The following is a 288358-nucleotide window of genomic DNA, read 5'->3' as shown; positions in this document are numbered from 1 at the left end:
ATCTGGAGATGTTACATTTAGTTCCCTTATGGATATATTTTAAAAGTATGTATTATGAATAGCTGGTGTCCCCCCAAGTGCTGATACCCATGGTACTCCACTGGTCATGACTGCCACTCAGGGAAGGAAGAAACATCATCATCTTTGTTTCATGTCTGCCAGCTACTTCTCTATACACATCAATGTACTACTCCCAAACACATGCGCTTCAATTTTGCATGCTAATCTCTCATGTGGGACCTAGACGAAAGCCTTCTGAATTCCAAATTAACTACATTCTTTTGGCTTACTCTTTTTAATTGTACAAAATTCTAATAGATTTATGAAGCATGATTTCCCTTTCACAAATCTTTGCCTGCTTTGTCTCTTCTTGTCACTGTTCTCCAAGTGTTCAGCCAGTAAATCTTTTATAATGGACTCTAGATTTATTCCCATTACCAATATCAGGCTGACATGTCTACAGTTTCCTGTTTTCTGTTCACTTTTTTTTTTAAATGGCGAGGTTACATTAGCTACCCTCCAATCCATAGCAACTATTCCACGGTCTGTACAACCTTGAAGTGTGATGACTAATGCTTTCAGTATTTCTAAGGCAACTTCTTTTATTTTAAAATTTATTCATTCATGGGATGTGAGCATGAATGCTGTTCCTAGTCCCTGTTGAAAAGAAGTTGATAAACTGCTGTAGTTTATGTATTTTACCAGACTCTCAATGCTGTTAGAGAGGGAATTTCAAGATTTTGACCCAGCAACAACGAAGGAATGACGACATATTTCAAAGTCATGATGTTGAGTAAATTGGAGGGTAACTTGTAGGTGGCAGTGTTCCTATGTATCTGCTACCCTTGACATTCGAGGTGGAAATGGGTGTGAATTTGGAAGGTGCTGTGTAAGGGGCTTGTAGATAACACACTCCGTGACTCCTATATTGTTGGTGAATGGAGTGGATGTTTGTGGGTGTGGTGCCAATCATTCGGGTTTTGTCCTGAATAGTGTCAAAATTCTTGAGTATTTTTGGAGCTGTACCCATTCAAGCAAGTGGGGAGTGTTCCATCACAGTCGTGATTAGTGACTTGTAGATGGGGAGTCGGGAGATGAGTTATTCGTCACATTATTATCTGACCTGCACTTGTGGCAAGTCCGGTTGAACTCTGGTCAAAAGTTACACCCACAGTGTTGATAGTGAGAGATCCAGTGATGAAGTATCTTCTTCTCTATCCATCTTCTATCCGCCTCCCCCACTCTCCCTATTTATTTCAGATCCCCCCCCAATTTCTGAAGAAGGGTCTAGGCCCGGACCGTCAGCCTTCCTGCTGCTCTGATACTGCTTGGCCTGCTGTGTTCATCCAGCTCTACACCTTGTTATCTCTGCATTTAAACATGGACTGCTTCAGTTTCTGAAGGGGTAGTACATGGTGTTGAATATTGTCAATCAGTGTTAAATATCCTCATTTCTGACCTTATGATGAACGGAAGGTCGTGGATGAAGCAAATGAAGAGGTTGGACCTGGACACTGGAACTTCTGCAGCTGCAGCTGAGATGATTGAACTTGAACCCACAACCATCTTCCTATGTGGCAACTTAGATTCCAACCATTGCAGAGTTTGCCCTGTGATACCTATTGATTCTAATTTTGCTAGGAAATCTTGATGCCACACTTGGATGAATGCTGCCTTGATGTAAAGGTCCATCACTCTCACCTCACCTCTGGAATTCAGCTATTTTTGTCCATGTTTGAACCAAGGCTGTAATGAGGTCAGGAGCTGCATGGCTATGGCAGACTCAAACTAGCCATCAGTGAGCAGGGTATTGCTGAGCAGGTGCAGCTTGATAACGTTGTTGAGGACTCCTTCTATCCCTTTACTGACGATCAGAAGTAGTCTAGGTAGTATTTGAGAGGGTTGAATTTGTCTTGCTTTGTGATAGATTGGTGGTAATTGGAGCAAACTCTCCACTGATTGGAGTTATACCTGACATTCAGGAAGATAATTGTGTCTTTTGGAGGTCAGTCATCTCAGCTGCTGGGCATCCAACCATTTTCATCTGCCTGACCATTTTCAGCTGTTTCGTCAATGACCTCCCCTCAATCATAAGATCATGTGGGGATGTTTGCAGATTAATATGCAATGTTCAGCACCATTCATGATTCCTCAGATGCTGAAGCAGTCCATGTTCAAATGTAACAAGATCTGGATAATATGTAGGTTTGAGTGACAGATGACAAACTACATTCATGCAACACAAATGCCGGGTGATTTCCATTTCTACTAAGAGACAATAAGAGACGATGCCCTTTACATTCAGCAACGTTACCCTCACTGAATCCCCCACTCAGCATCCTGGGAGTTACCATTATGAAGAAACTCAACTACTCTCGCTGCATAAGCACAGCAGCTACAAGAATATGTTAGAGGATTGGAACACTGGACCGAGTAACTCTCATCTTGAATTCCCAAAGCCTGTTAACCCACTATAGAAGTTGGGGGTATGATGGAGTACTTCCCACTTACTTGGACAAGTGCAATTCCAACAACACTCAAGAAGCTTGATACCATGAAGAACAAAACAGCCACTTGATTGGCACCACATCCACAAGCATCCAAATTGATTTAGTTTGTAACTCTGAGTGATTGCACTGTCTTACGTATTTGCATTGAGAGTGATATGTATACTTGGAGTTGTGTAAAACATTCTGTTACTTCATCAACCAATTATAGTGAAATGTTCCTTTTCATTTGAAGTAACATTTGCCAGTTTCATATTTGACTTTAAAAAAATCAAAATAACTGTGGGTGCTGGAAATCTGGAATTCGGACTGGAGAATGCTAAAGAAACTGCAAGTCTGGCTACGTCTATAAAGAGAGAAGCAGAGTTAACATTTCAAGTCAAATGACCCTTTGTCAGAACAGACCCTTCTGACAGCATCCGCAGTTCTTTGTTTATATTTTTGTAATATGCTGCCACATCTCTCAGGCATATCCACCATGAGGAAGTTTTGCTCCACTCTCTGACGTTCTTTGTAAAACATTCTGTTGCTTCATCAAAGTTCTAACAAAGGGTGGAGTTGAAATAATAACGCTCCTTCTCCTTCTTTAGATGCTTCCAGACCTGCTTTTCTGGTACTTTATCTTTGTGTTTCATGTTTACATTAGGCACTATAAGATCTACAAAGATGGATTCTTGTGGTAATTTCACCATTTGGGGGCATTCTGTAAATTTGGTTATTTTGGGCTTATGGTTTCCGTACAGGTGTTGTAACAATTATGGCTGATGACCATTCATGGAATTCATTGCCTTGGATCCAGAATGTTTTCCTGTATGAGAATTCCCTACATTGGCAATTTGACTCTAGGGACCACTTTAAGACTATTTTTATAGTCCTACATTCTAAAGACAAAACAGTTGTAATCAGAGGAGCAATGGCACAGATCTTAATATTATAGTCTGTTGCGAAGTTGGGCAGAGTATTTGTGGTTTGGAAGGCAGGATGTTAGAATTTGATGTTTGTAAAGTGAAAGGAGAGAAGAGTGTTTGGCCCCTTTAAAAGATGTGTTTTTCTAGGTTGGGAGATTTTAAATAATGGGCAGGTGCACAGTAGCTCTTGTATCAAAAAGCTGTGTGATCAAAAACCTAGGCAGTGGTTTGTTTTATTGTTAATGCAGCCAGTTTGAAGATCAGCTAATTACTTTAAATCAGGCACCTAAAATCTAAAAACCAATTCAATTTGATCTGATAGTTTTGACAAACCTAGGACCAATTCTACTGTAAGAAATTAATAGGTCATCAAGGGTATGAAAGAAGAGGCATTTGAAAATTGATGTGAGAGCAACTACTACCTGTTAGAGTTAACAGTCAGTACCCCGAAAGAGAAAATCACTAGCTGTCACAGAATTCTCTAAGCTCTCAGAAAACCATGATTTGACTAAAGCACAGCGCCACTGTTAGCTAATATTTCTGACACAGGAATTCGATGGAGAAATGTGCTACTGACTGAAGAATGGCAGAGAAGGCACAGAACATTCCAGAAGACGTATCCCGGCTGTAATATTGAGAGACTACAGTTTGTTTTTTCACTAATTTGATTTCTGTAAGTGGATTTGTATTTATTGAAACAGCATACACTAGAATTTTCTTTTAGTTGGGAACAGTTAGTATTGAAGGGGGAATTGTTTGGTTTGTTAGTAGTTCTGTTAATTTGTGCACTGTTAGAGTTAGGTAAGTCAATGGTTACTCTTTGATTGTAGAGTGACTGTCATCAGTTCATTTCATTTAACCTCCCCTTTATAATAGATTGGAGGCTCAGAGGCAAGTTATAGCACTTCTTACACTTCCTTTAAAAACTTATGCGGCTAGGCGAGCTTCTCTGGGTGCTTCTGTTTTAGTTATCAGAGAGGGTCGACCTCCACTGTGTTACAAGCCTGGTCTTTACAACATGAAAATGATCCAATAGCATGACAGCAAAAATGTACAATGCATGAAATAATCATAAGAGAGCCCTTTCACACTTGCTATCAGCCAAATGAACTTTCTCTGGATTGCCTCCTATGCCAGTGTGTTTCCTTAGCTAAGGAGACAGAACTCTTACAGGACTTGAAGTGCCTTTACAAGTCGTTATGTTAAATTATTTCCTAAATAAATTAGATATAAAACTTGGAAAACTAAATTTTATTTTAAAATACACAATCTACTTAGTCTATTCCTTATCTAAGATCCTTATCTCAATATTTACACTTGATCTAAAGCTTATAGAGTCATATAACATGGAAACAGACCCTTCAGTCCAACTCATCCCATGCTGACCAGGTTTCCCAAACTAAACTATCCCATTTGCCTGCATTTGGCCCATAGCTCTCTCAACCTTTCCAATTCATATACCTGTCCAAATGTTTTTTTTAAACATTGTAACTGTACCTGCATCTACCACGTCCTGTAACAGTTCGTTCAATAAATGCACCACTGTCTGTGAAATTGTTGCCCGTCAGGTTCCTTTTAAATGGTTCCCCTTTCACCTTAAACCTATACCCTCTAGTTTTGAAATCCTCTACCCTAAGGAAAAGACCTTGGCTAGTCTCCTCATTTTTGCATATTATGATTTTATAAACCTCTATTAAGTCATCCGTCAACCTCCCACACCCCAGGCAAAAAAGCCCCAGCCTATCCAGAGATAGTAGGAACTGCCGATGCTGGAGAATCTGAGATAACACGGTATGAAGCTGGATGAACACAGCAGGCCAAGCAGCGTCAGAGGAACAGGAAAGCCTATCCAGCCTCTTCTCATAACTTAAACTTGGATTCTGCTGCTCCTTTCTCTCTGCAGTGATCCCAACTCCAGTCTGACATAATTTCTGGCCACTGAGTTGCTCCCACTCCTAGCCTCAACCCTGCTCTGCCACTGCTTTCTTTTTTTAGTTCCATCAGTTACTGCTCCTTCTAATGTTATCCATCCAAGTTAATGTCCAAGTTTATCAAATTTTCTTCTTTAGATGTATAATTATTTTAACTTTATGCTTCTCCAAGGCTTGCTAATTTTTTAATGGTTTTATTAGTCAGCTTTGCTACTTTTTGTGAATTATTTATCTGCATCCAGAGATTGCTCTACTCCACTCTAAACATTTACTTTCGAAGAAATTTGTTGCCTAACCTCCTTTTAAGAAATGTACCACCTCACAATTGTTTGGTTCAAACTCATTTGAAACTCAGATAAACAATTTATTCATTTAGTTGTCTATTTTTGTGGCAGTTCTTATATATTACTACATTCACTGATTTAATATTTTCTGCAAATTTTAAACTCTTACTTATTATTCCTGAGTCAAAGTTTCTTATGCAAGTAGTGAACAGCAATGGCCCCAGCATTGACTGTGTGAACTCCACATCCTGTCTTTGAAAACTGAGAAACTACCTTTACCATCTCATTTCAGTGTTATAGTCAGTTTGCTAAACATTCTGCTACTTGCTCTCTAACTCCATGTCTTTAGGTGATATCTTAGCAAAAGCCTTTCAAAGTTAAACTGTACTTGATGGAACCTTATGCCCTCCCCTATGGTAAGTTTGATGTTGGGAGGCATTTAATCTAGCTGGATGGTGGTTGGATGGGATGAGGGGATCCTGCCATAATCGTGCCTCCAAACTGAATAAGTCTGTGGTGGAGAGGCCTGTGGACATCTTACCCTACCGTTGATTGGAGCCCTAAAGTAGCCAATCACCACCTGCTTAAGGGTTTAACTCTGCTGCCGCTCATAATAAATTAGTTGCCAGCAAAGGCTTGTCATGAGGGGAGTGTGACAAGAAAGACCTAGCCAGGCTTCTTTTAGGCTCCCTAGAGAAAGGGCGTTCCTTAATCAAAGGCATGGTGTGTGATCGAGGAACCAGGTAACAGAAGGCAGTGGACAGCTACTGAAAGTTACATCCCCTTCCTGTGCTACCAATACCCCTCTTCTTCCCTCCCCAACTTGTGATCCCCAACCACCATCGCTTACTATTCCTGGGTCTATCCTCAATTTCAGCTCTCAATTAAATGTAGCACCAGTACCTTAAAATAGTTCAATGAAGTTGCTCAAGCATGACTGTTCCTTTTGGAATCAGTGTTCATCAATTTTTGTCATCTTTTCAGTTCCTGAGTGGGAAGGGAAATTTAAATTGAAGACATATTGAGACTGGCACATTGCCACATTAACAGTTGAGAAAACCAGAAGTGTGGATTATTTGTCAGTAGTTTTCTAACCCAGCCACTGCATTTGCATCTGACTTCTGGATTTCCTGAGAAATTGGGTTAAGCAGACAATATTTAAAGAGTCACTCCAAAAAAAACAATTGATGAACTCTTGTGGTGGTAAATTTTTTTAAAAAGCAACTGTCAATATGAAGCCCAAACGTTTAGAGATTTTAATGGAAAAATTAAAGTTAAAGAACATAGCAGCAGTACTAAGTCATTGCCCTCATCCAGTTTGCTCAGCATTGTCATGGTTGATCTTGTATATCAGTGTCACACTCCCGTGCTTTCCCCAAAACCCTTGACACCTTTAGCTTCTAGAAATCTGCCTGTTTCTTCCTTAAGTAGAGTCTTTGCCTCCACTGCCTTCTGTGGCCGAGAATTCAACAAGTTTACCATAAATTTCTTCCCTATACAAAATGGCCTGCTGCACATTCTGATATTGTGGCTTCTTCTGGATCCCCCCAAACAAAAGGAAACATAATTCCTGTACCCAGTCTGTGCAGCCCTGTCAGAATTTTATGTACTCCAGTGAGATCCCCTCATGTTCCTCTAAACAATGTTGGATATCGGACCATTTCTCCACTTGTTTAACTTGTCTAAATCACATTGTAAGCTGTTTATATTCTCCTCACAATTCCATCTAATTTGATGTTGTCAGAATATTTTGAAATATTACACTTGACGCCCTCATCCAAGTTGTGATTTGTTTTGTGAATATCTGGGGTCCAGGCACTGATCCCTGGTGTGCCCCAGTCGACACATCCCTTCCAATCTGAAAGTTACCCATTTATTCTACTTCTCCTGTCTGCTAATCAATTCTCAATCTATGTACTTTGATTTTACACACTAACCTTTTGTGTGGGACTTTATCAAAAGCTTTCTGAAAGTCTCTAACAGTATCAAACTGTTTCTTGGTTATCAATTCTGGTAGTTATGCACTCAAAAACCTCCAGTATGTTTCCCTTTCAACATTGCTAAAATAGACTGGAAGTTCAAACTTATGATTTGCTTTCATTAGAAATAGCTTGCAAGAAACAGGCCATAAAAGTTGACATTATTTTATACAGTATGAGACAAGAGTGCTGTTTAGTTGAGTTATCTTGGCATGGAAATGTGGTTAAAACAGTTAACTGCTGTCCTTAATTTTCAAACCAGGAGGGTAGATTCTGATTGTTCAGGGAGTTTCCATATAGGGATGCAACAGAGTTTTCCTGCCACAATGATCTCTTCTTTGAAAAAGGTGCAATGTATGTACAGATTCCTTTTGCCTACGTAAAACAGAGTACTGAGTATTTATGTATAGCATCCAGCATGGGTGAGTGCATCAGTGTGCAAGCCTAGCTAATGACCTTAAATTGGTTTCGGCTACAACTGTTAGCACGGTCTGGATTATTTAATAATTGGTTTCCAAAGCAGAATTACTTCAAATGACATACGTTTCTGAGGCATACTAATGCAAATGATCAACGAGAAGTGTTGTTTGGAGCGATCTCTCAGTCACTGGGACACCTGCCTTCATACCAGGCATCACATAATGATGAGTGCAGGACAAAGAGCTTCAAATCTAGTCTCATTTTAACAATGTTTAAATTCATGATGTCTCTTTCATCAATCCATTGATGACGTTAACATTGAGTAATCCTGTTTGTATTTTTCAAGTGTCTTGCTATCATACCTGCCATAGTAGATTTCAACCTTTTCCCTAATCCTGACATTGGAGTGACCTGTCTGTATATCTTGGTTTTCTCCTTCCCTTCTTTCTTAAACAGGAGGTTACATTTACCACCCACCAATCTGCTGGGAATTTTATAGAATCTTGAAATATATCAACAAAACTTCCATTGTCACCACCTTTTCTTTCCTGGGATGGAGATTATCAATCCCTGGAGTTTCATCAACTTTCACACCCATTAAGTTTTTCCGCCCCATTTTTAGCTAATATTAATTTCTTTCAGTTTTTCCTTCCCAATACACACTTGCTTCCATAGCATTTCTGGGAAATTACTTATTTCCTCTGCTGTGAAGACAGAACTAAAGAAGTTGTTTAATTGCTCTGCTGTTTCAATGGTGTCCATTATCAATTCTTCCATTTCAAACTATAAAGAGCCTAAATTTGTCTGCATTTATTATTTTCTTTTGACAAACTGATAGAAGCTCTTAATATTTGCTTTTAGGTTCCTTGCAAGTTTACTCTTGTAACTTGTTTCTCCCCCCACCCTTAATCAGTCTTGTGGTTTTCCTTTGCTTATTTACTTCACTTGCTTAGAATTTAATACAATGTTTAATTTGTTTTATTAGCCATGTTTGGCTCCTTTCCCTGTTGTGTTCTTTTGCTCAAAAGATGTGAATAGTGATTGCAAGGTATATTCATTCCTTAAATATTAACCACAGGTATCTACAAGTAATGCCTTTTAATGAAGTGGTTCCACCTATTGCAGCCAACTCACTCCTTTTGTAGTTTCTTTGTAGTTGCATTTATTTCAATTGAGGATTCCATTTTTGAGTTCCATTATTTCATTTTCTGTCCCAGTGATGAATTCTCTGTTGTAGTGGTTGCCTTCTTGAAGAACCTTTTGACAAGATTATCACTTGACCCTTCTTGCAAATGCTCTGTGCATTCATATATAGTATTTTTAGACTTTTTTGATACCTTTATATTCCTTTTTGTACAATGGCCCAATTTACTGCTAGCCTTTTTCAGTGTTGTCTCCCCACAAAGGTTCTCCTTCTCTTTGCTCCTCTGGTTCAACACTTACCCAGCAGTGCTAGCAAAGGCCTCTGAGAGGATACTGTTATGGTCCTGCTGGTGTATAACCAGTGTAGCTTGTATAGACCCCATCTTCCCCAGAATCAGTCAAAATGCCTCCAGAATCTAAATCTCTCCCTCTTTCACAATCCCTCCGGGCATGCATCCAGTTGGTTTATTCTCCTATCCCTGATCTCATCGGTACGTGGCACTGGGAGGAATTCTGTGATTGCTATTTTTTTGATGTGCTGCTTTTTAATTACTTCCTAGTTTCTTTTATTCTGCCTGCAAGGCCTCATTCCTCATTTTACCATTGCTTATACAGATGTGGACTATGACTTCTATCTATTCTCCCTTTCATTTCAAAATGTCCTGCTTCTGCTAAGTGACATCCCGGCACCAGGGAAGCAACATATCACCTTGCTTTTTAGTCTTTGGCCACAGAAATATCTGCTTCTCTTACAGTTGAACGCCGTCTTGTTCATGCTGTCCCATTCTATTTTGTTTATCCAAACTCCTGTGCAGCTGAACTCCTGCTGTACCAGGGATTTGGTTCTTGCTGCATTCCCCTGAAAAGCCATCTCCCCCAGCAGCATCTAAAACAGAAAATCCATTAGGGAGGAGAATGACCCCAGGGGACTTTGGCACTTCCTGCCTGATGATTTTAATCTGCTTGGTGATCATCTATTCCCATTTTTGCCTGTACACTCTTTACCAACAGTGTAACCTCACTGCTCATGCTATTTGTAAAGATCTCAGCCTTGCAAATACTTCGTAGTGACTCCAGCCCTGAATGTGCTCCAAATCTGAAATATGGGTTTCCAATTCCTGCAGCTGGAGAGACCTCTGCACATGCGATCATATTATACATTGCAAGTGTCCTTGACTTTCAATATCACACAGGAGGGGCATTCTGCCTGCCTCAGCCACTTTACCATGACTTACCCTCAAATTACTCTCCTTACCACTTTCCTTATTCTATGCTTTGAGCACGCAACCTAAACTGAAGTGTGTGCTTTAAAGTCTTGACAGTAGGAATACTCATCTGGTCTTGCTTATTAAGGTGGTCACTTGTCCTGTGCTGTCTCCAGATCCCAGTAAATGAGCTTATGTTTTCCCTGTGATGCCACTCTTGAATGTTTTCAAAACTCACCCCTCTTGTGCAGCTTTTCACCACCTGCTTTACTTGAGACTGAAGAAGGAGAAAGAAAAAGAAACCGAGCACCTGTCTCCCCTACTCACCAAGCTCCCATTCACCAAACTTGCAGTGTGCACCAGAACACACCTGAGGCAATGTCTTAAATAATGGGAACTGCAGATGCTGGAGAATCCAAGATAACAAAGTGTGAAGCTGGATGAACACAGCAGGCCAAGCAGCATCTCAGGAGCACAAAAGCTGACGTTTCAGGCCTAGACCCTTCATCAGACAATGTCTGATTTACTTCGGTGATGTCTTCCAAGATTCAGTGCTGAGGGCTGTATGGAAGGTGGAAGGAAAAGGTAGGCTTGTCATGGTTAAATTCCATAACTCATGTTAAACAATTTCTTAATAAACTATTAACAAATTGACATTAACAATCCAGTTCTATCAAGACTGTTCCTTGAATGGAGCATACATATTTTGGAATCAGATTGCCAAATGTATTGTCAATTTCAGTACTTTTAATCCCATTATCTCCACATGAATTTTGTCCTGTAATTTAGATCAAGTAAAAACTCCTCCCCCTAGTGCAAGGTTTTCTCTACTGTGTTCCTGTCAAAGGCATCCATTGTTGTGATTTTTCTTTGCAGTGCATGTGGGCTAACATATCACTGAATATATAAAGAGTTTGGTATACATTATTATGGGAATGATGCAAATTAATGTAATATAAAAGTTGGAGGATCAGCAGGTAATACGTGAAGATCTCTGCTGGAATCCAATAGTTCTTTCTTGAAGAATTTTGCTTTAGTTTTCATTAGTTTTCTAACCATTGCCACACTGTACACACTTGTGTTGCATTGGTAAAACAGGATTTTTCTCAACCATCGTTGAATTAATTGGTCTACTGGACTCGTTCATATAGAATAGTCCTCTGATGGCATTCATTTTTAACGAATTTTTCAGCATGTATCTATATGGGGATTGGGCAATGTCTTCACAGTGTGCTCCATTCAACAGTAGCTCTTAATAAAAAGTAGTATTTTGGGAAATGACGTTGGATTGGTTAGTTTGAAAGATGAGGGCTTCGTACATACGAGAGGTGTAGAGGGTAAAGGATCCTATACGTGGGAGTAGGGATAGGTGTAGCTGCTGTAGTGTGTGGAAAGGCCTGAGAGGGGTAGGCCTAAAACAGGAAAGATTGAGAAACAGTAGAGTTTGGAACTGAGGCTGAGAGATGAAAGAAATGGCAGAGGACTATCAGTTGGTGCAGATTGTACCATAGTAATTTAAATAAGTGGGGGAAGAAGAATTAAATACTTAGTTGGTATGAAATATGGTGTCACAATGGCAGCCATGCGACAACGTAACATTGTAGCTACTATAAGCCTACATGTGTAAGAAAGTATCTAGGACCTAATCAGAGGTGGTTCAGTCAATAGAAAAATAAGGCAGAAACTTGTTTCAGAAAAAATGTGGTTGTAACAAAAAGAGTTGGCAAACGTGAGTGCTAGGTGTTATTGGTAAATAACATGAAATGCAATGAAACACCAGTGTACACAATGTATACATAGCTACATTCTTACTTAACAATGTTCTTTAAATATTTCAGTGTGATTGCGTTTGAATAGTTCATTGTGACCTAGATTTAAAGGTCAAAAGCATAAGCATCTCATGTGTGAGGTTGACTTTGTCAATTTTAAATTTGCCAACAAATAAGGTTACTGTGCATGCCAGAGTTTATTTGATGTTTTGTGTTTTGATGGTTTTAAACTGCAGTTCTCAAAAAGAAACTACACCATTGCATCCCTAGAACTTTAATTAGCAATAAGTGCAGGGAAAGGTACTGAGAACATGGCTATGTTGTATATCAGATCAAAAACCCTTGGAAAAAGTGGGGCAATACAATTTTAATCATGCTGAAAATCAAAAGAAAAACATAGACTTGTAGTGCAAGAGTTGAAACATGTCTAGTACTATACGAAGTCAGCAATTACACAGCACTACTAACTACTGTTAATTTGAAAATAAAAGTGTGATCAAACTGCAAACAGAAGAGAATATTTTTCTTTACAGAGCAGATCTTGCTAGTTAACTCTCTCAAAACACACATTTTTAGTACTGAGTTTAATTTTGTAAAGGTATGTGTATTTTCTCCTAGGCAATGGGCGCGTATCTCTATGGGGAGTTGATGGTTAATGAAGATGCCAAACAACAACAACTGGTTCACAGGTGCTTCACCAAGCTTCAAGAAGAGATGGACCCATCCTTAAGGAAAGTGGTAGCTAAAATGATACTCTAACCAAGTGAGAACCAGAGGGTAATGCCACAAAGGTATTCAAGCATACCTTGGGTGAAAGATTTGAAGGAAAGGGAAATCTAAAAGTCGTACTGTTGTACAGATTTAGGAATATACAATTTGTTGCTTTACTGTAATTCATTCTAAACTTAAAACAGTAGCATCCGTCATTTTAGTTTTTAAACCTGAATAAATTACAATATCATGATCAACACATGACCTGCTGAGCTTTTCCAGCAACTTCCGTTTTTGTTCCCGATTTACAGCATCTGCAGTTCTCTCGGTTTTACAATAGCATAATTCTATGTCTATATATGAATAATAATAGATTGAGAATGAGCAAACTGTACTTTAAAATCGTAGTGTCACTATGCTGTGCCAGTTGGTTTTATCATCTTTAACAGAACTCAAAGCCAGGTGGTTGGGTGCCAAAGAGCCCTTGCAGGGCCAAAATAATGAGTTGAGTTCTAATATTTTCTTTGCTAATGAACATTAATTGAAACCTTAATAACTAATGTTTCATATTAAGTTAATAACTGGACAGAAATATCCGGCTTAAATGTTTTTGCACAGTACACTCAAGCTTTGTTTCAATTATCCTTAGATAATGACTCAAATGCAAGTTTGCAGTTGCATCAAATTTTGTCTTCTTTTCTGAAATAATTTTGGAATTATTAGAACACAGAGCATTATAGAACAGGAACAAGCCCTTCAGCCCACCATATCTTTGCCGACCATGATGCTATTCTAAACTAATCTGCCTGCATATGATATGTATCTCCCTCTTTTCTACCTGTTGTGTGTCTGCCTAAATGCCTCTTCAATTTTGCTACCGTTTCTGCTTGTATCCCCTGGCAGTTCATTCCAGACACCTACTACCCTGTGTGCAAGAAAAAACAACCTTCCTCTCACATCTCCTTTAAACATTCCTACTGTCACCTTAAATTTATGCCCCCAGTATTTGACATTTCCACCCTGGGAAAGAGACTCTGATGATTTACCCTATCTGTCCCTCTCGTAATTTTACGAAGTTCTATCAGTTGACACCACTGCAGCGCTCGCGCGCACGCGTGCCCTCCGAGCTCCTGACATTTTCAGTTTGTCCAATCTGCACTTGTAGCTAATACACCCCAATCCAGGCACCATCCTGGTTAACCTCTTCCCCACTTTCTCCAAAACCTCTCTAATAATTCCTATAGAGCGGTGACCAGAACTGGGCACAGTACTCCAAATGCCATACATAGTTTTACATAGTTGCGACATGACTTTTATGGTCAAGCTTATTGTGTGTTGTTGAAACTGCATTCATTTAGACAAGCAGAGAGTATTTCATTACACTCCTGACCTGTGCCTTCTGGATGGTAGATAGAATTTGAGGAAACTGGATATATGCTGCATGCTGAAAGATTCCTCGCCTCTGAGCTATCCTCATAAGCTCATCCAATTCAGCTTCTGATCAACGCTAACTCCCAGAATGTTGTTGGTAAAGGAAACAGCAATGTTAATGCTATTGAATGTCAATTGTTAATAGCTAAATACCCTCTTGTCGACGATGGTCAACACCTGACACTTAGATTCTTCCAGTGTTACTTGGTACTGTCCAGGTCTTGCTGCATTTGGCTATGGAGTGCTTCAGTGTCTGAGCAGTTGTGAAGCAGCTGAAGATACGAAGGCCTCAGAAACTTGTGATGTGCTGGAGCTGAGATGATTAACCAACAACCACAACTATCTTCCTTTGTACCAGGTATGACTCCAACAAGTGGAGAATTTTCCCCCTGATTCCCATTGGCTCCAGTTTTGCCAGGGCTGTTTGATCCCTACACAGTCAAATGTTAAGGGCAGTCATTCTCATTACCTCACCTCTGGAATTCATCTCTTTTGTCAATGTTTGAACCAGGCTATAATGAGGTCAGAAGCTGAGAGACAAAGCTGGTTCATCCATGATCCCTGGACTGTACCTTGCAAACCCATAACCGCTTTCATCTGGAAGGACAAGGGCAGTAGATATATGGGAACACTACCATTTGCAAGTTGCCCTCCAAACCTCTCAGCATCCTGACTTGGAAATATATCACTGTTCCTTCATTGTCATTGGGTCACAATCTTAGAATTGTCTTCCTAAGGACAGCATGGGTCAACCCATAGCACAGGGACTGCAGCAGTGCAAGAAGGCAGCTCACCACCACCTTCTTGAAGGCAACTAGGGTCAGGCAAAAAATGCTGGCCAGCTAGCAATGCCCACATCTCCTACATGCATTTAAAGAAAACCTTTCTTCACATACTGTTTGATCTCTTTAGTCCCAAGAAATTTACTTAACTCATCCTTGAAAATGTTCTGTGTTTTGACATCAATTACTTCCTGTGGCAGAGAATTTAACAGACTCACCATTGTCTGGGTTAAGTAATTTCTCCTCATCTCAGTCCTCAGTGCACTACTTTGTATCATTAGACCGTGTCCATTGGTTCTGAACTTCTTGGTCATCGCAAACTCCTTAGTGCATTTATCCTTTCAGTTCAGTCCGCAGAATTTTATAAGTTTGTGAGATTCCCACACCTCCCCCATTCTTCTATACTCTAGCCAATAAACTGTAATGCCCCATAAAATGCCCCTTAATTTGGCAACTTACCATTGCCTAGGGAGAAACTTGGCTCACTGCTCAAGAGATGCATGTAAGGTGCAGCCAGTTGTTCTTGATATTGAGATCCAACCCCATTATTCCATCATTCCATGCTGCTGCACATTGATTAACCAATACACTGTATTTCTTCACATGGAACATTTACCAAGTCTGTGGTGAGTTGTAACCATGTGTTTATATGTGATCAGCTGTGCAGACTTTTTTGCTTCAACTGACTGAAGTGACAGATTTTTAAAATTTTTCTGATGTATATTTTCTTTTCAAACAGTCAGTGGGTTATTGTCTGACAGGCTAACTTTCGGATTTGGTTGGTCGGTTGGTTGGCTGAGCTGACTGGGTTTCATGAAGCTTCAACAGAGGCTACCTAGCAATGACAATGTCACCTGGAAGGGAAGTGAAACGTTTGCACGAAACCCAGTCAGCTCGGTGAACCAACCAATAACTCCAGCCGCAATCCAGGCTACAGCTATTTGTTAAAACGTTAAAAGCTAACCTTCAGTTAGACATTTTAACCTCATACCTTGGTTTTGTGTAAATAATTGGTTAAGTAGTTTATATAGCAAACTGTTTCATTGCTGTGGTTAGTTTGTTATAACTTATGAAACACTTCCCATTGCAGAATTAATTTCTGAATGGCTAGTGTGCATTTCCTTGATGTAGGAAGAGATTGAATGCATTTATCTTTTGCAGATGTACAGATACATTCAGAAATAGGAGCTTACGATGTATTTAAACTGGTATTTTTGCATCAAGTTAACAGAGCACTTATGTTTGCAGAAGATTTATCAAATTGTAGAATGGGGATTGATTGCTATTAAGATTATAAAGCTTGACTGGAGGTGTCTGAATGTAAAATGAACAGAAAAAATGCATAATTAAGTTTAAAATGTAGGAATAGAAATTTGAAGAGAGTATCCTCATTTAAATGTATCTAATATTTTGTTTGTTTTCATTAAAATAGCGCTATAATCTGATCTGAACCTTCCCTTTAGAAAAGGTGGTGTAATAAATGGTATCAGTAAGAAGGTAGAATGGCCTCTTGAGCCTGCTTCATCATTCCTATAGAGATCATAGCTAAATATGACAACTCAATCTTTGCTCAATATTCTTAGCTAAAAGAAAGAATGGGAGTCTCAGTGCTAAGGCTCAACCCACTCATCAGGGGAAAGAATTTTAGATTTCTACTACTATTCCATTATCCCAGTTTCTAGATTTTTTTACTTCATTATAATATTATTAGATATAACTTTAAGATTGTTCCCCTTGTTCGGGATTCTCGAAATGGGGAAGGTTCTTTCTTTGTATCTACTCTACGACATCCCTTTATCATTTTAAAAGTGACGTGAAGTAAAGTATGAGTAGCTAAAAGAAGGTGATTTTGGAAGAGGAATTTTGGCATGAAACTTTGCCTGTTTAGAAAGAAGAGCATCTGAATTTGATGTGTGATGCCATCTCACAATGTAGATCTTCCTCAGTCCTGCATTGGACATACCAGATTGCATTATGCACTCAAATTCTGCTGGTTCAGGGGGAAGTGAACATCCTGTGACTAGGCTTATTTGGTAGCAATTCAAAAATATTCCACTTTGCAGAAAGAAAAAATTGGAAGAGCTACATCCATATAGTGACTTTCATGACAAGACATTGAAATGGAAGTAAGAAATGTGGCATTAAATTGCACAAAACCTCCAGTCTACAACAATGTGATAACGACCAGATATTCTATTTTTGCAGTGCTGGTTGAGGGAGGGATAAATGGTAACTGGAACATCAGGGCTAAATTCCTTCCTGTTCAATGCAGTAGTGCCGCAGAATCTTTTATATAAAATGCAAGCAAGCCGATGCAGCCATGGCTTAACATCTCATCTGAAACACTGCAGATTTTTAGGCTGATGCCTTGAACCGGGACCTAAACCAGAACATTATGGCTCAGAAGAGAGAGCTGAAAACTTTGTAATCATTAACATGGAGGGAAGATTTAAAGGCATAGCAATGCAATGTGATGAATTAGGAGAGGAAGACTGCCATGGGCATGAATCTTGGAAACCTCTTGCTGTTTCACTGAACTGGACTGAATTTTTCACCATTTTGACTAAGTGTTAAATTTGTCTAAATTTTTGTAAGATTTCTCATTCATTGTGAGCCCAGGTGTGAGCTCTCACTATATCCTATTTAATTCACCTCAGCACCCTACCCGTAGCTGCCTTTCTCTCCTGATTTTAGCTCTATTTTATCACATTCCATTTCTGGATCAGCTTGTCACTGTGGGGATATTCCAGGATTTACCAGCATCCCTTATGCCCCCCATACCAAATGAAAAAGGCCGTTGCACAGACTGGACACCCTGTCCCCTCCAGTGGAGGCCAAGACACCAGACATGGTCTAAGATTGTTGCTTAGGTCAGTGTAGTCTCAGCCACCTGGAGGAATGTACAGCACTGTAGGAAGAAAAGCAATGACATTTTCTCCTTCGCCAATGAAAGTGCCGCAATCTTCGCCAATAACTCTCACTGCATCTCTGCTGCTGTACCCAACTTCTACCAGGGCCGTACTCCATCGCTGTTACTGCTATCTGCAAAATCTTCCCTTGCTTGCTGTAACTCAACCTACCCTTTCACTCCACTAGCCCTGCATGCCCTCATCGCTGCCTATTCATGTGCCCAGGACAGATCCCCACCTGCAGCAAAAATAACAGCTGTGCTACCCACTTTCATTTCGCATCATATGTGCCTCGGTCTCATTTCAAGAAGAAAACAGCCCACAATAGTGCAGAAAGAGTTAAGACAGATTGTGACCTGCCTCACATGCACCTTTTCATCTCTTATGAGGAGAAGATTCTGACTCTGACCAACCAAGCAACTGATTGACATTGTCCAAGCCCTTGGACTGGTGTCAGAGGCTAATTGTATCTTACTGTGCAGGGAACCCCCCGATCAAAAGCTGCTCTCTGACAACCACAACAGGCTTTCCTGGCTTTGTATCTGTACTAGACAGCAAGACAATAAAGCAGCTCTGCAAGCCTGGTATATCTGACTGAGGGGCAAAGTCCAAAAAAAAGGCGGTGAGCATTCAAGTCCTCTTAGAATGAGTGTACGTTTTAACAGCAAGCGAACAGGCTGGTGATGCCGCCTGGTTCAGGTCATGAGCAGGGTGTGTGTCCCTGAACTTACACTGTCCTTGCTGCAAAGTTACAATGACAGTTGCAGTTTTAATCCGAGGTGCTACATTGAATTACAGATGCCTCCTGTAAGTGGGTCAGAGATGAGTCTTGAGGGTTCTCAGAGGCTGTGGATATGGAGTCTGTGTGGCTAGTGTCCTTTGAGTGTCCCCTGAGATGTTAGTGTCCGGTGTGTAATATAGTGGTCCTTTGGAGCAAGCAGGTACCTCCTCTGATTCCTTGTCGGCAATGTTTGACAACTTGTTTGCTTGTGGGGATATTAGGTTAGGAAACTGTATTTTGAAGAGGTGAGATGGAGAATTGGTGAGGTCTTTAACAAAAGCATTAAGCCAGTTTAGTACACAGCTCACTGCTCCACAGTGGGAATTTTGTCTCAATGCCAGCACTTGCTTGAAAGATATTGCAAGTGACTCCCAACATGGAGATTGGTTTCCCCAGACTTAGTGCGTAATTCTGCCAAATTCTTGCCATAACCCATGATGACCTGACCTCTATAAGATACCACCTGTTTCTTTCAAAATCTTTTAGACAGTTACGATGTTGTACTTTTGACGGGAGCTATCTGAAAACCCATGCGACAAGTCACTGGAAAATTAAAAGTAGTGGCCGAGATTTGTTATAAGGTCTGAGTCAGCCCCGTTATCAGGAGTTCACCCTATGTTATGTAAGAATAAGCTTCTATAATTGTATTTTTATGGCATATGGAGGAAATTTAGCAGCTTGTTTTATTGATCAAAATCTTTCACGTTATTTCATTTAATTATGGTATAGGAAATCCTTAATCTCAGTAGTTAATTGCCAGTTTTGTAAAATATTACAAGATGGAAGAGCAACTGTAACAGTTCAAATAAAACTTACGATTCAAACCCCTCTGCATTCTACTAATTCAGCTTGAAACCACTATCTTAATGTCCCTGTAATCACATTTTGTAGTTTGGAAAATAAGTTATTCTTCCTTAATTTTGTACCCTGTAACTCCAAAAGAACCCCATTAATTTTGCTGCTGCTCGTATGATTAAGTTGCCATAACTCCAGTTGTGAAATGTCCATTGTTAAGAGTAGAGGTTCATTTGCAAAAGTGTCGATGGATCCAAATTTCAGAGGTAAAAGCAGAAAGTAAAAATGCACTATGTCACCTAGTAGTGTTGTCTCATAATTATTCATTCAGGCAGGTGAACAGGCTACGACAGGCACTCAGAACAAAAAAATTTGAGCTACTTGCATTTTTTTTTGCTTGATGAGTTCTTTCATAATTTTTTAGCCCTTCTATTCAGAAAATCAAGAAAAATTTTGATTTTCCAATTAATTTGAATGTAGCTTTTTAGGTAGATTATCAAAAGACATACACTTCTTCACTGAAATGATACTAATTGCCCAGATGCAGGGAGTAATTTATTAGAGGGGTCAGTGCCAAAAATAAGCTTTTACCTTTGACTTCACAAAGCTAGTTTTACTTCCTGGCTAATAGCTCTTGTTTTCCACGTTTTCAAACAGGCTTAACCAGAACTGAAAATCATGTCCGACTACGAGTCTTAGCACTGGAAACTCACTACCAGCAATTTCTACTGCACGTATTTCTTTCTGTTGCAAGTCTTAACAGCTATCAGTGTGAGAAGATTTTTTTCCCCCACTCTTATGAGTTCTGTTTGAAGACTGTGCTTTTGGACTGCATGCTGATGTCTCTGCAGACATTTAAAACTTAATTATTATTGCATATTGCCTTCCAGCATTATTTTTGAGTTAACTTTACATTTAAATGTTTCAAATCAAATTCAGTAATATGTTATGCAAAATTGACAGTTACAATTGATTCATCTATGACCGAGGACTAATTTAAGTAAAACAGACTACAGATGAAAACACACCTCAAATATTCTGGGTTGTTCAGTAATGTGTAAAATATAGATATCTTACTGTTTGTTTAGTCTCTTAATATAAGATCGTCAATTTTGTGCTGTGTTTCATCCTTTTAGACAATTATACAGCACACTGTGTTTTACTATGGACCTAAGTTAGCTAAATGTGTTGCTTTTTTAACCTGGTCGGTTACACTTTACCTCAAGATTTTGGATCCCCTTTATGTATTAACCAGTTTTTGTTTAAGTTATAGATCACAGTAACATGTATTTGACAGTATCTATTAAAGACATAGCTGGAGAGTTAAAAATCCATGAAGAAGCTTCATCATGTTACAGGGACTTTTATGCTCATAATTCAGATCACCTTAAGAATTAAGAAGTTGGGTAGCAAGAACGATTGATTTCAGTTTATATCATTTATTACGTGTCTGGATGGTGTCATCTTTCCATTTTCTTTCTTACTGGTACTTGAGATTCAAATGTTTCACCACAGTAATGATGGGTTGTAACATTTAATTGTAGTGAGCTGTGGATTTCTTGTAGAGGAGAGAGAGTGGATCATAAAGGTGGACAAGAATCTAAGAATCTAGTAACAGTGCCAGTGCTGATTCTATCAGTAAGAACTGCAGCAGTGCACCCTGCGGAAGTAATGTTCCTCTGATAGCAAATTGTAGATATCTGTGGTTAACTGCGTGTGTGTAAATGAGAGAAGTTTCTGTCCAATTTGTCCGTTGTGTTGTTGAGTTTTGTTATTTTCAGCCTTACATTTATTGAAAATCATGCACTTAGAGGCAGGAGATGGCATTGTGATATTATTGCTGGCCTATAGTTATCCACAGACCCAGTAATTGATTTATTTTGTTATTATCACATGTGCCAAGATACAGTGAAAAGTGTTTTTTTGCATGAATAACCAGACAAAACATTCCTTAGATAAGCACATTAGGGTAATAGATTAGAATGCGGAATATAGTGTTACAGCCACAGAGATGTGTGGAGATCGATCACCTTTCATGTTTGAAAGGTCCGCTCATAAGTCTAATAACAGCAGGGAAGAAACTGTTCTCAAATACTCTGGAAAAGCAAGTTTGAAGTCTCCATGGCATATAGCAGAATTTGAATTAAATTTTAAAATCTGACAATATTGCCGATTATCATAAAAATTCTTATGGTTGTCTCTTAAATATCCTCTGCACTTGGTCCGCTCGATTATATCAACCACTAGGAAGTCTCAAAAAAATGAACAAAACTCAATAGACTATCTGGCGTCAGCTAAGGCAGTGAAATGACAACGATGACCTCTGCAAAGGTCTCTACACAAACATCGGTGGGGACTTGTGCCAAAACTGGGAGAACTGTTACACAGACAAGTCAAGCAACAGCCTGATATAGTCATACTCACTGAATCACATATTATAATGTCTCAAACACCTTTAGGTCAAGCATTGACAAAGAAACCTGTTGATTACCATGTTCTACCTGCCCTGGCTGATGAATCAGTTCCCCTCTACGTTGAGCACCACTTGGATAAAGTACCGAGGATAGCAAGGGTGTAGAATGTATGTTGGGTGTGAGACTTCAGTATCCCTCACCAGATTGAGTCCACAGCAGGTGGTGAAGGAACCAACAAGAGGGAAAAACATACCTGATGTCACCCTCCCCAACCTGCTTGCTGCAGATGCACCTGTCCATGACACGATCAGTAATAGTGACCACTGCACAGTCCTTGTGGAGACGAAGTCCCATCTTCGCACAATACCCTCAAACATGTTGTATGGTACTATCATTGTGTTAATTGGGATAGACTTCTACAGACCTAGCAATTCATGACTGGACATACATGAACCATTGTAGGTCATCAAAAACAGCAGAACTTCACTCTAGCATGATCTGCAACTGCAACCTGGACTCTCATGACACGGCATATCTAAAATGGCCATCAATTCAGGGATAAACCCTGGACTACTTGCATGCCAAATAGCATAAGACCAAAGCAATAGACAGAGCTCAGTGATTCCACAACCAATGGATCAAAACTAAGCTCTGCAGCCCTGTCATGTATAGATATGAATGGTGGTGGACAATTAATGGACTCGCTGGAGGAGGAGACTATCCAAACATCCGCGTCCTCAATAATGGGAAAGCCCAGCACAGCAGTGCAAAAGAAAAGATTGAGGCATTTGTAACAATCTGCAGACAGAAATGCCAACTAGATGATCTATCTCAACCTCCCAGCATCCTAAATATGGTCACCATTACTTTGTTTAGACCAAGTTCAGACTGGGTGACTGTTGCCTGTCTCTGCAAGACAAGAATATATACATAGATGAAGATACAGCAGAGACACTTAGAACTGTGTAAAACTCAATTGATTTCTTAAGTACTTAAGTAAATGATAAATGCCTTTAGCTACTAGAGAAATCTCAACCATTGCCCTTTACTGCTCTGGGTCATTATTACCCAGGAGATTTGGCAGCCAGCCAGGCTAGAACTACCACACTTCCTCCTGTGGGTATTTCTTTGCCATTGTTAGTCTGAGTTACTGCTAAAATCAGGGGTTTCCTGGGTTGCTGCTTATGCAGTTCAATAAAAACCAGAAAAACTGTTGATGCTGTAAATCAGGAACAAAAACAAAGTTGCTGGAAAAGCTCAGCAGGCCTGGCAGCATCTGTGGAGGAGAAAACAGAGTTAACATTTCGGGTCTGGTAACCTTTCCTCAGAACAGTTCTTATGCAGTTCAGACCTGCCAAGTTGGCATTCTGATTCCCTTATTTGGAGTTGCATGTGAAACTTGTCCAAACCCAAGTGGTTTTACCATGTATAGCTAGCAATTGTCAAATTCCTTTGGTTTTTGCAAATCCTTCTCCCTTTTATGATCTCGGTTACAACTTAGCCCCTGCTTGGTATTCACTGCGTTGGAATATCATTCTGTTCATTCTTCCTAAATGCAGCTGAAACTTGGGTGTGGCGACCTATTTATCTTAGAGAACCTTGCTGCAATACTTCTACTTTCTATAATGTCATCTGTCTGGCTTGTAGCTAACTTGTTCCAGTCCACTGTAAAGTCTCATATTGATTCTCTTTTCTTTGGCCTTATGCAATATCTCCCCACTTTGATCCAAGATTTATCTGAGGATCACCCCTACCAGGTCTGCTACATCTGCCTGGGCACTGGCAGGCAATGGTGTGTATTAATATCTTACAGTGGTTTATTCTCAGCAAAGTATTGCCTCTTTTGAGTTATTTGATGTTATCATTTAAATTGTTATACTTGAGTCAAAGTTACTATTCATTTTACTCATTTTCCTTTTGTTGCATGGCAAGTACGTTGTTATACACTTTGCATATCTTATAAAATCAGCATACTATCAATACAAGTGACAATGAGCAAATAGCAAGGAATACTATAAACCAGCCATATCTATGTTATTCCCACCCTACAATAAACACCCATTACAAACCTTCTCCCATACAAGCTATCTTTTGGTATCTGAGACCACTCCCTGTTGTCAGTCTCTTCTATTTCTTAACTTGTTGTTTTAACAAACACAGTAGGACTATTACAACAACAAGTATAACAAATTGCATCGTAACAATGTGAGATATAACCCTGATACATGGATGAACCTGAGTGATCTTCACCCAGTCTGGTGTGTGGAATAGGTGGAAGTTCAGTGCTTGTGAATCACCATAGATCCATGTCTGTTATTTGAGTGGATGGATAAGAGTTATGGGCAGTTCCTCATCAGGTTCCAGCTTAAACAGGACTTGGTGACTAATGGTCACATCAGAGGAAGTATTGCTGATAGCCATATTCCACCAATCTAGTGCACACAATGTCCATCCCTTTTGGTATCACAAGTCTGCTGTGGTGACCCAGTAGATGTCTGCTACTAATGCATATTTGAGAAAACTTTGGGTTATTCACTTTTTCACTGGCGGGATAGATAATGAGCAGTTCTCATAAGAAACAAATCCATACTGAGTTAGATCTTCTCTAGTCATTTTCTCTGGACAGGCCCAGTGGTTTTCCCCTTGGTGACACCTGGACAGATCCACTCCCCTCTTGGGTTCATCTGGAACAATGGCATGGGCTGGGATGTTGTTTGGTGAAACCCAGGTATTTAACCACATTATGAACTTGCATTAGGGAGCATGTTAATTGTCCCCATATTTCGGTAAGTGAAACAATGCACTAATGTAAATATTGGACCTTATTATCATCGCAGGTTCTCAAAACCTGATTGGTGTGAGTGAAGCCACTGAGATGGCACAGAAGCATCTTCTCCCCAACTCATGTCTTCGGTAGCTCATCCAGCAACAAGTACAGTACTCTCTGGTCATCTAATTGCAGCATTTTTGTACTAACCAGCTAGCATATGTGGAGCAATATGCTGCCTTACTGTTGTGTGTTGTGGCCTAGGCCATTCTGTCTGTAATCTGGATGTTAATATTCTTTAGGGGTCTCAACATTTTGATAATGTTCAGAGTCACCTGTGCCGCTTACTGTCCTATATTACTAGTCTTTTCCTGATTCTGATATCCCTGCTTTATAATTATCCTCATCTTTGCCCAGTGGGATTGTAACTGATAATTCAATTTTGCTATGTCAAGGTTGTTAACAGTCTCCATCCTGACACATGGCCAGTGCCCACTAATTCTATCAGCCCCCTTCGCTTCCTGTCCTTTTCCGCTGTGAATTCACTACGATTTAAGCTGTCTCTAGAGCAAATGATCAAAGAGCCAAGTAGTCAGGTCACACCAGGCTGGCACCTGTATGTCTGACAGGTTAAACGCTGTTAGTACATGCTCATACCCTGGCACTAGTGTCACTGTTTCTCCTGTTTTTTCTTCTAAAACTAACCCCGTTTCTTCCGTGTTTCCCTGAGATTCACTACATCATGGTTGGTGTCAGTTCCTGTTATGTGGGGGTGATATTTAGTGGGTTGCCCTTGTACAATATGAAGGGCCCTGGCCTCCAGCACTACTGCCCTCAGTCTCCCTATCTGACCCCTATTCTTTCACTCTGAGTAGATGTAGGCCTAAAACTAATTTTCTTGACTGGGCCATGCACCAATCATTTGGAAAATGAGGAACTACAGTGTATCCACTCCTCAGACCATGTGAGGGACATTGCCACCGTCCTGTCCACTGCTGTCACTGCCTGCAAGACAACCTGGGGTTTTTATTGCTCATCAAGTTGAACAACGTTTATCACATCTCAATACGTAAGGGTTACTGTGACATTTATCGGGACAGTTAAGCTTTTATGCTCACACATAATCTTCGCCATTCTGTTTGCTTCATAATACAAACCTGTGGCCCTGAATGCCGTGGGTGTGTCTCTCTTTCTCTCGCTGTCTCTCTCTCTCGCGCTCTCTGTCTGTCTGTCTCTCCTCTCCACCCCCCCCAGATTTAATGTACCTCTGAGAATGCATCGGCTGAATTCCATAGGCGGAATATGACAGTTATCAGGTTTATTGCCTCAGTGAATAGAATTCCCATAATTTCCATCTCATTATCCTGACTGCCTCCAAAGCAAGTATAACTTCTGTTCCTATTTACAGTTTTATTCCAGACTCAGTCTGCACATATCATACGTCATTTCATGTACATCTGGGACTGGCTCCAGTTATCCATCCCTCCCCCTGGCCCATTTCCATTTTGAAGTGGATGTTTTATCGATTGTGTTTCCCTTTTTTCTTTATTTTCATTTCCGTTTGTGAGCTTGAGTCTATCTGACCCCTGAGGGGCTAGAAAGTAACAGCGTATCTGCTCGATCCATATTTTGTTCAGGTTGTTCTAGTCCCGCAGTTCTCTCATCTAGATTCCAAAACTGTTCCCACTCCAAATTTCCTGTCACAGGGGCATCACACTCTCCCAACGTTATGTGTAAATGGCAATAGTTATCTTGCCCCCTCCAAATGGTTTTAATGGATTAATATGATACTAGCTATTCTTGTGTTTCTCACATGCAGTATACCCTTGTTCACTGGAGTGACCATTCCTGAGGCATAAGTCACTGGTCTCAGTTGAGCATGTACCTCTTGTAATCATACTGGTTATATTGTGGAATCTGTTGTCATTCCCAGTGAGAAAGGTTCGGCTGTGCATGGAGTTTTCAGCACCAGGGCACTGACCAAATCCTACTTAAGGGTTATAACAGCCTGTATATGTTCTGGCTTCCAATCCCAGGGCACATTTTTTGTGTAGCATCATCAGTGAGGCTACCTTGGTGGCAAATTCATCAGTATACTCCCAACAATATCCAGTCAGACCCAAAAATGATCTTAATCCTTTAACATCTGTAGTATTGGCTAGCCTAATAGCCATCTCAATACGTTGCTTGTCTGTTTCTCTCATCTGGGAGTAATCCCACACTCAAGTAATTAACTTCTTGTCTCATGATCTGAGCCTTTTTAGGATTAACTTTTAACCCAAGCTCCTTGAGTAGTTGCATCAACTCATTCAGGACCTGGTAATGTATTATCAGCTCCTGTTTGCAAAGCAAATCATAAACATACTGTATCAGGCAGTCTGGTATAGAGAAATCCAACGACCAATTCTTCAACCATTGGAGTAATATTGATGGAGAGTTTTGAAATCCTTGTGGTAAAGCTGTCCCTTAAAGTTAAATGCAGATTTGTACTGGAACTCCTTGGTCAAGAGATTGCCCAAAATCCAGTACTTGTGTCCAGCACCTTAAAACCACTGTGCAGATTAGTGGCCGCCGGGTGCCATTAAGGGTGTTAACCTTATTTAGGTCTTGATAATCTATAGTCAGTTGCCAACTCCCATCCAGTTTCTTTACAAGCCAGATAGGCAAATTGTTCGTGAAGGCAACTCAACTTAACACCCTTTGTGCTACCAAGCTTTACACTACCTTTCCTATATCACCTGCAGCCTGCTTGGAGAATCCATACTGCTTTATGGATTTGAATCTGGGCCCTGTATACACACTTCCATTTACATCTGTCCACAGCCATGCTTAATGTTTGACAAAAACCTCACGGCTTTGTCCAATAATTCCTTGTACTATAGGGTCCTCACTCATGTTGATAGGACTGATCCACATTTCTCCCACCCTACACACTCTTCCCCTTATACTGTCCTACAGGAATTCTGGTGAAAAACTGCTCCTCACTTGTGCCTGGCATTTGCGATAGCATACAGTTCACTGGATCAAAGCACCGTCCTGTTCTGATCATGTAATCACTTCCCAGGCTTTGCTCTTGATTTGCTGTAAGTTTTACTAATACTACAGATGCAGAATTTCTACCTCCCCTATTAGTATACGTAAAGTGGTAGTCACTTGCACTACCTAAGAAAATCCCGTAAATCCACTTGAGTGTTTCTCTTTCTATTTTTCAGTTGGCACTGTTTGTGATGGATGTGTTCAGGGTCCCGTGTCCCAAAGGAAAGTGATAAGGTGGCCTCTAACCCTACCGTCCACTGAAGATCTCCCTGTCCCATCCCATTTTGCATCAGACATCCATGTTGCAGAGGCCTGAGACTGTCATTGTAGTTTGGGGCACAACCCACTTGTTACTTCAAATGGTTGCACATTGTTCTGTGACATAGACTGGTGTATGTCCAGTGGCAAGGGTTGAGCCTACATCTACACCAGCACCACCACCACCACCAGGGGTTTGGACAACCTCTGGCATAGTGCCCTTCTTCGCTGCAATTAAAACATTTCCATGAGCCCCAGAGGTCCTACTACTCCCTGCGACTCCCGGAGGGACTCCTTGTCCACTCCCACATCTCTTTCCTACCATTGGAAGGGTGGTAGTGGTCGCCTTGACACTGGTCCCTTTCCTTCATTTCTCCATGCCACTCCTTGATCCCAAAAAGATGCCATTCATCCTCCCTGTGCCTTGGGTCCCCTCATCTCCATCTCCCAAGCTCTAACCATTTTTCTGAACATCCGTGCCTCAGTGTGTGTGTTGTCAGAGGGGTTGAACGTATCACACGCCTTTTGTGACTCCTCTGGCACACCAGTACAGATACATTGATTGTCAAAACATGTAGCCAAATTTCATTGGTTTAACCCTGGGCCGTGGGCGCTGTGGAACACTAGCTAGAGCCTTGTGGCAAACGAAGTTGGGTGCTCCCCCTTCCTCCGTCTACACTTATTCAGGACTTCCACTGGGTCCCCTCTACTAAGTTCCATGGCCATCAGTACAACCTCCTTTAACTAATCTAATGCATCCCCCTCCTGCATTTTGGGGCTCAAGTAAGGCTGAATGTATAGTGGGATAGAGAGACATCAGTATTAGTTGTTTTCTGTTCCTCATTGTCTAACCTGTGATTGGATCACTGCATATGGGTAGTTTAGAATAGCTCTCTGAGATTGTCCCGGGGCTGACAATCCTGTATACACTTGCCTATATCTCTTAGCTGTTATACATCATCGGAGGTGTAAATGTGATGTTGGAGGCTGTTTCCCTTTTGGCGCTACTGCCTGTTGCCTCCTAATGATCGGGGGGGAGGGGGGGGTGCCTTTCTTCTGCCCCTCCCTCTAGGGCAGGGGTGGACTCCAGTGCCCTAGGTCCTCCTCTCCATAGCTTTGGCATTACATATGCGTTTGATCGAGTCTGGCATCAAGGAGCCCGTATCAAAACTGATGTCAGTGGAATTGGTGAAAACTAAATGCTAGTCAGAACTATAGCAGGTGATTGTGGCCATCGGAACTCTGTCAACTCAATCCCAGTACATCACTCTACGGGTTCATCAGAGTAGATATTATTAATAAATCAGTTTAGTTATGTTATGACACACACCTAGAACAGTTGGGACTTGAACTCAGGTCTCCTGGCTCAGAAGCAGGGTCACTACCACTATGCCAGAAGATCCCCAAGTTCCTCAGGGTATTGTTAGGCTCAACCTTCCTCAGCTGCTTTATCAATGACCTTCTGTTGATTGTTAGGTCAGAAGTGGGGATGTTTGCGATGATTGTGCAATGTTCGGCACCATCCTTTATTGAAGCAGTCCACATTGAATGCAACAAGGCCTGGACAGTGTTCATAGAAGCACAGACGTTAGCAGCAGGAGTGGGCTATTTCAACCGATCAAGCCAGCCTTACCATTCAATATGATACTGGCTGATCACTGAGGTCAATAATCATCCACCCCTACCCCCCCCCCCCAACCCCATATCCTTTGCTGTCTTCAATCACGAGCTATATCTGCTATCTCCTTGGAAACACACAATGGTCTGACCTCAGCACCCTCTGTGGTAGTGAATTTCACAGCCTCTCCATTCTTTGGGTGAAGAAATTTTTCCTTCTCTCAGTCCCAAAAGGTTTGCCCCATATACATAAGCTGCAATTTCTGGTTCCGAACTCCCTCCACAAACCTTCCTACATCAAAACTGACTCATCCTGTTGAATTTTATAGAAGTGCCAAGCAATACTCTAATGCTATGTCATATTACACATGTAGAGTTGATATACATTGATTTATACCATAACTAAATGTGTAGTGTAAATCAGTAATCAAACTGACAGTAATAATCAGCTTTTCTCCAGAAGAACGTGTCCTGGATCCAGCAATAGTCCAATAGAAACCTAGCTGTTTTTGAAGATGTTTCCAATAAATTGATTTAGAATAATGACATATTTAGTATACTTAAAATTTTCGTGCAAAATGATATTGCAAAAAACTTAATAACTGTAATGGATTTCCCATAAGGATGCTTCCAATAGGCAACCTAACTTGATATAGAATTCAAATGAGCCTGTCTCTTTAAAACTAATAAGATTCGTTGCCATAAACAAATGAGAACTGCTGTCACTTGCAGTGTAATTGATTTCTTGGTGTTGGGGCACTTCTACTTGGAACATGCATGTCATCTGATTCAGCTAGCCTTTTAGGGTTGTTTTGCGTTAATAAATTTAACATCTGCTTGCACATCAGAAAGTCTTGATGAATCACAGCTTCCTTGCGCTCAACATCAGAAAGACAAAGCCACTCGCATTGTTCCCTACCGTAATTCCACTTAACCTCATTCAACGCACGTACACAGTCCAAGTTAAAACCATTTGTAAAATGGCACTACTTTTGACTCTAAGCTGAACTTTGAACTTCAAATCATATCCATTGGTAAAACAGTTTCTTTGGCCTTTCATTGTTTTACTTGCCACCACATCTGCCTTAGCTCCAAACTGCTGGTACATTTTTACATGCCTTTTTTATCACCCGATTCAGCTACTACATGTGGCTTCCTAGTCGCTTCCCACTCTCCATGAATTGTAACCTACACTGTACCCACCTCCTACAAGGTTAGTCTTCCCCTTAGGCCCTTGCTATCATTGCATACCTACAATGTCTCCTTGTCCCTCAGTAACTAAATTGGAAATTCTAAAGCACATCTTTTAAGTTCTCCCCAGATCTTGCACTATCCTATTTTGTAATCTTTTCCTTCTAAATTTTTAAGCTGTATTTGGACATGTCTCAGGATACATGAGTATGCACAATTTGATTACATAAAATTTGCCCAAAGTTTCCTAAATTATTGCATTTACCTTTATAACGATTGGGTGCCATGTAGTTGAATGTCTTTGCATGTTTTCAACATTGTTTTTAGAAAAAACTACAGAATATGTAGAATTCAGTTCAGCAGAAAGATTAGAGATACTAGAATCATTTACTCTAGAGCAATGAAGATTACTGGGAGATTCAATAGAGCCGTTCAGAAGAATGAAGAATCTATAGGGAGAAACTATTTGCACTGACAAAAGGGCTGATAGCCAAGAAGCAGAGTTTTAAAGTAATTGGCAAAAGCACCAGATGGGAGATTTGTTGCTTTGAATCTTGCACTAAGTTTTCAAGCAATGTGCACTCCAGATGAAACAACGCACTGCATTGTAAAACTAAATCGCCTGATTTCTTCTCTGCCAATTACCTTAAATTTATTTTGCTTATCTCTAATGAGAAGCATATGAACTCTCTAGTCTCTCCACAAAACTAAAATTCTTCACTGCTAAAATAATTTTGATAAGTCTTTTACACCATCTCCATAGCCATAGCAACCTGCCCAAAGGGTGGTCGTTAGAATTGGATACAGTACTTCATTGAGGCCTGATGAATGATTTATACAGAGTTATTTCATTGCTCTTGTACACTGACTCTCTTCATAAAACCAAGGATCATATATTTATAAATGACTTGGAATGCGTAATAATTTGCTTATGATGATACCATTTGGTGGAGTGTTGTATCCAATTCTGAGGGTCACACTTTAGCCAGGTTGTTATAGCTATGGAAATGGTAACAGGATGCAAGTAGGCTAGCAAAAGGGCGGAAAAGTAATAGACAAACAAGAGACAATTGTTACTGAATGGTACAGTTCTGAAAATCTGCAGGAACAGAAGGACTTGAGCATGCATATCCACAGATCTTCAAAGATGGCAGAATATACGCAAGAGTAGTTAGCAAAGAATATTGGATCTTCGGCTTCAAAAATATAGATATTGTATACAAAAGAGGAGAAATTATGCTGAGCAGTTATAAAGCTCTGGTTTGGCCACAGCTAGAGTTTAGGTTGAATTCTGGTGAACAGATTTTAGAATACGAGGGTCGTTGGAAGATTGCAGTGGAGATTTACCAGAATGGTTCCAAGGAGGAATTAAGTTACAATGTTATGTTGTGGAAATTGAGGATGTCCTTGGAGCAAAGACGTTGAGGGGAGCTCTGATAGAAATGGCCAAGATTATGACAAATTTATACATGGATAATGATGGCATAGTGTAAGGGGAGGGGCTTAGATTAGTTCACAGGTTGGCGCAACATCGAGGGCCGAAGGGCCTGTTCTGCGCTGTATCGTTCTATGTTCTAGGCAAAGAAAAACTGTTCTCATTAACTGACTGTACAAGGATTGCAGGACATGTGTTAAAGGTTTTGAGAAAGCAATATCAGGGACATTTGAGGTAATGACCTGGAATCCATTGCCTATGATGGTGTTGGGCGCAAAAATGATCAATGATTTCATCAGGAAATTAGATAGGTGTTTCATGGAGATAAATTTGGCAGGATCCCAGGGCTAAAGCAGAGAATAGAATTAACAGGATAGCTCTGTAGAAAGTCAGTACTGTCTCAGTGGGGCTAAATAGCACCTTTGGGCCATAATCACTCACTAACTTGATTTTTAAAAAAACTCATTTCTCAATTTATGCTGCTATTTTGAAGATCTTGTGAAGTTTTCTTTTTACCTAATGTATTCCATTGCTATTCCTTCTAATTGTACCAGTTGAATTTCTGGCCTAAATTCAAATTTGAGTGTAATCTTCGTTCAAAGCAAAACAGAGAACCCAATTATTTTTCTTGCTGTTGTAAATACAGTACCTTTACCAAATTACATTTCAATCAGGAAATCTAAAAATCCAATCTATTGACACACCAGGGATTAAACATGTATGAAAACTAATAATACAGATGCTGTAAAAATGAAATGAACACATAGAATCCAAGAGAAAGGCAACATGTTAGGCTGCACCTGTGGAAAGAGAAACAAGATTATTGTTTCAAGTCTGGCATGATGTTCTTTTACACAAAAGGAGTTATACAAGACTTAACTCTTTTCTCTAACCATGATTCTGTCATGCATGCTAAGTTGCTCCAAGATCTAAGTATTTTTTTAAAGTTAATTTAGTATGGAAAAATATTGCCTGTAAGCCTATACATTCATTAAGTATAGCTGCCCTATTTTGTACAGTTTGTTGTAATTACGAGACACTGCGCAAAGAGTTTTCAATGTCGTGTAAAACTGGAATCGGTGATATTATTTTGTTTCAATGAAATTAATTGCTTCTTTTTATACTAAATCAATTACATTTCAAGAATTCAATACCAGAAGCTGCAATGTACTGTTACTTCTATTCAAAGAGTAACATTTTAAAATGAGGCCTGGATCTGTTTTACTCAAATCTGCAGAAAGGCATGTCAATTTAAGACAATGGCTCATTGTTTGAAGTGGTTGGCTGTAAGTGCCTACTGCTGAATCTGACTAGACTGTTAATGCAACTTGAAAAATGCAATAAATGGAAGTTTACAATTTGAAGTTTTCCATAATGCGTTTTAAGGGTATATGATTTCTTGTAGGCATGTAACCTTTTGAAACAGAATATGAGAGTCTTAATGCAACGCATGTTTTGTAAACTTGAAATTTTTTGAACTTCTGGTTTATGCTTTAAATCTTCATTTTTTTGAACAAATCAAACCACCTGTTTCTTTTCCACTTGAAAATGAGTGCAATTTGTATTTCTGTTCATAATAAATCATCTGTACTTTACTCATGGTAACAATTTAGGTAAATATTATTATCTGTAAGCATTTATTTTGTGGATATTTCTTTCCAGAATTAAATGATTTACCAAAGGAATTGCATATTCATTTGCTATGTGTCATTTCCTAACCTTAATTTTCCATGAAAATGCACTCGCAATGGCACTAAATAGTTCCAATTATTTCCAAGTATGTAGATGACATACAACTGTGTGAGAGGGTGAACTGTGAGGAGGATGCAGGGAGGCTTCATTGTGATTTGGTTAAGTTGACTGGGCAAATGCATGGCAGATGAAGTGTAATCTGGATAAAAGTGAGATTATCCGCTTGAATAGCAAAAACAGGAAGGCAGATTATTATCTGAATGGCTATAGATTGGGAAAGGAAGAGGTACAGTAATCAGGCACATGCAAAACAAATCCCAGCCTTCATAGCAAGAAGATTCAGTTATGGGATCAGGGCCTCTTGTTGCAACTTTACAGGGCCTTGGTGAGACCACTCTTGCAGTATTGTGTTTAGTTTTCACCTCTTTATCTAAGGAAGAATGTTCTGGCTATGAGGGAAGTGCAGCAAAGGTTTACCAGACCAATTTCTGGGACAGCAAGAGTAACGTGTGAAGAGAGACTGAGTCGTTTAGGGCTATATTCATTTGAGTTTAGAAGAATGAGTAGAGATCTCATAGAAATCTAAAATGTTACATCAGGACTAGACAAGATAAACATAAAATGGATAGTCCCAGTTACTGGCAAGCCCAGGTCAGGGGTTACAGTCTAAGAATGGGAGGTTTGAGGTAGGCCATTTAGGACTGCAATGAGGATAAATTTCTTCACCCAGAAAGGTGAGTCTTTGGAATTCTCTGACACAGCAAGTGGGTGGGTTCAAAACATTGAATATTTTCAAGGGGGAGTTAAATATAGCTCTTAGGACCAAAGGGATCAAATGATATGAGGAGAAAGTGTGAAGAGTTCTGACTCTATTGATTAACCATGATCATATTGAATGGCAGAGCAGGCTTGAAGGGCCAAGTTGCCTAGTTCTAGTCTTATTTTCAATGCTTCTGTGTTTTACATATATCTTTTGTACAATAAATTGGTTTTGGAATGTAGTTCTTGTGTAGCTGTTGATATTTCAGCACCCTTAAGAATAAGTAGTTAATTTGTGTGTTTAAAACTATGCATAAGACAACAAATGAACACATTTTTATTTGCAGGTAGCGCACAATTGTTAATTCCTTATAAATTTGAATTTACAACTTTCTCCAAAATCATACAATAACAGTTTAGAGGTTTCCAAAAACATGAACTTTTATAATGAATATTTTTCTTTGTTCCCACATCATACACTTGGGTGGGAGAGATGGATATGCTCAAGAGAGAATCTGCAAATTTCCTTCCATGTTGTGGCTGAATGGGTTCCTGGCATACTGATTTGTGACATGAGGTAAAAATCACATTGCCAGGGATTACCACATAGTCACTGCCTTTACTACATTGTGGAAAGCATGGTAAGTTATGAAACGTTAACCACAATTAAGGCCTAAAGGTAGTTGTTTTTAAACAATAGAAGAAGTTTATTTTTGCAAGAATATCTGCCTACAGATTAATCCATCAATCAAATGTGACCTTTCTGATGAGGCGCAGAGCTTAGCTGATTGGTGAACAGTGGTCATGTTTGCTTTGTTCACAGTGGCTAAGTTCTGCACCAAAGAGAGGGAATAATGACCAGCGCTGTAGAGATGATGGAATATGCCAGTGAAATCTTCAGTGAATTGTTGTGACATAGATCAGTCTTGTTACTGGTAATTTCATAGATACAAGTGTTTTAATTTCTGTGAATTTTTAAAAACAAGCAACTAACATATTTATTCTACTCATTTATACTTCTGTGTATTTCTCCCCCAGCCCCGAGAGAGAAAGAGATCCCCTATCTCTATATTGTCAGTATAATTTTCCACAAGTGAGTTTCAATAATGAGAATATAATGGTTACAGTGCAATCAACCCAATAAGTCCTCATACATGCATTGATCAGAAGTGGGAATTTTTGCCTTCATGATGAAAGCTAGATAAGTCAAACTCTTCCTGAGTGAATGTGGTAATCTAAAATCGGATCTAAGCAGATGTGTAGTATTCCAGGTCACTCTTAATGCTGAACCTGTCAGGTTGAGATGGTGTGTTGTAGTATCCAACTCCAGGCAACTGTGCAAGCTACTATTCAAATAAATAAGTTAGATCCCAGATAGTCATGTTTACAAGTGCTCTAGTGGGTCATTTGCATGGCATTTGCTAGTTACATTTCTATGTATATTTGGGGTTAAGCTTTATCTGTTGCCACGTGTCACTTCTTACCATAATGGAATCCCTTGACCGAATAATTTTCAGCTGTGAGCTTCCATCCTTGCCCATCAGAATTGGGGATATTCACTGATGGTTACGCATGTTCAGCTCAATGTGCAAGTTCTTAGATGCTGAAGCTGTTTGTGACCACATGTGACACGAACTGGAATAATATTCAGACATTGTCTGACAGGTAGTATTTGCCATTTCTAATAAGATGGAATTGTACCATCTTGATATTCAATTTTATTACTAATGCTAGAACATTTAAAGTGCAGTTCATAGATATTTTGTAATCAGACTGTTTGGAGACATTGTTACACATCTCTGAAGCAGTTTATGACAAAATAAGGCCAGTTGACTAGTATCCTCTGGGTATCCTCATCAATTGTTACAGTAATTCAAACGTAATTCCATTGTCTTGTTCTCTCCCTACAATGCTGTTTCTTTGTAAATTAAAAGATATAGTAGTTGCTTTTTCATCTTGTAATAGTGATGGATCTCTAATTTGAGCTGCATTCTGTATTCTGAGTGTTGGTTCACAACAGCTGTTCACATAAATGGTCTACAGGTAAATTGTTATATCCTTCTCATTTCACTTGAACAGAGTTTGAGATTGTATGTGTTGGATTTGTGACCAAAACACAGTTAGCAACAAACAATTTAAAACAAAGGTGTTAGGATGTTACAGTGATAATAGGAACTGCCGATGCTGGAGAATCTGAGATAACAAGGTGTAGAGCTGGACAAACACAGCAGGTCAAGCAGCATCAGAGGACCAGAAAAGCTGACGTTTCTGGTCTAGACCCTTCTTCAGAAATGGGAGAGGGGAAGGGTATTCTGAAATAAATAGGGAGCGGGGGGGAGGCAGATAGAAGATGGATAAAAGAGAAGATAGGGTGAGAGGAGGCAAACAGGTCAAAGAGGTAGGGTTGGAGCCAGTAAAGATGAGTGTAGGTGGGGAATTAGGTCGGTCCAGGGAGGATGGACAGGTCAAGGAAGCGGGATGAGGCTAGTATGTTGGAGATGGGGGTGGGGCTTGAGATGGGAGAACAGGTTATGGAGGCAGGGACGAGCTAGACTGGTTTTGGGATGCAGTGGGGGGAGGGGAGATTTTGAAGCTTGTGAAGTCCACATTGATACCATTGAACCGCAGGGTTCCCAAGCGGAATATGAGTTGCTGTTCCTGCAACCTTTGGGTGGCATCGTTGTGGCACTGCAGGAGGCCCAGGATGGACATGTTATCCTGGGAGTGGGAGGGGGAGTTGAAATGGTTCACGACTGGGAGGTGCAGTTCTTTGTTGCGAACTGAGCATAGATGTTCCTCAAAACAGTCCCCAAGCCTCCGCTTAGTTTCCCTGATGTAGAGAGGGCCACAATGGGAATAGCGGATAAAGTGTACCACATTAGCAGATGTGCAGATGAACATCTGCTTGATGTGGAAGGTCATCTTAGGGCCTGGGATGAGGGTGAAGGGGGAGATACAGGGGAAGGTGTAGCACTTTCTGCAGTTGCAGGGAAAAGTGCTGGGGGTGGAGGGGAGTGTGGAGCAGACAAGGGAGCCACAGAGAGAGTGGTCCCTCCGAAGGCAGATAAGGGTGGGGGAATGTCTTTGGTAGTGTGGTCAGATGTTAACTTTGGTTCACAGTACCAGTCTTGTCTTTGAGTTTTTCAAAAGAACCATAATCAGATCTAGAATTAATGTGAAAGAAGACTGCCAAATAGCATTTAATGTGGAAAAAGGTACATGAAGCATGCATATACCATGCAGGGGTCCAACATAAAGATTATTTCCCTCAAGTGCCCATCTTAGTTTCATGGCATACCTACAGTGTGTATGAATTATGAAGATAGAAGTGGTTGTTTTTTTTCTTTCTTGAAAGCTACAAGTCACCAACTTTACACAGCCATGAATCAAGGTGTTGAGAACACACCTTTTAAATGCACATTTTAGTCTTAAAAGTCAGCTTGATGTTACTCCAGTTGCATTCTTTTGGTTGGACAGAGGTGTTACCTGGTGCATGTATTGAGTTTTGCCTTAAAGAAGGATTGACACCACAGACCTAAGGTAACAGAATTTGCTAATAATTTCCAGCAAGTCATTATTCAGTGTAATCAGGTGTAGAGATGTGACACCATGCCCCATAACTACAGTTTCAAAGCTTAAGAGTTTGAGAGAGAAAAACAATTGTAGACCTGGGAGAGATAATCCATGAGATTGTGTTGCTGAGTTTCTGTGTAAGCAGCTGGTGCAGTGTTCGTAGTGAGGAATTATCTAGTCAAGGTGTGCTGTATTTTTGTCTTTGCTTTCAGTCTAAATCAATTTCAAATCTTGCTGTTGGACCTCATATATAGGGAACCTCTTCAATATCTGCAGTCTAGGTACAAGTCAGAAGCATAGAGGCTCAGACACAGGCTTGTTTCAGCCCATGCTTCACCACTGAAACAGCTGGAAGTGGTGTCTTAAATCTGTATAGTGCTAATGCATGTCATCATTGAAAGGAATTAATGTGACTGTGGATCTGTGGTGCACAGCCAATTTTCCCCAAAATCTTGTCTAACCTGCCTGCTGACAGTGTTGAATGCCTCAGTAGATCGATGAGGGCAAGTTAAAAAGTATGTCCTTTTCCCAACACTTTCTTTTGCCTGCTTTGAGAAAAAGATTTACAGTGAGCAAATATCAGCAGGGAAACTGCACTGTGCTTCTGGATATAGTCAGTCTGGATATTGATGAAAACTTGTGTGATCCTGAGAAGGCCTTCCTCCTTAATGCAAAAGGATGAGATACCCCTGTGGTTTTTGCAGTTGCCTCTATTGCTTTATTGAATGATTTGGTGCTTTTTATGCCATGCCTCTCCTATGGAACACAGCCTACTTTCCAACAGAGAAGGAAACAGCCATGATGCAATAACTGCAGATGTGATATTTCCTTGCCCTTGCCCTCGCCCTCATCTTAAGTCATCACTTGTGGAAAGAGCTAAAGAACTGATCAATGAGTAAATGCAATGGTATGTGTTCAACTGTTGGATTGAAATCATTTGAACGTGAGTATCAAGAAAAGTCTAGAAATTGCTTAAGGATGCACATGAATGGCAGAGGCAAGTGAAAAGGTAGGGGGTGGTATGGGAAAATTAAAGTGGATATGCATGGAAGCTAAGTGTGTGGAAGATAATGTGATAAAGGGAACAGTTAGGTAGAATGGAAGTGGCTGGGGTAGAAGAGGCACAAAGCAGAGTATAAGTGAATCTATATGCAACTTTCCTGATATAGTAAGATCATTGGGAATAGAGTCTGCACTGAATTTGTAAGACCAGTTCTGCTGACCTCTTCAGGGAACTACACCAGATCCCTTCCTGCTATCAATAGACAATAGGGGTGGGCGTAGGCCATTCGGCCCTTCGAGCCAGCACCAAGACTAGGCTTCTTCATCTGTTGTTGCAAGAGTCTCTCCTTCCATATTCTTACTCACCCCAGCTTCACATAGGTGAGGCATCATTGAACAGCAGCTTGGCCACTCACGTTGCCATCTTTTATTATAGCTGCAGCTTCTCCAAATTCCATCTTTAGATTGTCCTTGTCATGCTTATCCTCATCCTGCACAGTGCTCTGCATTGGATGCTAAACCCAGAAGTAAAATGCCAATGAGCTTGTTATGTGTGTAATGCCACTAATGTCACTGAATTTGCAGATTTACCACATGACATCAATCATCGCAATACATCTCTAAGTTAGTACCAGGACTGTATATCTCTCAATCTTTCGTACACTCCTCCTTCCTGGTAGTCTGCATGAGATCAGGAACTCATCATTTGAACCTGTGAATCCAAATGTTTAGTTTCTGATCCCACTCAGTCTACCAGAAAGGTGCAAAGCACAAATGAACTGCTTCTCATAGAGATGCCAAATTGAAATCTGATCAAACTATTTGTATGCTTTGTTTACTGCTTAACTCAAATAGACCAAGAACAACCCTGTATTCTATCTCGGTTTTCTTTTTCTTGGATTGAGCATAATGGGTGAAGGTAGAGCCAAGGGAATGAATGAATGTTTTTTTTAAAAAAATGGCTTTGGGATTTTTCCACCAAGATGGTATTTTGCAATTCTTGCAGCTGTTCTTATCTACAGTATCCTTTACTGCTTCAATTCAATCCTGACGTGGACCTGACCTCTTGTGCCTACTGAATTGATATCAGTTACTATATTACATACTGGCTCAGTTCAGCAGGAACAGGAGTTGGGCCCATAAACTACACTGTTCAGAAGCCTGCATTTATAGCAATCAAAGAGAAAGGAAGGAAAAAAAAACAGCTAGTCCAATAGTATTTCAAGCTTAGCCCTGTAGCAAAGCTATTGTTTAAGGTAGTGCCTGTTTTGTGTTTATTAGGAATATTGCAATATGGTGGTGGAGATAACGGCATTAGGCTTACATTGTCCTTTTCAAAATACTTAGTATTTTTGATTTTTTTTGTATTTCGCACCTTAATTAACTCAATTTCAAAGATAGTAACACACATTTGGGAAGACTGCCTTGACTGTATACTATATTTTATAGAATTATTGAAAAGAATATGGACAAAAATTCCTCTGCTTGATTGCCTGAGAGCTGCTGGTAATTCCCAGTTGCAGGTTTACCATTCACATGCCTTTGAGGCAGACAGAAAACTTCGATATAGCCATATACTTGCTCTTTGTGTAATCCACTGGAAAGAGGAAATGAAGACGTTTGTTAAATTTGATTAAATATTTCAGAGTAAGTTTAAATGTGTGGAGACATTTATCAAAAATTGGATTTTTTTTTCTAATTGTTACGGACAGGTTATAAATTTTAAGACCCCTCTCTATTCTGACCACCTGTCTATAACCAGTTTTTAAAAACTTCTTTATTAAGTAGTGGGGCCATATTTCCCCACTCTTCCTTTGAGGATCCTGACTTTATAAAAACTGCAATAACACCATTGTATTGTAAATCAGAAGTGGAGTCAATCTCATACATTCTTAAATGCAGGGGTAGGAAGGAATTCTTCTTAGCACAGTCATGCTTGCAAGCACACATGAGCAAGAGTGAGGAAGAACCAAAAAGGATAAAAGTATTAAATTTTCAACATCTTGAGTACAATATATTTTAATTTCAGTTGGTGTTAATACTAGGCAGGTTAGATCTGTGAGGTAGCTCAGTGGTTAGCACTGCAACCTCCCAGCGCAAGGGACCCGGGTTCGATTCCAGTCTCGGGCGATTGTCTGTGCGGAGTTTGCACATTCACCCCGTGTCTGCGTGGGTTTCCTCCAGGTGCTCCAGTTTCCTCCCACAGTCCAAAGATGTGCAGGCTAGGTGAATCGGCCATGCTAAATTACCTGTAGTGTTCAGGGATGTGTAGATTAGGTCAGTTATAGTGGGGTTGGTCTGAGTGGAATGCTTTTGAGGTTTGGTGTGGACTGGTTGGGCTGAAGGGCCTGTTTCCACACTGTAGGGATTCTATCAGTATACAGCAGACTTCCAAAAATTCTATGAGTGTACTTCTGGAGCTAACCAGACGTACTTCACAGCGTTTTGGCCTTATTCCCTTTATGGAAAAATTTTGATAGAAAGCTACTTATAAAATATCTTCCTTCAGAAAATTAAACATTCTCTCTTAGGCTGCTAACCCATTACTGTTTCTTTACATCTTTCAATTCTTATCAGCCCCATGCTGTAAGCAGTGTTCTGTATCAAAGGCTACCCCTCAATAAGTGTTAATACTGTAACCTACTCAGAATAATGTCAATGTGTCTCCATAACTCACTCAAATCTATGGAAGGATTGTAATATTAATTGGCCCTGTGTGGCCATCTCTCCGGACCTGAATAGACTGCAGGACATCAAACGGTTTATTCCACAAGCATCTCCCTATTGTCTGCTTTTTTTTACCCCTTTGAAATGTCCTTATACACTACCTATTTCTGTGGCACTGTACTGCCTACTTAATAATGTTTATTTAGGACTACTATTTAGTGCTAATGTACGGATTTATACTTTTAAAATACACATTAAGTAGGGCCACTTCCCTTTAAGAAATTTACTATCAAAATGGTGATTCCACGAAACTGCATAATGAATGTGTAAGAACTGTCAAAACCAACAGTAGCAAATGAAATCTCACAATCCAGCTGCAGGACATCAGTTTAATATCCTGTATACTTCTATTTAGAAGGCATATAATTTGACTTATTTAGATCATATGGGTCCAGTAATGCTACCAACGTTACTAACTTTAAAGACAGAAGAACTAACATCTCTTAATTATGCAAACTTAGACCAGACAGACATTCTAATCCCATCAGGAGTAATAAATTATTTCCTGCTTCCTCAGGACTGATGTAATGCAAATTTGTGTAGAGCAGATTCAACTATATGATGCCATAGTGCTAAAATGTTAATGTATATAAAAACTGTGTGTAAAAAAGGCTAATGTAAAACTGTACTTTGGATTCCATCACAGTTTTGAACTGCAGATGCTCAATAAAGAGGCTACTTTCACCAGTCATTGATCTCAGTCGTTATTGAACACGATCCAGCAGATCCCTAACTGAAACCTAGCATTTTGGATTGTTTTCTTTTTGCTGAATCACAAACGCTCAGTGCTGCAGACTCACGTTTAAAAAAGAAATGACAACAAAATAATTTAAACTATTGATATATACATATTTTGAAACACATTAAAATATCCATTAATCTACGTAGCACTCCTTTGTGGTACTACTGGAGAAAATTTTGTTTGCTTTCACATTTATAGGACTCAGTTTAACTATGGCTTCAATTCCCCAACCTCAGAATCTAAGAGACTCTTCCTGGGTCCTTGGTACAACTGAGTTTATGTTTTCAATTGACCGCTTCATAGTTTTAACCAAATACATCTGGTCTGGAAATTTTACACAAAACTCCTTTTATGGAGGTAACCTTTCTGAACAGTCTTAAGGATACCCCTCTTTCCTAGGAGCAACTGCTGTGTGATCCAGCTTCAGCCAAGACTCCTGAAAACTGCCCCAAACTGAAATGAGGACATTTTCTTCCAAGCTATAGATGTTTCCCCTAAGGCCAAAATAACAATTCCAGAGTCTTCCATCTGAAAGGCAAATGTACTTTGTTCATTTGTAAACTCTGCTAATGTAAACAAAACCCCACTGTCCTCCAGGGAGTCTCCTCTAATACTGAAATCATTATGGCTACAGAATATTTGCAATTCAATGATTAAATGGCTGAGACACACAGAAAAAAAATCCCAAGTATGTCACAATATATATATAAAACACTGCCTTACATTATAAAGCAAACTGAAGAATACCTGTTTTACCAATGTCCTTATTTGTCTCCCTGCTACAGGAAGAGCACTGTGAAACTTGAAAGGGTTCAGAAAAGAATGACAAGGATGTTGCCATGGTTGGGGATAATAAAATGTGAGGCCGGATGAACACAGCAGGCCAAGCAGCATCTCAGGAGCACAAAAGCTGACGTTTCGGGCCTAGACCCTTCATCAGAGAGGGGGATGGGGGGAGGGAACTGGAATAAATAGGGAGAGAGGGGGAGGCGGACCGAAGATGGAGAGTAAAGAAGATAGGTGGAGAAGGTGTGGGTGGGGAGGTAGGGAGGGGATAGGTCAGTCCAGGGAAGACGGACAGGTCAAGGAGGTGGGATGAGGTTAGTAGGTAGCTGGGGGTGCGGCTTGGGGTGGGAGGAAGGGATGGGTGAGAGGAAGAACCGGTTAGGGAGGCAGAGACAGGTTGGACTGGTTTTGGGATGCAGTGGGTGGGGGGGAAGAGCTGGGCTGGTTGTGTGGTGCAGTGGGGGGAGGGGATGAACTGGGCTGGTTTAGGGATGCAGTGGGGGAAGGGGAGATTTTGAAACTGGTGAAGTCCACATTGATACCATATGGCTGCAGGGTTCCCAGGCGGAATATGAGTTGCTGTTCCTGCAACCTTCGGGTGGCATCATTGTGGCAGTGCAGGAGGCCCATGATGGACATGTCATCAAGAGAATGGGAGGGGGAGTGGAAATGGTTTGCGACTGGGAGGTGCAGTTGTTTGTTGCGAACTGAGCGGAGGTGTTCTGCAAAGCGGTCCCCAAGCCTCCGCTTGGTTTCCCCAATGTAGAGAAAGCCGCACCGGGTACAGTGGATGCAGTATACCACATTGGCAGATGTGCAGGTGAACCTCTGCTTAATGTGGAATGTCATCTTGGGGCCTGGGATGGGGGTGAGGGAGGAGGTGTGGGGACAAGTGTAGCATTTCCTGCGGTTGCAGGGGAAGGTGCCGGGTGTGGTGGGGTTGGAGGGCAGTGTGGAGCGAACAAGGGAGTCACGGAGAGAGTGGTCTCTCCGGAAAGCAGACAGGGGTGGGGATGGAAAAATGTCTTGGGTGGTGGGGTCGGATTGTAAATGGCGGAAGTGTCGGAGGATAATGCGTTGTATCCGGAGGTTGGTAGGGTGGTGTGTGAGAACGAGGGAGATCCTCTTGGGGCGGTTGTGGCGGGGGCGGGGTGTGAGGGATGTGTCGCGGGAAATGCGGGAGACGCGGTCAAGGGCGTTCTCAATCACCGTGGGGGGGAAGTTGCGGTCCTTAAAGAACTTGGACATCTGGGATGTGCGGGAGTGGAATGTCTTATCGTGGGAGCAGATGCGGCGGAGGCGGAGGAATTGGGAATAGGGGATGGAGTTTTTGCAGGAGGGTGGGTGGGAGGAGGTGTATTCTAGGTAGCTGTGGGAGTCGGTGGGCTTGAAATGGACATCAGTTACAAGCTGGTTGCCTGAGATGGAGACTGAGAGGTCCAGGAAGGTGAGGGATGTGCTGGAGATGGCCCAGGTGAACTGAAGGTTGGGGTGGAAGGTGTTGGTGAAGTGGATGAACTGTTCGAGCTCCTCTGGGGAGCAAGAGGCGGCGCCGATACAGTCATCAATGTACCGGAGGAAGAGGTGGGGTTTGGGGCCTGTGTAGGTGCGGAAGATGGACTGTTCCACGTAACCTACAAAGAGGCAGGCATAGCTGGGGCCCATGCGGGTGCCCATGGCCACCCCCTTAGTCTGTAGGAAGTGGGAGGAGTCAAAAGAGAAGTTGTTGAGTGTGAGGACGAGTTCCGCTAGGCGGATGAGAGTGTCGGTGGAGGGGGCCTGGTCGGGCCTGCGGGACAGGAAGAAGCGGAGGGCCTTGAGGCCATCTCCATGCGGAATGCAGGTGTGCCATGGTTGGATGGTTTTTGAGCTATGCGAAGAGGCTGAACAGGGGCTATTTTTCCTGGAGTGTTAGAGGCTGAGGGCTGACCTTATAAAAGTTTATAAAGTCATGAGGGGCATGATTTGGGTATGAATAAAAAGTTAAACAGTTTGGGATTGTACTCATTGGACTTTTAAAAAATCATCTCAATGAAACATGCAAGATACTTAAGGGGCTTGACAGAGTAAATGCTGAGAGGATGTTGAAATAACTCCAGAGAGACCAGTATTCCATCACCAAGTCATCCTGTATTTACACTTGGAACGTTCTTGACACTGATCCAATTTCCTCAAGCCAGCTCTCAGAATGAACCAAATGTCTGACACTCTTGTTTATTTCTGTCAGTGAAGGCTCTCCAGCCAAGGTCTTCTCCCCAGGGTAGCGGAGTCCAAAACTAGAGGGCATTGGCTTAAGACGAGAGGATCAAGATTTAAAAAGGACAGACAAATTTTTCACACAGAGGAAAGTGCATGTCTGGAATGAGCTGCCAGAAGAATCGGTGGAGGACGGTACAATTACAATGTTTAAAGGGTATCTTGATGGATATATGATTAGGAAGGATTTGCAGGGATATGGGCCAAATACTAGCAAATAGGACTAGATTAATTTAGGATATCTGGTCTTCATGGATGAGTTGGACCAAATGGCCTGTTTCTATGTTGTGCATCTCTATGACTCTGTGACCAAAGCTGGAGTTAGCAATCTGGGATTCCCTTATGGATGTGGTTGATTAGCTACTCAACAGTTCAAGTATTGTAGGTAGTTTCTTTTCTTTGAAACATTACTGTGAAGATCTTCTGAGTTTTTTTTTCTAAATTGTAATTTTAGCTTCTCTGTGTTGATGAAAGGAAGTTTATTTGCAGAGCACAAATTTAGGCTGTTGGCTGCTTTTTACAAACCAGATGCTTTTCTGTTGTAGCGCAGGTTTAGGGGTTTTGATATTGTTGCAAGATGCAATATGGTGCAGCTCTGACCCCTAAACTACTTACTTAAAATTGTAAAGTTAAAATTCAAAAACAAAAACAGAAATTACTGGAAAACCTGAGCAGGACTGGCAGCATCTATCGACAGAAATTAGAGTTAATGTTGCTGGTCCAGTGACTCTTCTTCAGAAGTTAAATGTCAGTTGGGTTCAGCTCTGTGGAAGTTAGGTGATCAGGCCTCCTGAGGATATATCAAGAAAAAGGCTTTCTGCTACAAATATAAGAAAGACTGCAAGCTAATAGTTCTTGAAAGTGGGGGTGCGGGTAGACAGGATAGTGAAGAAGGCGTTTGGTATTAATACAGTGTGGAGCTGGAGTAACACAGCAGGTCAGGCAGCATCAGAGGACCAGGAGAGTCAATCTTTCTAGGCCTAAACCCTTCATCAGCCCTGATGCTGCCTGACCTGCTGTGTTCCTCCAACTCCACACTCTATCAATTCTGACTCCAGCATCTACAGTTCTTGCTATCTCCAACACATTGGTATGCTAGCTTTTATTGGTCAATGCATTGAGTATAGGAGTTGGTAGGTCATGTTGCAGCCGTACAGGCCATTGGTTAGGCCACTTTTGGAACACTGCATTAAATTCTGGTCTCCTTGTTATAGGAACGATGTTGTGAGACTTGAAAGAGTTGATTAAGAATGTCAAGGATGGTGACAGGGTTGGAGGATTTGAGCTAGAGGGAGAGGCTGAATTGTAGTTTTTAAAATCATGAGGGACGTGTAAAGTGAATAGTCACAGTCTTTGTCCGAGGGTAGGGAATTCCAAGCCTAGAGGGCCTAGGTTGAAAGTGAGAGGAGAAAGATTTAAAAGGGAACTAAGGGGTGTTTTTTTTTTCACACAGAGGTATGGAATGAGTTGCCAGAGGAAGTGGCTGAGGCTGGCTCAGCTACAACTCTTTAAAAGGTATCTGGATGGATATATGAATGGGAAAGGTTTAGGGGGATATGGGCCAAATGTTGGTAACTGGGACTAGAATAATTTAGATTGGCATGGACACGTTGGACCGCAAGGTCTGTTTCCATGCTGTACATCTCTATGAATATATAAAAACATATCGAGGAGGGACTGTGGCACACGTTGATGTAGGCCTGGGGCAAGGATAGGCCTGAGGATAAATCCTCAGGTATTACTACACCTTATCTACATCATACAGCTTTTTGAAACCCACAAAGGAATTGCCATCCTCTGATGACAGGCTGTAAAAAGGGGAGAGGGAGGCAAATTGCAACCGAATATTATTAATGAGTAAATCAAATAGTCATTTTGTTTAGCAATGTTAATTTTATTTTTATTTTTAAAATCTAGTCAGAGGATTATATCTATTATACCATTTCCTAGAATTTTCCTAGAATCCCTATAGTGTGGAAACAAGCCATACAGCTCAAAAGGTCCACACTGCTCCTCCGAAGGGCATCCCACCCAGACCCATTCCCCTAACCCTGCAGTTCCCAGGTGTAACCCACCTAACGTAAACATCCCTGGGCACTATGGGCAATTTAGCACAGCCAGTCCACCTACCCTGCACATCTTTGGGCTATGGGAGGAAACTGGAGCACCCAGTGGAAACCCACACAGACACTTTTTGGTGCATTATTGCACCTCTTTTTCCAATATTGCATTGTAAAAATGTCCCTTTGCTGACATGAAGCAACAGCACGGCCGGTCTGCCATTTGTTTTCCCACACCAAGACTTCAACATCTACCACCCACCAGGTTTTTGCAGGTATGGCTTGGTTTGTTCAATTTTGCCTACAATGTTATACAATACCCGTGATTTTATGCTCATTTATTGACATGACATATCCCTGTAATGATAAAACATTGTTTTTATCCTCTGTGAGCAATGCCACTAGTGAACAAGTAAAGCCTTGGGGAAATATTGGAGAGTTACAAAATAAATGACATTACACCAGTGAGTTTCCTACTGACATTGTTGAAATTGAAAATTCTTTCTAACAAACAAAGAAAACAAGTGCAATCAATTTCACTGAAAATATATACAACATAAATCATAGTTAGGCTAAGATTTGGAATTATTTATTTAATATTTGAAAAGTGACTTTATTGATTCTAAAGTGCAGATTTTTAAAAAAAATTAGTCCTACTAGTGGAAAGGACAACAACCTGAATATATATTTCTCATATACTTAATTTTATTCGTTGTTTAGTCAATAAAATAGTGTTAATCTTTCTCTGTTAAACTTGCAATTTGAAATAAACAATTAGTTTCTGAGTAGGCAGGGAAACAAAAGACAAATTTTCAACAATAGAAGATCTTTAGTTGATTGTTTTTAATCAGTGCTTTTTTGTTGCAATAAAGAGGATAGAATGTCACAGCTGGGAACCAACACTGGGTACTAGGGACTAGTTGGATAATAGAAAAATGAAGGGATTATGCTACAGCTAAAATGCTCAAATGACACATTATTACATCATTTATATACTAACATGTAATAAAGAGATTATAGAAATCAAGCTGCATCAGTTGGGAATAGATCCTGAATCAAAATAATTTATGATCTTTATTTGCAGCAACAGTCTTAGCTACTGTGTATATATGAAAGTGTAGAACCTTATAACAACAATCTTGTTTGGAAACTGCATTTTCGAACAGCAGGTCAGAATGCAAGGATAAACATTATGAATTTAACAATGAAAATGGACTTTCAAATTCTATTTCCAGATGCCATTTTACATCGGTCACCTGCTGCTAGTCATGGAACTTCATTAATTTTTGAATTCTTACCCCGAAGTTAATTTCCTGAAAAATTGCCTTGAGTGAACTACCCTTCTCAGATTATAAGTGCAGCCTGTGGCTCTGAACAAAATGCTAAATGAAAGTGGACACTCACTGAAGTGCTATACAAAGAAAGAAATAGATTTATTGAGTTTAAATAATTTTTCTATTCCAAATGTATTTGTTGGGCAAGAGCTGGTTATATTTTAGCCAATTAACCAGTACATTGGCAATGTATACTTGTTTGGATTGATTGACAGTTCACATCAAAAGTATCTTTTCAAACATTTACTAATAAAATGTGAGTGTCACTGACAATGCCAGTATTTATTGCTAATCCATAATACTTTTGATTTGAGGATAATGATGACAGTAAGTGCCTTGAGCCCCTGCAGCTCAGCTTACATGAGTCGGGAATTCTAGTATTTTGATCCAGAAACATTGAAGGACTGGTGATACAAGTCAGAACAGTGTATGACTTGGGGATCTTGCAGGTGATGGTTTTCCTGAGCCAGTGCCATCCTTGTCTTTTTAAGTGTGAGAGGTTGCAGTTTGAGGAGATGTTGATGAAGAATTAATGAATTACTGGAGTGATCTCTGTAGATAATTCATGATTCAGGTACTGTGCATTGGTGGAAGAATGAATGAATGTTTAAGATTGTGACGGAGTGCTGATCACATGGGCTGCTTTGTCCTTGATGGTGTCATGTTTCATGAATGCTGTTAAATTGCACTTGTACAGGCAAGTGGAGACCATTCCATCACAAACCTGCCTTATTGGTCGTAGAATGTGGAAGGACTTGGAGGAGTCAGGTTGTGAGTCACTACAGATTTTATTTCCTTCTAATAAGAAGGGAGTTCTGGGATTTTGACTCAAAAATGAAGTATGACAATATAATTGCAAGTCAGAATGTTGTGTGAATGGGAGGAGAAGCTGCAGGTTTACGGCATGATTATGAAACATACAAACCTAGCACACAGATGCAGCAAATAGTCAGTAAGACTAATGAAATGTTGGCCCTTATTTCAAGTGGATTGGAGTATAAGTAGAGAAGTTTTACTGCAACTGTAACAGTGCTAGTGAGACCACATCTGGAGTGTAGTGAGCAATTTTGTCCCTGCTGAATCACGTAGTTTTCCATGAGAGTCTGAATCTGGTGGTAGGTTCAGGCAGCCTTTATTGTGACACACGCATCAATTGCACTTTCATAGCTTCAAAGCAAAAAAGTTTCTAAGTAGCTTATTTTATACTACTTAAGTTGAAAGTGCACATGCCCCCTTGTATACTGTTGGTCAGCAGAGCTGAGTTATCCAACTCTGATTGGATCTTTGGTACAGCATTTTATATCAGCAATTTGCCTCAGCAATTTCAAAATATACACACTGTATTCAATCACATTCCTTACCAAGCATTTGCCAGTAGCTTCATGTTAGCCGCCAATTAATTGCATACTTGCCTATCACTTAAGGAGCTTTTAAATTCCCCATTAACTTCATTATAGGAAATACAAAAGACTATTGACTTTTATGAATTGTCGTAATATCAGTTCCAACAAAGTTATCTGTACAGATTGATTGATTAAATAATTTGAGACATTCACTAATTAAATGTAGTATGATGTGTTCTTATCTGTGTCTCATGCATAGCTGTGTATTCTGTCTCAGTTCTGTTACCTTGAGTTTACAGAGAGCTGTGCAGGCAGAATCCTTGGATATATGTAAGACTAAGATAATCAGATTCTTAATCAGTACAGGAATTTAGGGTTACGGGGCAAAGGCAGGAGACTGTACATGAGGAATATCAGATTGGCAATGATTCGACTGAATCGCAGAGTATATTCACAGCACTGAACGGCCTAGTCCTGTTCCTGTTTCTTATGACCCTCTGATTTGTTGCAGAAGCTGCTGGGTCAGAATTCTGCTGGAGTAGGTTGGAGCGGGACCAGAAAAGATGGGGCACTGAGACTGGGGCCAGGGGGAGATGGGAAAGTAAACTAAAACAAAGAATTATGGATGCTGTAGATCTGGAACAAACAAACAAGAAATATCTGGAGGAACGCAGCAGGTTTGGAAGCATCTGTGGAGAGGAAATAAAGTTAACATTTGAGTCTATTGACGTTTGTTCAGAATTTGGGAAAATGGGAAAGGATTTGTGAGGAGTCTGAGGTTTGGATTATTGACAGTTGTTTATTTCCACAGCAACTGTCCCATATCCTGGAAAGATGAAGAGATCAAGCTGTGGGGAAAGAACAGTAGGAAGGGCGAGTGGGGTGGAAGGACATCATGAGTAAATGAAGATGGGAGTTCATCAGGGAATGGAAGTGAGGCTGTTATTGAATGGAGGCTGAATGCTGATGGGAGTGCATGAGTGAATGTTTAGGGTGATAGGAGCTGATTACAGTATATAGTGAAAGGAGAGTCTTCATTGCATTTTCTATTGTCAGCGAATATGGAGAGATTGTAATTATGTGTAGATTTCAACCCAATCATAAGTTTTTACAAATATTTGTCTTGTCAATTCATAATATGTGATCTTTTAACAGTTTACTGTGCTACTTTATTACTAGTTTGTTTTTGTTGGCATGTGGAGTCCATATGCTTTAGAATGGATTGAGAAGATGCTTGCCTGTTTGATGTGGGTATTGCTGGCAAAGCCACTCTTTGTTGCTCATCATTTAATTGCCCTTAAGAGGTCATGTGGGTTAAGTCAGGATCAGGTTGGCAGTGCTTCACAAAGTATTTTCCATAGTCCTTTGTTTCCCTTTGATTATACGTAATCCAGCAAGGTCATGTTCTGTTTGTACTAACTTGATTCTGTAATACAGGCATTAGTGTTGAATGCTAAAATGCTAAAGGCACTATTGACTTTTTACAAATGTATTGGCCCACAGTTTTTGATGAAATGGAAGGTAAACAAAGACAAAACTAATGTTTCTATCAGTTTGAAGTCTAATAATTCCAATCATGTGGAGTTGACTAAAATCTGTGTTTCACTCTATATCATACGAAGTGCCACAATAAGTTGATTCTTTGTCTTAAAACATTTTCAGATTTTTTTTAAGACCTTATTCTCAGAACCTAATATTTCAATTTTAAAAAAAGTGATGGCATGATGATAATGTCTTGGGGTTGCATATCCAGAAGTCCAAACTAACATGCTGGGGACATTAATTCAAACCCCATCATAGCAGCTGGAATTTAAAGTCAGTTTTATAGTCTAGACTATAATCTAGTTTCAGTCGTGAGCACCATAAAAATTATTAATTGTCGTAATAACCTCTGTGCAAAGGAGAAAATATATGAATCTTTTAAGAAGAACAGGCCTCATACTCGAAAGCAAAACAGATGTTGTCTTCTATCAAGGACTGTGATAGTTGGAAAGTCGTGCTCACTGATATTGTAAAACATGGTAGCTGGAAGAATCAGCAAAATTGGATAAAGGCTGGTTTCTAAGAAGGTGATCAGCTTAGGAGGAGTCCAAGATCCACATGGTATTCCTGACTGAAATATTTGCAAATGGCTTAATTTTGTCTTTCACGTTCTCATATTGAGCTCTACCATTATTGTAGTAAACATTTGTGGAACTACCCTGGGCATTTTCCACCTTGTGGGTATCCCCAAAACAATAATGTCACATTGGACTATGGAGTGCTAACAAACATGAGCGCTCGCTCTTTCTCTCTGTCAGGGGAGTCTTGAATTTGTGATGTTCACTGCCAATGTATATTCATAATGCACCATGGACAATGAAGATAGAAATTGTTGAGCTTCTTTTCTTGATAGCTGTAAGTGGTCTGTCTTCCATAGGCATGCAGCAAGATGCTCAGTAAATAGGCTGCACAATATTCTTGGTCCTAAGTTTGACATTATTCCAGACACATTTCATGAATTAGCTGGAGGTGACAGCTGTCTTCTCTATGCATGCATCACGTTCTCCCCCGAGAACCAAGTTGTATGACACTGTACTATTAGCAGAATTTTCTAACAACTTCCAGTGAAGTCTTTAGTATGATCTGTGGACGGAGACAACTTTTCCCATGACAGTGGTTTTCTGGATGCTTGGTATCAAGTTACTGAAGTGGAGGAAATCAGGGAGGGTCCCAGAGGACTGGAAAATTGCTAACGGGACACCCTGTTTAAAAAGGGAGTAAGGCAAAAGATGAGAAATTACAGGCCGATTAGCCTAACCTTGGTTGTGGGTAAGATTTTGGCATCTATTGTGAAGGGTGAGATTTCTGAATATTTGGAAATGTATAGTAAAATTGGACAAAGTCAGCATGGTTTCATCAAAGGGAGGTCATGTCTAACAAATCTGCTAGAATTCTTTGAGGAAGTAATGAGCTAATGGATGTTATCTACCTGGACTTCAAGAAGGCCTTTGATATTGTGCCACACAGGACGCTGCTGAGTAAGATAAGGGCCCATGGTGTTAGAGGCAAGGTGCTAGCATGGGTAGAAGATTAGCTATCTGGCAGAAAGCAGAGAGTGGGGATTTCTGGTGGCAGTAGCAGCGCGAGTGGGAGCTTGGAGCAGGAGCCTGTCGGGAAGCCGGTGAGTCACTGTTTTTGAATCTTTAAAAAGCTTACCTCGTGAATAGGCGGAGGGACGCTGAGCAGGAGCCGACAAGGGACTGGTGAGTGAGGGAGGTAATATATTTGTGTGGTTGCGTTACCCAAAACACTACCCAGGTAGTGTCTCCCACCCATCCTCCTCCTCTAACCAAAAAAAAAGGTTCTGTGTGCCTGATTGGTAAGGTAACAAGTTTATTTTTTATTCTTAAGTCTTGGGAATTTAGAATAATGGGAACAGAGGTCAGGGCAGTTGAATGTTCCTCTTCCAGAATGTGGAAGGTAAGGGTCACCACTAGTGTCCCTGCTGACTACATCTGCCGGAAGTGCACCCAACTCCAGCTCCTTCAAAACCGCGTTAGGGAACTGGAGCTGGAGCTGGATGAACTTCGGATCATTCGGGAGGCAGAGGGGGTTATTGAGAGGAGTTACAGGGAGGTAGTCACTCCTCAAGTACAGGAAAAAGGCAGATGGGTTACGGTCAGGGGACGGAAAGGGAACTGACAGGCAGTGCAGAGATCCCCTGTGGCCATTCCCCTCAACAATAAGTATACCATTTTGGATACTGTTGGGGGGGGGAGACTTACCAGGGGAAAGCAGTGGGGCACAGGTCTCTGGCACAGAGTCTGTCCCTGCTGCTCAGAAGGGAAGGGGGAAGAGGAACAGACCATTAGTCATTGGGGACTCCATAGTTAGGGAGACAGATAGGAGGTTCTGTGGGGCCGAGAGAGACTCACAGTTGGTGTGTTACCTCCCAGGTGCCAGGGTGTGTGATTGTCTCTGATCATGTTTTTGGGATCCTTAAGGGAGTGGGGGAACAGCCCCAAGTCGTGGTCCACATTGGCACCAACGACATAGGTAGGAAGAGAGATGGGGATTTAAGGCAGAGATTCAGGGAGCTAGATGGAAGCTGAGAGCTAGGACGAACAGAGTTGTCTCTGGTTTGTTGCCCGTGCCATGTGCTAGTGAGGCGAGGAATAGGGAGGGCGAGGAATAGGGAGAGAGAGGAGTTGAACACGTGGCTACAGGGATGGTGCAGGAGGGAGGGTTTTGGATTCTTGGGGCTCTTTCTGGGGTAGATGGGACCTCTGCAAGCAAGATGGTCTTCACCTGAACCAGAGGGGTACCGATATCCTGGGGGGGAAATTTGCTAAGGCTATTCGGGTGGGTTTAAACTAATTCAGCAGGGGGATGGGCACCAAAATTGTAGTTCGACTATAGAAAAGGTTGAGAGTAGGGTGGTCCAAAATAAAGTTTCAGGGAAGCAAGATGGCACCGGAAAGCAAGAGGTTGGCTTGAAGTGTGTCTACTTCAATGCCAAGAGCGTCCGGAATAAGGTGGGTGAACTTGCAGCATGGGTTAGTACCTGGGACTTCGATGTTGTGGCCATTTCGGAGACATGGATAGAGCAGGGACAGGAATGGTTGTTGCAGGTTCCAGGATTTAGATGTTTCAGTAAGAACAGAGAAGATGGTAAAAGGGGTGGAGGTGTGGCATTGTTGGTCAAGGACAATATTACAGTTGCAGAAAGGATGTTTGGGGACTCATCAACTGAGGTAGTATGGGCTGAGGTTAGAAACAGGAAAGGAGAGGTCACCTTGTTGGGAGTTTTCTATAGGCCTCTGAATAGTTCCAGAGATGTAGAGGAAAGGATAGCAAAGATGATTCTCGATAGGAGTGAGAGAGACAGGGTAGTTGTCATGGGGGAATTCAACTTTCCAAATATTGACTGGGAACACTATAGTTCGAGTACTATAGATGGGTCAGTTTTTGTCCAGTGTGTGCAGGAGGGCTTCCTGACACAGTACGTAGATAGGCCAACAAGGGGCGAAGCCACATTAGATTTGGTACTGGGTAATGAGCCCAGCCAGGTGTTAGATTTGGAAGTAGGTGAGCACTTTGGTGATAGCGATCACAATTCTGTTATGTTTACTTTAGTGATGGAAAGGGATAGGTGTATACCACTGGGCAAGAGTTATAGCTGGGGGAAAGGCAATTATGATGAGATTAGGCAAGATTTAGGGAGCATAGGATGGGGAAGGAAACTGCAGGGGATGGGCACATTAGAAATGTGGAGCTTATTCAAGGAAAAGCTCCTGTCTGTCCTAGATAAGTATGTACCTGTCAGGCAGGGAGGAAGCTGTAGAGTGTGGGAGCCATGGTTTACGAAGGAGGTGGAATCTCTGGTCAAGAGGAAGAAGAAGGCTTATGTTAGGATGAGATGTGAAGGCTCAGGGCACTTGATGGCTACGAGGTAGCCAGGAAAGACCTAAAGAGAGAGCCAGGAGGAGACATGAGAAGTTGTTGGTGGATAGGATCAGGGTAAACCCTAAGGCTTTCTATAGGTATTTAAGGAATAAAAGAATGACGAAAGTAAGATTAGGCCCAATCAAGGATAGTAGTGGTAAGTTGTGTGTGGAGTCAGATGAGATGGGGAAGCGCTAAATGAATATTTTTCAACAGTATTCACTCTAGAAAACAACAATGTTTTCGAGGAGAATACTGAGATGCAGGCTACTAGACTAGGTAGGATTGAGGTTCACAAGGAAGAGGTATTAGAAATCCTTCAGAGGGTGAAGATAGATAAGTCCCCTGGGCCAGATGGGATTTATCCTCGGATCCTCTGGGAAGCCAGGGAGGAGATTGCCGAGCCTTTGGCATTGATCTTTAACTCGTCATTGTCTACAGGAATAGTGCCAGACAACTGGAGGATAGCAAATGTGGTTCCCCTGTTCAAGAAGGGGAGTAGAGACAACCCTGATAATTATAGACCAGTAAGCCTTATTTCAGTTGGTAAAGTGTTGGAAAAGGTTATAAGGGATAGGATTTATAATCATCTAGAAAAGAATAAATTGATTAGGGATAGTCAGCACGGTTTTGTGAAGGGAAGTTCGTGCCTCACAAACCTTATTGAGTTCTTTGAGAAGGTGACCAAACAGGTAGATGAGAGTAAACTGGTTGATGTGGTGTATATGGATTTCAGCAAGGCATTCGATAAGGTTCCCCACAATAGGCTCTTGTACAAAATGCAGAGGAATGGAATTGTGGGAGATATAGCAGTTTGGATCGGAAATTGGCTTGCTGAAAGAAGACAGAGGGTGGTAGTTGATGGGAAATGTTCATCCTGGAGACCAGTTACTAGTGGTGTACTGCAAGGGTCGGTGTTGGGTCCACTGCTGTTTGTCATTTTTATAAATGACCTGGATGAGGGCATAGAAGGATGGGTTAGTAAATTTGCAGACGACACTAAGGTCGGTGGAGTTGTGGATAGTGATGAAGGATGCTGTAGGTTTCAGAGAGACACAGATAAGCTGCAGAGCTGGGCTGAGAGGTGGCAAATGGAGCTAAATGCGGGCAAGTGTGAGGTGATGCACTTTGGTAGGAGTAACCAGAAGGCAAAATACAGGGCTAATGGTAAGATTCTTAGTAATGTAGATGAGCAGAGAGATTTCAGTGTCCATGTACACAGATCCTTGAAAGTTGCCACCCAGGTTGACAGGGCTGTTAAGAAGGCATACAGTGTTTTAGCTTTTATTAATAGAGGGATCGAGTTCCAGAACCAAGAGGTTATGGTGAAGCTGTACAAAACTCTGGTGTGGCCACACTTGGAGTATTGCGTACAGTTCTGGTCACTGCATTATAAGAAGGATGTGGAAGCTTTGGAAAGGGTGCAGAGGAGATTTACTAGGATGTTGCCTGGTATGGAGGGAAGGTCTTACGAGGAAAGGCTGAGGGACTTGAGGCTGTTGTCATTAGAGAGAAGAGGTTGAGAGGTGACTTAATTGAGACATATAAAATAATCAGAGGGTTAGATAGGGTGAGGCTTTTTCCAAGGATGGTGACGGCGAGCACGAGGGGGCATAGCTTTAAATTGAGGGGTGAAAGATATAGGACAGATGTCAGAGGTAGTTTCTTTACTCAGAGAGTAGTAAGGGAATGGAACGCTTTGCCTGCAACGGTAGTAGATTCGCCAACTTTAAGTACATTTAAGTCGTCATTGTATAAGGATATGGACGTACATGGAATAGTGTAGGTTAAACGGGCTTGAGATCGGTATGACAGGTCGGCACAACATCGAGGGCCGAAGGGCCTGTACTGTGCTATAATGTTCTATGTTCTAAAAGGGTCTTTCTCAGGATTGCAGCCGGTGACAAGTGGTGTTCCACAAGGGTCAGTGCTGGGACCACAACTTTTCACTTTATACATTAATGATCAAGATGAAGGAACTGTGGGCATTCTGGCTAAGTTTGCAGATTATACAAAGATAGGTGGAGGGGCAGGTAGCATTGGGGAGGCTGCAGAAAGATTTGGGTAGGTTGGAAGAGTGGGCAAAAAAAATGGCAGATGGAGTACAACATGGGAAAGTGTGAGGTCATGCACTTTGGTAGGAAGAATAAAAGCATGGACTATTTTCTAAATGTGGAGAAAATTCAGAAATCTGAAGTGCAAAGAGACTTGGGACTTCTAGTCCAGGATTCTCTTGAGGCAAACTTGCAGGTTGAATCAGTAGTCAGGAGGCAAGTGCAATGTTGACATTTATTTTTGAGAGGACTTGTATATAAAAGCAGGGATGTACCTCTGAGGCTTTATAAGGCTGTGGTCAGGCCACATTTGGAGTATTGTGTGCAGTTTTGGGCCCCATATCTCAGGAAGGATGTACTGGCCCTGGAGTGGGTTCAGAGGAGGTTCATGAGAATGGTCCCAAGAATGGAAAGCTTAACCTATGAGGAAAGTTTGAGGAGTCTGGACTATACTCACTGAAGTTTAGAAGGATGAGGGGGGACCTAAATTGCAAACTTTCAGAACATTGAATGGACTGGACAGAGCGGATGTTGGGAAGATGCTTCCATTGGTAGGAGAGTCTAAGACCCGAGGACACCGCCTTAGAGTAAATAGGAGACCTTTTAGAGCGGAGATAAGGAGAATCTTCTTCAGCCAGAAAGTGGTGAATCTATGGAATTCACTGCCACAGAAGGCTGGGGAGGCCAGGTTATCAAGTACATTTACAACTGAGATAGATAGGTTGATTATCAAGGCGATCAAGGGATACGGGGAGAAAGCAGGAGAACAGGGCTGAGGAACTTATCAGCCATGATTGAATGGTGGAGCAGACTTAATGTGCTGAATGGCCTAACTTTTTCTCCTTTGTGTTATGGTCTTACGTACACATCAATATCCTGAACAGATCATGGGGAATGAGTGGATTTGCTGAACTTATTTTCAGGAAGGCATTTGACAAAGTACCACAGAAAGAGATACTACACAAAATAAGAGCTCATGAAAAGGAGATAACATAATACTGAGAATAGAGGGTTTGCAATAGGAAACAGAGAATAGACAGCAGGGGACAATTTTTGGGATGGCAAGATTTCAGATTAGTGCTCAGGTCACAGCTATTTACAATTTATATTTACACATGAAGATACAAATTTTTGCTCCATTTGCTGTTGACACAAAATGCTGAGAAAGTAAACCATGAAAAGGACATAAAGAAACTACAAAAGGATATAGACAAATGAGTGAACAAAAATTTGTAGCTGAGGTGCAACACAGGAAAATGTGAACTTCTCCATTTAGGCAGGAATAGAAAAGCAGCATTATACTTAACTTTATTATTGATTCATGGGATGTAGGCATCCCCAACTGGCCATAATTTATTGTACATCCCTAATTGCCCTAGAGACGATGGTAATGAGCCAGGACACACACTGCTGTAAGGAAGGGAGTTCGAGCATTTTGACCAAGCGATGATGAAACAGTAATATGGTTCCAAGCCAGGATATTGTGTAACCTCGGAGGAACTTGCAGTTGGTAGCATTCCCGTGCATTTGCTGCCCTTGTTCTTCTAGATGACAGTCCTTGAGGATTTGAAAAATTCTGTGAGAGGATACTTAGTGAATTGCTACAGTGCATTTTAACGATTAAACTGATAGTAGGTGTTGAAGGTGGTGGATGTGACTTAAGTGGGCTGTTTGTCATGGATGGTGTCAAGCTTCTTTAATGTTGTTGGAACTGCAGTCAAGTGGGAAAGCATTGCATCACAGTGCTGACTTGGACCTTATAGAGGTGAGTAGGCATAGGAGAGTGATGAGCTTAGTTACTTGCCACTGAACTTGTAGCCTGACTTAGATTTGTAACCATGGTATTGGTGTCCTGGTCACAGTAACACCTAGGATGATAGTCGGGAAATTCAGCAATAGTAGATGTGATGGTCATTGATTGGAACTTATATGCACACACGTTGCTTGCTATTTATTGATCCAAGATTGGACGTTGCCCAGCTCTTATTTTTCGCGGTCAAGGACTGTTTCAGTATCTAAGTCAAAAATAGTACTGAATATTATGCATTCATCAGCAAACATCCCCAGTTCTGACCTTGTGTTGAAAGGAATATTTTGATGACGCAGCAGATGATGCCCAAAACCCTGAAGAGACCAAGTCCTGGCAAATCTGTCATTCTTTCATTTTTATTAGTTTCTGGAATGTCTGCTTTATTATTCAAAAAGTTTGTAATTTCATTTTTATTGTATGCAGTATTCTTGACTAACCATTTTCTTATAAATACTCGTTAAAAAATAGATTGTGATATCCTTGCACATTTCTAGCTACATTCCATTTTGCAGCATTCATTGGCTCTTCCTTTGTATCTTTTCCAGTCTGCTGGGCCATTTGTTGTCACAGGTACCTAAGTACAGTGAAAAGTTTTGTTTTGCATGCAGGACAGGTGGATCATATTCAATTAAGGTCATACCAATCACAGGGTGTTTAGATAGAATGAGGCATACAAGGTCACACAGGAAGTGCACAAAAGCAAGATCAACATTAGATTTGAAATTAGAGGGGTCTATTCAGCAGTCTAATAACAGCAGAGAAGAAGTTATTGTTGAATCTGTTGGGACATGTGTTTAAGCCTCTGTATCTTCTGTCTGATGGAAGAGGGCATAACTGGGGTGGGAGAGGTCTTTGATGTTGGCTGCCTTTTCACTCAGGAAATGCTGTCTGCTGTGGACCTGTTGCATCGGCAGGAAAATTGTAAGGCATCAAAGCAGGCTGGGTGGTTAGAGATGATGTGAGCTATGACTAAGCTCTTGGAGCATTTCATAATTATGGATGTCAGAACCACTGGGTGGTAGTCATTGAAGGACTTTGCATGTGCTTTCTTTGGTACTAGGATGGTGGTCTTGAAATAGATGAGGACTTCAGATTGTAGCTGATCCACACAGTATCTGAGTGCAAAACAGGAACTCCATCTGGGCCAGTCATTTTCCTTGGGTTCACCTTCAACAAGCTGATCTGATATCTGCAGTGGTGACTGAGGAAATAGGTGTCGGGGCTGTTGGGGCAGGGTGACATCATTCCACTGAGATAATGCTCGAATTGATCATAAAACCCAAAAAGCAGATCAGGGACCAATGTGTTTTTGTTCTGCTTCATTTTGTATCCCATACACTATTCGGAGAATCTGTACAATCCCTGCTTTTTGTTGACATTAGCTCTACTTTCTCCTTTAGGCTAAATTACTTTTTACACAACTCTCAGTTTTACACAGTTTAAGGGCATCAGTTTCTATCTTATTCTTTTAAAATTAGCTGTACCAAAATCTTAAGTGCATTCTTTCCTTTTCATAGACAACTGAAGACTTTTTGTTGCTTCCAATAAGATGGGCTAAAGTGAAACTGCTGCATCATTCACTTTTTTTTAAACAGTTTTCTCAAGATCCAGTGTTTGTAACTCACTACATACATGGATAATTACAGTTTTCAGTGCAGAGGTATAGTTGTATTCTTTAACATCTAGAGTTATAAACAACATATAACAATAGTGACGCCATTCAGAAATTCAGACTCATTTCTAATCCATTCAAAACCCAATTAAAAATGCATATAAACGCTTAACTGAGTATTGCTTTTCACCCAGTTTTACTTCGGCTTTAGTGTATGTGCCCATGTTGCCTTTAAGCTTACAAGGTAAATGTCAAGTAGCATAAAATGGCAGTAAAAATATCTGCAGTTTATTCAAGTCAGACTGTGTCATACACTAGGAATGTGAAAGCAGATGTCTCCTTTTAAAGAAGCAGAGTTTCAAGAGCTTTCTTTTACATTACTGGTAAAAACAAAAACAAAACTGTTAATATATCTTGCATTCAGTTCCATGAAAAACCACAAAAGGGCTTTGATTGAGAAATGAAATCTTCCATTGATACCAAATTTTCTATTTGTTACACTTCATTTCATACAGACATTTTGGCGTTTATGCGCGAGAAAATGGTGCTGTCCCTGGCTTTACACAAAAACTAGCACAATATTTATGAACAATTTATACCTGAATTTTTTTCAAAGTGATAAAATTGTGTATTTATACATATAGTAAGTAGAAAATTCTGAACAAATATATCAAACTGGAATAATTCAATAAATGTACTGCATATTTTCAGACTGAGTTTCATGTAACTGCTGCTGCAGGAGTTCAATAGTGCTCTGCACCTTGTCATCTTCTGATGCTCCACATCCTTTATTCTTTAGTCTGTGTGCAGTAGCAGCCAGCATTTCTGAAATTCCACCAGTGGCAGTTCCAACCAACGTGAACTATGACACAAAGCATTTGAGTGTTGATAGTGAGGAATATACACAAGTTGGAAATTCCTGAATACAAAGACTCATTAAAATAGAGAAAATCAAAAACAATATTTATACTTTGTTGAAATTTTGTTTTGAATGATCACTAAGGTAGATATTTGTTGACTTGCCCAAGTGACCCTTGAATGGCTTCTTATGCTGTTCCAAAAGGCAGTTAAGAATCAACCATGTTGCTGTAACTGGGAAAAGGGGAGGAAGTAAATATGGGTTAAGTTGAAGAGTTGTAGTATTAATTCCACTGTCTGACTTCTGACCAACTTTTCTCTAGTAGCTATTTATTTAATTTAATTAGAAGTTTCCAAGCATCAGAGGATTGCCCAGTGGCATAGGGTCCCCATACACGTCTTAATACACTTCAGAAATAATTATCTGTCCTTTAGAAAATCCAAGCCATCATTTCTTTAAAAACTTTTAAAGCTATTGCAGGTTAAACTCTTTGATCTTGCAGCACATGCACATTTCCAACAAATTTGTGTTACACGAAGGAACTAGCAAGAGCAGCCAACAGCCTGCAAATTTAAAAATGAAGGCACTTTGAAACATTAAATGTTTTACTCACATTGGCGATCAGGTCATTAAATTGCACACTAGTTTATTAATAACTTTGTATTTCAAACGATGCATGACATTTTCATGGCTGCATGTAGATTATAATGTTAATTCATTTCTGATCTATGACATTCTGTAAAAGAACATAGTTCACAAACTTTCACTTGCAATTTTCTGATTAAGTTCAAAATGAAAATAATATAAAATGCATACTGCATTGCAGCATGAAGTTTTCTGCACATGCTTCATTTGAAACACTGATTTGTGCTTGTTACAGAATCCTCATTTGGTACATATGGAACATTTAGAGACAGTGTTTCCTTAGAGACTAGCAAAACTGCAAAATAAATTATAATGGACTGATGTAGAACTTTTTACAAACAGTTCTTTTGTGAAAATAAGGATGAAAAGAAGTTTACACTTATATACTAAAAGGGATCATAATGATTTGGAGGGGTGGACATGATGATGTAGTGCTGATGCCCTTGAATAAAAAGCCATCCTAACTGTGATTATTTATCAACCATCAATTGTCAAAAAACCCCATCTGTGATTCCTGATTTCCCTAGGAGAGGGAATCTGCCATCCTTAGCTGGTCACACATACCTGTGACTCCTGACCTACAGCTATGTGGTTGACTCTTAAGTGCCGAGAGATGGACAATAAATATTGGCCTAGCCTGTAACTCCCACATGCCATGATCAAAATTTTAAAAATAATTAAATCCAGTAAACTGAAAAGTGTAATTTATCCATAAACCATAATCACAAGCAACTTCACATACTTACAAGTTGCACAGATTCCTTTGCTAGTCTGTGGCCACCAGTTGAAAATAACAAAAAACTCAGAAGGAGGTGACTGATTAGGTCTTTGAAGTGACTTTGTTCTTTGTAGAGATTCCCACTGACTAATGCAGTCTGCACTTCCTCAAAAGTCACAGATGTCTTGTTGATTAGAATCTTTACTTGATTGTACACAGATTTCATATGTTCCTGTGGAAAAATGTCCTACAATATTATATACATTCTAACAGTGACTATGTTAAAAGTACTTGATTTGCAGAATTGCACTATAGTCTATGTTCTAGGCTGTCTTCATTTATTAAAGCACCTTTTACAACTTATGTACATAGACATGCCTATGTACATAAACTTCTAATGGCTGGAGGGAAAGCTACACTATAACACAGGTAGAACGGTGCTGTGGCTCCACCCTCATAGTCCCTGAGCACTTGTGGTCAGCACTTATATTGTAAAGGCAGAAAGGTCCTTCAGCAGTTCACTTAGACATTGCAGTCAAGAATTTATAAAATTCTAACACAATACAATTTGACCTGAGCTGATGTCATATTACACTCAACCCTGCATCTCAAAGAATATGTTAAATATCAGTGCTAATTCTGTAACCACAGCCTTCCAGAAATAAGTTTTGTCAGAATGCTGACTTTCCATAATTGCTATACAGCTTGTATTTCAATGTATAATGTATTTCAAATGAAAATAAATAAAATATAAATTAAACAAGAAGTGGCAAGTCTGGTTTTGTTAATATCACCTAATTGGAGATACTGATGGATGATTTCATACTAATGGATGATTTAGGATGAAATGTATTCCCTAAAATGTTTTTCTCTACTGTCTATCTCCTGACTAGCCTTTTAGCTTGCAGTAATCCACTCTTTCCCAGCCAAAGTGCAACCCACAAATCTCCAGCAAGAGCTTCCCTTTTCATCCACCCATCAACTTCAGGCTCTTTTCAGTAATATTCCCTGTTCCAACTGCTGCCCTCTCGGTGGTATATTCTGGTCAAAGGATTTGGGTTCATATACATGCCATCTCCACTTCTCAATTTCACAATCACTTCCATACTGCGGGATGACCCATCTAACATCAAGGCATAGCAGAGTCAACACTTTGTTCAACTGGTAAGCAAAAATACCAAGCCCTCCTCATTTAGCCAATGAGAGGTAAAAGGATTTGTGAAAAATTTGATCCTGAATTTAATGAAGGTGACAAAGTTAGAAATCAGCAAGATAATTTAGTTCCTTCGGAAACAATACTTGTTTCATCCCTCCTTTGCTGAAACTCTATCCATGCAACCATAACTTCAGAATTTAATGTAATTTGCCAATGGTCCTTATATCATACCTTAAAGTCTGAATTTGTAAAAATATGAAACCAATTTTCTATTATTCCTATCCCACTCATCTTGCACTGCAGTACCTTAGTTACCCAATTCATTAAAATAATTAGTTGTCTACCTCTTATACTCAATTTATTTTGTGGGAGGGAGGATGAGGAAATGGTTTTCCTACAAATGTATACAAGGGTCTTTTCTAACCTATTAAGTGAAAAACACAAGGGAACACATGGAGGTGAAATGATGAATAAATCGGTGTAGGGAAACACCAAAGCAATAGTGACTATAAATGTAATAAAAATCAGGTTAATGCAACATAGAAAAGCTGACTTTGAGCAGCTGGAGTTAGAATTTGGGGAAATGAAATGAACAATATTGAGAAATGTTTAAATTAGTATTCAACAAAGTGTAGCAGTACAGTCTGCAAAAATAACCAGAACAGCTAAACACTAAGGAGTTACCATGGGGAATAAAGATTCAAAGAAATTGAAGGAATGGAAAAGGAGATACAGCAGTGGATAGCATAAGGGAGAAAAGAAGGTATCAGGAGACAAGACTCTGGGGAACTGTAAAATTAACATATAAAAGAAATAAAATCATCTTATTTTACTATTTTGTCTGATGAGGAAAAAAATATTGTAGTAATAGGAAAATGGCAGAAAAATTTAATAATTATTTTCAATACTAATCAGTTGGGTGCGAGAGCAGAAATAACAAGTTTAAAAAGTGAAAAGTATTAAGTTAATCAAATTCCAAAACCCCTGGTTAAGATAGATTGCAACAGTATTTTCAAGCTCCTAGGGCAATGACAGCAGAAGATACCACTGATATCAAGAAATAGCTGAACCCTAACCCTATGGCAATGGATAAATGCACCTCTAGCCAAGCTGTTCCAGTGAGGTCACAAGACTGGCATCTCCCAATTATGTGTAAAATAGTCCGTTTTGTGGACAATCTAATCCAGCAAATTATCATTCCCTCAATCAAAGTGATAGAACATGTTAACAGTGTCATTGAGTGGTAATTATTCAGTAATATTCTGCTTGTCATTGCCCAGTTGGAGGTTATATCACAGCCAAGCATCGCCGGACCTATTTGCAGCCTTAGTCCACATGAACAAAAGAGCTGAACTCCAGAGGTGACGGGAGAGTGACTGACTATGACATGAAGGTGAAGTAATTGACCAAGTAAAGCAATGAAAAGCTCTGGCAGAACTAAATTCAATGGGAATTGTGCATTGAGAATGGGGGAAGAAATTTTCCACTGATTAAAACTTTTACCCTCTGACTTCAATCAATGTGTTTAGAGAAATGAAGACAACTCTGGAGAAAGTAGGACTTGAAGCTGGGCCTCCTAGCTCACAGGTACTGCATCACAAGAACTCAAGCATGATTACAAGGGACATTCCAACACTTGAGACAGTCAGAACAAAACTTCCTCAGCTGCAATCCACTCCCTTAATAAGTAACTGAACTGCAGGTTTCTTTCCCTTAGTCAAATTTTTTACGCACATCAAGCATTACCTTGAATCTCGACTCTTTTTAATCTCAGTAACAGTTCTTTTGTTTAAAAGAAAACTGATCAGAAAGTATTTGGAAATCTAAGTACACCACATGATGATCCTTATGGTTTTTACTTGGGAGATCATTTTCAAGGATATAGTCAACCAAGATTTTTCCTTCAGTTGACTTTCACTTTCTGGAGAATTCAGGTAATGTACGAATTTGTTCTTCATAATTATTTTAGTAGGTTTGAATGCAGCATTTAGAAATCTGTCACTGGTTGCATCCTTGGGAAGTGGTAAAGAGATGTGAAGAAGAAAACAAAATGGAAAACAGTAAAGTTATTAATTAAGCCTATTGCACATGATAGAAACCCACCATTAAATTACTTTCTTGTTGATTTTCCATATGTGGCTTGTAGTAGAATATCAAAAGCCAAAGCAACATCTCTGAGATATCATTTGCTGTCATCAATTGCTGTAGGGCAACATTGACCCAATCTCCAAACCGAACCAATAAAAACCAGCTCTCAAATATACTTGCTGAAGTTCTGCAAAACAAGTTGGAAAAATTTAAAGTTTACACAATAAAGAACCGAAATCCAGTTTATTCCAATTAGACTAAATATCATACCATTTCACTGTCCTAGAGAAAAACTCCTTTTTAAGGAGTCCCACTATTCCCCACCACCCCTCCCCATTCCCAATCTTGTGGATTTTGTATTAGTATTTTTGCAGCTATTAAACATGCTGGTCAGCTGTGTTCATCTGACATTCCTGTTGTCATCACTTAGTGATCTTGCAGGTCACCATTAATTCACTTGAACCATAGAATACGGTAAACGGTTGTTTGCCTGGAACAGTTTGGTAGGGTCTTACATATTAAAACATCATTTTCACAAGATGATACGTGTAAAACTGAATTCCTACTAAACAATATATATAATTTTGAAGGAACAGGGCTGTTGCCTGAGGTAGTTGAGGAGATTGAATGAAAAGACATGACTACAGATAAGCAAATATATAAAAGAAATAACCTACAATTTGCAATGAATAAACAGGTCCTTGAGAAATAAAGACTGAAATAAAATTGAATAGTCATGACTGACTCGGTGTAGCCATAGATTAAAAGCATTAGTAAACCTTAGGCAAAACAGAAATTGCTGGAAAAACTCAGCAGGTCTAGCAAAACCTGTGGAGAAAAAACAGAGTCAATGTTTTGAGTCCAGTGACTTTTCTTCAGAACTGAGAATAGCCAGGAAAGGTGGTAAATTTACTGAAGGGGCTGGGGGTGGTGAGGGTAAAGGTATGAGTGAAGAGGTAGAGATGAAGCCTAAAGAGAGAAAGATAAAGGGAAAAAGACAGGCAGACATAGGGACGGATACTGGTAAGTTAGGGAGAAATAAAAAGCTGACAAGTGCGGGGAAAAAAGGGTTGTCTGTGCTGAAAGCAGACCATGTCATGACAGGACCTGGGGTGTGGGGGTAGATAAAGGAACAAAGATGATGCTCAGGTTCTAAAATTATTGTATTTGATTACGGAATCCTGAAGGCTGTATGTTCACGGAGGATTGGACCAAATTTAAAACACCAGGAAGAAATTCAAAAAGGCAGAGAAAATAGAGTTATGTGCAAGCACCTGGGTGTCACCGGCAATATGATTATGTTAAACAAGCCTTAATGGAGATACAACAAAGGTTCATTCGATTGATTATAGGTAACAAAGTGTGGGGCTGGATGAACACAGCAGGCCAAGCAGCATCTTAGGAGCACAAAAGCTGACGTTTCGGGCTGATTGATTGCTAGGATGACGGGGCTGAGGATAAATTGAACAGGATTTCTTTTGAAGTTTAAGAACAGAGTATATATTCCAAATACAAATATGACGATTATGATCCAACTGTACATGTGACGATAATGGTCCAAGTTACAGTTTTGTACTCCGGTTTATCCAAGTACTATCCATTTCAAGTTAATGCAATTCAGAAGAATAAAGATTCTGTGACAGATTTTGGCTTTTCTGTATCCGTGAAAAACCAAAGCATCTAAACTGAAGATATTGCTTGACTTCTATGAGGCAGATGAAAGAAGGCCAAAGTCTCACACCAAGTGTATTTTTCAAGAGAAGGTTAGAAAATAAAATGTCAATTTTCTGAAATTTCAATCCTGGTGAGAGATTCCCTGGTTTCAAAAAAAGACATTTCAACATTTTACCTGGCATTAATATGGCCCATAAATTTACACCTGTAAGAATGAGAACCAGTCTCACCTGATACTTAAAATTCTTACAGGGCCTGAGAAGTTAGACATTGAAAGACTGTTTTCCATAGCTGGAGAGCTTAGATACAGCTATAATCATCTCATGATAAAACGGCATCTATTTAGGCCCGAGTACTCTGAAAAAGTGTAACTTTTATGACGACTTTGGGAATAGCATGGCTTGATTTCCAGAGTGCTACCCTAGTGAGGCAATGACAGGAATCCTTATATGTACAGTACTGGGATCAGATTGACTTTTGTCCAGTAAAGGGACTGTCATATGCACAACAAACTGTACTCAGTGGAATTTTCAGGAAGTGACCCTTCTAAAAAAAAAAGAGAGTAAAACACTTCAAAAAGGTGGCTACAGGAAGTCAAGATAACAAAGTGTGGAGCTGGATGAACACAGCAGGCCAAGCAGCATCTCAGGAGCACAAAAGCTGACATTTCGGGCCTAGACCCTTCATTAGACAGGCAGGAAGTCATCTGGTTCAGTCTGTGGCTTCAAAAACTGATACACTTAATGCAAAAGGACATATTCCAGGTTACACAGTGTGTATGACAAATATGACGATTATGATCCAACTGTACATGTGACGATAATGGTCCAAGTTATGACGATTATGATCCAACTGTACATGTGACGATAATGGTCCAAGTTACAGTTTTGTACTCCGGTTTATCCAAGTACTATCCATTTCAAGTTAATGCAATTCAGAAGAATAATTCCTGAATTCCTGAAACCACCCCCAAAAAATGGTGTTTCCAGACTTGACTGAGTCATTCTGAAACCAAGATGATGATTGCCTCAAAGCCTCAGGGCAGATTTTCTGCAAACAACAATTCAAGTTGTGGCTAATCAGCTTAGACCAGCAATATTGGGAAAAGGCAACTGTGAGAAATCACATGATAAATGTTGGGTTTTTTTTTAACCTTACATATGAACATAAGAAATAGGTGTAGGAGTAGCCATCTGGCCCATCGAGCCTGTTCTGCCATTCAATAAGAACATTGCTGATCTTTTCATGGACTCAGCTCCACTTACCCGCCTGCTCACCATAACCCTTAATTCCTTTACTGTTCAAAAATCTACCTTTGCCTTAAAAACATTCAAACAAGGTAGCCTCTACGGCTTATAACAAAGCATAGAGCTGGGTGAACACAGCAGGCCAAGCAGCATCCTAGGAGCGCAAAAACTGACGTTTTGGGCCTAGACTCTTCATCAGAAAAGCTTTTCTGATGAAGAGTCTAGGCCCGAAACTTCAGCTTTTGTGCTCCTAGGATGTTGATTGGCCTGCTGGGTTCATCCAGCTCTACATTTCATCTTGGATTCTCCAGCATCTGCAGTTCCCATTATCTCTAGCCTCTACTGCTTAACTGGGCAGGGAATTCCACAGATTCACAACCCTTTGGGTGATGAAGTTCCTCCTCAACTCAGTCCTCATTTTGAGGCTATGCCCCCTAATTCTAGTTTCACCTGCCAGTTTCTTGTTTTTAAATGTAGTCTGCCAATAAACACTGAAACAGCTGAAAGGTTATCATGTATGCTTTAACGGCTGGACAATGCAACATCAAGTGGTTTCCAAGACTATTTCTGCTCAAGTCCATCAGTACAGAAAACTAACTTCCTGGCAACAAGAATACAAGTAACTAACTGTGTGACGTGCAAACTTCAGCACAGTGGGTTCTGGTGCAAGACTGACTACAGAATACAACCACTATACTTTGGGAGTGTAAATATCTATTTTCAGCAGATCTGCCTGCACTATGTATCTTCCAAGACAAGCCAATTAATTTTTTGTTTATAACTTATACAAGTGGACTATCCTCTTTAACTCTATTTTCCTCGATTGTGTACGCTTGAGTGACCGCATGAATGAGTGGCATAGGTTAGATTTTTGGTGCGAACATTCTGGCTATTCAAATTGTCCACACTCATGGGTTAAGAAACACACATTTCTTCCTTTTCAAAAACACACTGATTATGGACAGCAGAAGAGGGAGCAGGGTTTCAGCAGTAATTGCTCACATTGCCCATAACACTGATGAAGGCTGAATCATGCAGTTAAAAGGATCAAATTCTGTGGTACAATAACATTTCACAATAATTTTTCCAGGAAAAAGACAAAAAATACAAAACAGTTACATTAAGGTCTTAAATCACAGCCTGAAGTAGTTCACACGTCACAGCTAAGCGAAAGATTAAAGAAGTGTCTTTTTAATGAAGCAAACACAGCCCATAAAACTCCAGGGTATTATTGCAACAGAGGTAACTGTTGACACAAGATAAATGTTCGCAGACAATAAAGATCTTTTCGGCCAAATCAAAGCTAGAAAATGTTTCCAAAGATTTCATTTGCTGAAAATAATTTTATGGCAAAACTAAAAGCTCACTCTGTATCTTCTTCATCCTGTAAATTCCTCTTCAAAATTTGAAAAATACTTATTAGGTGCTGAGACCAGGCAGCTGATGGCATGTCTGAAAAGAAAAAAAGTGGTTAAATCTTACATTATAACTCACACGACTATATCTAACACGGATCAATGCTACTTTTCAAATAGAGTTGTAGAATATCGCCTTAGAGAATAAGGGGTGATTGACTGAACAGAAAAGATGAGTTAATAGTCCAGGAAGCATAAATGAAAAGAGCACTTTTTGACGGAAGTGTTTGCAAGGCATGATTGGTTGAGAGATGTCACCAATTAAGACAAGATACTGAAACACGATGATTCAGAGTTAGAGAAATAAATGGCTTGAGCTGAGACGACTTACAATTATATAGCATCTTTAATATCAAACAATATTCAATACAGAATCTCCATAAGGAAGTATTTGCAAGGATACCCGAAGTCGGGTTATTGAGGTACATTTTCGGAAGCAACTTATGGAGGGAGAGTTAAAGAAATGAAGACGTTTAAAAGGAGGGAATTCTGGAGCTTAGAATCCATGGAAGCTGCTTGCATCACTGAAAATGCTGGAGTGCTAAAAATTGGGATAGGAAGAAGCCAGAATTGGAAAGCAGAGAGATCTCAGAGCGAGTAGGATAGGAAAGGTTAGAAACTGAGGGATATGCGAGGCCTTTACTTGGAATGAAACAAAATTGTTCGAGCTATTTTTCCTGGAGTGTCAGAGGGCAAGGGGTTACCTTATAGAGGTTTATAAAATCATGAGGGACATGAATAGGGTGAACAGTCAAGGTCTCCTCAAGGTAGGGTGTCCAAAACTGGACTCCATAGGATCAAACTGAGAGGGGAAAGATTTAAAAGAGACCCAAGGGGCAACATTTTTATACAGATGGTGGTGCAGGTTTGGAGAGAACTGCAGAGGAAGTGTTGGAAACTGGTACCAGTACAAAATTTAAGAGGCATCTAGATAGGAAGATATGAATAGGAAGAGCTGAGAGGGATATTGGCCAAATGCTGGCAAATGGGATGAGATTAATTTAGAACATCTGGTTATCATGGATGAGTTGGACGATAATTACTTGCTCAAAGATCTTGCAAAAAGAAAGGAGGTTAGGAATAATTGGTAATTTGAGTACGGAGATACTGAAGTTAACAATTTTAGGGAGAGACATGGCGATGGTACTTTTGAGCACACGGCTGGATAGGTATTTACATAGCCAAGTGAGTAGGTTGTACCGTGTTTGCAAGATTGTTAAGAGAGCAAGTGGCAAATTTTTTTAAACAAATTTTTTTTTGAGTATTTGGACAATGAGAAAAAGAGCAGAAACTGTTAATGTAAGGACAATGGGCTGAGCTGGGTGAAAGGAAGGCGCAGGTGCTATCACCGATGGAGTTAGAATGTCAGGACCAAAAAAACGCTCAAAGGTTTCTTATATATCAGATGCAGACAACTAAAGAAAAGTCTAAGGAGAGTGTGGCAAGTGTAGAAGTAGTAGTTAGGTTTTCTGAACAGTTTTGCTTTCTATTATGACCCTAGAGGTAAGGATTTAACAATCAAGTTTGAGTAGTTATTTAATATGGATAACTGATATAACAGATTTGCTAGAGGACACTATGACAACGTGTCCACATTTTCAAAAGACTGTAGCCCACAAGTTCAAAACCAGAGCAAAGTGAGATGGTTTAGGACAAACACTGGTGGAGATGATCAATTCATCAAGGTGGAGGTGAAGCACCCGAGGAACATATTGATGTCAACTTTAACATTCACAAATGTCACAGCAGAGCTGGGGAGAATGAAATTTGGTGTCTACCAGTAAATAATTTGGTGAACAGTTTTTCTAGAGAAGAGCTTTTTTTTTAGGAGAGGCAAGGATATATGAATGAAGGAAGGAATAAAAATGTGTCGGGAAGGGGCCTTATAAATACGTCAAGTGGTGAGGCACTGAGAGATTGATTGCTTGAAAGCTAAATACACATAAATTAAAGGTGGAGAAACTAATCAATATACGAGAGGACTAATAATTAGCAATGGGCAAGGAGAGGTCATGCATTGACTAAAATTTTCCATGCTGAGGAGCCAATCACCATATCTGACCAAGATGATGAGTGACTTTCTCAACTGAAATCTCCGAATGATTTAGAGTGAAGTAACTAGTTATTCGCCAAATGATTTTTCCTCCCTCCTCATGATTTACTGGTTACTTACCACCTTCCCATGTAGGTACAGTTGTGGTTTTTATCTCCCAATATGAGGAAACTTTGGTGTAGTTCATCACTTCCATATTTGTGTGCTAAAGCACTGCATACTTAAAATATACAATTTAACTTGTGCAAAGTGGTTAGCTGTCCTCCGAAATGGCCTATCAAGCCAATCAATCAATCAGCTGTATCAAAACTGCTGTCAAGTGTAAAAAAAGATAAAAAATCGGACGAACCAGTCAGCATCGACCTAGGCACCAGAAATGATAACACCAATCCCAGTCCTATCAACCCTACAATGCCCACCTTATAAACATCTGGGAACTTGTGCCAAAATTGGGAGAGCTGTCTCTCAGGCTAGTCAAGCAACAGCCTGATATTGTCTGCAAATGATTCTAGGAGTATGACTACCATCCATGAGTATGTCCTGCCCCACTGGAGGTCACAGTGCAGTGGTATTCAGATGGGAGTAACATATACAATGACACAAATTGCTCACAACAAAAGTAAAGAGAAAATCTTGAACCAATTACATTAAATAACATATCAGATCTAAATTGTGTAATCCTACCACATGATAGAGGACAGTTAAACAATTAACAAGAATGGGTGGTTACACAGATGTACCCATCACTAATAATGGATGGTAATGCATTACCATCACAAATCCCCCACTATCAACATCATGCGCACAAACATTGACCAGAAACTGAACTTAGCCAACCACATGTGTGTCTACAGGTACATGTCAGAGGCTAGGAACTTTGTGTTGAGTAATTTATCTCCTGTCTACGCAATGCTTGTCCCCAGGAGTGTGATGGAGTACTCCCCATGTGCCTGGATGGATGCAGCATCAACAACGTTCAAGAAGCCTGACAGCATCCAGGACAAAGCAGCCCACTTGATTGGCAATATATCCACAAGCATTCACTTCCTCTACTACCAATGCTCAATAGCAACAGCGTATACAACGTACAAGATGCACTGTAGAAATTCGCTAAGGATCCTTAAGAAAGTACCACCGAGACTCACAATTACTTCCGTCTCAAAGGACAAGAGTAGCAGATACATGGGAACACCTCCACCTGCAAGTTCCCCTCCAAGCCAATCACCATCTTGACTTGAAATATATTGCCATTCTTTTATTGTCACTGGATCAAAATCCTGGGATTTTATGCCCGAGAGCATTGTTGGACGACCTACAGCGCACAGACTGCAGCAGTTCAAGAAGGAAACTCACTATCACCTTCCCAAGGGCATCTAGGGATGATCAATAAATGCTGGCCTGCCAGCAATACTCATGTCCCACAAGTAAAAATAAAAAAAACTCTTGAGTTTATAACAGAGCACTTGCAAAAACATAAGACAATGGCAGAGAGTGTACATGGTTCAATGAAAGGTTTTTCTTGTTACAAATTTATTAGAAGTTTTTGAGGATATAACGAGCTAGGTAGATAAAGGGGAACTACATGATGTGGTGTATTTGGATTTCCAAAAGGTGCTTTATAAGATGACACAAAGAAGGTTACTATACAAGATAAAAGCTGTTAGTGATAGGAGTTATTAATTCGTGTTCTTCAGTTAATAACCACCAGGCTTACAGTCATGATATCTGGGTGACTCTTATAATACTGCATCAAATTGACTCAGCAGTTTAATTCAGTTTATATTGATAGCTTTATAAATCTCTGGAAGAATCATACTGTATATACTAAGACTAAACCAATAATACCCATAGTGGTAATTTCCTTAATAGAAAAGAACTGGCAGGAACTAGGTGGCCAATTCCAATAACTATTTTTCTCAAGTTTAACTTTGTTTTTTCCCCCAAGTTATCTTGTAATTGACTTCATTTGATTTGGATCATCCAAAATGTGATCAAAAAATTATGAATAAAACAACTTGCAAGAGTTCCAAGCAATGCAAATAGAAGCTGACACCATGCAGAAATCTTCCACATGGTGGTCACATTGAGATCTGGCCAAGACTTTTGTTTGAAATGCCAAATTCAGATAAAATGTAGTGAAGTGTCTAGACAGAACTAAGGCTACTAATTTATTTTCTATCACGAGGTGGTTATTATGGCTCAAGTCTTGCCGCCTATGTAAATTGTAGGCTGTGTTTCTCATAATATTACAAAGAAGCAGCAAATTTCAAATGCTTTGGGAGGAATTTTACTAGATTTTTGGAGGGAAGCTTGGTGTTAGGGTAAATGCGCAAAATTAGAGAAAATGCTTCAGGCTGCCGCATCCAACTGCTTCTCCCAGTGACCAGCTGAGTCCAATTTCAGCAAATTGTCTAGTAGCAGTGCAATTGCGATGAATAATTATGCAATTAATTTCTGCGTAACTTTCCCTATATCTCAAAAACTCAGGTGTGGCAGCTACACTGTGGCAGTTTAAGGCTTTCTAATCTGCAGTTGTCGACTTGCTTGCCAAGCTGATAAGTTTGTTGACTAACATTTTGTTACCATGTTAGGTAACATCACCAGTGCACCTCCAGTGAAGTCTTTAAATGGCAAAATAGGACAAGATTGATGCCTTCCACTTGACAGAGGCTTGCCATTGACTGCGGTGGTCCTGGAATCTGATGCCCATGATAGACGTGATACTATAGAGCTGTATGGGCAGCCATACCCATCAGACTGACCTCACCTCCATTCTGTTCTCCCCTTCCATTGAAGGATGTTAGCTGCCATGCAGCAGGATGGACAGAATCAGTGCCCCCTGCCACTATCTCAGGCCACCTGCCATTCCTGACTGGCAAACCAAGCCAGTAGGGTGCCTCCCATAAGATTGAACTCAAACATGCATCTTCTGCGTAGGAGGCTGGGATTTGAAAAGGGCCCCAATAGCCAAACATTTTCTAAGTCTGGAAATGTGTTCCACTTAGTACTGCCAACTGAGTTGATTTAAGTAGCTGAACGGAAATATAGAATATATCTCAGCACTTCCAAAGTTCTCATACAAAAAGTTTACAAATTCTCTGCCTAACTGAATATTATAGATATACATACTCAGCTTTTCTTTTGTATTTTCATAAATTACAGAAAAGTCTAGTTGGCTGATTCTAAGCACAGACCCTTTTCCAACGATCTTGTGATATTTCAATCCAAAGCAGCAAAAGAGTTGAAGATAAAGTCCGACAGACGGACCATGAAATGACATTGTATTCATACAATATATTTTTGTATAATAAATAAGCTGTAGTCACCATTCAACAACAAAGGAATTTCATATACTGATGCTCACGCTGTAATTTCGAGGCCCTGTTCTGTTCTGTTCCTCCACTTGCTTCCCTTAGTCACACTAAATACAATACAAACGAGGGAAAGCCTTGAATCTGTCCTACTTTCCTCGATGAGCCTCTGCACTGAGAGACATTGCATCCTTAGTCAGTTTCATTGCCATTTTAGCTGTCATTGTTCTCTCTCCTATGCTCACATCCCTCCTGCTCTACATCCATTTTCATGCTTGTTAACTCTCCTACGCACATACATGGCCATCCTGTTCTTCATTACATATCCTGTGGCTCTGCTATGTCCATGACCTGAAACGTAGGCAGATAATTTCTGATTATTTCTTATATTTCTCACCACGCACATCCCCCAACCCTCTCCAAGTTGCGTGGTCACTTTGCTTGCAAATGCATTAACCACTGGTCCCTCAGAGGTCTAGACAACAGCAGAAACAGTTAGAGGGAATGTAGTTCACAACAGAATTTCCTACTGCACTGAAATAAAATTCTCCCCAAGTCACTCATTACCGTACTTTCAAACTCCTAAACACTAAGCTCTAAGTCCTCCAACTGTCCAGGTATTTGTACAGCTGATGATTTGATCAATTGCTCTTTTCATCCAACTTGTTCATGCCTTTGTTTCAAGCAAAGTCTCAAAGTCTCCTTCCAGATTTTTTCATTCAAAATTGTTCTCCATCCATCTGCCAGCCCAATTCCAAAGATCAACTCTGAGCGGATCTAGCTCAAAACAGATTTAACCAATCCTGGTCAAACTAAGATGGTTCATGTCTGACTCAAATAGGGCCTTTATCGCCAACAGACCCAGTACCAAGGAAGCATTAGGTTAAGTCCTAGCCTTCCTACCCCATGTTCTCTGTAACTAAGAAGCATCCAGAAATAAAGGAATCCACAAGATTGACATTGTTCAAGACGGTCCTCATTTTAATTTTTTCTACCCAACAGAATGTGTGCATCATTGGTAAGGCCAACAGTTACTGTTGATTTTTAATGGCCCTTGAGAAGGTGACAGTGAGCTCCACCTTGACAACAGAGTGGCACATAAAGTGCTTCAGAGAGCTGTTAAGATTCAACCACTTTGCTATGTGTCTGGCATCACATGTTGGTCAGAACAGACCAGCGAGCAATTCCTTCCTTAAAGGACATTCATGAACTAGATGAATTTTGAACAACCATCCAGAAGTTACATGGGTTTACAGGGTGAGATGCAGAGGGGTGATTAGTGATGAACTCATTGTTCACTTGTATTATCCCTTTAAAATTATCCCTTAGGATGTCAGGACCTGCACAGATTAGCACAGAAATCCTACGATTGCAGTCGCTCAAGATTCTACCACAGGTTGCGTTATGCTGTTAAAAAGTTAGTTCTGATTCAACAAGACTTAAGATTTTCACTGGAGTTTGTTCTAAACAGTTATACTGGGCTTGAAACATTAACTATGTTTCAATTTCTCCAGAATTGTTAATGTACCAGATTTCAAGTATCTGCAGTACTTTGTTTTTATAAGATTTTTGTTGTTCTTTGATATGATAATATTTAGGTAATCAGTTCACTCATTAACAATGAAGAACATACATATTCCAGCCTATGGAGAAGCAGGATATACTGACAGTGACATTAAATTTCTGCCTTTTACATACATGTGTAGATATCAGAAGTTGCTGTTTATCTTTCCAGTTGCCAGCATAAGTACACCGAAGTCCAAGTCATCATCCCCTGCCTGCCAAGTTAGCATCATTGTGTTTTGTATTCTTCACCTCTGCAATGAGGTTACAGAAAAATTACGAAGTGGAGCCATTCACCATATTGACAAGCTTTTGTTTTGAAAGTTCAGCTACATTTCAGAACAGCTTCTATGCACACATCTCTCGCTGTCATGTAATTTATGTAAGTAATGTAGCCAGAGGCCTACACAGCTATAGACACTCTGTCAAGCATAGAAGGCCCTGATACAGAATTTATCTACATAGTATCACCACTGAATCCAACCATGCATTTAAGTTATTTTCCTATAAATTTGATGATAAGTAATTACCCAAGTCCATAAAAGGGACTATAGGACATCTCTCGGTGAGAGGAAGAAAGAAAGAATATCATTTACATAGCTTGAGGGGCATTACTCTGCATCATGAATGGGCAATGGAGGGCTTCCTCCATGAATCATCATAGCTGATAGATGATTCAGCCCATCACCATACATCACAGTCTAGACTTTACCCATCTGAGCTAACCAACTTGCACAAATTTTAAACCCGTCATTTCAGAACAACGAGGAATGATTTTTGAGGTTTTTATAATGATAAAACGGTTCTGATAGAAATAGTTTCTCAAGTGGAACAAGAATCTTAAAATTAGTACTGAGATAGGAGTGAAAAGTCAGATAATTTTTCTCACAAATAGAAATGAAAATCTGGAAAGGTCTCTTGCAGAAAGCAATGACTGCTAAATTATTAAGGATAATCAGGCTTATGGATCAAAGGTGGGTCAATGGAACAGATCAGCCATAGTTTAAATGAAGAGCAAAATAGGTTTGAAGGACTGAATAGGTGATAATGGGAACTGCAGATGCTGGAGAATCCAAGATAACAAAGTGTGAAGCTGGATGAACACAGCAGGCCAAGCAGCATCTCAAGAGCACAAAAGCTGACGTTTTGGGCCTAGACCCTTCATCATCTTTGTTATCTTGAAGGACTGAATAGCCTACTTCTGTTCTTTTGTAAAGCGAAAAGTGCCTTTAAAACCTCACGTCACTACTTTTATGCAACATTACATATAACAAAGGTTCATAAAAAGCTTCATACAAAAGTTAAAGCAAATAAATTTATAAAGGACAGCAGTGAAGGAGATAAGAGGACAAATGGAAAGACAGCAAAAGAGGAAAAAAAACTTCTGAGCAGACGTTAAAGCACACTCCAAGACTTGAATGTTATACTTTCACATCCCACATCCACAACTTGCACACACAGATTCTTAGACACATAAATGATTAATGAATATAAGAAAGGCTCATCATGCAATACATCACTTTTCAAAACTATTATGTATCGAGCCACCACAGCCTAATTCTGTGCCAGCTTGAAACAATTAACCTCAAGGAAAGGTCACTTGTTCAATACAATTGCCCATATTCATTTTAAATAGCATGTCTATATAAACAGTGTGCCTGTCAGAAACGCAACAGCAATTAAGAAACATCAACTCCGATCCACTAACATGCAACCATTTCACCATCAGAGGGCATCTATCCAGCAATATGACCTGGAACACAAATAACTAATATCATATACATCGATACAGAAAAGGAAATCAAGAATAAAATAATGCCAGTCATTACAGATGGTAGGATGTCTGGTCATATCTAACGAAGAAAATTCTATGATTCAGCTCTTTCAAAACAGTTGAGGGAATCAAAATACAGGCAATCCCCAGGTTGCAAACAGGTTCTGTTCAAGGGCCAGTTCGTAAATTAATTATATGCAGTTGGAACACAACATGAACAACATAAAGGAATTGTTTGTGGTACAGGAAATGCTTGAATGTCAGGTTTTTAAAAATGAAACCCCTATGTGAGATTGCGTTCATAAATATGAACGTTTATATATCGGACGCCTGTAAATTGGGGATCCCCGTACTATAATACCAAGATCCTGTAAGATCTAATCCTAAACCTAATCCAAATATGACATCAAGACAACCTCACAATTATTATACTTTAAACCCAAAGGCTGTTGTTTTGCGGAGAACAGCAGAAGATAAATGTTGACTTATACGATTGCACGTTTTGTTAAGCATTAGTTATTGTACTTCACAGGTTATGAATGCTACTCAGCATTAATGATTGTTAAGTTGCAGGAAGTATAGGAACATAGAAACAACAGAAAGCCATTCAGCCCCTCAAGCTTGTTCTACCATTCAATGAGATCATTACTGATCTATGGTCTAACTCCAAATACCTGCCTTTGGCCCATGTCCCTCTATACCTTTGCTTAACAAAAAATTATCTATATCAGATTTAAAATTATTATCTGACCCAACAGCCACTGCCATTTGTGGAATAAGAAGTTCCTAACATCTACCACCCTTGGGTGTAGAAGTGCTTCCTAACATCTCTCCCGAACAAAGAAATGAAAGAACTACAGATGCTGGAAATTGGAAACAAAAGCAGAAATTACTGGAAAAACACAACAGCGTCTGGGAGCATCTTTGGAGAGAAAACAGAGTTAATGTTTCAGGTGCGGTGACCCTTGTTCGGAAGTGTTTTATCTTTCCTGAACAGTTTGGTTCTAATTTTTAGACTATGATCCCTAGTTCTAGATTCTCCAACCAGTGAAAATAGTTTATATTTATCTTCCTTCTCTTTTCCTTTCAATATATTGATGACTTCGATCAGGTCACCCCTTAACATTCTAAATTCCAGAAAAAACAGACCTAATTTGTTTAATCTGTCCTTATAACTTAAACATTAAAGTCCAAGTATTATTCTTGTACACCTATGTCGTGGTGTCTCCAAGCCCAAGTATCCTTCCAGATCTGCTTACAGTATTCCAACCAGCATTTTGTATGATTGTACCATAACTTCTGCATCCTTGTGCTCCAGTCTCTAGAAATAAAAGCCAACATTCCATTAACTTTTTAGATTATTTTCTACAATATTCATGATATCTTACAGATCCATCCACCTGAAACCCCAAGTCTCTTCGCACATCCACTACATTTAGCTTCACACCATCTGGAAAATACTCTAATCCATCCTTTTTCAGTCCAAAATATAGCACATCACACTTGGTTAAATTAAACTCCATCTCCACAGTTGTGCCCATTCACTTAGTCTATCAATATCCCTTTCCTCCATGAAGCATCAAAATTGAATTTGTATCACGCATACTCAACATATCAAATCAAGTCTCATGGGCAGAATGCCAGTGTTCCTTTATACTGCCTATGGTCAGATGTTTATACGCAAGAGATGTCTGTTTTGTTTACCTCAGAGAGCATCCCAATCAAATAATTCCAGCAGCAACTTTAGGTGCTTTTAAAAAAATTATTTATTCTCACTCACTTCCACCGCAACACGCGATTTTATTCAATTATCTCTCACACAAAAAAACTTGATTAAGTGTTACAGCTTACGATTCTCAGTGTCTTTCTCAGTTTCTTAGATGATACCGATTACTTAGTTGAGGTGGAGGTTTTATAAAGTGAAGAGGAAGATAAAGAAGGACTGAGGACAGAAATCAGCTAAGTGCCAATTTTGGAGATTTCATTGACAGTTTCTCTCTGTGAAGTCTATTGAGTTTTCTCACACTATTTTCCTCGACTTGCCTCATACAACCCTATGGTGCCCCACTTGTCGTATTCTCCTATTTTCTGTCGGCACCAGACATCCTGATATCCCTGGCACTGACATCATATCTAAAGGCCAGCAGTGCACCCAGTCAAATGCTGGCAGTCCAAGGCTGCCCTGTGTGGTTGTTTCATTTGGTTCAGACATTGCAGACAAAGAAAAATTAGCACCCCACTTTGCAGACAGGGACAGGACAGAGTGGTGCAGAGAAAAGCCATCCTGCAAATTAACCCACAACAACACACCCTGTCTGCTTGATCCCAGGCTGCCACTGGATCAATGCAATATCCATGACCCAGAGGAATGTGCAGCAATACCACAAGGAGGCCAACAACCTGCCCCTTCTGCAAGGGTAAATGCCAATATCTTCGCTCTGGTACCTCACACTCATTCCATCTCTGCTACTGCACCCAGGGCCCATGGTCTATCACTCTCACCATTGTGCACAGCATCTTCACTCATCCACTCTCGTCCATCCAATCCTCTAGACCTCAAATTCTGCATGGCCTCTCCACTACTTACTCAAACAAGACAATATCATTACCTTTCCCCTATCTGCACTAACAATAGCAGCTGTATCGGCCAATTTCATCTCAGTGCCTTCCTTTGTCACTTTCCAGAAGAAAATGGCCCCAAGTGGGTTGAAGAAAGCCAGGATGATTGATGGGATGCCTGACATCTTGGCTCTGGCCAGTGAGGACCGCAACCATTCCCGAAACTCCTAGCAACATAAGAACCGTTGTCCATCATGGTGCTGCTCACCTGTTACCACTGTCTGAAGGTATTCTTAACATGCCTTAACTTTGATCCCTTGTTCACCTTGTCTGCACTGACTTGGCTACCAAGACCTTGCAGGAGGCAAGAAAATTGCCCTGCAAGTCATCGCTCCGCCACCTGTGAGGAAGAAGCCACAGATCCCTCAAAGAAGGTGCAGGCAGGGCTGCCTCCTGCACCCTCCAGCAACTCAGGTACTGACACCTCTGTGGGTATTTTAACTAAATTAGAATCAGAGCATACTTCATTGCAAAACCTCCGCAGCTGGCTGAGGAACATATGCCACAAGCCACTGACTCCAGAGGACTTTTAGAGAACAGGAACCTGCTCAGCCCCAGGCAGGGACTGGGGAGGCAATGGCCTAGTGGTGTTATTGCTGGACTGTTAATCCAGAGACCTAGATAACATTCTGGGCACTTGGGTTCAAATCCTGCCACAGCAGATGGTGGGATTTGAATTCAATAAAATAATCTGGAATTAAGAATCTAATGATGATCATGAATCCATTGTCAGAAAAACACATCTGATTCACTAATGTCCTTTAGGGAAGGAAACTGCCATCCTTACCTGTCTAGCTTACTCGTGATTCTAGACCCACAGCAATGTGGTTGACTCTGAACTGCCCTCTGGACAATTAGGGATGGACAATAAATGCTGCCTGGTCAAAAAGACACCCTCATCCCATTAATGAATGAAACAAAAAACTCTATGGTGCAGAAATTAACAACTTCATTGAAATGCACAAGCAGACAGAAGCAGCAGGCAGATTTGTTGGACACACTGGGTAAACCGACTGAAAAGCTTGTAGAATTGAATCATTGCTGTTTGCACCATGTTGCCTCTGGCATGCAAACATCTGGCTACTTCCACTTGGACAGACAGGTCCACATCCCTCAGTGTCTGCTGGGTGTGTACACAGTCCTGAACTCCATCATCTTCTCAGCACAAGATGACAGGAATGAGGGACCTTCACGCCACCCCAGGTCCCCTTTCCTCACTAGGAGACATAGCAGTGCCAACAGATACCCATTCGATGGAGGAACCAAATACAGGCCTCTCCAAAAGTCACCTCTAAGGGCAGGCAATAGATAGCCAGGCTTTCTATCTCTGCCTGCCACCCTAAGGCCTGGGCAGGACACACACACAGGGCATGTCCAGGCCCTAAAGACACAAACAATGCTGAGTTCACCCAACCAATACTCCAAAGCCATAGGGCAGGCTTCTTCCACCCCAACTATGGAACCCTGGGCTGGACCTGCTCGTGGGAGGGAAAAGAAGATGACGACCTTCTAAGGGCACATGGGTGGAATGGCTGGCATGTCACAGTAAATATAAACTCACATTTGTTAACATACATTCATTTTCATCACTGGCCATGACAATGAATGTCTTTCTGGTCGCAATCAGCCATCCTGAATGCTGGTGGAGATTCCATAATCAGGGGTGAGAAATGAGTAGCTGTACAATGAGCAGGCTAAGGGAATTTGAATTTTCAACTTTGATAACTGCAGTGAATCTTTCCAGGCCTTACCACATTGCTGGTGTTTCACAGCCATTAGCGGAACTGATTCCTGATGCTACATAACATGGTCAAGACTGTTTGGATTTTGAATCCACACACTAGATTATTTCCTAAGATTCACATAAAGCTGTTTTTCCACTTGTGCTGTATGGGTATCTGAGAAATACTGCTCCAGGGCCTCACATTGGTTAAAAAGTGAAATGCTCAATCTCATTCTAGACATGGGGCAGCCAATTTCAGCTCCACTGCTCACTTGTTACTTGCAGCACAATGGAAGGGAACAACAGTCATGCTTCATGCAGGGAGCCTCAGAATGAGCGTCACACACTTGATAAACCTCCAAATGTACACTTGTCCATCCTTGGTAGCCCCTCCATCAACCACATTGGTTGGAAATATGGAGAAAGTTCAAAGCCAATGTGACCATCTAATTGCTCATCTCCCCACTTTACCCCTGGACTTCGAGCATGTTAATTCATCATGCCAGATGGATTGCACCACCCCTCCAATGAGAAGCCAGGATGATACTGACTGCATTACTCCCTGTTTGCAGTCCCTTCCTCATGATCCCTTTTTCCTCCATGCTCTATTGACTTTCCCCTCCTGATATATTGAATTGTCCCTCTTCACAATTATTATCTCATCTGCATCACTGCATACTGCTTCCAATACCCATAAATGAGTTCAACAGAATCCCTCCCGCAGTAGTGTTCCCCGACACAATCCTTGACTTTTATTGACAGTCATCCAAGATTGACCATAGCCCACTCTCTTGGCCAACTTGGATAGACATCCCCATGGGATAAGTGACCAGACTCCTAAATTGTCTCTGCGTGGCTTTTAACTTCCCACAACTCCCCAAGTTGTTCGTATTGGACTCACAGGGCTAATTGTGGCCCACTGCCTCAGCTGTAGACATACAGTACACACAGACACATTCATTCCCCTCAACCATCCACACAGCCAACTGGCTGTACCTAAGCCCCTGGACTGATAGCAGAGGTTGCCCTCAACTTAACTGTGCCAGAGCCTGAACTGAAGGCTTCATCTCCCTTGACTTGACCAAGGGCAAGTCACTTTAGACCTGGAGACATTGCCAATTGGTTGATGCACATGCAGTGTGTTTGCCACATACACAGCTGGCACATGGTGCAGGTGTAGAAGTGATGTCATTTGTGTCATATAGCAACATATCTACCCACTTGGCTGATGATAAAGCTGTCTGGCCTAGTATCTGCACTAAAAGGCAAATCTATTCAAAGCACTATAAGCATTTAAACTGTGGTGACGAGGCAATGCAAGGAAAAGATGCTGTAAGCATCCAAACAAGTGCAAAGTAAGTGAGAACTGAGACAACAAGTGAGGATACTGGAGATGCACGAGATTGATGCTTGTACCTGTATGCAAAGTGTCCTAGCTGCAGCATTATAATGAAAGGTGCATTCCGAGTGCAGCATTGAAGTATAGATCTGTCTTTCACATGGATCGTGGATTTGACCAGGTGGCATCTTGGGTATCCTCACTTGCTCTCTTGGAGCTAACACACTTACACATGGATCAGAGATCTTCCAGGAGGATGTGTTGAGGCTGGCCCATTTTGGATGGCAACGTTTGGGGATAGCAGGTGTGCACAGTCAGTGCCCATGGAGCATACTCTGAAAAGTGTGTATCTGATATCCAACATGGACAGCCCAAGAAGCAAGTGGTAACAGTAGGTAACCCAATACACCAGATTATGTCAATTTGCAAACTTATAATTCCTTTATGCGGATGCATTGTTATAGAAATGATTATGATTGTTTTAAAATCTGTATAGTTGGGGAAGCTTCTGCTGACCAACGTAGAGGTAAACCATTCATTAATAGCTGCAGTATGAAGAGATTAATGTCACCACAGAAAGATCTCACAAGATGGTCATAGTCACAATTTGACCTGTTTCCCATGCTCCACTTCACAGAATCCCAACGATGCAGATAGAAGCTGTTCAGCCCACCGACCCTCTGAACAGCATTCCACTCAGACTCATACCCCCACTCCATCCCCATAACCCTACATTTACCATGGCTAATCCACCCAGCCTACTTATGGAACAGGTACTCACATCTTCATTGCCTATCCTGAAGAGGTTGAAGGTTGTCAAGACTTTCCACAGAATCATAAATAAATAAGTCTTTTGTTGAAATAGTTCAGAATGTCAAAGAATGCTAAACTTCTGAGAAAATGTTCTGTTTTATCCTAATTAGAACTTAGAACTAGATAGCTATTCAAAAACTTAATTATGAAAATATTCAGAAGATTTTTCAAAAGGGAAAAAAAAACTTACCTGATGGATGCACCAGTAGCGCCATCACAAGAGATTGGTTAACAGTTGGAAAGTAGAGCTTCAATGGAATCTGGACAGAACATAAACAAGTAGATTTTAAAAAAAAGAAACTAAATGAATGATATCAGACTAAATCTATGCACTAAGGATGATTTTATGAAGTTATATGCAGTATTAATCTTAATTCCATCAACCAATTTAATAACAGATTTTTGTTTAACAGAAAACTCGAAATGAGCCAGAATATTGTTTTAAAATGGTTCCAAAAGACAGCTGACCTACAACTATATATAGGATATATATATAGGAAAGCCTTCAAACACATCAAACCATTCACTTCTGTTTGTTTTGATTGCTTTTGCTGAATAGAAGCTGCATTTGTCTCAGAAACAAATGCACTGTTAGCCTTTCTGAGCAACAATGATTTTACAGTCAATGAATGATCACCACAACCAGCTCTCATCTACTGAAACTGATGTCAATTAGGTCCTGTGTGGCGTGTAGTGCCCACTGCTGCTGTGCTACATCATGCAGACGGTCATGTCTCTCCTGTTCAATATTCTTGTTTTTCTCCTCAGAGGACTGCTCCTGCTCTCACAGCTCTTTAACTCCATCACATCCTCTCATTGTCTGCTCTAGTTGTCCAGAAGATAACATGCTGGAATTATGCAGTACCCTCTGATTGGGATGTAGTGCGAGCATTAATTACCCCAACCAATCCAAGCAGCAGAATCTCACCTTCAAAAGGCCAATTGTCTGTTCCATTGTGGTCCTGGTTAAAAAATAGATTGCATTCTATCTACACTCCGCTTTAGCCAAGAGGCTGTTCAAAGTCATCAGCCATGGGTGCAGAAGGAAGCCTTGTCCCCCAGTAATCATCCTTGCAAAGCATTTGGCATTGAATTACAGCAAGAACATGAGCATTCTCAAGGAAATAGGCATTATGGCAGCACCCAAGGTAGCTGTGCAAACTTCCAAGACATGGTATCAACGATCAGAGATAACTTATTCACTGATGGAATGGAACTTTTTCTGAAGATCAAATCAGCCACATTATGAAAAGGCCATTTCAAGCTGAGTGCAGTCTATTGCACCCTACAGCTGGGGAAAGCCAGCCATGTTGGCAAAGCTTACTCCCTGGCTGCAGAGCTGATGGTGTCACCATGACTGAAAATATTTGAAGCAGTGTTGTATAAGGAACAGCCTGAATATATCTGTTCATTTGAGACTTTGCACAGATCCCTAATAGCTCCATCAAAATAACTAGTTGCATAGAAGTTCAACAGCACTGTCATCTTAACAGCCAGACAGATAAGATGGTCATCCACTCCATATTGTAGATCAGACTCTAGCTGCTGGCATGGTTCTGTGATTGTCTTGGAACATTCTCATTCTGCAGTGACACTGTGCCTTGCTTGTCCGGCAGAAATGGCTTTAACGATGAGAGACAGTCACAGTCCTATACCTCGTGTGCATCCTGAAGAAACTTCATCTGTGATTTCTACATGTGAAGCTGTTTGGGTCATTGGATCGTGACCCCTGACCTGACAGCAGCCCCCATTGTTTCACCTGAGGACTGCTCTCCTTTGACTTTTGAGACATTGCCACATGTCTTGAAACACGTACAGCATGTTTGCTATACAAAATGCTGATGTATGGCATGAAATTTGAAATAGTACATGGCCATACAGCTCATGTGGTGAGGCCTATCTTGACATCAGGAGCAACTTGTGCCATTCTTTTATGCTTTTCACAAGTAACATGGCAAGATACCAATTGATGGGGATTAACACTTGTTAATTACCTTGTAAATGTCACAACTCATTATTAATAGTCAGATTCCCATATTACTGAATTCACCAAACAATCCAGACTTTGGGAAAACTTGATAAGGAAACCAGGGTGAGCACCTGGCAGATTTAGCTTGCCACTTGTTCTGAACAATCTCCAAATTGGAAACCAGGTACCAATAACTCAGGGCAACCTCCATCGATACCAGTCACACAAATGTGGGCACCAGGCATGTGACAGTCTCTAGGAGCCCTCACAGCATGTTTCTGATTTATTCACAGGGAAATTCTGCACTTCACTACAACACCTATCATTGTAATGCAAGTTAAGTCTGAGGTAGGTAACATTTTATCCCTTGCTTGTCAAGAATCTATTAGGTGTAGGCAGAAATGTGGAGTAATCAGATCAGCCATAATCTTATTGCATGGTGGTACTGGTTAGAGCTGGCTAGTCCTGTTCCTGCTCCTAATTTGTATATTCATACAAGAGGGGTGAGAACGGACAATTTAATGGTGACGATGAGACGAAAGAGCTGTTCAAAATAACACCTAACATGGGTGTGAAAAAGGACAAGATCAGTGGTCAGGAGAAAGTTGTTCAAGAACAGGTTGAGCAAGAGAAACAGAAAACAATGTTGTAGAAGATACACGTTCAAGATCCAGTGACATGAGTAATGATGGTGGGAACTGCACATTAAAGAGATTGTTAAAGTTCCTGATTTTGTATTTATGAGTACCGTCTGCAAGTAAATTCATAAATTGCTTTCAAAAACCAGACAGCTCTTTTCATTTAGAAATTGAAGTCCTCACCTGAGGTTGCACCCGTAGCAGGGCTTGAACAAAACACCGTGTAAATGCTTGTATAATGGTAATAATTTTAGGGTGTCCATCAGATTCTAGTAGAATGGTCCTTATGATTTAAAGACACAAACATTGCACAATTAATGCCAGTCATCCAATTTTTTTAATGACACATCCAGATGAACAAAATACCTGTTTGCATCCGGAGCAATCTGCTCATGCTAACAGAAAATAGGAGAAAATGTATCATCATTAATCATACAAGCTGGCTGCTCTTTTATTTCAAACTTTTACATCCAGAGAAAGGAATCTTTCATTGCCTTTCCTTAGGACCCATAAAAAATTAGGTCACATAAACAGTTCACATACAGATGCATGTGTTACAAAAAATAATTGAAACAGCAAATATTCAATGCTTGGTAAGATTCACAATCAAAATTCATTTCCATTGTATGAAATAAGTGCATTTTACCTGTTTTCTTCACTAATTAAACTCTATTCAGTACAGTAAGCAAGATAACACCATTGTGCTTTACATTGCATTACACTGGATGAAAGCAGATTGCTGTGCAAATGGAAACTGTTCACACGGTTTACAATAAACCATGCAGTGTCATGTATATCATAGGTTAATGATAATGTGCAATTTAGAATCATACTGATCCTAAAATCTGTTCTTTCTTTGTTTTAATAATTTGGGTCAAATTTTCATCGTTTTGATGTTGCAACATGAGAATACACCATGGTGTCTAAAGTAAAATAATGGGCCTTATAGAATATACTAATTTATTTTGCTGTGGACAAAGTATTCAATGTTGCGAAAACAATGAAATTCAATACTTCAGCCTCATTATTATGTTCAGTGGATTATAATGTTTGTACGCAGTCACAACAGATTTATTTAATTTCCAATCCAAAAGCAAAAAACAGCAAAACCGAAATAAAAACAAAAAATGCTGGGAATATCCAAAAATCTGGCAGCAACTGTGGGATGTGGCCGCATCAACAAAGCTTGCTAGACATTCAGCAACAGCCACATTACGGCACATTAAGTTTATAAGTGGCAGCTTGCTGTTTTTAAAGGGGCAGCTGTTATAGCTTTGTCTGCTTCAAATGCCATCTTGGGACTACACTGCTTGCCTCCTAGAAGTAAAAAGAAAAGAGGCCATGGCTGTCGGCCTGAGGCATGTGTGGGCATGTTTTTGTACATTCCTGGCACAAGGTGGAATTTTCATCGTCCACAACTGAAATAGGATTTGCATCCTTGGTAATCTATATTATCATATGATGCTACCTTATTACAGGAGAATAGGCCCACAAAGTGTGGCTTACCTGGCCATACTCATGCCTATTGAGAGGAAGTGCTTGAGCCTGTCCACCAATGATTGGAACAGGATTATTAAGACAGACGAGACTGGAGAAAGCCAATGGGCAGTGAGATTGCACAAGTACATCATCTGCTCTTGACAAAGCCAGCTCCTAAGGAACTCAAGAGCTGGATGTGCAATAGTTGCTGTACATGTACGGGCTACCCTACGTACAGTTGTGATGTTAAGGGCTCCAATGCTTTTAATGAATTTAAGAGTGCGCACGTGATGAAATTTGGGAAATCTAAACACTCAAAGGAACTCCAATATGATTTCAGAAGATGCCATTGTGCAATGGTGTGTTCTCTCAATCACCACATTAGGAATATGACAATAATCCTCCATTTTTCTGTCTCCTACACAGTTACACCATTGAACACCTTACCAGCCAACTCAAATGAGAGGTACTATGCAATCTCTGTGGCAGCAGATGAAGCTCAGAGGATGCTGTGGCACATCACTTCTCAGCACCAAGCAGCAACTCAGATACTGGCTTATCAGTAGGGTTTTTCCACTTGGAACAGAGGGACACACAATTTGTGAGGGCACCACATCTGCCAGAGGGAGAGAGATGCATCAAGCATTCACAAAATTCACCAAGCCCCTTAGACAGAATCATCTAAACCTACAACAACTTCCATCTAGAATGACAAGGGCAGCAGATAGATGAGAGCACCACCATCCGCATGTTCTGTCCAAGCCACTCATTATCCTAACTTGAAAATATTACTATTCCTTCAGTGTAATTGTGTCAAAATCCTGGAATTCCCTCCCGAAGGACAATATGGTTTTAATTAAAGGACATGGACTGCAGCAGTTCAAGAAGGCAGCTCACCATTGCCTTCTCAAGGGCAACTGGGGACAGGCTATAATAAATACAGAGCAGCCTGTGACACCCACATTCTGTTAGTGATGTTTTTTAAAAAAGGCACATTAGACGGAGGGTTGCTGATGTGATTCAGATGCTGAACCAAAGGACGGGCCTCTACTGACGGCCGTAATGTGGCTGTTGCTGAATGTCTAGCAAGCTTTGTTTGTTGATGCAGCCAGAGGAGTTGCATGTTCTAGCAAGCATTCTGGAGGTGTTCTGCAGTGACACAACCACTAGAGTGTTCTGCTCCTTCACCGGTTAGGGCTGGCAATTGTCTTGGAACTGGCCATCACACAAGATTTGTAAAGAAGAAACCTTTCCTGTTGGCAAGTATGCAGGTCTAGCCTGCTTATTCCTTTTTGGTGATATGAATACAGTGTATGTAGTCTGAACCCTAGAAGAATCTGACATTGCAAATGAACCCTCCAGCTCTTTCAAACAAGCTGTTGTGGTTCATTGTAAACTCAATGAATTGCTCAATTTATTGGAATATTGCACCAACAAAGCCTGTAAAGCAAATGATGGAAATCACAGGTCACCACACGCTGTCTGAAAAGGTGCACTAGCAAAGAAATTCAGGTCCATTGTCATCTTTACAGTCACTGGTATCAGATGTGCCCATGCACAGCTGGAGGCTGTTTCCTCAGCCAACATATCACAAAGAGATGTTATAGCAATCTGGAGAGTGTGTGATTCAGTATCTTAAACATTTGCAAGTGAGTCATCCTGGCTTATGACACTCGGTTGGCTGTGTAATTTTTAAAGTTTCCATTATGGGATGTGGGCCTCATTAACAAGGTCAACATTTGTTACCAAACCACTATCTCTCCTTAATGTTACTTGCCATATGGCAGACAGGCAACAGTCCTGCTCTCTGCCGCTCCTTCAACCTGTGCAACTGGAATGACTTTCATTATTTCAGGTAGCTCGTCCACCTGCATTTCCCTTTCCTCTGCTCCTCACTAGATTTTGTGTCTGCCAAAGAGAACCATTTTCCTTGAGTGCAGATGAGAAAACATTTGCACAAAAGTGCTTAAACCTTCCAAGTTACCAATTTTCAGAAGTCTAAGTAAATGCCAAATTTCTCACAAAACACATAACCATTCACATCTACCAGCAGGCTACACTGTTGAAGTCTACCATTATCTCAGCTGTTGCACTCAAGCCTACTCTGATAAACAAACTGATTAAAAATGGAATTAATCAATTGTCTTTTTACGCACCCACAGGCAACACTATTAGAATCTAAGATAACACATTGTGAAGATGGATGAACACAGCAGACCAAGCAGCATCAGAGGAGCAGGAAAGCTTGACATTTTGGGTCAGGACCCTTCTTCAGAAAACTATTAGAATCCACATGTTTTACTTCAGCCTACTGGGTTGCTAATGAGCTTAAAAGTTCCTTTCATTGCCACTCTGGCTATGGTGATTGGTTCCCAATGAGACAGGTCATCCTTTTATAGCATCCCAGCATGACGACATTGGGAATGTGACCAAAGGTTATCACTTTTTATATTATGTCTGCATGGGTAAAGAATGGTCTTGTTTTAGAAAAGTATTTTTTAGCCCATGTTACTCTTACAAACCTGTGGGTATGTTATGAATCTGGCAGTTAAAGATACTTTGGAGTGATAAATCAAGATCAGAGTTTAAGTTATAGAAACAAAGTGCTGGAAACATTCAGCAAGTCAGTGTTTCTGTAGAGAGAGAAAAAGATTGAACATTTGAGTTAACTGGATGAAACTGCCCAGTCTCTCCACACTGGAGAGATTTGATTCCAGGCTGTGCAACAGCCATTGAGCCAAACTGGAATTAGAACCTGTAAACTTCCAGGCAGGCTGCCCATTATACCAAACATGTTACCATAGATCATGTCATTCAAGTTAACCTTAGAAGCCTTGAAAATTCTACTCAAGATCAGACCAAAGCTGAAGGGCAAGTTCCTCACTTTTATATTTCAGGCTGTTGACACAATTGAATAGCATTCAATTAGTTCTATTGATTGCTATATATTAACATTTTCCCAAGTGAACATCATACTCATTAGTGAATGATTGCCGGCAACCATTAGCTAGTTGTTTAAATAGGCCCCAAACTCTTGCCTCCTCCACAGTTCTTAGTTATTCACCAATTAGAAAACTGTCTTGATTTCTTAAATAAAAACTGGACGACAATATGCTTCTACAAAATAAACTTCATTAGTCTATAAAACCAAAAGAACTCCAGATGCTATAAATCAGAAATAAAAACAAACCTTGCTGGAAAAGCTCAGCAGGTCTGGCAGCATCTGTGAGGAAAAAAATCAGAGTTAATATTTCAGGTCAGGTGACCCTACCTCAGAACTGAAGGGAGCGTCACCGGACCCGAAATGTTAACTCTGAATTTTTTCTTCACAGATACCGCCAGACTTGCTGAGCTTTTCCAGCAACTTTGTTGATCGGTCTATATGTTTTTGTAATTTTTGCTTATGCATGCACTACTTACTACACCTTCTAACTTAGTGCCAACTGCAAGCTGCTTTTTTACACTCAGCTGTAGAAGGTTACAGAGAGCAGGCAGCACAAGAATCTTTGTGTAAATCAGTGACTTTTTGTTTAAATTCACATATCATTCTTACCTGAAGAAATGATCAAGTACCCTAAACAACGAAGGATGACAGGCTGCTGCTTTGGGCTATAATAGAAATAAAATGTCATTTTATAATAAAGTTATTATCCATTGTTGGTTGACTGTAACCTGAATGGTTACAACGACAGAGTTGCCTTAACCAAAATGGCAATGAAGCTCCAATTCTGCAAGTTCTATACTAGAACCCGGCACCCACCATTTCTGTTCATATGGTTGCCATTAGACTAACTTTTTGTTCTCCGTTTTAACAAAATTCAAATTTTACCATCGGCCATTCTGTGATTCAAACCCATTTCATCAGAAGATTAGCCTGTGGCACTGGATTAACAGTCCAATGACATTACCATTATACCAACACTTCTGTAGCATGATGATCACTGGATATACCTAGTGTGTATGTAGTAATCAAGAACTGCTGGACTCTCCTGGCTACAAAGCACCTCTAAGTTACTGGTTTTTGCCATTTCCTATATTAATTCGACTGTTTTGTGGCCTATAAATTACTCCTATAATCGTTTATTGTCCATGTTACTCTTCCAATTGGATTTCCTCTTTCATTAATATACAGATCCTGTTCCTTATTTCTAGCACTAATGCATCTACTTTTCACTTATCCATTTAAATATAAAATATCCTTTAATATTCAGTTCCTAGTCTTTGCTACGTCTCTGCAATAGCAATTAACTCATACCCTTTTACTTCAACCAGCACCAGGAATTCACCTATTTTGCAAACGCTGTGTGCAACTAGATAGTGTGTTTAATTTTGCCTTATTAACCTTATCTTATAATTTGACTCTGGTTAATACTATGATTTGTTTCTGCTGTATTTCCACTTAAGTATATAGATTTTCTACACAACTTTGTCATTGTTCTGAATTCACTTTTAGGTTCCCATCTCCTGACAAGCTAGATTTTTAAATTTATTGTCATACAGGATTCATCTTACAACAATGTAGACTTACGGACTGTGACTAGATTTTTGGGATTTATATTGCATTAATAAAGACAAAATTTAATTCAACACCGTAACTGGAATTGTATCCCATAGTTCACTTTGATTTTTATTGAACTGGAATATGGTCTCCTGTGTGGCAATGCCATAAAATTTGTTTCTGAATAATATCAACTAAATATGACTACACATATGATTAGTGACACAGTGTGACATTAGAGAAAAATGACCTAATTCTGCAGTTACAGTTTAAGAATTGATACTTCTGCCATATCAGTCACCTTAGCTACTTTATTATCGGCAACCAATCAACAGCAAGGAGTATTTACAATATTCTGACAGAAGGTTACTAACCTGCCCCATAAACAATAGTGAGATATCTGGGGAGACATAGTTGGGAGTAATACAAATTGAATGTTTATATATTTTCTAAAATATGCAGCGCTTTGGTGATGAAAAAAAGCACAGCACTGAGGCGGTGTAGATGACCCTCAGGTCTAGACAGATATGCAATGGGCCAAATAACAAACTTGCTCAATATTATTCTATGATTTACAGCACACTGCAATGTTATTAGGCTCTTTATTCACAACTGTGCAAATTTTTCCCTTTATGTATTGTGTAATACAACAAAATAAACTCATGTATTTCATTACAGTGAGCAACACATATAAGTCTTGAATCTGTAACGTTTCCAAAACATGTAAAATCACTACAGAATAAATCAAGTGCACCAAAGCTATCTAAAGCTTGTTCTTATTTAAGCAACCTACCAGTAATGAATCCCTGATAATAACTTCGACTTGCAGTAAAGATGTCCAGGAATGAGTGATCAAAGTTTCAGTAAGATGTAAAATAGCTTGCTCCAGACTAGGGAGGTAACGTAGCCACAAGCTCATAACTGCATTATCAGACAGTGAAATGTTTTTCCTATTAAGATAGAGGAGGAAAGAAAGAAAAACCTGGAATTAGCATTAATATTTGTATAAGAAACCAATGCCCACAAGTAAGTTGCAAGTCTAACTTCAACAGATCTAGATCACAACTGATGTGTTTACCACCAACCTAAAATTGCTATCTCAGGCATAATTCATATTATTCCTTATTCAGTTGTTAATCAAAAGTTCATGTATGTCACTGAAAGAACCAAGCATCTTAAAAATGGTGGGCCTGAGAGCAAGGCAGACTAGATCAATTTTCTTCTGAATATAAAACAATTTTTTTTCAAAAGTCACATTCTAATAGTCAAAATGCTCAGAAAAACTGGAGAAATTATAAATTTACATTGATAGTGATTAAACTATAAAATATCTGATAAGCTTTGTAACCAAAAATACCGTAGTTTAAACTTTTGTGCTCTTAATATTGTTATATTTTTGTTTTAAATATACTTATTAAGTTTGATTTTCAACATATTAATTTCCAAAATAAATTTAGGTGATTAAACATACAAGAATAGAATTTGAGAGACATTCTCTCATTTTATCTTTGGGTGGTGATCAGCAGAAACCACATGAATGGCAAAAGTGACATGTTTGCTATGTGTCCCGAATATCTCACATAAGTTATAGGACAGGCCAAACAGGAGCTTCACAGAAGTTCCAGGTGACAGTTTTATGCATGCGAGAGCCAGCTTAACGGTGATACACCTGCCTCAAAATTAAATCTCTCCCCTCACCTATCTGTCAAATTCAGTCAGAGAAGGACTTGGAGTTTGGTAATGCAGTCCATTCCACTCTGTCAATTCAAATCTGAAGAAGAATCCCCATCCATAAATCTACTATTTCACTTGAAAAGTGAATTGCAGTAGTCTTAATAGATCAAACTCCAAAAAATGTCTAATTCTCAATTTGACATTTACCATCAGGGCAGTTTCTTTTTTTTCAGAAAGTGCAATATTTTCTCTTCTATTCCCAACTGCTTACACCAACACCATACAGCAGAAATGCACAGCATCAAGTGAATGACCTTGACTCTGTTTTGTGATTGATTTACAGCAACAGTGCAGGTTCAAATACCACATTAACTGAGGTTACCATAGAGGCTCCACTTTCTCAACTTCGCCCATTGCCTGAGGCATGGTGACCCTCAGCTCACACTCACTATCAATGGTCACTAACAAGTGAGCAGCCTATAATCCTAAAACTAGACTATAACACCTTTTACTTCATAATTCCACTTTGGCATCAAAAATGGTAATAACTCCATTTTTTAGCGTTTTAGCTCTGATCCAAGCGTAGTTTAATAAATATCATTAATCACAATACTGCAACATTCTGGATCAATTCACATCTAATAACTGAGCCATCCATTGTTCAGTAGGTATTCTTTGCAAAGGTTTCTGTTACCCAGTCATTTTAAAATTAGAGATGAATTCAACATCTGTAATCCCATGTTGCTAGGTGACATTTAATTTTAATAACTATTAGCTTTGATTTACATCAATTTGGACAGCCCTCAACAGTTTGAACTTGCAGGAAAACTGAATTGGTAAAACGTTGCAACTTCACATCAAATGGGCTGAAATAAATAAAAATTCAAACTTTGGAAATTATGTGTTGCAAAACATATTAAAAGCAGGGTCAATTTAAAAGCACGGAGAGGAGTTGATTGAAAATCAAATCACATAGCCACAACTGACTCAAAAATAAAAACACAATTGGTGGCTCAGTGAAAATCAACTCATGTAAGCCAATATACACTTTTGAGAAAGGCGGGTTTCATCTGTATTCTTAATAATTGTCACCTTGGGGGCAAAAACCAAAGATTGTTTGAGTGAATGAGTGGAACAGTGATTTGACACCTACCATTCACATCTGGAGTCTGGATTAGAATCCAATCCAAAATGATGTGATGGAAGATTCCTCTTTAGGTTGGTAGGAGGATTCTAACTGAAATCTGCTCCATTTTACTTCCTGTTGGGCAAGATGCAACACAATAAAACAGGTCTACAATATGCCACTAATATCTCACTCACAAATTTCATATGGTGCCTAGTTTAGGATTTGGAAAACATTCACAATGCACTTCCGATGTAAGATGTTGAGGAATATTGTTGAAAACAAATACTAGCAGCTTTGCTCTGCATATGACAGTGCTACATCTGACCAGAGACTGCTCGATGCTGACACTGCACATGTCACCTTAATGAATGTTAAAACTGAAAATTTTACATCTCCAAAGAAAAAAACTAAAACAATGCCGTCTAAAACAATGGATCAATATATCAGCATTTGGTAAATAAGTATTGAATCATACAAACTGTAAGTGCTAGATCCAATTCTAGACTTTTGTTGATTAGCTAATTTCCAATGCAACAGCAGCAGAATTCAATAAGCAACATTATCATTCCAGGCTGATGTTGCCATGAGAGAAGGTATTAGAAATAATTAATTAGAATGACAGGATGGTGCTCACAGTCAAATAGCTCACATGAAAAAAAGGTTACTTCAGTAATTATCTCATTGCTGCTTGTGAGGAACATGCTGTGTGCAAATTGCTATCATATTTTATACAAAAGTGACAACATGTCAAAAAGCATATCTGGCATTAATGATGCTTGTGAAATTCTGTGGCTATAAAAGGCATGAAATAGACACAAACATTTTTTCACTTTGAAGGTACTTGTAATGTTATAGAACAATTAACAGTGAGAATGCAAAAGTATTTGAGGTGGTGTTGTGGAAAGAGCGAAAGCACAGACAGGACAGAAGAAAATTACAAGAACATTTTTCAGTCCACACATGTTTATAAACTGTTACTCCTGTTAATAAGTTAAAAGTTATGTTTAAAACATTCATTTTGCACTCACCTTACACTCCAAAGTAACACCATGAGTACTAAACGTGCACACAGAAGCTAACTTACTAGTCATCACACTGCTAATGAAAACAATATGATGTATGAAATTAGCCTATCCTCATTATTTTCATTAAGGACTTCAATAATTAATAGCTTGACTTCAATATGATCTGCAACTATCCTTCATTGCTGTTTTCCATTAAAGAATATTTTGCCTGTAGACATAGATGTTCCCTTCAATAACTGTTGTTTCAACGCCACCTAAATTAGTTATGAACTCTACAGAAGCATGACATCACCCATCTACCACAGCTACATCAGTTAACATAAAAATGATTGCCTCAGTCTACAGCCTTGGCTCTAAGGTATTAAATAATAGAATTGTTTCTAAACAAACAAACAAGATTTCATTAATTAAGAAATATACCTACTTTAAAAATTACCTTACAAATATCCAAATACTTAATAATTATTCATCAAAACATAGAAACCATATGATCATTTTCAATCAGGGAACTTTTTTTTAAAAAAGTGGGTAATGGGGTCAAACATTTTAAAAAATCTACCTCAAAAAAAATTTAATCAGACTTTGGAAGGCTTCTGAAAATTCACTTTTATGACAGTTCACAAAACCTGAGGGAAGCCTGTTGAGGAATCGGGACCATTCTGATAGTACTGAAAACAAAAAGTGCTGGAGATCACAGCGGGGTAGGCAGCATCCATGAAGAGAAAGCAAATTAACGTTTCAAGTCTAGTCTGACCTGCTTTTTTGTCTTCATCTCATTCCAGCATCTGCAGTAATTTGCTCCTCCATTTTGACAGGTCACTATCAGATTTAGATTTGGACCTTATTGTCACGTGCTCAAATTCAGATGTACAGTGAAAAGTGTACAATGTTGTCACACACAGTTCTATCTTAGGTATAAGTATGTTTCAGAGATAGTAGGAGTTGCAGACGCTGGAGAATCTATGATAACAAGGTGTAGAGCTGGATGAACACAGCAGGCCAAGCAGCAACAGAGCAGCAGGAAAGCTGATGTTTCAAGCCTAGACGGAAGAAAGGTCGAGGCCCGAAACATCAGCTTTCCTGCTCCTCTGATGCTGCTTGGCCTGCTGTGTTCATCCAGCTCTACATCTTGTTATCTTAGGTATAAGTAACTAGATACAAAATCTTAAGAACAAGGCAGAAAGAAATAAAGATCAAAGTTCAAAATTACTGTAATTCAAGTATAGCATTAAAAAAAAGACATAAAGTTAGAAATTAAACATTACAGACCTTCCTAGTATGAAGTAGAAAATAAAGAAAGCTAAATGTTTAAATATTAGCCTTTCCGAAATGCTTAGTCATGCGGGGACTGCACTTCCTACAAGGTCTTGATCTCGTCCACTTTGGCATGCTTTCCCCACACAGTCCATTCCAGGGGTCCCACTTCAGGGCCACCAACACCATACTGCTAGGAGAAACAGACTGGGCCTAACATGGTTTAACTACTTCTGAGATGCTGCCCTATCAATTTGATGTTTTTTTTAAAAACTGCTGTGATTTATGCTCTAGCTGTATCTGACAAAGATAAACTGGGCATCACATTTATCAAGATTTATTAACCTCATCACTTCAGGTGACCTCCCACCCACAGCCTCTAACCTCATCGTTCCCCAACCCCGCACTGCCCGTTTCTATCTCCTTCCCAAAATTCACAAACCTGACTGCCCTGGTTGACCCATTGTCTCTGCCTGCGCCTGCTCCACTGAACTCATCTCCACCTATCTCGACTTCATTTTCTGCACCTTGGTCCAGGAACTCCCCACCTACATCTGTGACACCACCCACGCCCTTCACCTCCTCCAAAACTTCCAATTCCCTGGTCCCCAACACCTCATCTTTACCATGGGCATCCAGTCCCTGTACACTTGTATTCCCTATACAGATGGCCTAAAGGCCCTCTGCTTTTTCCTGTCCCACAGGCCCGACTCGTCCCCCTCCACTGACACCCTCATCCGCTTAGCTGAACTTGTCCTCACCCTTAACAACTTCTCCTCCAATTCCTCCCACTTCCTACAGACAAAGGGGGTGGCCATGGGTACCCGCATGGGCCCAAGCTGTGCCTGCCTCTTTTGCAGGTTATGTGGAACAATCCCTCTTCCAAAGCTACACTGACCCTATCCCCCACTTCTTCCTCCGTTACATCGATGAGTGTATGGGCGCCGCCTCGTGCTCCCATGAGGAGCTTGAACAGTTCATCCACTTCACTAACACCTTCCACCCCAACCTTAAGTTCACCTGGACCATCTCTGATATCTCTCTCTCTCCTTCCTGGACCTTTCTGTCTCCATCTCTGGCATCCACCTGGAAAATGATATCCATTTCAAACCTACCACAATTACCTCAAACACACCTCCTCTCACCCAACTTCCTGCAAAAAGGCCATCACCTATTCCCAATTCCTTCGCCTCCGCCGCATCTGGTCCTGAGATGTGGCATTCCACTACCGGACATCCCAGATGTCCTCGTTCTTCAAGGACCGCAACTTCCCCTCCACCATGGTCAAAAATGCCCTTGACCGTGTCTCTCGCATTTCTCACAACTCAACCCTCACATCCCCTCCCCACATAACAACAAAAATAGAATCCCCTTCGTCCTCACGTACCACCCCACCAACCTCCAGATCTAACACATCATTCTCCGACACTTCCGCCATCTGCAATCTGGCCCCACTACCAAAGACATTTTTCCCTCCCCACCCTTATCTGCTTTCCGGAGGGACCACTCTCTCCATGACTCACTTGTTCACTCCACACTCCCTTCCAGCCCCACCATCCCCGGCACTTTTCCCTGCAACCACAGAAAGTGCTACACCTGCCCCTACACCTCCTCCCTCACCCACATCCCAGGCCCTAAGAAGACCATCCACATCAAACAGATGTTCACCTGCACATCTGCTAATGTGGTATACTGTATCCACTGTTCCCGTTGTGGCCTCCTCTACATTGGAGAAACCAAGGGGAGGCCTGGGGACAACTTTGTGGAACACCTACGCTCAATTCGCAACAAACAACTGCACCTCCCCGTCGGGAACCATTTCAATTCCCCCGCCCGCTCCCCGCAACCCCCCCCCCCCCCCCCCCGCTCCCCGCCTCCTCAAACAATATGTCCATCCTGGGCCTCATATATTGCCACAATGATGCCACCCAAAAGGTGCAGGAACAGCATCTCATATTTCGCTTGCAAACCCTGCAGCCCTAGAGCGTCAATGTGGACTTCACAAGCTTCAAAATCTCCACTTCCCTGACTGGATGCCAAAACCAGCCCAGCCCATCGCCGCCTCCCTAACCATTCCTCCCACCTAAAGCCCCACCCCATCTCCTAGGCCTGTCATCCTCCCTGGACTGACCCATCCACTCCCTAACTCAACTTTTACTGGTTCCAACTCCGCCTCTTTGACTTGCCTGTCTCCTCTCCACCTATCTTCTCCTTTATCCGTCTTATATCTGTCTCCCCCTCTCTCCTTATTTATTTCAGGATCCCCTTCTTCAGAAATGGGGGAGAGGAAGGGTCTCGACCCGAAACATCAGCTTTCCTGCTCCTCTGATGCTGCTCGGCCTGTTGTGTTCATCCAGGTCTACACCTTGTTATATCACATTTATCAACATGGTTTAAGTTTTCAGATGCATGCAAGTGATTTTCCCATCGTAAACAGTACTGTTATACAGTAAGAACAGAAAAAAAAATGTACTTGGGTAATATTAGTGTCATAACCCGAAGTGATCTAAATGTCTACAGCACTTTAATGTTGAAAACAGAAATGGGGCTGCAGCTTTCCCTTACTCCTGGACTACTTTGATTTATAGAACATTTAAAGTAACTTAGGAAAGACAAAGTTTTTTTTAAACACTTTTGATAGGCTTCATTGTCTGCAGTTGTAATGGGCTTGTTTCTGACAGTTAAGCCCATTACGAAAGGTTGAGTTTCAAATGCTGAGAAGCACTTATCTGAACAACAGGTTGTGTTCACAGTCAGACTGACAATTCTAAGAAACTATTAAAGGATCATCTATCTTAAATGTGGTTAAATGGATTTTGTTTCAAAAGGAGTGACCAATTAAGGGAATTTAAACTTTTTGTTTGATCTAGATTTTTAAAAAATATGCATAGTTATGACTTTTCATTGACAGCTCTTCACTGACTGATTCAAAGATATTCCATTGTGGTCAGTATCGTTATTTGCGAAACAATAACAACTTGTTATTATATTGCATTTTGCTCCATTCAACAAATCACATTCGAACATCCTCACATGCACATATAGACTGTAAATCAAGAAATATAAATTGAAATATGATTGAATGGCACAGCAGGCTTGAGGGGCCAAACAGCTTACTGCTGTTCCTATTTTGTATGGTCTTAATTCAATGCCAAATCATGCACAGAAAACAAAATGCAGAAGAGCAAAGAAATAAAGTACTAGAGAGAAATAAAAGAAACAAATTAAAATTTGTGAAGCGTAAGCTTATAATGGGGCAATCAGCCTGCTCCACTATTCCAAGACCATGGCTAATCTAATTATGGTCTTAACTCTAAACAAGAAATGCTAGAGATAACAGCAGATCAGGCAGCATACATGGAGAGACAGCGAACCATTGTTTTGAGTTTAGATGACTTCAGAGCTCTAATGAAGAGACAGCTGGATTCGAAACGTTAGCTTGCTGTTTCTCCATGGATGCTGCCTGATCCACAGTGATTTCTAGCATTTTTTGTTTTCAGTAGATTCCAGCAACTGCAGTAACCTCTCCTTTTCTGTCTGTCCCTGCATCCACCTACCCCCAAATAAAGATGGAAAAGAAAAATACTTTTAAAAAACTATTTTTAACTTCTCCTTTTATCAAAATTGGAAGGAGAGAGATTCTAAAAAAAAGTGATTTTTCAGAGTTAGAGCTTGGCAGTAAATTGAGAGATATCACTGATCTGATATATCTCAGCCAATATGACATACACTTAAAGGGTACATGCTCATAATATCATCACCGTACCACAACATGCAATTTGAGGGTATAGTATTATCAGATTCCATCTTAACTCGAACCACTTGAAACATGACCCATTGAGAAAAGCATCTGACTGTAACTGCACAACATCAGATTAGCGCAGGCTCTGAAGTGTCCGTGACTGTAATACATGTACACATCACTAGCTATAAATAAATGTCTGTTGAATCTTTCCATTACCAATGTCTAATTTTTATGTTACAGGAGATATCACATGCATCGCCACATCAGGTACAAATGGTTAGCAGCAGTGACCGTTTATAAGACGCCAAGTTCCCGTTAGCAGGCAACATCATTGAACATCAGCTAGTTGACAGTTCCGAACTTCAAAGCATTTGGAAAACTAACTGCACCCATTTCTGTGAGCAGTGATTTACAAACTGGAAAGCCAGGAGGCAGAAATACCTTCTTTTTGCTTAAAATATAAGTTCTGTCAAGTTAGAGGTCCTGTGTCTCTTTTGAACATAAAGCTTTCCAATTTAAAATAGGAAAATGCAACACCAAAAAGTGTTCTTACTGCATAAATGCAGGGCTCTCCTGAATGAAATACAGCTTTTGAAACACTAAAAAGCAGTTGCTAAACTGACCAGGCTTACCTAGATGCAGAGGACATTCTGTCTCTCCAAATTAGCACAAAAGCAGAGGAAAGCCTGTAATGTTGATAATGGGAACTGCAGATGCTGGAGAATCCAAGATAATAAAGTGTGAAGCTGGATGAACACAGCAGGCCAAGCAGCATCTCAGGAGCACAAAAGCTGACGTTTCGGGCCTAGACCCTTCATCAGCTTTTGTGCTCCTGAGATGCTGCTTAGCCTGCTGTGTTCATCCAGCTTCACACTTTATTATCTTGAAAGCCTGTAAAATTTTTGATTTGGCACAAACATCATCTAGTGGCAGAAAGCTGCTACTACAGAGCTACATTTCTTAAAGGAGTACTCTAAAATGATTAAAGCCCAATAAAGGAGCTGTAACACTGGAAAAAAAAACATGAAGCAAAAAAAGAAAAAATAAGAGTAAAGCAAAATAAGTAAAAGAACCAAAGAATACACAAACACTGCATTCTATTTCTGACGAGAAACAGAAGGTGAACACTTAATTATGAACTAGACAGACAACGATGTCTTTACTGAGTTACAGCTATTCAAGCAATGCGCATAGCTTTAATTTACTCTCAAGCAAAAAATGATCCTGAGCAGAGTTCTCTGAGAAGAGGGGTGTGATAGAATTAATACATCTGGTCTGTCCACGGAAGAATATAAATACCCAGAAAAGATCTGGAGGGAACTTGAGAACGAGTCAGGATAAGAAATAATTTCAGGATTTAGTCTCCAACTCATGCCATACAGATAGAAACCCCAAGAGTCTACTGATGGGTTTATTAAAAGATGCTGCAGGAAATTGTCTGTGTCATTTCTCTGAACAGATGTTCACTGAATTAGCAATCACTGCTACACAAATTATAGCATTCAGGAAGGAAATTCTGGAAAGGCCAGACTATTATTGTGTTGCTTGAAGATGGACATAAGCATGAAGCCATTGCGGCAGACTAACAGTGATTATCAAGGTTTACATGCAGCAAACATTGCGACAGTCAGCAAAGTGCACCAAATCTCCAAGAATTATAACAGATGCAGTGTATCACACATGCACAAAAGCTGTCCAGCTTTCTTTCACATCTGTAAAGCATATAGCACCAAAGAGCACTGGTTACACATCTGCAGGAAACTTGGTTCCACAAGCCAAAAATACCCTTCAGAATAGAGAACAAGTGACCAACAAGATTGTACCACATCATGATGCATCTTGGAATGTGTTAAGAACAATTTCACACCAATGAAGTGAACAGACAACCAGAAAGGTACATTTTAGCAGATAACCAAATTGTTGAAGATCAGCTTCAAGAATGTACTCAAGTTGAGTCATAAGAGTCATAAAACATGGAAACAGATACTTAAGTCCAATTCATCCATGCCAAGAAAGTATTCTAGCCTGAAGTAAACCCATTTGCCTGAACTTGGCCCATATATCTCTAAAACCCTACATATTCATGTATCTGTCCAAATATCTTTTAAATGTCGTAATGTGGTACCCACTTCTATCACTTCCTCTGGCAGTTCATTCCATACATGTGAAAAAGTTGTCCCTCAGATCCCTGTTAAATCTTTTCCCTCTCACCTTAAACCTATGTCCTCTAGTTTTGGACTCCCCTATCAATGGAAAATGACCTCAGCTATTCAGCATATCTATGTCCCTCATGATAGAATAAACTTTTGTAAGGTCAAACCTCAGCTTCCGATGCTCCAGGGAAAAAAAGTCTCAGCCTCCTCACAACTCAAATCTTCAATTTCGGCAACATACTTCTAAATTTTCTGTACCCTTTCTAGATTAACAACATCCTTCATGTAGCAGGCGACCAGAATTGTACACAGTATTCTAAAAGTGGCCAAACCCGTACCTTGTACAGCTACAACATTACATCCCAACTCCTATATTCAATGCTCTGACCAACTAAGGCAAGCGTGCCAAATACTTTATTCACAACCTGTCTACCTGTGATGCCACTTTCAAGGAGCTATGAACCTGCATCCCCAGGTATCTTTGTTCATCAACACTTCCCAGGGCTCCACCATTAACTATGCAAGTCCTGCCAGGATTTGCGTAACCAAAATGCAAAACCTTGCATTTATCTAAATTAAACTGATTCTGCCACTTCTCAGCCCATTGACCCCTGTGATCAAGATCTTGTTATATTCTTAGATAACCTTCTTCACAGTCCACTATACCATCAATTTAGTGTCATCCATAAACTTACTAACCATAGCTCCTACATTCTCATCCAAATCATTGATATAAATGACAAATGACCCAGAACTGATCCTTGTGGCAAACCACTGGTCACAGGACCCCAGTCCGAATAATAACCCTCTACCACCATCTTCAGTCTTCTACTATCAAGCCGATTGGCTGTCTCGCCTTGGAGCTTATGTGATCAAACATTACTAAATAATCAAAGACAACATCTAACTGATGTGATTACATTACACCTCATCTGTTCCACCACAGTAGATTTGGTTTGTATCTCATGAATTGTGACATCTTAGGGACCTGTACATTATAGCTAAACTGTTACTACTGCACCATTGATATCTACCACATAGAAGATTTTGGGCAGCCACGTGAAAAGGATGACTCACCCTAAATGTTAAAATCCACACAGAAGCTAGTGCCAACATATTAGCGAGTCAAAGAACATGTACCTCAGCAAGTTTGCATTGCAGGAACTCTATGACAGACCAACTCACAGTACATAACAGGTCACCGATTCCTTACCGTGGCAGATTCACAATACAGTGCCAATATGCTAGCTCATTATCACAATTCACAAGATTCAAACTATATCCGTTGTGGAGAAGCACATCAGGTTTGACATAATCAAATCCATTAGAAGTTGGAAGATAGTCTCAAAGTTGATGTATTACACTTTGGCCAGAGCCAGTGTGAACAGTTACAATTAGTAACTTCTGAACATAAGCAGTGGCAAAAAATAAATCATTATCCAGGGATGGCCTGACAGAGTTAAAGAAGTTCTTGAGGATATTCCTTTATTTTCGCCAGAGACGAACTTAAATTGTCATATATCATGACTAGTCGTTTTATTTTCAAGGGCAGACAAATCCAAATACCAAAAGGTATTACACTTGATTATCATGACCACGTTACCCCAGGGTTACATGGGTATTGAACACACAAGGCAGCTAGCACATGAATCAATATAATGGTTAGGGATTAATCAGAATATTCGATGATTCATGGATGCAGGTCAGATAAGCCAAACGCATCGACCCCAGCAGTAGAGGCAATCTCTCCAACCACATGATGTTCCACCAATTCTTGAATGAAAATATCAACAAAAGTATTCCCAGAATATGGAGAAGGTTATGTGCTTGTGACATTACTTCTCCAAATTTCCATTGTCAACCCTTGGCAACACAACAGGCATGACCACTGCTCACATGATGGCTACTGTTTTCAGTTTCTTCAGCATCCTGGCCAGAGGGTCAGAGTCAGAAATCCCAATTCAAATACCTGGATATTAGCAAAGATTTCTAGAATCTGTAACCAACACAGTTTGTACAAAGTCAAGACACTTCACAGCTCACAGTGCAAAATGACAGAAGCTAGCTCAGATCAATGTATGATACACCTATCATGCAAAAGGAGAGTAAGGAAGAAACTGCTAATAAGGATTGGGAAAAGCCAGAGTTAGACAACCAATTTGTCAACCAAAAACAACTCAGGGCAACACATATTTCTGATTGGTATATGATCAGATCTGGGAGAATTGTCTAACTTCCAAAGCATTACATTGAAGGTTGAATTGTTAATCTTGTAAACTCTGTTTTAACAGTTTGTATAATTATCAAACTGACAAAACTTGCTTATGTAAACCATACATATTTATTAATGTACGATCTTGGCTGATGACCCAACTTAGGGTTAAATGGATCAAAGGGGAAGCAGGATACTAGGAACTATATCTAACTCCTTCTTGAAAACATTCAATGTTTTGGCTTCAACCGCTTTCTGTGCCAGAGAATTTCACAGGTTCACCACTCTGTGGGTGAAGAATTTTTTCTTCTCATCTCAATCTTAAATGGCCTACCGCATAGCCTTAAACCCTGACCCCTGGTTTTAGACAATAAAATGTGAGGCTGGATGAACACAGCAGGCCAAGCAGCATCTCAGGAGCACAAAAGCTGACGTTTCGGGGTCTAGGCCCGAAACGTCAGCTTTTGTGGCTCTCTGATGAAGGGTCTAGGCCCGAAACGTCAGCTTTTGTGCTCCTGAGATGCTGCTTGGCCTGCTGTGTTCATCCAGCCTCACATTTTATTATCTTGGAATTCTCCAGCATCTGCAGTTCCCATTATCCCTGGTTTTAGACCCTGTCTTTGTTGACCCTGTCTAGTCCTGTTAGAATTTTACACATTTCTAGGAGATCCTCCTTCACTCTTCTAAACACAAGTAAATATATCATAACCAATCCAGTTTCTCTTCACATGACAGTCCTGCCATCCAAGTAATCAGTCTGGTACCTTCACTCAATCTAACCAATTACTTTGTTTGCCTACTTTATATACTGTACCATGTTTAAATTTCAGTTCTGTACAATCATTGTGCATGCTATTTTTATAATTTAATGTTCAAAATAATGTAAATAAATATTCACGTTTTGGTCAGTATAATTAAGAACTCTTTCCACTGTGAAGTCACTATGGAACCTGCCAATAAAGAAACAAAGTGATTTTTTTTTCAGTTTGCTCAACAAGAAAAAGCTAATGTGACAGAAGCCTGTATTGGAAGGTGTGAGATTACTTTGTTAGTAGACGTAATGGTGAAATTAGCCCTTTTTAGATTTCTTTTGGGTTGGTATTTGGTTTGGCACATATGCTGGCTATAGAAATTTTACAATGCTGTCTTTGGAATCCATACAAATGAATTCCTATAACAACTATAAGGTTATATGGAGTTTGCTTTACATGATTTTCCTAAGGGCAAGGAAGCTATAATCAATGTACTCTCTATCAGGGACTATACTGTTACAGGAAGATGCAGACCGTATAAAATTAGAAAGACATAAGTAAATTGCAAATTTCATGAGTCATTGTAAACTACATTTAGTTAACAAATATTGATGAAATATACTGTCCTCTTAGCTCACTTCTGTTGCACGTATTAGCTTGACCCAAGGAAAAAAGTTATTCAAAGCTGGCAAGATTTACAGAGAGTAAATAAAAGTTGTGAATAACTTCTCTTACCCCCCTCTTTCTGCCGATTTCCACGTCACTTGTCGATGTTTTGCATGACACAGTGGCTCAAGTGTCAACCACTATCCCATAACTTATTTAGGTAATAATTAATCATAAGTGTTTCTTGACAATGTGAAGCAGACAATAGCATAACAGACAGATCTAAACCAGGGTCTGCAAATGCACAATTCCAATATAATTCCAGGTTTTTTATAAAGTGTAGGAATCCCAACTAATTTTCACCAGCCTAACTAGAGTTAGTGAAGTCAGCAATCTTGTCCACAGGCGATGATGATGGTAAGTCTTTGGGAATGCCATTTTGAAGAAGATGGATGAGGTAGAGAGATAGAGATTTCAATCACAATTCACTGGATAATGCAGCAAAAGGACATTAAGATGATATAACAGCAGCACATAGCACAGGGAAACCAAATTATTTTTAACAACAGCGAAACACTGCAAATGTTGGATATCAAAAACATAAATAAAAATCTGGGAAATTCTCAGAAAGTGTAGCAGCATCTGTGGACAGAAAAACAAACATTGTTGGTCTGTGACCTGATGAAGGACTGCAGTGGGGATTTTGGTGTTCTTTACCATGTCCCTCGATCTTGATTGATTTGACTGCACTTAGTCCATGGTTCAGAACTGTGGCAAAGTTACTGAGAGATTTTGAATTTGGCAATGTGTGAAGAGCTGGGGTTTACTGCCCCATGGTAATTCTATCAATGTGATTTTCTCACTCCCTTCCATTCTTTTTTCTAATGTAATTCTTGTCCTAAACTTTTGGTTGTGCCAGGAATTATGCTAACTTCCGGTCAGATGCAGACTGGCTTCACATCATTATGGATGGGTGATCTATTGGACTTACTGGGCTACTTTAGGATTGAAGCCTCAGATACACATCAACTTCCAGACAGAATTATTTAAGCATTCTAGAATACAAGAATTTCACTGAATCACAGAACTGTTATTATGCATATAGAGGCTGTTCAGCCAAACGTTTAGCACTGATTCTCTCAGCATTTTCACTAATTTCCAACTCCATTTCCCAAAACTCTGGCACATCGAATAGAAACAATGTCCTCTTGAATGTCTCAGATGAATTTGCCCCACCACACTTCCAGGCAGTGCTCTCTCATGCCCTACCAACTTGCTGTTGGAATTTTTTTTGGGTCCTTATAGAGTGCAGAGTCTGTTACAGCAGATACGTTGGAAATAAAGAAAAAGAAATAAAAATGTCAAACATTTCTAGATCTTAAAATTTACAATCCCTAATGTATACACAATGACATACATATGATAAAAGAAGCAGGCTATTGAAATATCATTATGCTACAGAGGATCTGCAATAGCATAAGGGGGACTTCAATAAAAATCATTATTCAAAACACTCCAAGGTACATCACACAATTGTGAAAATTAAAGTTCTTATGTTTATTATTATACGGTATTACCTGTCTGCTTACGACAAACAAGAAGAGAGCAAAGAGTAGAAATCTGCAGATGAAAAGAACCCCTTTTTGAGTTATTTAACATATTGGGTTTCAATTTGGCAATTTTTCATAAAACCACAGACACAACTGATTCTAGAAAGCAATGTTGTTATTGTTTGCTGTTTATTATATTTCAGTAAATTAAAAATTTTAAAAGCATGTTGTATTACTGTGATGTAAGCCAATGGCATTGCTCATATGAAGTTACACCAGAAATTGGCAAACTCCTCGGCAGGGAGACACATCTGGGTGTTGGAATTGCACAAACACTAGCCGTAAACATTTCATGAAATAAAAAAAATTAAAATAACTTTTTGTAAAAATAAAAGTAAAAACTTTATTAAGATAATAACATCATCATAACAGCTAATTATACATTTCTCATTGTATAGGGTCAATGTGACCAAGACAGACATCTCTCTTCTCAAGTTTGAAAATCTGAATTTCTTCATGTTTTGTAGATACATTGAAACATTTACTTCAACAGACATTTGTGGGAAATCAGTTGACTTCACTGATTGCTCGGATTCACTTCTTAGAAACCAACTGTCTGGGTTTTATGACCATCTTGTCTCATTACTGGGGGTGGGGGGGGGGGGTGGTGGTGGAAGCTTACTGAAGGAAAGGCTGATTGATAATCCTCAGCTCCACTTTGTTGCCATTTCTCTATAACCCTTGATTCCCTTACTGATTAAAAATCTGTCTATTTTAGCCTTGAATGTACTGAATGAGCCGCCTCAACAGCGCTCTGTGGTAAAGAATTCTACAGAGTCAAAGAAGAAATTCCTCTTCATTTCTGTCTTAAATGAAGCACAACAAGATATGGGTCAAAAACACATCCCTCCATTGTGCACTCAATGCTTTCTATGTTCAGTTCAAGCAGAATCCCAGCAGCCCGATGTCACCTTGCCCCAAAAACCTCAGACATACCTATTCCCTCGGTCACCGCTACAGACGTCAGATTGGATCGACTTTCAGGAAAACAAAACAAAACGACAGGCCCAGATGGAGTCCCCGGCCATACACTTAGATCCTGTGCAGATAAACTGATGCAAGTATTCATTGACATTTTCAACCTCTCCCTCCTACAAGCTGAAGTCCCCACTTGCAAGAAGATCACCATCATCCCAGTACCTAAGAAACCACATGCAACATGCCTTAGCGACTACTACTCAGGGGCTCTGACCTCCATAATCATGAAGTGCTTCAAGAGGCGGGTCATGGCTCACATCAACTTTAGTCTTGATCCCCTGCAATTTGCCTACCATTGTAACAGGTCCACAGCAATGCTATTTTCCTGGCCCTACATTCATCACTGGAAGATCTGGACAAGGACACCTACGTCAGACTCCTACTCGTCGACTACCGCTCTGCCTTCAACACCATTAACCCCTCCAGACCACCGTCAAAGCTGAGACCTAGGTCTTGGCTTGGCCCTCCTGCAACTGGATCCACAGCTTCCTGACCCACAGATCACAATCAGTGAAGATAGACAACTACACCTCCTCTACGATAACCCTCATCACTACAGCCCACCAAGGTTCCATTCTCAGCCCCCTACTGTACTCCCTGTACACCCATCACTGTGTAGCCAAATTCCAAACAAACACCATCTATAAATTTGCTGACAACACCACCATGGTAGGACAGATATCAAACAATGAGTCAGAATAAAGAAAAGAGATAGAAGGCTTGATGTCATGATTCAATGATAACAACCTCCCTCTCAATATCGGCAAAACTAAAGAACTGATCCTTGATTTCAGAAAGAAAGGAGGAGGACACGGCCCTGTCTACATCAAAGGGGTGGAGGGTGGAAGAGTTGAGAGTGCCAAGTTCCTCGGAATGACATAACCTACAGCCTGCTCTGGACTTCCCACGTGGTATGATGGTCAAGGCAGCACAATAATACGTCGTCTTTCTCAGGTGGTTTAGGAAATTCAGCATGTTAATAAGGAACCTCACCAAATTTTGCAGATACACCATAGAAAGCATATTATTGGGGTGCATGATGACCTGGTATGGCAACCGGTCTGCCAAGAACTATATAAAACTATAGAAAGTTCTGTGCACAGTCCAGGCCATCACAGAAGCGAACTTCCCATCCATGGATAATGGGAACTGCAGGTGCTGGAGAATCCGAGATAACAAAGTATGGAGCTGAATGAACATAGCAGACCAAGCCTGATGAAGGGTCTAGGCCCGCAACGTCAGCTTTTGTGCTCCTAAGATGCTGCTTGGCCCGCTGTGTTCATCCAGCTCCACACTTTGTTATCTCCCATCCATGGACTCCACTTATACTTCTCATTGCCACAGAAAGACTGCCATCAAAGACCCCTCCCACTCCAGTAATACTCTCCGACAGCCTCCTCTGTCAGGCCGAAGATACAGAAGGTTCAACACACACACCAACTGGTTCAAGAACAGCTTCTTCCATGCCATTATTAAACTAATGAGTGGAATAATGTCAAATAATGTTAATTTTGCTTCATGCCCTCATGTGCAGTGCAACCTATATGCATAACTCTGTCTAAGCACCCTATGATCTGTATGTCCTTGCTTCCTATGATCTGTCTGAACCACTCACAAACAAAGCTTTTCATTGCACATAGGCACACATGATTACAATAAATCAAATCAAATGTGTCAACCCTTATTCTGAGATTATACTCTCTGACTCTAGACTCTCCCACAAGCGGAAACAACCTTTGCACATCTAACTTGTCAAGTACCCTACGAATTTTGCATGTTTCATTAAACGTTCCCTCTAAGCTGTACAGTCCCTCCAATGTTCTGTGAAGGGCAATTAGAGGAAACACTGGTCTCAGTAAGTTTGCCTTTCATTCTTCTTCATTTCAATGAGTAAACGCCCAATCCACTCAACCTCTCCTCATCACACAATCCTTTCATACTTGGTATCAGGCCAGCAAACCTTATCTCAATACTAGTTTATCTGCAATACTAGTATATCTTTCCGTAAATATGGGGCTGACAGTTGTTCACAGTATTCCTGTTGTTTTCTGACTACTGTCTTGTGTAGTTTCAGCAAAACCCCACCGTTTTTGTAGTCCATTCCCTTTGAAAGGGCCAGCACTCCATGCACCTCTCCTGTGACCTGTTAAACTTGGTTGCTAGCTTTTTATGATTAAAGTTTCTTCAGTCTTTTCCATTTAAATAATATTCAGCTCTTCTGGAAGAATGGCATAACCTCACATTCCTCACCTTATATTCCATCTGCCAATTTTTCACTTATTCACTTCATCTGTCTATTTGCCTCTATAGATTCTGTGTGTCATCCTCATCGCTTGCCTATTTTTGTGTCACCTGCAAATTTGGCTATGGTATATCCACTTTTCTCATCCAAGTCATTTTATTCTAAATCATTTGATTTCTAAACTGTTTCATTCTAAATCCAACTTAGAGGAAGCACACAAATGACTTTATCAGGACATGGGTAAACAACTAAATTTACATTGCAACCATGGCCTAGTGGCACGAGAATGAGATTGAACATTCTTCCTATCTTGATCAGAACAGCACCATTATAAATATAGCTACAGAAATTTTAAACATGAAATAATGTAAAAGCATACACGTAGATGCATACTTCTAAAATAAATTAAACATACATAACCATTCTGGTGAATAAATGTACTCCTCAGTGTAATTTACACTAATGCGGACTTGAAGGTCCCTGGTTCTAATCTTGCACTACTAGTGCATGTTGTACTAGAATCAGCATCTTTGATGAAAGAGTGAGAAAATTGTGAAAAAAAAGTGGATGAATGTTCTAATACTTACAAAAGGTCAGGTGTAAAGTAAGTTGAATTTTTGAAAACACATTTTAATTTTTGTAAAACTAAAAACAAAAATTAATCAAAGCTGTAGTAATGTTAAAAGTAATATTGTGCGTGCATATATTTTTAAAAATTAGCTCATGGGTTATTGGAGGCAACTGCTAGGACAGCATTTATTACCCATTCCCAGCTGCCATGGGAATGTAGTGAACAGCCTGTTTAAACCTGCAGCCATGGGGTTAAGTATACTGTCATGCAGTTAGAGTGTTCCAGGATTTTGACAGTGAAGGAACTATGATACAGTTCCAAGACAGGATGGTCAGTGGCTTGGAGGAAAATCTACAGATGGTGGTTTTCCCATGCATCTGCTGCCCTCATCTTTCTAGGTGGTAGAGGTCTCATGTTTTGGAACGGCTGTCAAAGCAGCTTTGGTAAGCTGCTTCAGTGAAAGTTGGAGATGATACGTACAGCTGTCTCTATGTAATAGCAATTGAGACATGAGATGCCCAAAGTGGTTGGTGGGGGTGTCAATCAAGTGGACTGCTTTGTTCTGGATGGAGTGGAGAGTCTTGAATTTTGTTGGGAGTTGTGCCATGCCTCAGGATAATGCATGTAGGTGAGAAATAGGAAGGAGGCCAAGGATCGTTCTTTAGGAAATAGCCGAAGTAACAGAGTGGGAACGAGAAAATAAGTTGATGCAAATGATTCACTAGCTATGAATAGATAGAGTGAAATTATATTACAAGTTTCATTTAACTGGGCAAGAGATTGGAGCAGGATGGTACTAGTAGCCATGTCAAAAGCTTCAGGCAGGTTCAGAGAATGAGATGGAAATTTACTTCCATCACGGTCACATAGCATGATATTTGTCACTCAGACAAAGGCCTTTCCTGTAACTTTGTAGATGCAGAAACCTGATTAGATGTATTCAGACATAAAGTTTGGTGTAGGGGGCAGGTTGACAGTACCAGGTTGGTGATGGAGGAAGATTGGATCACTGAACCCTGAGATTTGCTCTGTGACCACTGGCCTGGGGCCTTAGTGTCTTTTAAAATATATTAGAACCAAAATTTTTCTTGTGTGCAAGGTTCATTATGCTAAATTCTTAAGCAAATGATGAATCCTCCCAAATAGAACTATAAATATGCAACTCCTATTTGAACATGTTCATAGGTGAAATAAATTAGAAATGAAGCTTCTCACCTCCAGGCCTTCCTAGATGGCACTAAGGTTCAAATGAAAACTGTCACCAACAAAAACAGAAAAACAAGAAATTCAACAGGTTTGGCAGCATCTGTGGTGACAGCAACAGAATTAATGTTTTGAGTCCAACATGACTCTTCTTCAGAACCGAAGAATCATTTTGAAGTCAAAATATTAGTTTTGTTTTCTTTCCACAGATGCTGACAGGCCAGCCGAGTTTCTCCAACATTTAATTCTTATTTCAGATCTGTAGCATTTACAGTATTTCATTTCAATGAAAAAAGGTATCATACCTTGATTGATATATTGGGGTGTGTGTTTTTTTGGGGGGGTGGGGGGGTGCTATCACTATACAGGCTATCATCAGCCCTTCCACTTTTCCACTGTCACTGCTCCCTAATATTTCAGCTGTCCGACCATATTCACAGTTTCATTTAGACACAATATGTCCAGCACAAAGGAGCACTTCCAGCATCTTTATACTAGACTATCAACAGCTCCACAGTGTTTGCTAACAAGAACATTATACCATGTTCTTTGAGAAGGTGACCAAACAGGTAGATGAGAGTAAACCGGTTGATGTGGTGTATATGGATTTCAGCAAGGCGTTCGATAAGGTTCCCCACAGTAGGCTATTGTACGAAATGTGGGGGAATTGGATTGTGGGAGATATAGCAGTTTGGATCAGAAATTGGCTTGCTGAAAGAAGACAGAGGGTGGTGGTTGATGGGAAATGTTCATCCTGGAGACCAGTTACTAGTGGTGTACTGCAAGGGTCGGTGTTGGGTCCACTGCTGTTCACCATTTTTACAAATGACCTGGATGAGGGCGTAGAAGGATGGGTTAGTAAATTTGCAGACGACACTAAGGTCGGTGGAGTTGTGGATAGTGACGAAGGATGCTGTAGGTTGCAGAGAGACATAGATAAGCTGCAGAGCTGGGTTGAGAGGTGGCAAATGGAGTTTAATGCAGGCAAGTGTGAGGTGATGCACTTTGGTAGGAGTAACCAGAAGGCAAAATACAGGGCTAATGGTAAGATTCTTAGTACTGTAGATGAGCAGAGAGATTTCGGTGTCCGTGTACACAGATCCTTGAAGGTTGCCACCCAGGTTGACAAGGCTGTTAAGAAGGCATACAGTGTTTTAGCTTTTATTAATAGAGGGATCGAGTTCCGGAACCAAGAGGTTATGGTGAAGCTGTACAAAACTCTGGTGCGGCCGCACTTGGAGTATTGTGTACAGTTCTGGTAACCGCATTATAAGAAGGATGTGGAAGCTCTGGAAAGGGTGCAGAGGAGATTTACTAGGATGTTGCCTGGTATGGAGGGAAGGTCTTACAAGGAAAGGTTGAGGGACTTGAGGCTGTTTTTATTACAGAGAAGAAGGTTGAGAGGTGACTTAATTGAAACAGATAAAATAATCAGAGGGTTAGATAGGGTGGATAGGGAGAGCCTTTTTCCTAGGATGGTGATGGCGAGCACGAGGGGGCATAGCTTTAAATTGAGGGGTGGAAGATATAGGACAGATGTCAGAGGTAGTTTCTTTACTCAGGGAGTAGTAAGGGAATGGAACGCTTTGCCTGCAACGGGTGTAGATTCGCCAACTTTAGGTACATTTAAGTCATCATTGGAAGAGCATATGGACGTACATGGAATAGTAGGTTAGATGGGCTTGAGATCGGTATGACAGGTCGGCACAACATCGAGCGCCGAAGGGCCTGTACTGTGCTGTAATGTTCTATGTTCTATGTTACTCACACTGCATTACTCCTTTGCTAAGATGGATTTGTGTCAGTTTGTGCAGACTATCAAGGTTTCAATTGTCCTCTTATTGTAAGTACTGACTTTCAAAAAGTCTTATTATTGTAATTAGTATGACATCAGAAGGATCATCAATCTGAAATATTAACTCCATTTCTCTTTCCAGAAATGCAACTAAACCTGTGCACATTTCCAGCATTTTTTTTGCCTTAATTTCAGTTTTCCAGTATCCACAATACTGGCATATGTAAAGAATTGTAATGGTGTTGCTTCAAAGATCAGTGTTGGCCAGGACACCTTGTGAAATTCCCTTGATCCTTTTCAAATAGCAACATTGGATATTTTCCTGTTGAAAGAGCAGGTGGCTTATGGTTTAACACAAGTGTTACCATTGGGCTGAGGCTCACACCTCTATACTGGTGTAACACGTACAAGGAAAAAGGTATTGAATACTGCCGCGCTACCATAATGCATTTACAAGTTCTCTCTGTTATCTCCAAGCTTTTAAACTAATATTTGTATGAAGTGCCCATAGTTACAACACTAAACACTTTGTAAAGAAATTGAAGGATTCCAGTAAATTTACAGTACAAGAAAAGCAACAATAAATACTCTCAACAGATACTTTCTTATCTTCTGATCATTTCTTATTAATGCAATTCAATATCAAGTAAAACACTTTTAACAGTGTAGTACCAAAACAGAAACGATAAAAAGCATCAAAAGGACTCAAAATAACCTCTTCAGTTTGAAGGTAAACAGATGTAAATAAATGATTTTAACTGATAGAGAAGGGATTTACCAAGGACTGTATTAACTTTAGTAGATAATAAAATGTGAGGCTGGATGAACACAGCAGGCCCAGCAGCATCTCAGGAGCACAAAAGCTGACATTTCGGGCCTAGACCCTTCATCAGAGAGGGGGATGGGGAGCGGGAACTGGAATAAATAGGGAGAGAGGGGGAGGCGGACCGAAGATGGAGAGTAAAGAAGATAGATGGAGAGAGTATAGGTGGGGAGGTAGGGAGGGGATAGGTCAGTCCAGGGAAGATGGACAGGTCAAGGAGGTGGGATGAGGTTAGTAGGTAGATGGGGGTGCGGCTTGGGGTGGGAGGAAGGGATGGGTGAGAGGAAGAACCGGTTAGAGAGGCAGAGACAGGTTGGACTGGTTTTGGGATGCAGTGGGTTGGGGGGAAGAGCTGGGATGGTTGTGTGGTGCAGTGGGGGGAGGGGGGGACGAACTGGGCTGGTTTAGGGATGCAGTACGGGAAGGGGAGATTTTGAAACTGGTGAAGTCCACATTGATACCATTAGGCTGCAGGGTTCCCAGGCGGAATATGAGTTGCTGTTCCTGCAACCTTCGGGTGGCATCATTGTGGCAGTGCAGGAGGCCCATGATGGACATGTCATCTAAAGAATGGGAGGGGGAGTGGAAATGGTTTGCGACTGGAAGGTGCAGTTGTTTGTTGCGAACTGAGCGGAGGTGTTCTGCAAAGCGGTCTCCAAGCCTCCGCTTGGTTTCCCCAATGTAGAGGAGGCCACACCAGGTACAGTGGATGCAGTATACCACATTGGCAGATGTGCAGGTGAACCTCTGCTTAATGTGGAATGTCATCTTGGGGCCTGGGATAGGGGTGAGGGAGGAGGTGTGGGGGCAAGTGTAGCATTTCCTGCGGTTGCAGGGGAAGGTGCCGGGTGTGGTGGGGTTGGAGGGCAGTGTGGAGCGAACAAGGGAGTCACGGAGAGAGTGGTCTCTCTGGAAAGCAGACAGGGGTGGGGATGGAAAAATGGTGGTGGGGTCGGATTGTAAATGGCGAAAGTGTCGGAGGATGATGCGTTGTATCCGGAGGTTGGTAGGGTGGTGTGAGAACGAGGGGGATCCTCTTAGGGCGGTTGTGGCGGGGGCGGAGTGTGAGGGATGTGTTGCGGGAAATACGGGAGATGCGGTCAAGGGTGTTCTCGATCACTGTGGGGGGAAAGTTGCGGTGCTTGAAGAACTTGGACATCTGGGATGTGCGGGAGTGGAATGTCTTGTCGTGGGAGCAGATGCGGCGGAGGCGGAGGAATTGGGAATAGGGGATGGAATTTTTGCAGGAGGGTGGGTGGGAGGAGGTGTATTCTAGGTAGCTGTGGGAGTTGGTGGGCTTGAAATGGACATCAGTTACAAGCTGGTTGCCTGAGATGGAGACTGAGAGGTCCAGGAAGGTGAGGGATGTGCTGGAGATGGCCCGGGTGAACTGAAGGTTGGGGTGGAAGGTGTTGGTGAAGTGGATGAACTGTTCGAGCTCCTCTGGGGAGCAAGAGGTGGCGCCGATACAGTCATCAATGTACCGGAGGAAGAGGTGGGGTTTGGGGCCTGTGTAGGTGCGGAAGAGGGACTGTTCCACGTAACCTACAAAGAGGCAGGCACAGCTGGGGCCCATGCGGGTGCCCATGGCCACCCCCTTAGTCTGTAGGAAGTGGGAGGAGTCAAAAGAGAAGTTGTTGAGGGTGAGGACGAGTTCAGCTAGGCGGATGAGAGTGTCGGTGGAGGGGGACTGGTCGGGCCTGCGGGACAGGAAGAAGCGGAGGGCCTTAAGGCCATCTGCATGCGGAATGCAGGTGTATAGGGACTGGACGTCCATGGTGAATATGAGGTGTTGGGGGCCAGGGAATTGGAAGTCCTGGAGGAGGTGGAGGGCGTGGGTGGTGTCACGGACGTAGGTGGGGAGTTCCTGGACCAAAGGGGAGAAAATGAAGTCCAGATAGGTGGAGATGAGTTCGGTGGGGCAGGAGCAGGCTGAGACGATGGGTCGACCAGGGCAGGCAGGTTTGTGGATTTTGGGAAGGAGATAGAAACGGGCCGTGCGGGGTTGGGGAACAATGAGTTTGGAGGCTGCGGGTGGGAGGTCCCCTGAGGTAACTTTAGTAGTACCGCTTTATGGACAGAAATTTCAAATAATGGAATAATGGAATGTTTTCTAGGCATTACATTTTTCAACACAACTGGTACATGCCTATAATAGCAAGTCTCCTCCCACACCTCTTCAACTAGACCCATCAGCATATCCTTTTATTCCTTTCTCCTTCATAAGTTTACCTGACTTACTCCTGAATGCATTTAAACATTTTTTCTTGAATGAACCTAGATAAAGTGTGGACAGGATACTAGGCCATGGTTAGCATGAGATTGGAGCCTGGGCATCTTCTCAATCAAATTTTACAGCAGGAAGTTTTACAGGGCGGCATGGTGGCTCAGTGGTTAGTGCTGTTGTCTCACAGCACCAGGGATGCCAGTTCGAATCTACCCTCGGGTGACTGTCTGCGTGGAGTTTGCACATTCTCCCCATGTCTGTGTGGGTTTCCTCTGGTGTTCTGGTTTCCTCCTAAGTCTAAAGATGTGCAGGATAGGTAGATTGGCCATACTAAATTGCTCATAGTGTTCAGGGATGCGTACATTAGGTGGGATATCAGGGAATGGTTCTGGATGGGATGCTCTGAGGGTCGGTGCGGACTTGTTGGGCCAAAGGGACTGTTTCCATACTGTAGGGATTCTATGAAAAACTGTCATACACTAACTATAAATTAGTAAAACAACAGTAGGTCCACGTTTGATACACTTATCCTTTGGTCTCATGCCTCCATTTCTAACTCTGTAACTGCATGCATTCCAACTCAACATTTTCTGGCTGCTACTGAATACATCATCCCCTACCTTCAAGTAGTTGGCAGCTGTCTTCATCTCACACACTGAAATTTACAATCTAAACCATTCCGCCCTTACTTCCTGCTGAAGAAACTCTTTAAACCATCTCTTTGACCAAGATTCAGATTCGTCATCTTATCCTTTTTCTGACCTCACATATAAAAGATGCTTTCTAATTATGCAAGATTTTATTTCATATACAGGTATAGCACAGGTAGGACATGGCATTATTTCTGTTCTCACAAGCTCTCCCACCCCACTACCAGCAAAAGCATTTCTTTTTACTCTAAGCACTTATCTAAATATCCTTTTAAATGCATCTGTATGACTTGCCTCAACCAACTCTTGGTAGCAAGTTCTACATTTTAAACCACTGTCTGAATAGATACCTTCTTCTGAACTCCCTATTTGACTTATTAGGAAATATCTTCTATTAAGTGATCCCCAGTTTTGGACTTCCCACAAGTGGAAACACCGACCATGTCAAACCCTTTAACACTTTAGACATGGCACCCAGGCCACTTCTCAACTATCTCTTTTCTCAGGGAGAAAGATCCAGTTTGTCCATTTCTTCCTGATGATTATAAATCCTCTTGCTACTGCATCAACAACACTGTAGATTTGATGACAATTTTAGTATGCGATCATTTGAAAGTACAGTTTCAAAATCTTACATCTACTTACTGCAAAATGCCAGTACTGACAGACTCTAGAAATTCTGTGCAAAGAGCTTCATCCACATTATCTTCACGACAAGTCAAAAGAGCTTCCACCAATGGTAAAACCTCAATTAAAGTAACAATCGGTGAGCAAAGAACAGAAAAACTCCTCAGTCGTTCTGGTGGTAGTCTGTTGAGGGAAAAAAAGCCAAGTTTCAATTTTTTTTCTATGATTAACAAACAGAAAATTCTATTAAAGCAGCTAATGTTCTGGGTAAAATGTTAATCAGAATACAGATATACTTGTTCTATTCTTTTCAGTTGCTGATGGACCTGTGAGCTTGCATCATAATTGTCCTTTTTCAGATTTTCAACATTTTGTCACCATCTAACTAGTATTCATCCAACTTGAACTCTCATTAAATCCTTCTCACAAACATAAATTCTAAGGTGCAATCGATGTTAGAGAAACTCATCTTTTCAGGATGGTGGACTTTGCTCAGATTCAAAAAATGGCACAGAATTGCAGGGATAGCATCAAGAGAATTGGTCGGGAGAGGACTCAGGCCGAGTTGACACCAGAAAAGAACTATACACACCAGGGAGCAGGCGGAGAGCAAAGGTCATGAGCAGACTCAGGGTACAGTCACCGGCTGAAGAGTGGAGTTTTCACCCAGGAGCTCAGCAAAGTCATCATGGAGAATGATCATAAGGGGACACAGGCTGTGAGTGATGCCAGATTAGAACAGTACACAAACAGAGTCAGTGAGAGAGCAGCCAGCACAGAGAATGTTCATCTGGGAGACACGATTTGCAAAAACTACTAGACTCAAGTAGTAGGGAAATAAAATGGTGGGTATTCTTGGGTCACGGTGAAGAGTAAGTAAAACACTTCATAAATGCAAGCTTCATCTTTGAATTCTCAGTATTATTAATTGTTGTGTAAAAAATACAGGTTTATTAAAAAGTCAAGAACAAGCCTCTTGAATGATAAACAACTTAAGGACAGAATAATTTTTATGGATTCTTTCTAAGCTAATCTTCAGTATTAGCAAGGTATAAATCAGGGATGTGATGAAATACTCTCCACTTGCCTGGATGAGCACAGCTCCAACAATAATGGCATATTAGTAAATGAATTCTTCCCATTTTTAAGAGCAGGATTTAGCAGAAATTTGGCCTAGATATTAAATGTTCTTTTTAAATAATGTAAAGTGGTCATTTTTTTTGGGTTATACTTTTAAATATTTTCACATTATATCTCAAACCAAACACCTACTTTATAAACAAGGAAGCTCTGTTACACTGATTGCCTTGAAGTTCCTTAACTAAAGTGGAGACCATCTGAAAGAAAGAAATAAGTAGTCATAAACAATACAAAAAAAAAAGAGGTATCACATTTTGTCGCACACAGTAGTGGCACGAATTTTGCAATCAGACTTCCAGTCTTCAAATTCTGTTTTCATTACAGACATTACAGTTGTTGTAAATTATACATGAACAAGAAAGGTTGAAAACAGTAGCCACATAATAATAGAGCAGAGGTTGAGGCAAAGACTTCATAATTTAACACTAACTAGTGGATTAATATTAGAATTATTCTAATTTCTATCCCAAAACAAAATGATTCTACATATGATATTAACCACAGCATCATAAAATAGCTATAGCACAAAAGGGAGCTATTTGGCAGTTATGTCCATGTCAGGGATCCCACTCCCCTGTCTTTTCTCCATACCTTGCAAATCCCACTTGAAAGTCACAACTGAAGCTATCAGCACTATACCTTCAGATTGTTGTGAAAAAGGGATTCCTGCTGTTGCCTATAGTTCATTTACCAATCTTCTCACCTTTGTCCACTCAAGTTCTTGATGCTCCCGCTAATTAGAACAATTTCCCTTCATCTTCTATATCTATGCTATTTGCATCAAACCTCTTCTCAAGAACCTCCAAGCAAAAGAGAAAACTCCAGTTTCTCCAATCAATCCACACAATCAATCATCTTTGCATCCTCTCTATTACCTTCATATCCTTCCTAAATAATTGGACCCTGATTAGGAGAGAATACTCCAGTTTAGGCCAATCCAGTATTTTCATTAAGATGCATCATGATTTTCTTGCTTTTGTGCTCTCTCTCTCTCCCCAGGATCCCACTGCCTTTCTCATTCTCAAAAAGCACTGCCACCTATACTTATTAGCGGACATATAATGCCAGGTAGCTCTGTTGCTGAACCTCTTTAAATGGTGGTTTAGCCTATATTACCTCTCATTGTTCTTCCAATGTATCAATTCGTGCTTTGCCACACTAAATTCATCTGCTACTCGTCTGCCATTCTACCAGTCTATGACGATCCATTTCACACTTCACAATACTACCAAGTTTGGTAATCATCTGCAAATTTTGCAATTGTGCGCTAAGTCATTTATATATAATTCAAGAAAAGCAGTGCTCCCATAACGGAATCTTGGGAAACATGATGATATATTGTCTCGTGTCCAAAATAAACATATTAATTTTTCCATTGTCTGATTTCTACATCGTCAGAACCACAGGGTCACTTCACTTTATAATAACATAGCAACAAAAGAGTTTCACAATAAATGGGTCCTTTAATGTGCAAGGGTGTTTTCTGTTGATAGATGATCTTGGGGGAAACGGTTTCCCAGACTGGCAGTGGGGGCCCACAGCTTGGAGTGCTGGAGGAGAAAGCATGTTGATACTTCAGATTAAGTGATCGGAATGTGAGAATGGTGGATCAAAGATGTGTCCAACTACCAGAGTGGAAAAAACAGACAGTCCCATTGAAGTTGGGGGAGGGCACAGAGGACATGGTGAAAGAGAATGTAACAAGCAAAGGAATGGGTTCGCAATCTCAATATTGAGCCCAGAAGTTTGTAAAGTGTCTGATCTGAAGAGGAGATGTCACTCTTCCAGTTTCCAATGTGATTTGCTGGAGAATTGCAGCATGTCAAGGACGGACATGTGGGCATGCAAGCAGGATGCGGTGTCAAAACGATCAGCTACAGAAAGATTGGCATCATGCTTGTGCACAGACTGGAGGTGTTCTGCAAAGCGGTCACTGGTCAACATTTGGATTCTTAAACAAGTAGGCCACATTGACGGCAGCGAGTACAATATACAGGATTGGAGGAGGTACAGGTGAAATGATGTTTCACCTGGAAAGGCTGTTTAGGCCCTTGGCTGGTGAGCAGATGAAGGGGCAGGTGTTGTACCTTCTGCAGTTACATAGGAAGGTGATGTGGGAAGGCAGGGTGATGCTGGTGGTTGAGGAATTGACTAATGCAGACTGAGGGAGTGAGGGGAGATGTGTTTGGTGCTGGACTTCTGCTGGAGTTGTCTGAAATTGCGGAGAATGATCCTTTAATGCAGAGATGGATAGAATGAAAAGTGGGGACAAGGGAGACCTGATCACACTATTGAGAGCGATGGGAAGGGGCAAAGGTGGAAGCACGGAGGATAGGTTGGATGTTGCTAAGGATCCTGTCAACCACAGTGGGCAGAAACCATGGAAGAAGGAAATGATGTCAAAAGTGCTGTTTTGTAAGGTGGCATCATCCAAATAGATATGACAAAGGCGAAGGAACTGTGAGAATGGGATGGAATCCTTGCAGGATGTAGGGTAGGAAGATCTGTGCCTAAGGTAGCTGCTGAAGTCAGTAGCTTTGTATTGGATGGCAGTTGGCAGTTTATTCGCTGAAATGGAGATAGAGAAGTCAAGGACAGGAAGGGAAGTGTCAGAAGTGAGCAACGTGAAAGTTACAGAGGAGTTGAAATTGGAGGCAAAATGAACAAATTTTTCAAGGTCCAGGAGGGAGCATGAAGCAGCACCGAAACAGTTGTCAGCGTACTGAAAGAAAGAGTTATGGGAGGCAGCCAGTGTAGGACTGAAACAAGGATTGTTCCACATACTCATAAAGAGGCAGGTTGCTGCCTAACTTCTCTAGGAAGCCATGTGGAAAATCTGGGTGAACACTCCACTCAAGAACCTTGAGGTGACTGGCTTGATTAAATAATTTCCAGGGGTAAGATTTCTGAGTTTTAAAATAATGTTCTTTCCATTACCACAGACTCACCCCAAGATGCTTAAAATGTGTCATCTCACAAATTTTATCACAAATACAAAGATTAGATACAGACAAAGATAAAACAATATGAATATAACATATGATTGCTTCAGTCTCTCTTTTGCAATTGGCCTTTAGTTTTGTTTTGATGCTTTAGCTAGAGTGCAAGTCTTGTAACATGGAAGACTCTCAGTTGAATTACCAGTAATCTAGCTGTGCTCGTCACAAAACTAATTTCAGCGGTTCCAGTTCCAAATCCTCAATACCTGGATTGGAATAGTAAATTTACTAAGCTACTCACCTTTCCTAATGAAAAGGTCACAGTAATAGTGCTTGGTGAAGATGTTCAATTGCCCACCTTACAGAATATCCTCAGATTACTTCCATGATGTAGCACTTTTGGAGAATGCCTGCTGACCTGGCAAAGAGCACTTAGTGCTATCTTAAACTTGAGGCATACCCAAAAAAAGAAAAGGGGACATTTATACAATTCTTTTTTTTAAAAAAATCATTTTTTTGTCAATTTTAACTGAAAAAGGCACTTTTATATTCCAACAGTAATCTACCATCTGTTTTCCAGAGTGGAAAAGGCAAAATAAACAAAAAATGAACCAAATTAAATGGAATTTTAAGCACTTTGAACAGAAATGCAAGGTGAAGGAATTAATTGATGAGTGACTGCTGTGTGAATGTTCCTATTCAGTTGGTATATTTGTCTCAAATAGATAGCGAATCTCTGCCAAGGTGGAAGTGCTATGCTGAAAGGCAATAAATTAGCTTATTAAATAAATAAATAGGTCATCTAAATATAGGTTTCTCTCTCCTGGATTAAAATTTATCCTATGTGACCCCATTTTGTACAGTTCCATGTTTATACAAGACATAGTCTAAATTATATTCTCGGGAAGATTTTTAACAATTATTCCTCTTCTTCAGAGCCTTCAGCAACATATATATCTGTTAAAAGTGCTGATTCAAGACTTTGAAAGAATATAAGTTCCACAGTTTTGAATTGTGAGCAATTTCTCTAATAGATAAGAAAATGTTAATTGGAAATTTGCGTTCTAAGGATAACCCTAAAACCCAACCGTTGGCTCTCTGCAACCTCCACATCCACAGCAAACATACATCAGTGTTCCTAAGTACCATATATGGTGAGGTTTATGATGCAACTGTCCTTAGTTTGAGCAAAAGTTTAGATATCACGGGCGACCCAAATGTTTTATTTTTGCAATAAAAATACACAGGGAACTTAGAGCTACATATAGTAAATCAACAGATTGAAGATAAGCTCTGCAGTCTTTCCACAAGCATCTGTAAATGGTAGCAGACAATAACATAACTGGAGGAGGAGGAGGAGGAGAAGACTCCTTTAATATTCCCAGACAGACAGTCTCAGCACATCAATACAGAAGACAAGAATGAAACATTTGCAAGCATTTTTAGTCAGAAGTGCTGAGAAGATAATCCATCTCTTCCCAAGGTCCCCGGTTTCATAGATGCTAATCTTCAGCCAATTCATTCTACAGATTAGCAGGAAACTGCTGAAACCTCTGCATTCTACAAAGGGTATGTGTGCCTTGACAGCAGCATCTATCTATAGTACTGAAGATTTATGCTCTGGAATTAGTCACTGCCCTACACAAGTTGGTCCAGTATAGCAAAATCACTGTTTATATCTACCAATGTGGAAGGTTGCCCAGATATGTTCTGTCCATAAAAAAAGCAGGATGAGTTCAACCTAGTCAACTACTACGCCATCAGGCTACTCTCAGTCATCGCTAAACCTTTGGCTGTCAACAGTGCTATTAAATGGCACTTGCTTAACAATAAACTGCTCACTGATGCTCAATTTGGGTTCATGTTAGGGCCATGAATGAAATCCTGGATCCATTACAGCCCTGGTCCAAGCATGGACTAAAGAGCTCAAATCCAGAGGAGAGATGAGAGTCACTGCTTTTAATATCAAGGCAAAATACAAGTACAGCACTAATCAACCGTGGCAAATTAAACTCAATGGGAATCAATGGAAGTACCTTCAACTGCCTTAATTCATACTAGCACAAGGAATGGGTGAAAATTGTTGAGCTCAATTTCATCATCATGAGGACTCCTCAGGGTACAGTCCTAGGCATTATCAACTTCCTTCCATCATACATGGCAATGCCCAGCACCATTCATTACTCCTCAGATACCAAAGCAGTCCCTATCAAAGGTCTGCAACACCAGGACAACATCTGAGCTTGGGCTGGTCAGTAGCAAGTAACATCCATGATCCAAGTAATGGCCATCAACAAAAAGAGAATCTTATCATCTTCCCGTACATTCAATGTCATTATCATCAGTGAATCCCACACCATCAATATTTTAGGAGTTACAGTGGCCAATAATTGAGCTGTGCCAGCTAAATAAATATAATGGCATCAAGATCAAGTCAAAGGCTAGGTGTTCTGTGGTGAGTAACAGAACCTCCTGACTGTCCAAAATCTGCTCACCATCTTCAAGGCGTATGTCAGGAGTGTGATGGAACACTTCCATTGCCACAATGAATACAGCTCCAATAGCACTCAAAAAGCTCAAAAGCGTCCAGGACAAAGAAGCTTGCTCAAATGGCATTCCGTAAACCATCTCAAACATTCTGTCCCTCCACTACCTGATGCTCAGTGACAACAGCTTGTGCCAGCTACAAGATGCACTGCGGCAATCCACTACAGCTTCTTTAACACCATTTTCCAAACCCATGACTTCTAATGCCTAGAAGAACCGGGGCACAAATATACGGGAACACCATCATATGCAAGTCCCCTTCCAACCACACACTATCATGTCTTTGATTTAGATCAGTAGTCCTTCATTGTCGCTGCGTCAAAATCATGGACCCGCTTTGTAACAGCCATTTGAATGTACCACAATAACGCGCATATTCCATGAACAAATAAAAAGAAACAAATGTATTTTGATGGTTTTTATATTAATTAAGAGCATAATTAAAATTTAAAGTGTTACCTTCCTTTAATTTACTTACATTTTTCAACAATTTAGAATGGTATTCCTCTTCTGGGTAATGTAAAGTCTGAATAAGCCTTCCGATTTCTTGATCAACACCAGTCAAACTCCGTAGCAAGCTCTTATTTAAAAATAAACAAGTTAATAACAAGTCAATATTAATGGATCCATAAAAACACTAAACCAACCTAAATGCATTTAACGTATACAGAATGTAGGGATTTGCTCAATAATTTTTTTTATTCACTAAAACTGAAAATCACGCCAATATATTAAATGCTGCTATAAAAACCTTTTAAGAAACCAAGAGGTGAGAGATCTCAATATTGTACGTGAGAATCGGTTGGAAATAAACATATAAAAATAAATTGACCAATGACTATCTAGGTCTAGAGACTGAAATGCAAAAGGAGGGGTGATAATGAGCTATAATGAACATCTGAAACTACTGAAATCTAAAAGATTTATTATAAATAAGCAATAAGTTACAATTAAGGCAGGATATGCAGCACAAGTGAGGTGGATACAGTATATTAAATCAAATTAGCATAAAAATTGCCTTAAACACAACCTTCAAGATGTAACAGGACTTACACAGTTTTGGGACTTGCAGTAAGATATTGAAATACAAAAAAAAACAACCAGAATGCCTTTCCATGTTTGAAGCAAGATATAAATTCCAAGTAGAAGTTCCAAATTGGCAAATGAAGCAAAAGTGCAAATTTGTAAGATTAACTTTTAAAATAACCAATTTACTAATTAGATCCTTAAAAGTTCCCCAAAAGTTGGCAATCATAACTAAAATTGAGTGGGATTCATCTCCTTTACTCCATGCCCTGTACTATATTTGGCCTGGGTGAAATAGTCTACTTATTTGTGAATTTAATTCTTCTAGCTAGAGTTGTCTTGTTTGCTTTCTTAAACAGACTCCAGTATACTACCACAAGGAACAATAGGCTACTTCTGGAACGAAAACAGAAATAGCTGGAGTAACTCAGCATGTCTGGAGAGAAAACAGCGTTAACACTTTGGATCAGGTGACCATTCTTTACAGGTTACTTCTGATGTTTACTTCAAAATATTCACCTGCACCTTAGCAGCAGACAAGAGCACATGAATATTTTGAAGTAATGGGCTTTACACATGTACTCATCCTTTCCATACTTACAAGCAACAATAAAACCTTCAGAACTAGAACAAGTTGAACAGAAACCTGGGGTCAGTTTTACTTCTAAGCAGGATTGGCGAGTCATGTTAGGTACAAGAGGAGGATGGCGTCAGAGGTGGACAGGAAACATTGCAAGAACTGAGATTCTTGTTGCTGCTAACTTTCCAAAAATGACATTTCAAGCAGCAGGGAGGCGTATGAGCAGAATGGCATTTAATTCAAGGGATATGACTGCAGCACCAGCATCGTAAGATTTAAGCAAAAGGATACCATTTTTCAAGAGATGGTACAACGAGCTACAGATCAATAAGTTGTGAAAAGGGCGATTTGAGGAAGGGAATCCAGAGAATCAGAGTCCCAAGATTGCTGGAGGACCCAAAGAAGCATCTTGTAACTTTGGCCTTAATAGTGATGACAGTGGTGCTGGTGGTTTGGAGGGGTGGGGGATGTGGAGGAGAGAAGAACACCGCAAATGCTTCCCTACATAGATTTGCAATTCCAGTTGAGCCCTTCTCTGATAAGGTAATCCACATATTCAGAACCCAGCTTCACTACAAAAACAAATTAGGTTAATTTCAAGATCCACTGGAAGCCAACAGGATTGTATGGGATAAGTTGCATATGGAATTATGGCACCTGTTTGCTGCTTGGCAGAGCAGGAGGGGTTTAAAGTTCTATCCCCTTGGTGCAACAGCTGGAGTTAGTTTAAAATGATTTTGATAGTGGTCCTTGGGACCAGGAATAGGTTTCCTATTATCCTTGATGATTGTTCATTCCTGGTAATATTGGCAGTAAATCATTATCATGGAACCTATTCAGCTACCTATAAACATCTCTCGAAGAAATGCAGGTGGGGTGAATGAAGAAAGTACAATAATCAAATGAGAGCTGTCCAACTCTTGTTGTGCAAGACAACTCTCATTGGGAGGGGCACTAAAAATCCGGCAAAGTCTGGGCATTCTCCATAAAGCAAACTACCCTTGTCATCAAAGAACAATCCAATTCCATAATTAGTTAATTGAGCTGGGAATCTAATAGGAATAAATACTGTCTGCAAGAAAATATATACACACGTGGATAAAAAAATACAGTAGGATTTTCTGCAGCTCAGTTCAGTAATGGTTTGCCTAATTGGCTCCAAGTAGAGCGAAGGAAATGAAAAAAATAGTCCACAAATGTAAAAATGCAGTCTTATGCCATATTATCTAACAAAATACATGATAAGAACGTCAGTAATAACTTTACAATGCCTGACAATTTTCTTTCCAGTCGCAGTGTTCTACTAAAATTAAGATTTAAAGAATGACAGACAGGCAAAGACTGGCAAGACTTGTTTTTCCAGGTCCTTGCCCAAAGAAACTACTCAATTCTCAAGTGCAAGCATCAACAAAAAAGGGCAGGTCCCAGAATATCAAATCTTTACCCTTTTAACATTGTTCCAGAAATACGTGTACATTCTTAGGGGCACAGAAACCAACCTGGCCACAGAGCCATCAGAAGCCAGAAGAAAGTATTTTAATGAAGCAGGAGCAGGCACTCCACCTTTCCTGTCTCAATCTCTATTTGCTGCATAGCCCAGCACAAAAAAAAAGATCATTGTGGCTTGCTTTAAAGCACTCGCTGACTAGAAGATCTGAGGGAATCTCTAGTTCTGAATGAAAAACTGAGATGGAGATGTTGTTCAATGATTTGCCCATCTTCTTGCCCCATTTAACCACCAGATGATCAACATTAACAGATTAATTGCAGCTTGCAGGTGCCCCAGACTTCATGCCCCTACTGACAGAAGACAACTTGCCCCTGTGCTGTAGATAGGAAATACCGCACATTGGGTATGCTGCTCCTGTCCATTGCAAGGTTGGGAAAATGGGCTAAAGAACATATGCATGCTTTCTCAACGGTTACACAGACTAAAATACAAGTTTGAGGTAGAGAACTGATGATAAAACATCTTATTTTTAAGTACTTATTATGCAATACATAACAGTCCAAATATTCCATAATTTAGAATAACAATTAGTCTTTCAGTGGGAGATTACGAAAAGGCTTCTACCTAAAAATAGAAACTATGATCAACTTATGGGACATCCACTTCTAAAAAGGGTGGCCCTGCTTTGCCACATATTCATCATTGAGTCAAAGCTTTCCTTAGTACATTTCACCATAGCTTTCAAACAAGTAAAGCTTGCAGGATTTTAAAACAGACAGCATCGCACAGTACTTGACAGAAAATATCAGACAAAATTCAACAACAAATTAATGGAGAAAGTTTTAGAATGGATGATCAAAACTTAAACAAAGTAGAGGATTTTAAAAGTGTAAGGAAGCTAGAGTGGTGATGTCTAGATTTGAGAGAAGAATTAGGGCGGAAACAGCACAAGACTACTGTCAAAAGGTGTAGAAATGCATTTTGGAATGCAGAATTCTAGAATTCTGTGTTACTTTTTAAGAATTATAGGGCTGAAGGAAACTAGGAAATAGCATGAGAGAAATCTTTTGAGGGATTTGAAAATGGAGATGAAAAGGTTAAATTTGAGATTCCCAGTTTTTTGGAGTCAAAATGCAGTTCATGAAGCATAGTACCATAAAACATAGTAGCATAAGCAGGCCATTCAGCCTACTAAGCCTGATCCACTATTCACTAAAATCATTACTGATCTGATAATCCTCAACTCCACAATCCTGACTGTGCCCTACAACGCTTGATTCCCTTACTGATTGAAAATTTATCTCGGCCTTGAATATACTTAATGACCTAGCCTCAACAGCTATCTGTAGTGAATTCCACAGATTCACTATCCTCTGAGAAGAAATTCCTCCTCATCTCTGACTTAAAAAGGTGACCCCTTATTCTGAGATTATGCTTTCTTATCCTAGACTCTCCCACAAGGGGAGCAACCGTTCCTTATTTGCCATGTCAAGTCCTCTAACAACCTTGTGTGTTTCAGTCAAGTCCCCTATCATTCTTCAATATTCCTACAGGTACAGGCCCAAACTACTCAACCTCTCCTCAGAAAACAGTGCCTTCATATCTACAATCAGTCTAGTGAATCTTCTCTGGATTGTTTCCAATGCCAGTACACATTTGGATAAGGGGCAAAAAACTGTTCACAGTATTCCAGCTGTAGTCTGACTGGTGCCTTGTAAAGTTTCAGTAAAATGGGTTCTTGGAACTTAGTGTGGGCTATGTTAACTCATTTTTAGATGATGTGAAAATTGGTAAACAGGCAGGGGAGCATTCACATAGTCACATTTGGAAGTTACAAAATCCTGGTTGAGAGTTTCTGTTGAGAAGTCAGATTCGAGAAAAACAATGTTACTAAGATGGAAATAGAATCATTCAAATGGAAAAGGTTTAGGAGGCTGGAGGGATAGATAATGCTGAATGTTACCAGCCTGCATCAGAATCAAAAGCCGTTTATTCAGATTATGCCACCAAGGTACAAATGTAGGTGTGTGGGTCAAGAATAGATCCTTGGGGATCTCCGGAATTGAATGAGAAGGCACTGTTCCAATTAATCTAGTCATCACGGAGAAGTGCAGAACCAAGTGAGGGCAGTCCACACTGAGCCGAACAAGTGAGATGATTTTGGAGGAGGAAGCTGTGACAGACTAGCCTAACGCTTTCAGAAGTTGTGAAGGGATACTGCACCATAGTAGCACTCACAGGGAAGACACAAGCAATCTCCCAGATGCAGTAGTGGCTGGAGGACCTAGGGTAATGGATGAACTGAAGGGTATTTATATTAGGCAGGAAATGGTGTTGGATAGACTGTTAGGTCTGAAGGCTGATAAGTCCCCAGGACCCGATGGTCTGCATCCCAGGGTACTTAAGGAGGTGGCTCTAGTAATTGTGGGTGCGTTGGTAATTATTTTCCAAGGTTCTATAGATTCAGGATCAGTTCCTGCGGATTGGAGGGTGGCAAATGTTGTCCCACTTTTCAAGAAAGGAGGGAGAGAGAAAACAGGAAATTACAGACCGGTTAGCCTGACGTCAGTGGTGGGAAAGATGCTGGAGTCAATTATAAAAGATGAAATTACGACTCATTTGGATAGCAGTAACAGAATAGGTCAGAGTCAGCATGGATTTATGAAGGGGAAATCGTGTTTGACTAATCTTCTGGAATTTTTTGAGGATGTATCTATTAATTTGGACAAGGGAGAGCCAGTGGATGTAGTGTACCTGGACTTTCAGAAAGCCTTTGATAAAGTCCCACATCGGAGATTGGTGAACAAAATTAGGGCACGTGGTATTGGGAGCAAAATACTGAGTTGGATTGAAAATTAGCTGGCTGACAGGAAGCAAAGAGTAGTGATAAACGGGTCCCTTTCGGAATGGCAGGCAGTGACCAGTGGGGTAACACAAGGTTCGGCGCTGGGACTGCAGATGTTTACGATATATATTAATGATATAGACGAAGGCATTAGAAGTAATATTAGCAAATTTGCTGATGACACAAAGTTGGGTGGCAGTGAGAAATGTGAGGAGGATGTTATGAGAATACAGGGTGACTTGGACAGGCTAGGTGAGTGGACGGATGCATGGCAGATGCAGTTTAATGTGGATAAATGTGTGGTTATACACTTTGGTGGCAAGAACAGGAAGGCAGATTACTATCTAAATGGACTCAAGTTAGGTAAAGGGGAAGCACAATGAGATCTAGGTGTTCTGGTACATCAGTCAATGAACGCAAGCATACAGGTACAGCAGGTAGTGAAGAAAGCTAATAGTATGCTGGCCTTCATCATAAGAGGAATTGAGTATAGGAGCAAAGAGGTCCTTCTGCAGCTGTACAGGGCCCTGGTGAGACCGCACCTACAGTATTATGTGCAGTTTTGGTCTCCAATTTGAGGAAGGACATTCTTGCTATTGAGGGAGTGCAGCGTAGGTTCACAAGGTCAATTCCCGGAATGGCAGGACTATCATATGTTGAAAAATTGGAGCGACTGGGCTTGTGTACTCTTGCGTTTAGAAGGATGAGAGGGGATCTGATTGAGACGTATAAGATTATTAAGGGATTGGACACTGTGGAGGCAGGAAGCATGTTTCCGCTGATGGGTGAGTCCAGGACCAGAGGACACAGTTTAAAAATAAGGGGTAGGCCATTTAGAACAGAGTTGAGGAAAAACTTCTTCACCCAGAGAGTGGTGGATATATCGAATGCTCTGCCCCAGAAGGCAGTGGAGGCCAACTCTCTGGATGCTTTCAAGGAAGAGATAGATAGAGCTCTTAAAGATAGTGGAATCAAGGTATATGGGGATAAGGCAGGAACAGGATTCTGATTGTGGATGATCAGCCATGATCATAATGAATGGTGGTGCTGGCTTGAAGGGCCGAATGGCCTACTCCAGCACCTATTATCTATTGTCTATTGTCACAGATGATGTCATTTTTGACTTACATTAATACAGTTTTAATACTTCTATAAAAGATAATAACCTAACAGGAAAGATTCAAGTAGAACTCAGGACTGTTTAGAACACAGTTCTGTGAATTTTGGATGCCCTGTTACCATTTAAAGCTCCATCCGAGTCAACTGGCAGGAAAAGAAACTTTCACACCTCACTCAGGGGGAGTTTCCACTTTTGGCACAGGAGGGTAAACCAATTGGATCATAGTTCTCCAGTCCCAGCAGAGCCAACAGATGCAATGGGTTGCCACTGCTAGGTTAACACTATTTCTACAAACGAGAACATTATCACCAGAACTTTCCAACAGGCAACAAGACATCACTTGGCTGGTGGTAAGAAAGGCATTACCTGAAACATTCTTTTTGTATGCCTGGACACTCTGCACCACCACACACTGCCCATGATGCGGCCTCCATGGCGGGGGGGGGGGGGGGGGGGGGGGGGGGTGCTGGGGGGTGGTTGAGAGGGCAGCATCACACCTCCTTCTGGAATGTGCTGTTGCAAAGTAAGTCTGGAGAAAAATGCACTGGATTTCGTCAAGAGCATTGTCCCGAGCAGCTTCATGATGCAGGACTCTGGTGTTCAACAGTCTGCTCCCTGGAACGCACACCCCAAACAAACATCAACTATGCGTGGAGGACCATCAAACCTGTGAAAGACCCTCTTACGTCTGCCAAAAGCTTGTTGGTCTTCCAGAGCAAGGATTTGACCAAGTGTTGCAGACTGTACGTTCCAAGGTCTAGGGCTACAGGCTGAGGGACACACTAAAGCTTGAGACAGCTGCTGTCAAGGCATAGTGGGGAAAGACCACGTCTAAGGTCGTTCTTCCAAAGTTAAATGCGGACGTGTTCAGCTATAGGACACTCCTAGTGTTTAAATATGTGAAAATATAGTCCTATACAGGTAAAAATGCCTTGGGTTTGTTTGTTTCTTCATATCCTACTGTATAAAATCAAACTGCTTTAATCCCTATGTATGCATATAGGGATATTTTTATGAATGAAGTATGTTCATGAAATAAAGAAAATCACTGAAATATTTCATGTACTAGTGTAAATTTACACATTTGTAATTCCACAATAGCTACACCTATGTATTTGTAGATTGCTTAGTACTTTACATGATTCAGCAGGCAGTTTAAGCAAATAATAAAGTCTGATTGTACCCCAAAGCAAGACCAAATTCAGTCTTACAGTAATCTTCACTATTTCCAAGTAACATGAATTCAACATTATTGTTTTTCTCAGCTTGTCAATGGGATAAAAATACTATTATATGTAAGCATGACAATATAAGTGGCATAGCTCATCATCAAAATACTTCTAATGATTGTACGCACATCCCAGGTATTGATGGCAATTACTTGCCAACCACAGAAATAATGTTTGTAACCACAGCACCCTCTAGTGTAAGGTTTTGACCTTACAAATTCAGCAGACAAGGATTTCAGATAGAAGTGGCAATCAAAGTTTTAATTCGAGAGTGTTCAAGATGAAGTCTCAGTAAACTCCCGAATTATGCTGCAAATTGCTGCCTGCTTTCAAATAACAGTATATGTCTCTTTGAATAGGGAGCAGCAGAACAGCTACGCTCGGTTCGCAATAAACAACTGCACCTCCAAGTCATGAACCATTTCAACTCTCCCTCACATTCCTTAGACAACATGTCCATCCTGGGCCTCCTGCAGTGCGACAACGATGCCACCCGAAGGCTGCAGGAACAGCAACTCATATTCCGCTTTGATATCATTGGGCTGCAGGGTTCCCATGCACATTTCACAAGCTTCAAAATCTCCCCTTCCCCCCACTGCATCCCAAAACCAGCCCAGCTCGTCCCTGCCTCCTTAACCTGTTCTTCCTCTCACCTATCCCCTCCTCCCACCTCAAGCCGCACCTCCATTTCCTACCTACTAACCTCATCCCGCCCCCTTGACCTGTCCATCCTCCCTGGACTGACCTATCTCCTCCATACCTATACTCTGCTCTCCACCTATCTTCTCCTCTATCCATCTTCGATCCGCCTCCCCCTCTCTTCCAATTTATTTCAGAACCCTCTCCCCAGACCCCTTTTCAGATGAAGGGTCTAGGCCCGAAACATCAGCTTTTGTGCTCCTAAGATGCTGCTTGGCCTGCTGTGTTCATCCAGCTCCACACTTTGTTATCGCAGCCTGGGGCATCCTGGCTTGTTAGGATAGGTTTTGAAAAAATCTTGGATAGGACGCTGTATTGTGTTGTCACATTATTTCACTCATTTTGGTCATAAGTTACAAGTTACAAGTTACATGGAACAATTACCAAAAGCTTGTGATTGTGGCAGATTGCTGCCACCAATTCTCCCTTCCACACTGCCTGAAGCTGAGTTTAAAAAGAAGCTGAACTGTCAGGGAGTCTTAACAAGAAAGGGCACTCGTCTTGATGATGAGATGTACCTACGTTTATGCAATAAACGTGACGTAAAGTGGCAAGTCAAGCAAAATTAAAAAGACTATCAGATGGTATGTCTGAGACATAGGGATCTATAACTGGATTCCTCATTCTCCATCCAGGACTGAAGGTTCCATCAAGTCTGATTCTGGGGTGGCACGGTGGCTCAGTGATTAGCACTGCTGCCTCACAGCACCAGAGACCCGAATTCGATTCCAGACTCAGGTGGCTGTGTGGAGTTTGCACATTGTCCGGGTGTCTGCGTGGGTTTGTGCCAGGTGCTCCGGTTTCCTCCCACAATCCAAAGATGTGCAGGGTAGGTGGATTGGTCATGCTAAATTGCCCATAGTGTTCAGGGATGGGTTATTGGGGAGAAGGTTTGAGTGGGATGCTCCGAGGGTTGGTATGGACCTGTTGGGCTGAAGGGCTTGTTTCCACACTGTCTAGATTCTACATTCTATATAATACAGGCTCCAATTTTAACCCTTTCAGAACCACTGCCATGAATTACATCTCCCTTCAACAATTTTTTGCCTATCATTAACATTTATATATTCAGGTATAAAATTCCTTTCATATTTACATGAACTCCCCATGAGTCTGAGTGTTCAGAAACCCAAATGTTCTGGACATTTCACAATTCTTCTAGAATGCTTTATCATCTGACTTAGAAGATTGATAGGCCTTTGATCTGAGGACTGTTGGAACTTAATTCTGACTGTGATCTTGGTTGGTCTGTAAACCATTCTCATCATCATGTCTCTCATCGGGTTCACCTCAATCAACTATTAGGAGGCAATTGTTCCAGACAATTCATGCAGCTGTATGAATAATGTACAATTACGTCTGGTCTGCTGACTCTTGGATGACTATATCATCCCTGGTCCAAGTCTAGCTGCTATCATAACAGGAATGTCCATTACAGGGAACAGTCTGCTGCGCCCGATAACACTGTTCTTTTGTGCAAATAGCTTCGTAGACCCACAGACTCAACCTCTACTGAAAGCGGAGTCTCCAGCTGTCTCCCCATCGGCATTACTTATGCCAATAAGCCACACGAGTGGTCTGGACTCGTACTTAAAACAAGTCTGTAAAATCAAAAGTCAGCATTTCTTTTTGTAAGGGCTTTAACCATCTGTACCCCGAAGATCAACTTCGCCCATTTGACTATGGCTACTTTGACACATTGTTTAAATGTTGAAATCCAGAAAAGACTGCAAGTTGGCTGAAGGGCTGAAAAATGAACTGTGGTCCATTGACGAACACTGTCCCCCATCAAGGATTCCATGTGAAGCAAACATCCCATGCAGGATCCTGATTACTGCTTTTGTGGTGGTGGCATATAACTTGATCCACTGTGAAACTGTCTTCCATTAATGCTGTTGACTATCTGTCAAACATAAATAGGTCAATTCCCACTCATTTCTGTGGTCTGGTTGGCTCAAGTAAATCGAGACAAGTGGCTCTGTTCAGGCCTATGAATAATGCAAGCTTCACAATCACCTGTGAGTTCCTAAACTTCCTTTGAGATCTCTGATCACCATACCGATACCCAAGCCTGCATTTGATTATACCCAATATCCCAGGTGTATCCTGTCTAGGATGTTGTCTCACAGTAAAGCTGGAACAGTTCCAGTATTTCAGAAAGTACCAATGCGTTGTCTGTGAAATGCTCTTGACGCTCAAAATAATTTCTTATGGACAAATTACTCAGCTTTTGGTCTATTCAATCTTTGACAATAGCGATGAATGAATGGCAGCCCATTCTCAGTCACTATTTTCTTCTTGTTGGATCGATTGAGATAGTTTTTAGTTACTGCCCACAACATTTCTGTGGTCCCAGTTTATGATTCAATTTTAGTAATAAAGATCATAAGGCAGTCATTCTGAAAATCACATTCGCCATCATATGTAGGTTCACTTGTATACAATTGGTCTCAGAGGCAAGCTTCAAGAAGCAGAGTTCGAATCCATGCATCTTTGGAGGCAGTCTTGTCAATTCTTCCTTGTCCAATATGGAGAACAATACTTTCTGGTTTGTCTCTATCAGAACACTTAAACCAATGATGCAGTCAGAAAATCCCTCACACACCTACTGAGAAAGCCTCCTTTTCTCTAACTGCTTCATGTGCCTCCACGTCTGACAACACACTAGGTTCTTGCACCCATTTACTTGCTCCGGAAACAGCTCTGCTCCCACGCTGGCAGATGAAGCATCAACAACTATAAAACATTTGGAAAGAATTGATGACAATGGTTCAGGACATCTTTGGATGTCAGCGCACACTCCGCCTTCTGAGCAACATCTTCCAAATTTGAGTCACAGCACCATCCTTGTTCTTTCTTAAGAAGTTGTGTGATGATGCTATCACTTTGAAGTTATTTCGTCCTGGATTTTTATTTTGATGAGAGGTTGTAAGGCAGAGGCAGCCAGCTGACTCTAAGGAAGTAAACAATTTGTGAGGCCTTGATTTTTAAAAAAATCAGAACAATGGAAGCAGTGTGGATATGACCAGCTCTCGCAGGCCAGTCTTTCTAGTTTTTAGATTTAGTTTTAAGCAGATGACACTAAGGTCACAAATGTTGGAAGCTTTAGTGAATATCTCCTAGCTGCTACAGTCTCTGGATTTTTCTTGACTTTTTCCCCTCCTGGATTGGAGAACTGCATGTGACAATCTGTATTGAAGTTGCCTTATTCCCAAGGCGTGTGTTTATGGGATGTTACTATATTGGAACAGTTAATTAGTAATAGTTACTGTGTCTGTTACTTGGTTAAGTTTTCCAATAGAGTTAATTTATTCTAGATTCTTCTTTCTTTTGTTTGCACTTTAAGTATAGTGTTTAAATAAATTGTGTGTTGCTTAACGTGCAGTAGTTTAACCAGTTGCATTGCATCTGGCACATGACATATACTCAGCCTTCTGGGTAACATCTTCCAAATTTGAGTCACAGCACCCAACTTTAAAACAAGAAAAAAATTAGGATCTAGGCTACCTTCTTAAAATATTTTGAGGGGTCTGGTCTGGTCCATAACAGTTGTCTCAGGGATTATGTTGTTGTTGCAAATTATTGAGACAATGCAGAAAGCCTGGTGCAACTAACTTAAAAGAGAGCTGCCCAAGAAAATGAATTTTCCCTTGGCCAATTCCCTTGCGTCTGGAGCCCTCAGAGAAGGATCCTACCTATTTGAAATACTCATCAACTTAACTGGTACTCTACCACCCTCACCCAACTGGTACATAGCCCTGTCACCTTTTTAACTGATATTATGACTCCTTGTTTCACAGATCATAGAATCCCTACAGTGTGGAAACAGGCCATTCGGCCCAACAAGTCCACACCATACCTCAAAGCATCCCACCCAGACCCCCTCACTATAACCCACATAATCTACACATCCTGGTATACTATGGGGCAATTTAGCATGGCCAATCCACCTGAACTGTGGCAAGAAACCAGAGCATGTGGAGGAAATCCACGCAGACATGGGGAGAATGTACAAACTGCACACAGACAGTCGCCCAAAGGTGGAACTGAACCCGGGTCTCTGGTGCTGTGAGGCAACAATGCTGACCACTGAGCCACCGTGCCATCCCTGTTTGCCTTACTCATTCACTTTTCGTCAAGTGCTGTCAAAAGGACTTTAACTCCCGAGATGTGGCAGTAAATGTCATGAAAAAAAAGATATATTTAGTCCTGCTATGCTGCTCTTATTCAACATTCACAAAGGCTGGCACATCCAGGACAGAGCAGCCCACTTGATTGGCATCACATCCACAAACATTCACTCACTCCACCACCGACACTCAGTAGGAGCAGTGTGTACCACCTACAACATGCACCACTGAAATTCATCAAGACTCCTCAGATAGCACCCTCCAAGCCAATGACCATGAGCATCTAGAAGGTCAAGGGCAGCAAATACTTAGGATCACCACCATTTGCAAGTTACTCTCCAAGTCACTCAACATCTTGACTTGGAAATACACAGCTGACACTTCAGTATCACTGGTTCAAATTGTGGAACAACATTCCTAACAGAATTGCCTTATATCTACATCAAAAGCATTCCAGTAGTTCAAGAAGACAGTCAGTGAAACCCACATCCCAGGCTGAATATTTTTTAATTGAATTTTCCCAGGAACCACATTTAATGGTCAGCACATGTTAAGTACATCAAATAAAGCCTGTCTTTTAACACTTAGAAAGGATGTTGCCGAAGTCACACTAACTCCTGGAGGCCAATCTGCAGAAAACTGGGATCTCAGTGGGCTTGAAAGGCAACATTGGGTAACACATTTGCACCACTAATACACATGCAAAACTGTTCAGTCAGTTGTCCACATATGGATCATTTTGCTTGCCAAGAGTCATATTTATACATTTCCCTGTGGAGAGAAGATGCAGAACCTTTCCAAATGACAGTGTTCTGAAGGGTCCTGTGAATTGTAACTAGACAGACATTTACACTCCCGATCGGAGTACTCTTGCAACAATAAACAGAACAACGCTTTTTTCACACCAACCACAGACTGGATTAGCCATCACTCTCAACATCCTGTGGATTACCACTAATGAGAAACTGAATTGAAATAGTGATATAGAAACCGTGGTTACAAGGGCAGATCAGAGTCTATTAACCCTGCAACGAGTATTCCTGATTCTCCAAAGCCTGTCTACCATCAACAAGGCACAAACTAGGAGTGTGATGGAATACTCCCCACTTCCCTAGATGAGCGCAGGTCCAACAACACTCAAGTTCGACACCATCCAGGACAAAGCACCTGCTTCACTGTCACCATATTCAAAAACTCCACCATGAGTCTCAGTAGCAACAGTGGGTATCAGCTACATGATAAACTGTGTAAATTCACTAAGGTTCTTCAAACAGAAACTTCCAAACCATGACAACTATCATCCAGAAGGTCAAAGGCAGAAAATACATGAGAACAGTACCACCTGCAAGATCCACTACAGGCACTCACCATCTCGACTTGGAAATATATTGTTTTTCTTCAGTATTGTTGGGTCAAAATTCAGTAATTCCCTACATACACAACACTGGCAGAAGCAGTTCAAGGTGGCAGCTGAACACCACCTTCACAGGACAACTTGGAATAAATGCTGGACCAGACAGCCACGCCCACATCCTATCAGTGAATAATAAAACAAAACCAGAGAAACTAAGAACTACACATGTTAGAGTCAGAGATAACACAGTGTGAAGCTGGAGGAACACAGCCAGCCAGGCAGCATCACAGAAGCAAGAAAACTGATGTTTCAGGTCAGGACCCTTCTGCTGAAATGTGCAGGGAAGAGAGCTCAGAAATAAATGGAGGAGCAGCACCTCATATTCCACCTCAGGAACCTACAGCCCAATGGCCTTAAATGTGGATCTTACCAGTTTCAAAATCTCCCACCCCCGCCTCTTCCTCTCTATCATCCACGCATCCTTGACCTAACACAACCTGTCCATCTTCTCTCCCACCTATCCTCTTCTCCCAGCTCACTGACCAATCCTCACCACTCATGTGCACTCACCTATCACCATCCCAACTACCTTCCCCAGCACCATCCTTTCTCTGTATGTTTGTTTTGGATCTCCATTCACCCTCGCCCATTTCTGAAAAAGGGCCCCAACCCAAGCAATCAGCTTTCCTGTTCCTTTGATGCTGCCTGGCCTGCCGTGATCCTCCAGTTCCAAACTGTGTTATCCCTAATAAAACAAAAACATGCTGGACCAAAGGCACTGGCCTAAGGAACTTCTACAGCAATGTCTTGGGGCCAAGAGATTGGCCTCCAATATTCACAACCATCCTCCTTTGTACCTGATGATTCCAAAAACTGCAGTTTTCTCCCTTCAGTTCTGCTTGAGGTTTTACTCTCACAATGAGTTAACTGCACCCCTACTGTCAAGTGGTCTTTTCGTACACTGATTGTTTTAGTCTATTCATTTATTTTTCTGCTAAGAATCAAACAATAGTGAGAGTTAGATTGTCTTGGAATACAAATACATGCAGCTCAAGCTCTGCTGTGCTGAATTCTTAGTGTCTCTGGGGGAGGATGCCAAGTACTCTCCATGGATGACAGCAAATACCTAGGAGAAAATTATCAGTGGAGCTTTTAAAACAAAGTTAATCAGGAAAATTCCCACACATTTGACAAACTACAAAAGAGGCAAGTATTGTCTAAGAATTATACTATACCTAAAAATAGTTCAACTATAAATAATGTTTTCATTAAAAGTTCAAAAATTTGTCAGGTGACAGAGTTTAACTCACACAGGAAAATCTGCACACAGGCATGTCCAATTTGTTAATTAAAAAATAAGCATAGTCAAAGGCATAGGCAGTAACAGAATTACAAATACAAGAATAGACTGGGATTATACTCATTGGAATTCAGAAGAATGAGGGGAGATCTTATAGAAACATATAAGATTATGAAGGGAATAGATAAGGTGGAGGCAGGGAGGTTGTTTCTGCTAGCAGGTGAAACTAGCACTAGAGGGCATCGCCTCAAAATAAAGGGAAGCAGATGTAGGACTGAGGACAGGAGGAACTTCTTCACCCAAAGGGCTGTGAATCTGTGGAATTCCCTGCCCAGTAAAGCTGTTGAAGCTACCTTGCTGAAAATTTTTAAGGCAAAGCTAGATAAATCTTTGAACTGTAAAGGAATTAAGAATTATGGTGAATGGGTGGGTAAGTGGAGCTGAGTCTCAAAAAGATCAGCCATGATCTTATTAAATGGCAGGGCAGGCTCGAGGGGCCAGATGGACCACTCCTGCTCCTAGTTCTTATGTTCTTGTGCAATATGCTCACTAAGAGACATATTCTTCCTGATCTTCCAGATGGTTTGCATTTTGAAACAATTTCCAATAATTACTTTACTATCTTTAATTCAGATTTATTTGCTTATTTCTGAAATAAAATTCCCTGTAAACTTAACTGTTATTATGTAGGAGATTAACTGGACTTATAAATTAATAAAAAAAGGAAACATTCATCCTTTATAAATTCACCCTCAGAAGATTTCATACAGATTCAATTTCCAAATCACCGTCACCCACATCAAATCAGTCTGGGATTTCAGACAAGCAAAATTATAGATTCATAGAATCTGTGCAGTGCAGATGGAGGCCTTTCAGCCCAATGACTCTTCCTGACCCTCCAAAGAGCATCCCACCCCATCACTGCAACCCCACATTAACCATGGTTATTCCAAAGAGCCTGCACAACCCTAGACAATAAGGGGCAATTTAGCATGGGAAATCCACCTAATCTGCACATTTTTAGCATTTTAGCCATCCATCATATAGGCTGGTCTAGATAAAATTCAATGAATAAGAAATATATTAAATAAATTTACGGGAAAGAATAAATAATATATAATTAGTTTTAGAAATAAAGTTTTATTCTTCTTTGTACTTACACTTCACTCAACTTCCACAATGATGCACCTCAATCTAATCTCTAATAGTTCTACTTTCTTGACTGCACAATTGAATAATCCTTTCTCTTTCAGTGATATCTACAGGCATACCTACTCACCTTTTTGACATGATTGCGAGGGCAACAACAAAACTGAGGGAATCACAACTATCACAGGAATGTCCAAACGATAAGGGGGTCATTCCTGCTCTAGTCATGAGACGCTGGTCCAGGCCAGGTGGGGTCAAGAGTTGTTAAGGTCAACTAACTACCAAACTAGCATTTAGGCAACTGTCCCCGTATTTAGACAACAAATCCAAACTCCATTTAACTGAAGAAACTGAATGTATTCAAAAAGGTCTGTTTTTGAACATTTAGATTCTGAATGTCCTCCCTGGACATTTCTCCAAATCTAAATCAACAATTAACTTAACTATCTTAAAATTTGAGTTATATTCACCATAATATTCTCTCTCATCTCTGCACCTATAATCAGGTATCGCCGTGTGAAACTCTTTTTCTGCTCATTGTCTAAATTGTGAACAACCTTTGTTGGCCTTCCCTACATCCAAAAAATTGCCCAACCTTAACTGAATAGAATACAGGCCTGCATTCCATATCTAATGCGTCACATCACTTCTTTGAACTTGCACATCCATCACTGCATATAACTTTCCAAGATTTCAATATGATAGTACTTTCAATATTTATAAATATAATAAATATTTAATTTGGATTAATATACATCAACTTAAACAGTATGCTGTTGATATATCTGTATCTTTACATATGAATTGAGGCATTGTTACAGTAATAGATGTACTCAACTACCAACATGTATTGCTATAATAACAGAACTAAGTCAAACATATACTTAAAAATAATTTCAAAACTAAAGGCAATTATTTGCTTGCATGTTTCTGAGTCCTGAGGAAGGGTCACCGGACCCTAAACATTAACTCCATTTTTTTTTCTTCACAGATGCTGCCAGACCTGCTGAGCTTTTCCAGCAACTTTTGTTTTTGTTGTTGTATTTTCTTGCGTGGTTATTTTTCCCATTTATTTATTAATTTCACATTTTTAAAAGCATCTTTTCCTTAAAGGAATCTCTCTGAGCGGTAATTTACCCAATATTTTGTAATAATGTCTAATTGGTTTGACTTTTTGCTGCAGACTTCAGCTCAAACCTTTATTGCTTTGTAAGTTGGAATTTCAAATTAATCACAAGTAAGGACAATAGGACATCTAGGCTATAGTGACCAAGGAGACAAATATGATCACTATTGAACAAATCAGATTTAAATAAAAAGAAGGAATGACTAAGGAGGGTTAATTAGAATAAGTGAATAAAATGTGAAATTAGGTACTGAAAAACAAATAGAGAGAACGTTGGATTAAGGGAAATGGAAAAAAACACAAAATCATAGGTTTGGCCAGTTAAAAACGTCAAGCAATTCATTAAAGATAGGAGGCTCTGCACTTAAATTTCTCATTTTCTAAATCAGAGAGACAGATTGGCAGTCATTTACACTTATGTTGCCATTAAAAGGGTTCATAAACAATTAATTATTAGATTTAACTTATTATTGCAAGTTTAATGGTCAAATTATGAACAAAATCAGCAACTTAATGAAACTCAAATTCTGGGCAAAACATTGCTTTCTTGAAGCTCAGTGAATTAGTGCAAATTTTCCAGCAACTTGAGATGTCTTGTCAACTTCCTTGTCACAAGTTGCTATCTGCTTTCTACATTGATAATGCTGCATGCCATGCACAGTTTTTTATTTTTAAACACTATTGCTAAGATTTCTGTGACTGGGACTTATTAATGTATCTAAATTTATACTTCCTGGTTAGATACTAAAATTCAGTACAGTTATAAATGTGTAGGAATTGAGGTAATTAATTAATGGAACAGTTAACAGTGCAACCAAACACTACTTTGCACAGAAGGGAAAAATATTTAAATACTGCCACTCAGTGGTGAACACAAACATTCCAACACAAGCTAATACAGACTAAAAATGAGGGTTAAAAGTTGCAACACAATAACTGTACAATATGAACATTTTTCTTCTTTTTCTAGGGCAGCAGGAAGTAGCAAAGGCTGCATTCAATCCGAGAGTTCAGGGCCTACATTCAGGAACAATTAAGTTGTGACATCACAGGGAAGTCGGTACTTATTTTACTTAAACTAGGATGTTCTAATAGAGATAAGTAGAACATTTATTAAAATAAGAATACACACATAAATAAGACTAAATGCATCCATTAAAAATTAAAATAAATAATTAGTTGTTTGGTAGTACAGGGCACAAGTATTCTACTGATAGAAGAATATTCTCAGAAATTTTTTGTCTTGCACTAATCAAGACATTTCACAACACTACAGATTCAAGGGGAAATGATATTTATACTGAAAAATAGAAGCGCTGATTAATTGGCAAATAGACTCCGGTACAGGAATTGCTATGGTGAATGCACTCATTAATGCTGATTGACGGTTAACAGCCAGGCATTGTTTAAATCGTAAACCAGGCAAGTTGACTATGACTAGTTAGGGCACTGACCTGAGAAATGAAGCCTCAAATGGCTGTCTCCAATTGAGTTGAATTCTATCTGCCCTGACATTTACATGCAAGTCCAGACACTGATGTCCTAGTTTATGTAATATTTGTATATATTACTGAGCTATAATAAACATCTTCAATACCATGTTATCCACATCCAATTTCTTATTTTGTGAAAGATAGCATAAGCATTGCCGCATTAGGTAAAATAGCCAACTGAGGCAAAACAGACGTCAGGATGCACCATTTGTGACTAACTAAAGATGTTAAGGATAAAATTAAATTAAAGAAAAGTGTACAATTCTGCAAAGATTAGTAGAGGGTCAGAAGACTAGACTAATATAAAAAGCAGTAATGAATTATAAAAATAAGTGGAGAAATTACAGTATGAAAGAATGCCAGCCAGAAACATAAAAACAGACAGCAAGACCTCCGAAAAAGTCTGAAAATTGGCCCTCTATCCATTTGAGTTCAGAGGAAGGAAACGTTCGAAAAACCCTAGGGTACCTGACTGGATGCAAAAATGATACGTTTCCTTGTCAAAAAGAATAATGAGGAACAGCTTAAAAATAATGATTCTCTCATTTAAGGTAGAGGAGGAGAATTCTTTCCTCGCTCGGGGGGGGGGGGGGGGGGGGGGGCGGGGGTCATTTGTGTGTGAAATTATCTTCCCCACTGAATGGTGAAGGCAGAGCCACTGCATATTTTTAAGTTTAGGTCAGAGTCAAACAGCGCAGAAAAAGGCCCCTCAAGACTAATCCCACTTTCCAGCACTTAGCCCTCAGGTCTGAACATTATGGCATTTCAGGTATTCATCCATGTACTTTTTAAAAGTTGTGAGGTTTCACACCTCCCAGACAGTACTTTCCAGATTCCCACCATCCTCTGGGGAAAAATATTTTTCCTCAAACATCTCTAAACCTCCTATATTTTAGGTTCTTAACCTAAAATTCTGTCCCCTCATTATTGGCCCTTCAACTACTTCCTATCCAACCTGTCTATGCCCATCATGATTGCACACATCTCAATCACGTTCCCCTCTCAGCCTTCTCTGCTCTAGAAAGAACAACCCAAGACTACACACTCTCTCTCTAAACCTAAAATGTGAGGCAACATCCTGGTGAATCAGCTCTGCACCCTCTCCAATAAAATCAGATCCTTCCTACAGTATGGTGATTAGAACTTCACACACTACTCCATCTGTGGCAGAACTAAAATTACGTACAACTTCAATTAAAACTTCCTGCTTTTATAATCTATGCCATAACTAATAGGACAAGGATCCTGGATGCCCTCTTAGCCACTTCATTCAACTGTCCTGCCACCTTCAGGGAGTGAAAATCCACCCAAGTTACCACTGTTCTTTTGAGACTCCTAGTGTCTTGCCATTCAATCGGTACTCCCTTGTCTTGTTACTTCTGCGAAAGTGCATCACTTTTCATTTTTCAGTTAAATTGGGTCACTGATTTTCCAGTCTGATCAACCTAACAAGAACTTTATGGGGGGTATGGTGAGCTGAGTTGGGTGGACAGCAGGTTTGCAATGTAGAGTGATGCCAGCAGCACGGGTTAAATCCCATTGCAGCTGAGGTTACCTTGAAGCACCCCCCATCTCAAACATCTTCCCTGCTCGAGTTGTATTGGTTCTCAGGCTAAACCATCACCAGTTGTTTCTCCTTAATGACAGCGCAGCCTACGGTCTGGGAGACAATGGCAACTTTACTTTCCATTTACTATAAACTTCAAAACATTCTTCCTCTCTATTAACTAGCAGCCAATCTTTGTATCATCCACAAATTTACTTATCATAGCCGCCCAAATTCTCATCCATATTGTTTATATATCATGAACAATAGGACACAGCATTGATCCATGTGGTATGCCATTAGATGCCAGTCTCCAGTCACACAATCAGCCTTCCACCAACACACTCTGTCTCCTGCCACGCAGCCAATTTCTAATCCAATTTGCTAAGTTACCCTGAATCTCGGGTGCTTTTACCTTCTTTATCAGTAGGCCCTGTAGGGCCTTGTAAAAAGCTTTGCTGAAATCCATATGACCTATATCAACTGCATTACCCTCGTTTACACCTGATCACCTCCTTCAGAAGTTCAACCAAATTTTTTAGGCATGTCCTCCATCTGACAACCATGTTGACTATCCCTGATCAGACCTTGCCTTTCTAAGTGAACATCAATTCTTTCAGAATTTTCTTCAATAGTTTCACTACACTGCTGTGCGACTCACTCATCCCTAATTCCCTGATTTATCTCCAATACCCTTCTTGAAAAGTGGAATAAATCGCATAAGCTGATTTTTAGTATTTCGGCACCTCTCCTGTGGCCAAAGAGAAATTAATAATTGAGTTCAGTACCTCTTTAATTTTTATCCTCATCTCTCACAGCAGACTGGATTACAACACATCCAGGCCTGGATAACTGTCCACTTTTAAGCTCACCAAAGCTTCCTGCTCCTTCCTCAAATCTGCTCCTCTACTGCCTACTGACCATTTGAAGGTCTATAATACACTGATCTCCTAACTAAATAATCACTTCTGACTATCAATCCCGCTTTCTTCTGCCGCCACTCCTGCAAGCTTAATGAGCCAGAAGCATCCTTGTCAACTTCAAAGTGGAAAACCACATGTTTTTGCCTCCCTTATAAGTCTCCTATGTGGGACGCTGTCAAAGTCTTTGGTGAAATCCATATAAACTGTATCAACTGCACTACCCTTGTCTATACAACTGGTCAGCTCCTTGACAAAGTTAATCAAATTTGTTAGTCATTACATCCCTCTGACAAGCCATGCTGACTATCCCTGATCAAACATGTCAGTTCATCCAATGGTCCAGTGGATGGATGTGTCACATATGCCATATAAACCAAGAAACAAAAACACAAGATTGTTCCCTAATCTGAGCTGAAATACCAAGAAGGAGCTTTCTACCTAAATTCTTCTTCCCGAATGTCATGAAGTGATAACATACGAAGTGTTTCTGTGCTGTAAATACTATGTAACTCAGTGTAGATCGTAAATTTCTGCAAATCCACCTAGATTTACAATCGAAAAAGTAACCTTGGTCAAAATCATTGAGTTTGGGGGTAGTAAATAATAAACTCCACTCAAGAAAACCTTGGAATTGACTGTCCTTCATTTTTGATCTTGTTAACTGACATTTAATCCAGGTATGATTACTACATGCTTTAAAAAAATCTAAAGCAAAGCGGGGAGCCTTGACCCCTCTTCACTTAGTTGTAACACTAAGCAGTGGGAAACATCGTCAAAGACTAAATACAGAGGTTAGTTGGCTTTTGGAATCTGAGGAAACAGCCCTGTGTCAGTTTTACCGAACAAACCCACATTGACTGTGGTTCAATAAGTTCCATCAATCATTGCACAAAGGTCCTTTCATAGAATTAAACACAGAGCTGTCTACTGCTATACATACTGTATATAAAAAGGGAACTTGCTATTTTGAAACACAGTTTTGAGTCATTTAAAACATATTTGTACTCAACCAACCTTAGCCAGTTTCTCAGAATGACTGCTACATCAGCAACTGGGCGGCTGACTTGCATGGAGGTAGGGAGCTCATAGAAAGTAAAGACAAATTTGGAAGGCTAATTTCTTCCTGCAGAAACACATGCTGTCTAGGGTGGATTTTAATGCCTCATCACTCATCAGATTGGTAAGGGTTGGGTGGGGACAATTTTTTATATCAGGCAGGAGGGGACGGGACACCTTCCCACCACTGCCAGAAAACCTGTCAATGTACCGTGAAACTTGAAAGGGAGTTATATATACTAAAACAACTGGAGTATATTAATCCACATCTCCCGATCACCACATACAAGCATGCTGTGCACTGAAATTAATCTCAGAAGTCAGAAGATTGGAAACCAGCTTCCCAACACACTGATAGGTCCAACCAGTCGGCACAACCAAATGCACATGCTTCATCTGCCCAAGGCAAGCAATTATCAATCACTCATATCAAAATTTTGGTTATTCCATCAAGTATGTCCATTAATTCATTAATCTCTGCACTGATATTTAGTTGGTTACTAGAAAACTTTAATTACTGCTTTTAACACCATGTTACTCTGATTTAGTCTGTCTATATGTGGGTCTTGGGATGGCCTTGGACATCTTCTACGGTTTATGTAGGTTTTTAGGTCAACTGTCCAAGGGAAGCTGCCACTGGGACTAAAGTGGTGAGGCGGGCAGGTGATTGGCAGAGCAGGGTATGGATTAGCACAAAGCTAGGTGGGATAAAGCTGATCATTTGGAAGGTAAGCTGAAAGTAGTTGTGGGTCACTACACATCTGTAAGCCGCATGGCACTTGTACCTTGTTTGTTGAGAATAAATGCTGTCCTCTCCCTTTTTCTGCATTGAATACCCAGCCCCACATTCCATTGTTTTTACATTGCACGCTATTTCTTCAGGAAGTTGTGCTATTTTCAGATTATGCTTATTCTTCTAACCCTGGAAGTTTTACATAGAAATTGGGGAAAATCAAGGCCTTCATGCAAGTGTGACGGCTACATAACAGAAATCCTTAAGTGATCACAGCCTGAACCAGAGTTCCGAAAGCATTTAATAGCAAATGTGCAAAACCATTCACAAACATTACTCCTCCAATCACTGTAATTGCAAGGTGTCAAATAGGATAGAATCAGGAAGGCTGATAGAGAGCTGAAGAACAGAGACCCAGAAGTTTAACAAACAGCTGTGTAAGTGAATCACTGCTCTATTTCCAACAGGGCAAGAACAGGGCAGAGAAGGCAAAGAACTGAAATAGAGAGAAAAAATAGTGCGCAAGAATTTATGAAGAATTAAGACCAGATACAAAGGAAAGAAATTAAGAAGCCTACAAAAGTTGACTCAAGTGGGCAATAACAAATATTTTTAAATATTTTGATCCCACAGGAAACATAAGCTAACACAGAAACTGACAAACCAAAACAGACAAAACCTTAGGCTATCTGACTAAATCATTACATGTATTTACAAAATACGCAATCATTTTTAAAAGTGTCCAGACAATATGATGGAAGAGCTGTACCACAATCCTTATTTAATTATGTTGTGCTTGTTCACTAAACCTTCACCATACATGACGAATAAAAACACACAAGTTTAAAATTTATAGCCCTCTACCACAAAATGTCTTGTAGTCGAGTAACAACTTGTTTTTATGTGGTGCCATATCCTGCCATCTTTCTGCATCTTAAAAAATGAATGCGCAGAGCTCATTTACAAACATGAGGTCACTTCCTAAAGTGGGTCTGCCACTCTTTTCTTTGTTCTATGACATGTAGTATGTCAGATTTGCTTTTGTTTGATTTGTAACTTACATTTTTTCTGGAAATGCTCACAAACAACAGCATACAGATCTTCACTTTATCAGCTACGTAAATTTTAAATGTCCAATTTTTTTCTCCAAATGTGTCATTATTGCTATGATTCCAAATGATACAAAAAAAATTAAAATGTAACTGAATTACTGAAGTGGTAATGGCAGGGTTAAACTAACAAAACTGTAGACAGTAGCAGAAGTAGGCCAAGGAACAGTAAAGCTTCAAGGAAAAGCACTGTTGTTAAACTGTAATCATTTGTAAAGGAGATTCAAAGTTCAACCTTCAGCATGGTGAACAAGTCTTCAATTGCTGCACTACAAGTGCGCGCTTACCGAGTTTGACCGAAGTAGGCTACGTCTGGAACTAGAGAGTGTACCCTGGCGATATATACTTTACACAGATGTTCGTTTTCCTTTTGCAGCAGAAGCATGCCATCAGGTTTCCGATTGGATTAAGTATTGTACAGTATTTCTATGCATTCTAGCAAATTAAAACTAATGTAAACATTACTTTGGGAAAATATAATAATCACCATATCTACAATGGCAGATATTTCTGAAGAAGGGTCGATGTTGACTCTGCTTTCTCTCCACAGATGCTGCCAGACCTGCGGAGCTTCTCTAGCTATTTCTGTTTTCATGGCGAATACTTCACTGTCTAGCCTCATGGAATGAGTCAAAACCATTTTATCTCCAGATATTTATCTCAATTTAATTCTCCATCTTTTTCTTTTTATTTTCTCTCCCTATATTGCGTGAAGTCTATTTGCAAGAAACGTCATTTTCAAAAAAGCATGCTTTATTCATTAAAATTATCTATAAAGTTCTAAATCAGTTCTGTAAAAACTTTGCAGAGAAAAAAACAAACAAGACATTAGAATTTTGACATTGTTCACAGCTTCTCTGCAGTTGCAAAAACAAAGGCATTTTCTACTTTTGCAGGAAATTGTTTATACTCATTTTGAGGCAATGAGATAGTCTGACAGCTAAAAAGACCTTTGTTGACTTTGGCAGAAAGAATACAAACTCCTGCATCACAGGGCTGTTCTGGAAAAACCTCAACAAAAACAAAATTGCATCTCTCTGCAGACCTTCTTGGGCGAAAGGCACGTTCCAGAAGATTTGTGACAGTCTTTCCACCAGTGCAACCACTTTCAGGGCAGCATGTGGTGACACACAGAGGTTAGGCATGCATGAAAGATTTGATGGGCAGTGTTCTCCTCACCAGGTAAACTACTTCTTGGTGCTTGTTGGAAAGTTCTCGTGAGGAGACATTCCGCCAGACGACTTTGACAGTGCGCTCAGGGGATCTCCCAACAGGATCGATCCTCCACTTTTGCCACAGGGTCCCAAGGATATTATGTACTGACCACTTCCTGATGGACTTATGGTCAAAGATGATTTTCTTTGCAAGTTATTCTATTCCACAATGGACAGGCGATACGGAATGGGGCAACTATTTGAAATGACACAGCAACACCGAGTACTTCACACCTGATGACCAGGTTTTTACATGCAATGGAAAGGAAGTGGCGCTCCCATTAGCCCAGCTTCTGCCTCACCTTGGCAATACACTCACTCCAGGTTTTGGCTTATATACCAACCTCTCAGAACAATATTCCTAGCACCATCAAGTAATCTGTCCTGATGGTGAAGGGAATAAAGGACTAGTTGGCCAATTACCAAAGAACATGGCCTTGCTTTTATCTCAATTTACCTTGGCTCCTGAAGCCAGCTTGAACTGGTCGCAGATGTTCATGAGTCTGTACACTGGTTGTAGATTTGAGCAGAAACAGCAATGTCATCCATGAACAGGGAGACTTTGACCTGCAGGCCTCTGCTGCCTGGAATAGTCAACCTGCTCATACTCACATCTTTCCTGATATACAGCAAAAGGTTCTATACAACGCACAAACAAAGCAGCAGAGAGACGGCATCCCTTCCTGACTCCAGATCGGATCAGAAAACTTTGATTCCCATCATTGATTGAGACTGCCCTGTTGAAACTACTAAAGGCAATGGTGATCGGGTGCAGATTAACCGAGGGATGAAAGCTTATTCCATCCCCAGATCTTATCAGACCAACAGTATTTTGCTTGGAACAACAGAAGATTGATAAGGAGAAATGAATCACAAAAGAGCCTGGTGCCTGCAATTGAAGGTGTTTGAGCTTTAAACTACTCACCAAGCCATTGGGAACGCATTAGAGTCAGCAGAAAATACAACTAGCAAATTGATTTGTAAGTTTGTTTAATGACGTCTTAGTTTTTTGTTTTTCAAAAAAAAAGGTCAGTAGATGAACTTTAACTGTGTTTGCAGTGACACCTTGTTGTTTCATTTTTTCAAAGATGTCAGTAAATACATTAATGTAGATATAAAGGAGACTAAAACCTTGATAAGATAATGAATTAGCTCAATATTTCACATCACCTTTTAATAAAGTTAGCAGTCTCCTTGCGAATAAAATATTTAAGCCAAATCAGCATATGTGACAAAATCACTCGTACTTCCCTGTGTCAGACACATTTTTCAGTTATTTATACAGATGTCAGTCAGTTATTTTTCACAGTCTCATTACATCAAATTGAGTGTAAGTATTACATTTTAGACAAGTTTTTAAATGTCAAATTTTGCACAACAGGGAACATATAGGGATTCAAATTATGTGCAGTTTGTGCACTGACATTTTATCAGTCCGTATTGTTGCAAGCAACATAGAACAAATTAATGACCTAGATATGTAGCACACTAAACTTTAGAAATTATTACATAAAGCACCACAAATTCAAATGAAATTGTGTAAGCTTGTCACACAAGTAAGAAGGAATTTTCTATCAATATCTAATTGGGTTTATAGCCATAGCCAGATCCAAAACTTGTGAGCTGAGAAGAGCATTATTCATAAATACATTTGAATGAAAGTAAATAATTGTTAACAGAAGGAAGTAATATAGCATACAAAAAGGTTTCACAATCTCTGTCATTCATTTGCAACCTCAAACTATCATATGTTTGTTCAACTCTAAAGTAAGAGAAGTAATAAAGTATCAAATGATAGCATTCACATCCGCCCTGAATTATATCCACTGTTACATGAGAAACAGATTAGTCAGATTACTTTGAAATTTATGTCGACATATGACCACCCACTGATGAGAAGCTGGTGATTAAAGAGAATCAGAACACTAATATTTACCAGTAGTAGTTTCCAATCCACAGTGTAATTACTGTATTAACTATCTCTTCATGGTCTGGTCTGTATGTTGTGGCTAATAGTTCAGCATCAAATTCACCTAACAACCCGAGAACATTACATACTTCATAATCATGTTATGCACTGCAATAGTTGCCACATAAGTGATCAGCTAGAGCATTTCTCTGCATCCTCAAGAGCTTATTTTTCAAAACAGTGTATTTAGATATGGGAAACCTGTGACCCAGCAGAAACAGACATTGAGAAGGAAAAACATTCGCTGTTTGGAATCTAAAAGCTGAAATAAAACCCAAATTTTTGATGCAACAGCATATTATAGATTCCTTCCACAAATTCATTGACAGCATGGTGAATAAATAAAACTGTCGTCATTTAAAAAGTTTAGTATTATTTTAACTAAGGCGATTACAAGAAGTCATCAAAGGGATATTGTGCTTAATTGGATTTTTTATTTTACTACTTTATAAATTACAAATGTTTTTAAATGTTGCATTTTAATTTCATAAAATTTAAAGAAAATCTACGTGGAAGATTTTTTTTAAATTAACTTCAAGTGGCACGATTAGTAAAACACAGGCTATTCTTTCATACTTACAACATCAATTAAGAAACATACAAAGAAACAAACAGAAAGATAAATAATGACAAGTACAGTCAAGAACATAAGGCAATTTTGTCAGGAAACAACCCAAAATTGTGCAAAAATTCAGAATTGAGGTACTACCAATACAATACATTAACTACAATGAAGGCCACACACGAGATCATCAATACTTTAAAGGAAATTATTCCATGTAGATTTTAAACATCTGATTTTTAACTTATAAGTTAGCAGGTCATTCAGGTTGATAAATGACAAATTTTTTCACTATAAATTCAGGCTAACAATGCCATTACTACTAAGGTTAGCAAGTGACCAGGAGAATGAACAGCTGCCTTTATGAATATCAGAATGTTTGATGCTTCTCCACAAGTCTCAGGTCACTATTTTTTAAACTAAAAATCTCCTTCCTCAATTTTATTTGAAGTTGAAGTATGGCCTACAGAATCCAAATTCCATTCTATAATTAGATGTTACATACTTGTTATGGTTACAAATGTGCACATTAGATTTACATAATCTCACCAACCTATGAATGTTGTAAGTTTGAATCATACGCTCTCTACAGTGTGGAAACAGGCCCTTCGGCCCAACAAGTCCACACCAAACCTCAGCGCATTCCACCCAGACGCATCCACCTCTAACCCTTCTAAGCTACTCATCCCTGAACACTATGGACAATTTAGTGCGACCAATCCACCTCGCCTGCACATCTTTGGACTGTGGGAGAGCACCTGGAGGAAACCCACACAGATACAGGAAGAATGTGCAAACTCCACACAGTCAGTCGCCCGAGGGTGGAATCGAACCCGGCTCCCTAGTGTTGTGAGGCAGCAGTGCTAACCACTGACCCACCATGCCACTCCATCGATTTGCATCTGTTACATTATAAATTTTAGGTTAATGGTGAACAAAGAGGCTTTTGAGCAATTTCACTGCATACCTAATATTGGTCAAAATTTTACAGTAAAAATTATGGAGGCTATTAACACATACCTTTTTTTACGAAATGTAAATCATACAATAACTTCCACAATCCCATGCAGAGACATTTCAGTTAAACTCAGAATCAGGACATTGTTGTCCAGGTTTCCTTATTCCTGCAGAAGCTATGTTGTATGGCATGTTGCTGAAAAACTCAGCATTTAAACATATGAACAGCATGAAGCTGTGTCATGTGCATGATGGTTCGACACCTAATGTATCAGAAGGTTAGTGTTTGTGCAATTAATTTTTAATGTTGTGATAAGTCTTAATTACTTCCAAATAATGTTTCTGATATTAAAATTCTACTTTAAATGTACAGAGTCACGTTTCTTCTGAATTTAGTTATCATTGGAGATACGGGAAAAGAATAAAATTTCCTTTGAACTTTCTTTTCCTGTCTATTTTAGCTAATGCTCTCGATCACATGCTTCTTTCCCTTTCTTCATTTCACTTTCCATTCACAAGGTGACATTGAATTAATTATTCTAATTTTAATTTCCAGATTCAGATTTCAGTAACCAGAAATAAGTTCAGTAACTAATTCAATTGGCTAAGTAGATATTGTTGCATGCTGTGTTCATACAAGTCCTAGATCCCCGATGGGAAAGTTGTGCTGAAATGGCTTTCTCATCATACTAAGTTCCAAAGCTAATCTTCATAGAAAGTCTGTCAGCCAGGGTAATTGTAATGAATAGCTGGATTTATTCACCGGTATTTACAAAACTCTGTCCAATAGGTTCAAAATGCAGTGTTGTCAATTACAAAGTTTTTTTAAAAATAACATCAAATGTATAATTTAAAATAATAATATAATACAAAATAATATGAAATTACCGTATGAACTAAAATGTTCTGTTTAATTCAAAACAAACATCAGCCTGTTAATCAGTATTATTTTCAGCAGAAACCATGTAAATGGTCATTGTGAAGTTATAGTGCAAGAGCAACTGAATCCCTGCAGAAATTACTGGGTAAGTTTTAAACATATATCCCAGCACAATCCTGACAAACTCAAAGAAACAGATAATCTCACCCGTATCCACTCATTGGCCTTCAGTTCAACAGCATTCTCAGGTTCTGTACTGTATAAGGACCACAGACACTGTAACAGGTTCTGTTGGCTGTCCTCTGTATTAAAAAATAGTAATAACATTCTCGGTACTAATATAGTGGACTGAACTTTGTAAATAACTACAGCAAAACATATCTTAGAACTAGATTTTTATGGTATGTCAGAAGTCCATTTGAGTCAGGGTTCATTTGAACAATTTGAACTAGAATATTTTGACATAAACAATGAGCAGAAATTCTGCTTGTCTAGCACAGTTGTATATTTTTTGCAGTGAAATCAACTAGATTATAGGTTTATTATTTACATTTCAACTCAGATTAACTAAATACTGGCTAAACTAAAATCTTCATAGTAATTACCTGAAAATTATATATATTATTAACAGATGTACGACTTAGTATAACATTCACATCATTAAAATCTGACAAATGAACAGATTCTTAAGCAGCTACTTTATCTATTCACATGGAAATGGCTACTCGAGTTACTTTCAATAGATCACAAGTATGGGCTATTCCAATCCAGGCTACAGCAAGAGAAACACAAACAGAAATTGTGAGAGAAACTCAGCAGGTCTGGCAGCATCTGTAGAGAAGCTGAGAAACTCAAAAGGTTCTGAAGAAAGGTCACAAAATTTTCTGAAGAAGGGTCCCGACCTGAAATGTCAAGCTTTCCCACTCCTCTGATGTTGCTTGGCCCGCTGTGTTCATCCAGCTTCACAAGTGTTATCACAAAATATTGACTCTGCTTTCTCTTCACAGATGCTGCCAGACCTGCTCAGTTTCTCCAACAATTTCTGATTTTGTTTTGGATTTCTAGCACCTAGTTATTTGATCTTTTTTACAGTAAGAGAATTTTGAGTAGACAGCATTAGATCCATTGAGTCCAAAATCAACGGAGGTGAGCTAAAACTGAAATGCAACTTTTTAACTAAGAAGCCCTCATGACAGAAGTCAACAGATGTTACTCAACTAGATGAATGTAGTATGTTTCAAATCGAGCTGAATAGGTTTGACAAATAAATCTAAATTCCTATTCAAAAGCAAATCACTACAAACACTGGAACCCTGAAATAAAAACAGAAAACACTAGAAATACTCAGCAGGTCTGGCACCAACTGTAAGAAAGGAATATAATTAATATTTTGGTAACTGACCTCTGAACAGAACTGGGAAAAGATGGAGACTTTAAAAATTTTAAGGAGCAATGATCTGGAGATTGGACGGCAGAAGACAAGAAAGATTGAGTAACAATAGAGTTCATGGTTCAAGGACAAAGTGTGAAATGGGACAGGTAAGGTAGTGCTAATGGGCCAAGTAAGAAAACAAAATATCTATATGAAGGAAGTTTGAATGGCAGAATTATGAACAGCTATCCTCTAAAAGTGATAGAAAAGGGGAAAATCAATAAAATAAGAGTACTAAGCAGAAAGGAATTGAATGCTGACAGAAATTACAATTTAAAATTATTGAACACAATGTTGAGCCTGGAAGGCTGTAACATATATTTCATAGGCATTCTATTTGGTCCAAAATGCACACACTTTATAGACAGTCAGTAGCGTTTCACAAATTCTGATTTTAGAAATAAAACCAAACTGACTCCAAAACAAAACACAAACAGATTTAAACCAGGCCTCACATCTAACATGCATCGTCTGATTAAAATGTCACCTCTTCTTTACACTGATAAAATCTTTAGTTCTCTCAGGAATTCGGTAATTTATATATACATAGTCAATCAATTAAAACCTTCCAACTGATTAAAAATTTAACAGATCTTAGGTTTGTCTAATGCATCCTCATCAGTGGTGTTAACAAGGTGTAGAGCTGGATGAACACAGCAGGCTCTACACCTTGTTATCTCAGACTCTAGCATTGGCAGTTCCTACTAGCTCAGTGGTGTGACCCTTTGATCTTTTATTTATAAATTCTGATAGTACCTCTCTCAATAACACCTGAAAGAGAAGTGAGGCTCTGAAAGCTTGTGTTTTCAAATAAACCTATTAGACTATAACCTGGTGTCATGTGATTTCTGACCTTGTCCACCCCCCAACACATGTAATGATTTGCAGTTCTTTGAACTGGCATTGTGCTTCAATCAAACATTGGAACGGGTACAGGCTAGACAGATCACAATGAAAACAAGGTAGAGAATTAAAGCAGGGATCTACAACAACTATCCACAGCCTTAGGTGATACCATACCTGAGTGCTGCATGCAGTTTTCATCTTCCTACCTAAGAAAGGATATGAAACAAACACAAAGGATGCTGGAGAAACCCAGCAGATCTGGCAGCACCAGTAGAAAGAGAAAAAATGTTTCAAGTCCAGAATGACCATCTTCAGAGCTGAAAGGACTTGAAAATGTTTCTTTTTATTATATACTTTTGACAGAGGAGGACATCCAAAGGAAGCAAAAGACAAAGGGGTTGTTAATAGTAGAGGAAGAGGAATAAATGTAGAATGGGTGTAAGGGGGTTTTCTGAAGAAGGGTCTAGATCAGAAACATCAGCTTTCCTCCTCCTCTGATGCTGCTTGGCCTGCTGTATTCAGCCAGCTATTCACCTTGATATATTAGAATGGGTGTTAAGTTAAGATGTGAAAAGATCATCTCTACTGAGATCAAAGTAAACAAGACACAAACAAGACAAGAGTTTGGAAAAGCAAGGTGAAGACAGAGAGAAAGAAGACAATTTAAGAAAAATGGAGGATGTAATAGACACGCATTCTCTCTAACACTGACGAGACCAAATACAGTGTGTCTGTGTGACTGCTTTGCAGACCACTTCCATTCTGCCTGTAAGAACGACTCTGACCTCCCAGTTACTTGCCTCTTCAATAAATCGCCATGTTCTCAGGGTTAACATTTTTCCTGGGCCTGCTACCTAGACCAAAGTTCAAAATGCAAGCTAGAGGAAGATGACCTCATTTTCTGCTTTGGCACTTTACAGCTTCTAGGACTCAATATTGAATTGAGTTCCACAACTTCACGCCATTTTTCTTACATCACATTCCCCTTCCCCCAACCCCGGCACCACTTCTTGACTTGTTTGGATTTTCTTGACTTGGCAGTAAGCAAGTGGGGCATCATGATGGCTCAGTGGTTAGCACTGCTGCCTCACAGCACCAGGAGCCCAGGTTCAATTCCACTCTCGGGCAACTATCCATATGGAGCTTGCACATTCTCCCCGGGTCTGCATGGGTTTCCTCCCACAGTCCAAACATGCGCAGGTTAGATGGATTGGCCATGCTAAATTGGGCCAAAAGACTTGTTTCGACACTGTCAAGATTCTCTGAAGTGGACCCATTTTTTTTTCTTTTTCACAGCTAACATTTATACCCATTTTACATTTCTATCCCTCCCTGCCCACCATGAGGAGTCTGTTTGGTTTCTGCTCTGGGCATCTTAACAAGCTGTTCCATTCACTTCCCTCTCACTCCATCTACAGCTTTAAAAAATACCATTGTTCAGCTTCTGTGAAAAGTCATATTGAACTTGGGAAGTTAATTTTTCTCTCTCTCCATAGATGCCATCAAACTATTGAGTTTCTCAGATATAAGAAGGTGTGGAGCTGGATGAATACAGCAGGCCAAGCAGCATCAGAGGAGCAGGAAAGCTGATGTTTCGGGTCTAGACCCCTCTTCAGAAATCTGTAGTTCCTATTATCTATTGAGTTTCTCTGCCTGATTTTATTTCCACTAAAGAAAGATTCGCCCTTGTTCCCGGTTATATCCTTCATAGAAATCCAACCCCAATGGTGTCACTCTTAATTTAACTCTTTAGTTTCTTACCTAAGCTGTCTCTTTTCTGTTTTCATGACCTGGCTCCTCTTCCACTTCTGCTGGCCTGGAAATTTCTTTCTGGTTCTGATGGTCTAAACATTTATTTAGTACCGACAACTTGAAACCTTCTACAAACTCTCACAACCTAGAGATTCTGAAAAATAAACTGCCTTCTGCTGGAGTGAAACTGTTTTACTGCATTGAAATCCAGATTATCCTGAACTGAAACCTGATTTTGAATGGAAACCTACTGGTGGTTACTGGTTTGTTTCCCCTGTGTGTATTAAAAGTTCAACTTTGTAAAAACTTCTTCATTTAACGTCACAAGTATCCTGCTGGAGATAGTACTTCAGTCATATGCCTTCGTGGAAATGATGTCAGAGTCATACAGCATAGAAACAGACCCTTTAGCCCACTATGTCTATGTCGACCAATAAACACCAAACTACACTGGTTCTATTTCCCTGCACTTGATCCTTAGCCAATGCTCTGGCATTTTAAATGTTCATTCAGATGCTTCTTATATGTTACAAGAGCACATGCCTCCACCATCCTCTCAGGCAATATGTTCCATATTTCTACCACGCTCTGGGTGAAACAGATTCTTTTACCACCGCCCCGACAACCAAGATTTCCTCGAAGCAACTTATGCCTCACCTTAAACTTACGCCCTCTAGCCTTAGACATGTCTGCCATGGGGCAAGATTTTCACGATTTACTCAGTCTATACCTCTCATAATTATTTATACCTCAATAATACTCACAGAATCATACCTTTCAGATAATGTCCCAGACATCACCATCACTATCCCTGATAATGTCCTGTCCCACCAGCAGGTCAGGCCCAGCAGTATACAGTTGGGAGGATGTTGCTCTAGGAGTCCTCAACATAACTCCAGACCCCATGAAGTCTCATGGCTGCAGATTACAAACGAGCAAGGAAATCTCCTGCCGATTACCACATGCCATTCTCCCTCAGCTGATGAATTAGTATTCCTCAATGTTGAACAATACTTAGAGGAAGCCCTGAGGATGGCAAGGAAGCAATGAGGAATGCAAGGACACCAAATGTACTCTGGGTGGCAGATTTAAACGTCCACCACCAAGAGTGGCTTGGCAGCATTGAGCTGGCTGGGTCCTAAAGGATATTGCTGCTAGACTGGGTCTGCAGCAGGTGGTGAGGGAACCAACAAGAGGGAAAACATACTTTATCGCCTCCTTATTAATCTGCCAGATGCATTTGCATCTGTCCGTGACAGTATCGGTAAGAGAAGCCACCGCACAGTCCTTGTGGAGACAAAGACCCCATTCACATTGACAACAATCTCCATCGTGTTGTGTGGCACTATCACCATGCTAAATGAGACAGACTTCGCACAGATCCAGCAACTCAAGGCTGGACATCCATGAGGCACTGTGGGCCATCAACATCAGCAGAACTGTACTCCGGCACAATCTGTAACCTCATGACCCAACGTAGCCCCCACTCAACTATTACCATCAAGCCAGGGGATCCACCCTGGTTCAATGGAGATTGCAGGAGGGGATGCGAGGAGCAGTACCAGGCATACCCAAAGATGAGGTATCAACCCAGTGACGCCACCAAACAGGACTACTTGCATGCCACACAGCAAAAGCAGCAAGTGAATAACAGACCTAAGCAATCCCACAACCAACGGATCAGATCTAAGCTCTGCAGTCCTGCCGCATCCAGTCGTGAATGGTGGTGGACAATTAAATAACTCACTGGAGGAGGCTCCACAAATACCCCCATCCTCTATGATGGAAGAGCCCAGTACATCAGTGCAAAAGATAAGGCTGAAACATTTGCAGCAATCTTCAGTCAGAAGTGCAGAGTGAATGGTCCATTTCTGCCTCCTCCAGTGGTCCCCAGCATTACAGATGCCAATCTTCAGTCAATTCAATTCAGTCCATGTAACATGAAGATATGGTTGGAGACACTGGATACTGCAAAGGCTATAGGCCCTGACTACATTCTGGCAGTAGTACTGAAAGACTTGTGCTCCAGAATTTGCCACTCCCCGAGCCAAGCTGTTCTAGTACAATTACAGCACTGGTATCTACTTGGGCAATTTTCTACATAGTCAAGTATGTGCTGTACACAAAAAGCAGGACAAATCCAACCCGGCCAATTACTCCCCAGTCTAGTCTCCATCATCGGTAAAGTGATGGAAGGTATCATCAACAGTGCTATCAAGCAGCACCTGATCAGAAATAAGCTACTCAGTGATACCCGGTTTGGATTCCACCTGGGCCACTTAACCCCTGATCTCATTACAGGCTTAGTTCAAATATGGACAAAATAGGTGAATTCCAGAGGTGAGGGGAGAGTGACAGCCCTTGATATCAAGGCTACATTCGACTGAGTGTGGCATCAAGGAGCCCTAGCAAAACTGGAATCAATGCGTATCAGGGGGCAAACACTCAGGTGGTTGGAGTCATATCTGACACATAAAGAAGTTGGTTGTGGTTGTTGGCGGTCAACCATCTCAGCTCCAGGACATCTCTACAGGAGTTCCTCAGGGTAGTGTCCTAGGCAAAACCATCTTCAGCTGTTTCATAAATGACCATCCCTCCATCATAAGGTTAGAAGTAAGGATGTTCGCTAATGATTGTGCAATGTTCAGCACCATTCGTGACTCCTCAGATACTGAAGCAGTCCATGTTCACATGCAACAAGTTGTGGACAATATCCAGGCTTGGGGTGACAAGTGACAAATGACATGCATGCCACACAAATGCCAGGCTATGACCATCACCAATAAAAGACAATCTAACCACCATCCTTTGACATTCAATGGTGTTATCATCACTGAATCCCCCCACTATCAACATCCTGGGGGTAACCAATGACCAGAAACTCAACTGGACCCACCACATCAACACTGTGGCTACAACAGCAGGCCAGAAGCTAGGAATACTGTGGCAGGTAACTCACCTCCTGACTCCTCAAAGCCTGTTCGCCATCTACAAGGCACAAGTCATGAGTGTGATGGAATACTCCCCACTTGCCTGGATGAGTGCAGCCCCAACAACACTCAAGCAGTTTAGCACTATCCAGGACAAAGTGGCCTGCTTGACTGGTGCTACACCCACAAGCATCCACTCCCTCCACCACCAACACTCAGTTGCAGCAGTGTGTACAATCTACAAGGTGCACTGCAGAAATTCACCAAAGATCCTCAGACAGCACTTTCCAAACCCACAACCACTTCCATCTAGAAGGACAAGGGCAGCAGACATATGAGAATACCACCACCTCCAAGTCAATCACCATCCTGACTTGGAAATATAATCGCTGTTCCTTCATTGTTGCTGGGCCAAAATCCTGGAATTCCCTCCCCAATAGCATTGTGGGTCAACCCACAGCAGGAAGACTGCAGCAGTTCAAGAAGGCAGCTCATTACTACCTTCTCAAAGGCAACTAGGGATGAGAAAGAAATGCTGGCCAGCCAGCAACACCTGCATCGCACAAATGAAACGAAAAAAAAAAGAGACTCCCTCAGCCTCCTCTGCTCTAACGAAAACTAGCACAGCCTATATAATCTCTCCTCATTACTGATACTTTTCATCCCAGGCAACATCCTGATGAATCTCCTCTGTACCGTCTCCAGCACAATCATGTCCTTCCAGTAGTGTGGTGATCAGAACGGCACACAGTATTTCGTCTGTTCCCTAACCAATTTTTTATAAAGTAGTTCTTGCTCCTTTAGTCAATGCCTCGCTCAATGGAGGCGAACACCCCAGCTATCTGTGCTGACCCCTTCAGGGGTCTACGTATTAAATTTACTCTTCCAAATGGCTTTTTGACCACCTTCGCGTAACTGAAACCACACATCTATTTTTGCCCCACTTTAAAATCTACTTTCACAAATGTTAATATATTATAGACCTTTATCACGTAGTTTTCATGAGACCACACTAGGAGAAGCAATATCCTAAAGTAAAAGAGATAGTAGGAACTGCTGATGCTGAAAAATCTGATTTCCTGAAGAAGGGTCCCGACCTGAAACGTCAAGCTTTCCTGCTCCTCTGATGCTGCTTGGCCTGCTGTGTTCATCCAGCTTCACATCCTAAAGTAAAAGTTGTGCTAACAAATCACTGTTTCACCTGGAAGGGCGATGTGGGGCCCTGGAAAGAGAGAAGGGAGCAGGGAAAGGGCTATTGCATCATCTCCTGTGCTTGAATGTCGAGGTGCCATTGTAAAGCCAAACCAAATCAATCAGTCTAATTATAACTGGATTCATAACACAGTGAAATTAAAATATTCAATAACCTTCAAAATTGCTTAATTGCTCCTAATGAGATTTTACAAATTATAGACCTTGGGCACCAAGTTTATAACTTTAACAAAAATTAACAAAATATCATTAATCATCTAATTTTTGTAGAACACAGCTGAACAAGGCAATCTAATTAATCTAAACCCATTCTGCTTTAAATATAAATCCATATTGTCATGCCAAACACCGTTAATAAAAAAAATTATAATTTGCCAATTCAATAACCACTTCAATGACGAATACCAGGCCTTGATAAAATCCTAGTATCACAGGTATGCATCTTGCTTGAATTATGAACTCACCAGTAAATACAAACAGCTTCCATAGACATTTGGAGATTTTTATTTACTTCTCATGACTGGAATTGTTTTCCCCCCCTCAGACCATTCAACAAGTCAATACCTGGAGAAAAACTAGAGCAAAACCAAAAACCTATCCAGGCAGCTTACAAAGCAAATTTCTCGCAGAAAAACACAGGGGCCAGTTCACTCTGCTTTTATTTTTTCTTCAACATACTCTGTGGTTGACTGGCCAGCACCAGTCCTCCCTTGATCGACCAATTCAAAATCCAACCAATCCCTGAGCAAAACAACATCTCCTTGCTGGATCATCTACAATGTTCTTAGTGCAATATTTAACCTGCACTGCCTTTCCTGGCCAGTGCCTAATAGCAATCATCAGTCTTTATGTTCTCTCACATTTTTTAAAAATCAAGTTGCAATTCAAAGTAAAAAGTTCAATTTGCAATGTCATCTCACAGTTCCAAACAATAAGTGAGACAGATAAGAATAGCGACAGTCTGAACAGTACTGCAAAAGGAATGATTCCTGCAAAATGTTGAAAGGAGCAAGAAAGATATGTTTGATGCTGGCAGAACAGACGGTGATCCTTTGAACATGGAGGTAGGTGAGGTAAAATCTATTGGCAAGGGGAACCCTATCATGGTTTTGGGAGAAATGGGAAGTAGTGAGCACAGAAGTCAGAGACATGGAATGGAAATAGTCAAGAGACTTGTAAGCCACAGTGGGGAAGAGTCCTCAGTTATAGGAAAAGAAAGAAATAGCACAGGCACTGGTGTGGAACATTGCAATATGCGAACAAATGTGAGACGTATGGAGAATCTGGGAGAATGGAAAAAATTATTTATAGAAGCAGTGTGTGGGAAAATGTGATCAAGATGTGTGGGTTGCTGAGCTCATAATTGCATGTTTCTTGATAGCCCATACTCATAGCCCAGAAATTAAGAAAGAGAAATTGAGCAAGGAAAGGGAAAAATCAGAGATGGACCTGGTGAAGACAAGAGAAGGGCCAAAACAGGAAGCAAGTTGATCAATATTCCCAGGTCAGGGTGAGAAACATCATCAGTTGAGTCATCAATATACCAGAGAAAGAACTAAATGGGCCTAAATAGGAATGGAACAAAGGCCATTCCAAATATTCCACAAAAAGGTAAGCATAGTTATAAATCATGTGATATCCATATCAATGCCTTTTATTTGGGGAACCTGAGTAGAATTGAAGAAGTTCAGCTAAGTAGAAAATTCTGGCAGTGGTTTGAGTTCCATTCAAGGAAGAAGCAGAGGTTCTCAGTCCATCCTGGTAGGAGGCTAAAATGCAGAGATATTGAAGGATGTGGTTAGGACTAAAAAACCAGAAACTATTAAAGTAGCAGTAGGCATCAGAAGAGCCACAGATGAAGGGAGAGGAGACTCAACAAGGGGTGAAAGAGAATCTAGACAGGAAGAAACAAGTTGTATTGACAGGAACATGTTGAAATAAAGGCTATACCAGGAAGGATCCAGTTGTGCTCCTAAGAAGTTGCTTGGCCTGCTGTGTTCATCCATCTCCACACTTTGTTATCTAGGTTCCAGTTGTGGATTTTGGAAATGACGTAGAAGAGAACTGTTCAGGGTTGGAGTCTATGAGTTGGAGCCTGATCGCTTGGCTACAATTGAGAGGCTATATAAATCCACATAAAATCCTAACCATGCCAAGCATGCTAGCCAGGTGACATGCTGGTAAAATAGCAACCGTTCTTTAATCAAAGCATTGTAGAAATATAAAGGACATAATACAAGATATCAGTACAGAAGGAATGCTGCATGGTCAGAAATGTAGTCATTTGCAAACATGAAACTGAAGCCCTGTCCCCTGGTTCAGAGAGACATAAATGACCATGGCATTATGTAAAAAAAGAGTAGAGAGTTTAACTAATGCAACTGATTGAAAAAAAGAAAAAATAATAGGTCAATTACTTAATTTACTGTTTGTTAGGCCTTGCTGAGCAGAAATTATTTGTCACGTTTTCCCACAACAACTACTGAGTACAATTCAGAACATAACTTAGTGAAAGAAAATTCCTTTGTTTAATCCCTCTCCTTTGCCACTGTACTAAATCTAAGTTTGAATAATGCATCATGTATATCACAATTTAGGTTTTGAGATGGTAAAGAAATATACTATGCTCACAAAGGATTAAATTGAGGAGAAAAGACCTAACTTACTAATTTCATATATCCTATGGAGAAAACAGTCTTCTTGTAATTCAAACTACCTTAGTAGATTTCTTCTTCCAACATTCAAGGCATTAAAGCCTTAGCAAAGTTTTGCTGTCTTAATTCTAAAACTATATAATAATCTACTCAACTAAATATGCACATAGAATTTTTCACTTCATACTAATAAATTCATTGTTTTTAAATGTCTTACCTCCTTTAATTTTAATTCCTCCATGTTCTAACCAAAAAAAAATCGAACCAGCTCCTAAATTGTAATTGAAGACCTTTAATGAGGCTTATGAAAAAATTTTTCCTGGCAAAAATATTTGGATAAAACTTCATACTATTCACACTCAACAACTAAAGCCAAACTATAATTCTCATCATATGGCACTTTTGACAATTGCTAGAAATACTTTACACTGAAATTTATTTTCAATTGCTCACCATTTCGAACATCGAGAAGAAACAAGAAAGCTTTATTTTCATACACACTTATTCACAATACTTATCAATGTCACACTCCTCAATGAGAAATTTTCACCAATGATGCTGTGCTATTACTTTGAAAGTTATATTTATTTTAGATACATTAGAGGTCAAAATGAAGACTCACAGAAGGCCTTTGAGAGAAATAAACAAGAGCAGATGCGTTACAAAATAAAACCTGTGTGCATATGTTTGACTGAAGAGTTAAAAATAATTGCTTGACAACCTAAAACATCAATTTTCCATCTTATTTATTAACAAAATACTGAGTATTTGGATAAAATAAAAGGTTAGTGGAGATAGACTCCAGAGTAGATTTAGGTCAATTAAAGCAGATCAGACTGCTGACCCTAACAGCATTTACCCTCATGGCTAAAGGAAAAGGGACTATGATATACAAACTGCCTGATCGTGTGATTACCAGCTCCTTGAAGTTTAGGCCATTTCCACGTACAGGGTGTTAAAAATGATAGCATGGTATGATGACTTAGAGGTTAGCACTGCTGCCTCACAGCACCAGGTACCAGGGATTGATTCCAGCTGCGTGCAAACGTCTTTGTGGAGTTTGCACATTCTCTCCATGTCTGCGTAGGTGCTCTGGTTCTTCCTCCCACAATACAAAGATGTGCAGGTTTGGTGAGGTGGCCATGGGGAATGCAAGGATGTGGGCTGGTCTGGGTGGGATGCTCTTTGGAGGGTTGTGCAGACTTGATGGGCCAAATGACCTGCTTACACACTGTAGGGATTCTACAAGAGTCAAAACCTCAGAATAAGCTTTACTTCCAATTTGAGGGATATTGCTTCGAAATGCAAGGCAGGATTTTGTATTTTGAGTTGGGTCCTGGATATTGGAGTCAAACACAGGTATCAACCATGCATTATGTTAACTGGAGTCACCTAATATTAATTCTGGTCTTGTATGTCTAATTATTAACCAGACAGCATACTCATCACCCAATTAAGGAAGCCAAGTGGACTCTGAAAGTAGGAAATTCTAAAAGATGCCATTCCTACACAGATGGAGCTGCAACTTGGGGTACCTTCAAGATTAGAGCTAAAATTTATCTATAGAAAGAATGAAGTTTGTGTCGTTGAACTGGACATAATGCAATTCAGTGAAGTGTATACATGACTGAAGAAACTGCATTTGGAATGTTCCCCAATCTGTGGGGACATTTACGTTATTAGACCTTGCTAAAGTAACAAGTTTTAACAGACTTTTCGTCATGATGGGAATCAAATTTGCAGATAAATGTTGGAACCACAGAAAAAAATTCCACGGAGAGCAATCCTTTTCAGCAGTGCTCAGGGTGCAAATGGGATTAGCGGCCGTAATATCAAATGGAGTACACAATCTTAACAAGCTTTGTGAAACCTTCTGGAAACAGGCCTCAGGTAAGTGTTTGAAAGAAGAATTTCTACGAAGTGAATTGGGGACAGAAATGCTTTTGACAATTGAGAAGCGAAGAGAATTTAAGCTGAACATCAGAAATACTTAGGATGTGGTTAATTGGTGCCTTAGGTATGATTCAAAATATCATTATACCATGAACTGAACAAAACGGCATTATGACCTTTCCTAAACTTAATGAGACGGAAGATTTGGAGGAAGAATGTGGAAACATGAATCAAGGAGAAGGTATTGTATTGGTTACAATTAGTTTCAGGCCAGCAATGAATATGTTAATTACAGAATCTTTCAACTGTGCAATATTAGACAGCAGTTGTATATCCACAGTGGGAAACAAATTAGATAAAACGTTGCTCAGTCTCTAAGTAATAAGAATTGGTACAAAGCCAAGAAATGTTTTCAGTCCATCAGTTTCAGGCTTGGTGATGATAGCACACCAAAATCTTCAGAGTGGTCATTCCTTGTAAAATAGCCCAAAATCAATTAGTTTATCAGTATGGACATAGCATTCACTGAAACATTAGTTATTCAGTAAACCAGCGGTGCAGAAAGTGCAAATGAAAATGGGAATGGAAAATAATAAAGTTATTGTACTTAGAAATTCTGTGGAATTGCAATATCAGAATCAGGATGCCATTGTATTGCATGACTGCACAGGAATAGAAGCAGGCAAATCAGCCCATCAAGTTTGCTCTGCCATTCAATAAGACCATGGCTGATCTGACAATCCTCAATTCCACTTTCCTGCGTTTTCTCCAAAACCATCAATTCCCTTGCAGACAAAAAAAAGTTACTCTTAGCATTGTACATATTTCATGCCACAACCTCAACAGCTCTCTGCAGGAAAGAATTCCACATAATCCCAGCCCCCAAGAGATCCCTGTCCTAAAAAGGTAATCCCTTATTTGGAATTGTGCTCTCGGATTCTAGACTATTCGACAAGTGGAAACAACCATTTTTCCGGTACTCTGTTAAGTCCACCAACAACCTCGTATATTTCAATAAGATTACCTATCATATTTGGCGAGTATAGGCCCAGCCTACTCAACCTCTCTTCTTAAGACAGTCCCTCCATAGCTGGTACTAGTCAAGTGAACTTTATCTGGACTGTCTCCAATACTAGTGTATCTTTATTTAGATAAACGGCCCAAAACTGTTCACAGTATTTCAGCTGTGATCTGACCAATCCTCGTATAGTTTTAGCAAAACCTGCCTACTTTTATAGAACATACACTTCAAAATAAAGGTGAGCATTCCATTTGCCTCCCCTACTACCCCCGAAGTTTGATGACACATCAATAAGCTGCACAAGATCATGAAGAAGAGATGCCATCCAAAGTGAGACACAGCACAAGTGTTATAAAAGAACCATAGAATCAGTCCTTACAGTGCAGGAGGAGGCCATTTGGCCCATCAACCTTACACCAACCTTCCAAACAGAATCCACCCAAACCCCTTAACCCCACGTTTAATCTAGCCAACATACTTAGCCTGCACATTCCTAGGCATTTCTGCATGATCAGTCTACCTAACCCGCACATCTTTGGACTGTGGGAGGAAACCACAGCACCCGACAGAAACCCCAGCCAGACACAGGAGAATGTGCAAAATCTACAACAACAATCACCCAAGACTGGAATCAAACCCTGGTCCCTAGAACTGAGAGGCTGCAGTGCTAACCATAGAGCCACCATGCTGCCTGACTGAGTTCTGGGAATTTGATGCCGATGCAGCAATTTGGTGCAAAGGGGAACAAAGTGCTTTTTGTTTGCTTTCTTCTTTTGGCTGAAAATGTATAAGCTTTTTTAAACAGGAATATAGAAGTCCAGGATCAGAAGCCCAGCACAAGAATAACATCATATGTAAACTGTAAATTCCCTGGTGATAGCTGTTAAATTGACTATCTATGGCAAGTTATTTTCAGACTGAAGGCAAATGACGGAAATATTTGCACGCTACAAACTGAAAAAAACGGTTAAGAAATTTCAAAAGTCAATTTAAGAACTAAGTCATTAAAATAGAGATGCCGGGCCAGGCGACGTGTTGTGACTGCATGAAGTGGGAACTGGTGGACCCTATGGTGATTCTTAGTGACTACATTTGGAGCAAGTGTTGGTTGTTTGAGGAACTCAGGCTAAAAGTTGATAAGCTACATTCTGAGCTTTGAATACAGCACTACATCAGAGAGGGGGAGAGTTACACTGTAAGCAGTGTTTCAAGAGGTCGTCACACCTCAGAATAAATACCTCAAATTTGGTCAGTGGTCAGGAACAGGAGAATGTGACTATCAGCAAGGCAGGTAGAGGGGGATCCGGGAGGTAGTTCTGAAGGAGCCTCAGCCCTTGAGTTTATCTAAGATTTGAGATTCTTGTTCTCTGTATGGACGAGAGTGAGGGGTCTAGGGAGGATAAGCAAACTGACCATAGCACCGTGGCACTGAGAGCCATTCAAGAGGGGGAAAGAAAATAGAAATGTAATCAGGTATAGTATAGTCAGGGGAATAGGCGCTGTTCTCTGTGCCCACAATTGAGAGTCCTGAAGGCTGCATTGCCTGCCTGGTGCCCAGATTCAAGATCCAGTTATTATGATCCACACTGATACCAAATATATAGATGGAATGAAGAAAAAGTTCTGCTGAGTGATTATAAACAGCTAGGGCTAAATTTAAAAAGCAAAAACAAAAAGGTAATCATCTCTGGATTACTACCTGAACCATGAGCAAATTGGCACATGATCAACAAGATAAGAGAAATAAACACACAACTCTAACATTGGTGTGGAAGAAGCAAGTTCACATTAATGGGACATTAGCACCAGTACTAGGGAAGGAGGGTGCTGTTCCGATGAAATGACCTTCACCAAAATCAAGAGATAACATGGTGTGAAGCTGGATGAACACAGCAGGTGATCAGCTGCATAGAAAATTATGGAAAGGTTTAAAAGGAAGGAAGGCTCAGCAGTGGGTGAAGTTTCCAGAACAAGTATTAGTACAGAGAGCATGGAAAGGATCGGAAATCTATCAACCTACCTACCTATCTATCTATCTATCTATCTATCTTCAGGCACAGCAGATACTGGAGCAGCTATGAAAAGGTGGGTGAGAGGGGGGCAGTCAATGTGGGACTGAGGGAATTGCACTTAAATGCACATAGTATATAAAATAAGATAAATGAGCTTGTAGTGCTGATTGAAATTGGTAGCTATGATGTCATGGGTATCACAGAGATGTGGCTACAAGGTGGTCAGGATTGGGAACAAAATATCCAAAAGATACATGTCCTATTGAGAGGACAGGTAGATGGGCTCAGGGAGCAGAGTTGCTTCATTAGCACAAAATGAAACTACACCAAGAGCACGAAATGACAGAGTTATAAGGCATAGAATCTGCATGGCTAGAGCTGAGGAACCACAAAGGGAAAATGACTGTGATAAGAGCCATGTACAGCCCTCCTAGCTGTAGTCACGGTATGGGGAAGAAAACAAATCAGGAGATAGAAAAGGTATGTAAGAAAGGTACAATTACAATACTCATAGGGGCTTCAAAATGTAGCTAGGCTGGGAAAATGAGGTTAGTAGCAGATCTAAAAAAAAAATTTGTAGAATGTCTGCGGCATTGGTTTTTTTTTGAGCAGCTTGTGACACAGCCCACTAGAGAACAGGCAATTCTAGATTTAGCGATGTGTAACAAGGCTTGATTAGAGAACTTAGGGTGAAGAAAACCCGAGGGGGCAGTGACTATAATATTATAGAATTCATCCTGTAGTTTCAGAGAAAGACTGAATTAAATGTAACAGTATTACAGTTCCAAGGAAGGGTCACTGGACCCAAAACATTAACATAGAACACTACACCACAACACAGGCCCTTCGGCCCTCGATGTTGTGCCAACCTGTGAAACCAAACTGAAGCCCATCTAACCTACACTATTCCATTATTATCCATATGTTTATCCAATGACCATTTAAATGCCTTAAACTTGGCGAGTCAACTACTGTTGCAGGCAGGACATTCCACGCCCTTACTACTCTGAGTAAAGAACTCAGATTTATTCTTCACAGATGCTGCCAGACCTGCTGAGCTTCCAGCAGCTTATGTTTTTGTAACAGTATTACAATTGAATAAAGGTAACTATAAAGACACAAGGGAGGAGCTGGCTAGAGTTGATTGGAAGAGAAGCCTTGCATGGAAGATGGTCAAGCAGCAATGGCAGGAGGTTCGGGGGTAACTCAAGAGACACTGCATAAATTAATCTCAAAGAAGAAACATATTAAGGAGAGATGACATGGCTGACAAGGGAAGTCAGAGACTTCCTTTCGGCCCTCCAAACCTGCGCCGACACAGTTTGCCCTTCCATATGAAAACTGCTTTCACTTCCATGATCCGTATTCCTCTATTCCCTTTCTATTCATGCATTTGTCCAGGTGTTTCTCAGAAGTTACTACTGTATCCGCTGCTACCACCTCCTCTGCCATTACATTCCAGGCACTCACCACCCTTTGTGAGAAAAACATGCCTCACCCCCCTCTTTTAAAGATCTCCTCTCAGACCCTGAACCTTTGTCCCCTAGTAATTGACTCCTCCAATCTGGGAAAAAGCCTCATATTTTCCACTTGATCTATGCCATTCACAATCTCAAAACTTCTATCAGGTCATCCCTTCAACCTCCTGCATTTCACTGAAAACAAACCTAGTCTACCCGATCTTTCTTCATGGCTAAAATCCCCCATACTAGGCAACATCCTGAAAAGATAAACTTTTTTCTGTACCCTCTCCAAAGCATCCACACATCCTTTTGGCAGTGTGGCGACCAGAACTGAATGTAATATTCTAAGTGTGGCCTAACTAAACCTCTATAAAACTTCAGCATAACTTGCCTATTCTTATACTCAATGCCCCTTCCAATGAAGGCAAGCATGTCACAGTCTTTTTTACTACCTTATCTAGTCACGCTGTCACCTTCAGTAATCTGTGGATATGCCCACCCAGAACTCTCTGCATATCAATACTCCTAAAAAGTTCTGCTATTCATTATATAATATCCACCTGTACTTGACATTCCAAAATGCATCACCTCGCATTTGTTCAGATTAAATTATCTGCCGTTTTTCTGCCCATGCATCCAACTGATCTATATCCTGCTGCATCCTCTGACAATCCTCCTCACTATCCGCAACTCCGCCAATCTTTGTATCATCCGCAAGCCTCCTAATTAGACCAGCTACATTTTCCTTCAAATCATTTATTTGGATCACAAACATCAGAGGTCCCAGTCACAGCCCTCCATTCCGAAAAGCAACCTTCCACCATTACCTTCTGTCTCCTATGATTAAGCCAGTTCTGCATCCATCTTGCCAGCTCACCCCAATACCATCTGAGGGGTTAGCAAAAGTAAAAGAAAAACCATATTATGTGGTGAAGATTAGTGGGAAACCAAACCATTGGGAAGCCTTTAAGAGGCAGCAGAGGATAATTTAAGGAAAAAAACAAGGCGGAAGATGATGAAGTAAGAAATAAGCTAGCTAGCAATATTAAAGAAAATTGCAAGAGATTTTGTAGATATTCAAAAGGTAAGGGAGAGGCAATAAACGACTTTGAACCATTGGAAAATGAGGCTGGAGAAGTAGTAATGGGGAACAAAGAAATGGCAGAGAAACTGAATAGGTACTTTGAATCAATTTTCATAATGGATGACACCACAATATACCTGAATTTCAAGAGATTCCAGAAGGCCTTTGACGAGGTGCTATATAAGATGCTGCTAAATAAGAGCAAACTCATGGAGTGCAAGTGAAGATACTGGCAAGGATAGAGAATTGGCCAACTGGCACAAGACGGAGACTAAGTATAAAGGAGTCTTTTTCAGATGGAAGCCACTGACGGGTACAGTTACGCAGGGGATAGTATTGGGATTACAACTATTCATATTATACGTTACGGTCTGGACAAAGGAACTGAGGGCATAGTTGCAAAGTTTGCAGATGATGCAAAGACTGATGATGGGACAGGCAGTATTGAGGAAGCATTGAGGCTGCAAAAGGATTTGATAATACTATCGGAGTGGGCAAAGAAGTGGCAGATAGAATACAATGTGGGATAAGTGTGAGTTTATACATTTTGGTCGGAAGAATAGAAGTGTAGACTATTTTTTAAGGTGAGAGGCTTTGGAAATCTGATGTGCAAGGGGCTAAGAAGGCATTATTCAGGACTCTCTTAAGGTTAATATGCAGGTTCAGTTTGGTGGTTAGGAAAGCAAGTGCAATGCTGGCATCCGTTTCAAGAGGCTAGAAAACAACAAGAGCAGGGATATATTATCGAGGTTCTAGTCAGAACACATTTGGAATATTGTGAGCAGTTTTGGGTTCCATATCGAAGGAAAGATGTGCTGCCATTGAAGGGTGTTTAGAGGAGGCTTATGAAAATGATCAGAGTCTGTATTGGATGGAGTTTAGAAGGATGAGAGGAATCATCTGATTGAAAAACTTACAGAATACTGAAAGGCCTGGATAGAGTTGGTGTGGAGATGACATTTCCACTTATAGGAGGAGAGACTAAAACCCAGGAACTCAGCCTCAAGGTGAAGGAACAACTCTTTAGAACTGAGATGAGTAGGAATTTCTTCAGTAGTGATTTTGTGGGACTCATTGCCGCTGTGGGCTATGGAGGTCAAATCAGAGTGTATTTAAGACAGAGATAGATAGGTTCTTGATTAGAAAGGGGATCAAAGATTACAGGGAGAAGGCAGGAGAATGACATTGAGCAACCTATCAGCCATACCTGAATGAGGAATCAGACTTGAAGGGCTGAATAGCCTAATTCTGCTCCTATATCTGATGTCTTTTTGTGATTCATGGAAGACAACACCAAATTCCTCTGTTCTAGAAATTTCTGCAGTCTTTCTCTATTTAAATAATATTCAGATCCTCTATTCTTCCCAACTATTTTTGTACATCCACAAATTGGGCTGTAATACATTCACTTGCCTCATCAAGTTACTAATATTTGTTGTAAATAATTGTGGCCCCAGCACTAACCCCTGTGGCACATCACTAATTTATTTGATTTGATTTTATTGTTGTCACACGAACCCCAATACAGAGAAATGTATTGTTTTGTGTGCCACCAGAGAAATCATAATATAAGATACATCGGGATAATAGAACAGAATGCTGACTATATGTAGTGTTACAGAAACATAGAAGGTCAACTGAAATATATGAGAGGGCCGTTCATAAGTCTGACAACAGCAGGGAAGAAGCTGTTTGTAAATCTCCTCGTAAAGGTTTTCAAATTTTTGTATATTCTGGGCGAAGGGTGAAAGCGAGCATAACGGGGGTGGGTGGGGTTTTTGATTACATTGACTGTTTTCCTGAGGCAGCGAGAACTGTGGACGAAGTCAATGGAAAGAAGAGTGGTTGGACTGAACTGTATCCACAACTCTCTGTTAAGTTCTTGTAGTCTCAGTCAGTGCAGTTGCTATACCAACCTGTGATACATCTGGCTAGGATGCTTTCTATGGTGCATGTATGAAATTTTATAAGAGTCACAGAATGGAATAGAATATCCTTTATATCATTGTGGACATGCCAAATTTCCTTAGCCTTCTGAGGAAGTAAAGGCATTGGTATATTTTATTGACTGTAGCATCGACATGAATGAACCAGGATAGATCTTACTTAAAGGCAGTCATGCTAAAAATGTCCCCTTATCCCATCCTCTATCTTCTGTTACTGAGTCAATCCTCTATCCATGCTAATATATTACTTCCAACACCATGGGTAGTTATTTTGTTCAGCACCTGCTCTGTGGAACCTTATCAAATGCCTTCTGAAAATCCAATGCTTCCCTTTATCCATTCTGTTTACTACATATTCACATAATTCTTGTAAATTTGTCAGGCATCATTTCACCTTCATGAAGCCACATTGACTCTACTTGATCATGTTATGCAGTTTGGAATGCTCTGCTTTAACACCCACTTTGTGACAGACGCTAACATTTCTCAATAACAGATACTAATCTAACTGGTTTCTTGTTACCCGTATTTTGTTTCCTTCCTTTCCAAATAAAGGTATTACATTGGCAGTTTTCCAAACCTCTGGGACTTTTCCAGAATTTTAAGCATTCCTAAAAGACTACCGTTTAATTTGAATATAACCAATCCAATAAAGATATAAGTGTTACTAGCATCAGATGCGGTAATTTAGAAGACAAAATAAAAATCAATTGCATTAAAACTACATGGGCAATTTTCCTACCCAACATCCAAAAGGTGACAAATTTTAGTAAAAGGAGGCAGGAAAAATGGATTAAGAATAGTAAAAGCTTGTAGAAGCGGTACATAATAGATGTGAGGTTTTCAAAATAATACCAAAGAAGACTGTTAAGGCCTGCAGTGAGTCTGGCCTTTGCAAGGGATTTCAACAAGGTCGCGGCTATGGATTTAAGGGTGAGAGATAATGAAAACAAGATGTAACATTTAGTCAGTCAACAATAATACATAGTAAATGTAAGAAATGATTCTAGATAAGGTAAAAGAAAATTAGACAGGGACTATACTTGGGCCACTAACAAAATTCCACACATGCTTGTGGAGAATTTGCTAATGGTGAGCTTAGCGCTGTGTACTAAACTGAACACAATCAATATTAATTAACTGCAAAAAGACCTTTAAGCAAGAGACGGTGTGTGAAAAAAACACTTAGCAATAGAGACTAAATGTTCCATAGAAATTTGGCAGACCAGCAAAAGTGGAGGGTTCTAGGATAGGTTACCAGCAAGGATGAAAGAACAATAGATATACAGCATGAGAAACCAGATGGTTCACATATACTTTTCAAGACTGCTGGACATGGATTGTAAATGTGCAATTCGTAAGCGTTGCAGGAAATAATGAAGAGTCAGACACTTCTCATGACTACATGTTACAGAACTGCAGGGGTGACTGTTGCAATTGACAACTTGTCAGAAGGTAGACAGCTAAATTTTGATAATCAAAATAAGGTCTTCAGTGCCAGAGAGCTACTACCAAATGTGGGTACTAACATCAAGTATTTACCAAAAGAGCTAGTCAGTGCAAAGATAGAACAGACGTAAGTATGCCAGGAAAAGATATTGGAAAATATAACAAGTAGTTGAATGTTCATGATGTGAGCAGGAGGTGAGGTCCATGAATTGGGAACACAAAGCACAAAACTGGAAGGCAAAAAAATGTCGTCTAATGCTCAAATAGTACCCCCAGAGAGAATGTCCCTAGAAAAAGATTACAAAACATGGAGAAGAATCAATTTAATAGGAGAGAAGGATAAAACAGAGATAGTCCATAGAAAATAGCGGGCAATGAAGAGGGCATAGCTTAACAAGGTTAAGGAATATCGTCAGGAACAAAATCAGACATGACCAGGAAGTATTAGCGGCTATGAACAAATTAGAAAACAAATTAATTAAAGTTTGTAGACATGCTCACCGAGCCAGTGGGTGTGGGTGCAAATGTTTTGTCACCCTGCTCGGTAACATCATTAGCGTGCCTCCGATAAAGTGTCAGCGTTCTGTCTCGCTTGTTATTTATTTATATGCCTCAGTTTGCTGGGATGGTTGATATTACTTCCAGTTCTGTTTCTCAGTGGTTTGTACACAGGGTGTATTCCAACGTGTTTGTTGATGGAGTTCCAGTTGGAATGCCAGTCTCCAGGAATTCCCTGGTGTGTTTCTGTTTGCAATCATGGTTGTGTGTCCCAGCTGAACTCATGTCCCTCATTGTCCATGTGTAGTGAGATAAGTGAGAATTGATCGTGTCTCTTGGTGGCTTGTTGGTGCTCATGTATCTGTATAGTGAATTTGCTTCCATTTGGTCTATATAGTGTTTCTCACAGTCTTTTGCACGGCGTTTTGTGTATTACACCAGTTTTGCTGGTTTTGAGTATGGGATCCTTTATGTTAGTCAGTGAGTGCCGTAGCGTGGTTGTTAGTTTGTGGGCTACTCTGATACTGAGGGGTCTGAGTAGTCTTGTGGTCATCTCTGAAATGTCCTTGATGTATAAGGTGCTAAGTAATTCTGATTGTGTCGTGTGTTCCTGTTGTGGTCCATCCTAGAGGTAACAGTGGGTTGTGCTTTTCAGGTATCCATTCCTTTTGAAGACTCTGTATAGGTGCTCCTGTTCTGCTTTCCATTGTTCCGCGGTTGCTGCAATATGTTGTGGCTCATTTAAACAGTGTCCAGAGAAGCTCTGTTTGTGGACGTTGGGGTGGCTGCTAGTGTAATTCAGTATCTGGTTCCTATATGTGGTCTTTCTACATACTCTAGTCCGGAGCTCCCCGTTGTTTTTGCATTCTACCATTATGTCCAGAAGGGTAGTTGGTTGTCGTTATCTTCTTTCGTGAATTTTAACCCGGTGAGGATGTTGTTGGTGTGTCAGTGGGCTTCTCCTAGTTTTGTGTCATCTACATATTGGACCCAAAGTTTGGGTCGTATATTGGCTAGCGCTATTCATTCTAACCTCTGCCTTATTGCTTCTGCAATCAGTCCTGATATTGAGCATCCCATTGGTGTTCCGTTGATTTATTTGTATATGCCGTCGTTGAAGGCAAAGTGAGTTATGAGGCACAGATCTAGTCATGTCATAGTGGTGTCCTTATTGATGCTGTTGGTGTCCGGGGTTGCCTGCTTACTTGATTCATCCTTCAGTGTGGCAATGGTTTCTTTGGCTAGGTCAATGTTTATGAACGTAAATAGCGCTGTTATGTTAAAGGGTGTCATCATCACCTTGTCTATCCTGATGTCCTTGATCTGTTGAGGAATTCATGGGAATGAGTGGATGGAGTGGGTAGTGTTATCCACCAAGTATTTCAATTTCTGTTGTAGTTCTTTGGCAAATCTATATGTTGCTGTTCCTGGTAGTGAGGCATTGGGTCTGAGGTGGACCCCTGCTTTGTGTTACTTGCGCTATCTGTAGAATCGGGGTGTGTTGGATCCCTCTAGCTTCAGTTGTTAGTAATCTGTCTTGCTGATTTCTTCGGATTTCTGTAATTTCTTCAAGGTCATTGTGATCCGGTTTCCTAACTGTGATTTCAGGCCTACCACCATCAGTTGGTAGGTATTGGTATCTGCTAGTAGTGCATTAACTTTCTCCATGTATTGGGTTCTATTGAGGATTACTGTCATGTGTCCTTTGTCTGCTGGTTAGATTACAATGTGCCAGTCTTTTTCCGAGTCTTTCCAGGGCTTTCCTCTCTTGTGTTGAATGTGTTCCACTTTCCTTTTTTGCTCAGTGTTGGGTCTATTGTCTGTCTGATGGTCTGTTGGACTTCCTCTGTGAGTCTGTTGCTCTTCCATATCGATTCAAGCACAGCCAGGAAGTCGGCCTTATTGGCATCTCTGTAGTTATAATTCAGTCCGCGGCACTCGGATGATTTTCTCAGTGTTCGTAAGTGGTTTGTCCAAGATATTTTTAATCCATGAACCTGTGTTGTCCGCATCATTGATATGGGTGATTTTGGATAGTTTTCCTTGAAGCGCTATTCTTTTCTTTGTTTTGGTCTTTTGCTGTTATATGCTGATAGCTTGTTCCAGTGTGGATGTCCATTCCTGCTCAGATGCATTTGAGTACAGAGCTTTTTGACATGCAGTTTCCCACTCGCATTTGTGGAGGCAGCTGTGGGCATCGTTGATCATGACCTTCATCATTCTGTGGCCGTTCTGTTCATCTATCCTCTTAACAATCCACAGGCACATCAACCAAGGTACTCAAATCAGGCATCTCCCGCTCCGACCCACTGTCTCACTATCAGGTACGCCAACGTATAGGCTAGGCAAAGAACTATAACAGAAACTGAAATATTTAGTTGACAACGCTACCCACTCAATCCACTCATCCCAAGAATTCCTCAATATCATCAAGCATGCCAGAATAGAAGAGGATGAGATAACAATATCCTTCAATGTAACAGCACAATTTACATGCATAAACATCCAGCTGGCCAAAGAGACAATTGCCACACTGCTGGACAAATCAGGAAGGCAGGCACCCCACGACACTGCCAGCGTCAACAAGGACAGCACCCTGAAACTGCTGGATCTGTGGCCTACAACCCACTTCACCTTTAATGACTGGTGTACTCAAACAAATCAACAAAACACCAACAGAATTCCCAATACCAGAACCAACTGCAGAAGCAGTAATGCAAAGGCTAGAATGAACAGTGCTCCCCAATTTACAACCCAAACTCTGAGTCCGCCTTCATGATTATCAAACACACAAGACTAGAAGAAACCCACTGCCACATAAACAACATCCTCGCCAGAATAAAATTCACAAAAGAAGAGGAGCGCAATAACCAACTACCCTTCCTAAACATAAAAGTAGAACGCAAGAACAGCAGGGAACTCCAGACTATCGTACACAGAAAGACCACACATGCAGACTAGATACTTAATTACATCAGCAACCACCCCAATACCCATAAACTGAGCTGCATCTGGATATTATTCAAAAAGGCCACAACACACTGCAGCAACCCGGAATTGCGCAAAGCAGAACAGGAGCACTTATACAGAGATTTTAAAAGGAATGGATACCCCAAAAGCACAATCCACTGTTATCTCCACGACTGACCACAACAAGGAGGCAGAGCATGGCCAGACACTAGTCATCCTGCTATATATCAGAGATGACCCCAAGACTCCTCAGATCCCTAGGTATCAGCATAGCCCATAAACCAACAACCATTGACGAACATAAAGGATCCCAGACCCACAACCAATAAAACTAATATAACATACAAAATGCCATGCACAGACTGTGAAAAACATTATACAGACCAAACTGGAAGAAAAGTAACAATAACGATACACAAACACCAAGAGACATGACCAATTCAAGCTGGTCTCAATATACATGGACAAAGGAGGACACAAATTCAACTGGTACAATACATCCATAATGGCACAAGCCAAACAGAGACATGCCAGGGAATTCTTGGAGGCCTGGCATTCATTCAGAATTCCATCAAGATTCACATTGAACTGGACCAAATACACAAACCACTGAAAAACAGAACTGGAAGTAATGCCAATCACCCCAGCAAACCTAGGCATATAAATAACAAGTGGGACAGAATACCAACCCCACACTGAAGGCACACTGATGATGTTACCTGTCAGGGTGACAAAACGTCTGTAAGCCAAACACACTGGCTCAACAAGCAAGCCTACAACCAGCTACAAATCTTTGCAAAAATTTCTAAACCCTTCCTATTCATATACCCATCCAGATGCCTCTTAAACATTGTACCAGCCTCCATCACTTCCTCTGGCAACTCATTCCACACAGACACACACAGACCACTGTGTGAAAATGTTGTCCCTCTGTGAGATATTATATTATGATTCCCTTTACCAACTCACTCCCAGGCGAGATAACAAAGTGTGGAGCTGGATGAACACAGCAGGCCAAGCAGCATTGTGCTCCTAAGATGCTGCTTGGCCTGCTGTGTTCATCCAGTTCCACACTTTGTTATCTCGGATTCTACAGCATCTGCAGTTCCCATTATCTCTGATCACTCACAGGCGCTCTATTTTTACTCTACCACATTTCCACCCATCCATTCATTCATAAAGTTGCATTTTTGTACTACATTTTACTCTTACAAGATGAACCAAATTAGACATTCCTTCCTAGGCTGCCAACCCATTGCCATTACTTTACATCTTTCAATTCTTACCAGTCCCATATTGCAAACAGCGTTTGGACCTGCTTCTCCATCAAAGGATACCCCTGAATAAGTATTAATACAGTAACCTACTCAGAGTAATGCCATCCCCCACCATCACGTTTCCATAATTCACTTGAAACTATGGAAAGATTATAATATTAATTAGCTCTTAGTAACCATCTCTCCAGACCTGAATAGGCTGTAGGATATCAAACAGTTTCTTCTACCAGCATGTCCCTACTTTCTGGAGCTGAAGGAACACAGCAGGCCAGGCAGCATCAGAGGTGCAGGAAAGCTGACATTTTGGATCTGGACACTTCTTCAGAAATAAGGGATGGGAAGGGGGCTCTAAAATAAAGATAGAGGGGTGTGATAGAAGGTGGATAGTGGACCAGATGGGTGGGAGAGAAGACGGACAGGCTAAGGAGGTGAGGATGGAGGTGAGGATAAAGCTAGTAAAGGCGAGTGTAGGTTGGAAGTTGGGGCGGGGGTTGGTCCTTGTGTCACAGCAATGCCACCCGAAAACTGGAGGCACCTCTTAGTCTGCCTTGGAACCCTACCACCTTGTTATCTCAGACTCCAGCATTGGCAGTTCCTACTATCTCTATCCCTACTGTCTTGCTACTTTTTATCTCTTTGAAATTTCTTTATACACTACATATTTCTATCACACTGTAATTCTTATTTTTAATTATTTAGAGCTACCAACTTCTACTAACATACGGATTTATGCTTTTTAAATACAAATTAGATATGGCCACCACCCACTTTAAGAAACTTAGTATCAAACAGCACTTCTGTGAAACTGCATGAATGAACGTGAGAGAACTGTCAAAACCAGTAGTAGGAAATGAAATCACATGACCCAGCTGCAGGAGATCAGTTTAATATCCTCTATACTTTTATTTAGAAAATGTATAAATTCTCACTTATTTAGGTCATATAAATTTTTTTTAACCAACATTACTAGCTTTAAAGACAAAAGGGCAAACACCTATTAATTATGCAAACTCAGACCAGGCAGACATTCTAATCCCAGAGTTAATAGGAACTGCAGATGCTGGAGAATCCAAGATAATAAAATGTGAGGCTGGATGAACACAGCAGGCCAAGCAGCATCTCAGGAGCACAAAAGCTGACATTTCGGGCCTAGACCCTTCATCAGAGAGGGGGATGGGGTGAGAGTTCTGGAATAAATAGGGAGAGAGGGGGAGGCGGACCGAAGATGGAGAGAAAAGAAGATAGGTGGAGAGAGTATAGGTGGGGAGGTAGGGAGGGGATAGGTTAGTCCAGGGAAGACGGACAGGTCAAGGAGGTGGGATGAGGTTAGTAGGTAGATGGGGGTGCGGCTTGGGGTGGGAGGAAGGGATGGGTGAGAGGAAGAACAGGTTATGGAGGCAGAGACAGGTTGGACTGGTTTTGGGATGCAGTGGGTGGAGGGGAAGAGCTGGGCTGGTTGTGTGGTGCAGTGGGGGGAGGGGACGAACTGGGCTGGTTTAGGGATGCAGTTGGGGAAGGGGAGATTTTGAAACTGGTGAAGTCCACATTGATACCATTAGGCTGCAGGGTTCCCAAGCGGAATATGGGTTGCTGTTCCTGCAACCTTCGGGTGGCATCATTGTGGCAGTGCAGGAGGCCCATGATGGACATGTCATCTAAAGAATGGGAGGGAGAGTGGAAATGGTTTGCGACTGGGAGGTGCAGTTGTTTGTTGCGAACTGAGCGGAGGTGTTCTGCAAAGTGGTCTCCAAGCCTCCGCTTGGTTTCCCCAATGTAGAGGAAGCCACACCGGGTACAGTGGATGCAGTATACCACATTGGCAGATTCTAATCCCATCAGAAGTAATAGCCAGCGTTTAGCAAGTGCTTAAACCATCTCCTGCTTCCCTAGGACAGATGTCACATAAACTTGTGTTCAAATGATAGAACTATGTGACACGATAGTGCTAAAATTTTAATGTATGTAAAAACAGTGTATAAAAGAGGCTACTGTTAAACTGTACTTTGGAATCTATCACCGTTTCAAACTGTGCCACTGCAGATGCTCAATACAGAGGCTATTTTTGCCACCCACTAATCTTGGTCACGATTGAAAACAAAGCCACTGGTCCCTTTTAGATCCTTCTACTCTCACATCAAACCTGTGCCCTCTAGTTTTGGACTCCACCACCCTGAAGAAAAGACCTTGTCTATTTACCCTATCCATGCCTCTCAAGATTTTATAAACCTCCAAGGTCACCACTCAGCCTTCAACGCTCCAGAGAAAACAGCATCTCCTTATAGATCAAACCCTCCAACCCTGGCAACGTCCTTGTAAATCTTTTCTGAACCCTTTCAAGTTTCACAGCATCCTAAGGCAGAGAGACCAGATTGCACCGAGTATTCCAACAGTTGTTAGATTTGAGTATGACAACAGAAAACCTCAAAGTGAAGATATTGTTTGGATGAACGAAATATTGAAAAAAATTTAAAATTGAAAATTGTATATTAAAATTTCTGTCATTGGGTGATACTCGGAACATAAAACTTGTTACTTTTAGTGATGCATTATACCCAAAACTCTGAAGTACAGAGTTAGTAGGAACTGCCGATGCTGGAGTCTGAGATAACAAGGCATGGAGCTGGAGGAATGCAGCACGCCAGGCAGCATCAGAGGAGCACGAAAGCGGACGTTTCAGGTCTGGACCCTCCTTCAGAAAAGGGTCTGAAGAAAGGTCCAGACCCGAAACGTCAGCTTCCTTGCTCTTCTGACGCTGCCTGACCTGCTGCATTCCTCCAGCTCCACATGTTGTTAGCTGAAGTACATAGGGTTTTTGTTTGGAAGAGGGAGGTAAATGCTGTGTCTTAGGAAGTTAAAAATACCACAACAAGAATTAAATGAACCTACTGGCAAAAACTTTTCTTGTTGAGGCAGCATGTGGCATTTTTCTTAGCAAAAGCTTTGGACAAATTTTAAAAACAGACTGAGCAACAATACCCTGAAGTCACTATTGGATAACATAACATTCGACAAAATTCATGTTTGTCAAAAGACTTTGGATCACAAATGCATTTTTGAAACAGGTACTGAAGAATAGAGATATCTCCAAATTGAAATGGGTGGGTGGGGGGACAGTGGGTAGAGTGTTCAGCCATCTGATAGCTTTACAAAAAGGTGCAAGCGCTAGGAAAATATTAGAAGTACTGGGAAAAAGGACATTTGGAACTAAAAAAAGATAACTGTGAATATATATTTGTAGTTGGTAGGTTTGTTTCTTGTGATTACACAGTCATTGAGGTTTACAGCATGGAAACAGGCTCATCAGCCCAACTTGCGCATGCCGCCCAGTTTTCACAATTTAAACTAGTTCCATTTGCCTGCGTTTGGTCCATATCTATCCCATCCATGTACCTCCCTAAATGTTTCTTAAGGGACAAAACTGCATTCTGTTCCACCACTACCACTGACAGCCAGTTTCAGACATTCATCACCTACTGTGTGGAAAAAACTGTCCCTTTGGAGTCTTTTGTATCTTTCCCTTCTCACCTTAAGTGTACGCCCTCCAGTTTTGGACTTGCCTACCATGGGGAAAAGCTGTTGGCTATCCACAATATCTATGAATCTCATGATTTTATATACCTTTCTAAGGTCACCCCTCAGAATCCTATGCTCTCCTACATGTAGTTGATGTGGTTCTATGATTATCCTTTTATTGTCTTTCTAGCTGGTACATTTTGAGCATCTAGGAAGTGCTTTTACAGTAAGTTTGATCAGGTGGCTGTTGTTTTTCAGGCGAGAAGTAGTCATATTTTCCTTACTACAAACAGTCATTTGTTAGATTCTATGTACTGATTTATTTAACATAAAGAAAAAATGTTCTTATCAAGTAGGGTCTGACCGTGACTTCCAAGACCTAATGGAACTAGGGAACTGGTGACAGTTCTATATTAGTCAAGAAATAATTGGGACAAATAATTGGGTGAAATAATCATGATTGGCTTGGTCTCCACCTGTCCACTCACCAACCTCTCCCTCCTCCACTACTCCATTAACTCGCCTCCAACCCTGTCTTCAGCACAAATAGCACTTTTTCCTACTTGTTGTCGGTTCTGATGAAGAGTCAGCAGTTAACTCTGCTTCCTCATAACAGATCCTCTCAGACCAGCTAAATTTCTCCATCAATTTCTGTTTTATTTCAGATCTCCAACATCTGCAGTTCTTTGTTTTATTATAGAAAAGTATATGACTGGGCTCGATCTAACCACCATTGTAACCCCAATATAAAAGGTATTAACAATCCCAGGTTTTTTTTCCTGTTTTAGTCCACTTCTGGAGCTTGGGGCAGCAGAGTGATTCAGTGATTAGCACTCCTGTCTCACATCACCAGGGACCCGAATTCACTTCCATCCTCCGGCAACTCTCCGTGTAGAATTTGCACATTCTCCCCTCATCTGTGTAGGTTTCCTCTGTGTGCTCTGGTTTACTCCCACAGTCTAAAGATTTGCAAGTTAGGTGGATTGGCCATGGTAAATTGCTCATAGTGTCCATGGATGTGTTGGTTAGGTGGTTTAGCCAAGGGAAACACAGGGTTACAGGAGTAGGGTAGTAGGGTGGGATGCTGTTCGGGGTGGGGTGTCAGCATGGATTTGATGAGTTAAATGGCCTGTTTTCACACTACAGGGATTCTAATAATTTGATGATTCAGTTCACAATCAAAACTACAGGACAATAAGAATATAATGTCTTTTCATCATCACGATGCTTTGATAGTAAGATTTTACTATGTCTCATTATTGAAGTTTGGCTAATAACATTGTGAAGTTGGTTGCAAAACCAAAATGCTGGAGAAACTCAGCAGGTCTAGCAGCACCTGTAAAGAGAAAAACCAAATACCATTTTAGTCAGGTGACCTGGCAAAACCGTTGTTAGCTCTACGAAATTAACCTTTTCTAGTTCAGAATATCTTTACTTGATTTTTCTGACCAAAATTAAGCAGCCTTCTGCCACAATTCATCTTTGCAGAATTACAGGAAATGCTCTTACAGTGTATCAACCACAAAGAACTTGGTAAATCTGATATTAGTATGTAAAATGATTTAACTCCATTCAAAGCGATATTCTAGTGATAAACTAGACATCACCTCTCCAAGCAATCACACTTTATAAAGGGCTAATTTATAATATTCAGTATTTGAAAAATATGATTTATAACTAAGCAAGGACAAGAGTTTAAAGACAAAAAAGCATTGTTTACAATATAACATCTTAAATCACAATGAGAAATCTTTGAAACAATCAGTTTCCTTCTGTGAACTTGCCTCCAGTTCACAAAGAGTTTTTGAAGAAAAACAACTTTGCCTGAAGATCTTTGTAAACTTACCATCTGCTACAACAAATGGATTCCAACACAGTCTGCCCAGTAATTGACCAATCAGTGGGAATGATTTTAATACTGAAGTTGTGCTCTGTAACGAGAGGTGGCACATATTACTATTTATGCAAGACAAACATTAGTCATTGCAAAGAATTGTACCATACTAATGTGAAAATATCAAGAAACTGCTTCTGGTTGAATTTTATTTTTCTATAAAAAAAGGTAATTGCTGATGACTGTACATAAACAAACAATAGAAGCTGAACCCATATGATGCACATATCAGTATTGTATTTCCAAGTTGATATTATCCCCAATAAACACATACAATGCAACTATTAAGCACAAACAATCTTTGTGAAACATAACCATGACAGACAGAACTTCAAGCAGAGAAGGATAGAATTGATAAATATCAAAGAAGAATATCAAAGAAGCCTCAGGGAAATAATGACCATAATATGATTTCACATGATGCTCAAATGTGATATAGTTCATTCTGAAACTAGGCGCTAACAAGGGAAATTATGAAGGTATGAGGGGCACATTGTCTATGGTGGATTAGAAAATACACTACAAGTTTTGATATTAGATAGGCAATGGCTAGTATTTAAATAAACAATGCATGGTATGACAGAGATATACACTGATGTAACGCACAGACACACAAACTACAAAGGTGAGTCAACTGTGAGATATTAAATACATTTAAAACTGCATTATATCAGTGTTTATAAGGATTCAGAAAAATGGTAGGCCTGAGGATTGAGAACAATTTAGAACTTAACAAAGGATAGCCAAAAAGCTTATAATGGAAGAGAAAACAGAGTATGATTACAAGCTAGTGAGAAACACAAGGACAAACTGTAATAGGTTTTCAATTTGTGAAAAGAAAAAGATTAGATAGTACGAACGTGAGCTGATTATAGGTGGACACAGAAGAATTTATAGTTGAGAACAGAGAAACGGAGGAGAAGCTAAATACTCACTTTGCATTTGTCTTTATAGAAGATGACACAGAGCCGCTTAGAAATACAAAGAAACAGACTGATGTAACTCAGGAAACCATGTGCATGTGCGTGATCTTGTATGTTTTTTCATCTTTGGTTAGTAGGTAATAAAATGTCTCTCTTTCACTCGAGAAAGCTTTGTAATTGGCTCCTTCAATTAAAACATCATACTAGTCAAAATTAAGTGTGATAGCTGCATGCTATAAAGAAATAAAAATATCCATTGCAACTGGATGTGAGTTTGCTCGCTGAGCTGTAAGGTTAGTTTTCAGACATTTCGTCACCATTCTAGGTAACATCATCAGTAAGCCTCCGGTGAAGAGCTGGTGTTATGTCCTGCATTCTACACCCCAAAGGCAGAATGTGAAAAAAGTCTGAGCAACCTGGACTATGGTGAGATGTGGGGAAGAATCCAACAAGAGGTCCAGTTCTTTCTGCCAAATTGGACAATTTCACACTTTCCCACATTGTAATCCATTTGCCAGATCTTTACCCACTCAATGTTCTTTTCGCTACTCACTTTCCTATCTACCTTTGGACAATGGTAGAATACCAGGTTGTTAGGGTGCCAGGTGGTGTGGAGTAAATGCCAGCTTGAGGAGGGGGTGCCAGGGCGCAAGATCACAGGGTGGCAGGTAAGTGTTTAGCTTAGATTTGAGTCCAGCTGAGATTGGGGAGGGTTTGGTTCTGGCAAGGGGAGGGGTCAGACTAAGTCCAGTCCTGTGAGGTGATTGGACTCGATGGTCGGAACAAGTAAATTTGACAGCAATATTGCTGCCTCTCTATATTTCCTAAAATTAAAAAGCAATCACAGTACATTTGACTATCCAGGGACTCTAAATTTCATATTCTTCTCATCTCGTGTAAAAAGAGGTCAGCTTTATTGCTCTTGTTAAATTGAAATACAACAAAAATATTACAGTGTCCAATAACTGAACTATAGAATTAAAAAGCTACTTTTCTGCTACGCACTTTAAATTTTATCAGCATTATAACTGCTATAAATGCGAGGTCTTGCACTTTGGAAAAAAGAACACAAGCATGGACTATTTTCTAAACGGTCAGAAAATTCGGAAAGCAGAAGTACAAAGGGATCTGGGAGTGTTGGTCTAGGAGTCTCTAAAGGTTAACTTGCAGGTAGAGTCCGTGATTAAGAAAGCAAATGTAATGTTGTCATTTATCTCAAGAGGGTTGGAATATAAAAGCAGTGTTGTGCTTCTGAGACTTTATAAAGCTCTAGTTAGGCCCCATTTAGAATACTGTGTCCAACTTTGGGCCCCACACCTCAGTAAGGGCATACTGGCGCTGGAGCGTGTCCAGCGGAGATTCACACAGATGATCCCAGGAATGCTAGGTTTAACGTACGATGAACGCCTCAGGATCCTGGGATTGTATTCATAACAGTTTAGAAGGTTGAGGGGAGATCTAATAGAAACTTACAAGATAATGTATGGCTTAGAAAGGGTGGACGCTGGGAAGTTGTTTCCGTTAGGCGGGGAGACTAGGACCCATGGGCACAGCCTTAGACTTAGAGGGGATAAATTTAAAATGGAAATGAAGAGACATTTCTTCAGCCAGAGTGGTGGGCCTGTGGAATTCATTGCCACTGAGCGCAGTGGAGGCTGGGATGTTAAATGTCTTCAAGGCGGAGATTGGTAAATTCTTGATCTCACAAGGAATCGGGGCAATGGGGAGGGTGCAGGGAAGTGGAATTGAAATGCCCATCAGCCATGATTTAAATGGCGGAGTGGACTCGATGGGCCAAATGGCCTTACTTCCACTCCTATGTCTTATGGTCTTATGGCTAACAGATATATCTACAATAAAACAATGGGCTTGTGGGTGTGGTGAGGTGTAGAAATAGGACAGTTACATTACTGTCTTGCAAGATTCTTGATCAGTAGGGGAATCGAGTGCTTTGGGGAAGACACAGGAAAGGGGACAGGAGGAATGTTGGATCAGCCTTGATCCAACCAAAAGGCAGAGCAGGTTTGGAGGGGCATATCAGCCTGCTCCAGTTCCTATTTCTTAAGTTCCTATTTCTTCAAAGATCTATTTAGTCTTACACAACACCAGAATATACCTTAAAATGAGCAGAAATTCTTTTTGCACTATGAACATCCACGGTAAACAGGAGATAGCATACAGCATAATGTTAAAGGAAATGGCATCACAAATGCCAAGTAAAGTGGGAAACCAATGAGCTAGAACAAAAATGGCTGTAATTGTGAGAATAAATAGTTTTCTTTGAACTAAACGAAACAAAGAAAGATTTGCAAGTATTACAAACACTAATGGTAGAGGGCTTCATGTGATCTATTAAGTGTAAGAGAATGGCTCAGGGAGATAAGTGAGGGAGCTCCAGAAAAATAAACATTTGCGTTTATATTGTTCTTTTAAGTATTTTGAAGGGTGATCATTATATAATATTGAAGATACGCAGCTAATTTATGCACAGCAAGGTCCCACGAATGGCAATACGAAAATGGCTAAACAATCAGTCTAATAATATCAGTCGGGGAATAACTGTTGGCCACAGAGATTAGGGGATTAATGGTTAAAAAAAGACATTTAGTGAAAAAAAGAGCACTTGTATTGCACTTTTTGTGACCACTGACTGCTCAAAGTACTTCACAGCTAATAAAATACCTTCTAAAAAAAGCTAGTTATTTTTGTCATAAAGAAAATATGACAGCCAATTACATACCACAAACAAACAACAATTTGATTCATGACCAAATAACTTGCATTTGTGATGCTAATTAAGGATTAAATATTGGCCGCATATGTCACCGCTGCTTCACTACTGCTGTTTCAAAATCCTGGAACTCCCTCCCTAAGGACAGTGGGGGAGTCAACCTGCAACACATGGACTTCAGTAGTTCAACAAGGTTGCTCACCACCACCTTTGTAACGGCAAGCAGGCAAGGGCAATAAATGATGGCCCTGCCAACAATGCACATAACCTATGAGTTAATTTTAAAAAAAGGATTTTGGGGACGACTCTGCTGCTCTTCTTCAAAATAACAAAATTAGATATTTGGTTTCTCAACCAACAAGCAGATAGAGCCCAGTTTTAACACTGCATCCAAAGATACATATCCAATAGTGAAGCATTCCCTCGGCACTACAATAGAACGCCAGAAAGAATTTTTGGGCTCAGGACTAGAGGATGCTGGGAAAAATCGTTTCATCCACCAAAACTGAAAAGGGGGATCAGAGATATAGGCTTGGCTGCTCATGAGGCAGGTTTCCAGACTGCGTGAGTAGGGCCTGGAGAGAGAGAGTCATTGCAAAGAAGTTCTGGAGAGGGATGCGTTAGTTTTTAAAAATCGAGGTTTGTCCTGAACAGCTCCTTGACACAATACAACGTGCTCTATGGTCTGTTCCCCAGGACGCAGTTCGAGACAAACATCAATTGTGCCTGGGCAGGATAACCAATTTGGTGAAAGACACTCTTGGTCTGCCCAACATTCATTGGTTTTCCAGTGCAAAGAGTGTTTCATACTGCCATATTCCACGTTCCAGGATGATGTGCTGATGAGAGATGCATGAAAGCTCAGGGCAGCTGCTGCCAGGTGCAATGGAGAAAGATTCTCCCACTGTCTAAAGTCTTTGGGCCAAATTATAATGGGGTTCATTTAGTTATCAGACCCTCGTGGTGCCTCAAATGTATGTTAATGTAGTCCTGTAGAAGTAAGAAATGACTTGGGCTTTTTTATAATTGAGGGAATGCCAAATTTCAATGTTTGATTGGTCTTCAGATTCCATAGGCTGTACACATTATTTTAATTATATATTTGTATATACAAATGATATAAGATAAAGAATTATTTTTGACAATAACAAAACCTCACTTTTTGTAGTTGTAGTCTGCTAGTGATAGAAATTGTAAAGACTCGAATTTGGTACTAGTGAGTACAGTTGTGAAATCAGTCCTGAATTATTGTCTGTAGATGACACAGTTTGAACTGGCGGAACTTGGCCTGTTGAATACTCCTCCTGCAGGATATGGGAAACAGGGAGACTTCCAGTGCCCATGCTGACTATGTATGCGGAACGTGTGTTCAGGTGCAGCTTCTGATTTGCTGGATGGTGCACTTCGGGCTTCAGATAAGCTCACTAAGGAGCATCGATGCAACTGAGACTGTCGTGAATAGCACGTTTAGCGAGCTGGTCATGCCATCATTAAGGTGTACACAAACAAAGAAGAGTTGCATGATCACCAGGAATACGAGTAAGCATGGGTAAGGCAGTGCTGAGTTCCCTGTAGCCATTCCCCTCTCAAACAGGTATACCATTTTGAATACAGCTGTTGGTGGTGGCCTCTCGGCAAAAAAAGCAACCAGCTCTGCAGCACTACAATTAGCGCTGTTGCACAGGGAAGGTCAACCTGCAGATAAGCAGCAGCGATAGGGTACTCAGTGTTTAGGGGCACATATAAGTGTTACTACGGTCACAAATGAGACTCCAAGATGGAGTGTTGACTGGCTGGTGCCTGGATCAAGGATGCCTCGGAGTGCTCATGGCATATTCTGAAGGGGGGGGGGGGGGGGGGTAGGGTGAGCAACTGAAGGTTGTGGTCCCTATTGATACCAAGGTCATAGGCAGAAAGACAGCTGTTATGAGGAAGGGTCACTGGGCCTGAAACATTAACTCTGATTTCTCTCCGCAGATACTGCCAGATCTGCTGTGCCTTGGAAGCAATTTCGGCTTATGTTTCTGACGTACAGCATCTGCAGTTCTTTCAGTTTTTATAGAGAGAGATGAGGTCCTGCAAAGTTCAGTGAGTGAGGGATGAAACTGAAATCAGAGCCTCTCGGGTTGTAATCTTGGGATTACTTCCTGTGCCATGTGCCAGTAGGCTAGGAATAGGTAGATGAAATGGTTAAATACATGGCTAGAGAGCTGACGTATGAGACAGGGCTTCAAATGTGGACCATTTTGATGTCTTACAGGGAAGGCAGGACCTGTACAAGAAAAGACTGCACCAAAAGTGGAGGGGGACCCAATATCCTGGCAGGGAGATTTACTGGTGCCACTTGTGAGGGTTTAAACTAGTGTGTTCAAACAAGGTTAGCAAGTAACATAACCAAGGAGGAGTAGCAACTATTGCCAGTAAAGCTAAGGGGAAGAGCAGACAGGGAGAGTTTACAGGGCCGGCAGGCTGAGATATATTTGCAAGGAGTATGGTAGGTAAGGTAGATGAACTTAGACTTTGGATTAATACATGTAGGTAGTTCTTCTATAATCAGTGTTTCATCAATGCAAATTGTCTGTAACGTGATTGATGAATACTGGACACTGTTTGGATAACACAAACTTTCTGCTGTACAGGTATTGTAGGTATTGTACAATTTTCTACAGTGCAAGGTCACACAAGAACGCAACTATTGCGTTACAGAAGAACTGCCTTTATTACCATGTTGTTGTACCCAATCCGCAGACTTGATTGAGGAGGGCAAGACTGGCAGCCTAATATTCTGAAATTTAGATGTTTCAGGCGAGATAGAGAAGGATGTAAAAGAGGAGAGGGTGTTGCATTACTGATTAGGGAGAATATCACAGCTGCCCTGATGGAGGACACCTTGGAGGACTCATCCAGTGAGGCCATAAGGGTAGAGCTCAGAAATAAGAAGTGTGCAGTCACTTTGACAGATTGATCTGCAGGCTTCCCAAAAGCCAGGGGGTGATAGAGGAATAGATACGTCTACAGTGGCACAGTGGCTCAGTGGTTAGTACTGCAGCCTCACAGCACCAGGGACCCAGGTTCGATTCCAGCCTTATGTGACTGTCTGTGTGGAGTTTGCATGTTCTTCCCATGTCTGTGTGGGTTTCCTCCGGGTGCTCCGGTTTCCTTCCACAGTCCGAAGATGTGCAGGCTAGGTGGACTGGCCATGCTAAATTGCCCATAGTGTTCAGGGGTGTGTGGGTTATAGGGGGATGGGTCTGGGTGGGATGCTTCAAGGGGCGGTGTGGACTTGTTGGACTGAAGGGCCTGTTTCCACACTGTGGGTAATCTAATCTACAGGTTGTGAGAAAATATAAAAAAAATGTCAGGGTTCTTGCAGACAGTAATTTTAACTTCCCCTACAGTGATTGGGCCTCCCTTTGTGCCTGGGATTTGAATGGGGATATTTGTTAGGTGTGTCCAGGATGTTTTTTTGAAACAATACGTAAATAGTCCAACTAGGGAAGCAGCCGTACTTGACCTGGTATTGGCAAATGAGGCTGATTGAAGTTTCAGTGGGGGTGCATTTCGGGAACAGTGACCACAGTTCTCTAAATTTTAAGTTACTTATGGATAAGAGTAGTCTTCAAGTGTAATTACTAAATTGGGGGAAGGCTAACGACCACAATATTAGGCAAGAACTAGGGTATCTAGACTAGGGACAGCCGTTTGAGCGTAAACCTGCTTCTGATGTGTTCGCATCTTTTAAAGGCTATTTGATTGGAGTTCAGGACCAGTATGTTCCTGAGAAAATGAAGAAAAAGGATGGCAAGATTTGAGAACCTTGAATGATAAGAGAAATTGACAGCTTAGACAAAAAGAAAAATGAGGCATACATAAAGATTTAGGAAATTGAAGACAGATATAGCCCTTGAAGAATAAAAAAGATAGCAGGAAAGGACACAAAAAAGGAATCAGGAGGGTCTAAAAAGGGGCCTTGTAACATCTTTTGCAAACAGGATTCAGGAAAATCCCGAAGCATTGCGTGCGTGGTGTGCGTGGTGGGCATAAGAGCAAGAAGGTAGCTACAGAAAGGAAAGGTCCACTTAAGGATATAGCAAGGAACTTATGCATGGAGCTGGACGTAGTAGCTGAAATCCTTAACAAGTAGTTTACATCAGTATTCACAAAGGAGAGAGACATGGTGGATTGGGTGTCTCAGGAGGGATAAGTGGATATTCTTAAGCATGTCTATAGTGAAAAAAAAAGTGATGTAGGTGTCTTGAAAAGCATTAAGATAGACAAGTCATAAAAGGTCCCAATGGGAGGCAGCTGAGTAAATTTTTGGGGCCTTGTGCGAAGTCTTTGTATTCTCTTTAGACACAGGAGAGGTCCCAGATGACTGGAGAAGAGCTAATGTTGATCCTTTATTTAAAAGGAGAGCAGCAGGGGTAATCAGGACATTTCAGGCTGGTCAGCCTTATGTCAGCAGTAGGGAAATTACTGGAGAAGATTCTTAGAGACAGAACTTACTCATATTTGGAAACATATGGACTTACGAGTGATATGCAGCATGGCTTTGTGCAGGATAAGTCATATCTCACAAACTTGATTGAGTTTTTTGAGAAAGTAACAAGTGTTAGTGATGAGGGTAAGATATTGTCAAAAGCCTTGCTAAAGTCCATGTAGACAAAGTCCCTTGTGGCAGTCACATGAGATCTGCTGTGAGCTAGTGAGATGAATACAGAACTAGCTTAGTCACAAAAGACAGAGCGTAGATGAGGAAAAGTGTTTTTTCAAATTGGAGATCTGTGGCCAGTGGTGTTCCACAGGGATCTGTTCTGGGGCCCTTGTTGATTATGTTATATATAAAAATGATTTAGAGGGGAATGCTGGTGGCCTGATTAATAAGTTTGTGGATGACATAAAAATTGGGGAAGCTGTGGATAGTGAGGAGGATTACCAGATGGCAGATGGGGTTTAATCTGGGCAAATGCAAAGTGGTGCATTTTGAAAGACCTAATGCAGGAGTGAAATATACAGTAAATAGCAGAAATCTTAGCAGCATCAACATACAGGGGGATCTTGGTATACACGTCCACTGTGGCAATACAAGTGGATAAGGTTGTCAAGAAGCATACGGCATGCTTTCCTTCATTGTTCAGGGCAGTCATGATGCATGTGCACAGATCACAATTTTAAATACTAAGTGTAGTTCTGATTGCCACACTACCAGAAGGGTGTGGAGACTTTTGGAGGGGGTAAAGAAATGGTTTACTATGATGTTGCCTGGTTTGGAGGGTATCCATTATGAGGAGAGATTGTACAAACTTGGTTTGTTTTCACTTGAACATTGGAGGATGTGGGCTACCTGATAGAAGCTTACAAAATTATGAGAGACATGTTTAGAATAGATAGTCAGAGTCTTTTTCTCCAGGGTAAGAAAGTCAAATACTAGGGGACACAGGTTTAAGGTGAAAAGGGGGTAAGTTTAAAGGAGTTGAGAGAGACAGGTTTTTTTTAAAAACAGAGAGTGGCAAGTGCATGACATCTGCTGCCAGAGTGGAAGCGGGTACTATAGCGAAATTTAACAGGCCTCTTGACAGTTACATGAATAGGTAGGGAATAGAGGGATATAAAAAATGTATATGGTTTCTACTTTAGAAAGGCATCATGGGTCAGTGCGATCTTAGTTGGCCGAAGGGCTTGTGCCTGTGCTGTGTTGTTCTTTGTTCATTTTTCAAAGTTCTACAGTGAGAACTGAACCTGGTCAAAACTTTATAAAATGAAATGAAAGGTGAGTGCACTACCAAGTGAGTCACAGTTAACGCAAGGACAGTTAATTGCATTGGTGACATCATACTGTTACATTACAAGCAACAATTATCCGTACCTTAGCATTAGTGACTGTTATCCTGTCTCCTTGAGGATCTGCTTAGATAGCGATGATGATAGTGAAATCTCTATTTTTGGAAAAATTTACTGAGGCTCCCAATGTCACAGACAATATTTATAAGGGCAACCAGATGATAGAGGAACAGAGACTCCATCTATCCTGATCAGGAAATAGCTGTTTAGCAATTTGGATGCATCGTAAATTTCTCAACACAAAGTACAGCACACTTTAGAAGCAATGCTGTGGGTGGGATGCAGATCTATACCATTTTTACACAGAGTACATAAAATTGTCCTCTCAATCCTAACATTGAAGAAGTGACAAACTGGAGTCAAGTGCTCGTTCACCAGAAGACAGGCCCAGATATTACCAGTTACATTTGTTTAGCCCAACATCCAGCAAAATGATCAGACAGTAGGAATTCAAACTATCCATCTGGAAACAATATGGAGAGACACTTAAAAAAAACAGCAGTTACTACTGCAATATATTCATACCACAATTTTTCTTCAGTTTGGCGTAAGGCCTATTATTGTGCAAACAAATGATTATCAATGCAGTCATTAAAACGTACTCCAATGAAACATGACAATCCAGACGAAGACCATGCAAAGGTTAAACCTTGTCCCTTTTTCCTAAGGCGATTTACAGTAATTTTCTCGTAGAGAGAATGAAAATAGAAGCGATGTCTAAAGTCCACATAGCCAAAAAAAAAGTCTCAAAAAGGACTGATTCTTCCACAACCTTTATTGTATGATTTGTTCTTTGCTGGACAAGTTTCCATAACCTTGCAAGTTATCGTAGAAGTTAGTTAATGCTTTCCTCCATTCTCCTTCTAGGTAGCTGTATATAACTTCAAACGATAAATGTAGTACAAACATCTGGATGTTATTTGGCATTGTACACAGATGTCATGTTGGCATAAGGGAATCTTCGAGATTTATACAGAGAAGCAGCCCATGAATTTAATTAAATAATACATCATCTAATGTAAGATTTAAAATGTAGTCTGTGCCCTTCTGAATCCATCACCTTATTATCTCCTTCATGATGGTGATTAAAACCACTCTCTTTTACTAACTATCCATCCACCTATTATCATCTTCTTTAGTTGATGTCCTGTGAAATGCCTCAGGACATTTTATGTTAAAAAGGTACCGAGTAAATGCAATTTTTTGTTGTAAACAGTTCCGTTAATGAGCACCCAGGTAAGGACAGGAAATCTAAGGATAGTTAAGTACATCCAGAAGTCTCACATAAAAGATCTCTTCTTTTCTCTTTGAACCTACGAAAAAACATTCAAAGCACAGTGAAAACGGAAACTAGATCGAGTAGGTGCAGTTCTTAAAAAGGCACCAAGAGACTTTCTGATATGGGATTCTGTAGAACATTCCAAAGTTCTGAAAAGAGAGAGTCTACTCAAAATACTTTCTCAGAGAAATAGAATCCATATAATATTATCGCGTTTAGCATGCATAATATCATTAATTCAATTTTACCACAAACTGTGTCACACTTTTCAGAGTCGCTAATTGTCCATATTATTCACTCAAATATAGCCTGGGAACAAACCCTGTAGCAATACTACCTCCTGATGAAAATTTACAGAGAACCAAACAATCACTATTCTAGAATTCTGTAAGGCATTTGATAAAATGCCAGTTCTGAGGATATTGCGGTAAACAAAAGCTCATTGTGTAGGAGTAACACATTGGCATGGATAGAAGATTGTCTGGTTAACAAGAAATAGAGAGTTGACATAAATGCTTTTATTCAGGTTGGCAAGATGTATCAATTGTTTATAATTCATGCAAATGACTTGGATGAAGAGACAAAGGTATAGTTGCTGATGACACAAAGATAGGTGGAAAGTGAGTTGTGAGGGAGATGCAGGATATAAGAAGATCACTAAAAGATATAGATAGGTGGGACAAAAAGATATCGATAGGTTAAGTGAGCAAAGATGTGACAAATAGAGTACAATGTGGAAAAACCTTAAGTAAATTATCTACACGTGAGATTGCAGAGCTCAGAGATGCAAAGGGATGCATTTCCTAGCACATCAGTCAAAGGTTAGTATGCAATTACCGCAAATCAGAAAGCTAATAGAATGCTATCTTTTTGTTGTGGAGGAAATTGACTACAAAATTAGGGATTTTATCCTTCACTTATACTGGTGGGACCACATCTGCAGCATTGGTAACAGTATAGCCATCTTAATTAGGAGCCATCTTAATACAGATGGGTTGAAAGCAGTTTGCCAGCTAGACTTTCACACATTGGGGTCTAGAAGACTAAGAAGTGACTTGATTAAAACAATATCATCAGGATCAAGAACTAGAGGTTACTGTTTAAACCGGAGATCAAACATGTTTTTTTCTATCAGATGGTTATCAGTCAAACCCATACAGCATGGAAACATAGCCTTTGGTCAAACTTGTCTGCATCTATCAAACATCCCAATCTGACATAGTCCCATTTGCCAGCATTTGGCCCATTCCCCTCTTTAATAGGAAACTATTCATATACCTATCCAGATGCCTTTTAAATGTTGTATTTGTACCTGCCTCCACCACTTTCTCAGGCAGCTCATTCCATATACACATCACCCACTGCACGAAGAAGTTACCCCATGGCCCTATTTAAATCTTTTCCTTCTCACCTTAAACTTATGCCTTCCAGCTTTGGATTCCCCCAGTCTAGGAAAAATACTTTGGCTATTCGCCCTATCCATGCCCCTCATGATTTTTAATAACTTCTATAAGGTCACCTCTCAGCCTCTGAAGATCTCTTCTAAAAAGGTGGTGGAAGCAGACTTTAAATATTGACTAAGGTGGATAGATTCTGTTAAGCATTGGGTGAAAGGTTATAAGAGGTATAAGCAGGAATATGGATTCAAGGTTACAATCAGGCCACCCATGATCTTATTGAATGGTAATGCAGGCTTGATGGACTGAAACTCCTGCTCCTTGTTCATGCGCAAATCAGAAAAATGTTAAATTTAACTAAAGGAAGCTATTAGAGATAATAGGAACTGCAGATGCTGGAGAATTCAAGATAACAAAGTGTGAAGCCGGGTGATCACAGCAGGACAAGCAGCAATCTCAGGAGCACAAAAACTGACATTTCAGGCCTAGACCCTTCATCAGAGAGGAGGATGGGGAGAGGGTTCTGGAATAAATTGGGAGAGAGGGGGAGGCGGACCAAAGATGGATAGAGGAGAAGATAGGTGGAAAGGAGAGTATAGGTGGGGAGGGGATAGGTCAGTCCGGGGAGGATGGACAGGTCAAGGAGGCGGGATGAGGTTAGTAGATGGGAAATGGAGGTGCGGCTTGAGGTGGGAGGAGGGGATAGGTGGGAGGAAGAACAGGTTAGGGAGGCGGGGATGAGCTGGGCTGGTTTTGGGATGCAGTGGGGGGAGGGGAGATTTTGAAGCTTGTGAAGTCCACATTGATACCATTGGGCTGCAGGATTCCCAAGCGGAATACGAGTTGCTGTTCCTGCAACCTTAGGGTGGCATAATTCCCCCTTCCCCCACTGCATCCCAAAACCAGCCCAGCTCGTCCCCGCCTCCCTAGCCGGTTCTTCCTCTCACCTATCCCCTCCTCCAACCTCAAGCTGCACCTCCATCTCCCATCTACTAACCTCATCGACCTGCCCGTCCTCCCGGGACTGACCCATCCCCTCCCCACCTATACTCTCCTCTCCACCTCTCTTCTCCTCTATCCATCTTTGGTCCACCTCCCCCTCTCTCCCTATTTATTTCTGAACCCTCTCCGATGAAGGGTCTATGCCCGAAACGTCCGCTTTTGTGCTCCCTAGATGCTTCTTGGCCTGCTGTGTTCATCCAGCTTCACACTTTGTTATCTTATAAAAGGAAGCTATTACATATTTTCAGTAACTTTGCTCTGTCACGCCATCTTCCATGTGATTTGCGCTGGCTGCTCCCATCCTCACCTGTTATATTGTGCTCACTCTGTGACCCTCACCTGTTATAATTTCCCAGACACTTCATTTCCACCTCTAGTTTCACCTAACAGGTCCCCATTGAAATTCCGATAGCCAGCTACCTACACAGTAAATGTTCCTATATCTACACTCTCATTGCCTATTAGAATTGCTCACTAGCCAGTAATAAGAAAATTAGCATAAATTTTAAAATTTTCTTGTCTGTTTCTGTCTCCATGTTCACCTACAATTTATGGTCACCGTCTCAAAGTTGATCTGATAATGACACTGGTAGAGGTGGTTTTAGCCATGTCCTGGAGAGATGGGAATCGGTCCAGACACGTTTGACATTAAAGTAATATTCTACAGGCTCGGTATTGCAACATAATCTCCTGTAATTAAGGTCTTAAAAATTACCCACACCTGATATCATACCACTGTTGATGAAGTTCCTAAACACTACGCCACCATGCTGTCTGTCTACTTCTGTCTTTACATGACTTCAAGAAATTCATTTTCAGATTTTATGATTGCAAAGGTAAGCAATGAGAAATAGTGTCCATTTTCATTATTCACAGGTTTATGCATTTTTACTAAGTTAGCCTATGATGTATGCTATTCAGAACAAAATAAATTAGAAACTAATACACCATCAAAAGGTATCATTGATATCTCCTAAAATGATAACAGGGTCATTGAACCTAACTCTTCAAAATGCAACTTTCAATTACAATTAAGATTTTACATCAAATACATGATAATAAACCACTTATCAAAAAAATGATGGAATGGTAGTTATGGTACTAGAATTGAAATCTAAAGGTAATGAACCCCAAATTCCAATTATTTTATCAAATATGATAGTTTGTGGGCTGGTACCATGAAAGGTCTACTATTCATGGAGGAGAAAATGCTACCCAACTTAAGTTTGATCTACACGCAACTCCAGACAATGGATATCAGTGCTTTCTGAAATACAATAGCAGCCACACAAACTAAGATTCCATGAAGATTCAAAATCAGAAACAAATGTCAAGTGCTGCTGATCCACACAGACAACTGGAATAACGTACAAGGCCATTACCTTTATTTCAAAAAAATGTTCTTAAACTTTTAAAATAACTCTCAAACACATTTCAACCTAAGTCTTGTACGTTGTGCTGGAGGGTAAGTTATTTATGATGAGAAAAGAGCAAAAGTACAAATCAAATTAAAATGAAACCCAAAGATAGAACCAGGAGGAAGAGAGGGGAGAGAAGTGGTATACAAAAAAAGAGAGGAGAAAGTTACAGGGAAAAAAAAGTTTAAATTTTTTTTTAAATCCAAGAAAACTTCTGTTGGCTGTCTGTTTGAGTGCATGACTATGAATTAAAAATCAAAATTCTCCATAGATTATCTACAAAAGTACACAATCCTGTTACTAAATTCCTAGGGTAGAATGTTTTTTTTTAAATTTATGATGTCTTAATTTCAATATGAAGAAGCAGTCTGATAAGTAATAATATTGGATGCGTTCATGGGCATCCAGTTTAAACTGGTTATGATGTTACTAGGTCTGCGCTTGTCATTGACAGTCCAATCTAAGGGCAAGGTGCAAACTTCATAATGTTTTTGCTTAATTCTGAATCAGGTACCTATCACGTGTCCAGCAAATGTGATAACCATTGCACAACAGAAACACTGCAAAAATGAAATACCACACATACTGCTGAATTCAGTTCCAGTGACATTGCCTTATCCAAAGGAAGCTGCTGAATTGCCCACAAGGTGGGCCAGTTGACATTTTGGCAATGCTGTGATTCAAATAGAGACGAGACGCTGAATCCAGTATCTTAGACCAGGTTCTGACCTTGTCTGCCGCAGTCCAACACGAGCACCTGCACGTCATTAGACCAGTAGGCCATGCTACTATGAGCAACCAGCTTGCTAGTTGAAAAAATCTGCCAGTTACCCAATTGAAAGTCTTACAACCTCTTAGTTCAAAGAGGAAATAAGGCTACTTGATTAGTTAAGAATTTTCATATGACATCTCTACTGACCTGGAGAAAGCCTCCTTTCATAATAAATCAAAGTTACACAAAATACATTCCTGTTAACATTAAGTATGGCCTAGTTCCCAACTGGCTGTACTGACGCCCAGGAAAACAAAGTGGAATAGTCTCTCTGCTACTATTAGCTAGCTATTTGTCCCAATCTGTATAACAGATTGTCTCAGGCTATGATTCTTTCCATCCATGAGCTGCTTACCATATGCTGTATGGCTCCATAAATCTGCTTTAGGAACTCCTGTAATTTAGGTAAGTGTAGGCAGACATCTTGCTGTGGTTGAAAAGTGGTGGTCTGGCCCCATTCAACAGCCTTATTCAACCAGTATTCAATGCCAGGACTGGAAGCTGAAATGGAAGTTCCTTTGGCCATACCACAAGCCATAAAATTCAAAATCAAGTTCTAATGGTCATTTAAAAGGCAAGGATTCTTCAGTGGACACAGTGGAATCTGCAAAAGAATGAAAGGAATTTTCAATATTTTTTCAATCCCGAACACTCTTTTGGAAATCAGAGTATAAATACAGTGAAATATTTGTGCCAAAGTGGCAGCAACTCAGTTCTAATAAGCAAATTACTTTAAAATTCATTGCCCAGCTGGGGCTCAAACTTTTACCATCTGAATTTGTCATCACCAGCATTTAATTATCGCAGCAATAAAATACCAATCTGCACAAAAATAACTACAAAAATCATGAAACATGCCTATGGCACGAACATTTTAACAAACATTAACATTTTTGCTCAACCATTGCTGAAACAGTTTTTTATTGTGCTTATGAAATGCGTCTCTACCAATGTCAAACAACACCGGAAGAAGAAAATACAGTGAAGATTTTAAAGTGAAACACATCTAGATTTCTGGCACTTCACAAGCCCATACAAAGTGAAAAAGAAACAAAAATCAAGAGGCAAATGAGAACAGTAAACACACCTGTATTGCTTGAACAGTTCATACAGTTGTTTTAATCCCAGGTTTGTGTCCAGTTATCAAAGTACTTAGTTGAAACAAAAGGAAAATTGACCAGTCACAGATTGAACAGCCCTTTCAATGCACTGCTACATCTCAGAGATGAAAATGATCCAATTGGATCTGGCCGTAGTTACTCTGGCTAAAATGGGCTCAGCCTGTCCAGTCTCTGGTCCTTTTTAAACGTCTACCCACAGAGAACTCCAGCCTACATAGCCTTTTCATAACTTGGTAAGAGAACGATAGAGTTTCAAGGTGTTTCAAGCACTGCAATAAACTGCACAAGCTAAAACGACAGCTAAAATTTGCAGGAGTCAACAGGTTTCCAATGTCCAATGCAAATATAAAGTACCTTTTTTTGTATTCATGCATAGTGCGTGCATTGCTGACAAAGCAAGCATTTACTGCTTATCCCTTTAATACTCTCGATAAAGTAATAGTGAGGAACTGCTTGTTTGAACCAGTGCAGTTTTAGCAGCGGGGCAACATACACAGTGTTGTGAGGAAGGGAGTTCCAAGACTTTCAGCCAGCAAGTGAAGGAACAGTGGTAACTCAAAAACAGGACAGTATATAAGATGAAGGTGAATTTGCAAGTAGTGGTGTTTCCAAGAGTCTGTTGCCCTTTTCTTTCAATGGTGTAGGTTGGAAAGATATAGGATACAATGATACCTAAGAACACACCTGAGGCTTCCAACATAAGATCTATTAAAAGAAATAAAACTGTTGAGTTCATAATGCAAAAAATATTATTCATAGGTACTTCCAACCCAGTATCCCCAGTAACACAACTGAGGAAAGCATTTATATATTTGCTTATATTTCTCACACTGTTTCTTCTTCCCTGAATTTCATGGATTGGAAATAGAACTGTGGTGTTTCATGAGCAATAACTCCACATCCAAAGCACCAAGGGTTATTTACATTCATAGCCTGAGAGCGAGTTTTGAGAAGATTTGTAGCTCAGGTTGAGGTTCTGGATGTGAGTTTGCTCGCTGAGCTGGAAGGTTCGTTTTCAGACATTTTGTCACCATTCTAGGTAACATCATCAGTGAGCCTCCGACAAAGCGCTGGTGTTATGTCCCGCTTTCTATTTATTATTCTATAAAGCAGAACATAACACCAGCGCTTTGTCGGAGGCTCACTGATGATGTTACCTAGAATGGTGACGAAACGTCTGAAAACGAACCTTCCAGCTCAGCGAGCAAACTCACATCCATAGCCTGAGAGATTTAATTTGATTAGATTTAAATGAAACAGATGATGGGTCACTAAGTATATTTAAGGCTGAGAGTGACAGGTCTTTAATTTGTAAATGAATCAGGGGTTATAGGGAAAAAGCAGCCAAGTGAAGATGAGCATAAATCAGAACAGCCGTGAATAGCAGAACAGGTTTGACGGGCTGAATGGTTTATTTCTGTGCCCAAATCTTGTGATCTTATGGTTATCCACAAGGTTCCATACCACGTGTTGAGAAGGAAGCAAAGACAACGGCTTCAAAACTCCTGGTATGTCAATTATCTGAATAAATGCTATTAGGTTGCACTAAATGCGAAAACAGTTTGTTTCAATTATGTAGAATAGCTAAGATTACATATAAAGTTTTGTTTTTATAAAGTTTTACAACTGCCCATTCAGGTGTCAGCAAAGATGTAGGTGATAGATATCCGTTAGTTTACAAGGAATCCATGATTTTAAGGATCTTGTGGCATAGTGGATTTGAAGGCCCAAGTTCATGTTCCACCCATTAGAAAACATCTAAAATCGACAATTTTAGCATAGACAATAACAGATTAAAATTAACAACTTCAACCCACATAGCCTAACTAATAAAATATAGGATTTTAGGAGCAGAAGGATATTCAACCCTTTAGTCCTGCTTTATTATTCAATAAGATAATGATTAATAATTAATGTGTTGTGATCTCAAATGTACATTTCTTTCTGGTGTGAGTTTGCTTCTAACAGGAAGTTTCACCTGGTCCACTAATGCTTATGCTATCTCCAGTAACACAAGAAACTGAGTATGGATCGGACGGTATCGAAAAATCCAACAGACCTTCATAACAATTAATTATTATGTACAAACATTATATCACTCAGTCACAGAGGTAAAATGGAGAATGAAACTTTTAAATCTTCAGGTCACGCAGTACAATATAGTGATGATATGTGTCTATTAAAGGCACAGTGACATACTCACCATGAGACACAACACAACACCATGTTGGGGATAGTTGCCGATGCTGGAGTCTGAAATAACAAGGTGTAGAGCTGGATGAATACAGCAGGCCAGGCAGCATGAGAGCAGGTAAGCTGACGTTTTGGGTCTTGATTCACTCGTCCTCTCCCAAAAAGTGCTTTTCTCCCTTGACTATCTAAACCCTATCCAACTTGACCTGAGGAAGTGATTTTTCACAGACTAATTACTGTCTGAGATAAAAGAAGTTTTCATCTCCACCTTAACTTCTGAGCTTCTAGGGAAGAAAAAAGTACACAGCTCTCTGAATGATGTTTCACCATGGCCCTGTACAGCACCAGCAGAAAAAAAATGTGCTATTTTAAAATTTTCCTTGCCCTTTGAAGTAAAGGCCAAGATTCCATGTGTTCCTAATCACTAGTTACACCTGTATACCAGGAGATAGCAAAAACTGCAAATGCTAAAGTCAGAGTCGATACAGTATGGAACTGGAGGAACACACCAGTTCAGGCAACAGAGGAGCAGGAAAGTCCACATTTCAGGTTTACACCCTTCCGGATGAAGGGTATAAAACGCAAAATGGTGACTTTCCTGCTCCTCTGATGCTGCCTGGTCTGCTGTATTGCTCCAGTTCCAGACTGTATTGCACCTGTATACTGTATCTTCTTGTGATTCAAAAACCAAAATACCTAGACCTGTGTGTACCACAGAGATCTGCAATTACTCTCCATTAGAAATGCATACTGTCGACCATCTGCCAATTTTTTGTCCACTCACAGCATCTGTCTATATCCCTTTGCAGATTCCCAACCTTCCTTCCTAATTTTTTCCCATTAGTATAGAGTCATACAGCCGTACAACATGGAAACAGACCCTTCAGTCCAACTCATCCATGCCGACCAGATATCCTAAACTAATTTAGCCCCATTTTTAGCATTTGGCCCGTATTCCTCTAAATCCTTCTGATTTATATGCCCATCCAGATGCCTTTTAAATGCTATAACTGTACCAGCCTCCACCACTTCCTTTGGCAACTCATTCCATACACACATTATACTTTGTGTGAAAAAGTTGCCCCCTAGGTTCTTTTAAATCTTTCCTCCTCTCACCCTAAACCTATGCCCTCCAGTTTTGTACTCCCCAATACAGGGGGAAGGCCTTGGCTATTCAACCTATCCATGCCCCTCACGATTTTTTAAATTTCTGTAAGGTCACCCCTCAGCCTCTGGCATTCCAGAGAAAATAGCCCCAGCCCCTCGTTATAGCTCAAACCCTCCATTCCTGGCAACACTCCTGAAATCTTTTCTGAACCCTTTCAAGTTTAACAACATCCTTCCTGTAGCAGCGAGATGGAAAATTGAATGCAGTATTCCAAAAGTGGCCAAGCCAACATATTGAACTATCATATATTTGCTCACTTTATCCAAAATATTTGTATATAGTTTTTAGATAGATAAGACCCCAGCATTAATCCCTGTGGCACTCCACTAGTCACTGCCTGTCAGCCTGAAAAAGGCCCTTTTATTCCTATTCTCTACTTCCTTTTAGATATACAATCCCTTATCCATGTTAACAGGTTACTCTCTATACCATAAACTTTAATTTTATGCAGTAACTGTTGATGTGGCACTTTATCAAAAACCTTTTGGAAATTCAAAGACATCAAATCTATATATGCCCACTATTTTGCTTATTACATCCTCAAAGACCACCCATAAGTTAGTTAAACACAATTTCCCTTTCAGAAGGCCAATGCTGACTCAGTCGTCTTCCATCATGATTTTTTTTCAGTAAACTACTGTTCCATACCAGACACTTCTGCAGACAGCCCATGAACTAAGAATTTGTACAAGCTTCATGTGGCCCTTTTTAAAGTCTTAAACAAGGCCAACATTTATTTAACTATATAAGCACTTACTTAAAAGTTACTTAAGTAAAAGTGGTAGTTGTTAATTAAAATACACATACAAAAATTTAAAATATGTAAGGATAAAAATTACAGAGATGAAAATGCGAAGGGGCTCAATCTTTCAATTCTAGCTTGCTTGAAGATTTGTTTTCTGAAGCGAAGAGTTTGAAACGTGAATAGATAGTCAGCATCTGTAATAATTCCTTTAGTTGAATAGTTGGAGTTTGCTTCCACAGGTGGGGTCAGTAAACAGAACAGGTCCTGATAGTGATAGAAAGCTCACTCACTTTCAGGTTAAGGTACTAAATGGCTTACCTGTTTGCTTTGTGGAATAATGATTCATCAAAATTAAATTAACGCTGGAATTGTTTGTGACGTCTCTCTTTCAGTCTCCTGTCTAACACGACAGAAGCTTCGAGCTTTTCAGTGAACCTCAAAACTGTCAAGTCCTAGAAACTGTGAATGAGTTAAATACTTTTTGTGACTGTTTCCTAATATAACACAGTCTGATTGTCTGAGTGGACATTAGTGGCCAGATGTCTCATTAGGCCGCAGTTGAATCCCCAAGAATTCATGTGGCTTTTGGGAGTCATGCTTAAAAGCTCCTTTGAGTTCATTTTTAAAAAGGTTACAGTTTGTTGCAAAGTCTACAAGAAAAGGGCCCTCTTGTGACACAGTAATAGTGTTGCCACCCTGGACCAGGAGGCCCAGGTTCAAGTCTCACCTGCTCCAGAGGTGTGTAATAACACCTCTAAACAAGTTGATGAGAAAAATAGGTTAATTTTAAAAAGCTGCACATTTACGATACTGCTATAACTTCTATATTAATAGATTCTAAAACTTTCCCTTCATTGCAACCAGTCCATAGCAGATGTTCCCCAAGTTATTATGTTTCCAGATGGACACCTAAAGCTATCAAAATCCTAGGCAAGGAGGGATGAATATGGGGAATTAATGGCCTAGATTATTATCATAATTAGATTATTAATACAGAGACCTCATCAATGTTCTGAGCACCAGGGTTCGAGTCCTGCCATGGCAAACGGTGGAATTTGAATACAATAAAAGTCGATGCGCTGAGTTCTCCGATTATTGAGGATAATGGTATTTGTGGAGTCTCCTGCTCCAGTGAGTTCTTTAAATATCCAGCACCATTCATGACTGGATGTGGTTGGAGTGCACAACTTATATCTGAACTGTTCTTTATGGAATCGCTTTGCTCTGCCATTTGTCATATATGCTATTTGGGATGCAAGTAGTCCTATGTTGCATCTTCTCAAGATTAGCACCCCATTTTTAAGTATACCTGGTGCTACTTCTGGCATACCTGTTGCACTATTCACTGAACCAGAGCTGATCCCTTGGCTTGATGGTAATGGTCGAGCGGGGGTTATGCCAGGCCATGAGAATACAGTTAGTACTGAAGAGCATTCTACTGTTATTGATGGTGCACAATGCCACGTGGGTGCCAAAATGTTGCTACATTTGTTTGAAATTTATTCAATTTGGCATGGTAACAATGCCCCAAGACATAATGGAGGCTATCGGCAAAGTGAGAATGGGACTTTGCCTCCACAAGGACTGTGCGGTAGTCATTCCTACCAATGACATCATGGACAGATTCATCTATGGCAGGCAGATTGATGAGGATGAAGTTAAATATGTTTTTCCCTCTTGATGGTTCGTTCACTACCTCCTGCAGACCAGACAGGTCTTTAGGACTCAACAACTTAGTCAATAGTCATGCTGCTGAGTCACATTTGGTATAAACACTCAGGCCCTCATCCAGACAATGTTCTGCATCAGTCACCCTCATACTTCATCAAGTGGTGTTAAACATAGAAGAACACTGATTCATCAGCCCAGGGAGGGTGGAGGGAACACTGTAAGCAGGTTTTCTTGCCCATCTCTGACTTGATGCTCAGAAACCTCATAGGCACTGGATGTAAATTTTGAGGATCCCCAAGGCTTGGATTCCCTCCAGACTGTACACAAGGGTGATATCACCTCCATTTGTAGGACACAACATACATTTTCTCCCCTTTGGTCCAGGAACTCCCCACCTATGTCCGTGACACCACCCACGCCCTCCACCTCCTCCAGGACTTCCAATTCCCTGGCCCCCAACACCTCATATTCACCATGGACGTCCAGTCCCTGTACACCTGCATTCCGCATGGAGATGGCCTCAAGGCCCTCCGCTTCTTCCTGTCCCGCAGGCCCGACCAGGCCCCCTCCACCGACACTCTCATCCGCCTAGCGGAACTCGTCCTCACACTCAACAACTTCTCTTTTGACTCCTCCCACTTCCTACAGACTAAGGGGGTGGCCATGGGCACCCGCATGGGCCCCAGCTATGCCTGCCTCTTTGTAGGTTACGTGGAACAGTCCATCTTCCGCACCTACACAGGCCCCAAACCCCACCTCTTCCTCCGGTACATTGATGACTGTATCGGCGCCGCCTCTTGCTCCCCAGAGGAGCTCGAACAGTTCATCCACTTCACCAACACCTTCCACCCCAACCTTCAGTTCACCTGGGCCGTCTCCAGCACATCCCTCACCTTCCTGGACCTCTCAGTCTCCATCTCAGGCAACCAGCTTGTAACTGATGTCCATTTCAAGCCCACCGACTCCCACAGCTACCTAGAATACACCTCCTCCCACCCACCCTCCTGCAAAAATTCCATCCCCTATTCCCAATTCCTCCGCCTCCGCCGCATCTGCTCCCACGATAAGACATTCCACTCCCGCACATCCCAGATGTCCAAGTTCTTTAAGGACCGCAACTTTCCCCCCACGGTGATTGAGAACGCCCTTGACCGCGTCTCCCGCATCTCCCGCGACACATCCCTCACACCCCGCCCCCGCCACAACCGCCCCAAGAGGATCCCCCTCGTTCTCACACACCACCCTACCAACCTCCGGATACAACGCATTATCCTCCGACACTTCCGCCATTTACAATCCGACCCCACCACCCAAGACATTTTTCCATCCCCTCCCCTGTCTGCTTTCCGGAGAGACCACTCTCTCCGTGACTCCCTTGTTCGCTCCACACTGCCCTCCAACCCCACCATACCCGGCACCTTCCCCTGCAACCGCAGGAAATGCTACACTTGTCCCCACACCTCCTCCCTCACCCCCATCCCAGGCCCCAAGATGACATTCCACATTAAGCAGAGGTTCACCTGCACATCTGCCAATGTGGCATACTGCATCCACTGTACCCGGTGCGGCTTCCTCTACATTGGGGAAACCAAGCGGAGGCTTGGGGACCGCTTTGCAGAACACCTCCGCTCAGTTCGTAACAAACAACTGCACCTCCCAGTCGCAAACCATTTCCACTCCCCCTCCCATTCTCTTGATGACATGTCCATCATGGGCCTCCTGCACTGCCACAATGATGCCACCCGAAGGTTGCAGGAACAGCAACTCATATTCCGCCTGGGAACCCTGCAGCCATATGGTATCAATGTGGACTTCACCAGTTTCAAAATCTCCCCTTCCCCCACTGCATCCCTAAACCAGCCCAGTTCATCCCCTCCCCCCACTGCACCACACAACCAGCCCAGCTCTTCCCCCCCACCCACTGCATCCCAAAACCAGTCCAACCTGTCTCTGCCTCCCTAACCGGTTCTTCCTCTCACCCATCCCTTCCTCCCACCCCAAGCCGCACCCCCAGCTACCTACTAACCTCATCCCACCTCCTTGACCTGTCCGTCTTCCCTGGACTGACCTATCCCCTCCCTGCCTCCCCACCTACACCCTCTCCACCTATCTTCTTTACTCTCCATCTTCGGTCCGCCTCCCCCTCTCTCCCTATTTATTCCAGTTCCCTCCCCCCATCCCCCTCTCTGATGAAGGGTCTAGGCCCGAAACGTCAGCTTTTGTGCTCCTGAGATGCTGCTTGGCCTGCTGTGTTCATCCAGCCTCACATTTTATTATCTTGGAATCTCCAGCATCTGCAGTTCCCATTATTTCTGATACCTAAGATTGTGTTGTCTGTGATATTGTCCACGAGGTATGATTCTGTAAATACAATGTGTTAGGCTACTATTTGACTAGCCGGTGAGACAGCTCTGTCAATTTTGGCACTAGTTCCCAAATGTCAGTGAGGACTCTGCAAGATTGACAGTGCTGAATTTGCTGAGTTTATACCAACCGTTTCTACATATTGCTCTTACAAGTCATTATGGTATTTCATTCTGTAACTAATGTGATCCTTAATTAACAGACCTTTTCCTAGTTTCCTGTCATTCTGAAATGCTGCGCTTGCTTATTACCTGGTTATTTCACTACAAATTAACACATCTGTCCTTACATGATTCCTCACAAGCTCTCCAACATTCTTATTTACTTCTCTGCTTGAATGGCCTACTTCACCACTGTCACTGTCAATCTGCTCATCTGCATTGCAACCACTATCTCATCCATACAAACTAAAATGGGACCTTTTATACTGCCGCGTGGGAAGTTGAGTTGTGACCTTGTAGAGCTCTAGAAAATCATGATGGGCATAGATAAGATGAATAGTAGAGGTCTTTTCCCTACATAAGGGGAGTTCAAAACTTGAGGGCATAATTATAAGGTGAGAGGAGAAAGATTTAAAAAGAGACCTGTGGGGCAACATTTTCATACAGAGGGTGATTCATAAGTGGAATGAACTGCCAAAGGAAGTGGTAGATGTAGGTACAGTGATGACATTTACAAAACATTTGGATAGGTGCATGAATAAGAAAGGTTTAGAGAAATATAGGCTAATGCAGGCAAGTGGGGCTACTTTAGCTTGGGGAACTTGATCGGCACTGGCGTGCTGGACCAAAGGGTCTATTTCTGCGCTGTATGACTCTTTGTATAAAAGATCTTAAAATGTAATAGGCTAGATAGAAGACAAAGAATCTCAATTAGTATACACAAATTATTTTAGCAAAACAAAATTATAACTTGAAACACGTCACAATCTATAATGTAATGTTACATTAAGCAGTCAACAAGCATTTAAGGATATGAAATGTATTTCTGGTAAATTTTGTACTCAAGCCAAAAGATGCTATGAGAAGTGGAATGCATTTCAATCTCAGTGGCAGCCTCAAACACACAAACTAAAAACAGCATAGGCTGTGTCAGGTCAGCAGGGAATACAATTAGTTTTACACTGCACCAAAAAACACTGTTTCAACCAAAACCCAACTCAATCCATTGTTATCTCTTATTACAGGTAGTATTAAGTTCAAACTGTGGAGCTGGATGAACACAGGCAATATCTTAGGAGCACAGAAGCTGACGTTTCGGGCCTAGAACCTTCATCAAAAAAGGGGGATGGCCAGAGGGTTCTGAAATAAATAGGGAGAGGCAGATCGAAGGAGGATAGAGGAGAAGATAGGTGGAGAATAGATAAATCTCTAATTCGTGCCAAATTATCAAATATTGTATGCTATGAATTTATGGATACTAAAAAATAGTTTGAGTGCCTAAGTTCAATTTACTAAAACGATGGTAGACTAGTTAACTGTGTTGTAATTAAGTGCCTTTAGTTGATGTCTATAATAGACAATAGGTGCTGGAGTAGGCCATTCAGCCCTTCAAGCCAGTACCACCATTCATTATGATCATGGCTGATCATCCACAATCAGTATCCTGTTCCTGCCTTATGCCCATAACCCTTGATTCCACTATCTTTAAGAGCACTATCTATCTCTTTCTTGAAAGCATCCAGAGACTTGGCCTCCACTGCCTTCTGGGGCAGAGCATTCCATATATCCACCACTCTCTGGGTGAAGACGTTTCTCCTCAACTCTGTTCTAAATGGCCTACCCCTTATTTTTAAACTGTGTCCTCTGGTTCTGGACTCCCCCATCAACAGAAACATGCTTCCTGCCTCCACAGTGTCCAATCCCTTAATAATCTTATACGTCTCAATCAGATCCCCTCTCATCCTCCTAAACTCAAGCGTATACAAGCCCAGTCACTCCAATCTTTCAACATATGATAGTCCCGCCATTCCGGGAATTGACCTCGTGAACCTACACTGTACTCCCTCAATAGACAGAATGTCCTTCCTCAAACTGGAGACCAAAACTGCACATAATACTCCAGGTGCAGTCTCACCAGGGCCCTGTACAGCTGCAGAAGGACCTCTTTGCTCCTATACTTAATTCCTCTTGTTATAAAGGCCAGCATGCCATTAGCTTTCTTCACTGCCTGCTGTACCTGCATGCTTGCTTTCATTGCCTGATGTACAAGAACACCCAGATCTCATTGTACTTCCCCTTTCCTAACTTGACTCCATTTAGATAGTAATCTGCCTTCCTGTTCTTGCCACCAAAGTGTATAACCACACATTTATCCACATTAAACTGCATCTGCCATGCATCCGTCCACTCACCTAGCCTGTCCAAGTCACCTTGTATTCTCATAACATCTTCCTCACATTTCACCCTGCCACCCAGCTTTGTGTCATCAGCAAATTTGCTAATATTACTTCTAATGCCTTCATATATATCTTCATTAATGTATATTGTAAATAGCTGTGGTCCCAGCACCAAACCTTGTGGAACGCCACTGGTGACTGCCTGCCATTCCAAAAGGAACCCGTTTATCACTACTCTTTGCTTCCTGTCAGCCAGCCAATTTTCAATCCAAGTCAGTATTTTGTCCCCAATACCATGTGCCCTAATTTTGCTCACTAATCTCCTATGTGGGACTTTATGAAAGGCTTTCTGAAAGTCCAGGTATACTACTTCCACTGGCTCTCCCTTGTCCATCTTCATAGTTACATCCTCAAAAAATTCCAGAAGATTAGTCAAACACGATTTCACCTTCGTAAATCCATGCTGACTCTGACCTATCCTGTTACTGCTATCCAAATGATATGTAGATAATAAGTAGGGGATGTAAAAGAATACTGAACACAACACACTTTAATGCCATATCAATATACTTAGGCTCATTTCAATGCATCCCCAATCATTCACATCACTATACAGTAATACATTCCAGTCATTAAAACTATTGTGGTACAATAAAGATAGGTTTTATAGGTAAGTATTTTAACGGAGCAACTTGGCAAAGACTAGTTTAGAACTAGCATTGTGCAAAGAAAAATGATCTGTTTTGTCCTTAGTTTGGGAATGACTTAGTTAAACAAAAACTAAGGCCTGAACAAAGTATATGTCTGGAATGAGGGGCAATTAGGCAAAGCAGGAAGGATAAAAAGCTAAAACATATGGTAGAAAGGTAAAGAATGGCTAAGATTTAAAAAATGAACTTCATACGTTAAAACCTCGTAAGTGGTCAGGGAAGGGGAAGGGTACAATAGATACAGGAGCAGACAGGTAGTTTTGCAGCCATATGAGTGAATGCAGAGTAATACTTTATTTTAAAATTCACTCATGGGATGAGGGCATCACTCACTCGGCCAGCATTTACTGTATTTCCCAAAATGCCCAGAGTGCATTGTTGTGGATCTGGAGTCACACGTGGGGCAGACCAGGTAAGCATGGCAGATTTCCTCACCTAAATGACATTAGTGAGCCAGATGAGTCTTGATGACAGTTGGCAGTGATCAATTGCCATGGTGATTAGCTTCACTTTTGTTTTCACAGCCAGACTGCATTTTTTCTCTCCAACCTCCCCTATCTCCCAAAATCCCCTCCACCTTTCTCCATTCTTTCACTGCTCCGCCTGACAATGTTATGGCCCAGGTAAAAAACTTCCAACATATTAAGGAGATAGCCGAGCCTCAACTTTTATCTCACTTAGAGGCAAGCGCACCAGGCTTTAAGCAAAAGACACTTTAACTTTACACTACAATTAAAATCCAAACAAGAAAAGAAAGCATTAGCATAATTTTTAATTCTATTCTAAAACATTTAACCACTACTCATTAATAGTTCCAATAAAGCAGCATCTCATTAACACACCCTTGGCAAAGGCAAATTCAGCAAAACAGACTGCCCTCACTTGTTGTCACCTGTAATCCAGTAGAAAGAACACCAACAGAATGAGCAGCAGAGACAGAACCCAACCTTTTCCAGCAGAGAGACGGCCTTATCTCGCAGCTTCATTTCCAAAATCCCAACTTCAACCATTGAAAGCCAAACTAAAACAGAGTTTGTGAGAGCCTGACCCCACCCACTTGTGCTTCTTTTGTCTAATTTTTAAAAAACCCAAACCTATTTACTCTGCTTTACATATTGCAGATACCACAGCACCAGTCTTACAACACCCATCTTCAAGAGGAGCAGGACAGAACAAACCCCTCTTAAAGGCGCATACTGTCAAACACCCTCGGCCACACTCTCTCCCACTGTACCCCACTGCCCTTCAGGCCACTGCTCCCCTAAAGAAATGCAAAGATCAAGATGGCAGAGCAGGTAGCAGAGGCCATGAGGAGCCAGAGTTGCTACAGCAATACATGGCAGCTCAGGACAGCCACTCTCAGATAGGGTGGAATGAGGAAGCACATCTGGAACCTTCACAGCCATCCCGAATTCACCCTCAACAACAAAATGTCCAAATCTCAGAGGCCTGGATGAGGAGTTAGTGAGTCTGTGTGAGGGCCTGCTTGTGTGATTGAGTGTCCCAAGACTGGGAGTGAGCCAGGTACACATACACATAATCTTCCCCTTGTTCACCCTCACGAAAATAAAATCTACCCACAAAACTTGGGTCCTATTCTGTCTCCCTGCCTCTGCATCTTGACCAAAAAGGCAAAAGACAGCTGTTTTAAGACCATAAGACATACGAGTGGAAGTAAGGCCATTGGCCCATCGAGTCCACTCCGTCATTTAATCATGGCTGATGGGCATTTCAATTCCATTTACCCGCACTCTCCCCGTAGCCTTTAATTCCTTGTGAGATCAAGAATTTATCAATCTCTGCCTTGAAGACATTTAACGTCCTGGCCTCCACTGCGCTCCATGGCAATGAATTCCACAGGCCCACCACTTATGTTAGCTCTGCTGCATGATACATTTCAACAGTAATCTTTTTAAAAAATATTTGTTTGACATTTTTTAAAAAATCAAATTTAATGATGCACACGACCTCATCTTTCTGAAGCTTACTCACTGGCACAAGGCCATGAAAAGGTTGGACAAACTTGCCATAAACTATGAACTTGTATTTTATGTACCATTGCTGGTAGCAATGACTTGGGTAGAGAGGAGGATGTGATCCTGAAATCCAAATTTAAAGAGCTTGATAGGAAGTTAGAAAGCCAAAGATGCCGATATCCATCTTGACCTCCTCCAGAGGTTTCCACCATAGAGATGCCAATCTTCAGCCAATTTGATTGACACCATGTGATAGCAAGAAATGGTTGGAGGCACTGGATACTGCAAAGGTTACAGGCCCTGGCAACATTCTGGCAATAGTACTGAAGACATGTGTTGCCACTTCACTAGCCAAGTTGTTCCAGTACAGCAACAATACTGGCATCTACCCAACAATGTGGAAAATTGCCCAGGTATGTCCTATGCACAAAAAGCAGGACAAATTCAATGTGCTCAATTACTGCCCTATTAATCTACTCTCAATCATCAGTAAAGTGATGAAAAGTGTCACTAACAGTCCTATCACGCTGCATTTATTTATGAATAACCTGCTACCTTTCACTCCACTTAGGTTCTGCTAGAGCCACTCAGAGTCATACAGCCGTACAGCATAGAAATAGACCCTTCGCTTCAATTCAGACATAGTAGGAACTGCAGATGCTGGAGAATCTGAGATAACAAGATGTAGAGCTGGATGAATACAGCAGGCCAAGCAGCATCTGGGGTGCAGGAAAGCTGACGTTTTGGGCCCAGACCGCCCTTCAGAAATATGGGAGGGGAAGGGGGTTCTGAAATAATAGGGAGAGAGGGGGAGGCAGGTAGAAGATGGATAGAGGAGACTATAGGTGGAGAAGAGACAGACAGGTCAAAGAGGCGGGGATGGAGCCAGTAAAGGTGAGTGTTGATGGGGAATTAGGGAGGGATAGGTCAGTCCAGGGAGGACGGACAGGTCAAGGGGGCAGGATGAGGTTAGTAGGTAGGAGATGGGGATGGGGCTTGAGGTGGGAGGAGGGGATAGGTGGGAGGAAGGGCAGGTTAGGGAGGCAGGAACTGGCTGGGCTGGTTTTGGGATACAGTAGGGGGAGGGGAGATTTTGAAGCTTGTGAAGTCCACATTGATACCATTGAGCTGCAGGGTTCCCAAGTGGAATATGAATTCCTGTTCCTGCAACCTTCCGGTGACATCGTTGTGGCACTGCAGGAAACCCAGGATGGACATGTCGCCTGAGGAATGGGAGGGGAAGTTGAAATGGTTGGCGACTGGGAGGTGTTGTTTAGTGCGAACCGAGCGTAGGTGCTCTGCAAAGCGGTTCTCAAGCCTCCGAGGTGCCTATACACGGTTCACACTAAACAACTGCACCTCCCAGTCGCGAACCATTTCAACTTGTTATCTCTCTTCACTCCAATTCAGCTCTTTGATCGATGTTTGAACCAAGCCTATAATGAGGTCAGGAGCTATAGGGAGAGGTTGAACTCATCCATGCCAACCAGATATCCTATAATTAATCTAGTCCCATCTGGCTCCAAGCCCTTCCTATTCATATACCCGTCCAGATGCCTCTTAAAATGTTGTGATTTTACCAGTCTCCACCACTTCCTCTGGCAGTTCATTCCATATATGCATCACCCACTGCATGGAAATATTGCCCCTTAGGTCCCTTTTAAATCTTTCCCCTCTCATCTTAAACCTAAGCCCTCTCTGTTTGAATCTCACCCCACTCTGAGGAAAAGACCCTATCCATGCTCCTTATCATTTTATAAACCTCTATAAAGGTCACCCCTCGGCCTCCGATGTTCCAGGGAACATAGCCTCAGCCTATTCAGCCTCTCCCTACACCTCCTGACCTCATTACAGCTTCAGTTCAAACATCGACAAAAGGGCTGAATTCCATAGGTGAAGAGAGATTAATTTTTTTTCTATTCATTTCGTGGGATGTGGGCGTCACAGACTAGCCAGCATTTCTTGCCCATCCCCGGTTGCCCCCGAGAAGGTGGTGGTGAGCTACCTTCTTGAACCAGTGATAATGGGAACTGCAGATGCTGGAAAATCCAAGATAATAAAATGTGAGGCTGGATGAACACAGCAGGCCAAGCAGCATCTCAGGAGCACAAAAGCTGACGTTTCATTGCTTGCTTTCATTGACTGATGTACAAGAACACCCAGATCTCATTGTGCTTCCCCTTTACCTAACTTGACGCCATTGAGATAGTAACCTGCCTTCCTGTTCTTGCCACCAAAGTGTATAACCACACATTTATCCACATTAAACTGCATCTGCCATGTATCCGTCCACTCACAAAGCCTGTCCAAGTCACCCTGTCTTCTAATAACATCCTCCTCACATTTCACACTGCCACTCAACTTTGTGTCATCAGCAAATTTGCTAATATTACTTCTAATGCCTTCATATATATCATCATTAATGTATATTGTAAATAGCTGCAGTCCCAGCACCGAACCTTGTGGAACGCCACTGGTCACTGTCTGCCATTCCAAAAGGGATCCGTTTATCACTACTCTTGGCTTCCTGTCAGCCAGCTAATTTTCAATCCAAGTCAGTATTTTGCCCCCAATACCACGTGCCCTAATTTTGTTGACCAATCTCCTATGCGGGACTTTATCAAAGGCTTTCTGAAAGTCTAGGTACACTACATCCACTGGTTCTCCCTTATCTATCTTCATAGATACATCCTCAAAAAATTCCAGATTAGTCAAACACGATTTCCCCTTCGTAAATCCATGCTGTCTCTGACTTATTCTGTTACTGATATCCAAATAAGTCGTAATTTCACCTTTCAGAATTGACTCCAGCATATTTCCCACCACTGACGTCAGGCTAACCGGTCTATAATTTCCTGTTTTCTCTCTCCCTCCTTTCTTGAAAAGTGGGGCAACATTTGCCATCATCCAATCCGCAGGAACTGATCCTGAATCCATAGAACCTTGGAAAATAATTACCAATGCGCCCACAATTTCTAGAGCCACCTCCTTAAGTACCCTGGGACACAGACCATCAGGTCTCGGGGATTTATCGGCCTTCAGTCCTAACAATCTATCCAACACCATTTCCTGCCTAATTTAAATACCCTTCAGTTCATCCATTACCCTAGGTCCTTCAGCCACTATTGCATCTGGGAGATTGCTTGCGTCTTCCCTAGTGAAGACAGATCCAAAGTACCTATTCAACTCTTCTGCCATTTCCTTGCTCCCCATAATAAATTTACCCATTTCTGACTTCAAGGCCCCAATTTTAGTCATAAGCATTTTTTTTCCCCACATACCTAAAAAAGCTTTTACTATCCTCCTTTATATTTTTGGCCAGTTTGTACAACAAAGTGTTGTAAAACATGTGGCACCAGAGAACCAGCCTAGTTCGTCCCTTCCCCCCACTGCATCACACAACCAGCCCAGCTCTTCCCCTCCACCCACTGTATCCCAAAACCAGTCCAACCTGTCTCTACCTCCCTAACCTGTTCTTCCTCTCACCCATCCCTTATCCCACCCCAAGCCGCACCTCCATTTCCTACCTACTAACCTCATCCCACCTCCTTGACCTGTCCGTCTTCCCTGGACTGACCTATCCCCTCCCTACCTCCCCACCTATACTCTCCTCTCCACCTATCTTCTTTTCTCTCCATCTTCGGTCCGCCTCCCCCTCTGTCCCTATTTATTCCAGGACCCTCACCCCATCCCCCTCTCTGAAGAAGGGTCTAGGCCCGAAACGTCAGCTTTTGTGCTCCTGAGATGCTGCTTGGCCTGCTGTGTTCATCCAGCTTCACACTATATTATCTTGGCACCAGAGGGCATTGGAAACATTAATGATGAAAGCAAATGCCAAAATAGCGGATCAATGTCATGAGAAACCATATCTAGAGGCCACTCAGAATTAAAATCCTAAGCAACCAGGTGCACATACCAAATAAGTTCAAGACAAGAGCTACAAAATGTCTAGTTGACCTAGAGGGGCAGGTAATAAGCATGACCAAAACATCACAGACAAGATTAGTCGACATTCAGCATTGTTAACATTAAAGAATGTATTAGTACCAATGGAAGCCTTTACAATTATCTAAATTTTACAATCACAGATGAAGGGTCAGGATAAGCTACTTGCAAAATAGCACATCAGTGCAGGTGTAAACATCTTTCCTCTTCTTACGTTAAAACGTATGCATGCAGATAAGTGGCATGTGTCGGTTTCACCATCCAAAGCCAAACTCACCATTTACAATACGTACAAATAATCACTGCAACAGCTTTATCTATGTTGACTCCAGATATCTTATGTCGTGATCACCATGAGTGCAGTGATTGCAGTCCTATTGGCATGGAATGGCCGATCCTTGGTTACCAATTTCAGTATCAATTCAAGAGCCACAAACTGCAAATAATGCAACTGGAAACCCCATGCTTACATGGGAGGCAGACTATTTAAACTCTACAAATCAATGCAGGTCATCAGCCAGCAGGAAAAGCACAAGTTGAACCAAACCTACTTGGGACTCCAGACCCACAACAATGTGGCTGACTTTCATCTATCCTATGAAATGGCCTACCTAGTCAGATGTATCAATCACTATAAAGTCTCAACAAAAAAACAAAACCTGGATGCACTGCCTGGCATTGACCTAGGCACTGAAAAAAAAAACATAGGCAGAAATAGCCCTGTCAACCTTGTAATGCCTTCTTTACTAACATCCAGGGGCTAGTACCAAAATTGGCTGGGCTGTCTCACAGACTAATCAAGCAACAGACTTACATTCACATAATCATACCCGACAGACAATGTACCAGACACCATCCTCACCACCATGGATATGTCCTGATCCAGACCCAGCAGAGGTGGTGGCACAGTGGTATACAGTCTGGAGAGTGTTGCTCTAGGAGTCCTCAACATTGTCTCTGGAAACGATGAACTTGATAAGGTTCCACACAAAAGGTTAGTACACAACATAAAGATTTAAGAGTTGGGTATCATATATTAGAATGGATACACTGTTGGCTAATGGACAGGAAATGGAGAATAAGTATAAATGGGGCACTTCCAAGTGACAGTCTGTAACAAAGGTGTGGCATGTTTGCTCAGTGGTTAGCACTGCTGCTTCACAGCACAAGGGGCCCAAGTTAGATTGCACCCTTGGGTGACTGGGTGGAGTTTGTACATTCTTCCCTAATCAGAGTGGGTTTCCACTGGGTGCTCTGGTTTCCTCCCACAGCCCAAAGATGTGCAAGCTAGGTGGACTGACCATGCTAAATTACCCTGTAGTGTATTGGGAGTTGAGCCTGAGTGGGGCGCTGTGGAGGGTCAGTGTGGACGTATTGGGCCAAATGGCCTGTTTCCACACTGAAGGATTCGTTTGATTCTAAGTCACATAGATTCAAGTTAAACATTGGCAATGACTGCCATAAACTTCCTCTCTCATTTGATGAATTAGTAGTCCTCCATGTTAAGCAACATTTGGCAGCAGCACTCAGGGTGGCAAACGCGCAAAATATACCTGGTTCGGGTGTTTCAATATTATCTACTGAGTAACTTGGCAGCAGCACTACAGATTGAGGTGGTCGGCTCCTGAAGGATATAGCTACTCGACTGCATCTAGGTGAGGGAAAAGTATTTGACCTCATCTTTACTAATCTACCTGCTGCAGTTGTATCTACCCATGACAGCATTAGCAAAAGTGGCCACCGCACAATCCTTGTGAAAATGAAGTCCCATCTTCAAATTGAGAATGCCCTATATCATATTGTGGCGCTATCACTGTGCTACATGGGACAGATTTCAAACAGATCTAGCAAATCAAGACTGGGCAGCCTTGAAGCGCTGTAGGCCATCAACAGCAGCAGAATTCTTTTCCAGCACAACCTGCAACCTCATGGCCCAGCATTTCCTCCAGTCAACCTCTATCACCAAGCAAGGGAATCAACCCTTGTTCAATCGAGAGTGCAAGAGGGCATGCCAGGAGCAATGCCAAGAATACTTTAAAAAAAGAGAGGTGCAAGCCTAGCGAAGCTACCAAACAGGATTGCTTGCATGTCAAACAGCATAAGCAGTAAGTAATAAGACAGAGCCAAGCAAACTCACAACCAACGGATCAGACCTAAGCCTGGCAGTCCTGAATGGTGATGGACAATTAAACAACTCACTGGAGGATAAGGCTCCAGTTATCTCTGTCCTCAATGATGGAAGAGCCCAACTCATTGTGCAAAAGATAATGCTGAAGCATTCGCAACAATCCTCAGCCAGCAGTGCTGTGTGGATGATCCATCTTCACTTCTTCCAGTGGTCCCTAGCATTACAGTCACCAGCATTCAGCCAATTCAATTCACTTTACATGATATCATGAAACTGTCGGAGGCACTGGATACTACAAAAGGTCGTGGGCGCTGACAACATTCTAACAATTGTACCAAAGATTTGTGCTCCAAAACTTGCCATTCCCCTAGCCAAGCTATTCAAGTACAGTTACAACACTGGCATCCAGCCAACAATGTGGAAAACTGCCTAAGTATGTCTTGTACACAAAGCACAACAAATCCAACCAGCCAATTAGCAGCCCAGTCTACTCTTGATCATCAGTAAAAAGTGATGGAAGGTGTCATCACCAGTGCAATCATGTAGCACCTGCTCAGTGATGGAGAATTTGGGTTCTGCTAGCGCCATTCAGCTCTGGGCTTCATTGCAACCTTGGTTCAAACACAGGCAAAAGAGATGAATTCCACACATGAGGTGAGAGTGACAACCCTTAACATCAAGGTTATATCTGACTGAGTGTGGCATTAAAAAGCTCTAGAAAAACTTCAATGGGTATCAGAGAGCTCTCTCTCTTCTGGCTGGAGTTATACCTGGCACATAGAAAGATGGCTATGGTTGTTGGAGTTCAGGCATTTCATTTCCAGGGCATCTCTGCAGGAGTTCCTCACAGCAGTGTCCTAGGCACAAACATCTTCAGCTGTTTCATCGATGACTTTGCTTCCAATGTTAGAAGTGGGGATGCTCACCAACAATTGCACAACGTTCAGCACCATGCCTGACCCATCAGATACTGAAGCATTCGATGTTTAAACAAGGTCTGAACAATATCCAGGCTTGGGCTGACAAGTAGCAATCAACATTCAGGTCACAAAAATGCCAGGCAATGACCATCTCCAATAAGCTGCAATCTAACCACTGCCCTTTGACATTCAATGGTGTTATCATCACTGAATCCCCACTATCAATATCCTCGGATTTACCACTGACCAGGAATTCAACTGGACTGAGTAATACTGCAGGGAGTAACTCACCTCCTGACTCCCTAAAAGGAGTGTGCTGGAATACTCGCCACTTGCCTGGATGGATACAGATCCAGTAACACTGAAGAGGCTTGGCATCATCCAGGACAAAGCAGCCCATTTGATTGGCACCACATCCACAAGCTTCCACTGTCTCCACTACTGATGCTCAGCAGCAGCAGTGGATACTACCTACAAGATGCTCTGCATAAATTTCAAAGATCATTAAACAGTACCTTCCAAATGCATGAGCACTACCATCTAGAAGGACAAGGGCAACAGGTACAAAGGAACGCCATCACCTGCAAGTTCCACTTCAAGTCACTCACCATCCTGACTTGGAAATATATCACTGGTTCTTCACTGGTGTTGGGTCAAAATTCTGAAATCCCCTCCATAAAGGAATTGTGGATCAATTCACAGCGCTTAGATTGTAAAGGGAGATCATCACCACCTTCCCATGAGCAACTTGGGATGAGCAGTAAATGCTGGCCAGCCAGCAACACCCATATCTCATGAATGAATTTTAAAAATTACTCAACTTGAACACTGAACAGAAAATTTGAGTACAACGTCCAACTGATGGCACATGCAATCTAGCATCAATCATCAGAATATGCTCAGAAGCAATATTGCATCAAGTACAAACATCAAATGGCATGACAGTGCAATGAAAGAGATGCCAAATCAGAATCTAGCATGCCATGAATATTATTGGCTACTTATCAGCCCAAGCCTCATCGATGTGCATGTTTTCTTCCATATGAACACGGACTCCTTCATATCTTACCAAGTTGAGAATGAAACTGCACACAATCATCAACAAATGTACCCAATTCTGAACTCATGATGGAGGAAAAGTAATTGATGATGTAGCTGAAGATGGTTGGACCTAGGATACGGCCCACTATACGGCCTCTAACAAGGGTATCCTTCTCTCTTTTCCGAAGTATAACTCCACCCATGCTTCACACTGATTTACCCTTTTCCTCTTCCATGCCATATAGAAGACATTCAATTATTTATCTTACCATCACTCAATCACATCGCCTGCAGGGGTAAAATAAAATTGTTGCATATTACATGCAACTGACCACAGGAGGGAGCTCCCAAACCTCAGTAGCTAAGCATTATCGAGACAGCTCATGAAGAGACTTGCTAAAGAGAATAGTTCTTATGAAGCGAATAGCTGTTGCTGTGGGAAGTGTGAGATCAAGAGCACTGTGCGTGGACTAGATTACTGATAAGTTTCCCACACTGTTGGCCTGAAAACAGAGGTACAAACTCCAATGCCTGTTATCTTCCTAGCCCCAGAGAATGACATCTACCAATTATTGGCTTCTTTCCTCCTCTGATGATTTATTAAAGGAGTGAGGAGTATAAGCAGAAGAAATTGATGACAATCAACTAGTGAGAGTTACAGCTCCTTGGTACTGAGTTCTTCAGACACGAGTATATTTCACACCTTTGTACCACTTTATCAGTGCCACACAGAGAAGACACTGAAATACCAAACAGTAACATACAATGTGACAAAATAATCTCCCACAAACCTGACACTTGGATGTCAGCTATAAAATGCATGGAAGTGTTTTTTCAGAAAAGCATCTGTAAGCATTAAAAGTAGTATGGAGAAGACTAGGTAGATTTTGTGCACTTAGGAACACATTGCGCTGTTTTGTTTTCACTGGTGGAGGTTAGATTCACACAGAAAGAGTGCACTTGCATGCTGCTGCCATTTTGATTTTGTGATGATTTTGACAGAAGGTACCAAGGGCAGCTTTGTATGGCAAATAGTGTTCTATTGGAATGATATTTATTAGTGGCGGGGGGACAAAGAAACAATACAGGCCCATGAGTATGGAATACAAGAGACTGTCTATTAGGAATGTCATAACTGACATAGGGGAGGCTAAAAATTCTGCCTAGTCTTGAAAGGAACTCGATTTTATTCCTTCATGGGAGGTGGACATTGCAAGCAATTTGTTGCTAGACTTAATCCTCCTTGAGCTGAGTGGCCTGCTAAGCCATTTTAGAAGACAGATGGGTCAACTACATTGCTGGGGGTTTGGAGTAGAGAGTATGCCAAACTTGGCAAATATGGCAAATTTCCTTCCCTAATACACATCTATAAACCAGTGGTTTTGTTTTTTGTTTATAATAATTGGTGTTTGTTTCCTGGTCACGATTACTGAGATTAGCTTTCAATTTTAGACTTTATTAATTGAATTTAAGTCTCCCCAGTTGTCATTCTACAAGTTTAACCCTTGTCTCCAAGGCATCAGACTATGCTTCTAGGTTACTAGGCCAGTAACATTACCTTCTGCCACTGTCTCCCCATGACAAGGACCACACAGAGCAAACTCACCAAAATGAAACTAGGGCTTAAAATGTTAAATTATAGGGTTTGCATGACCTGTTCTGGGGTGGTCTATTCGGTGGCCTTAAAATGTTAACAGAATTCAATAGCACAGTAGGCAAGAAAGACCTTCCCTTCGACAAGGGAAACCCAACACAAGGAGAAATTTGAAAATCTGAGTCGCTATGCAAGAGTGAAAAATCAAAAAAATATTTTTTCAAAGCAAGATGGAAATCTGACTTCTGACTCAAAAAAGGCTGAATTGTGTTAGGCATGACTTATCTAATCATGCAGGAAGCTGACTGGTGACTGCATGTAAACAAGACTGAGGCAGCAGCAAGTTCATAATACAGTAGTTTCATAAGCACCAGAAAATTCGACAATAGCTTTTTTACAAGTCCAGGAAAAATTATTTTTGCTTTTTGTGCTAAAAACATCCAAGATTAGTTACCTCATACTGCTGAAATTCCCACCCCCATTCACCCCCCAAAAAATGGTTGTTAGGAACACAAGAACAAGAGTAAGTTGTTCACCCATTAAGCACTGCCCTTCAATACAATATGGCTGATAGGGTAACTAAAAGCATTGAGGTATTCAATCTCCATAGCCCTGTAAATCACTAATCAGAAAGGTATCATATTCAAAAGGCTGATTCCCATAGTTGCTACGGTAGAGAATTTCAAAGGTTCACAAGCCTCCAAGTAAATTAATTTATTCTCATTTTGGACCAAAGTGGCATCCTATTATTTTTAAACTTTGCCTATTGGTTTTAGACTCTCCATCTAGGAGAAATATCTTGCATTGTATCTACGCCATCCATACCTTTAAGTATTTTACAGATTTCAATGGGATCAACTCTCATTTTTCGAAACTCTAAAGAATACAGGTCCTGTTTATGCAAACTGTCTTCATAGGACAGTCCACTATCATGGAAACAAGTCTGATGAAACATTATTGCACTCTCTCTATGGCAAAATATGTATCCTGAGATAAGGACTCCATGTGCAGTCTAACCAAGCTCCCATAAAACTAAAACAAGACTTCACTAAGTCTGTACTAAAATCGTCTTGCAATAATGGCTAACATTCCATTAATCTTCCTAATAGTTTGTTATTTTTGCACATTATCCTTGTTGGTAATTTTCTGAAGGCTATCGACACCCTTTGCACACGTACTTTTTTTTAAACTTCTTGCTATTTAAGAAATACTTTGCACATCAGCTCCTCAATGTGGATAACCTCATACTTCTCCACATTATATTGCATCTGCCTTTTTTTGCCCATTCACTAAGCCTTCCCAAATATGTCAGGAAATGTTTTACATTTTCCTCGCAACACGCATTCCCACTTAGCTATGTATAATCTGCAAATTTGGAAATATTACACTTGGTCCCCAACACCAAATCGTTGATTGTGAACAGGTGAAGCCCAAATACTGATCCTTGCAGTACCCCACTAGTCACAGGTTGCCAACGTGCCCAACGTAATCTACATTGTACAAATGTAATCTACATTGACCTCAGAAAGATATTTGACAAGATGGGAAGCTAGAATCCCATTGGATCTAGAGTAATTTGGCAAATTGGATCCAAAGTTAGCCTAATGGCAGAAAGGTGATATGCAAAGGATGCTTTTGTGACTGAAGGGCTGTGTCTACTGATGTACTACAGGATGCTGTGCAGAGACCCTTACTGTTTGTTATATATATTAATGATCTAGGCATGAATTTAGGAGGTAAGGTCAGCAAGGAGACAAAAATTGGCTGGGTGGTAAATAGCAATGAGGAAAAGTGTGAGGTGATAAATTTTGGGAAGATTAACAAGGCATGTAGAATGGTAGGACCATGGGTAGTGCAAAGGAGAGAAACCTTGGACATGTCTGTCCACAGATATTTGCAAGCAGCAAGACTGGTAGATAATGTGGTTAAGGCGGCATTTGGAATTGCGTGCCTTTATTAATTCAGGCATTGAATAAAAGTACAAAGGAGATTGTGATAGAGCTTTGTGCTATCTTAGTTAGGCCACAGCTGAAATACTGTATGCATTTCTCGTCACTAACATATAGAAGGATGTGCTCGCTTTAGAAAGAGTGCAGAGGAGATTCATCGGGATGATGCCTGGCTGGAGAAGCTTCGAAGACAGACTCGATAGGCTGTTGTTTGCCTTGGAGCAGAGAGACTGAGGAGGATCTAATGGAGGAGTGCTCTAGATGGGGAGAAATGCTTCCCCTGAATTGACAGGTCTATTACCAAGGGGGATAGTTTTAAAGTAAGGTAGTACAAGATTTAGAAAAGCTTTTTTTCTCCACTCAGAGGGTAACAAGTGTCTAGAACACATTGTCTGAAAGGAGTGGAAATGTTTAAGACATTGAAGAACTATTCAGGTGAGCACTTAAAACCAAAGCACAAATGACAATTGCCAAGCACTAGAAAATGGAACACAAGCAGATAGATGTTTGATGTTCGATGTGGAAACAAGAGACAGAGGGGCCTTGTCTTTGCAAGAAACAAAAACACAGCTATCTATCTACTGACCGATCAAAATTGATTTCCTACAAACTTGAGGTAACATATTGTTGTTGAATACAATTCTGTTGCACTCAACAAAGAGTGCAGGAGGGTATGCTAAGAGCAGTACCAAACATACCCAAAATTGAAGTTCCAATCTGGGATGAATACAAGACTACTTGCATTCCAAACAGCAGGCACAGCACACAATAGACAAGGTGAAATGAACGCACAATCTACAAGTCAGATCTAGACTTTGCAATCCTGCCTCATGAATAGTGGTAAAGAAGCAAATAAAGGAGATGGGCCTCCACAAATATCTTCGCCATTAAGATGGGAGATCTAAGCATAATAATGCAAATGAGAAGGCTGAAATATTTGCTTCTATCTTCCGACAGAAGTGCTGAATGGATAATCCACTTTTTCCTCTTCCCAAGATCCCAAGCTTCACAACTGCCAGTCTTCAACCAATTCAATTGGTGACATCAAGAAACAGCTGAATGCAAAGACAATGGGCCTTGGTAACATTCAGGCAACAGCAGCACCCCTAGCCAAGCCACTGCGGTACAGTTACAACACTGGCATCTAACTGACATTGTGGAACATTGTTCAATATATCCTGTGCACAAGAAAGCAGGACAAATTCAACACAGCCAATTACTATCCTATCCATCTACTCATAGTCAGCAAAGGGATGGAAGGAGTAGTAGTCGGTGTTCTGAAGTGAAACTTTCAAAGAAGTTACCTGATCACTAACTTTCAGTTTAGGCTTTATCAGAGCCATCCAGCTCCTTCATTACAGCCTTTGCTCAAACATGGACAGAAGAATTGAGCTTCAGGGGTGAGGTGAGCACAACTGCCCTTGAAATCAAGTTACCTTTTGACCAAGGATGGTATCAAGAACCAGTAGCAAAACTTAAGTCAATGAAATTAGTAAAATCAAGTCTACAGTCCACATCAAATGGTAGAACAGAATCAAAGGACTGAACTGCCTGATCCTGTTCCTGTTTGCTATGTTTCTACCATAAAAGGAAGAAGGTTGTAGTTGTTGGAGATCAATCATCTCAGTCTCAGGACACCTCTGCAGGTGCTCTTCAAGAAAATACCCTAGGCCCAAATATCTTCAGCTGCATCAACAATGACCTTACGTTCAGAGAAGGGGATGTTCACTGACAATTATATAATGTTCAGCATCATTCAGCCCTTCACGTCTGCACCACCATTCAATATGACCATGGCTGATCATGCAATTTCAGCATTCCACTGCCACTTTCTCTCTATACCCCTTGATCCCTTTAGCCTCAAGGGCCATGTCCAGCTCTCTCTTGAATAGATCTAATGAACAGGCCCCAACAGCTTCCTTCAGTCGAGAATTCCATAGGTTCACAACTCTGGAGTGAAGGAATTTTTCCTAATCTCAGTCCTGAATGTCTTACCCCTTATTCTTAGACTGTGACTCCGAGTTCTGGATCTCCCCAGCATTAGGAACATTCTTCCTACATTAGCCTGTCCAGTCCCATCAGGATTTTAACATCCTGATTCACTTTGGGAGGAATAATAGGAAGGCAGAATACCGGGTCAATGGAAAGATTCTTGGTAGTGTGGACGTGCAGAGGGATCTTGGTGTCCAAGTACATAGATCCCTGAAAGTTGCCACCCAGGTTGATAGTGCTGTTAAGGTGGCTTATGGTGTGTTAGGTTTTATTGGTAGGGGAATTGAGTTCCAGAGCCGGGATTTAATGCTGCAACAGTACAAAACCCTAGTGCAGCCTCATTTGGAATACTGCGTGCAGTTCTGGTTGCCCCATTACAGAAAGGGTGTGGGAGCATTGGAAAAGGTGCAGAGGAGATTTACCAGGATGTTGCCTGGTCTGGAGCGCAGGCCCTATGAAGAAAGGCTGAGGGACTTGGGTCTATTCTCACTGGAGAGAAGGAGGCTAAGAGGGGATTTAAGAGAGACATACAAGATGATCAGAGGATTCGATAGGGTAGACAGTGAGAGTCTTTTTCTGAGGATGATGACTTCAGCTTGTACAAGGGGGCATAGCTACAAATTGAGGGGTGATAGATTTAAGACAGATGTCAGAGGCGGGTTCTTTACTCAGAGCGTGGTAAGGGCATGGAACGCCCTGCCTGCCAATGTAGTTAACTCAGCCACATTAGGGGCATTTAAACAGTCCTTGGATAAGCACAGGGATAATGATGGGATAGTGTGGGGGGGGATGGGCTTAGATTTATTCACAGGTCGGCACATCAAGGGCCGAAGGGCCTGTTCTGCGCTGCATTGTTCTATGTTCTATCCCCTCTCATTCTTCCAAATTCCAATGAGTACAAACCCAGTCAATCCAGTCTTTCTTCATACGTTAGTCCTGCCATCCTGGGAATTACTCAGGTGAACTGACACTTGGCTCCCTCAACAGCAAGAATGTCCTTTTCAGACTAGGCAGCCAAAAATGCACACAATACTTAAGGAATGGCCTCACCGAGGCCCTGCAGCAAGAAATCGCTATTCCTATACTCAAATCCTCTCATTACAAAGACCAGCAGGCCATTAGCTTTTCTCACCCTCTGCTGCACATGCATGCCAACCTTCAGTAACTGTTCCACTAAGACACCCGGCTCTCGTTGTACCTCACCTTTTCCTAAAGTGCTGCTATTCTGCTGCCTTCCTGTTTTTTCCCCACCAAAGTGGTTAACCTCACAGCTATGCATATTATTTGCACTTGCCCACTCAGCCACTTGTCAAAGTCACCCTGCAGTCTCTTAGCGTCCTCCTCACAGCACACACTGCCACCCAGCTTAGCTTCACCTGCAAATTTGTAGATATTGCATTCAATTCCTTCATCCAAAACATTAATGTATATTGTGAACAGTTGGCATCCTAGCACAGAAAGCTGCGGTACACCACTCGACACTGCCTGCAACTCTGAAAAGGGCCTGTTTATTCGAATTCTCTGCTTTCCGTCTGCCGACCGATTCTCCATCCACCTCAATACATTAACTCTGATACATCGGCTGTAATTTGGCCTACTTATCTCTTGTCTGAGACCTTAATCAAAAGGCTTTTGACAGTCCAGATACACAACATCTACCTGATTCATTATTGTCCACTCCACTGGTCACAATACTCAGAAAATTCTAGAAGATTTGTCAAGTTTGAATCCCCTTTAGTGAATCCGTGCTGACTTGGATTGATCCTGTCACCACGGCCCAATGCTTGATTATTCAATAATCAATAAGTTTTATTGAGGTATTTAAAATAATGAGAATATTAAATCTGGTCGACATGAACAGAATATTTGTTTGGAGTTCTGAAGCAATCAGTGTATTCAAACGCAGCCTCTGCTTTTTCGCTGTACGGTTGATGCCAGACCTGCTGACTTTCTCCAGCTTTGTGTTTATTTCAGATTTTCAGCATCCACAGTATTTCAGCCTTTATTGGTGACAGGATCAATCCAAGTCAGCATGGATTCACAAAAGGGGAAATCAAACTTGACAAACCTTCTGGAATTTTCTGAGTATTGTGACCAGTGGAGCGGACAACAGTGAATCAGGTAGATGTTGTGTATCTGGACTGTCAAAAGCCTTTATTGTATGGCAGACACAGACGTGGGCCGATGTCGGCAGCATAGGTTACATAAACATAAGGCTAGGATGGATGTCACTGGATCCGAAACTTTACACTGATTTTTTTTCTTCACAGATGCTGCCAGACCTGCCGAGTTTTCCAACAGCTTCTGTTTTTGCCCTGGATGTCAGATGGCATTTATTTTCACGGAAATATCGTCTCATTGAACTACTTTTGTCTAAGACAATTTGCTGCAAACGTTCAAAAGAATGCAAACTAGACTACAAATTGAATGTAAATGCTGAATGGGAAGTTGAGGTCTTTTTAAGGCCCTCAATGAATTTCCCAGAGCTCGACCCCACTGGTTTGGTCCAGGGTTCTGGTTTCATTTTCGCATCCTGGCTAACCTTAATGTGTATTTTAAACAAAATACTGCTTCCTGTCTGTTGAATTGAAAACACCTGCTACAAACATTGCCTACAAAGCGAGTTAGATCTTGTTCACCATTTCTTTCAGGAAGAATATATCGTGCAGAATATGATTCTGCAGAAACATCGAGACGGACAACATTCAGGGGAAACTTTAGTGCCTTTGAATCTCGAACGAGACAGTAATGTGAGTACAATTGTCCAAGTTACTCACCTACAAAGTCATTCACTCAATCGGCCAGAACCCGGAAGCAACGCTCGAGCTTCCCGCCCGCTTTGATTGACAACTGCAGCCTCGGCTCAACCCAGCAACGAACACCGCCCTTCCGACTGTCTTGTACTGCAGTCGTTTTCGTCAGTCGGGTTATTGAGGGGGTTTGGGGTCGGGGGTCGTTCATTTGAAGCCTCCAGTATGTAATTTCAAAGAACGTACTGTAAACAATCAACAGCCATGACTCGTGAAAGGACTGCAATGAATCACTTGTTCTTATGGGCGTGTATTTTTAACGGCCGTCTCCAGCAATGGTTAGCTATCTTGAGCGCTATTTGAGAGAATTCTGCACCACTGTACAAGAAATGTGTGCTAAAAGTAAGCCTCACCTTTCCAAGAAACTGAATAAGCATTAAATGCCAGCTTTATGGTTCACTGAAGTATGAAGAGTTTTTTTTCCCCACAATATATTGATATTTGCGAAGCGTTTGGAGTTTTAGCACACACTGACAACCTTGGCAGTTTTTGTTTTCTGGTACCATTTGTAAACATAGAGATTTGTTAAACTAACTAACTTTGCAACTTGTCCTGGAGGAATATAAACTCAACCTTCACCTATCCTAGGTACTCATCTTTTTTTCGTAGGTAGACATTTTCTGATCAACTTGCCCAGAGATGTTATAAAACACCTCTGGAGTACATAGGACTTGAACTCAGGCCTGCAGGCTATAAGAGATGGTGTTTCTGTGACATTGATGTTTTCATTGTTTTTATTGGCAGTCATTGTGGAACTGGAAAGTGCCATCTAAGTTAATTCATTGTATTCGATAAATAGTTCATAAGGTGTGCAGATAGCAATTGGGATGGGTTAGTGATTCCGAGTCGGCTCATGACAGAATTCCAGAATTGTTATGGTGCAAGAGTGAGCCATTCAGCCCATTGTATCAGTACCAGCTGTCTGAATGAGCATTATGACTTAGTACCATTTTCCCATTCTTTCTCTATAACCCTGCAAATTATTCCTATTTGAATAATCATCCAATGACCTCTCAGATGTCTTCATTGAATCTGCCTTCACCACACTTACAGGCAGGCAATTCCATACCTTATCTACTTGCTATGTAAACAAATTTATTCATGCATCACATTTACTTCTTTTGCAAATCACATTAAATTTGTGCCTGTCATTCTTAATCTGATTATAACCAATAACAGTTTCTCTCTATCTATTCTGTCCAGAATGCTTATGATTTTGAAAACTCTAATCAAGTCTCCTAGCCTTCTCCTCACCAAGGCAAGCAATCCCGATATATCCATTCTATCTTCTTAACTAAAGTTTCTTATCCTAAAACCTCTTCTGCTTTCTCTTTCTCTCTCTCTCTCTTTCTCTCCATTGCACTCACATTCTTCCTGAAATGTGGTGGCCAGAACTGCACATAATACTCCCTCCGCCTGAGATCTAACTAATGTTTCATTTATTTTCAACATAATCTTCCTATTCTTGTGCTTCATCCCACTATTAATAAAGTCTAGGGTACTGTTTATTAACCCTATTCTCCACCTGTCCTACTACACTTAACGAATTGTGCAATTATGAAGCCAAGAGGCTCTGCTGCTGCACACCCTTTATAGTGGCACTCTTTAAACTGTTTCTCCTAGTTCTTTTTACCAAAATGTATTATCTCACTCCTCTACTTTGAACCTCAAATGCAACCCATCCGTGCACTTTTAATGGAATTGTCAAGGCCCTTTTGATATTCTATACTGTTCCCTCCACAGGTTACAATGCTTCCAGATTTTGTATTGTCTGCAAACTTGAAAATTGTCCTCTGTACTCTAAGATCTTGACCATGAAGATAAATCAGAAAAAGTAAGGATTGCAGTATCAATCCCTGGGAAACTGCACGATAAACCTCCCTCCGGCCTGAAAAATAAGTAAGGTGACTACAAATGCAGAAACACAGAAGTCTAGATGTTAGCTCACCAATACCTTGTACAACTGCAATTTTCCAATCATACAGCCCTTTTACATTCTATTCCCCTTGCAATAAGTGACAACATTCCATTTGCCTTCCTAATCACTTGTTGTACTTGCATTCTAAGATTTTCTGTTTCATGTAGCAGATCCGTCCGCCACAAAAACTGAAATTAAGGAGAGTCAGGGGACAGAGATGAATATGGTAGGCATTACAAAAGAGAAAGTGCTAGAAAAGCTAAAAGGTCTAAAAATTGATAAACGATGGGCTACATCCTAGAGTTCTGAGGGAGGTGGCTGAGGAAATAGCGGAGGCAATGGTTGTGATCTTTCAAAAGTCACTGGAGTCAGGGAAAGTCCCAGATAATTGGAAAATTGCTGTTGTAACCCCCTTGTTTAAGAAAGGATCAAGACAAAAGATGGAAAATTATAGGCTGAATAGCCTAACCTCGGTTGTTGGTAAAATTCTAGAATCCATTGTTAAGGATGAGATTTCTAAATTCTTGGAAGTGCAGAGTCAGATTAGAACAAGTCAGCATTGATTTAGTAATGGGAGGTCATGCCTGACAAACCTGTGAGAATTCTTTGAAGAGGTAACAGGTAGGTTAGACCAGGGAAACCCAGTGGATGTTATCTATCTAGACTTCCAAAAGTTCTTTGATAAGGTGCGTCATGGGAGGCTGCTGAGTAAGGTGAGAGCCCATGGTGTTTGAGGTGAGCTACTGGCATGGATTGAGGATTGGCTGTCTGACAGAAGGCAGAGAGTTGGGATAAAATGCTCTTTTTTGGTGTGGCAACTGGAGATAAGCGGTGTCCTGCAGGGTTCAGTGTTGGGGCCGCAGCTGTTCACTTTATATATTAATGATCTGGATGAAGGGAATGGCGGAATTCTGGTGACTTTGCCGATGATACGAAGTTAGGTGGACAGGCAGTTAGTGCTGATGAGGTGTGGAGGCTACAGAAAGATTTAGACAGTTTAGGAGAGTGGTCCAGGAAATGGCTGATGAAATTCAACGTGAGCAAATGTGAAGTCTTGCACTTTGGAAAAAAGAATACTGGCATGGATTATTTTCTAAACGGTGAGAAAATTCATAAAGCAGAAGTACAAAGGGATCTGGGAGTGTTGGTCTAGGATTCTGTAAAGGTTAACTTGCACGTAGAGTCTATGATTAAGAAGGCAAATGTACTGTTGTCATTTATCTCAAGAGGGTTGGAATATAAAAGCAGTGATGTGCTTCTGAGACTTTGTAAAGCTCTAGTTAGGCCCCATTTAGAATACTGTGTCCAATTTTGGGCTCCATACCTCAGGAAGGATATACTGGCGCTGGAGTGCGTCCAGCGGAGATTCACATGGATGATCCCTGGAATGCTAGGTTTAATGTACAATGAACGGCTGAGGATCCTGGGATTGTATTCATAACAGTTTAGAAGGTTGAGGGGAGATCTAATAGAAACTTACAAGATAATGTATGGTTTAGAAAGGGTGGACACTGGGAAGGCGTTTCCGTTGGGCGGGGAGACTAGTACCAGTGGGCACAGCCTTCGAATTAGAGGGGGTAAATTTAAAACAAAAATGAAGAGACATTTCTTCAGCCAGAGAGTGATGGGCCTGTGGAATTCATTGCCACGGAGCGTGGTGGAGGCCGGGACGTTAAATGTCATCAAGGTGGAGATTGATAAATTCTTGATCTCGCAAGGAATTAAGGGCTACGGGGAGAGTGCAGGGAAGTGGAGTTGAAATGCCCATCAGCCATGATTAAATGGACTCGATGGGCCAAATGGCCTTACTTCCACTCCTATATCTAATGGTCTCATGGTCTTAAAATGCGTAGTCTCTTTCTATTTAAATAAGATACATATTTTATTCTTCCTGCAAAAATGGCCACAATTATATTCCATTTGCAATGTTTTTACTCAGTCATTTAATGTGTCTACATCCCTTTGAAGAATCCTTACATCTAATTCACAACTCATTTTCTCTTATTCACGCATTATCAGCAAATTTAGCAATCATAAATTAAATTCTGTCATTTGTCATTATCATAATTGTAACTGGTTGAGGGCTCCAGCACCTGATTCGTAAAGCATTCTGTTAGTTACATCTTTCCATTCCACAACTGACTCTGTTTTCTTTTGGCTGACCATCCTTCAATTACAACTGCATCTCCCAGTCGCAAACCATTTCCACTCCCCCCTCCCATTCTCTAGATGACATGTCCATCATGGGCCTCATGCAGTGCCACAATGATGCCACCCAAAGGTTGCAGGAACAGCAACTCATATTCCGCCCGGGAACCCTGCAGCCTAATGGTATCAATGTGGACTTCAGTTTCAAAATCTCCCCTTCCCCTACTGCATCCCTAAACCAGCCCAGTTCGTCCCCTCCCCCCACTGCACCACACAACCAGCCCAGCTCTTCCCCCCCCCCCCCACCCACTGCATCCCAAAACCAGTCCAACCTGTCTCTGCCTCCCTAACCGGTTCTTCCTCTCACCCATCCCTTCCTCCCACCCCAAGCCGCACCCCCATCTACCTACTAACCTCATCCCACCTCCTTGACCTGTCCGTCTTCCCTGGACTGACCTATCCCCTCCCTACCTCCCCACCTATACTCTCTCCACCTATCTTCTTTACTCTCCATCTTCGGTCCGCCTCCCCCTCTCTCCCTATTTATTCCAGTTCCCTCTCCCCATCCCCCTCTCTGATGAAGGGTCTAGGCCCGAAACGTCAGCTTTTGTGCTCCTGAGATGCTGCTTGGCCTGCTGTGTTCATCAGCCTCACATTTTGTTGTCTTGGAATTCTCCAGCGTCTGCAGTTCCCGTTATCTCTCATCCTTCAATTATGCTAGTTTGTTAGTCCCATATATCATGAGTTCTTACTTGTGTACTCATCTTTGATATGCTATCTTGTCAAATACCTTCTGGAAATCTAATTTGCATGTATTTTTCAAAGAGATTAGACACACACAATTTTCTTATTGTAAACAATATTGGTTGCACTTAAATTTAAGTGCTTTGCAGTAAATCTCTTGATAAGAGATTGCAGCATTTTCTTATGACTAATGCCAAGTCAGTTGGCCTGTAGTTTTCTGTCTCCCTCTTGAATTGTGGAGTTACATTTGCTATTTTCCAATCTGATGAATTCTCTCCAGAAAATGGAGACTTTTGAAAATTAAATCCAATCCACCAGTTAATTCGGCAGACACTCCTTTCCAAACTCTAAGATGAAGCTATCAGGACATGGGGACTTGTCAGCTTTTAGTTCTAATGCATTTCTCAGCACTCTTTCCCTTTAGATGATTGCGATTGTTTTAGGTCTTTCACCATTTGATGCAAATTTATCTGGGATTTTATTTGTATTCTGTATCGTGAAAAGAGATATGAAGGAATCTGACATTTTTAGTTGAGTGTGAATTGTATCAGGGCCCAAAGCCTTTGATGTATCCAGTGTCTTGAACTGTTTCTTGATGTCACATGGAGTGAATTCAGTTGCTGAAAGATTGCATCTGTGATGCCAGGAGCTGAGGAAGACGTTCAGATGATTGTTCACTGGGTACTCTGGCTGAAAATGGTTGCAAATGCCTCAGAAGTTGCTGGAAAAGCTCAGCAGGTCTGACAGAATCCATGGGGAAAAAGAAAATCAGAATTAACATTTCAGGTCCAGTGATCCTTCCTCAGAACTGAAGTTCTGAGTTTTTCCAACTTCTGAATTTGTTCCTGATTTACAGCATCTGCAATTCTTTCGGTTTTTATTTTGCAAATGCGTCAGTCTTGTTTTTTGTACTGACCACTGGACATATCCCATCATTGAGAGGTTGTTTAATAATCCACCATCATTCACAATTGGATGTCACAGAATTGCAGAGCTTAGATCCAATCAATTTTTATAACATTGCTTAGCCCTGTCCATTGCATGATGTTTGTACAGATTGGTAGGCAAGTACTCTTGTGTTGTAGCTTTTTGTAGCATGTTTAGGTATGCCTGGCGCTGCTCTTGGCATTGCCTCCTGTACTTTTCATTGAACCAGTGTTGATCTTTTGGATAATATGATGAGCCTTAAGGTTCAAAATTTTTGCTGTTGAATGCTAATGGCCTACTGTGCCACACGGATGCCAATTTTTAAATTGCTAGATCTTTTTGAAGTCTGTCCCAGTCAGTGTAATGGACACATCACAGAACATGATGGAGAGTATCTCAGTGTGAAGCTGGCACTTCATCTCCAAAAGGATTGTGCAGAGGTCACTGTCACTGATATTCTGGTCAGGCACATCTGCGGCGGATGGATTATTGAGGATAAGGTCATGTAGGTTTTTCTTTCCTGTTAGTTCTTTGACCACCTGCCACAGTCCCAATCTGGAAATCATGTCATTTGGGACATGACCAGCTTTGCCAGGAGTGGTATTACTAAGCCAATACTGGTGATAGGCAATGAAATCCCCTACCCAGAGTATATTCTGTAACCTTGCCATCTGAGTTGTGTTTACTCTAAGTAGTGTTTAGAAATATTGGTTCATGAGCCAAGGGCTGTGTGTAGGTGATAATCAACAGGAGGTTTCTTTGACCACATTTAGCCTGATGCCATGAGACTTCATGGGGTGCAGTATAAATGTTGAAGATTCCCAGTAACACCCCCTCCCAACCATATAACACTAGGCCACCCAACTCTTGTGGGTCTGTTATGCTGGCGACATAGGACATACCCTGGAATGGTAATGTTGCAGAGATTCTGTGAGTAGGTCAGTCTGTTGCTTGATTTGTTTGTAGGACAGTTGTCCCAATTTTGGCACAAGATGTTAGAAGTAAGGATTTTGTCAGGACCAGAGGACTGAGTTTACAATTGGCTGTTCTGGTACATAAGCCATTGCAAGGCCGTTGTCTGGTTTCACACTTACTTCAGACTTTGTAGCCGTTTGATACAACTGAGTGGCTTGCTATGTGATTTCAGAGAACCATTAGAGTCAACTACATTGCTGTGGATGTGAAGTCATGTGGAGGCCAAATCAGTTAAGGATGGCAGATTTCTCTTCCTAATGGGCAATACCCAGAAGGAAAACCTAGTTAAACTTGAAAATGGTGGTATCTTCATTTCCGGGAATCACTGCTTATTTTCCACTTGGTAGTGAACTAGATGGATTTTGAGATAATTGACAATTGTTACTGATCAGACCACAGCTGAAATAGTGTGAACAGTTTTAGACTATTGATCTAAAGAAAGATATACTGACATTGCAGGCAGTTTGAGGAAGGCTGACTAAGATGGTACCAGGAGTGGAGGGACTATCATATGAGGAGATGTTAAGTAGGTTGGGTTTTTTCTCATGACAATTTAGAAGAATAAGAGGCAACCTTATTGAAACAACAAAGATTCTTTTGGACCTTGACAGTGTAGATGTGAATAGATTGTTTCCCCCTGTGGGACAACCTAGGGTCAGAGGGCATAATCTCAGAATAAGGAGTCGCATATTTGAGTTGAGGAGGAATTTTTTTTCTCTCTAAGGGAAATGAATCTGTGAAATTCTTTACTGCAGAGTGCTGTTGAGACTGGGTCATTAAGTAGATTCAGTCTGAGACAGACAGATTTTTAATCAGTAAGGGAATCAATGGTTATGGGGAAAAGATTAGAAAATGGAGTTGAGGGTTATCAGATTAGCCATGATCTCATTGAATAGTGGAGCTAAATCAGTGGGCTGAATGGCCTACCTCAACTCCTACATGTTACACTTACTTAGTCACAGTTAGATTACCTTAATTGCATTTGTTTTTAATTGAATTCAAATTTCACCATCTTCCACAGTGGAATTCAACTCAAGGATCTGGCCACGCTTGCCAGAAGCAGCAGTGTCCCTAGATATTAGCCTGGATTCTTAATTACTAGTCCAATAACATTGCCACTACACCACCACTTTCCCTCATGTGTGGGAGTTTGTTCTCTTGGAGGTATGAATGTGTTTAATTTTCAGTTGTACAAAATAAGTAGGCAATCATTAGGTAGGGTAACATTATTTTTATTTATATAATCGCAATACTGTAGTATAGTTGTTCCATTTCTTGGTTACTGTGAATATGTACCTTTTTAACCTGTGTTGTTGTAGTCATTTTATTGGCAGACACATGAACATGTTGGCTGGGATAAACTTTCCAATTTTTAGAAAAAATATTTTATGGTATAATCTCCTCTTCTGTGAGCTTTGCCGTGAACTCATTTAATAATATGTTGGAGTCCAAGTTAAACATAATGTCCTAGAGCTCCATCCTTTCATTTTATAGTGTTAGTTATGTAGCAGTGCTTTAATGTGTATGTGTGTGGGTTTTATATGTTTAGATATTTATAGATTTGTGCGGCTGTGTGTGTGAGGTGGGTAGTAGGGAGGGAGGTAAGGAAGGAAGGATTCTATTGACTGAAGTGTTTTTTCATTAAATCTGTCTGGATATAGGAACTTAGGTACCTTTCAGGACAAGTACTGATCACAGAGAAACCATTAAAATACAACTGAGGGGAATTATATTGAATGTCACATTTATTTGTCAGGAACTATGTCTAGATATATGGGCCAATGGTGCAGAGGTTTGAGGCCTGTGAAGTACCTGGTGCATTCCACTCTGAAAAAAAACACAAAAATTTCAAGTGATTGGAGGTGGATGCTCCCTCACATCCTGCAAACAGTTTGGTGAGTGGATATCTGTGAATATTCTCAGGCAACTCTGTGATTAGTTCAGTGTTGCCGATCCTGAGGACAGGCAGAGTGCCCCTCTGGGCTGTTAGTCCAAAGAGACTGATTACCAACTTCCCTTCTGTACAGTTTCTTGTGTTGAGTTGTCCATGTGTTCATTTGAATGGAGCCACCACTTGTCCATGTGATTTTGACCTCTGCACAAGACACCGTCGATTGCAATAAGGCCATGCACCAATGCACACATTTTCAGTAACAGAAGATCATTTTGTTTGTTTAAGGGATGTATCCATCATTGATAAAATCAGAATTTATTGCCCATCTGTAATTGCCTTCACATTGGCGAGCATGGAGCTGTCTTCACAAACAAATTGCAGGCCATGTGGCAAAGATACTCCCAACAGGGCCCAGAAGGAAGACCTGTAGACAGTGCTAATCGCAGGGCCCATGCCCTCGAAGGGCCTTTATCAGTAATACTGTCCCTCCCCATTTCAAATGACCACCTGACACCTTTGTATGAAAGTGCATGACTGTAAAGGCACAACAAATTTATTCTCCTGCAGCCTCTCATGCAAAGTAACTACTATCAAAGTGGTTCTTCCCTTTTACACTTTATTTTAAACTCTAAAGCAGCTAATTTCTTTTATATATATTTAATTGCTCTGCTTTTTTTATTTCTGTTATTGCTTCCCAGCAAGTAATTGCAAGCTGATGAGAATTTTGCAAAGTGGCAGTTCGGTGCTGAGCCTGTGCTGTGCACTGATGCTTCTGAAAAGCCCTGCCAGATCCTCGAGTGCATTAGGTACATGGTGTGACTTGGAACAGTGAGATTTACTCCCTCCTGGAGCTCAGTGACAGGCAATTGTTCCATTCTGATGTCCAACCCAGCTCCATACTTGGAGCCCATTGAACACAGACCAGCCACGGCCCAGGCTGAACTGCCCCCTGCTGCACAGTGGCTGAAGGTCCAGGCAGCTGACCTGTTGTCTGTCTAACTGTTGAGCTGGTCATGGGCATGGAAACAACTAGGACAGGCAAGATGGTAAGGGAGCTTGCCATCTTTACCATATCACCTTTGTCCTGGCCAGCTGGCAAAACCCACAGTCCTTTCTAGAAAGCGCCATGGTGGTCACGTGGGGAGTCACCAACCTTCTGGCTTTCCCCAACCATCTTCACAAATCACTGGCAGAGAGGCATAGAGTCATACAGCACAGAAACAGACTCTTCGGTCCAATCAGTCCATGCTGAGAATAATCCCAAACAAAACTACACCCACCTGCTGGCTCCTGGCCCATACCCCTCCGAACCTTTTCTATTTTATATACTTATTTAAGTGTCTTTTAAACATTGACTGTGCGTGCTTCCATTTCCTCAGGAATTTCACTGGGGTGCTGCTGCAACTGGAATTTGTGTCAATCATCCTCAAGGTACTGGCGCTCAGCATTGTGGGCAAAGGATATCCCGAGCCATCCAGGACGTTGAATGCAACCTTTCCAAACAAAAAGGAGGGAATTGGACAAATATTCGATTGCTTGCAAATGTTACTGGGAAGTGCAAAAGAGAGTTAGACTTTGTAAGACTTAATTACATAGCCCTTTCAAAGAGCCAGCTGAATAGCCTTCTTCTGTGCGGTACAATACTGTTGTCTATGAATTTGCTTCAGAAGGCAGTGAAGGCGCATTTATTAAATATTTTTAAAGCTGAACTAGATGCATTCTTTGTGGGACAAGGCAAGCAGTGATTGTCAGGAATAGATGGAATGAAGAATTTGGAACACAAACAAATCAGTCATTAACTTGTTGTGTGGAAGAGCAAGTTTAAGGAAGCAAATGTTGTCATCCTATTTTGTATGTTCATATGTCATCCAAATCTAGAATGCTCACCACACAATCTACGCTCTCAAATTTCCAGCACTCAAGATGAGATTGGAGCATAATTTGTTATTTGTGACCATTTATTTTGACATATTGCATTCTAGATTATGTAGTCCTTTCTTGCCATGCTTTCCCATCCCACATCAGCCTCCTAAAAAACTATAGGATCCAAAGTTCATCATGAATGTATTCAACAGAAGCCAACATTGCAGGGACACAACAAAATGTAACAGGTATAACCAATTCTTAGCAATGGTATACTGCTGTAATTGCAATGAAGTGGTATGGATAATTCAAATAATTGAATAAATATTCAGAGACACAGGCATTCTTTTCCAACCATTCCCAAAGTATATCTGCGGTAGATTCAGGTTTTCAGATTATTTTCCAGATTTAACACAGTTCAGTTGGATTCCTGTCGATGGGACTAGATATAAAGTAAATTAGTTTATGTTACCCATTAGATCCTCATTTCACTTGTATGTGTGTTTTGCAAAAGATTTAAAGGGAAGGTTTGTATGTTTTTTCACAATTGCACAAAAATTCTTTTTAGCTGATGAAGTACTTTTCTAAACAATGAAGGTGGCGGCACGGGTGCAAAGAGCAGTTAAGAATGCACTGTGTGTCCTTGGCTTTTGTAATGGAGGTACAGAGTTTAAGTGCAAAGCGAAGAGGTGATGTTGAGCTTGTTTAAGACACTGGTTAGATATCAGCTGGATATTGTGTACAATTATGGGTGCCCACATTATAGGACAGATGTGAATGAACTGGAGAGTGTACAGAAGTACTTTACAAGAATGTCCTCTATGGTGTCAAGCTTCTTGACAGTTGGAGCTGACCTACAAAGGCAGTAGGGAGTTTTCAATAACACTCCTTACTTGTGCCTTATAGATGATGTGCAGGCTTTGGGAAGACAGGAAGTGAGTTTTTCACTAAAGTATTTCTAGTCTCTGACCTGCTCTTGTAGTCACTATATTTTTATGGAGAGTCCAGTTGAGTTTTTGGTGAATGGTAAGCCCCTCGGACATTGATAGTATGGAATTCAGTAATTGTGACACCATTGAATGTCAAGGAATGATGGTTAGATTGTCTCTTATTAGAGACTGTCATTGCCTGATGTTTATGTGTCAGCCCAATCCTGGATATTGAGGAAGAGTCACCGGACCTGAAATGTTAACTCTGGTTTTTTTCTTCACAGATGCTGCCAAACCTGCTGACCTTTTCCAGCAACTTCTGTTTTTGTTCCTGATTTACAGCATCCGCATTACTTTCGGCTTTTACTGGATATTGTCCAGGTTTATTGCATTTAACATGTTTCTGTTTATGAAGAGTCACAAATGGCACTGAGCATTGTGCAGTCATCGGTAAACTTCTGGCCTTATGATGGACGGGAGGTCATTGGTGAAGCAGCTGAAGATAGTTTAGCCTAGGACAGTTCCCCAAGGAAATCATGGCTGCTTAGTTCAGGTGGTTAGACCATGGTTAGATCATGAGTTAAATACCCATGCTTCTTTAGGAAGGATGTTGTTAAACTTGAGAGAGTGCAGAAAAGATTTGCAAGGATGTTGCCATGTTTGGAGGGATTGAGCTACAGGGAGAGGCTGAATAGGCTAGGGCTATTTTCCCTGGAGCATCGAAGGCAGAGGGGTGATGTTGCAGAGGCTTATAAAATCATGAGGGGCATAGATTAGGTGAATAGCCAAGCTCTTTTTCCTCAGGGTAGGGGAGATCTTAAGTTTAAGGTGAGAGGAGAAAGATTTAAAAGAGACCAGAGGAGTAACGTTTTCATGCAGATGATGGTGTGTGTATGGAATGATCTGTCTGGATATTCATGTACTCATGCACCTGGATGGGTATTTGAACAGAAGGGGTTTAGAGGAATATGGGCCAAATGCTGGCAATGGGACTAGGTCAGGTTGAGATGTCTGGTCAGCACAGATGAGTTGGACTGAAGGATCTGTATCCATGCTGTATGACATTGTGATCCTGTTGGATCTAGTGGTTAGATTTGGTGCTTTTGCGGCTGTGGCCTGGTTCGACTCCTGGTTAGAGAATGAGAATTTATATTTTATAGTCATACCAGACTGAAAACACGTGATCTCGTCTGATCTCGGAAGCCAAGCAGACTTGAGCCTGTTTAGCACTTGAATGGGAAACCACGTGGGAGTAACAGCTACAGTAGGTTTTTAGAATCTCTTATGGCACAGTGGTGGCATACCTATCCTTGGACTGAAAGACCCAGATGAAATACCTCACGGAGGCTGGTATCTCGTCACCAAGCCACCCTTTATTTACATGTGGAGAGTTCTTGACACTGATCCAGCTCCCTCAGAGCCAGCTGTCAGGGTGAACAGGATATTTGACACTCCTGTTCTTAACTGTCAGCCAGTGCTCCCTAACTGATTCTATGAGATCCACCTGGCTGATCTTATTTCAATCACTACGCTGGGTTCAGGTCCTACCTGCTCCAGAGGTGTGTACTGACATCTCTGAACAGGTTGATCAGAAAAATACATTAACTAAATAAAAAACCCTCCGGAAATTCAGGAGCTGAGATGACTGACCTCCAACAATGATAACCATTTTCCAATGTACTAGGTATGACTCTAACCAGCAGAGAGTTTGCCACCTGATTCCCAATTATTATAGTTTAGCTATAGCTTTGATGTCTAGGGCTTTGATGACTAGGGCTATCACTCTCACCTCTCCTCTAGAATTCAGCTCTTCTGTCCATGTTTGAATCAAGGCTATAATGAGGTCTTACAAGTGCTGAGTGGTCCTGATGGAACCCAAACTGAGCAGGTTATTGCTGACCAGCTACTGCTTGATAGCACTGTTGATGACACCTTCTATTACTTACTGGTGATTAAGATTGGACCAATGTGGCAGTAATTGGTTGGGTTGGATTTATCCCGCTTTTCACACTCCTCGGCAATTTTCCACATTGTCAGATCGATGCCAGTATTGTAGCTGTACTGGAGCAGCTTGGCTAAGGGTGTGGTAAGTTCTAGACCACAAATCTTCTGTGCTGTTGTTAGAATGTCGCCAGGGCCCTAAGTCTTTGCAGTACTCAGTGCCTCCAACTGTTTATTGAATCAAATTCGCTGAAGATTAGCATCTGTGATGCTGGGAATCAACAGAGGAGGCCAAGATGGATCATCCATTTGGCACATCTGGTTGAAGATTATTGTGAATGCTTCAGCCTTATGTTTTGTACCGCGCCATCACCTATGCTGGGTCTGTCCTGTGTTGGGACAGGATATATCCAGGAATGTGATTGTGTTTGAAGTATGATTCCATGAGTGTGACTATGTCAGGCTGTTGTTTGACTAGTCTGTGAGATAGCTCTCTCAGTTTAGGGATTAGCCCACAGATGTTTACAAGTAGGATCAGGTCGATGCCAGGTAGTCAGTCCAGTTCATTTCTTTGTTGAGACTTTTGCAGTGATTGATACAACTGAGTGGCTGAGAGGGCGGTTGGAGTCAACTACATTGCTGTAGTTCTGGAGTCAGATGTAGGCCAGATCACATGAAGATGCTAGACTTCCTTCCTTGTGAACTAGATGGGTTTTTCCGACAGTCGACAATAGTTTCACGGTCATCAATACATTATTGATTCAGATATTTTGAATTCAAATTCCATCATCTGCCATGGTGGGATTTGATTCCAAGAACCCAGACCATTATCTGTGTTTCAGAATTACTAGTCCAGTGATAATACATTGCCTCCCCGATCCAAAACCGTGTATCCCTTGATATCCAGGATGCGTAGGATTTAATGATCCCACCATTTGTCTTTATTGAAGCATGTTGGCCTCTGTAGTCTTCATATTTCCTTCTTGAATACATCCCACTGTTCTGAGCCAGATTTGCCTAAAAGTATCTGCCCCTTCTCCATTCAGACCAAATCATATCTGATCTGACAAAATCAACCTTCTTCCATTTGAGAATTTCAATGTCAGACCATCTTTGTCCTTTTCCAAAACAATCTTCAATATAAAGGAGTTTTGATCATTTTCTGCAAAATGCTCCCTTATTGATGCTTTAACCACTTGCTCAGCTTCATTATCAAAAGTTATGTCCAAGACCACCACCTCTCTTGAAGGCTTTCTATGTATTGGCTTAAAATGCTGTCGTGGATGCATTTTCAGAATTGCACTCCCTTCATTCCCTTCACACAATGACTATCCCAGTTAATATTGAAATTGAATGGGAATGTTGAAATCCCCTACTATCACTATCCTATTACTTTCATACTTGCTTGAAATTTGCCTACATATCTGCAGATCTATTTCTCTATGTCTGTTAAGGGTCTTATAGTACACTCCCGCCAATGTGATTGCATGTTATTAAGTTTTAAATTTTTTCATATGGCTTTATTTGAGGAATCTTCTAAGATTCCATCCCTTCATTCTGCTGTAATAGATTCCCTAATCAAAACTGCAAAATGCCCTCCTCTTTTACTTCCTTCTCTGTCTCACTAGAAGACCCTGTATCCCGGAATATTGAGCTACCAGAGTCCTGTCCCTCTCTCAACAATGCTTCGGTGACAGCAATGATATCATATTCCCATATTTTAATTTGTGCCCTCAACTCATTGGCCTTGATTGTCAGATTCCTAGCATTGAAATAAGTACCATCCAATCTTGCCAATCTCACTTGTGCCTTGACTGGCCTACAAGGTCTGATTCACTTGCTGTCACTTCTAATTTTAGCTGTTCTTCTTCCACCATTGAGCATTCTCTCTGGATCCCACCCCCATTGCCAAGTAAGTTTAAACCCTTCCTAACAGCATTAGCAAACCTCCTTGCAAGGATGCTGGTGCTGTTTTTGCTTCAGGTACAACTTGGCCACCTATACAAGCCCCATTATGCTTAAAAATGATCCCAATATCCCAGATATCTAAAGTCCTCCCTCCTGCACCATCTGTTGGCCATATATTCATCTGGAGTAACCTCCTATTTCCTTACCTCACTCCCACGTGAAACCAGAAGTAAACTAGGGATTATTATCTTTTGGGTGCTATTCCTTAATCTGGTTCCTGGTTCCCTAAACTGTAGTTTCAGGATCTCAACACCTTCTCTGCCTATGTGGTTGATGCCAATGTGTACCATGATCTCTGTCTGTTTGACCATTCCTGTCAGAATGCCTGCAGCAGCTCAGCCACATCCTTGACTGTGGCACTGGTGAGGAAACATACATCCTGGAGTCTCTTTAGCAGTCGCAGAAACCGCCTACCTGATCCCCCTTACAGCTGCACCATAAAAAGCATTCTATAAGGGTGCATCATGGTTTGGTACAGCAACTGCTCTGTCCAGGACCCTAAGAAACTACAGAAAGTTGTGAACACAGCCCAGACCATCACACAAACCAACTTCCCGTCCATGGACTCAATCTAGAATTCTCATTGCCACAGAAGGGCAGCCAACATCTTCAAAAACCCCTTCCACCCTGGTTGTACTCTCTTCGAACCACTTCTGTCACGCAGAAGATATAAAAGCTTAAACACACATACCAACAGGTTCAAGAACAGCTTCTTCCCCATTGTTATTAAACTGCTGAATGGACCTCTTTCGTTTCAAATCTAACGTTGATATTGCTTTTGTGCACTTCCTGTGCAGCTGTAACCTTGTATGAATTGCCCTGTCCAAACACCCTATGAACTATTATGTTATGTTATGATCTGCCTGTACTGCATGCAAAACAAAAAACTTTTCACTGTATTTAGGTACATGTGACAACAATAACAAATCTAAATCAAGTCAACCTTAAAAATGAATCCCCTACCGCTGTATCCCCACTGTTCTTTTTCATCCCCACTTGTGCAGCAGACTCACCCATTTTTACATAAAGTTGACTGTCGCTGCTATGCTGTGAATCATCTCCCCCAACATATTGAAACGGTACATCTTTTAGAAAGGGGTATGGTCGTGGGGACCTGCTGCACTACCTGGCTTCTTCTGACTGGTGGTCATCCATACCTTTCTGCCTGTTCGATCTGCACCAGCACCGCTGCCTCACTGAACATCTTGCTCAGTACTATGGATCCTTCACAGCAAATTCACCACCAGCTCCAGATTCTAAATATGGTTCACCAGTAACTGCAGCTGGACACACGTCTTTTATGTGGTCACCAGGGACAACTAATAATATCATGACTTACCAGAGAACACAGGAGGAGCAAACTGTGCTACCTTTTTCATTAAAAAAATGACGCAGGCACAATGAACCAAATGATCTCTTTCTGTACTGTGACATTTCTCTGACTCACACTGTATACTGGACCATAAAGAAAGAAATAACGTGAGCATGCTGGAAAGGCACGAGATAACAAAGGAGATTTTAATCCACGTATAGACTGTAAAAACAAGATGGGCAAAGGGAAACTTGAAGAACTCATAAAAATTTTCAGGATAGATTCTTAGAATAGCATGTTCTGGAGTTGAGCAGGAAGCACAGTCCTATTGGGCCTGCCTTTGTGCAACAGGTAGGATTAACTAATAGTTCCATACTGAAGACATCCATTAAGTGGTAGAAAGACTGATATGATAGAATTTTGCATTTAGCTTGAGAGTGAGTCCCAGACTATTTTTTAAAAGTTAAAGTATGGAGGATTATGAGGGCATGAAAACAGAGTTGGCCAAAGTGAATTCACAAATTAATTTTAAAGATAGGTCAGTAGAGGTACAATGGATGAATAGATACATTCCAAAGAGTAAGAAAAAAATCCAACTGATGGGCCTATCATCTACTGTTAAACTAGAAAAACTAAAGATAATTTCAGACATAAATAAAAAGCACATATTTATGAATCTCGAAAACTACTAGTGGAAAATGAGGATATGGCAGATTAATTCAATAGGTATCGCACATTGGTCTTCACTGTCGAGAATACAAGTAACACCACAGAAGCAACAGTAAAAGAGAAAATGTGACCCATCTATTAGAGTTCTTTAAAGAGGCTACATGCTGCGGATAAAAGGGATCAGCAGATGTACTACACCTCCAGAAGATATTTGACAAAGTGTCACATAAGAAGTTATTGTTGAGAATGAAATGTCATGCTATGGGGGTACCATTTTGGCATGGATAGAAAATTAGCTGGCTAACTGGAAGCCCACAGCAGGCATAACTGGATCTTTTTTCAGTTTGACAAGATACATAGATTATAAGAACAGGAGGTAATGCTGGACCTGTACAAACTTTGATTAGGCCACAGCTGGAGAACTGTGTGCAGTTCTGGTCACCACACTATAAGAATGATGTGACTATACTTGGAGGGAGTGCAGAGGAGGTTCCCTAGGATTTTGCCTCAGATGGATCATTTTAGCTCTGAAGGGAGTCAGGATAAGTGCAGATTATTATCTTTATAGCAGAGAAGGCTGAGATGGGACCTGATTGAACAGTACAAAATTATGAGAGTCATGGACTGGGTAGATAAAAAGCAGCTGTTCCCTTTTGATGAAAGGTCAATAACAAGGGGGCATGGTTTTAAGGTTAAAGACAATAGCGTTTGAGTGGATTTAAAGGAAAAAAACTGTTACCCACAGGTTGATGGGAATCCGGAATGCGCTGCCTGGGAAAGTAGTTGAGGTGGGAAACCTCAAACTCTTAGTATCTCAACAGTGTGGAAACAAGGCCCTTTGGCCCAACAAGCCCACACTGACCCTCAAACCGTCCTATCCAGACTCATCCCCTAGTAATCCCCTTAATCTACACATCCCTGAACACTATGGGCAATTTAGCATGGCCGAGCCACCTAGCCTGCACATCTTTGGACTGTGGGAGGAAACCAGATAAAACCCATGCAGACACAGGGAGAATGTGCAAACTCTACACAGACAATTGCCCGAGGGGGAATCAAACCCAGGCCCCTGGCTCTGTGAGCCATTGTGTCACTGTCCCTTTAAAAATTATTTGGATGGGCACTTTAAATGTCAGAACATTCAAGACCATGTGTTAAATGCTGGAAGGTGAGGTTAGTGTAGATTTAAAGTAGTTTTGCATACTCAGTGGGCCAAAGGGCCTCTTCTGTATTTTATAATTCTATGAACCTCCATTAGAAATATTCAACAAGATAATGATTGTCCATTGCACATGTTGAAAATTAGTGAATCTAATTAGTTGAAAACTGATACCTGTGATGTGGGATCATCGACTGGCACTTCTGGTTGAAGACGGTTTGAAATGCTCAGTCCTTTTCTTTTGCACTGATGCACTAGATGTCCCCATCATTGAAAATGTTTGTGGAGCTCCTCCTCCTAGCAATTGTTTAATTGTTCACCACTATTCACTGCTAGCTGGGGAGGACTCCAGAGCTTAAATCTGGATGTGTCAGACCAAGTGGTTGTACATTGTGGTTGAATACAATTCTGTTGCCCATCTTCTAATATAAACCTAGTCTGCCAGCTATGTCCTTTGAAACTCAGCCAGCTCTGTAGCGGGGCTGCTGAGTCACTCATGGTAATAAATTTTGAAATCCCCCACCCAGAGTACATTCTGTGCCCTTGCCACCCTTGGTGCTTCCTCCAGATGGTGTTTTACCAGCATTATCTCATTGCAGTCAACTTCATACTGTCGAACAAGCCTTCATTATTTAAACACTTGTTAAAATGGCAACATTAATTAAACTATCACTAGTAATTTGAGAGCAGAAGAAAATTTAAATTAGTATAGTTAGAGACAAAATAAATTTTGTTTGTACAATGGTAATTATTAAAGGCAGGTACAAAAAGTGAAATACCATTTTGAGGACCACTAAAGTCACAAATCAGTTACAGAAGAAGCAGAAATAGCACAATTTCACCAACTTGTTGAAAATGGCAGGAAATCCACCAATAACAAATGCAAAATGGAATGAAATGGCTATCTTAGTTTCTTTCTTAGGAAGTTGAAATTAATTTACCAGAAGATTATCAAGCATTTAAGATTCAAACCTTTATTGATGAAATACCTTTACAATTCAGAGATCAGAAATGTTTCTGCAATTTAAGACAGTGAAAACATAAAATTTGAGGACAGGAGCATCAAAAAAATGTAAAACAACAACAAATTACAATTTGAATCGTTATTCAAAGTTCTCATTTTGCTTAATCAATAATTAAAATTTAATCTATCTTCCTGGGACAAGTTATTGACAAAGAAGCATAATACCAGATGAACAAGATATGAAAGCTACTGAGCAGCTTCCTATTATGAAATCAATGTATGTCCTAGAAAGAATCTTAAACATGGTAAATCAGCTGGTTAAATTTTTCGTTCATTTAGCAAACACAGCTGAAAGACAGAAACTAAAAAACTCATAGAAATGGTATGCTGTTAAGTTCTGAGGAAGGGACATCGGACCCGAAATGTTAATTCTGATTTTTTCTTCATGGATGCTGCTTGACCTGAGGTTTTCCAGCAACTTCTGTTTTTATATCGCTCAAGAAGTTGCTTTGTGAAGATTTGAAGACGTTGATTTCCACAGCTGATTTGGCCAACTATAATTTATCATTCTAAACTATCTTTACTGTGGAAGGTTTGATGACAATATGGGGGCAGTTCTCTATCTGTAATATAGAAATATATTATGCATCCAGAGCATTGCCTAACAGTGAAACATATTATGAAATTATTTTAAAAAGGGGCTCTGTCAGTCACATGGGCATGTAACAGATTTTCACATTACATGCTTGACCTCAATGACCTCATGGAAACAAAGATTAAACCATTGCTGTCCATCTTAGACAAGAAAGAATTGGCAACGATCAATGTATACAGAGATTTTGTCTCCACCTTATTAGGCTTACTTATGAGACCAAATTAGGAAAGCTGCAAATAGCTGATGCTCTTTCCAGAGCGATTGTGGGCACACTTATAATGGCTAATGAAAACTTTGCTGGTGGACTTAATTTGTATACACAAACTACAATAGCACTGTGGCCAGCATCACAACACTGACAGAATCAAATCAGTTAAGAGCAAAAAAATCATGCAGAGAATGTCACCAACTGTTGTTATTATGTCAAAGGCTGGCCAGATAAAAATTCAGAGGCTTGACTGAAGATTTACTTCAAATATCAAAATCATTTCTCTATTATAGATGACTAATCATTCCATCATCACTCAGAGTTGATGTCCTTAATGAACTACATCAGAGGCATTTAGACTTTGCCAAATGCAGAACCAGAGCTTGGGTTTCTGTATAGTGGCCAGGGATCTCTAAACAAATAGAAGATCTCCAAACTGATTGTGAATCATATGCTTCACACAGGCCTGAATAGAGGAAACCATTACCTCCCCTAGCTTTCCTAGTAGACCAGAGGAACAAATGGGAATTGATGTACTTTTATGCAATGGACACTCTTATCTCATTGTCAATTATTTCTCACTGTGATTTGAGGTAAAACAAAATTCACAACCACCATCACTGATACATTTGTCAGAGTCTTATATGAATTATTCATTACTCATGGGTCTCTGTTGTGGTCACATCTGATAATTTACCACAATTTGCTATTGAGTCCTTTGAGAAAACTGCAGCTTTTTCTGGATTCTAACACAAAATTAGCTCACCAAGATACTTACATTCAAATGGAAAAGCCAGACAAGGACCACAAACAGATTCATCAGTTGAAGCTCAAGCTGGTGGTAATCAGCAGGTTTCCTGGCCCACATGACCCAAGTAGAGGAACTACAAGTGCAAACTATTGCCTCACGCACATCAGACCAAGATACATTCCTTTTCAAGTCTTCTACCTATTTAGAATTACATGGGAGTATGGGGAAGTATGCCCCGTTGCATCCTCTATTGCAACAGCTTGGTAAGTCAGCAAACTAGTTATCAGCAACACCTTTTCTTTTCTAAAGCATAAGCTGTTGTGATCATTTGTCCTTATGTGTGCAAGAGTAAAGCTTCAGCAATGTGACTCCCTTTTCAGTAATATTAAAGTTGTTTACTAAGCAACTGATTGCTATGGTTGTTGGAAATCTATCATCTCAGCCAGGACATTGTAGAGAATTGTTTGAGGTTCAGTCTTTTTCAGTTATTCATCAGAGGCCTTCCTGTTGTATAAAACTGGCCTGAAAGAATTAACTTTGAAACTGTGGAATAGCTTTGCTCACTGAGATGTAAATAGTTATTTCTGGGTAGAGCTGGTCAGTTTGTTGTTAGTTATTGGGGCCAGATATACTCCACTCTCTGGGGCCTTGTTACCAAGGCTTCTTGACTTGAAACAATATTTCTGCTTTTTCTCTACTGCTGGGTTAATATCCTGGAGCACCCTCCCTAACATATTGTGAATGCACCTTTAGAATACAGATTGCTGAAGAAGGCTGCTTACTGTGATTTTTTCAGGCATAATTTGGGATGGGTGATGAGTGCTGGCTCAGGCAGCAGCACTCCATTCTGATGAATAAATAAAAAAGCCCAGAGCAGGCAAGTTGTAGCAGATAGACTATTCGTTTGCTGCAAACCCCATGTAAATCAAGGATAAAAATACTTTTATTCTTACAACAATTTGTATGCACAATTCTGCATTTTTCAGGATTCATATATCCACAAACAGGTGCCCTGGAAACAATTTATGATAACTTGTCTCTGTATGCATGAGAGATGTCTAAGGGTTGGTCCTAATGCAATGTACAAGGAGCAAACACACCTGGCAATCATGATATCTCTCTCTTCAAACTGCAGATACAGTGGATGCCAGGAGAGATCCTTATATCAGTAAAGGACAATGTTAAGTGGTTGGCCAGAGCTAATAGAGTACAAATTTAAGAAGAACTGGAAACCTTGTTCTGGGGAAAAGTGGTCAATTATTAAATAGCAAAATAATATATTTCCAGCATGGATTATTTGTGTGACACATCAAATAATGAGTAGACTTCAGCATCGCACAAGGTCATGCATTTGTGCTTGGTCAGCTCTAGCACAAAAGCATCAAGAAGTGGGTTCACAGTCTTGATGAACCCCATTTAAGACAAACTAGCTATATTGCAAAAGTAAGGAACAGGTGCTAAAACTAAATTGGAAAATTATCCCTTAAGGTTCATTTCATGATAATTAGAATCGCCAATTACTATTATTTTTGCTTTGATTGTATCAGCAGATTACTAAATAATCCAATCTTAGTATTGCAATATTAACATATGATAATTAGGTACTAATGTAAATCATGATGAATGCAATTGGACATTATTTCAAGCTAGTAGTTTCAAAGGTCTGTGCAAGTCAAGAAACCTTGGCAACAAGGCGCCAGACAGTGGAGTACACCAGGGCCCAATAACTAACAACAGCCCGATCAGCTCCTCCCAGAAACACAGTTATTTACATCTCAGTGAGCAGAGCTATTCTAAAATTTCAAAGTTACTCCTGTGAATGCAGAATAGATCCTCCATAAGCTACATTTATGTTACAAGATTTTTACTTTTATCGCCATTCCTGAAGTATAGATCATACACAGGAGGGTGGATTATTGTGCCCTCCACACAGTGGGCTTGGTGATATGTGGTATTTAGTAAGGTGGGAGAGTGGTGTGTGCAGATGTTGCCACCTTCTTACCTTCACCCCAATTAAATATGTGACACGAAGGCCTGTGGGTGACATTCCTGGCCCATCGTCAATTAAGGCCTTTGAGGGCTAATAACGTCAACTTAAGGGCATCATCCTGCCACCACTATTATTGACCAAGAGGTGAGTGGAGGGTGGATAGTCTAGAGATGGTGCCTTGTTCAAAAGTACTAAGTGCCTTCAAAGAACCTGGCATCAGAAGGAGGATGTAATTAAGAGACCCCACCCCCACCCTTGCTGCTAACTCCCTACCTCATAGTCTTCCCTGCACCATGACTTCCATCCTACCATCACCTCTGATTTGGGATCCAGCCTTGGGTCGGTGTCCCACTGCCTTCCTAGTGATACTGCTATTCAACAGGACTGTTAATCTGTGATTGGTCGGCAGCTCTTAATGGATAGGACTTCCATCTCTGTTCCTTTGGCTGGCCTGTCCAATGCCTGAGTATAACAAGGTGCAATGGGCCTTACCTAAATGAGAAAAAGGAGATCCCTCACTAGTTTCCCAGCCATCAGCCCTGAGATACATATTTCACTTAGTGGTATCCACGGTGTTATGGTAATCCAACATTTTGTACTATCACCATTACCACACTGTTAACACCCTTGTCAGCTCAGACACTGCCAGTCATGCTGAGATTCTGTAATCTGAAGCCATGCTTTCTATCCCAGAGCTCCTTGAGGTCAGGCCCCAAGGCCATTTATAGCCTTCTTCATGAAAGCCAGCAGCCACACTGGTGGTAACCAGCCACACTGCCACCGCTGGGCTAGCACCTCAGAGGTGCATTAAGATGGGCAAAGATACAGGGAAGATAGTCACAAATGAAATGCACAAAGACAATTAGATTATTCTGGTATACAATTTAATTTCCAAATATGCACTGGAAAATGTATTTTTTGTTGGCTTTTGTTTTTGTATTGTGGCCAAGATGATGATCAGTGACAGGTGGATGATGATGAGCATAAACCTGTTTGTGAAGGGGGAACTGGAGTTGAAGTTACTGTTTAAAAACAATCTAAAGCAGTGTGGATGCTGGAGATCAGAAACCAAAATAGAAAACACTGGGAATGTTCAGCAGCTCTGGCATCATAGGTAGAGAGAAAACAGAGTTAACATTTTAGGTCCAGTGACCCTTCTTCAGACCTGATTATAGCTAGGAAAAAGTGATGTATATGCTGAAGATGGGGTGATGGTGGTAGTGGTTGTTGGGAGGGGGGTGGTGTGGGAGATGGAGTAAATCATAAGTGGAAATGAAGCCCAGAGACAGAGGGAGAGAATAATAGTTGATCAGACAAAGTGGGTAAAGGCCAGCCCAGGGAAATCAATAGCTGCTAATGGGGTTCATTAGTAGCTGACAATGGGATGGTTCCTGGTCGATTCCTCCTGCACTCCCAGCACCTCCCAAATTCCATAAAGTGCATTCTCATGCAATTGTGGAATGTGTAACACCTGCCTGTTTGCTTCCTCCCTCCTCATCATCCAAGGCCTCAGACACACCTTCCAGGTGAAGCACTGAGTTCCCTGCACTCCCCTCAATCTTGTCTACTGTATTCACTGCTCATAATGTCAATTCCATCTTAAGTCTGCATGTGTTTATCGATTGTGACTCAGAACCATTAAATAGATATCAGCAGATGCCAATTGTTGCCAGCAGCCCTGCTATGATATACTGCGGTAATTGAAACACAAATCTAGAAATGCAGAAGATTGTTATAAAATAAATACATCATGCCTGCTGGCAAGATACTGGACATTGATCTGCATGGTGCCTATGGCCACACACCAGTTCAATATTGAAGGATACAAATCCCTTTCAGTTCTGATGAAGGGTGTACGCCACCTACAAAGCAATGAGTATTCTGCCAATGACACCCAGCTCCACAGGGAAGCCTGCATTTCTCACACATACTGGTGTTTGCTCTATTTGCTTATTTCTGAAGAGGGGGATATAAATAATGTTATCAGTATATGCAGAGAGAACTCAATGATCTCCACTATTACACAGAGCAATGAAAACTGCAAGATGTTATTAGTATCTTGAATAACACAAACTCACAATCAACCTCATAGCCACGCCAATGAAGTTCTATATTTTAGACCATAAGATCAGAAGACCATAAGACATAGGAGTGGAAGTAAGGCCATTCGGCCCATCAAGTCCACTCCACCATTTAAATCATGGCTGAAGGGCATTTCAACTCCACTTCCCTGCACTCTCCCCAAAGCCCTTGATTCCTTGTGAGATCAAGAATTTGTTGATCTCTGCCTTGAAGGCATCCAATGTCCCAGCCTCCACTGCACTCCATGGCAATGAATTCCACAAGCCCACCACTCTGGCTGAAGAAATGTCATCTCATTTCAGTTTTACATTTACCCCCTCTAATTTAAGGCTGTGCCCACAGGTCCTAGTCTCCCCGCCTAATGGAAACAACTTCCTAGCATCCACAACATTTTGACATTGAAGTAGTGACTGTAGCAGCGAGTAGATTTGCAGAACTTCAGTGAAGGTCAGCTGTCTGAACCATGATCACTGGTGGATGAATTTCATGCTAAACCTTCTGCTCAGAAACACTGGACACAAACTCTGAGGATCTTTCAATCCCTGCTTTCCTCCTCCCCATTCTGGCAGTTCATCCTGCTCTGTGCAATCTCTGCTCATTCGTTTGGATGTATTCAACTCCAAGAAAGCAGCCTGCTATGCCATTCATGTTCGGAAGGAAGTAGTTTGTGCAGGTACCATTGACTAGAAATGAACATTATTACCAGCCAAGCCATTCTAAAATGGTGGACTGAGAGTAGAGTGGATCTTGCAGCTGCTTCTGAGAATCCAGGCTTATTTCTAGATTTATTTCAAGATTTCTTACAGTTGTTATATTTCAGTAGTGAAGGATTATTATTTTGATTCACTTTTGATTCTTTTATGTCAAAAATGCAAGCGATTTTATTTTCAAGCAGAGTTGTGTCAAGGGACATTTTTTGAGAGGACCACACATGGATGACTTGGTTTAATTTCTCTAAAATTATACAGGTAGAAGAGAGATTTTTTTTTAAATTGCAGAGGAATTGTTTTAAACTGAGTTGTCTTTATGGAGCCTTTGGAGAGGCTGAAAAGTGGACAGCTCTGGAATCAGATTTTTTTTAACCAGAAGATTGAAAGTTTAAAATTAATTATTTGTGTAAGGAAAGGTATTTTAGTTTATATATAAGGTGCTGTTGTAAGTTGCTTCTTTTCAGGGTTGATGTCATTGAGGGCATATGTGAGACACATAATTAGATGGCTAATAGATTTAGAGAAGATGTTACACAGCAGGATCAGACAGGTAGCTGGGTAACTGTTAGGAAAGTTAAGAAGGTAGTTCCGAAGTCTCCTGTAGTCATTCCTCTCTCCAACAGATACTAAGTTTTGGCGTACTGTTGAAAAGGATAGATTCTCAGAGAAAAATCGAACAGGAGTCAGATCTTGGACATTAAGAATGAATCTTATGTTAGATGGGGTTTGACAAAATTTAAAAGAATGTTTGTTCCAGAGGACTCCTCTGCCAAGAGCACTAGAAGATTCTGCAGAAGTGCATCTGAATCTAAGACAGTACATTGCTAGGAGACTATGAAGAAATGAGGAAGGAGTTAGCTAAAGTAGAATGGGAGCAAAAGCTTTATGGTGGGTCAATTGAGGAACAGTGGAGGACTTTCAAAACAATTTTTCACAGTGCTCAGCAGAAGTATATTCCAGTGAGAAGGAAGAACTGTAGGAAAAGAGACAACCAGCCTTGGATGTCTAAGGAAATAAAGGAAAGTATCAGATTGAAAAAAAATACAAAAAAGCAAAGAGTAGCAGGAAACTAGTAGACTGGGAAATCTTTAAAGACCAACAGAAAGCAGCAAAAAAAGTTATAAAGAAAAGGTAGATTATGAGAGTAAACTAGCTCAGAATATAAAAGCAGGCAGCAAAAGTTTCTATAAATATGCAAATCGTAAAAGAGTGGCGAAGGTAAACCTTAGCCCTTTAGAAGATGAGAAGGCCAATTTAATAACTGGGAATGAGGAAATAGCTGAGACATTAAACAGTTATTTCATGTCAGTCTTCACTGTGGAAGACACAAATAACATGCCGAAAACTAATAGCAAGAAGGTTATAGCAGGTGAGGACCTAGAAACCATCATTATCGCTAAGGAGGCAGTGCTGGGCAAGCTAAGAGGAGGAGAGTATTAATCATTGGGGACTCCATAGTTAGGGGGACATATAGGAGATTCTGTGGGAACGAGCAAGACTCGCAGTTGCCAGGGTCTGTGATGTCTCAGATAGTGTTTTTGGGATCCTTAAGGGGGAGGGAGAGCAGCCCCAAGTCATGGTCCACATAGGTACCAACGACATAGGTAGGAAAAGGGATGGGGATGTAGGGCAGAAATTCAAGGAGTTAGGGTAGAAGCTTAGAGCTCGAACAAGCAGAGTTGTTATCTCTTGTTTTTTACCCATGCCATGTGCTAGTGAGGTGAGGAATAGGGAGAGAGAGCAGGTGAACACGTGATTACAGGGATGGTGCAGGAGGGAGGGATTCAGATACCTGGATAATTGGGGCTCATTCGGGGTAGGCGGGACCTCTACAAATGGTTTGGTCTCTACCTGAACCAGTGGGGTACCAAAATCCTGGGGGAAAATTTGCCAATGCTGTTTGGGAGGGTTTAAACTAAGTCAGCAGGGGGATGGAAACCTGAATTGTAGCTCCAGTGAACAGGAGGTTGAGAGTAGTGAGGTCATGAATAACATTTCAAGGTCGCAGGAGTGTACCGGCAGGCAGGAAGGTGGTTTGAAGTGTGTCTACTTCAATGCCAGGAGCATCCAGAATAAGGTGGGTGAACTTGCAGCATGGGCTGGTACCTGGGACTTCGATGTTGTGGCCATTTCGGAGGCAGGGATAGAGCAGGGACAGGAGTGGTTGTTCCAGGTTCTGGGGTTTAGATGTTTCAGTAAGATCAGGGAAGGTGGTAAAAGAGGTGGAGGTGTGGAATTGTTAGTCAAGGACAGTATTATGGTGGCAGAAAGGTCGTTTGATGAGGACTCGTCTACTGATGTAGTATGGGCTGAGGTTAGGAACAGGAAAGGAGAGGTCACACTGTTGGGAGTTTTCTACAGGCCTCCAAAAAGTTTCAGAGATGTAGAGGAAAGGATTGCAAAGATGATTCTGGACAGGAGTGAAAGTAACAGTGTAGTTGTTATGGGAGACTTTAACTTTCCAAATATTGACTGGAGACGCTATAGTTTGAGCATTTTAGATAGGTCAGTTTTTATCCAATGTGTGCAGGAGGGTTCCCTGATATAGTATGAAGATAGGCCAACAAGAGGTGAGGCAACATTGGATTTGGTACTGGGTAATGAACCAGGCCAGATGTTAGAATTGGAGGTAGGTGAGCACTTTGGTGATAGTGACCATAATTTGATTACATTTACTTTAGCGATGGAGAGTCATTGGTATATACCGCAGGGCAAGAGTTATAGCTGGGGGAAAGGCAATTATGAGGCAATTAGACATGATTTAGGTTGCATAGGATGGGGAAGTAAGTTGCAGGGACTGGGCACAACTGGAATGTGGAGCTTGTTCAAAGAACAGCTACTGTGTGTCCTTGCTAAGTATGTACCTTTCAGGCAGGGAGGAAGTGGTTGAGCGAGGGAACTATAGTAAAGAAGTTGAATCTCTTGTCAAGAAGAAGAAGGAGGCTTACATAAAGATGAGGCGTGAAGGCTCATTTAGGGTGCTTGAGAGTTACACGTTAGCCAGGAAGAGCCTAAAGAGAAAGCTAAGAAGAACCAGGAGGGGGCATGAGACTTCTTTGGCAGGTATGATCAAGGAAAACCCTAAAGCTTTCTATAGGCATGTCAAGAATAAAAAAATGACTAGAGTAAGATTAGGGCCATTCAAGGACAGTAGTGGGAAGTTGTGCATGGAGTCTGAAGAGATAGGAGAAGCGCTAAATGAATATTTTTCATCAGTATTCACACATGAAAAAGACAATGTTGTCGAGGAGAATACTGAGATACAGGCTATTAGACTAGACGGGATTAAGGTTCACAAGGAGGTGGTGTTAGCAATTCAGGAAAGTGTGAAAATAGATAAGTCCCCTGGGCTGGATGGGATTTATCCTAGGATTCTCTGGGAAGCTAGGGAGGAGATTGCAGAGCTTTTGGCTTTGATCTTTATGTCATCATTGTCTATAGGAATAGGGCCAGAAGACTGCAGGATAGCAAATGTTGTCCCCTTGTTTAAGAAGGGGAGTAGAGACAACCCTGGAAATTATGGACCAGTGAGCCTTACTTCGGTTGTGGGTAAAGAGTTGGAAAGGATTATAAGAGATAGGATTTATAATCATCTAGAAAGGAATAATTTGATTAGGGATAGTCAACACGTTTTTGTGAAGGATAGGTCGTGCCTCACAAACTTTACTGAGTTCCTTGAGAAGGCGACCAAACAGGTGGATGAGGGTAAAAGGTTGATGTGGTGTATATGGATTTCAGTAAAGCCTTTGATAAGATTCCCCCCAATAGGCTATTGCAGAAAATACGGAGGCATGGGATGGAGGGTGATTTAGCAGTTTGGATCAGAAATTGGCTAGCTGTAAGAAGACAGAGGGTGGTGGTTAATGGGAAATGTTCATCCTGGAGTTCAGTTACTAGTAGTGTACCACAAAGATCTGTTTTGGGGCCACTGCTGTTTGTCATTTTTATAAATGGCCTGGATGAGGGCGTAGAAGGATGGGTTAGTAAATTTGCGGAAGTTGCACAGTATTATGGGTAATGTTTTGGCAAGGATAGAGGATTGGTTGACCAATAGAAAGCAAAGAGTAGGGGTAAATGGGTATTTTTCTGGTTGGTGGCCAGTGGCCAGTGGTGTGCCTTAGGGATCAGTGTTGGGATCGCAATTGTTTATAATTTACATAGATGATTTGGAGTTGGGGACTAAGTGTGGTGTGTCAAAATTTGCAGATGACACTAAGATGAGCGGTAGAGCAAAGTGTGCAGAAGACACTGAAAGTTTGCAGAGAGATATAAATAGTCTAAGTGAGTGGGCAAAGGTCTGGCAGATGGAATACAATATTGATAAGTGTGAGGTCATTCATTTTGGTAGGAATAACAGCAAAATGGACTATGTTTTAAATGGTAAAAAATTGCAACACGCTGCTGTGCAAAGGGACTTGGGTGTCCTTGTGCACGAATCGCTAAAAGTAGGATTGTAGGTAAAGCAGGTAATTAAAAAGGCAAGTGGAATTTTGTCTGCCATTGCTCAAGGGATGGGGTTTAAAAACAGGGAGACTATGCTGCAGCTGTATAGGGTACTGGTGAGGCCACACCTGAAGCATTGTGTGCAGTTTTGGTCTCCTTACTTGAGAAAAGATATACTAGCACTGGAGGGGCTGCAGAGGCGATTCCCTCGCTTGATTCCAGAGTTGAGAGGGTTGGATTATGAGGAGAGACTGAGTAGACTGTGCTTATACTCATTGGAATTCAGAAGAATGAGGTGAGATCTTATAGAAACATATAAGATTATGAAGGGAATAGATAAGGTGGAGGCTGGGAGGTTGTTTCCGCTAGCAGGTGAAACTAGGACTAGAGGGCATCACCTCAAAACAAAGGGAAGCAGATGTGGGACTGAGGTTAGGAGGAACTTCTTCACCCAAAGGGTTGTGAATCTGAGGAATTCCCTGCCCAGTGAAGTGATTGAAGCTACCTCACTGAATGTTTTTAAGGCAAGCATAGATAAATTTTTTAACAGTAAAGGAATTAAGGGTTGTGGTGAACAGGCGGTTAAGTGGAGCTAAGTCTCAAAGCTCAGTCATGAACTTATTAAATGGCGGGGCAGGCTTGACGGGCCGGATGGCCTACCCCTGCTCCTAGTTCTTATGTTCTTATGTTTCTGGTGTCAGGATGAAGGAAGTCTCAAAAGTTTTGAAGGATATTGTGAAGGGGGGGAGTGAAACTGGAAGTTATACACATTGGTAGGGTTGACATATAGTTAAGGAAAAGATTAAGGCTTTACAGGTTGAATATGAGAAGTTAGGTAGAAGATTAAAAAACAGAACCTCAAAAGTAGTAATCTCTGTTTTACTCGTTGTGGAATAAACAGGACTGGCAGCTCAATGTTCCAGGTTTCGGATGCGATAGGAAGGGTAGAAAGAGAGGTAAAAGAGGTGGGGGAGTGGCAATTTTGATTAAGGTCAGATATCACATGGCAACAGGTTATAGTCCAAAAGGTTTATTCGAAAACACAAGCTTTCAGAACACAATCCCTTCCTCAGGCTATGCTCCAAAAGCTTATGTTTTTGAATAAACCTGTTGGACTATAACATGATGTAGTGTGATATCTGACCTTGTCCATCCCAGTCCAACACCAGTGTTTTTGATTAAGGAAAACATTACTGCTGTAACGAGAGACGATATTTCTGAAAAGTGGTCTGATGAAAATATATGATTTGAAATTAGAAATAAAAAAGGAATGATCATCTTCATGGGATTGTACAACAACTTCCTCCACGCTATAGTCAGAGTGAGATCGAGGAACAAGTGTGTAAAGAAATTTCAGATATAGATAAGAATAATAAGTTTGTAATAACAGGTGATTTTAATTTTCAAAATATTGACTGGGCTTACCATAGTGTTAAGGTTTAGATAGTGAAGAATTTGTTAAATGTGGGCAAGAAAATTTTCCTTATAATTTGTAAATGTTCCTACCAGGAAAGAAGCAAAGCTTGACATTTTGGGCAATAAGACAGGGCAAGTGAACAAAGTGATTGTAGTGGAACATTTTAGGTCTAATAATCATAACTCTATTTTAAAATAGTTATGGAAAAGGATAGGCCATCCATAAAAATTAAAGTTTTTAATTGTAGTAAGGTAAATTTTAATAGTATGAGACAAGGACTTTCAAAAATTGATTGGAGTAGACTGTTTGCAGGTAAAGAGGCATCTGATAATTGGGAAATTTTCAAAGGGGTGATAATGAGAATTCAGAGTCATTATGTTCCTGTTAGAATGAAAGGTAAAGTTGGGAAGATTAGAGAACAATAGATGAATAAAGATGTTGAGGTTCTAGTCAAGAATAAAAAAGAATCATGTGTTGGATTTGGACAACTGGGTTCAAATGAATCTCATAAACAGTATAAAGAGCTTAGGGGCATTCTTAAGAGGGAGATCAGGAAGGCAAAGAGAGGATATGGGATAGCCTTGGCAAATAATGTAAAGGATAATTCAAAGAGATTCTACAAAACAATGAAGAGCAGAAGAGCAACTAGAGACAGAGTAGAGTCCTTTTGCATTGAACATCAAGAGATGGGAGCAATATTAAATGCATCACTTTTTACTCTGGAGAAAGAAATAGAGGCTAGAAATCTCAGAGAATTAAATATTGATGTTTTGAAAACAGTTTGCATTACAGAAGCGGAAGTGCTGGAGGTCTTAGAAAATATAAAGGTGGATAAGTCTCTAAGTCCTGATCTAGAGTATGCCAGGACATTGTGGGAATTTGGAGAGGAAATTTCAGGGCCCCTTGCAGAAAGACCTGTGTCATCTATAGATATGGGTGAGATGCTGATGACTGGTGGGTGACTAATGTTGTGCCTTTGTTTAAGAAAGGATATAAGGAGAAGCCTGGGAACTATAGACCTGTGAGTATGACTTCCATGATGGGTAAGTTGTTGAAAGTGATTTGGAAAGATAGGATTTGTAGGCATTTGGAGAGGCAAGGTATGATTAGGTGTAGTCAGCAAAGTTTTCTATGAGGGAATCTCTCAAACTTGATTGAGTTTTTTGAGGAAGTAACCAAGAAGATTGAGAAGGGAAGAGGAGTAGACATTGTTTACTCGGACTTTAGTAAAGCCTTTGACAATGTTCTGCATGGTAGACTAATTAGTAAAGCTTGATCACATGGGATTCAAGGTGAGCTTGCAAAGTGGATACAAAATTGACTTCGCAGCAGGAAACAGCGTGATGGTGAAAGGGTGGCTTTTGGACTGGAGGCCAGCGGTGTTCCACAGGGATTGGTGCTGCGTCTGCTTTTGTTTGTCATTTATTTAAATGATTTAGATGAGAATACAGAATGCATGGATTAAGTTTGGAGATGTTACCAAAATTGATGGTACAGTGGACAGTGAAGAAGGCTATCTAAGATTACAAAGAGGTCTTGATCAATTGGGTCAAAATGCTGAAAAGTGACAGATGGAGTTTAATTTGGATAAATGCAAGATATTGCATTTTGCTATCATGAACAAAGGCAGGACTAATACAATTAAAAATAGGGCCTTGGGTATTGTTGTAGAACAGAGAAACCTAGGTGTTCAGGTACATAATTCTTTGAAGTTTGTGTCACATACAGATGGGATAGCTAAGAAGGCATTTAGTTCACTTGGCTTATTGCTCAGACCTTTGAGTTGGGACATTAGGTGAGGTTATACAATCTATTGGTGAGATCTGTTCTGGAGGACGGTGTCCAATTCTGGTCGCCCTGTTAGAGAAATGATCTTATTAAGCTAGAGGGCATTCAGAAGAGATTTACCCGGATGTTGTTGAGATTCGAAGTTTTGAGTTGCAAGGAGAGAACTGGATTGGTTGGGACATTTTTCCACTGGAGCAGAGGAGTTTGAGGGGTGACCTTGTAGAGGTTTTTGAAATCATGAGGGATATAGATAAGGTGAATGGCAGGTGTCTTTTCCCCAGGATGGGGACATGTTTAATGTTTAGGGTAGATTTGTAGCTTCGTTTGTGGATGTTGTTGTCAGTTGGCTCACCGAGCTGGTTTGTTGTTTCACAGACATTTCGTTACCCTTCCGGGTAACAGCATCAGTGCAGCCTCCGATGAAGCGCTGTTGTGTTTTCCCGCCTGTTATTTAAATTGTGGTGTCCATGGTGCAGGATTACCTCACTTCTGGTTTTTCTTTGCAATGGAACGTATATGGGGTCTATCTATTTGTGTTTATTGATGGCTTTCTTAGTGGAGAACCAGGCTTCTAGGATTTCCCGTGCTTGTCTCTTCTTCATTTGTCCCAGGGTACTAGTGTTGTCCCAGTAGAACTGGTGGTTTTCCTTTATCCTTGTGGATAGAGATGAGTGTGTCTTTTAGTTGCCAGTTGATGTTCATGTACTCTTGTGGTTAATTTCCTTCCTGTCTGTCCAATGTAATGTATGTCACAGTCCTTGCAGGGAATCTTGAATATGACTTTGGTCCTGTCCATAGTGGGTAGTTGGTTCTTTCATTCAGGTTAGCAGTTGGCGTAGGGTTGGTGTGGCTTTGTGTGGAACTCTGATGCCCAGTAGTCGTAGGAGTCTTGTGGTTAGGTCAGATGTGTTCTTGATGTAAGGTAGTGTGATGAGTGTGTCAGCCCGTGTAGTATCTTCCTGGTGTTGTTTGTGTAAATAGGCATTTTCTGACCTAGTTTTTCAGGTATTCGTTGTCTTTGACTACTTGGTGGAGGTACTCTTCTTTTTGGCATAGCTCTGTGCTGCTGCAGTGTGTTTTTGCCTGTTTAAATAGTGTTCTCACGCAACTTCATTTGTGTGTGTTCGAGTGGTTGCTATTGAAATTCAATACTTGTTGAGTATATGTGGCTTTCCTGTGTACCTTTGTTAGGAATTCCCCATTGGTCCTGCGTTCCACCATGATGTCCAGGAATGGGACCTGTTTGTTCTTTTCTTCTATTCTGGTGAATCTAATCCCGGTGACGGTGTTGTTTATTAGTTTGTGTGTCTCCTCTAGTTTGATCTGTTTAATAATGATGAAGGTGTCATCCACATCTCGTATCCATAGTTTTGGTTGGATTAGTGGAAGGGCCATATTTTCAAGTCTCTGCATCACAGTTTCAGCTATTAGTCCGGAGATAGGTGAGCCTATTGGTGTCCCATTGATCTGTTCATATATTTGGCTGTTAAATGTGAAGCGGGTGGTGAGGCAAAGGTCCAGTAGCTTCAGCGTTATCTGTGGAGATGGTGTCATTTGGGTCTTGTTCTTATTTTAGTAGCGTTGCAAGTGTTTCTGTTACTAGTGGCATGTCTATCGATGTGAATAGGGCAGTAACGTCAAATGATACCATGGTCTCGTTGTTGTCTATTCTTCTGCCCTTGATGGAATTGAGGAGCTCTTGGTCTGAGTGGATTGAGGGGGGGTGACTTGCTGACGAGGTGCCTGAGTCTCCTTTGAAGCTCCTTAGCTAATCAATGTGTTGGTGTGCCTGGCAGGGAGTCTATGGGTCTGAGGGGTACTTCCAGTTTGTGTACTTTCAGGAGGCTATAGAATCGGGGTATGTTAGTTCCTTTAGGTTTCATTCTTAGGTAATCTGTTTTGTTGATTTGTCTGGTCTGTTTAAGCCTGTTTAGTGTGCTGAGAATCTTGTTGCCCAGTTGTGGTGCCATGCCTATCTGCACTTGCTGGTATGTGTTCCCATCGGCTAGTAGTTTCTGCACCTTGGAGAGGTAGTCCCATGTATTAAGTATTACCATCATGCGCCCTTTGTCTGCTGGAAGTATTATGATGTTTTTGTCCTTTTTCAGTCCTTCTAGGGCTGTCCTTTCTGACATGTTGAAGAGTGTTGTGTTCACTTTTTCTGGTCAGTGTCGGGACTGCTGTCTGCTATGTGGCTTGTTGTGTTTCTTCATTGATGCCGTTGGTTTTCAGTGTGGCTTCCAGTGTGGTTAGGAACTCTGCCTTTTGTAAGCTCTGTGGTTGTAGTTGAATCAGCAAATTAGAACAGCTTTCTCAGTGTCTGTCAGTTTCCTATCTGAAAGGTTTCTTATGCAGGTGTCTGCCCTGATGTCGTTTTGGTGGGTTAGCTTAGCTGATTTTTCCTGAAGGATCTGTCTTTTATGGACAGGGCCAATGTCACATTCAAGATACCCTGCAAAGACTGCAACAAACATTATATTGGACAGACAGAAAGGAAATTAGCCACAAAAGTACACGAACATCAACTGGTAACAAAAAGCCACGACCAGTACTCACTCATCTCCATCCACATGGATAAGGAAAACCACCAATTTGATTGGGACAACACCAGGATCCTGGGACAGGTGAAGCTGTGAGACAGGTAAGACAAGCACGGGAATTCCTAGAAGCCTGGTTCTCTACTGAGAAATCCATTAATAAACATAGAGCCAGACTCCATATACACTCCATTGCAAAGGAAAATCTGGAAGTGAGGTAACCCAGCTCAATGGACACCAGAGTTTAAATAGTAGATGGGAAAATACAAGCACTTCATCGGAGGCTGCACTGATGATGCTACCCAGTAGGGTAATGAAATGTCTGCGGAATAATGAGCCAGCTCCGCCAGCCAACCGACTTCCAGAGGAAGTGATGGATGCCAGTACAGTTACAACATTTAAAAGACATTTAGATAAGCACATGAATAAGAAATGTTTGGAGGGATATGAGCCAAGCACAGGCAGCTGGGACTAGTTTAATGTGGGATTATAGTCAGCATGGCCTGTTGGGCCAAAAAGCCTATTTCTGTGATGTATGACTCTATGTCTCTAGATTATTAGGACATAGAGAAAATATGTCTAAACATGCAAAACATACAGAATTGTTGAAATAATCAAACCATAATCTGTGAATAATTAAAGCCCTCTTTATATAGCATTATTAATTTGCTGAAAATCCTCATGGTTTACCTCTTCTACATATATCTGCCAGATCTATGTAGATTTCTTTACCAATATGATGCCAGATGCACTTATTGCATCTGAAGTGTGTGCATATGCTCATAATGCCTATCATAGAACCTTAAGAGAATTCATAACACACAAATAATGAATATCACTGAACTCCAGTTATCTGTGTCATTAATACACTACAACAGAACTTTCCAGCGGTCTAAGCATCATGGGTTAAGGTGAGATCTCTGACAGAATTGAGCGACAAGTGCTACAAGATAACAAAATGTGAGGCTGGATGAACACAGCAGGCCCAGCAGCATCTCAGGAGCACAAAAGCTGACGTTTCGGGCCTAGACCCTTCATCAGAGAGGGGGATGGGGTGAGGGTTCTGGAATAAATAGGGAGAGAGGGGGAGGCGGACCGAAGATGGAGAGAAAAGAAGATAGGTGAAGAGGAGAGTATAGGTGGGGAGGTAGGGAGGGGATAGGTCAGTCCAGGTCAAGGTGGTGGGATGAGGTTAGTAGGTGGGAGATGGAGGTGCGGCTTGGGGTGGGAGGAAGGGATGGGTGAGAGGAAGAACAGGTTAAGGAGGTAAAGACAGGTTGGACTGGTTTTGGGATGCAGTGGGTGGAGGGGAAGAGCTGGGCTGGTTGTGTGGTGCACTGGGGGGAGGGGACAAACTGGGCTGGTTTTGGGGTGCGGTGGGGGAAGGGGAGATTTTGAAGCTGGTGAAGTCCACATTGATACCATCGGGCTGCAGGGTTTCCAAGCGGAATATGAGTTGCTGTTCCTGCAACCTTTGGGTGGCATCATTGTGGCACTGCAGGAGGCCCATGATGGACATGCCATCTAAAGAATGGGAGGAGGAGTGGAAATGATTTGCGACTGGGAGGTGCAGTTGTTTATTGCGAACCGAGTGGAGGTGTTCTGCAAAGCGGCCCCCAAGCCTCTGCTTGGTTTCCCCAATGTAGAGGAAGCCACACCGGGTACAATGGACGCAGTATACCACATTGGCAGATGTGCAGGTGAACCTCTGCTTAATATGGAAAGTCATCTTGGGGCCTGGGGTAGGGGTGAGGGAGGAGGTGTGGGGGCAAGTATAGCATTTCCTGCGGTTGCAGGGGAAGGTGCCGGGTGTGGTGGGGTTGGAGGGCAGTGTGGAGCGAACAAGGGAGTCACGGAGAGAGTGGTCTCTCCAGAAAGCAGACAAAGGTGGGGATGGAAAAATGTCTTGGGTGGTGGGGTCGGATTGTAGATGGCGAAAGTGTCGGAGGATGATGCGTTGTATCCAGAGGTTGGTGGGGTGGTGTGTGAGAACGAGGGGGATCCTCTTTGGGCGGTTGTGGCGGGGGTGGGGCGTGAGGGATGTGTTGTAGGAAATGCTGGAGACGCGGTCAAGGGCGTTCTCGACCACTGTGGGGGGAAAGTTGCGGTCCTTGAAGAACTTGGACGTCTGGGATGTGCGGGAGTGGAATGCCTCATCATGGGAGCAGATGCAGCGGAGGCGGAGGAATTGGGAATAGGGGATGGAATTTTTGCAGGAGGGTGGGTGGGAGGAGGTGTATTCTAGGTAGCTGTGGGAGTCGGTGTGCTTGAAATGGACATAAGTTACAAGCTGGTTGCCTGAGATGGAGACTGAGAGGCCCAGGAAGGTGAGGGATGTGCTGGAGATGGCCCAGGTGAACTGAAGGTTGGGGTGGAAGGTGTTGGTGAAGTGGATGAACTGTTCGAGCTCCTCTGGGGAGCAAGAGGTGGCGACGATACAGTCATCAATGTAACGGAGGAAGAGGTGGGGTTTGGGGCCTGTATAGGTGCGGAAGAGGGACTGTTCCACGTAACCTACAAAGAGGCAGCCATAGCTGGGGCCCGTGCCGGTGCCCATGGCCACCCCCTTTGTCTGTAGGAAGTGGGAGGAATCGAAAGAGAATTTGTTGAGGGTGAGGACGAGTTCGGCTAGGCGGATGAGGGTGTCGGTGGAGGGGGACTGGTCGGGCCTGCGGGACAAGAAGAAGTGGAGGGCCTTGAGGCCAACTGCATGCGGAATACAGGTGTATAGGAACTGGACGTCCATGGTGAAAATGAGGTGTTGGGGGCCAGGGAATTGGAAGTCCTGGGAGAGGTGGAGGGCATGGGTGTTGTCACGGACGTAGGTGGGGAGTTCCTGGACCAAAGGGGAGAAAATGGAGTCCAGATAGGTGGAGATGAATTCGGTGGGGCAGGAACAGGCTGAGACAATGGGTCGACCAGGGCAAGCAGGTTTGTGGATTTTGGGAAGGAGATAGAAAAGGGCCGTGCGGGGTTGGGGAACAATGAGGTTGAAGGCTGTGGGTGGGAGGTCCCCTGAGGTGATGAGGTCATGAATGGTGTTGGAGATGATGGTTTGGTGCTCGGGTGTGGGGTCATGATCAAGGGGGCGGTAGGAGGTGGTGTTGGAGAGTTAGCGTCTGGCCTCGGCGATGTAGAAGTCAGTGCTCCATACTACCACTGCGCCACCCTTGTCTGCGGGTTTGATGGTGAGGTTGGGGTTGGAGTGGAGGGAGCGGAGGGCTGCCCGTTCTGCGGGGGAGAGGTTGGAGTGGGTGAGAGGGGTGGAGAGGTTGAGGCAGTTGATGTCTCGACGGCAGTTTGAGATGAAGAGGTCGAGGGAAGTGCTACAAGGCCCATTTTGGTGTTGGGAACAACTTGCTGTATTTTAAGCTTTATGTATGCCATGGCAAGATTTCCATCAGGCACCAGTGACATACCAATTCGCATTGATGAACACTTGTTAAACACCTCATTAATATTCAGCCTCCCATTTTACCAAACTCAGCAAATATGCTCGACATGTAAAAATTTAACATAGAAAACAAAGGAAATAACTGGCAGATTCAGCTTATCACTTGCTCTGAATGAAATCCACGTTGCCATATCAAAACCGCAGCCCAGGGCACAATCCAAAAGCACCATTCACATACACCCCTCATCCACAGATTTGGCACCCTGCATCTGCCAACCCCTCATGGCCATCCTGACACTTCTGTGATGCATTACAATGCACTCTGGAAGCACAGCAAAAGACTGCAGCAGGGATGCTTGGGGAACAAGGATGGGCACCCAGCTCAAAGACTTGCCTCGCTGCTTCTCAGGACTGCTCTTGTTCTTTTAGCATTTGCTCACTTAGTGCCTACGTGCATGCACACAGCATCCTTGCACTGCCATTGTCAACTCACAAAATGAGTTTGCCTTGCTGCTAAGCAGTCTTCAGTTTTTAGTGAGTACATCTTTTAGAACGGCAGTATGTTATGTCAACCTCTTACCTCTACCATAGTGGTTGCAATTTATGGAATAAAAACACAGCAGGTATCCAATCTTAGGGAGGGGTGGAGGTGCAGTTCTGACTGAAGTTCATTCCTTGCAGCACTGCCAGCCATTCCACCACACAATAGTGATGGCACTGTTCCAGGTGGCAACTTGCAAGAGGCTGGCAGGGACCGGTGGCAAAACCTCCTATTGCAGGTCTTTCAGAAGGATAACAACTCCCCTCAGGGCCATTTCATCCACAGGACCTCTGAGTCCCTGTCAGAGAATCAAGGTGCCATCTTCGTCTTTTCCATTATATTTCAACTCTGTTTTTGGCCAAGCAAAGCAACTTTGGATTGCCAGCGTTCATTGAGGTACACAGCAACCTTTTAAAAATGGCACGGACAAAAGGAACGCCAGCCTCTTGGCCAATATTGTCCCAAGTAGAGAGCTGTTGTGGGAACCGCCATGATTATGTGAGGTGGAAATTAGATATGTGAAATACCATAAGGATGTGGTAAGTAATTAATTAGAGGTACTCGAAGAAGGGTCCCGACCCGAAACTTCAACTTTCCTGCTCCTCTAATGCTGCCTGACATGCTGTGTTCCTCCAGCTCCATACTCTGTTGACTAATTAGAGTTTGATAACATACTGAGCTTCTTGGTGAAAAACCCTCCAGAAAGCTTATGCAAATTTGACTTGGCCAAAAAAAAACCAAGATTCAGCCTTACTAGTTTGGTGATAACCATTTACAAAACAGAAACACTGATCTACACCTCATTCATACTATGGTTTATTTACATAATGATGTCAAAAGAGAAATTCTGACTTGTCTTTTTTTATTAGTTCCAGAGAAAATATTTTTGTTTATTCTCAAGAATAAATAGACACAATTGAGATTTTTATCTAAAATCCAATCCAGGCATTGTGGCTAATGTTTCCATGTGTACATATAGGACTCCAACTCCTCAGGGAGCAGCAGTGACCAGAGTTTCTTGAATTCATGTGGCTATGTTTGTTCCTCCTGTGCTGACCCTGGCTTGTCCATGTGATTTGGTGAATTGTGTGAATGACCCATTTGTCTTCAATTATAGGATTACAGAATAACACAACTGTTCTGTTTCCTTTTTAAAAAACTATTATTTGGATAAATTGAAAAATATTAGTATATTTTAGAGCAGTAATCTTGGTGCTGTCTTCAGAGGGAGCTATTTCTCAGACATTAACAATAGAGAAAGTAGTTTTAATAACATCTTTCTGATTATTGCCGGACAGAAAAGAACTGAGAAATGATGAGAGTATGTGATTGATGGCTTTGATTTTAGTGTTAGATGTAGAATCCCATGGACTATGTCAAATATTACAATATGTAGGACTCTTACAACCACTGTGTTCAAATACCTCCCATGACGTCCATTGCTGTGTGGTCTGTCACTTGAAAATTAATTGAAAACATATATGCCTTCCTTTTCAGTTTTATAATTAATCTCCTTTTAGGGTCCATAGCATATACATTTACCAAAACAGATGTGCTAACAAGACTTGTACCAACACTCTCTTGGTCTGAGTGCTCAGGTTTCTGTGGCACAATTCAATAAAATGTAGATTTCTCTTGCTACACCATGGAAAATACTCCTTGGCATTTCTTACAGTATATTTGGTTTAAATATTGTTAAGTGGTAGTACTTTGAAATTCTATTGCCAGTTTAATAATGCATAAACATATTGTAGTTTTATGATGAAGGAACCCATTCTCTGGACTTTAACTCTGGAATTTAACTCTGAGTAGGAATTAGACTGGTCAGGGTAGCAAACACCATTACCTTATGGAGTATTTCTATTTATGTGTTTAGGTTTTCTTGGGTTGGTAATGTCATTTCCTGCGTAGATGTCATTTCCTGTGTTGATGATGTCATTTCTTGTTCTTTTTCTCAGAGGGTGGTAGTTGGGCTCCAAATCAATGTGTTTGTTGATGGAGTTCCGGTTGGAATGCCATGCTTCTAGGAATTCTCGCGCGTGTCTCTGTTTGGCTTGTCCTAGGATGGATGTGTTGTCCCAATCAAAGTAGTGTCCTTCCTCATCTGTATGTAAGGATACTCGTGATAGTGAGTCTTTTCTTTATGTCGCTAGTTGATGTTCATGTATCCTGGTGGCTAGCTTTCTGCCTGTTTGTCCAATGTAGTGTTTGTCACAGTTCTTGCAAGGTATTTTGTAAATGACATTTGTTTTGCTTGTTGTCTGTATAGGGTCTTTTAAGTTCATTAGCTGCTGTTTTAGTGTGTTGGTGGATTTGTGGGCTATCATGATGCCAAGAGGTCTGAGTAGTCTGGCAGTCATTTCTGAGATGCCTTTGATGTGGGGGAGAGTGATTATGGTTTCTGGGCACGTTTTGTCTGTTTGTTTGGGTTTGTTGCTGAGAAATCGGCGGACTGTGTTCATAGGGTACCCGTTCTTTTTGAATATGCTGTATTGGTGATTTTCTTCTGCTCTTCGTAGTTCCTCTGTGCTGCAGTGTGTGATGGCTTGTTGAAATGATGTTCTAATGCAGCTTTGTTTGTGGGTGTTGGGATGGTTGCTTCTGTAGTTTCAGTATTTGGTCCGTATGTGTTGTTTTCCTGTAGAAACTGGTTTGAAGTTCCCCATTGACTGTTCGCTCTACTGTGACATCTAGGAATGGCAGTTTGTTGTTGTTTTCCTCCTGTTTTGTGAATGTTATGCCAGTAAGGGTATTATTGATGGTTTTGAAGGTTTCCTCTAATTTGTTTTGTTTAGTGATGACAAAGGTGTCATCCACGTAGCGGACCCATCAATAATACCCTTACTAGCAGAGACCCAGGTATTGTTCTGGGAACCTGAGTTAAAATCCAGTTGTGGCAAATAGTAGAATTTGAATTCAATTAAAAATCTGGAATTAAGAGTCTATGATTAGCCAGTGAAACCGTTGTTTATTATCGGAAAAACTGATCTATTCACTGATGTTCTTTACAGAAGAAAACTGTCATCCTTACCTGGGTAACATGTGACTCCAGATCACAGCAATGAGGTAGACTCTTAGACCCCTCTGGGAAATTAGGGATGAGCAACTAATACTGGCATAGCCAGCAATGCTCACATGCAGTGAATGAATTAAAATAAAAGCTCTATCAGGCTGGACAACAGACAAAATGTTTTGGAGGAGGACAAAGGCTAAGTTCCAAAGGCTGAGATGAATTCAAGAAATTATAAGTGTAAGTGGTAACACACCAAGTCTACAGTAACAAAGAATGGTTATGATTATCATGATTGTCAGGTTGTACAGTTTGGTTATATAACAGTGTTTTTCACGACCAGTCAATTATGATTGTTTAATTGGGATAGAAGGATTTAAACACAGAATTTGAAGAGAGATTGGTGCAGATTTGGGGTTGATGATAGACTCAAGGACTTTAGAGGGGAATACAGTATAGAAGGGAGCCAGAGAGGTTAGAGGAAGTAAGCAATGGATTTTCTGAAGACAGTGGTGGTACAATTATTTCGAATGCAGTCAAGGTGCAGAAGGCATGTCTCGTGAATGAGAAAAGGATATTTGTACAGCTTATGAAGAGATGCAGGGGTTCAATGCAAGGTCAGGAAGGAACCTGTGAGGAGGCTTGGTTTGGTAGAAAATATCCAAAAGGAAAGAAAGAAGCAGCAGATCAGACTGAATGGACAGCATTTATCTTGGTAAAAAATGTGCCCTTAAATTAACACAATTCCTATTCTAGCTGTTCAAGAAGGATGTGGAAAGACAATGTGCAGTAGATACACTATGCAAAGCTTGTAGAATGAAGATTCAGAAGGCTGTAAGTAGTATGATTTGTCAATCATGTTGGATGGTATTATGTTAGTTAATTTTCTGAGGCCTCCAACTTTCTTTAGCATTTTCAGCAGGTCCTTTGCATGCAGCAGTGAGTTCTTCCACCACCTCCTTCCACCCAATACGCACAACTTGCCTAGTAGGCGTTGGCTGACAGTTCTAAACATGGCAGCTTTTTTCTGTCTTATGTTGCCACAGTGGCTCATTGGTGCCTCACAGTGCCAGGGACCTGAGTTCGATTCCAGTCTTGGGCAACTGTCTGTATGGAGTTTGCACATTCTCCTTGTGTCTGTGCAGGTTTCCTCCAGGTGCTCCAGTTTCCTTCCATTGTCCAAAGATGTGCAGGTTAGGTGGATTGGCTGTGCTAAATTGCCCATAATGTCCAGGGATATGCAGACCCGGTGGATTAGCCATAGGAGATGCAGGATTACAGGGATAGGTCAGGGGGTGGGGCTGGGTAGGATGTTCTTTGGAGAGTCAGTATGGACTCTTACAGCAGTACTTCTGTTGCTGTAACTCAAAACAAAAATAGTAATCGAGAGTTTCCAGTGGGGTCAGAAATGGTTGCAACACAATTTTCTAGTTCCTGCACGCCTGAGCCCTATTAGTGGTACAAATTCCCTACTGTTGCTGAAATTAATTCATCAGTTTATGCCTGAACAGTGATTTTATTATGGGGTGTGACATTTTTAACAAATGAAACTTGCAAGATATTTCTTTGTGCATTATTTCAACACATTTGTTAAATCATTTAAAAAATTCTCATTAACTACTGAATTAAAATAACAACAAGAAAATGTTCATGCAAAGAAAGAATGCGTTCTTACACCATGCTTTTCATGACCATGGGAAGTCCCAAAGCACTTTTCAGTCAATATGGTACTCTTGAAATACACTCACTGTTATAATGTAGCAAAGCAGAGGAGCCAAGTTACATCCTATGAGATCCTGCAACTAATTGGATCAATTATGTGATACTACTTGGGAGATAAGTTCTGAGGCATGAGGCCCAGGTTCAAGTCCTACTTATTTCAGAGGTGTTTTCAGTGGCATGACGGATACTTAGAGTCACTGTCACTTCCTGTGTAGCCTTGCATCATTAATGAAGTAGACTGACAGTTATGGATGTCACGCTTGCATCTGCCTGAAGACCTTGAATAAATGCTATCAATGACCTCAATGGGCAGAAGACAGTGGAGGTTGGGCCATTACATGTTTCAAGACCTCTGTCTGTCGTGCCACTCAAAAGAAATAAACATTTGAATTCCTTCAATTTTGATTAAAAAAATTCTAATCAACCTGTTCAGAGATGTTATTACCATAACCCTGAATGGGCTCACACAATGCCAGAGTATCCCAAATTTGGTGAATACTTTTACTAAATAGTGTTTTCATTAATTATTCCGAAAACAACAGGTGAAATCTTCTGTTTTTGTTGAGTGTCTCATTCATTTGCTAAACAGGTGCTTAGACACTTGAACCGATTCAGTCAAATACTTTTAACTTCCCACTCTCACTCTCTAGAGTACCAATACTCACTTCACTCAATCTTTTCCTTCTTAACTTTGTTCAGAAATTCTTCCCAATTATTTTTAAGTTCCTAGCTAGCATCCTATCATACACTTTTTTTTCTCTCCTGTTTAATCTTTCAGTCATTCTCTGCCGTTCTTTATATTTCGGCCAGTCATCTGACCTACCATTCATCTTTATGCAGTTATATCCTTTTTCCTTGTTTGATGCTTTCCTTAAATTATTTAATTAAACATGGATGGTGCATTCTCCCTTTAAAATTTTTGTTGATTGTAGGAATATACTTATTCTCGGTATTCTGAAATATCTTTTTAAATGTCTACCACTGTGTCCCCTAGCCGAATGTAACAGTTCACATAAGCTATCTCAGCATTCATGCCCACATAGTTGTCATTATTTAGTTTCAAAATACTAGTCAATCTTCTCCCTTCCAAATTGGATGGAATATTCAATCACATACAGCTACTGATACCTAGGGGTATTTTTTTTTACTCAGAGGTCATTAATCCTGTCCATATTAAACAATGCCAAGCCTAATTGTTCTGTTAGAGATAGTAAGAAACTGCTGATGCTGGGTCAGAGATAACAGAATGTCGTGCTGGAGGAACACAGCAGACCAGGCAACATCAGAGGGTAGTGATACATCAGAAAATTGTTCTGAAGAAGGGTCCCGACCCGAAACATCAACTTTCCTGCTCCTCTGATGCTGCCTGGCCTGCTGTGTTCCTTCAGTTCCACACTATATTATCCCTAATTGTTTTCTTGTTTGGTTCCAGAATGTGTCACTCAGAAACTGTCTCAAAAGCATTCAATGAAATCCTCATCCAGGTTATTACTACCATTCTTTCACATTTTCACTTTATATGTAGAATAAAGTCACCCATGATTCTTGACATCCCTTTATGACAAGGACCCATTGTTTCTTTCGTATATCTCATCCACATTCTGGTTATTGTTAGGGACCTGAAGACTACTGGCACTAGCAACTTCTTCCCCCTATTTCTCATATCCAACAAGCCCAATTCTATATCCTGATCTCCTGAATCAATGTCATCAGGAACTTTTACAATGCCATCATTGATTAATAGTACCATCCCTCTAACTTTATCAAGCTTTCTATCCTTATTAAAAGTCATGTATCCCTCAATAATCAGGATCCAACTCCATCATCCTGTAACAATATTGCTGTAGTGACTAGGAAATCATATGTATTTATCTCAACTGAAAACATAAAATGCTGGAAATCACACAGGTCAAGCAGCATCCATGAAGAGAGAGCAAGCTTATGCTATGAGTCTATATGACTTTTCATCATAGCTGATGTGAAGTGTGGTAGGGACAGCATTTATGCAATGGAGGGGGTGTGGAGTGCAGGGGTAGAAAATGCATTAACAGTGCAAATTAAGTGATCAGAATGTGAGAATGGCAGAACAGTAATGTGTCTAACTGTGAAACTGGAAAGAACAGACAGGCCCACTGGGGTGGGGGAAGGGGAGAGAGGACATGGCGACAGAGAATTTAACAGGTAAAATTAAAAGAAATGGAAGGAATGGGAGTGAGTTCATAATCTGAAGGTGTTGAATTCAATATTAAATCTAGAAGGTCGTAAAGTGCCTAGTCTGAAGATGAGATGTTGTTCCTTCAGTTTGCACTGTGACTCGTTGGAGCATTGCAGCATGCCAATGATTGATTCATTTTATTGTCATGTGCACCAAAATACAGTGAAAAAACTTTGTTTACGAGCAGTACAAGCAGATCATAGCAAGCAGGGGATGTTCAGAACAAAAACACTCATAGAGGCATACAGGTTACATTGCAGGTTACTTTATTTGAGGCTAGAGAGTCTGTTCAACAGTCTGATAATGGCTGGGAAGAAGCTGTTCCTGAACCTGCTTGTGCATGTGTTCAGGCTTCTGTATCTTCTGCCTGATGGGAGTGGTTGTAGGAGGTCATTACCAGGTTGCGAAGGATCTTTGAGGATGTTGGCCACCTTTCTGTGGCAGCGTGTAAGTGGAGTTCATGGATGGAAGGCTGGAGTCCGTGATAGTCTGGGCTGCGCACACCACCTTCTGTAGCTTTTTATGGTCCTCAGCAGAGCAGTTGCCATGCCAAGCTGTTATGTACCTAGATGGTATGCTTTCAATGGTGCATCTGTACAGTTTGATGAGGGACCTTATGGACATGCCAAATTGCCTGAGCTGCCTGAGGAAGAAGAGGCATTGTTGTGCCTTCTTGACTGTTGCATTTACGTGGGAAGTCCAGGACAGGTTGTTGATTTTTGCTACTCTGAGGAACCTGATGCTCTTCACTCTTTCATCCTCTGTTCCGCTGATGTAGATGGAGGCGTGTTCTCCTCCATTCTTTCTGAAGTCAGTGATCAGTTTTTAGTTTTGTCGATGTTGAGAGACAGATTGTTTTCATTGCAGCACATCACCAAGCCCTCTATTTTCCTTCTGTACTTTGACTCATCATTCTTAGATATCCATCCCTCTACTGTGGCGTTGTCAGTGAACTTGCCAAGGGCAGACAAGTGACATGTAGATTGCTGTATTAAAATGACCGGCTACAGGAAGGTTGGGGTCAATTTTGTGCAGGGACTAGAGGTATTCTGTAAAGCGGTCACCCAGTCTGCATTTGTTTTCTTGTAGAGTTGGCCACATTGGGTGCAGCAAATGCAAAATACTAGATTGGAGGAGGTACAGGTGAAACTCTACTTCACCTGAAAAAACTGTTAAGGCCTATGGATGGTGAGCAGGGAAGAGGTGAAGGGGCAGGTGTTGCACCACTGAGGTTAAATAGAAAGATGCGTGGGAAGGAGGGGTGTTTCTGTTGATTGTCGAGAAATGGACTTGGATGAAATGGCCCCTGCAAAATGCAGACAGGGGAAGCAAGGGGAAGATGTGTTTGGTTGTGGCATTCTACTGGAGTTGTCTAAAATGGAAGAAATGATCCTTTGAATGTGAAGGCTGGTGGGATGTAAAGTGAGGACAAGGGGGACCTGATCATGCTGTTGTGAGTGACGGGAAGGGGCAAGGGCCGAAGCATGGGTGATAGGTCAGATGTTGTGGAGGATCCTGTCAATCACAGTGGGCGGGAGACCAATTATGAAAGAAGGAAGTCATCCATTACAAAGCCCCTGACTCCCATAGCTGCCTTCACTAAAGCTCTTCGCATCCCACATCCTGCAAAGATTCCATCCCATTCTCCCAGTTCCTTCATCTACATCGTATCTGTTCAGATGATGCCACCTTCCAAAACAGTGTCGCTGATATGGCTTCCTTCTTCCATAACTGTGATTTCACTTGCAGAACCTGCCCCTTCACCTCCTCCCTGCTCACCATCCAAGGGCCCAAACACACTTTTCAGGTAACGCAGCATTTCATCTGTACCTCTTCCAAACTGGTATTTTGCATTCGCTGCAAAATCACAAGAGGTATAGACAGGATGGAAAGCAAAAAAGCTTTTTCCCAGAGTGGGGAACTCAATTGCTATGGGTCACGATTTCAAGGTGATAGGGAAAAAGTTTAAGGAGATGTGCATGGAATGTTCTTTACGCAGAAGGTAATGGGTGTCTGGAACGCACTGCCAGTACAGGTTGTAGAGTCATGCACGATAGCATCATTTACAATGTATCTAGACAGATACATGAATTGACAGGGAGCAAAGGGATACAGATCCTTAGAAAATAGGCCAGAGATAATGGGGACTGCAGATGCTGGAGATTCCAAGATAATAAAATGTGAGGCTGGATGAACACAGCAGGCCAAGCAGCATCTCAGGAGCACAAAAGCTGACGTTTCGGGCCTAGACCCTTCATCAGAGAGGGGGATGGGGGGAGGGAACTGGAATAAATAGGGAGAGAGGGGGAGGCGGACCGAAGATGGAGAGTAAAGAAGATAGGTGGAGAGAGTGTAGGTGGGGAGGTAGGGAGGGGATAGGTCAGTCCAGGGAAGACGGACAGGTCAAGGAGGTGGGATGAGGTTAGAAAATAGGCGACAGGTTTAGATGGAGCATCTGGATCGGCACAGGCTTGGAGGGCCAAAGGACCTGTTCCTGTGTTGTAATTTTCTTTTGGTTCAGAGATAGTAGGAACTGCAAATGCTGGAGAATCTGAGATAACAAGGTGAAGAGCTGGATGAACACAGCAGGCCCCCTGCTCCTATGATGCTGCTTGGCCTGCTGTGTTTATTCAGCTCTTCACCTTGTTAACTCTGTAATTTTCTTTGTTATTTTGTTCTTCTTTGCACACAATGTGGCCTATTCTACACTCGAGAAACCGAGTGACTGCTTTGCAGAACACCTCTGGTCTGTGCACAAGCATGATATTGATCTTCCTACGGCCAGTCATTTTACCACAGCATCCTGCTTGCATTCCCACTTGTCTGTCCTCAGCATGTTGCAACACTCCAGTAAATCACAGTGCAAACTAGAGGAACAACATCTCATCTTCAGATTAGGCACTTTACAGCCTTCTGGACTTCATATTGAGTTCAACACCTTCAGACTGTGAACCCACTCCCATTCCTTCTCTTTCTTTCAGTGTTATCTGTTACATTCTTTTTCACTATGGCCTCCCTCCCCTCCCCCAGCCCCAGTGGGGCTGACTGTTCTTTGAGGTTTGGCAGTTAGGCACACTTTTGTTCTGCCGTTCTCACATACTCACACATAATCTGAATGATCAACATTTCTCCCCCAAGCACTCCACTATTGCATAAATGCTGCTCCCTCCATACTTCACACCAGCTCTATGAAGACTCAACTGGACTCAAAACATCAGTTTGCTCCCTCTCCATGGATCCTGCCTGACCCACTGTGATTTCCAGCATTTTTTATTTTCAGTACAGATTCCAGCCTCTGCAGTAATTTCCTCTTACTTTGTTTATTTAAATATGTGATATCAGTTCATTTACTTTGCTATAAATGCTGCACATAGTCAGATACAGAATCTTTATTTTGTATTTTTGTCATCCTTGTAACATCTGCTGTTGATTAATGGTGCATCCCTGGGTTTTTTCTCTGTCTTTTCCTGCCATTCACTAACCGTCATTTCCTATTTCACTATTTTTCTGTCTTGGCTCTCTACTATTTGATATGCCCTAATTTTTCATATTTAATCCCTTCTCCCACTAAAAGGGGAGAATTTCAATTCCCTAGTTTTATGTTTTGCAAGCACATTAACCTCAGCATGGTATCAGTCCTTGAGCCACGTATTCTTATGCACCAATCCGCAAGACTTTGGGTTTCAGATATGTGCCAGAGGATGACTGCTTTGTGACAAGAGCTATTTCCTCCACACATGGCAGATGACACCCTCTGGCATTTCACCTAGCAAGATCAGAGCACCTTCAATGAAAGTCTTGGAGCCATCTGTAACATACTGGAGCAAGCTATTATCTTCCTGGTACAATGGATTTTCTGCTTGGATCGCTTCCCAATCCTCACAGTATACATCCATGAGTGTGTCCATGTTTGTAATGGTCTGTTATACACTCACAAGCTAGGCATTCTGGGAGACTAGATAGAATTCACAGTCTACCTCAGGAGGAAAATGAGGAGAAAGAAGCAGTGGAAAAAAAATCACATCCAACATGTGCAATTGGACAAAGTGAGAGGCATTAGAACACAAGAACATTAGAAGTTGGAACAGGATCAGGCCATTCGGCCCTTTGGGCTCGTCCCACCATTCAATATATTCATTGCTGATCTGCCTCAGGTCTTAGCTCTTCTTTCATACCAGCTCAATATAATATCAAATCCTTTATATTTCAGACATGTGTCTACCTTCT

General features: G+C 41.0%; 2 protein-coding genes and 1 pseudogene across 10 annotated transcripts in view; 2 read left to right on the top strand and 1 right to left on the bottom strand.

The window, feature by feature from the left end:
* Positions 1-20885, top strand: part of aopep (aminopeptidase O (putative)) — a 326113-nt gene extending 305228 nt beyond the window's left edge. For 4 of the 6 annotated variants that reach the window (XM_048525180.1, XM_059644617.1, XM_048525174.1 and 1 more), the window contains 2 exons: positions 12765-14646; positions 20213-20885. In XM_048525180.1, the coding sequence (XP_048381137.1) occupies positions 12765-12905 (141 nt within the window). In that variant the 3' untranslated portion in view covers positions 12906-14646; positions 20213-20885. Of the gene's footprint in view, positions 1-10628; positions 10953-12764; positions 14647-20212 lie in introns of those variants that run through there. The other 2 variants (XM_059644619.1, XM_059644618.1) reach the window with 2 other exon arrangements.
* Positions 20886-61558: 40673 nt separating this feature from the next.
* Positions 61559-237468, bottom strand: fancc (FA complementation group C). 4 transcript variants are annotated; one of them, XM_048528327.2, is made up of 16 exons: positions 237225-237468; positions 206948-207196; positions 191182-191266; positions 159591-159685; positions 129412-129513; positions 123580-123644; positions 122326-122490; positions 95825-95981; positions 94087-94142; positions 89238-89337; positions 86638-86707; positions 71205-71289; positions 66932-67103; positions 63697-63904; positions 62421-62542; positions 61560-62312 (listed from the first exon to the last, which is right to left on the bottom strand). In XM_048528327.2, exons 2-16 carry the CDS (start codon positions 207128-207130, stop codon positions 62136-62138), a joined length of 1842 nt encoding a protein of 613 aa, XP_048384284.1. In that variant the 5' UTR covers positions 207131-207196; positions 237225-237468; the 3' UTR covers positions 61560-62135. The 4 variants fall into 4 exon arrangements, with proteins under 4 accessions (XP_048384287.1, XP_048384284.1, XP_048384285.1 ...); XM_048528328.2 differs by lacking the exon at positions 62421-62542 and having other exon boundaries at positions 61561-62312; positions 63701-63904; XM_048528329.2 differs by lacking the exon at positions 61560-62312 and having other exon boundaries at positions 62452-62542; positions 63701-63904.
* Positions 237469-249807: 12339 nt separating this feature from the next.
* LOC125451355 (5S ribosomal RNA) lies at positions 249808-249926 on the top strand (annotated as a pseudogene).
* Positions 249927-288358: the final 38432 nt, after the last annotated feature.

Source organism: Stegostoma tigrinum, chromosome 3 (assembly GCF_030684315.1).
Source record: "Stegostoma tigrinum isolate sSteTig4 chromosome 3, sSteTig4.hap1, whole genome shotgun sequence".
Lineage (NCBI taxonomy): Eukaryota > Metazoa > Chordata > Chondrichthyes > Orectolobiformes > Stegostomatidae > Stegostoma > Stegostoma tigrinum.
This window is presented reverse-complemented; position numbering and strand designations above follow the sequence as displayed.

What these genes read in the sequence shown, in the direction of transcription:
- fancc (XM_048528327.2), bottom strand. Translation starts at nt 207,130, where the DNA reads ATGGCTTGTGGTATGGCCAAAGGAACTTCCATTTCAGCTTCCAGTCCT. An exon ending in ATTCTAAATTGTTGAAAAAT is followed by an intron (nt 123,645 to 129,411) that starts GTAAGTAAATTA and finishes TCTTTCTTTCAG; the next exon opens with ATGGTCTCCACTTTAGTTAA. An exon ending in CAAAACAAAATTTCAACAAA is followed by an intron (nt 62,313 to 62,420) that starts GTATAAATATTG and finishes TTTGTGTCATAG; the next exon opens with TTCACGTTGGTTGGAACTGC.